General features: G+C 56.2%; 14 protein-coding genes and 1 pseudogene across 42 annotated transcripts; 8 read left to right on the plus strand and 7 right to left on the minus strand.

Moving 5' to 3' along the window:
- The first annotated feature begins 6,213 nt into the window (after nucleotides 1-6,213).
- Nucleotides 6,214-7,224, plus strand: NPBWR2 (neuropeptides B and W receptor 2). The gene has a single exon (XM_068987867.1). It carries the CDS (start codon nucleotides 6,214-6,216, stop codon nucleotides 7,222-7,224), a length of 1,011 nt encoding a protein of 336 aa, XP_068843968.1.
- Nucleotides 7,225-12,258: 5,034 nt separating this feature from the next.
- On the minus strand, nucleotides 12,259-18,886 carry OPRL1 (opioid related nociceptin receptor 1). 3 transcript variants are annotated; one of them, XM_068987103.1, is made up of 4 exons: nucleotides 18,627-18,765; nucleotides 18,431-18,437; nucleotides 12,881-13,236; nucleotides 12,259-12,782 (listed from the first exon to the last, which is right to left on the minus strand). In XM_068987103.1, exons 3-4 carry the CDS (start codon nucleotides 13,224-13,226, stop codon nucleotides 12,259-12,261), a joined length of 870 nt encoding a protein of 289 aa, XP_068843204.1. In that variant the 5' UTR covers nucleotides 13,227-13,236; nucleotides 18,431-18,437; nucleotides 18,627-18,765. The 3 variants fall into 3 exon arrangements, with proteins under 3 accessions (XP_068843204.1, XP_068843203.1, XP_068843202.1); XM_068987102.1 differs by lacking the exon at nucleotides 18,431-18,437 and having other exon boundaries at nucleotides 18,669-18,886; XM_068987101.1 differs by lacking the exon at nucleotides 18,431-18,437 and having other exon boundaries at nucleotides 18,654-18,886.
- Nucleotides 18,887-25,037: 6,151 nt separating this feature from the next.
- LKAAEAR1 (LKAAEAR motif containing 1) lies at nucleotides 25,038-25,818 on the plus strand. Its single transcript, XM_068986779.1, has 3 exons — nucleotides 25,038-25,430; nucleotides 25,550-25,672; nucleotides 25,759-25,818. Exons 1-3 carry the CDS (start codon nucleotides 25,038-25,040, stop codon nucleotides 25,816-25,818), a joined length of 576 nt encoding a protein of 191 aa, XP_068842880.1.
- A 3,545-nt stretch (nucleotides 25,819-29,363) lies between these two features.
- Nucleotides 29,364-35,381, plus strand: RGS19 (regulator of G protein signaling 19). Of its 4 annotated transcripts, none has more exons than XM_068987546.1 (6): nucleotides 29,364-29,415; nucleotides 32,471-32,577; nucleotides 32,785-32,906; nucleotides 34,155-34,229; nucleotides 34,308-34,548; nucleotides 34,622-35,381. In XM_068987546.1, exons 2-6 carry the CDS (start codon nucleotides 32,548-32,550, stop codon nucleotides 34,811-34,813), a joined length of 660 nt encoding a protein of 219 aa, XP_068843647.1. In that variant the 5' UTR covers nucleotides 29,364-29,415; nucleotides 32,471-32,547; the 3' UTR covers nucleotides 34,814-35,381. The 4 variants fall into 4 exon arrangements, with proteins under 4 accessions (XP_068843647.1, XP_068843649.1, XP_068843646.1 ...); XM_068987545.1 differs by lacking the exon at nucleotides 29,364-29,415 and adding an exon at nucleotides 29,821-29,993; XM_068987548.1 differs by lacking the exon at nucleotides 32,471-32,577 and having other exon boundaries at nucleotides 29,371-29,415.
- An 885-nt stretch (nucleotides 35,382-36,266) lies between these two features.
- TCEA2 (transcription elongation factor A2) lies at nucleotides 36,267-62,377 on the minus strand. 6 transcript variants are annotated; one of them, XM_068987070.1, is made up of 10 exons: nucleotides 62,291-62,377; nucleotides 40,584-40,646; nucleotides 40,185-40,290; nucleotides 39,378-39,468; nucleotides 38,239-38,384; nucleotides 37,980-38,036; nucleotides 37,485-37,639; nucleotides 37,269-37,415; nucleotides 36,625-36,696; nucleotides 36,267-36,441 (listed from the first exon to the last, which is right to left on the minus strand). In XM_068987070.1, exons 2-10 carry the CDS (start codon nucleotides 40,635-40,637, stop codon nucleotides 36,433-36,435), a joined length of 837 nt encoding a protein of 278 aa, XP_068843171.1. In that variant the 5' UTR covers nucleotides 40,638-40,646; nucleotides 62,291-62,377; the 3' UTR covers nucleotides 36,267-36,432. The 6 variants fall into 6 exon arrangements, with proteins under 6 accessions (XP_068843171.1, XP_068843172.1, XP_068843170.1 ...); XM_068987071.1 differs by having other exon boundaries at nucleotides 62,249-62,370; XM_068987069.1 differs by lacking the exon at nucleotides 62,291-62,377 and adding an exon at nucleotides 55,469-55,640.
- On the plus strand, nucleotides 54,659-56,370 carry SOX18 (SRY-box transcription factor 18). Its single transcript, XM_068987065.1, has 2 exons — nucleotides 54,659-55,016; nucleotides 55,166-56,370. The coding sequence occupies exons 1-2, from the start codon at nucleotides 54,659-54,661 to the stop codon at nucleotides 55,975-55,977; spliced, it is 1,170 nt and encodes a 389-aa protein (XP_068843166.1). The 3' UTR covers nucleotides 55,978-56,370.
- A 1,138-nt stretch (nucleotides 62,378-63,515) lies between the features above and the next one.
- C15H20orf204 (chromosome 15 C20orf204 homolog) lies at nucleotides 63,516-64,604 on the minus strand. The gene is made up of 4 exons (XM_068986780.1): nucleotides 64,566-64,604; nucleotides 64,016-64,309; nucleotides 63,781-63,933; nucleotides 63,516-63,662 (listed from the first exon to the last, which is right to left on the minus strand). The coding sequence occupies exons 1-4, from the start codon at nucleotides 64,602-64,604 to the stop codon at nucleotides 63,516-63,518; spliced, it is 633 nt and encodes a 210-aa protein (XP_068842881.1).
- A 3,273-nt stretch (nucleotides 64,605-67,877) lies between these two features.
- Nucleotides 67,878-103,219, minus strand: PRPF6 (pre-mRNA processing factor 6). Its single transcript, XM_068987028.1, has 21 exons — nucleotides 103,048-103,219; nucleotides 101,211-101,379; nucleotides 99,416-99,534; nucleotides 96,648-96,726; nucleotides 96,041-96,217; nucleotides 95,690-95,845; nucleotides 90,381-90,475; nucleotides 89,803-89,959; nucleotides 88,898-89,060; nucleotides 84,755-84,873; nucleotides 83,854-84,072; nucleotides 78,029-78,151; nucleotides 76,012-76,133; nucleotides 74,324-74,462; nucleotides 72,860-72,979; nucleotides 72,493-72,669; nucleotides 71,960-72,093; nucleotides 71,251-71,342; nucleotides 70,324-70,438; nucleotides 68,425-68,551; nucleotides 67,878-68,030 (listed from the first exon to the last, which is right to left on the minus strand). The coding sequence occupies exons 1-21, from the start codon at nucleotides 103,116-103,118 to the stop codon at nucleotides 67,878-67,880; spliced, it is 2,826 nt and encodes a 941-aa protein (XP_068843129.1). The 5' UTR covers nucleotides 103,119-103,219.
- Nucleotides 97,929-98,003, plus strand: LOC138091966 (U6 spliceosomal RNA; annotated as a pseudogene).
- Nucleotides 103,220-104,840: 1,621 nt separating the features above from the next.
- SAMD10 (sterile alpha motif domain containing 10) lies at nucleotides 104,841-107,990 on the plus strand. The gene is made up of 5 exons (XM_068987464.1): nucleotides 104,841-104,931; nucleotides 106,873-107,054; nucleotides 107,135-107,306; nucleotides 107,625-107,765; nucleotides 107,968-107,990. The coding sequence occupies exons 1-5, from the start codon at nucleotides 104,841-104,843 to the stop codon at nucleotides 107,988-107,990; spliced, it is 609 nt and encodes a 202-aa protein (XP_068843565.1).
- A 4,196-nt stretch (nucleotides 107,991-112,186) lies between these two features.
- ZNF512B (zinc finger protein 512B) lies at nucleotides 112,187-119,239 on the plus strand. Its single transcript, XM_068987463.1, has 17 exons — nucleotides 112,187-112,242; nucleotides 113,502-113,627; nucleotides 113,909-114,051; nucleotides 114,311-114,439; nucleotides 114,533-115,209; nucleotides 115,313-115,539; nucleotides 115,654-115,725; nucleotides 115,820-115,966; nucleotides 116,130-116,254; nucleotides 116,326-116,418; nucleotides 116,614-116,712; nucleotides 116,793-116,963; nucleotides 117,156-117,350; nucleotides 117,495-117,596; nucleotides 117,878-117,940; nucleotides 118,433-118,531; nucleotides 118,752-119,239. The coding sequence occupies exons 2-17, from the start codon at nucleotides 113,504-113,506 to the stop codon at nucleotides 118,995-118,997; spliced, it is 2,712 nt and encodes a 903-aa protein (XP_068843564.1). The 5' UTR covers nucleotides 112,187-112,242; nucleotides 113,502-113,503; the 3' UTR covers nucleotides 118,998-119,239.
- Nucleotides 119,240-122,345: 3,106 nt separating this feature from the next.
- On the plus strand, nucleotides 122,346-133,548 carry UCKL1 (uridine-cytidine kinase 1 like 1). Of its 8 annotated transcripts, none has more exons than XM_068986849.1 (15): nucleotides 122,346-122,467; nucleotides 127,958-128,148; nucleotides 128,383-128,489; nucleotides 128,600-128,770; nucleotides 128,851-128,922; nucleotides 129,601-129,790; nucleotides 129,910-129,971; nucleotides 130,527-130,543; nucleotides 132,130-132,228; nucleotides 132,314-132,407; nucleotides 132,495-132,557; nucleotides 132,636-132,758; nucleotides 132,899-133,006; nucleotides 133,133-133,289; nucleotides 133,398-133,548. In XM_068986849.1, exons 1-15 carry the CDS (start codon nucleotides 122,355-122,357, stop codon nucleotides 133,475-133,477), a joined length of 1,647 nt encoding a protein of 548 aa, XP_068842950.1. In that variant the 5' UTR covers nucleotides 122,346-122,354; the 3' UTR covers nucleotides 133,478-133,548. The 8 variants fall into 8 exon arrangements, with proteins under 8 accessions (XP_068842950.1, XP_068842951.1, XP_068842955.1 ...); XM_068986850.1 differs by lacking the exon at nucleotides 130,527-130,543 and adding an exon at nucleotides 131,580-131,599; XM_068986851.1 differs by having other exon boundaries at nucleotides 122,355-122,467; nucleotides 127,961-128,148.
- A 5,648-nt stretch (nucleotides 133,549-139,196) lies between these two features.
- DNAJC5 (DnaJ heat shock protein family (Hsp40) member C5) lies at nucleotides 139,197-168,517 on the minus strand. 3 transcript variants are annotated; one of them, XR_011145930.1, is made up of 6 exons: nucleotides 168,409-168,517; nucleotides 145,065-145,182; nucleotides 144,075-144,288; nucleotides 143,273-143,444; nucleotides 140,231-142,868; nucleotides 139,197-140,028 (listed from the first exon to the last, which is right to left on the minus strand). XR_011145930.1 is itself a non-coding variant. In XM_068987029.1 (5 exons), the coding sequence occupies exons 2-5, from the start codon at nucleotides 145,169-145,171 to the stop codon at nucleotides 142,765-142,767; spliced, it is 597 nt and encodes a 198-aa protein (XP_068843130.1). In that variant the 5' UTR covers nucleotides 145,172-145,182; nucleotides 168,409-168,517; the 3' UTR covers nucleotides 139,197-142,764. The 3 variants fall into 3 exon arrangements, 1 of the variants encoding a protein (XP_068843130.1); XR_011145931.1 differs by lacking the exon at nucleotides 139,197-140,028 and adding an exon at nucleotides 143,117-143,189 and having other exon boundaries at nucleotides 142,751-142,868; XM_068987029.1 differs by having other exon boundaries at nucleotides 139,197-142,868.
- A 5,257-nt stretch (nucleotides 168,518-173,774) lies between these two features.
- Nucleotides 173,775-188,564, minus strand: TPD52L2 (TPD52 like 2). Of its 10 annotated transcripts, XM_068987685.1 has the most exons (9): nucleotides 188,443-188,564; nucleotides 185,708-185,853; nucleotides 183,834-183,982; nucleotides 182,939-182,998; nucleotides 179,201-179,302; nucleotides 176,388-176,414; nucleotides 175,588-175,629; nucleotides 174,523-174,571; nucleotides 173,775-174,004 (listed from the first exon to the last, which is right to left on the minus strand). In XM_068987685.1, exons 1-9 carry the CDS (start codon nucleotides 188,459-188,461, stop codon nucleotides 173,909-173,911), a joined length of 690 nt encoding a protein of 229 aa, XP_068843786.1. In that variant the 5' UTR covers nucleotides 188,462-188,564; the 3' UTR covers nucleotides 173,775-173,908. The 10 variants fall into 10 exon arrangements, with proteins under 10 accessions (XP_068843786.1, XP_068843789.1, XP_068843787.1 ...); XM_068987688.1 differs by lacking the exon at nucleotides 182,939-182,998; XM_068987686.1 differs by lacking the exon at nucleotides 176,388-176,414.
- A 1,757-nt stretch (nucleotides 188,565-190,321) lies between these two features.
- On the minus strand, nucleotides 190,322-191,734 carry ABHD16B (abhydrolase domain containing 16B). Its single transcript, XM_068987684.1, has one exon. It carries the CDS (start codon nucleotides 191,732-191,734, stop codon nucleotides 190,322-190,324), a length of 1,413 nt encoding a protein of 470 aa, XP_068843785.1.
- Nucleotides 191,735-222,676: the final 30,942 nt, after the last annotated feature.

Here is a 222,676-nt window from a genome sequence, read left to right on the forward strand (position 1 = left end):
ACGGCCTCCACGCCCACAGCTGTGGGAGGCCTGTGCTCTAGCACCCTCTAGATTGCAAACCTGTTCTGGGTCTTCACCTCCTGCTAGAAGCTCCTCTCACCGCTGTCCCTAAGGACACATGAAGCTGAGTGCACTGTGACGCTGACGGGATGGCCCCAGACTCCAGCCCAGCGCTTTCTGGAGGGCAGACAGGGAGGAGAGATGTGTGTCCCACAGGACACATGGCCTAAAGGGCCCAGACAAAGGGCTCCCAGACCCGAGTCATCACTCACAGCTCCAACCAGCTCAGTCCCTGGACAGAAGCCCCACGCCGCCCTAAGCCAAAGGCTCCAGGCTGGGCAGAGTCACTGCCCCAACAGGGCCACTGGGTCGCAGCAGCCCCTCCTGACACCACTGCCAGGGTGATAACAAAAGGGCCCCCCCAAGAGCCCTAGACAGAGGCTCTGCCCCCAGGCCGGGCCCACAGAAGGGCATCACTGCTCCGTGGACCAGCAGGGCTAAGCGGAGGTCCAGGGCAACCCCACCCTTAGCAGGCCCGCAACCCACAGCTGAGGCTGTCTCCTTCCCATCCTGGAGGCAACCCCCACCCCTACCCCTTGCTCAGATACTGGCCCAGCCCTGCTCAGAGTCCTGGATGCCGCCTCCCTGGGCACCCTCAGCCAAGCCCTACCTCCTTCCCAGCACTCCAGCACTTCCCCCTCTGAACTGCACCCGCCCCCAACCCTAGGTGTGGCCCCTCCAAGACTCCCACATGCTGCTCTGAGATCCTCCCACAGGACACTCAGAACCTCTCCCAGCCGTGAGTCTGGCAGGTCCTCAGAGCCCTGTAGACACCAGGCCTCTCCAGGGTCCCTCACAGCAGGACCCCAGAGGCCACAGAGAGGGCCTGGCAGTGGGCAGTGCCCTGGCAAGGGCCCCTCCCCAGGTTCTGAACCTCATGGGAGAGCCTTGGACACGCCAACGAGACGCAGCAGGGCGGAGGGCTGCTGCCACGTGCAGACCTAAGGGGGCCCAGAGGTGCATTAACGAGCCACGTGTGCGTGTGTCAGCCTGAGGGGAGAACGTAAACACAGCATGTGCCAGCAGCACGCTGCAAACGTGGGGCATGGAACACACACGTGTTCACCATACCCGTGCAACAGGTGCGTGACCGTGGGGCTTCTGGCCTGCCCTTGCTACCTCCCCATCACAGATCCCCCTGCCAGAGATATCCCCCTGCCCACGCCCAGCGCCCCCTGAAGAGGCCCAGTCTCTCAGTGACTGGCCTGGACCGCCCAGATGGATCTAAAGACACAGACAGGACACAATCATGTGCAATCTGGAATGAATGGGTTGTTCACGCAGCCGCTGGGGATGGAGGGCACGGCGCTAGGGTCTGTGTGCTGGGAGGGCATGTGTGTCTGTCTATCTGTGTCTGTGTGTCCGAGCCTGGGGTTGGTGGCAGGCAAGTGTGAAGGAGTAGGGAACAAGCAAAGCCAGAGGCCCGGCCCTGCAGGACCCAGTGCCCTGGCCCTACCAGCTTCGTCTGTCCTCCTCATCCCACAGAGGGCACCATCTGAGGTCAGCAAGTCTGGCTTCTGGAGCATCGCAGACCCTCTGGGCCCAGCTGAGCTCTGTGGCCCCTGTGAGGCCACGTGAGAGGACAAGCACTGCCCCCTCCAGGGTCATCAAGATGCCTAGCCTCCTGTCTGACTCACCTGCCCACCAACCTGCAGTAAGAACCACAGGTGAACCCAGAGGCCAGGTTCAAGGACATGTCCTTCCTGGGTCTGGCTCTGGCCAAGCGCTCTGCCACCCCCCACACACACACTCCTACCACCCACACTCATGTCCACAGGCCCAGCCATGCCTGTGACCCTTCTGGCCTGAGAACCAGAGGCACCTGCTCCCTCCCTCCCTCCCAGTCCCGCCTATGCGCTGAGTGACCAGGGAACTGGTCCACAAACACTCCACGGGCACAAAGACTTCCCAGGGGACGGCCTCACACTCACATCAGGGGGAGCACCTTCTGGTGGGCCCAGGAGGCCTGTCTCTTTTTGCTGGAGTCTGGGCAGGAGGGAGGGGACAGGGCCTTACCCCCACCCCTGGGGAAGGAAGTGGGAGTCCCCGGATAACACACCTAACAAACCCCCCAGGCTGAGAGGGCTCGCACCCAGGGAGCCGTGGGCCTCCTTTCTGTATCCTGCTTTTCAGCATGGGGTGGGGCGGGTGGGCAGGGCAGGCTGGGGGGCCTCCAAGCACACCCCAGCCCAGGCTGTCCTTCAAACCCCCGCATTCTGAAGGTCTCGGATAGAGTGGGCGCCCACGGCCAGCTGGACTCTGGACCCATCCTGACCGACCTTCCCGCCCCACCTGACTCCCAGGCCAGGGCTCCTGCCCAGGCCCCTTGTTCCCCCAACCCCTCATCCGACAGACTTCAGCCTGAGGACCTGACCCACCCATCCTCCCCTCTTCAAAACTGTCAGGAAGGCCAGAGCCAGTGTCCGCGAAGGGAGAACTAAGCCCCTGCCCCCCTCAGCCTCCCTTCAGCCCCGTGCCCACAAGCAGACCCCCCGCATCCCGTGCCTCCCAACGTTGACCCTCCCTCCTCGATCTCAGCACAGGTATCGCCTTCTCAGCAAGACCACCCTGGGTATGGACGGCAGCTCTGCTTGCTTCCTCCACCTGCTCCTTACCTCTGATTACACCTGCATTGCACTTGGCACTTCACACTGTTGTTTACTGCCTCTCCCGCTAAAGGGTCAGCCCTGGAAGGGCAGGGGTGTTCCCCTCCTGCTCACTGCTCTTTTCCTGGACAAACACTTGAAGGGCAGATGAATGACTCTGGGCCGAGGACTGGGATATCTGCGAACTGGCTGAGCAGAGCCCCCATAGGATCCTAGCCTGGCTGCCCCAGGCCTGTCCCACTGGCCTTGAGCCCAGGGCCTCCCTCCCGGCCTGACCCAACCGAGTGTGCCCTGCCCCTGGGGCGGCTTGGTGCCCACTGGTGCTGAAGTGCTGAAGAGGGAGAGGCAGCCGGGCGCCGAGTTCTCTCTCTGCTTCCCTGGAAATGGGCCCAAATCACCTGTCTCTTCTCACTGAGCCAAGCCTCCTGGCTATCTCCTTAGAGGCAGCACTACCTGCAAGGCCCTCCTCTGAGCCCTGAACCCGACATCAAGAGAAGGGACAGGCCTGGACTCTGGCGCAGGGCATCTGCCCCCACCCCCCGGGCCTGCCCGGACAGAGCTGAGCCCAGGTAGCCAAAGCACACCCAGAGGCACGCGGGGGAGCACACACTCACTTCTGCCTGAGGACATAGATGTGTGTGTGTGTGCGCGTCTGTGTGTGCGCGGTTTCTGTGTGTGTGTCTGTGTGTGCATGTATGTGAGATGAACCGTCAGGGTCAGGTGGAAGGGGGCTGCCACACCAGGCAAACGACACACAACTGAGAAAGCCGCTGGACTGAGCTTGCTTGTGGCTCACACTGTCCCTGGTCTTCCTGCTCTCTGGCCACATTGGGCAGGGGCAGGGTCGGCCGCACCCCCTCCCTCCTCCCTTACTCCTCGTCCCTTCCCTGGGGGTTGGTGAGGTGGTGGTAGGGTTCGCAAGGACCTGCTTCTCCCCACCCACAGTGAGCTGCTGTACAGAATACACACAGCCCGCACAGACCCCCAAGGATTTCCACCACCTGGCCAGGCCCCCACCCTGGCCCAGCCCCCAGCGACAAGACGGCCACCTCCCCACCTCTCCCTCCGCAGCCTGAAAGCCCTCATAGGCTAACTGAAACAGCCGATTCATTTCTGAAAATGGAGCTCCTCTCCCCATAGAGACACGTACACAATGCCTGACCCACGTGCAGAAAAAGCCCCCTGCTGCTCCAAAGACCCAGAAGCAGAGGCTGGGGCACCCCTCCTCCTCCACACTGCTGCACCAGGGGATGAGGGACTTCTGAGTGATGGGCAACTAGGAGTCCCCATACCTGCAGGCCTAGTACCTCCTCCTCAACCCCCGAACCCCTACTGCCCCAGGGACCCCATCCTCTCAGCTTCCACTCTCAGCCCACCTCAGATGTGACAGGCTAGGTGGGGAGCCAGAGGCTCCCAGCACAGACTCAGGAGAACAGAGGTCAGACTGAGAAGGGCTCAGTGCCCCAGATCAGCCATTCACTGGTGGGGTGAGCGGGGACCCCAGAATCATGGTTGGCCTCAAGGGGGCCAGGGCCAGGGTGGGAAACCACCAGGGAGGCACCCCTGGTTCTGACACCACTGTGCCTCCAGCAGCTAGAGGGGAGACTTGCTTAGAAACCTCAAGTCTGGAGCAAGTTTGGGGTGCCATTCAGTGACCCACAGAATTGGGGCAAAGAGGAGGGGCCTGAGGGTGAGAACGCCCACCACAGGCCCAGGTCACGGGCCCAGAGGGACCACAGTCCAGAAAAGGAAGCAGGCCTGCCAGGATGGGGTGATGGCCTCAAAACCCTGCAGGCAACAGGCCAACAGGCCACCAGGCCCCCCTGAGCTGGCAGCTCACAGACCCTTCGACCCAGACGTCTACCCGAGGAACCACCTGGGAAGGCACTAGATACTGTCATGAGGGCAACGTCACGGCAAAAGCACAACCAGAGACTGCCCAGCCATCCACTCTGCCCAAGCCAGAGTGTCAGGTGTGTCCAACAGAGAAAGAAAAGCAGTCGGCCGGGAAAAAGACGTGAAGCGGAGCAACACACAGGTCTCACCACCTGTGCAGGGTCCTGGGAGCCCGGCTGGTGACAGCGGGCCTCTCCGGGAGGGACCAGGCACCAGGTGAGATGGTGCCTCCACTTGTGAGGTTGTTCTCATGCACATGTTCCTCTTTTAACAACAGAAAAGAGGCCGGGTTGTGTGTGGGCCACAGATTCTCTACCCATGTGAAGGCCCACAGAACCCCTGAGCCCCACACCCAGCCAGGGACCTAAACAGACTCTCTCAGACACAGGTACAGAGATCAGCGCAGAAAGCCCACGCACACAGTCATGCATACACATGCACGCTCACAAGGTCAGACATGAGACCCACCCAGATACACACATATACAGGAAAGGGTGCCAAGGCCCACAGGGACCCACAGACAGAGACACAGATGCTCACAGGAGCCCGCAGGCCCACCCATGCCGGGAGGCCCCTGCAACCCACACCTCCTGACACACGTGCACACCTGTGCACACACACACACACCCCAGGGCCGCCCACTGGAGAGTCCAATCAGACAAGTGGTGAACCCCACAGTGATCCTGGGAATGAGACCGCTGCCTCGGCTCCCCGACCCTGGGCTCCACAACAGCCAGCCAGACCGCCTTCCTCCCCACTCCTTCCCGCCTCCCCTCTCCCCTCCTCCCTCCCTCCCTCCCTCCCTTCCTCACTGATGCTGCAGCGCTGCCATCAGGCTAGAGACCTTGCGGTAAGCCAGTTCCTGCTGAGGCTGCCAGTGAGCAGGTCCTAAAAACTTCCCAGGTGATTGAGGATGGTCTGGGATCCTGACTGGGGTCCAACGGTGGAAGCCACACCTCCCCCGTCCACCCTTGACGCTGCCTGAGCTGGCCACCACCAGTGCCCACCAAGGACACCAACTTCCAGCCACGTGTCTCTGAACAGGTCAGTGAGGAAGAGTGCAGGTGGCCACATGTGGAGGGTCTACAGTGTGACTGGGAGGGCACCGCTCCAGGACTCCCCACTAAGGGGGCCAGGGGTATACGGGAGGTGCATTTTCCAAATGCCTGCCTTGACTTTATGTAGTGTGTGCTTCGAGGTGTGGCTGGGACAGGGGCTGGGGTGGGGGGCAGACCCAAGCCCTCCCTTCTGAGGGATGCGGTAAGCAGGGGCTGGGGTGGAGGCAGATCAGAGACCACCCTTCCCAGAAGGGTTGTCGGCCGCCGCCGCTTTCTGCAACAGGGAAGGGGCTTGGGGAGGGAGCTTGATCAGCTAGAAGCGCTGCCCAGGAGAAGGCATCCCCAGCACCCGCCCAAGCTCTCTGAGGCCACTGGACAGGGTGGAGAGAGACCCGATGTGCCCATGACCCTGGCAAAGGGGCCACAGCCTCAGCCAGAAAACTTGAGGCATATGTTGTTTTAACCTGACAGTCAGGTCCCAGAGGTTCTGCTTCTTTCTTTCTCAAGATCCAGCCCAAGGAGGCCCCTGCCCAGAACCCCAGCTTGGAAGCATCTCCCACCTTCCAGGGCACAAACCGTTACGGCCTCACCCCATGATGGAGGCCACTGGGCCGGAAGGCCTGGAAAGCACAAGCTCCCCCTGCCCAGGTAGCACAGGCACCAGCCTCTCATGGGACAATGGCACCAGACACAATGTCACCTTCCCCGAGCCACTGCCTGCCCTCTACGTGCTGCTGCCGGTGGTATACTCCGTCATCTGTGCCGTGGGGCTGGTGGGCAATGCAGCCGTCATCTGTGTGATCCTGAGAGCGCCCAAGATGAAGACGGTGACCCACGTGTTCATCCTGAACCTGGCCATTGCCGACGGGCTCTTCACGCTGGTGCTGCCCACCAATATTGCTGAGCACCTGCTGCAGCGCTGGCCCTTTGGGGAGGTGCTCTGCAAGCTGGTGCTGGCCATTGACCACTGCAACATCTTCTCCAGTGTCTACTTCCTGGCCGCCATGAGTATAGACCGCTACCTGGTGGTTCTGGCCACAGCACGCTCCCGCCGCATGCCCCGTCGCACCGTCCGCAGGGCGAAGGTCGCCAGCGTGTGCGTCTGGCTGGGTGTCACAGTCGCAGTGCTGCCCTTCCTCACCTTCGCAGGCGTGTACAACAATGAGCTGCAGGTCACGAGCTGTGGGCTGAGTTTCCCGCGGCCCGAGAGGGCCTGGTTCCAGGCAAGCCGCATCTACACGCTGGTGCTGGGCTTCGTGGTGCCCATGTGCACCCTCTGCGTGCTCTATGCAGACCTGCTGCGGAGGCTAAGGGCCCTGCGGCTCCACTCTGGAGCCAAGGCTCTGGGCAAGGCCAAGCGGAAGGTTAGCCTCCTGGTCCTGGCCGTGCTGGCCGTGGGCCTGCTCTGCTGGACGCCTTTCCACCTGGCCTCAGTTGTGGCCCTGACCACAGACCTGCCCCAGACACCGCTGGTCATTATCGTCTCCTACGTGGTCACCAGCCTCAGCTACACCAGCTCCTGCCTCAACCCCTTCCTCTATGCCTTCCTGGATCACAACTTCCGGAAGAGCCTCCGCACCGCATGTCGGTGCCGGGGGGCATAAGCGCCCCTTCATGGCCTGCAGACAGTAGAAAGGTTCTATGCCTTTCAAGGACCATCCCATTCACCTTCCATCACTATTTCCTCCAGACAGAGAAACACCCGTGAAGCCTGGCCACTGAGCCTGCAGAGAGGGGCCATGGACCTTCTAGACCTGTGACTCTGCCCCTGGACAGCCCTGGGCAGTCAGCTGTGGAGATTCGAGTCTGACCAAACCCTCCCCTCACCCTGCCTACCCCAGGAGATGATCCTGGCACAACAGATATCCTGGGGGACACCTCGGGCAACAAAGCCAGGTTGTTGCTCAATTGCTCAGTCATGTCCGACTCTTTGAGACCCCATGGATGGCAGCATGCCAGGCTTCCCTGTCCTTCACCATCTCCCGGAGCTTGCTCAAACTCATGTCCATTGAGTCAGTGATGCCATCCAACCAGCTCATCCTCTGTCATCTCCTTCTCCTCCTGCCTTCAATTTTTCCCAGCATCAGGGTCTTTTCTAAAGCCAGGGGTTGCTGCAGAAGCCAAAGACACACATCGAAGGAGGCCATGAAGCTCTCACAGCCTGAAACCCAGGTGACATTCCACCACGAGGCCTGTGCTGCATCCCTTTCTGGCTCCCAGAACAGGGGTCAGGGCTCCCAGATCATGGGGGTGCCCCCAAGCACCCCATGCCCCTTGTGCTTTCTCCACCATTGACTGTGACCCCCTCCTGTCCTGCTATGGGACCCAAGGCTCTTCTGCCAGGACTTCTGGACCCCACCAATAATAGGAGGCATCTGGAACCTAGAAGGGCTGGCACCTGGACCCTTTCCTCCCTGATGTGTGGCCTGAGGGGCAGACTTGTGCTGAGTCTGGGGATGGAGTGGAACACTGATGGACTGGCTGCTCAGAGACCATTTCCGCCACTGGGGAGGGGGACAAGGGCAGGTCTCTGAAGACAGCCTTAGTGGGCCTTGGCCAGGCCCCCCTCTCTCGGCTCCAAAGCCCCCAGGTGCTCCCATGCCTGGGGCTCCAGCTTTACCATTCTGTGAATCGCCTGCCTGAAACCCAGTAACCTGGGCTCTTGTGGGGCCTCAGGTTGGCTTTGGTCCTTGTGACATGGCTCTGGCTGGTTTCTCCAGCTGGCAAGCAGGACCCACCTTTCAACACCTCATGAGGTGGCTGCCAGGGTGCGTACCCACTTCCCCCAACCCAGGCACGTGGAACAGCTCAGGCACACCACCCCCCTCCAGCCTGAAATAGGTCAGCGGCTACCTCCATCCTCTCATCTTCCCGACCACATTGTATTAGCAAGCTACTGCTTGATGACAAATTTCCCCAAAAAATTAGCAGCTCAGAGCAACTCTATTCGCTCACAAAGAATGTGGGTCAGGAACCCCAGGGCAGCTCTCAGCTGATTCCAGTTCAAGGTCTCTCCTGAGATTTCAGGCAGTACTTCAGCTGAGGACTCAGGCACCAGAAGGCTGAACTGCGGCTGGAGAAGCGGCTTCCTCACAGGCCACTGGCAAGAGGCCTCACTTCCTGGCCAGGTGGACTGTCCACGGGCAGCTCGGGCATCTCCCGGACATGGCACCAGGTGGGTCTCCAGGGCAGCATCGGAGAGACAGCCAGGGGGAAACCGCCACACCATCAAGGCCTATCTGGGAAGCCACTCCGCTACTTTCTGCTCCTTAGAAGCGAGTCCGCAAGTCCCCCTCGACACACACTCAGGGGCTGTGACCTTCTCCAGCCTCCACCAGCTCCCCCAGCCTCTCCAAGAAGAACCAGCTGTTCTCCAGGAAGATCGGCTTCCTCACAGCCTTGCAGTCACACCTCTCAAAGCAGCAGCCGTAATTACCTCGTCTGCGCTCATCCTGCGCCCCGTGAGCTCCTTGAGAGGAGAACTGAGACTCCCACACCCCAGCTGAGAGCCCAGCGGCGCCGCAAGGTGTAAATGCGCTCGGCGGGAAAGCGGAGGGCGGGGGCGGGCTGTGTCAGCCGGAAGCCGGCAGGAACACGGGGGAGGGGCGCCGCGCGAGGGTCTCCCGCCCTGTCCCCAGCAGAACATCTCCTCAGCACTGGAGGGGCCAACCAAGCCTCCTCAGCGGACCCCACACTCTTTGTTCCCCGAGGAGGCCCCCCGACTCCCACAGCCGAGGAGGATCGGGCCGGCCAGGCGGTCCACAGGCCCCGCCCAGCCGACGGGAGGGAGGGTCTTCACGCCAGACACCAAGGGTGGGGGAGCCAACCAAGATAGAGGGAGGGGAGAGTGAGTTACGGACCCCCGGGGAAAACGCCGCCCCCCTCCTCCGTGACGCCAGCGACGGGCTGGGGAGCGGCGAGGGGGTGTCCCCACGCTCCTGGTCCCATAGAGAACTGGTCCTCTACTCCAGTCGCCGACAACACCCCCCCCGCCCCCCGCCCCCCAGCCCGGCCCCACTGCCGGGACCCTGGTCCAGCACCGCCCGGCAGGCCCAGTGGGTGGAGTCTCCGCGGGCCACAGCGCCCCTGGTGGTCAAAGTCCGGAGCGCCAGGTGAGCCCGCAGCTTCCCCCGTCCAGCCCATCAGCTGACCCTTCCTCAGTCCCGCCTTCTCCGACAACCCCGTGAGGAGGATTGCGGTCCCTTCTGCGCAGGCAAGGAAGCCGAGGCTCTCAGAAGCCGGGGGACTGACCGTGCCCAGCTGGTGGGGGCGGGGCAGGGACCGGGCGGAGGTGCGGTACAGGCTGGGTTGGGAGCGGGGGTGGGGCTGGAGGAAGGCGGGGGAACCGAGGTGAGATCGGGGTGCAGGTGGGGAGAGCGAGCGAGCCAGGGCCCCCTCCCCTTCCGAGGCCCCTCGGGCTCCTGGCCAGCCCCTCAGTGCCCCCAGGACTGGGAAGAGCGCAGACGATCGCTGTGGCGTGAGCCTAGTAGGCAGGATCAGCGCAGCTTCCAGGAGCCCACCCAGAGCCGCCGCCTCCCCTGGTACCTGAGTGCCCCCTCTCTAACGCCCAATGAGTGGCTCCTCCCTCCTAAACTTTACTCTGTTGCTAAAATTTTGTGTTAACTGCAATTTGCTTGTCATTAAAACATATGTAAAACTGGACATTGGCCCCTCTGCCTGTGTCCAAGCACTGCCATCCAGCCCTGACTCTGACAGGGTTTTCTGCCCGAGGGTCAGCCCGCGTGGTACTGGGTCATTGCAAGGACCAGGAGGATCTCTGAATCTCAGGGCCACCAAAGAAGCAGTGCTGTCCGTCTGTCATCAAATTACCTTGGAGGCACCTGAGGAAAGGGGAAAGGGCGAGAGTGAGGTGGGGGTCTGCTAAGACTAAATGCAGGTGAAGAGAACCTGGCCCCCTGTGGGGAACCGCCCACCAACTGGGTCCACAGGAACCACTGGCTTCAACGGCACAGAGTCAATGCTTGTTTGGGGAGAAACTCTGTGCTGGAGCAAAGGAGAGTGGTCCCAGCACATCATGAACTATTCAACCCCTTCCCAGAGTGAAGGCCTCCCAGGAGGACCGCCACATACAGAGCCTGGGCAGGCGAGGAGCAGGTTCGCATCCCATGCCCCAACCCCAGAAAAGCTACTCCCCAAACCCCCCCGGGTCAGAAACACCTTGTGGGCAGAGCACTCTGACTAGCATGCAGGGGTTTATTCTGACTCTCTGTCATGACCCTGGAGACAGTTCAGGGCAGTTTACATGCAGGGTAAGTCACACTCTTGGCATGCACAGATACACGGAGACATGTTACACAGGCACAGGCTGACACATCTTTCAGCGCTGGCGAGAAAATGCCACAGTTGTAGTGGCTCTGGTCCTCCCAGCCTCTCGCTGCTGGCGGCACAGAGAGGCCCACCCTCCCCAGGAACAACCCCACAGGGCCCAGAACCCCAAAGCACGAGAGGCCAGTCCAGAGTCAACATCTCCCCCTCTCTGCCTCAGGTCACCTGGCCAGCTCTGCAGCTCACCTGGCAGCTGTTTCAGCAGCCAGTCTGCATGGAGAGCCTTTGCCAAGTCACCGACCTACGGGCTTCATCTACAGACCAGGACGGTGCTTCTCTAGGTGGCCATGGTGGGCAGGGTCCCCACACCCAGATAGTCCTTGCAGCCTTGCCCCAGCTCTCCTACCAGCTCTGCATACGAGGCTGTCCTCGGACTGGGCACTGCCTAAGACAAGTTGTAACAGTAGGAAGGTCCTCCACAGACACCTGGAGGCCTGAAAATGAAGTAGTGGTCAGTCACTGGGGATGCAGAGCACAACCTGGCCCACTACCATCCTTCCAAGGCCACCAGAACAGACAGGGCAGAGGGTTCTGCTGGCTGCACAGCCGCTGACCTCGGATGGAGTCTGAAAGGAGGGATCTGAGGGGGAGGCTGAGGGGAGCCCGGGCACTCCAGAAAGGTCACCGCAGAGCCCTCCCCACTCCCTGCAGCTGAGACCAGGCACAGGGGCTGCTCCACAAATGACAAAGGCCTGCAGTGGTCCTCCTGGGCACCTCACACACCTGAACAGCCATGTCTGTAGTGCAGTGGTTCATGTGTTCTGGAGGAAACAGGCTTGCCGAGAAACCTCCAAAGGAAGTTTCAGAACAAGTCCTACTGCCCAGGGACGCCCGCTGGACTCTCCAGGCAGTCGCATGCCTGTCCAGCTGCCCAGAGGAGACACTGCAAGGCTCCAAGCAGACAGCACACGGCGTGAGGGCACATGGGTCTGTACAGCTGCAGTTACACCTCCAGGTGTGTGTCCATCCACAGCAAAATGTTGAGGGAGAGACCAGAAGGGTCCATGAGGCTTGACAATGCCAGCGCACCTCTGGCCAGGCAGTCTCACCAGCTGAGTCCGTGCATCTGCCCCTGCCCTGCACTAGTAGGACCAGGGCCTTGAGGGTGGCCGTACTGCTCTGACCTGTCCCATGATGGCAGCAGACCCTCTGCGGCCATAGGGCAACCCATGGAGGCTGGTAATGCACAGTGACAGTGCGTCAGCCTAGAGAGCGGTGACCTGTGTGAGCTCTGTGTTGGGTGTGGATGGGCTCTGCGGGCTGACAGGCACCATGGGCAGGTCCACGCCTAGTCATGCTGGCCGTGGCACTGTCTCAGAGGTCTTGTGGGCGAGAGCCACGTCTTTGGCAATGCTGCGGACGCGGTCAGACACCTGCATCTCCCGTCGCAGGGTTGATGCACAGCAGAACTTCCGGAAGCAGGCTTTGAAGTTTTCATCCAGGAAGGCATAAAGGATGGGGTTGAGGCCACTGTTGACGTAGCCAAGAGCTGTGCAGAAACGCAGGATGGCCACCGCGGTCTCACTGCCCGGCTGGACACCCAACCCTTGGACCAGCACAAAGACCTGGACAGGCGTCCAGCAGCCCACGAACACGGCCACCACCACCAGCACCAGTCGCGTGATGCGCCGCAGGTTCCGGTCCTTCTCCCGGGAGCCTGAAAGCAGGCGGACGCCACGCAGCCGCCGGATCATCAGGCTGTAGCAGATGGAGATGATGAGCACGGGGATGATGAAGGAGAAGAGGAAGATGCAGATGGCAAACACGGGGCCCCAGTAATCCTGTGGGGTGGGGATCTCCACCAGACACTCGATCTCTGCAGGAAGAAGAACAGAGTCAGGGCGAGTGAGCAGGGAGGGAGCCACCCAGAGCCAGGGCAGCAGGGAGCTGGGGGGGGAAGGCCACTGCACTGACCTTCATCCTCAACCTGTGCTGAGCCCATGATGGCAACAGGAACACCGACAACAGAGGCCAGGGCCCAGATGGCCACGTTGACGGCCTGGGCCTTGCTGGATGTCCGGACGTCGAGGGCGCGGATAGGGTGGCAGATGGCCACATAGCGGTCCACACTCATGGCAGTCAGCGTGAAGGTGCTGGTGAACATGTTGTAATAGTCGATGGCAATGACTGTCTTGCACAGGGCATTTCCAAATGGCCAGAAGCCCAGGAGGACATCTGTGCCCTGGAAGGGCAGGGTCAGCAGCACCAAAGTGTCTGCCAGGGCCAGATTAAAGATGTAAATGTTGGTAGCTGTCTTCATCTTGGTGTGTCTGCAGAGAGGACAGGAAAGAAGGCTTCATTTGGCCTGCGAGACCTGGCAGCAAAGGGCAAGGGGCCCTTCTTCTTGGCCATCACAGGGGACAACCACTCTGACCCCTGTCAAAATGTAGTCTCCTGGGCCCAGCTCAATGATATGGAGCCTGGAGGCAAATATTTTAACAAATGTTTCAAGTACTTACAATATACAAAACAGTTCACAACCTAAAGACTGGTCTGCATTGGAAAAGATGGGTGTGTGGGCAGACCAGTATATGCCTGACCCTGCATGAGAGCAGAGGAAGAACTCATAAAACAAAGAACCTGTCCTCCTCCCTTTTAAGGCTAAGACCCTTCTTGGACCAAAATGCTGGCCTGCCACCACAAAAGGTTTCCAGGGACTCCAGAATCTGTAAGAGCACACCAAACCAGGCCTCACCGTTGCTTAGCAACTGAGACAGAAAATGGTGACAAGAAGGGGATGGGTGCTAATGGGGTCTGATTGTATCCAAGAACTTGGCACAGGGCTGGGGAAATTGTGGGTGCTTAATATCTGCTGAATGAATTAACAGTTCTGATAGTAGTGATGGTAGTAGTGTTGATGATGGTGGTAATTACAGTGGTAGAGATGGTGGAGATGGTGGTGATGATGCTGATGATGGTGGTGGCGCTGGTGCTAGTGGTGGTGATGGTGCTGCTGTTGCTGCTACTCTTACTGGTGGCAGTGATGGTGGTGATGGTGGTTGTAATGGTGATGGTGGTGATGGTGGTGGTAGTGGTAGTGATGGTGGTGATGGTGGTGGTAGTGGTAGTGATGGTGGTGGTGCTCCTGCTGCTACTCTTACTGGTGGCAGTGATGGTGGGGGCAATGGTGGTGATGGTGCTGGTGGCAGTGATGGTGGTGATGATGGTGGTAGTGGCAGTGATGGTGGTGATGGCGGTTGTGGTGGTGATAGTGGTTGTAATGGTGATGGTAGTGGTGATGGTAGTGGTAGTGATGGTGGTGGTGCTGCTGCTGCTGCTCTTACTGGTGGCAGTGATGGTGGGGGCGATGGTGGTGATGGTAGTGGTGGCAGTGATGGTGGTGATGATGGTGGTAGTGGCAGTGATGGTGGTAATGGCGGTTGTGGTGGTAATGGTGGTTGTAATGGTGATGGTGATGGTGGTGATGGTGGTGGTAGTGGTAGTGATGGTGGTGGTGCTCCTGCTGCTACTCTTACTGGTGGCAGTGATGGTGGGGGTGATGGTGGTGATGATGGTGGTAGTGGCAGTGATGGTGGTGATGGCGGTTGTGGTGGTAATAGTGGTTGTAATGGTGATGGTAGTGGTGATGGTGGTGGTAGTGGTAGTGATGGTGGTGGTGCTGCTGCTGCCACTCTTACTGGTGGCAGTGATGGTGGGGACGATGGTGGTGATGGTGCTGGTGGCAGTGATGGTGGTGATGATGCTGATGGTGGCAGTGGTGGTGATGGTGGTGGTGGCAGTGATGCTGGTGATGATGGTGGTGGTGGTGGTGGTAGTGATGGCAGTTGTGGTGGTGATGGCAGTTGTGATGGTGGTGGTAGTGGTGCTGCTGCTGCTGCTACTCTTACTGGTGGCAGTGATGGTGGGGGTGATGGTGGTGGTGGTGGTAACTGAGGTGGTAGTGGTGACGGTGGTGGTGCCAGTGATGGTGGTGATGATGGTGATGGTGGTTGTGGTGGTGATGTGGTTGTAATGGTGATGGTGGGGGTGATGGTGGTGATGGTGGTGGTGGCAGTGATGGTGGTGATGGTGGTGGTGGTGGCAGTGATGGTGGTGATGATGGTGATGGTGGTTGTGGTGGTGATGGTGGTTGTAATGGTGATGGTGACACTGATGGTGGGGGCGATGGTGGTGGTGGCAGTGATGGTGGTGATGATGGTGATGGCAGTTGTAGTGGTGATGGTGGTTGTAATGGTGATGGTGGCAGTGATGGTGGGGGCGATGGTGGTGATGGTGCTGGTGGCAGTGATGGTGGTAATGATGGTGATGGCAGTTGTAGTGGTGATGGTGGTTGTAATGGTGATGGTGGCGGTGGTGGGGGGGCGATGGTGGTGGTGGTGGTGGTAATGGTGGTTGTGGTGGGGATGGCAGTTGTAATGGTGATGGTGGTGGTAGTTAGTGATGGTGGTGGTGCTGCTGCTGCTACTCTTACTGGTGGCAGTGATGGTGGGGGCGATGGTGGTGATGGTGGTGGTGGCGGTGATGGTGGTGGTGGTGGTGATGGCAGTTGTGGTGGGGATGGCGGTTGTAATGGTGATGGTGGTGGTAGTGGTAGTGATAGTGGTGGTGCTGCTGCTGCTACTCTTACTGGTGGCAGTGATGGTGGGGGCGATGGTGGTAATGGTGGTAGCAGAGGTAACAATGTTCCATGTCAATTAGGCTACCATGAAGGAATCTGGGGTTTAGTTCTGCATCTTAGGGATTAAGAATAATCCCAAACAGGCCTTAATTATGACAGAATAACAATGATAATGATGATGGCACATGCCTGTGCCAAGTTCTTCATTTGAGTTTTATCTCATTTAAGATTTCAAAACTGCTAGTTTGATGCCCACTCTGTACATGAGGATATTCAGGCTCAGAGGATCTAAATGGCCTTCTCAATGCCATAGAGCTGACAAAAGGAAAAGTGGGTCAAAAGAACTAGGAGAGAAGCCACAGACAGGAGAAAAGATTTGCCAAAAACACATCTGATACAGGACTGCTAATACTCAACAATAAGAGGCAACCTGGTTAAAAAATGGGCCAAAGACCTTAACAGAACCTCACCAAAGAATATATACAGACAGCAAATAAGCACATGAAAAAATGCTCCACCACATATGTCATCAAAAAAATAGGAATTAAAACAACAATGAGATACCACCACATACCTATTAGAATGACCAGCATTTGGAGCTCTGACCCACTAAATGCTGGTGAGGACATGAAACAGTACAGCCACTTTGAAAGACAACTGGCAATTTCTTACAAAGCAGACTCTTTCCATAAGGTGCAGCATCACCTACCCTGTGGTATTTACACAAAGGAGTCGAAAACACACCCAAATAAAAACCTACTTATGGATGTTCACAGCAGCATAATTCCTAGTTGCCAAAACTTGGAAGCAACCAAGATGTCCTCCAGTAGGTGGATGGATAAATAAGCTGTGGCTTATCCAGAAAATGGAATATTATTCAGCAATAAAATGAAATGAGCTATCAAGCCATGAAAAGGCATGGAAGAAACTTACATGCATGTTGCTAAATGAAAAAAAGCCAATCTTAAGAGGCTACAGACTGCATGATGCCAACATTCTGGAAAAGGCAAAACTATGGAGAGAGTAAAAAGATCAGTGTTTGCCAGGGGTTGGGAGGTAGCAAAGCTGAGGAGGATTTTTAGGGCAATGATACTATTTGGCATGATACTATAACTGTAGATGAGTGTGCAAGCTCAGTCGTGTTCAACTCTTTGTGACCCTGTGGACTGTACCCCACCAAGCTCCTTTGTTTGTAGGGTTTTCCAGGCAAGAATACTGGAGTGGGTTGCCATTTCCTTCTCCAGGGGATCTTCCCAACCCAGGGATCAAACCCACACCTCCTACATCTCCTACATTGGCAGGCAGGTTGTTTTACCACTAAGTCACCTGAGAAGCCCCATAATTGTGGATACATGTCATTATGTTTGTCCAAACCCACAGCAAGTATAACACCAAGAGGGAAACCTAATGCAAACTATGAATCTGGGGGGATTATGATGTGTTGATGTAGGTTCATCAGTTGTGAAAACGTCCTATTCTGGGAGGGATGTTGATAATGGGGGAGATTAGGCCTGGGGACCTGACGGCAGGGACTATATGGGAAACCTCTGTACTTTCTGCTCAATTTTGCTGTGAACCTAAACTGTTCTAAAAAATTGCCTTTAAAAAAGAGCAGGGGCAGGCTTCCCTGGTGGCTCAGTGGTAAAGAATACACCTGCCAATACAGGAGACACAGGTTCAATCTCTGATCAGGGAAGATTCCACATGCCACGGAGCAACTAACCCTTGCACCACAACTGTTGAGCCTGTGCTCTAGAGCCCAGGAGTTGCAACGACTGAGCTGTGCACTGCAACTACTGAAGCCCGCGCGCCCTGGAGCTCATACTCCGCAACAAGAGAAGCCTCTGCAACGAGAAGCTCATGCTCCACAACTAGAGAGTAGTCCCCACTTGCTGCAACCAGAGAAAAAAGTGCATGCAGCAACGAAGACCCAGTACCACTAAATAAATATAATTTTAAAAAGAAGGGACAAACCCACCCCCAGGTGCCACATTCACCCACAGCAAACCCTCCAGCCACAAGAGGCACGTGAGTCTGGTACCATGGTCTCAGCAATGAGAGAGGGGCGGCTGCTCCTCGCAGGTCTGTGTCTGAGTGCACAAGTGATACACACCAGCACATACAAACATACAAGGGCATAATCAAACACATGCACACATATAGACACAGACACAAGGGCATGTGTACGTGCACTGTGCAGCACACTCACCTGTGGACACATGCGTGTATTCATGCTCATTCATGTCCATGCTCACACAAACGTGTGTGCTTACATGTACTGTGGCCATTCACACAGATGCATGTACAAGGTGCAGTACACACTGAGTATGCACACACCCAGATGTGCACACACTCATGCATGTATTCATGAACACTCACATGCTCACACGTGCGTGTACATATATGCACAGACATACACATGTGTGACCCCATGCAGTCCCAATACCATCCCCACACATTGTCCCCACCCTGTCCCCACCCTGTCCCCACACTCTCCCCATGCCCTTACCACTCCAGTTCCCCATGCTGTGCTCTCATGCTGTCTCGGCCATCCTTCCACACTGCCCCCTATGATGTCCCCTAGTAGCTTGGCTGTCACTCTTGACCCCACAAGCATTCCCATTCTGAGCACCAGCAAATGCTGGAACCAGCCCAGACACCAGCAGTAAACTCAGCCCTGAAGCTGGAGGAAGGGTCTTCGTGCACCTCCCTGGCATGGGCCCTGGACCACACCGACAAGAGCTGCCTCCTGGGATCACTGGGGGGCCCATGAGATACTTGCGCAGCCACCTGGCCAGGAGCCTGGCCCATGGCTGAGACCTGGAAGTCATCTCTCAGGAGTCAGGGTGACATGCCATCTGGGGCAGAGTGGCACCTCCTCCCACATCCAGACTATCCCCTCCCCCAGTCAGGTGCCCCCACCCTGAGGAACTTAGCACTCAGGGCCTAAGGACTGACCCTGCCCAGTGGCAGGGTGACCAGGAACTGAAGGGAGAGGGGCAGAGCCCCCCTGCCAAATCCACCCAGAGCAGACCCTTCTCCATGCCCCTTGCAGCTGCCCAGGACTCACCTGCAGGAAACTTGGGAGAGGGGGGACACCCAGCTTACCTGAGGATGACGTACATGACGAGGCAGTTTCCCAACAGCCCCCCGATGCACACAGCCAGGTAGAGCCCCACAATGGTGACCTTGAGCCCAAGGGGCAAGAAGGCGCCGTGGCTGGTATTGAGCAGCAGGTGGGGGGGCAGCAGGCTGTGGTTGGCGCTCAGGAGAGACAGGTTGCCCTGCAGGTGCTCCTGGTAGAGGACCTCCCAGAACGGGGCAGGGAAGAGGGACTCCATGCCAACACCCCGCACAAAAAGCCCACAGTCCCTGGGAAAGCACAGGGACACGTGAGCACAGCACCCCACACCTACCCAGCCCCAGGCCACAGACATGGAGATACACGTATGTGCACACACAGATGTGCGTGCACACACACACAGTAGCAGCTGGAGACATGCAAACACAGGCGACGTGCACACTCAGGGACACAGTCTCAGCTGGCCTGTGGTTCTCTCATGGTGTGCGTGGAGGCGGTTACACCAGGGACAAATGTCCACGCACAGGGGCTCACGGACACATAGCACGCACACACACAAACCCACCCTCATGCACATGCAGGCACAAAAGCAACAAAGACACACCCAGAAACACCTGGAACACAGAACACAGGGCAACCAGTGCAGGGCTCCACCCGCCCCTCCCCAACCCTGCCTGGGAGCCACAGCCACCTTGGGTCCCCTCCACACCAGCCCTCAGCGGCTCAGCCTTACCTCGGTAACCTCCGTGGAAGTTGGGACCCCAGAGACCCTGACTCCCTTGGCCAACAGCAGAGCAGGGCTCGGAGCGCCTGCCTGACTCAGCCCTGGGTCCGGATGGGGCTGCGGCTGCCGCACAGTGGCAGCTGCTCCTGCTCCTTCTCAGACGCCAGACCAGACGCAGCAGCCTGGTGCGGAGCTGGGGGAGGGGAGGAGGCTGCAGCTCCACAGCGGGAGGGGCCGTGCAGGCTGGAGGAGGGGGCCCCAGGCTGGAGGAGGACAGATGCGAGGGCCAGGGTACACCCTCAGAGATGAACAGACTAGGCGTGGACACACAGACACAAGAATACAGCTGCACACAGGAACGCAGACACATGGATGCACACACACACAAAGACACACAGGGACTTGGGACAGACACACAACGACACACAGAAACATACAAAAACATGGAACAGAGACTCAGGGGGACAGACACAGACAGACAGACATGGAGTCTTGTCTCACATAGAGACAGGGCCTTGCATGGACTTTGACCTGCCCTGGCTAGAGTTCGGTGCCCAGAACACTGCCCCTCAGCTAGGCTCCCAGGGCTGGTGAGCCAGAGTGGGCTAGCAGGTGGGTGAATACATGGCAGGGCCCCTGCCAGCCAGCCCCTAGCAGATCAGAACCTCATAAACAAGCAGGATGTGTGACTGTACAGTGTGCCCCTGGGCCTCCTGTGTGCCAAGCCCATCATGAGCACAAGCTCGTCCATCCGCACTACCCTGACCATTGCTTTCAGCATTACCTTTGTGCCCACAAGAGAAGTAAGCCTCAGCTTCTCAGCAGTATGAAGCCACCTGTCGGAGTGGCAGAGACAGGGTTCAAACCCAGGTCTGTCTGCCACTTGGAGACCCACCAAGGGTAACTCTCCCACAGCTGAGTCCCAGAGAAACATTTGGGCCTCATTCCCTCACAGCCTGGGCCCCCAGCACCCACACCACTGAACATGCCTTCTTCCCAGCACTGGGGTCATATGTCATACAGGTGACCCCTGAGCAGAATTGCCAGCCCTACCCAATCATGGGGTCATTCTTCCTACCCAGGCTCTGCCCACACAACCCAGACCCTTCTTGGAGCATGTATCTCCAAGGATGGGGACCTGGTTGCTAGGCAACTGGCAGCAACGTTGCTAGGATACCTGGCGAATCAGGAGAGGACAGAGCAGACAGATACCCTAGGATTCAGCATCCCAAGCTGTCCCAGGATTTCTCTCTGGATCTTCACTGCAGTCAACTCAGGGACACATGCAGAGAAACAGGGCACAACCACAAAGGCAATCAGGACACAATGACTCACAAACACACACAAAGATGCCCATACAGGCACCCAGGGAAATGCACAAACACAGCTACGTGCTCAGAGATGCACAGACATCTCTGACCCACAAACACATGGGCCACAGCCATGCAAACCCACACCAGGGTGCATGTGAGGCACATGGTAGACATGGAAGAAGAAGCAGATCAAGGCCTCAGACACCCCCGGGACACATACATGCATCACATTCTCCAGGTGAAGCTTGAAGCCCTTGGGAGCCCAGCAGGGCAGGAAGCCAGGGGGGCTCAGCCTCCTGCAGCCTCCCCAACTGAACTGGACTCCCCAAGGTCTGAGCAGCCAATACCCTCCCACCCCCCACTGTCTGGGCCCACTTGGCCGCCAGCTTCTGGAGATGCATTTCCTAATGGCCTTCAGCGTGAGGTAGGGGTTGAGCTAGAAGGTTGCTGTGAGGCTGAATGTGAGTTCTGGTCTGGACAGACCTCCCAGGAAGGTGAATCAGATGGAGAAAGCACAGAGGGTAGTTGCAGGCTGACATCTGGCCCCTCACAGGGCAGTCTCAGTCCAAGGACAGGGTGGTGGGTGGTTAGGCTGGGGTGCTGATGACATCCTCTGGAGATGGCAGCCCCCCAGCGCTGGACTCTGGAGTGTTCTCACAAAGGGGGCTGGCCCAGGAAATGGCCTTGTCTTTCTGGACCCCTGCATAGCCAGGATGAGACACAAAATGTATGTGTCATAGGTGGGGCAGCAGGGAACACATGTGAGCATTTGCATCAAAGCAAGACAACCCCAAACACACACACCACACGCAGGCAAAACAAAACACACAGGGGCACCAGGGACAGCCCAAGACACACAACTTCCACAAATGACAGCACTGATGTCCACAAATACAGTGACAGCCTGACCAGGGTTGCACTTGGAGGTCACAGGCATTTGGGGCAAGACACAGGTCCCAAAGTGCCGTTGACACCCACAAACACCTCACTCTTGCACCAGGGACCCAGGCCCATCAACGCCAGATGGCACAGTGGCTGCTGCCCCTTGATCCCCACATGTCTCACCACCCCTGAGCAGGGCACAGGAATCAAAGCACAGTTGCTGGCAGCCTCCAGGGAATTCAGCCATCCCCAGGGAATTCAGCCATCCCCAGGGAATTCAGTCACCAGACTAATTGTGCTGTTACAAGGTAAAAGGATTTTCATGATTCTGGGCTTCTTCATCAAATATTACTTTTTCCTTGTGATCTTAACTTCTTAATATTTACATACAGTGACAGAGAATTGTAGGTTTGCAATATCATGTTCAATATTGCAGCCATTTAATAATACTTATTAATATTGTTTTGAAGTTTTATTTTCAGGCCTTGGCATTAATCAGCATGCCCTTAGATCTCAGCATTTCCATCTGCCCTTGACAAACACAAGACCTGGACACAGAAACAAGCAGGAGATGTGGCAAGGTATCTCACAGTGGCTGGCCCAGACAGTGAGAGCACCTCCCATCCCAGGAGAGTGGGGAAGATGGTGGAGAAGCAGGAAGAAGCTCCACTCAGGAATGCGAGCTCTGCCAGCATCGGGCCCCCTCGGGAATCAGAAGGAGAGTGTCAAAGGTTCTCAGTCCTACAAAAACAGAGGGAATCCCTTCTTGCAGAAGACTGTGCCCATTCTCCACACCCCACATCCACACCATAACTCCCACTCCTACAAGCCTCTTCCCCCTGCAGCACCCTGGCCTGGACCCAGGGAAGCTGAGAAGAGGGCCCAGACTTCTGGCTCAGAGAACTCCCTCCTGGGGGAGCACCAAGGGCTAGAGGTGGTCCCAGCCTGGGTTTCATATATCCAGGAGGCCTGCCTGAAGGAGGCAGCCTGCTAGGTCAGCCTGCCTAAGCCCTCACTGCTTCTTCTGGAGTCCAGAGACATTTGTCTTCAAAAGCTACCAGGTGTAGAGTCATGGATGTAGAAAACCAATTTGTGGTTACCAGGGAATAAGGGGGGAAGAGGGGATAAATTGTCATTGGGAGTGACATGTACACACTACTTTAGAAAAAAAAGTGGGTATATGTATAACCAATTCACTTTGCTGTACACCTGAAACTAACACAACACTAAGTCAAGTACACACTAACACAAATTTTTTTTAAAAAAGCAGCAGCAGCAGCCCCCAGGTAAAGCCGAATCCCAAGGCCTAGTGTGTTTGTGTTAGTCACTTAGTCCTGTCTAACTCTTTGTGACCCCACGGACTGTAGCCCACCAGGCTCCTCTGTCCATGGAATTCTCCAGGCAAGAATACTGGAGTGGGCTGCCATTTTCTTCTTCAGGGGACCTTCCCAACCCAGGGATCGAACCCAGGTTTCCTGCATTGCAAGCAGATTCTTTACTATCTGAGCCACCAGGGAAGCCCTATCCTAAAGGAACCAGCCCAGCAGCAGGAAGGGGAAGGTCCCAGGGACAGCTTCTCATAACTTGGGGGTGGGAAGGATGGACTGTTCCATGCAGCTTCAGGAAGGGGGTGGATGGCATGCCAGCTCTGGAGATATGGGGCTACCGAATCAGAGTTTACCCTCTCACCGGAAGCCAGAGCAAACTTTCAAAAAAACAATGGGAACAATCAACAGCCTCCTTCCAAAAGGCCAGAACCCCAACTGAGACCAACCCCCCAAAGCCAAGACAGTCCCTCTCCTCAGGGGCTCAGGTCATGAGCTCTCAAAAGAGCACCATCCACGGGCCCAAGTCGACAACCAGGAATGAAAGGGAGAGCCATGTCAGCACTGTGGGAACCACCAATACATGAACAAATTATGGACCTAATACACTAATTCTGGCCTAACATAAACTGGAATGAGTCCATGGATTAATGAATCTGGAATAAACTGATGAGTACATGAACAAATTAAAGAATCAAATTAAGTGAATCAGTTATAAAGTATTATGAAACTCATAAATGCATAGATAACAGGAATCTAGGAGCCAGAACCCAGAGATTCAGGGTTCATCAAAGCCTGAGTCTTCGTCTTAGACCCCTAGACCCCAAACTTGCCTGGGGAGAGGGGAGAACCCCGTGTTCTGCTGTGGGAGGCCTCTAGGGCCATGCAGAGGGGAAAGGGGCTCAACTTGGAAGGCCTCCTCAGAGCTGTGCCCCTTATCCCCCAAACTGCCCAGCAGACAGCTCTCTAGCCAGGAAGCTGAGCCCACAGCCCGTGGAAGAGCGCCTCTGGGGCTCCTCGGAAAACAAAGAGCCCGCACTCTGGAAAAGCTGTGGTCATCTCCCCCAGGTTCCTTACAGCTGGGAAGTCCCTCGGCCCAGGTGTCCAGGGCATCTTCGCTCTTGGACCAAAGCTGTAACTGCGTGCCTTCTGAGGGGTCGCCCCGCCCCCGCTGGCACGGGGGAGGGGCGGGTCTCCTGGTTACCGAGCAACCGCGTCAACAAGTTCCTGAGAGTCCGGGCTGAGTTGGAGGTTCAGATCGGAGAAGGTGGAAAGTATGGGGTGTGGGGACGGGATGCAAGGGCTAGGGGGCACTCCACTGCCCGCTGCTAAGGATGGGGTGAGGGAGGGAGCGGCCGTCACCCTCTGTCCCAGTGTGGGCCGGGAGCTGGCCTGGGGTCTGTGGGATGGGCTGGGTGAGGAAAGGAGCCCTGCAGGGACTTTCTGGGTGTTTCCCTTTCCCACCTCGTGGGCCCTCCCTCCCCACCCCCTATCTCTTCCCTGGGCTCCACTCGCCTTTACCCCACCTAGACCCAGAGGGGACAGACTGGGAGGATGGCATCTCCCCCACAGCAAGCCAGCTGTCCATTGGACTCTGAGCCTCCACCGCACACAAGTGAGACCTCCCACAGACAAACTGACCTACATAAGAAAATCAAACATACACACACACACACACACACACACACACACACACACACATATCTCCCAGAAAAGCATGAGTCGTCTGCTCAGATACAGACGACAACCTATATCTCCAGTCAGATGGGCCTAAGGCCAATGCAGGTGGTGGGACTAAACACAAAGAGGGTCCCGACATGGGGAGTGTCCAGCAAGCCTCACCCAGAGCAGTCTCAAGCAGTCTCCACCCCTGGTCAGTGCTTGAGGTCAACTCAGGGGTCTCAGCCTTTTCTCAGTGGACAGAGAAACAGCCCGAAGGGAGTGGATCAGAAAGTTCTAGCAAACTGCCGGAGTGAGTAGGAAGGCTGAGCTGACTGGGACGTGTGCGAAGTTGGGGTAAAGGTGCAGAGATCAGAGGTCCAGGCCCTAAAGTGGGTTCCGCAGGGTCCAGAGGGGCCGGAACTGGGCGCCCAAGGTGGGCCCAGGTCAGGCCAAAGGGGCAGGCGGCAAGGGCTGGATGTTGTCTTCCCTCCACAAGGCTCGAGGATGCAGCCGGAGCCAGGGAAGGAGACCGGGAGGAGGGGCCCGCGGGAGCGAGCGAACAAGGGCGCGCAGGGAGCAGGGGCCGGCGTGGGGCGCGGCCAGGTGGAGCGCCCTAAGCCGGGCTGGGCCCTCACGCTTGAGGGGCTGGCGGCCATGCGGCCCGCGCAGCGCCACAGCCACCTGCTCTTCGGCGACCTGCTTGAGGACGTGGGCGCGGCCACCTGCCTCTTCCCGTGCGAGTCAGCAGAGGTGGGGTACCGCATGCCGGACTCGCGTGCGTGGACGCTGCCGCTCGAGCCACCCGCGCAGCGCCAGGACCGGCTTCTCGGCGTCCTTAAGGCCGCCGAGGCCCGCGGCCGTGTCCGCGCGCTCCGGCTGCGCTACGCCCGCATGCGGGTGAGGCAGGGACTGGGCCTGGGCGGGGGTACTGCCTGGACGGGAGCGCTACAGGCCAGGCGGGGCACCCGTCGTCGCTAAGGCTCCGCAACAGCCCGGCCCCGACCCCGATCCCGCAGGCGGAGGAGATCTCGCTCCTCATTCAGCGCCAAAGGTCCGCGCGCGCCGCCATCCGGCTGGAGCTGTTCCTACCGCCGCAGCTGAAGCCCACGAGGATCCCAGACCCCCTGGACCGGCAAGAGGTCCCGCGAGCCCGGGAAGGGGCGGAAGGGAAGGCCCGCCCGCCCGCCTCCCCGCACACCAGGCCCAAGCCCTTCTTCCCCCGCAGAGGAGGCGCGTGGAGACCATCCTGGAGGAGAAAGTCCACGGCAGCATCTTCCCGCGTTGACAGAGACCCCACAGCGCAAAACCGCCCCCCACCCTCCTACATAAAGTCTCATTTCCCAACCACCCCCTGGTCTCTACGTTTCCCCTCTCTAAGTTCCCTGGATGGATGCTGGGTCTCCCACATCCTATGTCACGGGACATCAGGGTACACAGGGTGCGGCTCCTCCAACAAAGTGGAAAGATGCAAATTGGTGGACATCAGATTAACCCCCTAAATCCCATGCTGCTCCCAGCAGGCAACCTGGTGCTCTGTGCATTCCTGGGGGTCTCCAGTCTGGCTGTGCCAGGAAGAAGAGCCTGGCTGAGCAAGAGTTGCAACCCCAGAAGTGAAGGCAACCTCAGGGAGAAAGCAGGACTCCTAGACCACAGGCCATTCCATCAGAGGGTCAGAGAGGAAGCTGACGTTCTGGGCAGGAGAGTGACTTTAGACAAGAGCCAACGCTGGCCTTCGGACAGTCAGTTCTGTCTAGGAGGGTCTTCAGAAGACAGGGAGACTGGGGAAGGGGAGATCTCTTAAGGCAGACCTCTGCTTCTTTTTGTAGAGTCACTCAGTCATGTCAGACTCTTTGCAACCCTGTGGACTGAAGCACGCCAGGCTCCTCTGTCCTCCACCATCTCCATGAGTTTGCTCAAATTCATGTCCATTGAGTCACCCAGACAGAAAGTCACCCTCGGTTTTCCTTTCCATCCTGAGAGTCCCTCTTTGCCCCTTTGATTCCCCCTTACTGGAACACACACACATACAGAGGACAGGAAGGACACCACCCCGTCCCACTCTGACAAACCCATATCCCGCAAAACCTCTGGATTCCAAAGAACATCCTTAGTTTCTGGACAGATTTCCCCTTCAAGAATTTACTTTTCTCCCCAACACAGACTCTTTGCAGAGCCTGGGATTTCTCTTAGCCAGCTCTCCTTTTTCCTCCCTCTCAGCAGTCCAGTGGGTTATCACAGAGGTGGGGACCTCACACAAGGCCATCCCCTGCCAGGAGACTCCAGCAGAGTCACCAACCTGCAGCAGAGAACTGGTCTTAGAGGGGTGCGTCCTCTACCAACAGAGGCCAGAGCTGGGGTCAGCAAGGAGTCCTGTTCGATGGCAGCCAGTGCCCTCCCTGACCGGGCTCAGGATGGGGACCAGAACCCTCTGTGTCCCCAGCAAGCCCTAACCCCACACAGAACACTTGGCCAGTTCTGAGCTGTTGCACCCTTGGCCTTGATCCAAGCCAGAACTGTGTGTGGAGCTGAAGTCTGGAACCTCCAGGAGAGAGGAGGGACCTCTCTACAGGAGGGTAGGCAGAGAGAATAAGGAACAAGGGAGAGAGGGTGACTTGGGCATGGGACAGAGCAACGTCTCTGTCCCAGACCAACAGCCACTTACCTGCTGACATGTGCAAGATGCCAGCTGGCCCTGGCTCCCCTGGTTAAGCTCCCTGCATCTGAACCCCAGCATTCCATCTCTGGGGGAAGTGCCAAGCACTGGAATGATTTCATCTCTTTAGTAAAAGCACATTTTACTTCATCACTCCTCTGAGCCTCCATTTCTTTATCTCTAAAAAGGAAGCCTTAATGACCTCACATGGCATCACGGCCCCAGGTGAGTGCTCTGTAAGAGAGGGGTCACTCTAAACAGGCAGGCACTGAAGGGCAGAGGACGAGAGAGGTGCACACAGCCCTGAGGAGCCGTCCAGGTGAAGGCTCCACCCTTCACCTTGAGCTCTGCACCAGGTGGGGGCTGGGATGGGGGTAAATTTGATCACCCCACCATGAAGGCAGCCTTGGTCCGGAGAGAATAACTGGGAAAGTAGCCGAGGACATTGCTGCAGGGCCTGGAGGAGGCTTCTGCTACGAGAAAGCAAAGCATGCAAGCCACAACCCAATGACTGGAGGCTATAAGGGATTGGGATGGGAGGCGAGGCGTCCCCAGGGCTGGGAGCTCATGCTCTAGATAGAGGGTCCTGGGTTCAAATCCCACCCCCAGTGTTACCCCAGGAGAGACATACGCCTACCCTCACCACATCCAGCTGCCCCACACATCTCAGGATGCAGGTGGAGATGCCATGTCAAGCATCACAGCATGAGCATGGCTGCTTGGCCTGGACTAAGTGTTGGCCCATCTTTAAAGGTCTTACCTCCTGGGACAGTTATCTAGGCTATATAAGAAGCAGCCACCTCCCATCTGGGTAGGCTTCTGGCCTCTGCTCCAGCCCAACCAGCCTGTCAACATGACAGCCAAGTCCTCCCAGGACACAGCATAAGAGGCCCCCAAGCCTGCGGGGCCTCTCCCTCCTCTCTGGCCTTGGCCTGCACTCTCTCCAGCTCAGCTCAGCTCTCTGCTGGCTCCAGTTTTATCCTTTGCCAACCAAGATGCAGGTCTGAAACACCCGCTCTCTGCTCTGTGGTTCTCCTTAGCCCTCCTCACCTCTCACCCAGTCTGCAAGTCCATTTCTTGTCTGCTCCATGGCTGGTCTGTTCTGCCCACTGCCAGGTCCCAAGGCTGACATGTAGAGAACACCCAGACATTTGCAGGATGAAGACAGTATGTAAACTCTCCCCTTCCCTTTATATCCCCAAGAGCGCTGAAAAACGTGAGCATATACAACTTTGTGCAACTGGAAAGCATTTTGTGAGCAGGCCCAGGGACCAAGGGACATGAGTTGTACACGCTCTGAGGCCAGGGGACTCAGACACTCTGCAGACCACTTTCAGAGCAGGGTTGGGGCCGTCCAAATACGGGCCCAAAGCATGCTGGGATAAGGAATTTAACTCACATCTGTACCGAGCCATAAAATATGAGATTTGGCCAAAGAGAAGAGTCAGGCAGGCATTCCTGGGAAAGGGGAGGGTGTGGCTTTAAACTTTAGAACATTTTGGGGCAACTGGAAGGGTTGAAAGGGACTCAGCCGGCCACGCGGACAGGGACTTTGGCGACCCCGGATATAAGAACCATTGCCCACCCCCTCACCCCGCCCCAGCGGCGCCGCAGCCCAGGAACCGCCTTCCTTGGGAAGGCCCTACAGCATGGTGACTGACAGCACGCCCTTAACCGCGTTTCACAGCTGAGGATACTCAGTGCCAGAGCCTAGGGACGGCCCGGGAGTGACCACGGGGTCCAGTCCTTTCCAGCCGCCTCTCCCTTCCTCAAGAGGGGCAAGCAGCCTAATGGAGTCGCCCCCTTCCACCCCCCTACCCCTGTAACGGCAACGCTGGACTGGCCCCGCCGAGAAGAGCTGGAGGCACGGCCACACCCCCAGCTGCCGCAGTACCACTTCAGCCGCTCCGGGAGCCAGAGGCCCCAGCATCAGCACCTCATCTCCACGGGCCCCTCAGCGACAATGGGGACCCAGACGCCGCGCGCGAGCGGTGGGGAGGGGGCGGGTGGGGCGCGGAGCCGGCAGAGCTCGGGGCGGGGCGCGCCGGGCGGGGCGGGCCGGGCCGGGCCGGGCACCTCCCCGCGCGAGGAAGTCCCGGCCCCGCGCTTTGGGGAAGTGCGGCCGAGGCGCCTGCGCACTGCAGCCTGCGCCCGCTCCCCGACGATCCGGCCGGACCTCGGAACGCGCGGGCCGGCGGCTGAGGCGCGAGCGGCTCGGGAGCGCGGCCGGTGAGTGCGCGCGCGCGGCGCCCAGGACGGCAGCCCTGCCCCTCCGGCCCGGGGCCCGTGGGCTGTGCGGGGCGGGAGCTTCGGAAACCGGCGCCCAGATCCGCGCCCCAAGGACTCCCGCCGAGGGGTCCACGTGGACCCTGGGCCGCGGCGGGACTGGATGCAGTCCCCGCGCGTGGGGGAGGGGGCGTTGCAAGCGGGTTCCCCTTTTTCTGCAGCTCAAAGCCTGGGGAAGTGATTGCTCAAAGTGGGGGGGGGCCGGAAGAACCCAGGTTTCCGCGTCTCCCGTCCCCCCTTCAGCCTGGTGGGGAGGGGCCGAGGCGGGACACCCGTACTGCCCCCGCCCCCACCCCGCTGGATCTGGCAGCCAGTCATCCCCGCCAGTCGGAGGGGAGGCGCTGCGCCCCCGGCCCGAGCTGATCGGGGGATCCTGGCGCCAGCCTCGCTCCAGAACGCGCAGGAGGACCTCCTGCCGTCTGACTTGAGTCCTGCTGCTGCAGTGCACGCCCCTTCGGCAGCCAGGGTGGGGCCCAGAGCGACCTGGCCCCTCCCGCCCCCACCTCGCCTTTGGGTCGCTGGTGAGTGGGGCGCGTGGCGAGTTCCTTGAGGGTAGGGTGGGGGCGTCAGAGCCCGGAGAAAGGGGCAGACTTCCCCAGGCCAGACCCTATTAGCCGAGAGAGGGAAAGAGAGAAGTGGGTTGCTCCTGCCATTGCAGAGGGGCTGGGGCGAGGGTCACCAGGGCTAGGAAAATTGGCCTGCCTTGGAGCCGCTAGGCTGGGACGTCCCTACCAGCCCAGTGGTGGAGGGCCGGGGGCGAAGCAAACAGGAAAGGTACTGAGGAGGATGAGAAGAGAATGGAGCCCCTTTGGCAACCCCCCTCACAAAGGTTATGGCATTTTTTCCTGGGATTGTCACATTTTCTTATTCTTTTTTTGGACTGGGCGGGCTCGGGGACGTTCTTTTTCCTTCTGTGGAGCAGAGCAGCAGCCGCTCCCAAGGGAACCTCTGTCCCCAGAGGCCAGACTTACTGCCCGTCCAGCTTCTCCCATCCTAGACTTAGGGGCCAAAGCCTGGATGGGGCCGGGGAAGGGGAAGGAACCCCCTTCCACATGCCCGGATGAGGGGCAGGAGCCCTGATTCTGATCCTGTAACCCCACCAGGAGAGAGAGCAGGTGCCCCAGAGGCATAAGTGGTCCCAGCCGGCCTGGGGATGGTGCAGGGAGCCAGGTTCAGGGGTGGGCGACAACGTCCAGGGCCTACAACCAGGGCAGAGGGGCGGCCTCTCCCCATCTCTGCCACAACTCAGCCCCCAGCACCTGGGCGCAGCACTCTCAGGCAGGTCCCCTCCTCCAGTTCAGAGCTGATTTGGAGAAGGCAGCCTAGGGAGTTTAATCTTCAGGGAGCTAGGGGGCGGTGGGGGGGAATTGGGGCCCTGCCCCCACTCACAGTGGGTGGAGATGCTGAGGAGGAAGAGCCGCTCTGCCTGGGGAAGTCACAGCCCGGCTGGGGTACAGCTACCAGACCTCAGAGGTTGCCACACCCCTTCCTTTCCCTAGAAACTTGACCCCTGCGGGAAGGCAAGCTGTGGGGCTGCTGTTTCCCCATCTTGTCTGTTTGCTGGAAGCTTGAGGGTCCACCTTCCCATGCTCCAGGGGAAGCCAGGCAGGCAGCCAAGGGCCAAGACCCCATGGGCCCCTCCACCTGGCCCCCAGATCCGGGTCAGGGCAGGGGCCTCTGCATGCTCAGACTCTGGAGACAGGGGTGCCCTCAGCGTGCATGTCTCGGGCTGTCACCCCTGGGCACCAGCACCTGGCCAGGAGACGGGACCCCGGGGTTGCCCAGCCTGCGACTGTCCTGGGGCCCGTCCTGCAACATCGTTTTCCTCTGCTGCCATCGCAGACCCCAAGAGGCCAACTGAACCAAACAGGCACTGAAAGGCCAAAGCTGAGGAATGGGGTGGGTGGGGGGAGGCAGCAGCAGAGAGAATGTTCATTTAATGAGAAAATAAAGTGAAACCAAGTCGTGAGTCTCTCGCGGCGGGGTTTCAGAAGGTCCGCGCCCCAGACGCGCCAGGGGCCGCCCCTACCCCGGGGAAGGGGGCAGGATGCCTCACCTGGGCCGAGGTGGGGGTGGGGTGAGGGCAGGTGGGAAGGCGTTCAAAACTGCCTCCTGGAGCCTGATTGGCCGCCCTCGGTCCCTGCGTTCCCAACAGGGGCCGCTCATCCGGGTGGGACTGAGCACCCTCCGCACGCCCGCACTGCAGAAGGGGAAGGTTCGCCCCGATGCCGCTCCGAGCGGAAGGGACCCCGCGGCTCCTACCCGCCCGGGAGCAAGACGCGCCACCGCCCGCCTGCGGCAAGGCCTGGGGCCGCAGCGGTTTCCGCAGCCTGGGGGTGGGGAGGGGAAAGGAGGCTGGGAGACCCGGAGGTGCCAATCGAAGGTTGGGTGCGGAGCCAGGGTCCGGGCTGAGAAGGCGGCGGTGCCTGCTGCACTGCCCGCACCTTCAGGACGCCCTGCCTCAGCCCCAAGCCCTACTCCAGTGCTCCGTGCCACAGGCCTGGTCTGCTCCCTCTGCGGAGTCCCTGGGAGTAGGCAGGGGGCCTCCAAGGCCCCGCAGCCCTTCCGAACTCCTGGTGGGAAGCAGCCTCCCCACCTCCCACCACCCATCCCCTGGAAAACCTGGGAGGGAGGTTCTGAATGTCTACCACCACCCCTGAGAGCCTCAGACTCAGACTCTGGGGGCCTGCAGCCCCCTGGGAGGGGCCAGGAGCCGGAAACCAAGAAAGAGGAACAACCCCTGCTTCCGGCTTCCCAGGGAGGGAGCAGATGGGGGTGTCCCAGAACCTCCTGTGGAGAGCTTGTCTGGGGTCTCCTCCTTCCTGATCCCCATCCCCTCACACCTGCGGTGTAGACTAGAGTGGGGGTTGGGCCTGGGCAGAGTAGTCTGGAGGTGGGAGGCCAGGGAGGCAGGTAGGGAGAGACGCAGAATGCCTGGCAGGGTGCCGGCCAGGGCGGGTGTAAGGTTCTCAGTGAGAACCCCGGCCTCTCTTCTCAGACCCCCAGGCTGTGGTGACAGAAACAGGTGTCCTGGAATAGGCACCACGGAGCCCTGGCAACCTCCTCCACCCATCCATGCCCACCCCACCTGAGGCTGAGAAGCAGGTGGGCTGCCTCCACCCTGGCCGCTGCCCCTTGGGGGGTGGGGGGCTAAGGGCATGACTAGGAGTTCAGAGACCCATGGACATCTGGGAGGCCACAAGGGTCATAGCCCTGGGAGGGAGCATGGCCTCCGGCGGGCAGTTGGGGCTGGAAAGCGGGTGGTAACCATGGGCTTTGCCTGGAGGCTGAGGCAGCCCTGTCTTCCCCCAGCAAACAGGGCCAGAGGAGGCGGACCAGCCCCCCTCGATGTCCAGTCATGATGCGGCCCCCTCGGCTCCCCCCAGGCGAAACCCCTGCTGCTTGTGCTGGTGCTGTTGTTGCAGCTGCTCTTGGTACGTGGGCCTGGGGATGCTTGATATGCCTGGTGGGGAGTGGACACTGAGCAGACCTAGGATCCAGGACCCTGGTCCTTAGCCCTTAGGAGGCTTTAGAGGCATCACCTCCAAGTAGGGTACCCCTGCCACCCACAGTACTTATCCAGGGGCTTGGTGACTAGTGGTCAGTGCAGGTGGTATCCACACACAGGCACCTAGCGTGCAAGCGTGTGTGTGTGTGTGTATCTACTGTAAGCTAGCTGTGTATGTGTGTCTACTTAAACTAGGGGTGTGTGTGTGTCTACTGCAACATGCAGGCACTTAGCATGCACGTGTGTGTGCGTCTCTGCTGTAAGCTAGGGCGGTGTGTATGTCTGTCTTGTCTCTGTAAGCTCGCCCAGACTGGCCCTGGGAACTAAAACAGAATAAGACAAAAGCAGGTCCTACAGACAGCATCAGGTGGAGGGACTTTGAGTAGAGACCTGGCCCTGGGACAGTTGGTGGGTGGGGGAAGGCACTGGGCCTCGGGGGGGTGAACTAGTTTCTAGGCACATAGGGAACCTGTTGGCGGTTTTGTACATTGCAGAGGCATATGGCCCTTTGCAGGTTCTCAGTCCTTGGCTGTTGAGTAGACAGCACTGAGGGGACCCAAGTGGGGATCAGCTGACCAGTGAACAACTGAGACCTGAGCCCAGGCCTGAAACAGAGAAACTGCCTGGGGTTAGGGATGGGAGGCCATGAACTGTTAGGACCCGCTTAGCCTTTGCCTGTAGGGACCAGGAGAGGAGTTTGGCATCTGAAAGGTGGGGTAAGGAGGGAACTGAGTTCTGCCCAAACCCTGAGTCTGAGATGTCCTTAACCGTGTCAGTGACCCTGGTGAGAGGTCTGGCTGGAGGTGTGGACTTGGAAGCCATCACCGATGCTGCGCCCGGAGCTAAGGAGGGAAGCAGATCCCCTGGGGAGAGTCAGGGGTCAGACACACAGGCTGGGCCTTCACCACATCAGTGGGGTCTGTAGGAAAAAGCAGCGAGGGTCTAGGTCAGGCCAGGGAGGGAGGGAGGCAGACACCTGGGGCCTGTGAAGCCCTGAAGGCAAGAAGATGTCCCAGGGCGGGACCAAAGACTGGGAAAGCAGACCCACCTGCGACGGGTTCATCCGTGTGTTGAGAACCTCAAGGCCTCCTGCCCATTCTAACACCTGTGTGCGGAGTGTCCTGCATGCATACGTGTGCCTGGAGGGCAGTGCCACCTTCCCCTCTGCCCGCAGGAACGAAGAACGTCGGCGGGCCTGGCGAGCCTCCCGGGAGAGCAGGCTACAGCCCCTCCCCAGTTGCGAAGTCTGGTGAGTCTGGCCCGGGGGTTCTGCGCGGGTGGGGGCGGAGCCTGACCCAGCCGGCTGATGCCGGAATGCCCCCCGCAGCGCCACGCCTACGCCGACCCCGGAAGAGGTGCGGAGCTGGGCGCAGTCCTTCGACAAGCTGATGCACAGCCCAGCGGGTCGCAGTGTATTCCGGGAGTTCCTGCGCACGGAGTACAGCGAGGAGAACATGCTCTTCTGGCTAGCCTGCGAGGAACTCAAGGCCGAGGCCAACCAGCATGTGGTGGACGAGAAGGCCCGGCTCATCTACGAGGACTATGTGTCCATCCTGTCCCCCAAGGAGGTGTGCTGCACCGGGCCCAGGGTGGGAGGGTGGGGGCGCTTCCACGCCCCTGACCATGGCCCCTGTCCCGCAGGTGAGCCTGGACTCCCGGGTGCGGGAGGGCATCAACAAGAAGATGCAGGAGCCGTCGGCGCACACGTTCGATGACGCACAGCTGCAGATTTACACGCTGATGCACCGAGACTCCTACCCCCGCTTCCTCAGCTCCCCTGCCTACCGCACCCTGCTGCTCCAGGGGGCCTCCCAGTCCTCCAGCGAGGCCTAGGCTGCCCACGTGGCCGCCCAGATGTGGGACGCCTCCCGCAGCAGAGACTCCTTTCACGAGAGAGCTTCAGCAGGTGTCAGGCACACCCACCGGGCCCAGCACCCAGGGGTGGTCCCAGGCAAGAGTGGCAGGTGCAGCGCCAGAGGCCCCTTCCCCACCCGGGGGACGCAGTGTTCCAGGGTCCTGCTGAGAGGCAGGCGTGAGTGCCTCTGGGCCCAGGCGACCTTTCTTGAATCAACCACCCCCCGCCTCTGGCCACGGAGCCCTCCTGCTCGGGTTCGCACGTGGGGAAAGGAGGTACCCTCCCTGGAAGCATCCTGGAGCCGCAAACCTCACAGGGTCCCTGGGAAACCCTTTCGTGGAGAGCAGACCTTCTGTTTAGTTCTGTGATACAAGGAGACCTCTGCCTGGTGCCGTATGCACCCCAGGATTAGACTGAGGACCTCAGAACTAGGCTCAAGGCAGCAGGACCTGATTTCTCTTTTATATGATCATTGAGTTTAAACCAGGAAATATGGCACTGTGTGTCTTATCAAAAAAAGAAAATGTTTTCATATTTAACTCTGCTCCTCTTACTCCCAAAATAGAATCTTATTGAAGATATTTTTAAAGCAAAAGTCTTTCCTCTCTGAGAGGATGAGGAGTTGTCTGGGACCCCCAGCAGGGGAGCAGCCCTGCCCAGTGCAGGGACCAGGTGCTCAGCCCTCCCCATTTGAGGGCCTGTGATCAGGCAAGTGCAGCCCCCAAGGCACCTTGCCATCAAAGCTGACAACACAAGAGGTACTGGCCAGGTCCTCGGCAGGCAGGGTCCCTGGCAGGTATCAAAGATTGTCTCCAGAGGCTGGGCCAGCTGGGGCAGGACACTGACGAGGTGACCTCTCTGAGAACCTGGGTGCCATGCAGTGGCACCTATACTGTGTCAGAGGCCTCACAAGGCACAGGCTTGCCACTCTGATCCCTGAATTTCCAGTTGGTAAAGCAATTCAGAGCTGCACCGGAACCCAGGACCGTCATCAGGGGTCCACCCCCATCCACACTGCCTCCACAAGCAGTGGGGCAGGGGCATCCTGAAGGGTTGCAGGCAAACACAGCTGTGGGCCCAGATTTCACCTCCCTGCATGATCCCTGGACCCTGAGCTGCAGTACCTGGAGAGATCCTGAGACCCTGGGTCCTCTGTGCACCCAGCGCCCCTCCCACCATTCATGCTATGCATGCCCAACCCTGCCCCGCCATGGGCACACACTGGCTTTTCCCTCCAGGGCTATCCCACCGGGCCAAGCCTTTGTCACCCAGCCCCAGGGAAATGGGCTGTTCCCACAGCAGCAGGGGGTGGGGGGTTGGGGTGACAGACCAGAATTGAGGGGATGGGGACCCAGCTTGAAGCCCAAGCTTGTGCGTGGCCCACCAGGACCAATGGCTAGGGACAAAACGGTGGCAAAAAGAAACATTTAATGATTTGAGGGGAAAGGTGCACTGCAGGTAGGACGGGGCAGGGTGTGCTGCCTTCTGAGGGCAGGTTTCCAAGAAGCTGTGTCTGTATCTGTCAGCAGAGGATGGGGAAAGGGCACTGGCCAGCACTGGCCATAGCCCAAGGCTGCAGGCACATGTGCACAAGGGCTCAGCAGAACTGCAAGAAACAGACAAGAGGCAGCAGCCATGTGGCCTGCAGGACCCCAGAGGGCAGGAGGCAGGGCTGGGTCTCCATCCACCACCTTCACAGCGCCCAAGAGACTGGCTGGCATGGCCATTCCCAAATTCACACTTCAGACAACCACCTCCAAAGAACAGGACGGCCTGGGCTCACCCCTACCTTCCAGCGGTTCCCACACTCATTGCAGACAACGAAGGTGGTCATGGGCTCATCAGAGCTGCGGGTCTGCACCTGTGGGGAGGGCTGTGATGGTGGGGTACCCAGCCCCAGGACCTCAGTTACTGGCAGCTGGAGGGCCCTGGGAGCAGGACTTCCCTGGAGTCACAACCTGGGGAGCACCCCCTACATCCTCAGGCAGCACTAGCCTCACGACACCTTGGCCCTCTTGGATGACCTGGGCTGAGCCTACCCAGTGACCCCAACCTGGGGGCCACCCCAACTGCTTTCTGCTTACAGGGCCCCCTGACATCCCTTGGGGCCCCATCAGTGTCTACCTCCATGACTCAGTGTATTCCCACTGCCACTACCGGGCACCCATCCTCCTGCCAGCAGCAACACAGTTAGGCCAGGTGCCCCCCAACTTTAGTGACCCAGAGCACACTATACCCACCACTGAAGGCTGCTTACTGGGGACCTCGGCAAGGAGGAGGCCCCAAGGGTGAAGGCAGCTTCCAGCCCTGTGGGAGGCTAAAGTCAGGCCTGAATCTCGGCATCTCACACAGCGCAGCCCACGTGCGTCCATGCAAGTGGGACCCAGCTGTCAGCAAGGGCAGGGCGGGGCCCCAGAGGCAACCAGCGCTTACCTGCGTGTAGGTGCAGTTCTTCTTTCTGCACTTGCCACAGGTAAACAGGTCCGTCTGTGTGCCACCTGTGCGTGCCATCTGGTGCTCGCGGATGGCCTCCTTGGTCATGGCCTTGCGGATCTCCTTCAGCTCATCGCTAGCCATCTCCTAAGGCGAGGGGCACATGCTTAGCCTGCGGCCCCCAGGGGCAGCCCCCTGCACCCCTGGTAGGCTCACCTCTGAGGTCATGACAGCAATCTGCTGGGGCGTGATGGCGCCACACAGCACGTTGCGCCGCAGGCTGGGGTTCTTGGCATCCTTTAGGTTGGAGAGGCGGCTCCGCACGCGGTTCTTGTACTTCATGTCTGTGTTTCCCACGTCCCGGAAGATACGTGTGGGTGTTTAAGGACCTGTCCCAACGCCAACACCCTGCCCTCCAACCTGTCCCTGGGCTATTGAGGGCCTCTCTGTGGGGACCGTGTCGGAAAAGCCAGCAACACGGAGTCCGGACACTGACACATTCCTGGCTGAGGCCCAGCTGCAGGCGCAGGCTCTGGGACCCAAGTCCACTGCAGGCACGGTCAGACTCCATAGGGTCTAGGAGGGCCCCCGACTGCCCAACTCCCTGTCGAGGGGACCAAGCAGTGGCCGCCAAGGGAACTGGGCCTGGTTAACCCTGCAACCCCCAGAAACTTCAGCCCACCCAGCGCCCAGCCCCCATACAAAGGATATATTCTTCAATCTGGCCCGCCAGGCACTCGCAGTCTGCACCAATGGCCACGTGGTCATCTGTAAGAAAGAGCCCTGACCAACTGCCTGCCAGATCTAACCCCCACGCCTCAACCTGTGTGGGATCCCCGCCCCCAAGGGCAGCAGCAACCAGTTGCATTCAGGCCTCTGCAGGGAGGCAGGGCCCAGGCCTGGGAATGGAGTGTGGTGTCAGGAGTCAGGACCCTGAGGTGTGCTGGGTGGCCCCAACCGAAGCACTCACGGTCTGTCTGCAGAGCAGCGGTCAGCATTTCACGACACTTGGTTCGCACAGCGTCACAGGTGACTGGCACCGGGGGAAACGTGGTGATCCTTGGTGTTGAGGGCATCCTGGGCAGCTCTGGCCTCTTGCGGCTGGAGAGAGGCCCACTCAGGCCACATGCACCCCCATGAGATGCGGTCCCCAGAAAAGCCAACGTCACAGCCATGATGCCCCCAGACCTCGTCTGCTCCACTCTGAAAGCAGCCCACAACCCTGCCCCTGTGCAGTCAGCTCCAGCGTGTCCATGCAGTCCAGCCAGAGGCAGTGAGGCTCACTGGGTGGGGCACAATCCCAGATGGGGTCTCTGCCTCAGGGAGGCCTGGAACATGGGGCCACAGTGCCTGATGCAGACTGCCAGGTTGGGGCTAGGGGTCATCCAAAACCTGGTACCACTACACAGGCAGCCCCACTCCTCACAGGTCTGGGCACCCCCTGTGTCCAGCCAGCCCTCCTCTCACACCCCTGGATCTCGTGACCCCATGATCCCCATGGAAGTCAGTGGAAACAGGCAGCTTCCTGGAGGAAAAACATGTGCAGGTGGGCGGATGAGCCCACGACTCTACAAGGCCATGCCACGGATTCAGGGTCAGCTTTTCCTGGCCCTTGGCCACTGCTGCCCAGTGAGGTCAAGAGCACAGCTGCCTCTCCGCCACAGCCATCACCAGGGTGGCAGAAAGGCCTCATGGCTCCAGAACCTGCATCACACCACAGGCTGGGGCATCCCCAGGGAAGGGACCGACATCAACAGACACCAGGCCAAGGGGGATATCCAGAGCTGGCCAGTGAGAACCACCCCTGGAGCTGGGGATGAGAGCAGCAGGCTCCCCCAGGCCTGCTCAGGGTATGTGTCAGCCGTGTGCAGCCAGGCAGACTCAGCCTCCCGTTAGATGCTCGGGGCTGAAAAGACCCAGAGGAATCTCTAGGGGGTCAGTGTGCAGCAAGAGGCTAACCCCAGGGAGAGTCCCTTCCAAGGAGCGGGAAGGACCAATGTGTTTTGGGGACCTCAGCCCCCCCGTCCCAGGGCTCCCAGAACTCAGCACCTTGGTCTGCCAAGAAAGCAGGGACATGGAGGGGAGGCATGTGCCTTCTGGATGCGCTACCTGGGGTCCTGGGCCTCGGAGGCCTCCTTGGAGGATGACGTGGGCAGAGACCCGCCCCTCCTCCGCTCCCTGGCTTTGGCGTCTGAAGCATCTACAGGTGCCAGGAAAGAAGGAAGGGCTGGCCAGGAGAAGGCAGACCAGGAGGGCAGCGCAGGGCCAGCGAGGGGGGCAGACCACCACCAAGGCACAGCCCCAGCCCTCGGACCCTGCCTCCAACCCCAGCTTCCTGCTAAAGACCAGGGTCCTCTCCCCCAACCAACGAAGGTCCTGGAAAGGCCTCCTGAGTACAAAAACTCTCAGCAGAGTGATAGCCCACAGAGATGGAGCCCAGGACATGCAGCTCTCTTTTCTGAGGGTTTGGACAAAGCCCAGAAGGAGCTGGGAAGGTAGGGGCACCTTGGGGTCCAGTGGTGGCATACCAGTCGCCCCACAGCCCCACTTCCTCTGAATGGCTGCAGACCACCCCCATCTTCCTCCTCTTAACCCCATGTCCTTCCTACCTGTTCCTCCTCCATCTCCCCTCCAAGCTCTCCTCCCTCAGGTCTGGGGCTGCCCCCTGGCTGCCCTGACACTTTTCCCCACGTGACCTCCCCCAGCTCTGTCAGGTCCCCCTCCAGGGCTCAGAGCAGCCCCCCTCCAGCTCTTCCCTCCCTCCTCATGGGCCCCTCTCCTCCTGGTGCTTCCTAGACTGGGCACTCCCTGCTCCAGGACAGCATAGCCAGCACCCTACCCAGTGCTGCCCAGCAAGGGGCCAGAGTCTTGGGTGCCCCTTGCCCCAAAACTCAGCCCAGGCTGCTTGACCCATACCCAGGAGCTTCTTCCAGGACTTGATGAGGGACTTGGCTAGTGTGACGACCTCCTCGTCCGAGCTCTGCTTCCGCAGGGCATTGACGGACATGCCAACACGGGTGGACTGCAAGGCAAGCGGCCAGGCTGGGGGCAGCGGGCAAACCCTCCCCACAGATCCATGGTGACTCCCACAGGGCAAGGCTGGGGACGAGTGAGGGGAGGGGGCACCCTTCCATCTGCACGAGCCTCAGTGAGAAACACCGTCGGTTTCTCTTGAATGCCCATCCCTATCTCATGGAGCAACAGAGAAAGGCAGGGACCGTTTCCTCAGGGGCAGGGATTCATGCCAACCGAAAGCAGAGCAGGGGCAGGAAGCCCCACCAGGTGCTGGGAGCTGGGGGGCTCATGGGGCCCTACCTGCAGCAGATGCAGTGTGACAGGCATGGCCTTCAGCTCCCGCAGCAGGTCCATGGCTCCCTCCTGGAAGAAGGGAGGGCCCACGTAAATGACTCTCAGCTCTTGGTGGGCGAGCCCACCTCATCCTACACACAAGGGTTGGGGGAACAAACACAGGCAGTGACAATTTGGAGACCCACCTGGATCAGATGCCCCGGGAACGCAAGCATGATGGGAAAGCGGCTTTGCACTTAATCCCAACCCACCACCACAGGGCCAACAGGGGAAAGGGCCACAGCCCTCCCTGGCAGGGGTGCCATACCAGGAAGAAACACAGCCCTGAGAAGTGCCCACTCCTGCCTGGTCCCATGTCCTCTGCCCACGGAACTCTGGCAGCCTCTCCTCAGCGCCCCTTGCTGAGGCTAAGACCTCAGGGGCCTCTGCTCTCCTCACATGAACCCCCACACCCTCCTCACTCTCTCCAGCTGTGTCACCTCGCCTGGCCCAACAGAGCCCTGTCTCCCTTCTCTGACCAGCACTCTCACCCACATCTGCTTCCTCCGGGGCACACACACACAAGCCACATGACGCCACGGCAGACAGCTCCCTGGGGCCCTTCAGGAACGCTGGCCCTGCTGCTCCCACCACCAGCAACACACCTGCCCCCATCTCCTCCTAGAGCTCTGCTGAAACCACAGCTCTGTAGTCAGGGGGAGGCCTTGCACCACCCCACCCGCGCCGGGCTTTGCCTTCCTCCACAGAAGCCTCAGGGAACCCACCAGTGAGGTTTCACGTGTGTGCGTCTGAGGACATGGGGGAGGCAGCCACCCAAGGCAGCCTAGCTGTGGGAGGGGCACAACCTGCCCCTCTGCAATCTGGATGGCACCTCTGCTCAGGCTGCAGCCTACCCCTCATCACCCCTGGCAAGTCCTGCCCCTCGGGCTGCAGAGTCCAGCCCCGTGGTAAGCTCCTCACAGGGGACAAATGGTCACCAGAGACAAGGGCACAGCGCAACTCAGCAATCATCTTCCCCAGAATGGTGCCCCAGGCTGCAGGATACCAGCTTTCTGATGCCTCCGGACCAGGGAGGCATAAAACAGGATTCCCAGTCGTGGCCCCCTACTCCCCAAGGGGACTTGAAGGCACTGGGACCCACCAGAAGTCTCTGTTGGCTCTCACTCACCGGTCATTGGTGCCTCAAACCTTCTCACGCCCTTCCCAGTCCATACCTGTCCCCCCTCCTCATTTTCCCCTGGGCTTCCATCCATGTGGTGCTCCACCTAGGTGTCCCCTCCCCTAGCCCTGCCTGGCCCCACCCAGTCCTCCGTGGGTCCCATGACCCATCTCTGCCCCGACCTGGAGGGCGTTTGTTTTGTCTCCTCTGGGGAAAGCAACTTTTTTCTCTTGGCATCTCTGGAAACAGCCATAGACATTCCCACACCCCTGCTCTGGGCTGCCCACTGCCTCCCAGGGGTGTGGACATTGTGCAGGGTTTGGGGACGAGGCAGTGTTGTTGCTTGATAGATGAATGATAGCATGGGAATCAGCCCCCTTCACCGCCTGGGTGGAGAACCCTGTCCAAAGACCGACTCAACCATACTCAGCCCAAAAGCCAGCCCCAAACCACCAGCCCTGAGGTGGTTGGGCAGGCATCTTAAGCCCCAAGCTGAACTTCCCCCGCAACTGCCACCACCACTCGCCCACCCCAGGAGCTGAGTCTGGGGAAAGAGCAGGTTTTGTTTATTGAGCCTCTCTAGGAGCAGCAGGACCCCCCACCCCCACCCTAGAGGCAGGTACCACCCAGCAAAGATGCTTCCTATGAGGGTACACAGGTCACCTAGGCCCAAAACTGAGAGGGGCCTGGAACTGGAGGCCCATCTGCTAGGCCCTCTGAGCCCCAGCTGTTTTTCCCAAAGGTTCACTGGCCTAGGGACAACGGAGAACCAGCCCCACAGCGAGCATGGCTGGCTGGAGTCCGCGGCCCTGGGATTCCCAGGGCAGGCTCAGGGCCTCCTAGGGCTCTTTCCCAAGGTGCCTACGCATTTACCCACTCCCCAGGAGCTTCTGGCTGAGCCATGGCTATGGAAGGGAAAGAATTTATTAGGGCAACCTGGTTCTTGGGCGACTGAACAGACAAGGAAAAAAAAGGCCTTCCCACCCAAGAAAGCCCTCTGGCCGTCTGGCTGGAGAAATGAGACGTCGGGGCCGCCGCAGCCCCAGACCAGGCAGAGGTAGGGGAGGTGCCACAGCTCCAGGGAACAAGGGGTCCAATCTCACACTCCAAACTCTTGAAGGCGGAGAAAGGATGTGGGAGACCTAAGGTGGGACAGAGGGCTCTGAGTCGGGGTGGGCCTTGGCAGGGAGTTCTGGGGGACTCCGAGGATGCCTAGGATGGGGAGGAGGAAGGCCAAGGCGGCGGGCGGCCAGTCAAGGCTGTACAGGCCCGAACTTCAGGGAGGCCTGGAGGGGCGGGGCCGAGGAGGGTCTCCGCCTGGCCGGCCTCCCGAGGGGGTCTGGAGTGAGGGGTGGAAACGGGCAAATCCCAGGCCCGCGGGGTCTCAGCCTGACAGTTGGGGTCTGAGTCCAAAGCGGGTGGTTCCCGGGACAAGGTCCAGGTCGGATCGCGGCCTCTGCCGTGGGTGCGAGGTGAAGGGTTAGGGCTGGCCCAGGATGGGGGTCTCGGCCTCTGGCGGGGGTCTCCCCGCGTCCTGAGAGTCTCTGCCAGGGCGGAGCCTCGTCCTGCCCTTCGAATGGTCACCGCGACCCTGACGGGGGCTCGGCAGGCTCGGCGGGGGCTCGGCGGGGCGGGGGTCCCGGGGTCCTGACGGCCCGCGCCCCTCACCGCGCTCTTCTTGGTCACCATCTTGTCCAGCCTCCGGGCGATCCGCGCTATCTCCTCCTCCTTGCCCATCATCGCCTTGGGGGCAGGGCCCCCAGTGCCCGCCGTGCCAGCCTCAGCCTCCCGGCCCGGACCCCGGCCCCGGCCGCCGCAGCCTCCCGCACCCTCCGCAGTAGACGCAGCCCCGCCACGGGCGGGAGACCCTCCGTTCAAACCCCCGGCCCCCGCGACGCCGCGCTGCATCTTGGGATATGTAGTTCTCGCTCCCGCCCACCCTGCGCGAGCCCTCCCCGCTCCCGACCACAACTCCCAGGAGCCAGGTAGGCGCGCAAGGCATCCTGGGAAGTGTAGTTCTGACGCGGGCCGCCGCCCAAGGCCTGAACGCGAGCGGGCCGGTTAGTCGGCGGAGGGCGCTGCGGCAGCGCGGAACCCGGCCGTGCGTAGGGGCCGCAGCGCCGAACGCTGCACTTTCCTCCGGACACCGCGCGGGGGCGACCCGGGTCCGACGGCAAGAGGCCGCTAAGGCACGCTGAGGTCGGTCCCCTCTCCCCACCCCTTGAGCCCTCCTTCGCCACCTTCTTCAGTCCAGAGGGCGGCTGCCCGATCCCAGTCCTGCGCCGAGCCCCTGAGCGCTCTGGCTGGAATTGTGGTCTCGGGGACCCTGGAGGCCTCAGTCACTCAGTCACTTCAGTCGCTCAGTCCTGTCCGACTCTTTGCGACCCCATGGACTGCAGCACGGCAGGCCTCCCTGTCCATCACCAACTCCCGGAGTTTACTCAAACTCATGTCCATTGAGTCGCTGATGCCATCCAACCATCTCATCCGCTGTCGTCCCCTTCTCCCACCCTGTCTTTCCCAGCATCAGGGTCTTTTCAGATGAGGCAGTTATTTGCATCAGGTGGCCAAAGTATTGGAGCTTCAGCTTTAGCATCAGTCCTTCCAATGAATATTCAGGACTGATTTCCTTTAAGATTGACTAGTTTGATCTCCTTGCAGTCAAGGGACTCTCAAGAGTCTTCTCCAACATCACAGTTCAAAAGCATCAATTCTTCAGTGCTCAGCTTTCTTTAAAGTCCAACTCTCACATCCATACATCACTACTGGAAAAACCATAGATTTGACTAGACGGACCTTTGTTGGCAAAGTAATGTCTCTGCTTTTTAATATGTTGTCTAGGTTGGTCCTAACTTTTCTTTCAAGGAGCAAGCATCTTTTAATTTCATGGCTACAGTCACCATCTGCAATGATTTTGGAGCCCAAAAAACTAAAGTCTCTCACTGTTTCCACTGTTTCCACACTTTCCCCATCTATTTGCCATGAAGTGATGGAACCAGATGCCATGATCTTAAGTTTTCTGACTGTTGAGTTTTAGGCCAATTTTTTCACACCCCTCTTTCACTTTCATCAAGAGGCTCTTTAGTTCTTCACTTTCTGCCATAAGGGTGGTGTCATCTGCATATCTGAGGTTATTGATATTTCTCCCAGCAATCTTCATTCCAGCTTGTGCTTCATCCAGCCCAGCATTTCTCATGATGCACTCTGCATATAAGTTAAATAAGCAGGGTGACAATATACAGCCTTGATGTACTCCTTTCCCTATTTGGAACCAGTCTGTTGTTCAATGTCCAGTTCTAACTGTTGCTTCCTGACCTGCATACAGATTTCTCAAGAGGCAGGTCAGGTGGTCTGGTATTTCCATCTCTTTCAGAATTTTCCACAGTTTGTTGTGATCCACATGGTCAAAGGCTTTGGCATAATCAATAAAGCAGAAATAGATGTTTTAAGGAACTCTCTTGCTTTTTTGATGATCCAGCGGATGTTGGCAATTTGATCTCTGGTTCCTCTACCTTTTCTAAATCCAGCTTGAACATCTGGAAGTTCACAGTTCACGTACTGGTGAAGCCTGGCTTGGAGAATTTTGAGCATTACTTTACTAGAGTGTGAGATGAGTGCAATTGTGCAGTAGATTGAGCATTCTTAATGTTGAAGCTGAAACTCCAATACTTTGGCCACCTGATGCGAAGAACTGCCTCATCTGAAAAGACCCTGATGCTGGGAAAGATTGAGGGTGGGAGAAGGGGACGACAGAGGATGAGATGGTTGGATGGCATCAGCGACTCAATGGACATGAGTTTGAGTAAACTCCGGGAGCTGGTGATGGACAGGGAGGCCTGGCATGCTACAGTTCATGGGGTCGCAAAGAGTCAGACACAACTGAGCGAATGAACTCAACTAAACTAAACTTGAGCATTCTTTGGCATTGCCTTTCTTTGGGATTGGAATGAAAACTGACATTTTCCAGCCCTGTGGCCAATGCTGAGTTTTCCAAATTTGCTGGCATATTGAGTGCAGCACTTTCACAGCATCATCTTTCAGGATTTGAAATAACTCAACTGGAATTCCATCACCTCCACTAACTTTGTTCGTAGTGATGCTTCCTCAGGCCCACTTGACTTCACATTCCAGGATGTCTGGGTTAGGTGAGTGATCATACCATTGTGATTATCTGGGTTGTGAAGACCTTTTTTGGATAGTTCTTCTGTGTATTCTTGCCACCTCTTCTTAATATCTGCTGCTTCTGTTAGGTCCATACCATTTCTATCCTTTATTGAGCCCAACTTTGCATGAAATGTTCCCTTGGTATCTCTAATTTTCTTGAAGAGATCTCTAGTCTTTCCCATTCTATTGTTTTCCTCTATTTCTTTGCACTGATCACTGAGGAAGGCTTTCTTATGTTTCCTTGCTATTCTTTGGAACTCTGCCTTCAAGTGAGTATAACTTTCCTTTTCTCCTTGGCTTTTCGTTTCTCTTCTTTTCACAGCTATTTGTAAGGCCTCCTCAGACAGCCATTTTGCTTAATCCCCAGCACTTTATCCTGGTTTGTCCTGGGGAGAAATCAGATGGGGTCTGGCCTCAAGGCTGGCTCCCTAACAGTGATGGCCCAGACCCTGCCCCAACTGGTGCCTCCACTAAGGTTGAGTTGCTGTCTGGCATGAACCCTTCTTGACAGCACAGGTGATGCTTCTGAGAGGCCTTTCTTGATCCTCTCCTTCTGACTGTAGTGTTAGGGACCAGAAGCTGTTTGTCGGAAATACATCTGCAGTGCTTTGCTGTATGCTGACCATATGGGTTGACACTCTCTCCCCTGTGCTCCAGGTTTGTCAGATGCCATGGCGGAGCTCAGCATCTCCAGAGGCAGGGCCCTACCCACATCTTCAAGGCCCCTGGCACCTTCCTAACCCCATCCAGTCCCGGGCTTTGAGTGAGGGAGGCTTCCAATGTGTGGCTGGGTTGGACGTTTTAAGCCACAAAGACTCAAGCATGACCTCTGAGCTGGTTAAGAAGGAAGAGCCTTGCCCTTTATCCCCCAGGGTGGGTGGGGCCTCGGGGTTTTGTCCTCTGTCCTCAAATGGCAGAGGCACAGGCCTCCCAGCGAGCCCAGTGGACACTGAACATTGGGCACCCTGAGGAGGGCAGGGATTTGAGGGATTGGGGGATGTATTACAGGAGTTTGGAGTTTGTCCCCCAGCCAGTGACCATATCCAAGCTGCTAAAAGGGGCAGGGGTGACCACAAGTCAGGGGCCAACTAGGGGGATGGGGGAGATGGAAACAGGGCAGGTCTATGAGCTGAGGAGGGAGACTAGGCCAGGTGGGAGGGAGAATAGGACAGGGTCTCAACCTGGGAGTCAGAGACCATCCCCTGGCAGAAAAGAAACCCCATAGGAAAGCCTCCCAGTCGCCTCTGCATTGCTCTCCAAGGGATGCATACTGTCCCTTCAGTTACGAATGAAGCCGTGTCACAGCAGGGCCAGGACTGACCACAACACAAACTAGAGCCCCTTCATGTCTCAGCCATTGTGCTGATGCCCCCAGCATCCTGCCACGCTCACTGCCGCCCTGAGCTACAGCAATAAAGAAGCGCTTGGGTTCTATATCCCACAGTTCAGAAAATAATTTTCTGTCTTTCAGTGTAATTGTTTCCATGGCAACGTGGGCTCTTACTTTGGGACAAGGAGGCAAGAGGGAGCTGTCAGCTGCGCACAAGGGCCCTGCCCCAGCCCAACCAGAGAGGAAAACCCAGACGGCCCACCTCGAGCCTTCCTCCTCCTCCCTCTGGCAAGGACCACGGAGACAGCTCATGAGGAGCCAGGCATGGCTCAGAGGCTCTTGACAGGCCACCAAGGCTACAGATGAATGGAGACCAAGACACCAGTGATGAGGAGGTGTGGGAGGAGGGAGGGTGATTGGGAAGAGTGGACAGGCAAGTGGGGGTGGATGACAGAGGAGGTGGGGGCTTCCCGGCTGGACCTGGGGACCGCAGCCCTTTGCCCCATGATGGGAGCCCTGAACCCTGCCTGACAAGGTGCAGTCCCATATGGAAGCCACCACCACAGGGGGAGGAGTGTGACACCATGCAGGGTCCAGGCCCGGTGACCTGTCTTGTGGCCTGCAGGCCCCAACGATGAGCAGAGGCCTCTAGGTGGCGGGAGTGAGCCACAGATGGCCTGTGGGCCAGGCCCCTCGACCCCCACCCCTGCCAGGCCAGGAGGTCCAACTGGTTCTGGCCACAACCATGAAGCAGCCCAGGTGAGACTGTGGTTATTTGTGGAGAGAGACCCTCATGTGTGGATTCTAGGGGTGAGTCCCACTCTGGCCAGGGCTCAAGCTGGAGTAGTAGTGACTAAGTAACCCCCAAACCCCTGACTTTCCATCCTAGAAGTCCCTGGTTCCCTCATGAGTTCATGACCCCAGAACCTTTCTCAGGATAGTCACCATCCACCCAAGACCCCTTGGACCCTACTGAATCTTGGGAACTTCCTCCTCCAAGGAATTTCCCCCAGCAAGCTGCCTGGGCCCCCAGATCCTCCCACCCACCCCCACCCCCAGAAAGCTGTGCCTGCAGGGTGACCTCAACACCGTGAAGTGAACCTGGCTATACCCACAGCAGGGTGCTCAGTGAGGCTCCAGACCCTACATCCTTTTTGCTGTATCTGGGGTGTTGGCACACAACCCAAGTCACGCAAGGGTTGTATCCCACCCTGCAGGGGTCTTCCACACTTGACCCCTTTATGGTGAGAGATTCATGGGTCTGCCCTACTCTGTGGGGAGCCTGGCCTGTCCCGGGGGCTCTGTGGGCAGATGGAGCCCTGACAGTGGCCTGGGGACACCCCAACAACCCTTCAAGGTCCATCCCACACAGACGGGCTGCACTATTGGCCCAGAGGCCTGTCCCTCCCCCATCCTCAGACCACGGAAACATCGGAAGCTCAGGCCATTTATTTTTCTATTTGTGTCCCCACGTTTGCCTGCCCAGAGCTGGCCATGACCCCTGCAGGTCGAATCCTGCTTCCCTTCTGGCTGGGGCAGGGGCCTCGGTGGGAAGCCCAGTGCTGCCAAACTCACACGGAGCCCCCTCCCTCTTCCCATGGCCACAGGGGTCGGACAGGGAGATGTCACAGTCCCAGAAACCCCCACTCCCTCTGCTGCGCTGTGGGCAATGCTTCCCTGACCCCAGTGCCCAGCTGTTTCTGCACTTTATTCCATCAGGCCCTCCAGCCCACCTGTGGGCCACAGGGCTCTGACCCCAGCCAGTCCCATTCAAGCTTCTCTCAGGTCCTGCCCTCTCAGCTCAGGCAGGGCGGTGACCAGGGACCAGGTCCAGCCTGAGTCCTCCATCCTGCATACCAGTGCACATCTCATCTGGCCAGTGCTCTCTCTCGGCCTCAGTCTCCTGGTCTGCAGAATGGGAAGAAGCACCGCCCCCAGCAGCCTCTCCCGGAAAGTCCCAGCCCCGCCCAGGGATTGGCTCAGGCCCAGCTCCCTCCCCCAGAAGCAGCACTTTGGGGAGGCAGGAGGCACCCCCCAGAGGCCAGCAGCAGAGGCCCTGGCGGCCTGCTCCAGGCTCACTCTAACAATGCACTTCCCCCACACAATTCCCAGAAACACCGCCCTCCCTGCCCTGCCAGCCCGCCAGGCTGGCGGCCACTCCACCCTCCCCCTCCCCAGGGGCCCCAGCAGAAGCAGGGTCAGGGGCCCTGATGAAAGCAGGAGATCTAACTCACTAGGGTCCCCAAGGCAGTGCCTCCCAGGGGTCCAGGCACACCAGCCCTTCCCTGGTGGAAAGAGACAAAGGAAATTCCTTTGTGGGCAGCAGACCCGGGGGGGGGGGGGCCCAGGAGCCAGGCCCCATTCCCAGAGCGACCCCTGCCTTCTCTGCGGGTGGAGAAGTGGTGAGTACTTCTGCCTGCACTGGGCCACCTCCACACAGCAGCATGGAGTGGAGAGCTAAATCCAGTCACTCTGCTCCTCTGCTCAAAACTCTCCCAAGCCCCCATGTCTTCTTCAGAGAAGGAAGCAAGACCCTCCAGGCCTCCCACAGCCCTGGTCCCCTCTCCAGCATGTGCCTGCCCCAGGGCCTTTGCACATACTGTTTCCTCTTCACAGAACACTCTTCCCCATGTGTCCCTTCATTGCTTTCACATACTCTTCAGGGTTGGCTCCACAGTCCCCTCCTGAACGGACAGGCAGTGAGCACCCTGACACAGCCCCTCTCTCCTCCACAGCCTAGCACCCTGGATTCTGACTTTTTGTGGATTTGTTGATTGTCTGTCACTCCTACAGAACAGAAACTCCCCACAAGTAGCGCTTGGGTCTGTTTTGTTCACGGCTACACTCCTATCTCCTGGAACAGGGCCTGACCTTTTCAGGTGGGTCAGTAGCCAATGGGTGGATGGATGGGTAACTCCTGAGCCTGAGAGAGAAGGGGCGGCTGGTCCCCAAGACACAGGCCTGCCTTCTAGCCCAGCTGGCAGTCACAATCGGTTGGACAATCAGAGCCACTTGTTACCAAAGCCAGGGTTTCAGTAGAAAAGAACACACAGTGGCAGTGCCCACCAGGCCCCATGGGCCAGTGACCACCTGGAGAGCTTGGCTTCTCCTTCCATGCTTCCCAGGGCAAATGAGGACTGTCAGCAGAGCCTGGCGGGAGAGAAGAGGGGCTGGGCCAGCCCAGAGCAGGGCAGTCATAGGGTGGGGGCTCAGGATACCCAAGTGTGTCAATACACAGCCCCCCAGGCAGGGCACACAGAGAGCCCATCTCTGTCCCACCAAGAGTCTCCAGGGAACCAGGGCACCACTCCTGTATCACCCAGGCCTGGGGTGACAAGGTCTGAGCAAAGACTCCTTCCCTGTGGCTGCCTGAGCCCGGACTGACTGGCATGGGGGCGGAGCCAAGGGCAGAGCAATAAGCCTGGCAGGCTAGCTGTGCCGGACAACTGGACAGACAGAGTGTCTGGCGCCTGCTCAGCCAGGCTGGCCCTCTGCTCTCTCCTCGCAGCTGTGGCCTTCCTTCCTGAGCTAGTGTTTCCTGGCTCCTCCCTGCTATTGCCATGGAAACTGAGAGCAGCCTGGGGGCTCCCCCGGCCCCCCCGCCTGGTTCCCACGGAGCCCCCGCTGAGCACCAAGAGAGGCCCACACAGAATGCAGGACACTGGAGAACAACCATGGCCACAATGCCCCAGGGCTCGCCCTGCTTGGGACCCCAGCTCCAATCCAGCACAGTGCCCTTGCTGGACCCTGACTCCTGGGACATCCACAAAAGTAATCTAACATGACCAACCACAGCCTGTTTGCCCCGGTGAAGCCACTGTCCCAGAGGACTCCTCACACGGGCTACGTTAGGTGCCCCCACCCCCAACTCACAAGTCCCCTTCAACCCAGAGAAGCCCCCCACCCACTTGGTCCTGCTAGTCTGAAGCACTCAGGGGCAGACCCAACCCCTGCACCACAGCCCTGGGACCTGCAAGGGTGCCATTCTCCCACATGCCCCACAAGCACCCCCACGAGCACACTGACACCTAAGTCCCTAGATCACCCAGCTCTAACCAGGACTTCCAGGTCCCCATGACAGTGACAGTGGTAAATTGTGCCCTGACCCCGGCATTCCTGAGACACTGCCCTGTGAGCGTGAGCACCGCGCCAGCTCCCTCGCACCCCCATGGCCCTCTGCACACCAGGACTGAGAGCAGGAAGGTATGGGCTGGACAAGCCAGCCAGCCCATGCCTGAGCTCCAGCGTCCCCCAGGATTAGGCCTGCTGCTGGTCGAGTCGTGCATGCACATGGGGAGTGTGCCCACTTGGTTCTAGGCCATCGGGTGGTCTCCCCACCCCCATCCAGCCTTTGGGGCAGCTTCAAGGATGAACAGGAGGATCTGGGCCAGGCCTGAGCCCTGGCCTCCAGGACCACAAGGCAGCGCCTGAACTGGGTGGCCTGGCTCCAAAGCCCGGGAGTCAGGAGACCAGAGACCTCTCCACCTGGACCTGTAACTGATGGGGACCCTGCTCCCGCTCTAGGAGCAGGGAAGTCCTGCCTCTAGGGACTCAGTAATTGGTCCCAGCCCCACTCCTGCTCCTGCAGCAAGCCAGGCCTGGGAGGCTAGGAGCCTGTGAGGTCTATGCCCCGGGCAGTGCCTGGGAGGTCCGCCACCCCCAGAGCCCAACAAATCTCCCACTCAGAGGCACTGAGGGGATTACCCAGAATCCCTTGCAGGCTTTGCCCAGAGCCTACGGGTCCAGACCAGGCTGACAGAGGGAGCGGGGATGGAGGGCCAGGAAGGCAGCAGCCACTTTGCCCAGGCCAGCCCCCGCTCACAGAACAAGCTTGCCCGCCATCCCACTTCCTGTCTGGGGAGACAGGGGGCTGCAGACAGGACCTCCCAAAGTGAGCAGCAGCAGACTTGGACCAGGTGGGTCCTGGAGACATAGGAACACCTTCAGACTGTGGATGGACTGGGGGCCATAGCTTGGTGGCCAGAGAAGTCTTTGGGAACGAACTCCTCCCCTGGTGGATGTCCAGGGCCAGACCTCCACTCCCCGCAGGACCTCATCTCCTATGGCAGAGTCCAGCCACATCCCCACACCCAGGCAGACAGACACTGACACACAGACCACACACAGACACACACCTCTGATGCCCAACTGGTCACACCCATGACAGCCCTTCCACAGCCCCAGAGGAAGTATCCCCAGCCCAGAGGCTCCAAGGTCAGGGCCACCCTGACTGCAGCTCCCACCCCACTGTTTTCCCATCTGGATGGTGGGCCAGAGCTAATGTCAGCCTTGCCAGGCAGCACACAGAGGAGGGATCCTGACCCCGATGAGGTGGAGGTCACCTCAGGAGGCTCTCCCCTGCCTTGCTGAGCCCCAGCTCACAGGACGTGACAGCCGGACACCTGAGTCCTGGAGCTCAGCCAAGAGGGAGGGTCAGTGGCTGGCGCCAGGCGAAGCAGCCCTCCTGGGGTGTGGAGCCCTGGTGGTGAGGTAATTCTGGCCACGGAGCTCCCAGCAGCTTGAGCCGCTTGGCTCTCAGGGACTGCACGGGGCCAGGCAGGGCCCTGAGGGACCCGAAGATCCACCATACGGTCAGGGGCTGGAGTGGAGGAACCAGAAGCCACCTCCCAAGCCCAGTGGTGATCAGCTCAGACTCCTGCTGCTCAGGCTGAGCCAGGCCTTTGACCCCAGACCACACCCAGAAGGCTGCAGGGCGATGTCATCTCTGCCAGATGCTGGTCCCATGGACCCATCCTTCAGCCCCATCGTCCTCACATGTCTCTTCTCCCAACCCCAATCCACCCACATTGGTCAAAGGGAAACAGTCACATCTGGGAGATGCTGTACACCCGTCCAACCTCAGGACCTCATTCTTGCCTACCTCCCAGGAAAAGCTAGTCTTCCCCCGAGACTCAAGGAGACCCCCTCAACTGTCCTCAGTCCATCAGCATGGGCTCAGTGTCCATTAATTAGGCGCCAGAGCCTGGGAGATGTGGAAACCTGATAGCAGCCACCCAACCCTACATGACAGAGCCTGCGCTGAGGATGGAATGCACACCCAACTGACCTCATGGTGGAGGACCCCTGTGGGGGTGCTGGCCTCTCCCCTGGACAGCTCAGGCGCAGCCGCTTACGGGAGCTGTCAGACCCACAGGGGACCTGCCCCCTCATAAGCCCTGACTGGCGTAGAGGGACTACCAGGGACAGAGGATCCAGGAGTTCTGGCCACCCACACCTAGGATCACCATCACCTGAGGTCACACGTCATGGAGCTCGCAACACATGGGATGGGGCTCCTGATGAGGTAGTGGAGCTACAGAGCTCGCAGACTGCCCGGGGATGTGCAGGAGGGAAAACTTATCCTACACCCCCAACACACACACTCACAGCCCCATTAGAACCACCCTCAGCAGGGGGGCAGGGGAGCAGCCTGCCTGGAGAACACCCCTCAGGGTCTGGGAACCCAGACACCCTCTGGAAGGGGTGGGAAGGGACTTCAAGGAGGCTGGCAGCTCCTCTGGACACCCTCAGGGGTCTGATGGCCCAGGGGAAGGCCCCCTCCTCCTGCCACCTGACCCAGCCTCACTCCTGCAGCAGCGCTGGCCTGGCCCACTGGACTGGGTAACCAGCTACTACAACTGGTCAGTCAGGCTCTGGGGAGGGGGATGAGGCGCTGGGCTCCACCCACTGGACCCCTTCTCTTGCTCTGCTATAGGTGCCTGTCATCTACCCTCTCTTCCAGGTACTCAGCTGCTGCGGTTTGCCGATTTTCCAGCGCTTGCAAGTGGGGTGGGGGACACGGTGAACATCTCCCTTAACCCCATGAACAGACCTGGGGAGCGGTGGGGGTAGGGAGAGGCTCAAAGTTCCCAGAGCTACAAGTTCCACATGTAGGTGAAGGACAAGTGAGCAGTGACGCCCGGAGTTACTTAAAGCAGCTCTCTCAAGACACAAAGCACTTTTCCCAAGGTGAACTTCCCTTGGAGTCAGAATCTGCTGGGAAGGCAGCCGCCCCCGCCCCCAGTTCCTGCCCGGGGGTCTGATTCTGAAAGTCTGACAGCCCCCACAAGGCCGCCCCCTGCTAAGCTTCGGGCCACATCAGCCGCCCTCTCCCACTCAGGGGGGTCTCTCCTTCAGAGCGGGTGCGGGGGGCGCCGCTTCGAGGAGGCCGCGGCGGAATCTCGCCCCGCGGAGAAGAAAGGGAGCCCCGGGGAGGAGGGGGGCGGCCCCGGCCCGTCCCGGCCCGCCCTGTCCGCCACGCCGCCCATTGGCCCCCGCGCTGCTATATCTGGGCGCCCACCCGGCGAGAAGCCACTGCCGTCCCCACCACCGCCTGCCCGCCCGCGCAGCGCGTCCGACCCCGACGTGCCCGCCGCCCACCCTCCGCGCTCCCCGCGCTCCGTTCCGCCCAGGCCGCGCCCAGCTGGAATGCAGAGATCGCCGCTCGGCTACGGCGCACAGGACGACCCGCCCGCCCGCCGCGACTGTGCATGGGCCCCGGGCCCCGGGGCCGCCGCTGAGCCGCGCGGCCTCCCCGCCGTCCCCGCCGTCCCCGCCGCGCCCGCCGCGCCTGCCTCGCCGCCTAGTCCGCCGCGCAGCCCGCCTGGTAGCCCCGAGCAGGGGCGCTATGGTCTCAGCCCGGCCGGCCGTGGGGAGCGCCAGGGGACCGATGAGTCGCGCATCCGGCGGCCCATGAATGCCTTCATGGTGTGGGCGAAGGACGAGCGCAAGCGGCTGGCGCAGCAGAACCCAGACCTGCACAACGCGGTGCTAAGCAAGATGCTGGGTGAGTGGCCACGAGGCAGGGGCGGGAGCTGGGGATGGGGGGGCGGGCGGGGTCCCGGGGCACCTCACGCTGGGGCGCGCGCTGGGCTCGGCTGTCAGCCTGCCAGCTCTCCCGACGGCACCCAGTTGACCCGCGCCCGCGGTCCGCAGGCAAGGCGTGGAAGGAGCTGAGCCCGGCGGAGAAGCGGCCCTTCGTGGAGGAGGCGGAGCGGCTGCGCGTGCAGCACCTGCGCGACCACCCCAACTACAAGTACCGGCCGCGCCGCAAAAAGCAGGCGCGCAAGGCCCGGCGGCTGGAGTCCGGCCTCCTCCTCCCAGGCTTGGCGCCGCCGCCGCCGCCGCCGCCTCCCGAGCCCTTTCCCGCGGCTACGGGCCCGGCCCGGGTCTTCCGCGAGCTGCCGCCGTTGGGCGCCGAGTTCGACGGTCTGGGGCTGCCCACACCGGAGCGCTCACCGCTGGACGGCCTGGAACCCGGCGAGGCCGCCTTCTTCCCTCCGCCCGCGGCGCCCGAGGACTGCTCTCTGCGGGCCTTCCGTGCGCCCTACGGCCCAGCCGAGCTGCCCAGGAACCCAGGCGGCTGTTTCGGGGCGCCGCCGACCGAGGCGCTTAGGACCGCGCCCGGCCCCGCCGCGCAGCTTTGCGGCCTCTACTACAGCGCCCCGGGCGCGCCCGGCCCAGGCCCCTATCCCGGCCCTCTGTCGCCGCCACCCGAAGCCCCGCCCCTGGAGAGCGCCGAGCCGCTGGGACCCGCCGCCGACCTGTGGGCCGACGTGGACCTGACCGAGTTCGACCAGTACCTCAACTGCAGCCGGACTCGCCCCGACGCCGCCGGGCTCCCGTACCACGTGGCGCTGGCCAAGCTGGCCCCACGCACCATGTCCTGCCCCGAGGAGAGCAGCCTGATCGCCGCGCTGTCCGATGCCAGCTCTGCTGTCTACTACAGCGCCTGCATCTCTGGATAGGTCGCCCGGGGCACTGTGCGATGGCTCTGTCTCTCTCGCAGGCGGAGTTGCCGCTACCTGTCACAGCCCCGCAGGAACCCGCGACGCTGGGCCTTGGCCTGGTCGAGGGCACCCCAACGGGAGGGTCCCCACGTACTGGGGCTTGGCCGGGAAGCCCAGGCCTAGGACGTGTGGGCTGACCCTGCTGGGGCTAAGCTTAATCCTTTTCTTGCAGTGTATTTTCTAGAACTAGGCTGTATTTTTTACTTTGCCTTTTTTATATTCATAAAACAATATATTTAAGTTTTAATTAAACTTTTTCTCCCAAGGGGTTTCAGTGATGCAAAGCACCAATGTAGCAAGGGCTTTTTAAATAACATTTGTTTGCTGTAAAGGAGGAGCCAGGAGCTGGGTCCCCCTGGACCAGGCGAGGCCACAATAAAGCACCTCACCTTTCCTCCAAACTCTAGTGTCTGTGGTTGTTGCAGGGGGGATGGGGGGGTTGGGGGGTCTATCCCTCCAGGACACTACCCCAGGCAGCTGGTGGGAGGCAGGAGGTGTGGGCACTCCTCATCCTCCCAGCTCCCGTTCCCTGCCACTCTCTATTTTAACTCAGGCCTAATAAGGGTCAGACTACACCCAGAAATCCCCCCACACTCTCACCCAGGTTTCACCATCCTCATCTCATCCTTAAAACTTTCTTCAAGTCCAGTGACTGCCCAAGACAGCACCTCTTTCTGAAGGAGGCTGGTGGGGTTGATGCCTGTCTGCAGACCTGATATCCTGGACCCCAGTCCATCATTCTCACTCAACCCGGTGTCCCAAGAGACGGTAGCACGATGACCAATCCCTGCGGCCCCCCAGGGTGAGCTGTGCAGGCTCTCCAGTGACACATGGCCAATGACCAGAGCACGGGGCTCAGGCGTCCCATCTGAAACTTCCCACATTGGAATCCATCACTCTAGCCCTGTGCCCCATCCCTGCAGGACCAGATGCCCTTTCCATACAGCCTCCTTGGTCCCCCAGCACTGGGGAGCCCATGAGTTCAGGGAAAGTTTGCAAAATCATCTTGGGCAATTCTTTCCTGGAACAGGGTCCCAACAGCAGTCCTCCACACACCCACACTCTTCTCAGGGCCACACAGGTCTTCCAAGAGGTCTTCCAAGAGAAGGGGTCATGTGTCCCCCTGGCCTGTCCTCCCCCAGTAGCATATGGGGCTGATCTCTGGCAACCCTGCCTGACATGGCACATGCATCCTGGGACACGGGCATCTCGCGACAATGTGGGCTGCTCCGTGGCTGCCGTGAGCCTGAACCTGACTACATGTGAGCAAGTTTGCACATGCTCTGAGCGTGGCAGTGATGCTGTGACAATGCGACCATGTGATTCAACATGACCTTCCATGATGACTGTGTGTGACACCCAGTGTGTCTGAGACTGTGCACTTGTGTCTCCCTGTCAGCTTGGGTGTCGGTGCACAGGGGTCCACTACCTGAGTGTGTCTGAAGGGATGAACAGGCCGTGGGCTGTTCTTATTGTTGTCCTGCCTCCAAGGAATCACCTCTCTAAACTGGCATGAGCCTCACACCTCAGCAGGTGGAATGGGGGAGCAGCACCTGGGCCCCCTTCACACCCATCCCCACTGCATTGTGAGCAGGGCCCAGAGACCTCCAAAACAAAGGGACAGAGAAAGACAAACTGAGGAGATGGATGTGGACATAGAGGAGCCCTGGGCAGGTCAAGGCACAGACAGAAATGGCCTCCAGGACACCAAGGACAGTGCTGGCACACAGGAAGAAAGCAGGGAATGAGGCCCAAAGGGACACGGGTGGTCCTGTCCAGCTGCATTCGTCATGGCCGGGGGCAGGGGATGGGGGGAGCTCTGAGACACCAATGCTGAGTCCTGGGCTTAGGCACAAAGGCCATGTCACCCATTAGCGTGCACACTCAGCTCCCATGGCCTCCGACTCCCACTTGGGGTGGGCCTGGGGGACAGGTGACCCATCCACTGGAGCCCCGGGTCAGCTGGGCCAAGGTGTGCCCCCCACCATGGGGGTAGTTTCTATAGGAGGCATACCCATAGTAGCCAGAGTCTAGCAGCTTCTGCCCCTCTGACTCACCCCCAGGGCAGACCCTCCCATATCTTCACCCCACTCCCTGGCCAGGACACGGCGAAGGGAGTGCCAGCCCAGCTTCTCCTACTGCTGAGAGACCCCTGCCTGGGCACAGGCATCACGTCACCTGTGCCCCCATCCCAGAGACACCCATGGACACACACAGAGGCTGACTGTCTCTCCTGTACAGGGAGCAGTTTTCTAGCATTCTCCTCACCTCACCCTTGGGGTGGGGGTGGGGATGAGGGCCTCAGGGTGCCCAAGTGGGAGCAGCCAAGCAGCTTGCCCCCCAGAAGCCCCTCCTCCATTGCCAGGGTAGGAGGGGCAGGGTCTCAATTTGGGCCAAGTCCTTGGAGTCAGGGGCTGGGGGAATTCAGGAGCAGAATTAGGACTGCGAAAACATACACACACACACACACACACACACACACAGATGGCAGCTGTTTTCAGAGAGCAGTCAAGTGAGCACTGCGCAAGACCCAGGGCAGACTGGCCTCCTAGGGCCTAGAGACCCATGCCTCCTAGGCAGGACCACAGCCTCAGGGCCTGGGTGGTTCCAGACTTGGATCAGGCTTCCCACCCCTCCCCCTCTTGGCCCCACCCACCTGCTTCCCCTAGGGTCAGGAGAAAGGAAGTCCCCACCCCCAGCTCCCGCTGAGTCAGGCTCACCAGGAACAGACCCAGGCGACCTAGCTCCTGGCGCGAAGTTCTAGCAGCCTGGCCTGGCTAAGTCACAGCTCTCACGCCCAGGACCCAGCCTAGCAGGGGGTGACCTAAGCCGAGGTGTGGAACCCTCCCCCCAAGCTGCCCAGAGGAGGAGGGATTATGCCTGAGAGCAGGTACAGTGCACCCCCTCTCCCCAGTAGACATGGTCATCACCACCTCCACAACCTTAGTAACATCCCCAACACAACCAGCCACATACCATGCCAGCATCAGGGCTGCTCCCAACAAGGCTAGGCTGGGCAGATGAAGAGGGACTTAACTCTTCACTTGATGGACAAACACCTTAGACAGCCCAGTCACTCAGTTGACAGCCTACAACACCTAATGTTGTTGTTTAGTTGCAAAGTCCTGTCTGACTCTTTTGTGACCTCATGGACTGTAGCCTTCCAGGTTTCTCTGTCTATGGGATTTCCCAGGCAAGAATACTGGAGTGGGTTGCCATGTCCTCCTCCAGGGCATCTGGCTGACCCAGAAATGGAACCGTGGTAGCCTGCATTGGCAGGCGGATTCTTTACCACGAGGTGTTTTCAGTAAAGTAACATAAATGTGTATCTCTAATGACCAAATCTGAACAAGCAGATTAAGTATCTTAAATTAATCTGCACAGCAGGTAGGTTGTTTACCGTCTGAGCCACCAGGGAAGCCCAATACGCTGGAGCAGCTATCCCCAAAGGAGGGGATCCAGAGCAGCTGACCTCCCATCCCAACAGGTCCTCAAAACCAAGACTTGGTCCTCTACCTGCCCGCCCACTGCCACTGCTGCCCCAGGTTGGGGATGGGCCCTAAGGAGCAGGCTCCAGTCCAGTCCACAGAGGGTTTGGGCCAAGTATGTGGAGGTTCCTGATCCAGGACTGGGGAGGAGGAGGGATGGGAACACCGATGTTCCTCCTCTTTTGTGTTTCAGAGCACAGCCCACTGTGCTTCCTCCCACCCCCTCTACCTCTGCACAAGCACCCAGACTCCCAGGGAAGTCCAGCAAGGCTCCCCACCCTCTGCCTTATCTCCCAAGACCCCATTGCCACCCCCTGTCCAGCTCCAACCAGCACAACCCCGCCCCACCCTCTAGGACCCCTCCCCCACGACCCCGCCCTGTCCCCCCATGACTCCACCCCTTGCCTCACGAACCCGCCCCTCCCCCCCACAACTCCCTTAGCCCCACAACCCCGCCCATCTCCACGACCCCGCCCCGTCTCCCACGGCCCTGCCCTCCCGCGCGAGAAAACAGGAAGGGGCCCGCGGCGGCGGCGCTGGGAGGAAGCGCAGGAAGCGGCGACGGGTGCGGCGCTTATCTCGGGCCGCAGCCGGACCCCTGGCCTCACGCCCCGCGCAGGCTGGGCAGGGGGCGCGGCAGCGTAGTAGAGGCCTGCTCACCTGGTTGGGGCCCTGGCTGCCTCACCTCCCAGCCACAATTGTCACAACCGGGCCATGGAGAGAGGCGACAGGACTTCACTGAACCAGGCTGTGCCCCTCCAGCCCGGTGGGTGACCCAGGGGCCAGCGTCCAACCTCAGGGCACCCCACCTCCCCCACAGCGCACAGTACCCTCCTCCCCCAGGCCCTGACCTCCCCATTTCCCCCAAACAAGGACTCGTTTCGCCCAGCAGGTGCTCACTCTCTGTTGGTTCTTCCGGGCTTTAACTTGGGGGCGGGGGGGGGGGGGGCGGCGGGGAATGGTTGGTTGTTTCTGTTTACAAAGCTAGGTCTTTTCCTGGAGAGGGGGCAGGATAGGGACTATCCCGGGGCGCCCCCCTACCAGGGTCCCACAGGCCACTGGCAGGGACAATGGGCGCCAACACCTGGCACTCCTCCCCCATGAGTATATGCTTTGCTTCCTGGAGTGGGGGCCTCCTGTGTTTCCGCATCAACCATGGCTGCAACAGCCCTCCGTGCACACCTGCAGGCGAGGACCCAACACTCAGGCTCACAGGCAAGGGCCAAGGGCCCTTGCGTCTGGTGCAGGTGTTTCCTCCCTGGCTTTGGTAGCCCCCAGCGCCAGATGCAGGGTCTGACCAACTCACGTCCTGCCTGAGTCCTGGCTCCGGGAACATGGGAGGTGCCTCTGTTCCGAGTCTGGCATGGCAGGCACTTGTCTCTCCTACCACCTCCTGGTGCTCAGCTGGGCTGGGGTGGTGGCCAGTTGGGGAGGGGACATGGGGGAGGTGCTGTTGGGGCCCATGAGTGGGCCTCGGGCAGGGCAAAGCACTTTGTGGTTCTCAGAAGAGCCAGTGCTTTGGGTTGGCACTGACCCCAGCCCTATGGTCTGCTGGCAGCCTGGGAAGGGGCAGAGTTGGGAGGTAGGGAGAGACTGGGGCCCATGGGCGGGGCAGGGGAACACACAAGTGGCACAGTTGGGATTAACTTCTTGGTTTTCTGAATCCAGAGACTAGTTTGCCGGTTGTCCGTGTTCCAGATGTTCTTTCAAAGGCTCCCAGTCTGGGGAGGCTATGGGACTCGGACTACCCTTCAAAGCCTGCCTGGGCCCTCCTTGCAGCACTGTGCATGGGGGGTCTAGCTCCCTGGCCAGTGCCCTGCAGCCCCATCTGGCACCCTGCACAGCCCCTCCCTCTTGGCCCCAGACTCCACCCCAGTGGAAGCTGCTTGAGAAGGCACGCATGTAGGGCAAGGCACCACAGGGTGCAGGCCCCAACCCCACCAGGTGTGTGTTCCAGAAATAGTGCAAGAACCAGGCTCAGGCCACATGCCTGGGGCCTTGGTAGGGAAGGCAGGGCACGGGCCTGGCAGATGCCTCGCATCCACAAAAGGTGGGGCCCATCCACTGCACAAACCACCTATACTCTGCCCTTGGTGGCCCCATGACCCATGGACCTGACCTCACCATTGAGTCTCTTTCTATCTGTCTGCTGGTCCTTCACTACTGGGGCAACTCTGACAGAAGCCCCCAGGAAGAAACTGCAGGTCCCAGCTGCAGGAACACTGTCTGCCCCTGTGGTTGCAGGCCCAGGACCCAGACGGAGATTGTGGCCCTGTAACTGAGGCCTCTATCCCTCCTCCCAGCTCCCCTGAAACGGGTTTGCTGGAACCTGCCTCAGGCATGGGTGGATGGAAGGGCTACCCGTTGCCCACCCACCATGGCAGCAGCCATGACTGCCCAGGAGGCCACACCAAAGTGGTGTTATGAGCACTCTCCTCACAGGCCCTGGGGCTGGGGCTGAGAGCCAGGTGCCCTTGAGGAAGAGGGGTCACAGGGGAGGGGGAAGCCTCTGTGGAGGGCCTGTCCCCTTCCTGTTCCTGCACCCAGATCCTCGGACTCTCTTACTGACCTTCTCCAGGCCTGACTCCCCCAAGCATTGTGCTCCAACCAAAGTGGGCCTTTCCCCTCCTACCTGGATACCTGGCCACAGCCCCAGGCTTACATAGCAGGAGCCAGCCATGTGACTGCTCCCCTCAGCTGCTGCTCCATCAGCGTTCCCCAACTTCAAGATGAGGACTCACCCAGGGACTCAGGTCAGCACTCTGGGGTTGCCAGGAACTCACCCCATTCACATCCAAGCCTCTCCTTCAACCTTAACTGCACAGGCCCCCTGCACAGGCCCCCTTCACACCCAGAGCGTGCTCTCATGGCCTGGTAGCCGTTAGGTGAATGAATGCATCCTGAAGTCCCCACACATGAGTGTCCCTCGCTTGGGACCTGGCTCTCATCCCAGCTCTCACACTTCCTGGCTGAGATTTGGGGCAAGTCCTGAAACCTCCTATTGCTTCAGTTTCCTAGTTATGAACCATGGACAGTAGTTGCTGCTCTGCTCAGACTGAGCGTGTTTACACCAAAACACTGGGGGTGATCAGGGGCAGCTGTGCCCTACTGATGGCACCAAGACCTGTCTGTATCTCTCCTGCTTGCCTCTGTTCTGTCAGGGTGCCCCCGGGCAAGGCTGCTTCAGTACCTACTGGTCCTGTCCACCTGATGACAGGTGTGCCTGCCAAGCATCCGCCTTGGCCAGGTGCTCTGCCTGCCCTGCTCCCTACTTCTCCACAGGCTGTGATCTGGGAGGGGCCACAGACCTCCAGTCCCAGAGATCGGACCCCCACCCGTCCAGGCAAGCATAGGGTCCCAGAGGGCAAGACGGTGGGTCCCTGGCTGGTCTGTCCAGTCCCACAGAGGGGCTGCTGCCACACTTCCCAGGCCGCAGGAAATGGCCTGGTCCAGCTTGCAGCCAGGGCCACAGCTCGCTTCCCTTCAGGCCCGTTTCCTTTATCCGGTTGTTTTGCTCCGAATTCACAAAGCTCAGCCTTCCTCTCCCCTCCATTTCCACCCTTCCCCCATCCCAGAGTGGAGCAGGACGGATACGCTGCTACATTTTAGGGCCAGCAGGAGTCTCCCACCCCCATCCCCTCTATCTCCCCCTCCACATTCCCGCCCCCCTCCCCGCCCCCGCTGCATGCAGCACCGAGGGGGAGTCCCATCCCATGGCGCCCCCTGCTGGTCAAGCCTGGGAGCACCACCCCACGGCTCTGCCTTGCTCCTCGAGTGTCGGTGGATCGAGGTGCGGACCGCGGCGGCCGGGCCCCACAGTTGGTAGGCGAAGAGAAGTGGAACCGGGCCGCAGCACCAGCTCAGTTTATTGGGGCCTCGCTCGGAGCAGAAGGCGGACCCCTTCCGGGACCAGCTCGCCAGGGGGGCACTGCCTCCAATCCCAGCCCTGGGAAGAGTGCGGGCCGCGGCGAGGGAGGGGCTCTTTCCCAGCCCCGTGCGCTCGGGGTGCTAGGAGCCCCAGGAGCTGTCAGTGGCCGCGGCGCGCAGCGCGAACAGCTTCTCCCAGCAGGTGGCGACGGCATCCAGGGCACGCAGCAGGAGCCGCCTCCGGCCGCCCGGACGCCAGGAAGGGCGCGTCTCCGGCCGCCAGCTCCGCTGTCGGGGACGCGTCGGTCAGGGCGTGGGCACGGTCCCCACCCTCTCCTCCCCACTAGCTTGTGTCGGGTCTCTGGGAAGGGAGGCCGTGGCCGTGGGAGCGGGCGGGGACGCGCACCTGGCGCAGCTTCCGGCAGTGGCGTCGCATCACCGCCTCAGTGCGCACCGCCACAGTCCACGCCGCCTTCTCCAGAGCCCCACGACGGCCCCCGGCCACTGCCCCACGTAGGGTCTGACCCAGGGCCACGATGGACAGTAGAATACTGTGCTCCTGGGAGGGGAGGACACGAGGGACTGGGGGAGGAGCCTGGTGGGGAGTGGGCTGGAGGGCTTGGGTGGGAGTGTCTCCATACCTTCTGGGCGCCACATGAGACTCCCACCCGGCCCCGCCGTCGGGAGACCGCGTCTCCAGTCAGGTTTTTCTGAATGAAATGGAGGTGTCTGAAGCCCGGTCCAGCCCCTTCGACCCTTGGCCTGGTCCACCTCACCGCGGCCTGCAGATCCTCGAAGATAACCGCGCGGTAGTGGTGAAGCACGTCGGGGACGCTGCAGGCTCGGATCCCGGCCCGGCCCGGAGCGGCCCCCAACAGCGCCAGCAGGAGCGCCCAGAGCGTGGACTTGGGAGGCCCCTGGAAGGGATACTGGCTCTAAGGAGGGGCCGACCCTCCGACAGCGCTTCGGGTAATATGCTCCCCTCCACCCCGTCCCCCGGCCCCTTCCCGCCACACACAGGGACTCTATGAGCTGGTATAAAACAGAGATACTGCCATCAGTTCAACAAATGCTCTAGGCACCACTGCTCTAGCAGGTTTGGGGAAAGATAAGCATTAGCACCCGCAACCCTGCTCTACCCAAGTACCAAGACTGGAGGGCTGAGCTAGGTCTGGGTACAGCAACAAGTACCCTCCATATAGCTTTGCTCCTGGCCATGCCCTGACCCATGCCCATCAGAACTAGGCTCTCCTCTGCTGGGCACCCAACCCCTGGCACTCTGCTCACCTCCAGATGCCCCACAGGAGAGGGAAGAAATCTGCCCCCCTCTATCACTGGGCAGCTCCCCCCATCAGTGGCTTGCTACCAGCTCTGAGAACCATGGGAGCTGGGGTCCCTCTGCACCCCCAGCCCAACCAGGACAGGGGTGAGGGCTCAGAGCTCAAGGCCACACCCCTTCAGAAGGGGAAGGCTTGGAGAAAGCTGGAGGTGAAGGGAGGAAGGGGACCATGTTCCATCCCACCAGGCCTCCCCTCACCTAGAATAGGGAACTGGCTCTCATGGATAAGTAGCCACCACTACCCCACCCCCACCCCACCGCCAGAAGCCCAAACATCAGAGAGAAAGCTGCTTGTTGAAAGGCTCCCAGCCCCCAGGCTGGAGTCACACAGCGGCTGGAAATTAATCATGCGAACCCAGCGAGACTTGGGACTCAGACACAGAACTTGACTAGAACTTGACTCTGCTTCCCAGCCCAGTAGGAGAACCTGACCACACAGGGCTGGAGCTGGTGTCCACGGGAGCTCTGCCTGAGGCACCGGGCAGTGCTAGCTGGGGGAGCACATGCGATTATTAGCCGTGGCCCCTTCTCCAACTACCCCCTCCCCAGACAAGTTTCACAATGGGCAATTCAGAGTCACCCCTCTGCCTGTTGAGAGCCAGAGATCATAGTGAGAACAAGAGCCACTGGTGCTGGAGGGATGTCCAAGTAGGGTAGGTTGGTTGCCCAGGGGGTCTTGGGAAGGCCTGTTGGCCCTTGAGCAGGGCCCGAGGCTGAGGCCGTTCAGCCCCCAAGGACAGGGTGGCCCCAGCACAGGAGGGCAACTCCCCCTCCCTCTGTAGCTGCCAGGAAGGACAGGCAGGAGCACCCAGGCCAGGCGGCAGTGACAGGAACCAAAGGGGATTTCCCGGTGGGGGCACTGAGGGACGGCAGCCCAAGACAGCTCCCACCCCGGCGGCCCACAGCTGCTCACCATGGGCCTCTCAGGATCAGGCTCTCCCTCACTCCCGCCAGGGGACCTCGGACATGATCCTGGGGTCCTCAGGTAGGGAGTGCGGCTGCCACTCCAGGTCCAGTTCCGAGCCCGGCCAACAGAGCTCCCCTGGACGCAGGCGGAGGCAGGCGGACAAGGCTTTTGAAGTTGGCTCCTCTGAGCAGAGGGAGGGAGCAGGAGGGAGGCCCAGGATCCCAGCCTTCCCCCTCCCTCTCCCCACCCCCTATCCAATCACTTCTTCAATTAACCTGACCCTGAAGCCCAGCCCTAGAGGGCTGTCTTCCCATCCAGTGGATCTTGGATTAAGCCATCAACCGGGGAGATCTCCTCCACCAAGGCAGGGGTAGGGTGCTAGGTGGGCATGGAGCAGGGTGGGGCCCAGCTGGCAGGGGAGGGGAGCCAGGAGAGGCAGGGGCCTGCCAGCACCCTCATCTAGGACCTTCCTTGGTGGTCAGCAGGTGCTGTCTCTTCCAGGAACCTGAACGCCGGCAGGACCAGATGAGCAGAACTTCACCTGCCCAGCCCCCAGCTCCTCCACCCTGACGTCCGGGGGTCCTGCCCCAGCAGGTCCCAGGAAGGGGACTTCCCAGCACCTTGCTGGCCCAGCCCTCAGCCGAGATGCCTCCTGCTGCTCATCCCTCCTGGGTCAAGGGGGTCTTTCGCTGGGGAAGTTCATGGCCACTCGCCCAAACCACCTTGCAGGGAGCTGGACCACAGCACCCTGCTGGGCACCCTGTGGACACCATCCTGCCCTGCTTCCAGCAGTGCTTCAGAACAAGGGGAGCCAAGGAACTCAGCCTTGAGCTGGAACTGAAACATGTCAGTGGAAGAAAAGCTACGTTTTCCCCAGGAAGAAAAGCAGTTTCACCACCACCCCAAGGCATTGAGAAAACGACCCCCAAGCAAATGAGAAAGACATTTGCAGGTGCTATCAGATGCTCTGGAACCCTCCAGCCCTGCAGGAGGTCTCACCTGACCTGAAGTCAAAGGAAGTGTCCAGGAGAAGCCACACCCAACTGAGAGCTCCAGCTGCCTGTGGCCGTAGCCTGGGCCTCAGTTTCCACATCTGTGGAGGGACAGGCTGGCTTTCAAGCTCTCAGAAGGGCAATGGGCAGGACCCCTCCCACTTCCTCCAAAAATGACCAAAGGAAACTCCAGAGGCTCAGTGAAAACACCCAGGAACCTCCTCACGGCTGTCCAGACTGGCCTCATGGAGGACAGGAAGGATTTCGTCTCAGACCACCCTGAGGCACCGGCACTTCCTGAGCCCATGCAGGGACAGTCTGATCCTGCCCCGGGCTGGATCCAGCAAGGTCTGTCCTCTATAGGCAGACGCCCGCGCCCTAGGTGTTCACAGGGAGGGCGTGCCCCCAACCCTCGGCAGCCACAGGTCAGTGACTAACTCCAACATGAGGAAGAGAAGCCCCTCTGGGATCACTTCTTACAAGAATGTGTGGGAACAACGGCCAGCCGCCCTTCTTGTCACCACAAGTGACAATCCGCCCACTGCCTCTGGACCACCCTTGACCCCCAGCTAGATGCCTCCACCCATAGCCAACACACCCCCTTCCCAGAGAGCTGGCTAGTTTCCAACTGGACACAAACCCAGGGATCCAGAGCCCAAGGAAATCTGTCCTCACATGGTGGAAGCATATTCAAGTCTCCAGGTAAGCAGTGCATTTTCATCCAGAGAATGGGTCCAAGAGCTTTAGGGTAAAAATCACTAACTACAAATTAGCAAAAATGAACTCCCCCTCTCACATGCCGAGGGCCTCTTCGCCATCCTGTGGTAGAACCTCAGGGGCCAGGCCCAACAGCACTCAGGAAAGTCACTCTCCTGGGGTGCACACAGCCTGCCACTGGGGGACAGGAGGCACAGACAGGGCAGGAGAAGACCTGTACATGCAGGCACTGGAGTCACCTGGCCAGCTGGGCCCTCACTGTTTCCACACACAGCTTTTACCCAGAACACAAGTTCCTGCCTCCATCTCCAAAAAGCCTTGGAGAGTTGCCCAGCTCTGCTGGTGCTTCCTCTGCAGGGCATAGGCTCTTACGAGGTCTGGAGAGCTAGCCCTATCCAGTGTGAGGGCCAGACTGGGACGGTCAAAGCACATGAGGGTAGGATTTGGAGAAAACCCGCTGCCACAAACCCCACGACTACTAGAAAACCTTTAATCAACAACCAGGACAGCCACCACCCCCGCCCTACCCCCACCCCTGCGCAGGACACTCAGAAGGTGTTCTTGATGCGCGCTGCAACCAGCACCAGGATCTCCCCGATCTTCCGTTGCCAGTTGGCGATGTCCTTGGACGTGGCGCACCACAGCTCCCCGTGCCGGGGCTCGGCGTTCTCGCAGCGCCTCCTCACCTCCTCCCGCTGCTCCTGGGTGGGGATCGCAGGTGCTTGAACCAACCCACTCCCACTGCACTCTACCAACCCTCACACCAGTGTCCGCACCTGCCCCCTAAAGAGGACCCACCTTCCACATCGGGGTGGGGGCGGCGGGGTAGACCCCGAGGGCGCTGGGCTCTGGGAAGTCTCTGTCCAGCAGGACAGGATGGCTATGACACAAAGACAATCCTCAGGCCTCCAGCTCCAGCCCTGTTTCTGCCACAGCCCATCACAACCAACTTGTTAAAAGATGCCCCCGAGCATCTAAATTTCAGGCTGAGAGACTCCAAGGCTACAGCCAGAAAGCAGCCATGGAAGCTGTGTCAGCCGCCAGCACTTCGTTTGGGACTGGTGGGGTGGGGGTCATGGGCAGCAGGCGCCTCACCTCTGTGCCGTGCTGCAGCTCAAACTTGTAGAAGAAGGCCCAGGCATCCCCCAGATCCGAATCAATCTTCACAGTGCGGTGGAACCACTCCCGGGCCTTGGTGATCTTCCGCTCGCTCCAGAATAGCCTATTGAGAAGCAGCAGGAGGGGACCAGGTGGCCACAGATCAGTGCTGGTGGTGCCCCGGGGCTGCGGGAGCCACGCTGGGGGCAACCCTGGCCTGCTCAGGTCATAGCTGGCTCCACGGTAGGCTAGACCTCAAGCCTGGGGACCCGCTGCAGTGGCACAGAGTCAGGCACAGGGACTGCTGGTCTTGACCTCTCCCTGGAGAGCTCAGGCTCCATTGGGGTGCCAACGGATGAGGCCTGGCCACCCAGAAACCCCTCCAGGTCACTACCTGAAACCCTCCTTCCTTCAAGTGTCCACCTAAGGCATTTCTCAGAAAACCACCCACAGAGCAAGAAATTATTATCTTCTTCTGAGTAAAACATAGGGAGATGAAAGTAACCGATCGGACAAAAAATTCAATCAAGGCTGTGATTAGGGAAAGAGAAGTTTCTGCCTGCTCCTCCTCTTCACCTTCTGGAACATTCTGTCCTACCAGGCATCTCCAGAAGGAGCTGAAGCCCACACTGAAAACCTGGTCTAAAAGCAGACACAGACCCCTGAATCCAGGCTCAGGAGAAGATCCACAGCATCAGAAACCGAGTCAGGGTCCTGGGAGCCTTCCCCACGTGCCAGTGAGGGCATGATGGGCACGCTGACAGCCAGCTCCACCAGCTCTGCAGTCAAGTTCCAGAGCAGATGTGCACTAGGCACCTCCAGGCAGCTGCCTTGGCTGGTCTCAGCTACAAAAGGGAGTAATTTCATGCCTGATAGCTTGATTGTTTTTTAAGCCTTGTGGTATTCTTAATTGCTCAGTGTCAGATAAAGTGTGATTTAAAGAGCACAAACCCAGATAGCAGCATACAGAGCACCAGCCTGGGAACAGCAAGGAGGGACCTGTTTACTTTACAAAGCCTTTTACGAGGTTTTATGGCAGTCCTATCGGAGTGGAGCAGGAGGTGGAAGCACAGGCGAGAGGGAAGGAGCCGCGGGGAGCCAGGTGGGGCCTCAGAAGTTCGTGGGAAGCCCCACACGCAGCGCCCTCAGCCCCACAGCAGCCGGAGAGGAGGTGTTGGCACTGAGGAAGCAGCTGGGCCAGCAAGAGCACACAGGAACCTCTGGCCCCACATACCCCCTGCCCTAGGCAGAGCCCTGACAAGCCCTCCACCCCAAGCCCAGTCACTTCCCAGCCTGACCACACCCAACCGCAACCCGGCACTCAGGTTCCGCTCCTCTCAGGCCACTGTCCTCCTTTGAGAAGGGAACAGAGAAGGTTCAGGAGGTTCTGAAGGCCCTCCACACCTCCCCAGGGAGCCCCGGGCCCAGTACCCTGCACAAGCTGACAGTGGGGGGTCGCCTGCCCACCTCCTCTTGTCCTTGAGGGAAACACCCTGAAGGACAGGTGGCCTCCACATCCCCAGGCACACCAAGAGCCTGACCAATGGGCCCTAGATAGTTCCCAGGGTTACACAGGTCAAACAGTCTGGCTTTTGGCATTAACACAATGGAAACAGCTGTCTTGCTTACAGCTGCTGAACCAAAAAAGGTTCACTTGTAACCTAAATTCCGTGTGACCAGTGTCAGCAGGCCTGTCTGTCCTGCAACCCAAGACCCATGTTGGAATAAACTGAAAAGTGCCAGAGACAGAGAGCGCAGAAACCTGAGAAGGAACCAGGACAAGGGAAGGAAGGTCAGGGGCCCTCCCAAGGGTCATGACCAGGGAAGACTGCCTTGTTCTGGGGACCTGGAGACCCCAGCAAGAGGACTGGCACTGCCACCAGGACCCCTACTCACTTGGCCACAGCCAGGAGCACATGGGGGTCATGTTCACACTTCTTCAGGGCATCCACACTCTTGGTCTTCCGCTGGGGCCTCGCCTCCAGGAAGATGGCTTCAGACCACAGGACCCCTGAAATCCAGACACACAGATGCCCATCTCAGCCATCATACACAGGGAGGCCTTTGAAGACTCAGGATATCCCCACCTGTGCCTCCTACGTGGCCACGCTGCCTATGCCGCCCCCCTACTCCATACCCTCCAACCTCCACCCTGGCCCAGAGCCGCAGGGCCCCACTGGCAAGGCCATGGTATCATCCTAGGGGCGAGGAGGCTGGAAGTCCTAACAGCCTCCAGGGTTTCAAACTCACTGACTAGCTTCACAGCTGAGAATTCACTGTAACAAAGTAACAAAAAGTGCTACCAAGGATTTATGCAGAAAGATAACCTGGGATTGATACCAGCCTAGAGATCGGCCTGAGGCCATATACCTGACATAAACCCAGAAAATTCTACGATGCCACTAAACTGTTCATTGTTAAGGATTCAGTGATAATGAAAAATCCTCACAGAATTTTCAACTGTAAAAAAAAAAGGGGACAAAACAAAATACACAGTATGACTTGATTTTGCACAATAATACACATTGTAAAAATACAAAAAAGCTAAAAGCAGTGATTTCCGAGTACTGGGCTCAGAGCAATTTTCATGTTCTTTTTTTACTCCAAATTTATTTATACTGCACATGCACTAACTTACAGACTTGGGGTAAAATAGTAAAAAATTAACTTCTAAAAGAAACAGAAATGGTAGCATCTCAGAACATGCGGTCCAACTGCCCACATTGAAACTTGAGTTCAATCATTTAAATGACCAAGCATAATGGAGGAATTTTTGTGCCTGAATCTGGCACCTGCTGCCCGCAGCCTGGGGTGGATGCTCACCAGAGTTGGGGCACTCCTGCAGGGCCTTGGCCATGAGCGTGCTGGCGATGTTCTTCAGCCCCGCACGGTACTCCAGCCGCACAGACTCCAGCCTGTAGAGAAACCCGGGCAGGGTAGAGCACTGTCCACTGGCAGCCTGATGACGAGCAGAAGGTCCTGAGGAGCCTCAGTAGCTGGAGTTGTTTGTGCTGCCCAGCAGCTCGTCCACCAGAGAAGGGAGACGTGGGTGATCCCCACCCTTAAGCCTATGGGCGGCCATAAACCTGGAATCTGAGGTCATCCAGGTACGAGTGAAGATGGGAGGATAAAGACAGGCCTGCTGGTGGCTGCTGGGGCACCTCAGGGCACTGACACCCTGAAGCCCCACACCTGGAGTCTGTGTGCACAGCCTCCTATGGACAGAATGCCATGTTTATCTGGCAAACTCCTATTCATCCCTCAAGGCCCCTCTCAGATATTACCTTTTCCGTAGAGTCCACTTTCTTGGCACCATTCACCCCAATGCCCCCTCATTAGCTCTTGGTTCCTGGACACCCTCAATTCCACCACAAGCCACACTATGTCCAACTATCTTCAGGCTCGTGTGAACACTCTCACAGCTGGAACAGGACTCCCCACAGACTGCACCTTCCCACGGAGCCTCAGCTGAAAGTGCTGCACCACGGACTTGGTGTGAGCGCAGTCAGCTCCTGGGGGCACGGGAACTCACCACAGGCCGGGGTTCTTTGGGTTCTTCAGGCGAGACTTCTCCAGAATGGCCCGAGCTCGGGTCAACTGCCCAACCTTCTCCTCCAGCCGGGAAAGCAAGAGCCACAGGGGGGTGGAGTGGGGACATTTCTTCAACTGCAGCCACAGACACAAGAGAGAAGACTCAGCAGGTCTCTGTGATGCTATCAGCACATCAAGCTGAGTCAGGGTTACATGTGCCCTCAGAGACCCAGCCACTTCACACCCAGGTCTGTCACTATGCACACGGCTGTGTTGTACACACATGTATGCGGCGTTTTCGTGAGCACGCTGTGCCATACGCCATGTGCACAGGGGTGTGGACTCAGGAGCCTGTGCCTTACATGGGCCGTAGTCAGTACTCTGCTGAGCACAGCAGTTACAGCCTGGCAGGGGCAGAAGGCTGGGTGAGGGAACAGACTGGACCCGAGCCCACAGCTCCCCTGAGCCTGGGCCCAAGCAGGTTGCAACAACTCCTATCTGAGGTGAGGTGCCCCATGTGGGGTGGAGGCTCACCCCCTGGTTGTAGGCTTCCCGGGCCTTCTCCACAAGCTCCTCCTGCTCCTCAATCTGCCCCTTCATCATCCAGAGCTTGGGGAAGTCCTCATAGTGCTTCAGGGCCTCCTCGCACAGCTCCTGGGCGGCCACAAGGTTCCCCAGCACCCACTCCAGCTTCACGGACTTCATGAAGACCTGGGGAGCAGACAGCCTCAGCCTGGCTCTGGCATTTGCCTCACTGAGAGCTCAGCACGAACGCTGCCCCATGTCTTTGGGACAAACTGCGGCTACATACATCAGTGCATTTTAAAGCCAAGAGTGAACAAATGAGCTTTGAGCACATGACCTTGGGGGTTGCTAATAGCGGGCAGGGGGCTCCACTTACCCGGGCAGTGGGTGCACTGCTCCGCGCCTTGGCCAGCAGCCGGCGGGCCCGCTCGTACTCGTTGTTCTCAGACTCCAGCTTCACGGCCGCCAGCCAGATCTCTTCGCTGTTGGGGTTGGCCTGCAGAGGAAAAGCAGCATCAGCCATGAGTGGGGCAAGGGCTCCCCTGGTTGGAGGCAGCCAGTCCAGGCACTGGGCCGTGCCATGCCGTGCTCTGCAGTAGGACAGTCTGATGCAGGCATGTCCTGGACTAATCGGCAACAGAGTCTCAGGACGTGGACTTCCTCATGAACAAGCCGGCCTGCCTCACTGGCACAGATGTGTGGCAGCTGCAGCACTCAGGCCATGCTGCCAGTCACCACCCTCTGCCTGCTACAAAAGTTCATTCATGTCCCACCTGCATGGATCCACCCACCCAATCCTGTTCGCTCCCAAGCCTGGGGATGAGGAGCTGGCCGCCCAGTGTGTCAGTGTGGGAAGGACAGAAGGATGTCTGGGTTACCGCAGACTATTCGGGGAGGGTTCCCAGGGTTGGGACTAGGCCACGTACAACCCAGAGTCCAGCAGACATATGGGCAGTGCCCTCCAGTCTCCTGAAAGCACAGTCACCTGCTGGCCACACTCAGCCTGACCATGTCCCCAACCTGAGAAGCAGCCCCATGGAGACAGGTAAGCAGAGGAGAGCTCAGGACATAGGCAGCACTGCCTGGTGGTGGTGGGAAGGGCCAGAACCACCCGGAGAGCAGCGGCGTCCTCCACCCAGGGCACCCAAACAGACACGAGAGCAAAGGGAAACCCAGGCCAGCCCCCTCCACATATTCACTCAGGAAGGGACAGGAGTCACTATGCCAGCCTAGATGAAAACCACAGAGTGACATCGTCTTTCCAGTTAACAGAAAAGCATGCTGGAAACCGCTGACTGAACCTTGCTGTCAAAAACTATTAGGATGTTCCATGTGACAATAAAAATCGGAGAAAAACGCAGAGCTCCCGGCACCAACCACGATGCCACCCTCCACAAACACAGCTCCACCCACTGACAGCCTGGGCGGCAACGGGCGGCCCACGTGGGACCCAGTGCAGATGCCTGTGCTCAAGTACAGGGACAGGACTTCCTCCCGCAGCACCAAACACCCTCACACTCATGTAGGAGGGGACACATGTGGGGACACGGCTCTCCGCTGGCCGTCCCATCCTTCCTGTCTCCCTGAGTCTATGTTGTAGAATACTGAGCCCAGGGTCACACGGCATGGCAGCAAATGAGAGGTAGGTATCCATCACCTGGGCCATTTTTCCTGCTCTCAGACCCCCTCAGGGCCCCAGCTGCTCCCAGAGCACCCAAACTCCCTGGGTCAGACCATGATCAACCTCTCAGGTCAGCTCCTATCAATAATGCAGGAAGGGCTTGGGGGAGGCAGGCACAGGACCCTGGAGCCCTTGGGCCACAGACCACCCCTCACCCACCTGGAAGGCCAGAGCCAGGATACTCCTCGCCGCAGGCACGTCCCCAGCCAGCCACTTGGACTTGGCGCCCATGAGCCATAGCACCTCTGCTTTGGGGCAGTGGGCCACGGCCCGCTGCAGCAAGGCCTCCAGTGACTCCCTGCAAGACAGGGGGACGGTCACCACAAGCACACGGGCCACTCGCAGCCAGGCCACGAGCGCTGAAAAGACAGTTACTGCTTCAAAGTTCGATGCTGTAAATGATTTACCAGACTTTTACAATGGGGAGAGTGTGGGGAAATCTTTTCTCTCCATAAAGGCTCTAAAATCAACTACTGAGGAGGGTGCTACAAAGCCACGCATTGTTCAAACAGCAGAGCTTGATGGAGCTTCTCAAGGGAGCCTTTTATGGCCGGGTGTCCCAGAGGCGCGATAACTTCGCAGTCTGGGAGCCGGGGGCCTTTTCATCTCTAACCACAGATCCGCCAATAAAGATTATAGCCTGTACCTACTCTTTGGCATCCAGAGAAACTGTCTTATTTCTGGAAGGAAGTTATTTTAGGTCACTATCAAGCAAGAAGCCCAGATTTCAGGTATGAAGCCCCAGCCCTATGTGGCCCACCACCCTGGCACACCCCTGGCACAGATGTTCTCCTCAGGTCTCCGCAAGATCGAGTGAGCACATGGACTTGCTCTGTGTGGTAAGAAGCCTGACACCAGAACAAGAAGGCTCGGCTTCCTCAGCCCACCACAGGCGCCAGACCCGGGGGATGGGAACTGCCCCTGAACCCAGGGACGAAGACATGGGGGCAAGGCCCTGCTCTGGACAGGACAGTTGGGTGAACTTGCACAGTCATTTCAAAATGTGCCCAAAGGAGTTAACTGCAAGACAAAGAGCAGCTAGCGGGGGGGGGGGGGGGGGGGGGTCGGGGGGGGGGGGGACAGGAACATCAGGAGACAAGACTCCTGAAAAGCCCAAGACTGAATGAGACAATAGCAAAGCAACAGAGGCCCCGTGCTCCCAGCTGCAGCCCAGGTGGGACCAGCAAGGCCTGAACACAGAGGGTGCAGTAGAGGGTTCAGGCAGAGGCTGCCCACCTAAAGCAACAGAGGCCCCGTGCTCCCAGCTGCAGCCCAGGTGGGACCAGCAAGGCCTGAACACAGAGGGTACAGTAGAGGGTCCAGGCAGAGGCTGCCCACCTAACTGCTGACTGAATTGCAACATCTAATTCAATCAGCACTTAGAGCCAATAAGGCAGACTCAAAAGGTTTTTTCAATTAAAGAGAACAATTAAATAAAATTGTCACGGACCTCCTCAGAGCACAAAAACCAGCCCAAACCCAAATCCAGCAGAGCTGAAATGAAAAACAGGCCTGCCTGGACCCAGATGCCGCACCGCCCACACTGCTAAAGCCAGAGCCCCACAGACAGGGGCCTCCAGGCCCCAGCCCTGGCCCAGGGATCCCTAGGACCCCAGTGCTCCCAGCTCACTGCAGGCAGATGGGCCCTTCAGTGCCTTGGCTCCTCAACTGTACAGCAGCAGGAATGCTATCACAAAAGGTGCCAGAAAGACAGCTTAGTTGAACGGCCCAACTGCCACAGGAGAGTCCACCCCTCATTGCAGAGGCCTGAGCTCCAATGAGGCTCTCGCCCACCCACGGGGATGAGAGGCCTAAACGCAAAACAGGGTGGAAGGCCTGCCACATACCTGGTACCATGGTTCTTCTCGAAGTATGCAGCCCGCAGCCACACGCTCTTCTTGCTAGGGAAGACCTGCAGGGCGTAGGCGTAGATAGCTCGGGCACACTCCAGGGCATTGTGGGCCACACACTATATGGAGAGAGAGGGGACAGGAGTGAGGGGGACGGGGACAGGAGTGAGGGGGCTGGGTGCCACCAACCCAGGAGGGGTACCCACCCCACGACTCCTGACCGAGGCCATGGAAGCCCATTACAAAGACTCTGGGGCTTCCGTGGTAGAGTTGCTAGGACTCCAGGGGGTTGGTGGGCCGGCCTGCCCCTGGGGTAATACTGAGCACCAAGGGCTTCTGCTCCTCCTGCAGGCCACATAGCGCTGAGGACAGGCCTGCTCCAACCCAAACAGAGACACAACACAGAAACAGGAGAAAGTCTGAGAGGGCTTGAGGGTTCTGCTCCCCAATCCGACATCTGCAGGGTGATACCCACTGAGGTCCCCATGTTGTCAAGAGAGATGAGATAAGTAAAGAGCTGGGCTCTGCTGCCCGTTTGGCAAGGGTGGAGACTGCGGGAGACTGTTAGGTCATCCTTCACAATCTTCTGTCTTAATGTCACATAACAAAAAGCCTTTAAACCACGACAGTTGACATTAGAGCGTTGTTAGTGCTCACAAGGCACAACTTACAAATGAGACGTCAAGTGAGCTGCAGACAGACAGTAGCCATGGCCTGTGTCCAGCGACCAGAGGACAAGGTGAGCGCCCGAGTGGACAAGGGAAAAAGGAAAGCTCTGCCGGCAGGAGTCCAGCTAAGCATCTCTCATCAAACACAGGTGCCATGACATTTAGAAAACCAGCACCTGACACATCTCATGGTAGTAACTGACTCAGGCCAGAAGGAGCACTAACCGACGTGCAAACAAGAGGGCTGAGTTTGCTGAGAAATGGCACGTTTATGGAGTCTCAGGGTCTCCCCACAGAACATGAGTTACAAAGGTCCACAGCAGCCTCCCATGGAGGAAGCTGGCAGACACCCCTGAGCTCTCAGAGCTGAGTGTGCCCCCACCCACCCAGCAGGACAGAATCCCGCAAAGAGGAGAACTCGCTCTGAGGACACAGTGTGGAGACCAAACCAAGGGGTCTGTACCCTCAAGAAAGTCAGAATCATGAACAGTGATGACAGATCAAAGCTCCCTCCCCGACCCAGACTCAGGGCCACGGACCCTGCACATGTGACCCTGGGCAGTTTCTCCCCCAAAACCCAAAAGGCATTCAGTAAGCCCCTCAGTGAGATTTGAATAAGGCCCCAGATTACATCCTGGTCCTCATCAACGCTGATCTCCTGAGTCTGATAGCTGTGCTGTGGTTGCACAAGAAAAGGTTCCTTTTAAAGAAACACACACTGAAGTGTTTAGAGGAAAAGGGTCACCACATGTGTGATGTGGTCTCAAACACTTTGGGGAAAATAAAGGCCACGTGTGAGCAAGCATGTGCACATATGGAGAAGCAAAAGGCATGTAGTGAAGTCGGTAAATGTAGGGGCATCTAGGTGAAAGGCGTAAAAGAATTCTCCACGCAGTTTTGCAACTTTTCTGTAAGTCTAAAATTATTTTAAAATAAAAGGCTATTAAAAAGAGAGGACCACATTTAAGGTATTAAAAGCCTTAAATATGTCTATCAATCTTGAGCCCATAATCTCGTCTCTGGACCACTACTCAAGGGAGTCTCCTCAAAGTGCATGCCTCACATGCAGGTGTTTTCTGACATGCAGGTTATAGCAGAGATGGGGGTAGGGGACGTCCAGAGGTCAGGGGTGAAGAGCTGGGAAAGGATGGGAACTGGGCCAGGTCAGGGTAATGAGCGCTCACACCCCACCTCTGCAGAAGACCCCAGTTAATAGAGAACTATGCTCCTTACAGTTGTGACTGCATTTATTTTTTTTGTGATTGCATTTAAAAATCAGCAGATCAGAAAGATTTCCAAACCACACCCCATTCCCCACAACGCACACTCCCACTAGCCACACTCACGCTGTCGGCATCTTCCATCCACGTGTGCTTCCGGTCTTCCTCCTCAATGCCAATCCCGATAACAGCACGCATAACTGCCTGGCAGGTGGCCACACTCCCAGCCTTGTCACACTCCTCAGCATCCTGAAAGAGGGCACAGAACTGAACTCACTGCCCAGAGCTGCAGGGGCCTGGCAGACAGACGCTAGGCCCAAGGGAAAGGGCTGCAGGAACGGGCCCTGAGGGTGCTGGAACCCTCAGGACCCCGACGCTGCCACCCACTGTGAAGATCCTTTCCTGCCTCACAGCAGGTAAGTGCTCCATACCCCCAACCTATCCATTTAACAAATATCACAGAAGCACCTAACGTGTACCAAGTGCTAGAGTAGGCAACCTGGTGGCCACAGGAAAGCTCCAAAGCAGCGGGACTAACATGTTCATACTGTCACACATGTTCGTACCGTCGGCCTGGCTCCAGATTCAAAATGGACAAAAGGAAGAGCCGCTCTAACCCAAGAGAAAGACCTGCTGGAGGTATGAGCCCAGCATAAGGAAAGCGAGACAGCCTGGGGAGAGACAAGCCACTGAGGAGCTCAGGCAGGCAGAGGGGCAGGGTGTTCAGCAGAAAAGGACTGGACTTCCAGAGAACAGAGAGGATAGCCATGGTTCAGAGATGAGACACCAAGTGTCCTGAGCCTCCTGTGTGGCGGGCAGGCAGGGCCAGCAAGGGCAAAGAGCAGGGCTTGTTGAAAAACATCAGACCATAACATGGAGACACAGGCAGAGACGGGATGGATGCAGGGACAACCTCTATAGAGGTCAACTTCAAGCTCTCTATCAAAACAAAACTCACAGAGGCTCACCCAGCAAAGTGTTTTAAGGAATATATTCCCATTCATGCCAAATGATGGGTGCGCCAGGACACCATTTGCAATGGCTAACAGAGTAAGAAGCACCCTGCTACTGCCGTCACCAAGAGACCCTTGGCTGGCGGGACAGGCTGAGTCAGGCTTCCCTTTTCCTGGCTCTGAAGGGAAAAGCATCCCAGGCAGAGCAGAGCCAAGGCCAAAGGCTCAGGAGGTGGCCCAGGCCGGCCCTCTGCTGGGGGCAGAGCACAGAGCACCTGGCACAAGGGAGGAGAGCCGCCCAGGGAGATGGCCCGGGCAGCCAGTCTGCACAGAGTCCCCCACAGTCTCCACTGAGCATAAACCAGCACCCAAGGGAGGGAAAGAACTGTCCAAAAGGATGAGCAGGAGCGTTTCTCAGAACACAGGTGTGTCCAGGAGAGCACCTGTTCACACCAGCCAAAGCGGAGACCCCCAGGAGACACAGGACCCTGAGCAGAAACCTGGAGAGGCCGCCTCTACAGAGGGCTGAGTCCCAACCTGCCCCACGGACTGCGGTTGGTCCCACCCAGCAAGTGTTGAGGCAAGACCCACAGGGTCAGAACATCTTCAGTAATAGAACCAAGCTCCAACACCAGAGCCCAGAACGTTCAGAGAGGCACAAAAGCACACAGCACCCAACAAGGGAAAATGCGACAAATGAAAGGTTATCAGGGAAAGACAATCCATAATGAGGGGAGAACATCTACCAAAATCAACTCCGATGGGCCCAGACAAGGACACTAGAACAACTATTATAACCATGATCCACAGGTGGCAAATTGCTGTGTGGCAACATGAAACAGGTCAAAGAAGGTTTTTAAAACAGTTAAAATTCCTGTTAGTGAAAAAGGCAAGATCTGAGATGAAAAATGTCCTCAATCACAGCAGATGAGACATTACAGAAGAAAAGATTAGTGAAACGTGAGGACAAAGCAACAGAAGTCGTGTAAGATGAATCAGAGCATCAGTGAGCAGATGAGCTCACATCACACCCACAAGAAAGACCAGACGTCTCCCAGAACCAGAGCGGGCTCTCACCATTGTTCTTCAGCATGTCCTGAGGCCCTAACCAGGGCAATCAAATAGGAATAAAGGCATCCAGGGACTTTGGTGGTCCAGTGGTTAAGAATCTGCTTTCCAATGCAGGGGACACAGGTTTAATTCCCGGTGGAAGAACTAAGATCCCACATGCCACATGGCAACTACTGAGCCCATGCACCACAATTAGAAGCCCCATGCACTGCAATGGAAGATCCTGTGTGCCACAATTAAGGCCCAACATAGCCAAAAATAAATAAATAAATAAATAAATAAATAAATAAATTTTAAAATGCATCCAGATTGGAAATGTAGTAAACCTGTATTTGCACACAACATGATTCAATATATAGAAAATCCTAAAGAATCACTGAAAGTATTATAATAAATGATTATACAGGACATAAGATCAATATTTAAAAATCAATTGTACTCCTATATACTAACGAACAACCTGAAAATGAAATTAAGAAAAAAATCCCATTTATGACAGCATGAAAAATAATAAAACACTTTAGAATACATAAAGTAAGTGCAATACTAGTATACTAAAACATTATCGAAAAAAATTTTAGGGGCTTGAAAGAGGAGTGAAAAAGTTGGCTTAAAGCTCAACATTCAGAAAACTAAGATCATGGTATCTGGTCCCATCACTTCATGGGAAATAGATGGGGAAACAGTGGAAACAGTGTCAGACTTTGTTTTTTGGGGCTCCAAAATCACTACAGATGGTGACTGCAGCCATGGAATTAAAAGACACTTACTCCTTGGAAGAAAAGTTATGACCAACCTAGATAGCATATTGAAAAGCAGAGACATTACTTTGCCAACAAAGGTCCGTCTAGTCAAGGCTATGGTTTTTCCAGTGGTCATGTATGGATGCGAGAGTTGGACTGTGAAGAAAGCTGAGCGCTCAAGAATTGATGCTTTTGAACTGTGGTGTTGGATAAGACTCTTGAGAGTCCCTTGGACTACAAGGAGATCCAACTAGCCCATTCTAAAGGAGATCAGTCCTGAGTGTTCTTTGGAAGGAATGATGCTAAAGCTGAAACTCCAGTACTTTGGCTACCTCATGCAAAGAGCTGACTCATTGGAAAAGACTGATGCTGGGAGGGATTGGGGGCAGGAGGAGAAGGGAACGACAGAGGATGAGATGGCTGGATGGCATCACCGACTCGATGGACGTGAGTTTGAGTGAACTCTGGGAGTTGGTGATGGACAGGGAGGCCTGGTGTGCTGCGATTCATGGGGTCGCAAAGAGTCGGACACGACTGAGCGACTGAACTGAACTGAATCAAACTTTTGGTCCAGTGGTTAAGAGACCACCTTGCAATGCAGGGTACACGAGTCTGACCTCTGGTTCAGGAGGATCCCACATGCCACAGAGCAACTAAGCCCTTGCACCACTGCTGAGACTGTGCTCAAGAACCCGAGTTGCAACTACTGAAGCCCTGAGCCCTAGAGCCCATGCTGTGCAATAAGAGAAGCCACCGCAATGAGAAGACCACACACCACAAAGAAGAGCAGCCCCCGCTCACTACAACTAGAGAAAGCCCATGCACAGCAACAAAGACCCAGCAGAGCTCCCCAAATTAAGTAAATAAATCTGTTTTTTTTAGGAAAAGTTTTAAAAGAACTAAGTGAATGGAAAGACATCCCATGGATTGGAAGAGTTACTACTATTAGGAAGGCAACAGTCCCCAAACCGATCTACAGATTCTATGCAGTGTCCATCAACATCCCCTCTGGCTATTTTGCAGGATCTGACAAGTTGATCCTAAAGTTCATATGAAAACACAAGAACCAAGCACAGCCAAAACAATCTATAAAAAACAAAGCAGGAGGACTCACTTCCTGATTTGAAAGCTTCCTACAAAGCCACAGTATGCAGAACTCAGTGGTGCTGGCACAACATAGATGCACAGCCCAGTGGAGGACAGCGACTTGGCAGTGAACTTCCACAAGCAGGACCAGGTTCCCCACAGCGCTGGACTGTGGGGGAGACCAGCGCAGGGAGACCTAGAGGAGCCAGGTGATGGGCCATGCACTTATAAAAGCATGAAGCTCGACTCTTAGTGCAAATGGATCACAGACCTAAATGTAAACACCAAAAAAATAAAAATCTTAGAAAACAGAGGAGCAAACCCTCATAACCTCAGGTTACAGAAAGTTTCTTTGATACGACACCTAAAGCACAAGTAACAAAACAAAATAATGAATCAGACTGTATTAAGATTGAAAAACACTTCTGCTACAAGCAACACATTCAAAGTGAAAAGACAATCCACAGAATGGTTGCAAATATTTGTAAATCACACAATCTGATAACAGATTACATACTTGTACCTATTATGTAAAATATTCTTGCAACTCAGTAAGATAATAAACAATTAAAAGATAACCCAACATACAATACTAAAACTCACTGAATTATACACTTTAAATGGGGAAATTTTACAGAATGTTAATTACAGCTTAATAAACTGTTAAAAATAAAACAAAAATGATTTTAAAAATGAATAGCTCTTCATGAGCTCCGAGACAGCTCAAGTAGCCTAACGTGCAGGTAATTATAACTGAAAGAAGTTGAGCAGAACAAACAGGGGACACAAATTTTCCAAATTTAATACAATTTGGAAATCCACAGATCCAAGACATTGAACTCCAAACACAAGAAACATGAAGAAAACCACACAAAGCAAATTACAATCAAACTGCTCAAGACCAATGATATAAAAAAATTCTTAAAAGCATTTCTAAATCTTTTAATTTAGAAACATTTTTTAAAATTTAATTAAAAAATTTTAAAAAGAGATGTATGTACAGAAGGGCAAAGATGATAGCAGGTGTCTCACTGGAAACAAGGCCAGCAAGAACCGTGTCTTTAAAAAACACTGAGAAGAAAGACTGCCAACCTAGAGCTCCACACTGAGAGGAAACGTGATGAAGTTTCCTTCATCAGATGAAGTAAATAAAGATGAAGTAAAGACTCTTTACAGACATTTAAAGACGGGAAGAAGTGAACATCAGCAAGCCTGCTTGTAAAAAATGGTCACAAAGTCCATCAGGCAGAAGAAAGAGGACACCAGCTGGAAACTGGATCCACACGAAGGTATGAGAATGTCAAAATGGGAATGACATGGTTAGACGGCACTGAACAAATATTAATAAAGGGGCTGAATCCAGACAATGAGACTTCAGGGGTATACATGAGGCCTTGCTCCCATAATTTTAAAATATGCCCACCACAGGAAGGGCAGAAAACAGTACTGCTGCAGGGGCCCAGGAACAGGACACAGCATCCCGACACCCTCTCCTTGGCGGGAGGGAGGTGCCCTTAGCGACGACACCTGGAGCAGCAGAGAGGCCACTGGGAGAAGGGTAAGCAGAACAGTGGCAGCAGGGGCACAAGACAGAGAGGGGCAGGGTCTGGGCCCTCTTCCAAAGCTGAGAGGCAATGGTGAAGCACAGGGGCTGGCCGTAGGGCTCCAGCTAACAGAGCGAGGCGGATGCAGGTAAAGAGGCACTTTTCCTGGCTGCCCATGCAATGGCTCATGCAGCGGGAGAAGGCGGGAGAGTGCACCTGGCCTGGTGGCTGGGTTAGAATACCTTCAGAGACCTGGCTGGCCATAGCCGAGAAGAGTGACAGATGCACTGAAGCTCATTCTCTCCTAAACCATATTCTCTTCTGGAAAAGTGGGGCTGACCATGTCAAAACGCTAGTCTCCCGAGCTGCTCAGGGTTTCACACCACAGAAGCCACAAGGTGACGACACGAGAGGCCACCCCACGCCTGCTCTGCTTGCCAGTGTGAGGACACATCTCTCAGGGGCCACCCCGAAGTCCCGGCCCACCAAGGGACTCCAACGAGCAGGAGGGCACCCGTGCTTAAAGCGGACACCACAGCACCTGCTGACCTCACCTGGATCCACTGCTCACGGTTAATCTCCACGCCATTGGCGCGCAGGGAGGTGATGGCACGGTCAATGATCTTCTCCACCATCTGCGTGTTCCCGTTGGCCTCCTCCAGTTTGGCGGCTGTGATCCAGATGTGGCGGTCTGTAGGGATGTTCTCCCGGGCCTTGTTTAAGACCTTGCGGGCATTCTCGTAGGTCTCCAGCCTCGCCAGGGCGAGCCAGAGCTGCAGAGAGAGACCCGTCAAGTCAGGGGCACCCTCCATGGGATGCAGCATGAGCTCTCAAGGACCATTTAAACAGGGCCCAGGATCACGTGCGGCAGCACTTCCTGCTCATCCGAAAGCTGTTTGGTTACACTTCTGACTGATCTAGTGGCTAGGTGACAGGCCCTCAGTCCCACATTCCAATCACTGGTTAAAGGTACACAGTATTAGGACAGAAGGTAAACAGGACAGGACTGTCACCTCACAAACTGAAAGGGCACGGGTGTTCAGCTGCCTGGAGTTCTCACACCCCAGCTTTTGATTCTCAACATTTCATCACCAAAAATGTGTATGGGCTCTATTTATTTTTATGTAAATAAATTAAGATTAATTTTGTTTGGAGAATTTCACAACACACATAAGATAATTAAAGACAGGCTGGACATCATAGACCCGCGACCAAAAGTCACTTCAGAGAATGCTATGAACCAGAAATCTAAAACTCAAGAAATCCAAGTGGCTCTGAGGCAGAGCCACCCCCAGCTGGGAAAATAAGCATCCCCACCCCCCACCACTTCACCCTCAGGTCCCACCGACAAACCCGGAGCTGAACCAGAAAGACTGCTCCCTGCAGGAGAGTGCTCAGCACAGAGCTCTTCCTGGTGAGCTCAAGGCTCAGGCCCCCTCGGGGTGGAAGACTCACCTCCACGCTGGTGGGGCAGCACTCCACAGCTCGGCTGAGCATGATTCTAGCGTCTTCTGGCTCTTCCAGCTCCACAGCCGCCTTCCACAAGCGAACTGAGTTTGGAACATGCTCAAGGGCTGGGAAAGGTCGAACAAGAAACCAGGTCACAGAAAAAGGGAAGCAAAAGCAGGACACTGTGTCGCAGAGCGTGCAGCTGCCAGCACAGCCAGATGGTCTCTGCCCTGGGGATAGGCCGGGACTTCACATGGGTCCCTTGGGTCTAGACAGACACCAGAGAGACCAGTACAGATGCCCTGAATCAGCAAGCAAGGTGGCAGAGAGGGCTGTGCATCATCTCACGCCTGTTAACACTTTAAGATCAGCATCAGAAGATGAGGCACCTGCCACCCAGGAAGGGCCAGCCTTGCAGGCCACGTGTGAACCGTGGGGAAAAAACATGCCAAAAACTCTGGGGTCCACGCCTGCCCAGGTCGGCAGAATAAGGGTCCTGCCTGCACCCCAGGGGATACGAGAGCGAAGGAACCATGTGCTGCACTCCCGGGTGCAGTGGGGAAGGGGTTGGCCAGCAGGAGAGGCCAAGACATCCTGCAGTCCAGAAACTTCCAAATCTCTGTTTAACAAGCACAGCCCTTCCTTCAGATGCAATTTACCAAAAAGGCCAAAACACTAGACAGCTGAACACAAAGCCCCACAGCAAGGCACTGGGGAGGACGAGGCAAGGCCTCTGGCAGCTCCTGGCAGGAGTGACGGTGACTAATAGCTGATGAAGGCAGGAAGCCAGAACAGCACCTAAAGAAACTCTTTCTAGAAAACACATGGGCCAAGCTCGTGGGAAACAAGACACTAGATTGATTCCACGATGCAGCATCAGTGGACCCACAGCCTCTCATGTTCCTCCTCCAGTGGAAGCAGCTCCCCTTCCTTACAGGCCTATAAAGGGGGCACCCCTTCTTTTCCCCGCTGCAGGCCCTGCAAACGGGTGCTCCTTTCCCACAGCCAAACCAGATGGCAGTGGCTCCAGGTAGCCACACAGCCCTCTGGCTCCTGAGCAGGAAGCAGTACATACCCAGATGCTCTAGACAACTGGACTGGAGGAGGGGAGATACCCCAGGACCCCCAGGGCCTACCCCAAGTCAGTTTCAAAGGTTCCCAAGGTCCAGGACTCATAGGGACCTCCCCACTATGACAAAAAGCAAGCTGCCACTCCAGAACCACCTGCCGTGGAAGACAACGCCCCAGGCTGGGGCCCAGGCCTCTGCAAGGATCACAGCGCCACCATAGCCTGCAAAAGAGGTGTGGCCAAGGGCTCACCCCCTGGGCTTCCAAGGCCTGACCACACCAGTCACTCAGTCCAGCACTGGCTAGTGCCAGATGAGGGACCCTCTCAGGAGGCCACATGTGGTGACAGAGGTACTTCTCACTCTGCCAGGACCCAGGGGCCAGGAGGGCTTCTGACAGGCAAGCAGCCCCGGGTTAACATGTCACCATGCCTGGGGGAGCCTGGTCCCTGTCCCCAAACATTTGAACTCGACCATCCAGAGGTCTTGTCCCAAGGGACAATGTCTCCACTAAGATTTGTGGCCATGGTTCTCATGCAATGGAGGCTGAGGCTGACCCAGCTCTCTGGCCTCCAGGTATTGCTGGACCAGCCTAGCTGGCAACATGAGCCCTGACCCCTATGGTGAGACCAAGCTGCCACCATGTATGGGAGGGGAGACTGCAACCACAGCCCCGAGCACTCTGAGGCCTGGCAGTGCTGTCTCACTTCCCGGAGTGACAGTCACCAGGAAGCAGCCCAAGAAAGCAAGACTACCAAGGGGAGGGCCCCTCAGCAGTGATATCAGAGAAAGAGACCTCCCACCTCGCCTGCCCCTTTTGCAAGGTCACACTGCATTCCAGTGGACTGGGGGTCATTAATTTCACCCAGTGATGGGCGTAACACCCAGGGCTGTCCCCACTTCTCAGGAAAGACTGGAAACTCCTCCACTGACACTTTATCAATAGCCCACAGGACTGGAACTAAAGCAGACCACCTCTGAGGAGTCCAGCTCTCACTGGGGTGCTGCCCAGAGACTAGCCACCATGCTGGGTCAAGGTCATCACCAGAAGCTGTGGCCTGCCAGAGAGGAAGGGCCAGCCTGGGCAGGAGTGGAGCAGTCTAAATTAGAGAGCCTGCAGGCCCAGCAAGGGAAATGTGCTGCCGCCCCTGTGCTCACTTGCAAGCTAAGAGTGCATGGTCTGGGGACAAAACCACTTCACACTCCAGGCCTGCATGACCAGTATAGAAACACGGAGCTGACACCTTCATCGTGAGTGCAGCCCACGGGAAGCTGCAGCTGGGCCCATGTGTCCTCACGTATGACAACACACAGTTAGAGGTCAAGTACCTGCCCCATGCCATTCAGTCACCTAAGGTCTCAGGCCTCAGAGCAGCACATGAAGCTCAAATTCTCCCAACACAGGACCAGGACGCCAGCTGCACTAGCTGAAACCCAGAGCTCACGCAGACACAGAGGGCCAGCACATAGTCCGCCCCAGTCACTGATGGAAGGAACTGTCCTCAGTTTCCACACGTCAGATGCTTCCCACAGCAGCGTCAGGGTTCCCTGGAGCTAAAGCAGGCATCTCCAGCTGTGCCCCCAGCACCTGGAGAAAGAGCACTGTTTGTGGAAACACTCTGATGATGGGTCAAGTCAGGACCAGGCCTGCAGAGCAGGGCAGAGGCCAGCTGAGGGTTCCATGCTCTCCCCACTTTGGGGAAGCCTGAGGGAAAGGAGAACAGGGGGGCCCACTACCCTTGAGATCTCAGACAGCCTGGAAACCAATCCCTCGACACCCCCTGGCGGCCCCCTTCCAGGCCTAGTTCCCTCTCCAAATCTGAAGCCAACTGGAAGTGAACCCAGGTAATCTGGGAGTGAACAGGGAGTGGCCACAAAGCCATCCTGACAATCCATCACACTGTGGCAGGGGAAATTCAGGAGAGCATTCCTAAACAAATAGTGCTAATTATCCAGAGTTTACTGTGTTTGTCATTAGAGAACTATTTTGCTGGCTAAAAAGGGATGAGCTGATTTTTATAAACCAAGACAGGTGCTAACTTTCCACCCCAGCCTCATTTTAAGTGCAACAGGGCTGCAATCAAGAAACCAGACCCAAGAGAGGACAACACACTGGAATGTACACATACTCACACACGTTCAGGGTCACACACAAGGTGGCCACCACCTGGCCCCTATCAAACACAGAGTAAAACATCAGAAGCTGCAGTCCACAACCCGAGCATCTCCGATGGCTCATGCAAACACACACTTCAGAGCACCCACTACAAGCTACCCTCAATTCCATAAAACACACCTATTTTACCCATGTTACAATTCAGGGGGAGCCAGCCACCAGCACAGGCTTACTCCAGGTCAGGCCTCCGACCAACAGGTGCTGAATCTGGAATGAGCATCACCAGAAGCACCTCCCCACAGCTCCAGTCAAGGAGCAACACTGTTCTTTGCTCACTTCTGCAATAACGAAAGACAAACTAACCACAGAAGCTCTGTCTTGGTGGTGATTCCCAGGTGGACTCAGTTTCCCTGATGTGCAAACCGTTCAGTGACATGAGCCAATGGCACATAAGCCAACATACTGCCCTGCAGGAGCTTCACAAGATGGGAAGGAGCTAATTAATGTGCTTCTGTGCTTCTGTGGTGCGACCAGCCAGGCAGTAAAGACTCAGAACCAAGTGGCACCTCCTGCCTGCTGCGGGTAAGAGACAGGACAGCCAGCAATCATGAAGTTGCTTCAAGCAGCTCCCTCATTCGGCACAGCAGGCCCACAGTGTGGCCCACCGGGGACACAGAGCAACTGCCCCCACGCAAGGTCATGTAGTAGGAAGAGGCAGGTGTGAGGTCCCAACCCAAGCACCGCAACCAGAAGTTTCCCCGAAGACTGTCCAAGGGCAGGACCAACATAGCCCAAAATAAAGCCTGAAAAACATCTACCACTCTCGAACCCTGCCAGTAGAGCCCGAGCAGAGCAGTGGTGAGGCAGCTCCCTTGGCTAGCACCGGGGCAGGGAGGCGGCACCCCTTCACCTTCGGGGATGCAGCCCGGCAGCACCACTCCTGCCAGGCCCTTAAAGGAAGCTCACCTTTACGAAGAACCCGCTTTTTGGCACGGATGTCTGTCTCCAGCTCTGCTGCTCTGATGTAAATCCTAACGGACTGTGGGAGGTGACGGACAGCTTGGGCCACCACGGCCTTGGCTGTGTCCCCAGGCTGCAACCTCGCTGCCTCCAGCCACACATCCTCACTCTGTGGGACAGAAGAACAGGTTGGTGAGGTATGTCAGGCTGGCCAGGTGGTAGGCACCCCTGAAGGGCACACACGAGTCTCAGAAACAGGAGGGGCTGGGTTTATCAGACCCATAGGCACGCCTGCCCCAGACACCCCCTGAAACCCCCACACGTGGGAATGTGGCTACAGTACATCTGTACATGGGAAAGACACATCACCACACTGTGAGGAGAGGACAGCCAGCCCTCTGGGGAAGAAGTCACCCCATGGACAAGGTAGGGACACACAGGCAGGCAGGCGGTCATGCATCTGCTGGGGAATTGCGGATCAATGCTCATGTCCGGGGGAAGAATTCACAGGATGCCTCCCACTGTCAGGGTGCCCCAGCCTTCACAGTCAGCCTGTAGTTCTGAGGGTCTCAGGACTTTCTAGAGCTGATCATCACAACCCCTAAGGGTGAGGCCCACTTCCAGGTTCTGACATCAGGAAGGGGGAAGGGCTGACTAGTCTTGCTCTCTATCATTAAAGTTATCTGTTGAACAAGTGGCAGTCAAGTTTTCACTCCAAGTGAAAATAAGCAGGAAAAGCCCTTTCCTGCTTTTTCCCCCTCCTCCCCACTCCCTGTCCCACTGCCTGGAGCTTCGACACCAAAAGGGGGCAAAGAATCCCCTCTAAGTTAAGCTCACTTCCACAGCCTCTGGTGCAGCCTAGCTGCCAAGGCCCCTCAAGGATGTGGTGCAACCTCAGGGAGGGTCCCTACCTTGGGGCACATCTCTGTCCCTTTCATGATGAGGTTCCGAGCCACTTGCAGCTTGCCAGTGACTTCTTCCAGGCGGGCTGATGCGATCCAGGCTGGCGGGTGGTGAGGGTTTGTTTCCCGAACAGACTTGAGGAGCAATCTTGCCTTCTTGATGTCACTGTGCAGGCAAGAAAGCACAGGATCAGACTGCCATGTGCTGCGTATGGGCCTGGCCAGAGGAGGCACCCCCATGGACACAACATCCAACTGTCACATCAGATGTCCCTGGTGACAGAACCAGTGAGAACTTGGTCGGCACCCTCCCAAGCCTACTGCACCTCCATGTACATAGGCACTGAGCACCAGAACTAGGTCAGAAGCATGGGAGACAATTAGCAAACTGCTCACTAGTTTGGCATACACATAGATTTTGAATGTTACCTGTAACAAATTTAACATCCACATACTTTGAATGGAAAATCAATCAATTCCACTGTTTCTCAGAATAGTCACATTTTGGCTGCATATTTTTCAAATAAAATCCAGTAAGTTCCCAGGAACCTGAGCCTACCCAGCCACCAGCCCTCCAGTATACTCACTTGATGTCCCCTCCGTGGGTCGGAATCATGGAATTCAAATCCGTCAGATAGCCTTTGGGGTCGACCACAGTCTGCCCACTCACCGAGTCAGACACCTGCAAGACAGGCAGAGCCCAGTTGGTTGGACAGAGCCAGGAATGCCTGGAACGAAGTCCTTGGAGGGTCCCTAAACCCCTTCCCATAATCCCAACTATCAGTGGACACAGAAACTTTTAAAGAAAGAAAACTTACTCAAACAATAGTTTGTAACAATAATGAGCAAATTTCACCTATACAGAACAAAAACTTACACTAAAAAAAGGAAACCATAAAGTCCTAGGGGGAAAACCCAACTGAACATAAGGCCAACCAAGAATGAGTGAAACCCAGAAGTCAGAGTTCTTTACATTTTCACACAGCAATTCACTGTAGTATTCTCTCAAGTTGTGAGTCACAAGAGACTTTCCTGGTGGTCCAGTGGCTAAGACTCCACACTCCCAATGCAGGGGCCCGGGTTCAATCCCTGGTCAGACAGTTAGATCCCACAGGCTGCAACTAAGACCTGGCACAGCCAAAAAATTAATTAATTAATTGTTTTTAAAAGCTGTGAGTCTTAAAGTTGCCATGACAACCATACACACACACACACACACACAAGCCTGGGTAAAAAATTATCAAAATTGCAGCAAGACAAGAAAAGCATGAAAGGAAAAGTGATACAAAAGAAGAAATAAAACTCCCTTTGTTTGCAGGTAACTTAAGCAATGAGAAGGAAAAAATCAAACTCCCTCCATTTGCAGGTAACGGATTATCTCCATAGAATATCCAAAAGAATCAACAAAAACCTCCCAGAATTAACAGGTAGTCACAGCAGGGCTGCAGAACACAAGGTTAACACCTATCTCTATCCCACACACCAGCAGGGAACACTCAGAATCTAAAAGTAGAAACATAACAATACTTAGAGGAGTACCCAAAACTGTGAAACACAATGCACCCTTACCACAGGTTTGAACTACATGGGTCCACTTACAATTGGATTCTCCTCCTCAGCATGTACCAGAGTGCTACGCAATTTGTAGCCAGCTGAACCCACTGCCGTGGGACCACCCATATGGACAGTCCTTGAGTGAACACAGGCCAATGCCCCTAAACCCCACAAAGTTCAGGGTCAATCGTACCTAGAAAATTAATCTAATAAATACACACAAGATCTATAAGAAGAAAACTACAAAATCTTAATGAATGAAATCAAACACTAAATCAATGGAGAGAGTTTTTGTGCTCACGTCAGACAACTTAGTGCGGTCACGCAATGTCAGTTCTTCCCACCTTGATCTGGAGATTCAACATGTCCCCAGTCAAAATCCCCGCAAGTTACCTGCAATACTGACAAGCTGATTCTAAAGTTTATATGGGGAGAAGGTAAGAGATCCAGAGCAGCCAACGCAACACAAAAGCAGAAGAACAAACTTGGAGAATACAACCCAACTTAGAGACTTATGACGAGAGTGTAGTAATGGGGAAAAAAAGACAAACTGGTCAACAGAACAGAGAACCCAGAAATAGTTCCACACAAGTTCAGCCAACTAATGTCCGACAAAGGAGCAAAGGCAACACGATGTAGAAAGAGTCTTTGTTGACAAATGGCATGAAACAAGTGGACACCCACATGCAAAACACGAACTGAAGGGCTGCCCTTGTGGCTCAATGGTAAAGAACCCCAATGCAGAAGACCTGGGTTTGATCCCGGATCCGGGAAGATTCCACATGCTTCCAGTAAGCCTGTGCACCACAACTACTGAGCCTGTGCTCTAGAGCCCAGGAGCTGCAACTACTGAGCCAATGTGTCACAGCTACTGAAGCTTGAGCATCCTAAAGCCTGTGCTTGACAAGAGAAGCCACTGCAATGAGAAGCCTGTACACCGCAACTACAGGAAAAGCCTGTGCAGCAACGACGACAGAGCACAGCCAAAAGTTAACTAATTAAAAAACAAAATGTAAATTGAGACACAGATTTTTACACTCTTTACAAAAGTTAACTCAAAAGGAATCACAGAATTTCCTTGGTGGTCCTGACTCTGGTTAAGTGGTTAAGACTCTGCACTTCCAATGCAGGGGACACAGGTTTGATCCCTGGTCAGGGGACTAAGACCTGATATGCCATGTGAGGCAGCCAAAAAATTTTCTTAAATTTAATTTAAAAATAAATTAAAAATTAGTATGCTATATGCAGTTTAAGTTTTAAAAAAAGGAGTGGGAATTACAGACTTAAATAAGATGCAGAACTATAAAACTCGTAGACAATAACATAGGAGAAAACTGACATGACCTGAGGTTTGGCAATGACCTTTTTAGATACCACATAAAAGGCACAATTCATGACGGGAAGAACTGATAAGCTGGACTTCATCAGAATTAAAAATTTCTTTCTGTGAAAGACACTGTGAAGAGAAGGAAAACAGGCCACAGCCAGGAGAAAACATTTAGAGGAGACATATCGGATAAAGAATTGTTATCTAAAACACAAAAAGAACTCTTAAAACTCAACAGAACAAACCACCCAGGGAACTCCCTGGCAGTCCAGTGGTCAGGTCTTAGTGCTTTCACTGTCAAAGGCCCAGGTTCAATCCCTGGAGGGGGAAATAAGATCCTGCAAGCCACACAGCACAGCCAAAAAATCAAGTTCTTAAAAAAAATGGGCCAATGACTTGAACAGACATCTCTCCAAAAAAGAGATACAAATGACCAACAAGCACATGAGAAGATGTTCAAAGATGTTCAACATCATGAATCAGGGAAATGCCAGTGAAAACCACAATAAGCTACCACCTCACACCCATGAGGACAGCTACTAGGAAAATGTCAGAAAATAACCAGTGTTGTCAAGGATGCAGAGAAACTGGAGCCCTTGCACAGTGGTGGCCTGCTGGAAAATGGTATGGAGGTTCTTCAAAGAAGTAAACCGAGAATTAACACATGATCCAGAAATCCCACTTCTGAGTTCATACTGAAAGGAAGTAAAAACAGAGACCTGAACAGGTACACCAAGGCTCACAGCAGCAACTGTCACAATTGCCAAATGGTAGAAGTGTCATGACAGATGAAGAGTAAACAAAATGTGGTTTATACATACATACAACAGAGTACCATTAAGCTTTTTTTTTTAGTATTTATTTTTTATTTATTTACTTGGCTGCACCAGGTCTTAGTTGTGGCACCCGGGATCCTCAGTCTTCATTATGGCAAGCAGGCTCTTTAATTGCGGCATGTGGTATCTAGTTGCCTGACTACGGATGGAACCTGGGCCCCCTGCATTGACAGCTCAGAGTCTTAGCCACTGGACCACCAAGGCAGTCCCTCACTCAGCTTTAAAAAGGAAGAAAATCCTGATACCTGCTACAACATGCATGAGCCTTGAGGACATAAATGAAGCTAAGTGAAATAAACCAATCACTAACAGTCAGTCACTGTATGAACCTATTCACGAGGTCCCAGAGTAATCAATTCAGACAGAACACAGGATGTGGGCCAGGGGATGGGGAGTGAGAGGCTCAGTTTGGGAAGACGAGAAAGTTCTGAGATGATGGTGGTGATGGGGCACAATATGGATGTACTTCATGCCCCTGACCTATATACTTAAAATTGGTTAAAACTGGAACCTCCCTGGTGGTACAGTGGATAAGAATCTGCCTGATGAGATGGGTTTGACCCCTGGTCCAGGAAGATTCCACATGCCGTGGAGCAACTAAGCCTGTGCGCCACAACTACTGAAGCCTGTACACCTGAACCTGTGCTTTGCAACAAGAGAAGCCACTGCAATGACGCCTGAGCACCACAATGAAGAGTAGTCCCCGTTTGCTGCAACTAGAGAAGGCCCACGCACAGCAACCAAGACCCAACACAACCAAAAACAACTAAAAAAAGTTTCAACGATTCAAACTATAAATTTTTATCTTAAAAAAAATTTTAGCACAAAAAAATTACAATAAAGCCTTCTTTAAAAAAAATACCCATATTTTACACACGACAATAAACAACAAACTAGATCCATGGAACATAAATGACACTCATTTTCACCATGTACAAGTATGCAGAGTAAGTGGAGGCTCTTGAGGGGATAGGCTTTGCCCCTCAGACAGGCAGACAGAGGTCAGCTCCCCCATGTTGCTGAGTACAAGATATCCTGACTTTGAGAGACACTTTGGCACCTAAGTGGAAATACGCCAACCTAACAATGCCACTTTAAAAATATTATTTTTAAAACGTTTAAAAAATGTTCACCTAAATCTGCAAAGACAGAAGCACGAGGAGCTCATCAAAACATAGTCTGTGATCACAAAAATGTAGAAACCACCCAAAGGATCTATCAATCAAAGACTAAACCATGATAGTCATAGTGAACTACTTTCCAGTCTATAAACACATATTTAGCAATACAAAAATGTGCAATTTTTTGGATCAGTAAGCTGTTTTTCTCCTATAAAATATTTGCTCTTTATAAAAACTCAAGTATAGCAAAAGCTCAATTTAAATTTAAAAATTTCACACTGCATCAACAGGAATGGTTGAGTAGTTCACTCTGCTGTTTTTATGTTTCTCATATGTGTGAATCTTTTCTGTAAAAATGTTAAACACAAAGTGTTCCCAGTGGTGTGGGTGTGCAGATCCATCTGTGCGGATTCACTCTCTTCAACACACACTACTCTGGGTCTGGCTTTCATAAGGATGACAACTCCTTCCTCATTTGCAGATTCTTTTGACTTTATGGTGCTTTCTGTCATGCAAAAGTTTTTAATCTGTACACAGTTAAATTTGAAAGCATTGTCCTTCACTGTTTCTGACAAAAATGTCATAAGGTGAAAGGGTCTTTATCCAGCCAAGGTTTTCTGGAGCCAGGAACCAAGCACACACCCCATAAGGACACAACAACTCACTCAGGTGTGGGAGGGACACACACGTTTAATTTTCACGTAAAGAGGGAAGAGCATTAAGTGACATCAACACTAAGCACATGGCTTGTCGTGAGTGCATATTTGGGCTGCTCCTCAGGCAGCCCTGTTACCTGCCACAGACCCCAGGCCCTGAGGGAGCAGGAGAACCACACCAGGCGGCAGACCTTTGCTGCTGGCGCCGAGTGCAACACACTTGTACCCACCCCAGAGGACCAGCCTGGGGCAGAATCCTACCACTCTGTGTAACTGGACACATCACAGGTCTGTTTAACACACAACAAAGCACTTCAAAAGGTGAACTTTTCACAAATGTATATAAACTTAATAAGCAAAAACAAAATTATTTAATATAATCCATAGGAAAATAACTCTCACCTGGCTCAGCCTCATGTCCATCAGAGTGTTCCTGGCTTGGCCAATCTTCCTCATGTCCAGCTCACCTGTGCCAGGTGTCATCAACCCAGGTGTCATCCCACCCGGGTATGGGGTGTTCAGTCCGCCTGGATAGGGTGTGTTCAGGCCTCCAAATTGCTGGGGGAGCAAGGACAAAGGCTGGCCGGCATTTTCATGCATTTCATTCTCATCTCTCCAAAGTCTTTCCACTGGAGCCTAACATCTGAACTGTCAGACAGACTCCAGCCCCTGCCCCTCCCACCCACTACTCCCACCACTGGTCTGTGTGACCACACAGAAGGAGCCCTGTCCACTGTTTCTGTGGAGGCTCACAGTTTGCCGGGGATCCACTGAAGTGTGGTTCTCTCCAGTCTGTAAATGTTTGGCGAAGAAACTGTCAGGAACTGGGGTCAGCTTCTCATAGCGGGGATTCCGCTGGCGTTTGTTTCTGGCATCGCCAACCTCAGGGATGCTTAGCCACTCTTCTTCTGTGACTTCTGCCAGTTTCCTCTGGAAACACCATGCCCCCCAAAACATTAATTCTCTGGCAGAATTTCACAGGCACAAGAACAACTACCTTCTCCCTGACCCCTATCACCCAAACACAGTGCCTGAAGGAAGGGCTCTGATGCAGACATATTTCTCTACTTCACTTAGAAAAATCAACCTGTTGGATCTGCTCTGCTTCACTCAGATGTAAGTTGTTCTGTCAAAGCCCAGAGGGCAGGCTCAGAAAACCTGACATCTAAATGACACTGCTACAAAGTTACAAGAAAATCAGCCCCTCTGTCCCACCTGCTCTGGTGAGGAGCTTTCTGCATGCAGGGCCCTTCTCCCACCCTCTGAACAAAACACAGAGCAGAGCTTCATCACTGAGCCCCACAGGCTCTGTTCTCTGCTGGAAAAGGCATGAGGAATAGCAGGTCACTCGTCTGCTCACTTTGAGATCTGAGAACTGCTGCTGAATTTTGGGACGCTCCATGCGATATTTCTCAATTTCTTCTTTCTCCCTTTGCTCCCTAGAAATAAAATATGTGTACACATTAGAAATCCTGAATGTCCATTCTGAAACAAGTCACTTTATTATCCTTCCTAATTAAATCACCAACAAGAGTAATTTCACACACTAAGCAGCTAAATCAAATCTATTTTAAGGCAACAATGGACTCATGCACAAATAACTCAATTTGCTACCTGATAAAAACTAAACAATATTGTCTTATTATAATAAACACTTGCATTTGACACAAGTATGTGCTGTGCTTAGTTGCTCAGTAATGTCCGACTCTTTGTGACCCCATGGGCTGTAGCCCACCAGCCTCCTTTGTCCATGGGGATTCTCCAGGCAAGAATACTGGAGTGGGTTGCCATGCCCTTCTTCATGACACAAGTATATTTACTGCTTTAAAATTCCATAAAATCTCAAAGGTAGGGCCATCTTACAATACTTATCTCAGGAGGAAAGATGAACCATAGCCCTAGCTGCCCATCCAAATGACTCAGCCCAGGCTGATGTGAACACAGAGAGCAGTGGGCAACGATGACAAAGAGTCAACCAAGTGAGCTAAACCAGAGGGACGCCAGTCCAATGGTAATGACTTCACAACACTGAGATTCATGCTTTCCTCCATAAGGTTAGATAGGAATCTGAATGTACACTGACGAATGATGTGCTTGGAAAAGACAAAAACCTCTCTGTGGACCAGAGACAGTCCATCATCACAGCTCATGGTTTTCTGGCCAATGACATTCCATGTGATTTGAATCAAACCTTGGGTTCCAACTTCTAATCCACCAGAAACACTGACAGGGCAACAAAAGGCACCCTAAGGAAGTGGGCAGTCATTCAGTAAAGGGGTGGGGTGCCTAGGGGATGTGCCCAAGAAGCGGTTCTGACTATCCTGATTGGGAAAGGCAGTACGATGATAACCAGCTACCAGGTTAACAAAGATGGACCACTCAGTGCCAGGACAAACTGACCTGAAAGGACCCAGCAAAGCCCACCTGCAGAAGCAGGCCAAGTAAATGCGCAAACTGAACAGTGCAGGCTACGTGGCCTAAAGTTACTTAATACAACCTTCTGAATGTATACATGTCACTCAGGTTTTCTTAAATGAATTCCAGAAGATTGCAATCAAGTCTTTAACACACAAAACCACTTAATTACAAGACATATAAACTCAGGCACATTAAAGAATGTGCTTTTAAAAAAACTCCCTTGGTGCTCACTTCAGCAGCACATACAATAAAACTGGAACAATACAGAGAAGACTAGCATGGCCCCTGCATAAGGACGGGGCTTCCCAGGGGGCGCAGTAGTCAGGAATCTGCCTGCCGATGCAGGAGACACAAGAGACCCGAGTTTGATCCCTGGGTTGAGAAGATCCCCTGGAATAGGAATTGGCAACTCACTCTAGTATTCTTGCCTGGGAAATTCCTGGACAGAGGAGCCTGGCAAGCTACAGTCCATGGGATCGCAAAGAGTCAGACACCACTGAGCACACACGTATGCATTCATGCATGTGCTATGATGACACGCAAATTCGCGAAGTGTTCCATATTTTTGTATTGTTGTATGGCAGAAACCAACACAACACTGTAAAGCAATTTTCCTCCAATTAAAATATAAATTTTAAAAATAATGATACTCTTGATTAAAAAAACTTCTCTGAAAAACAGAAGTTCATACCTCTAATAAGATCTTCAAAAAATTAAAATTATACATATGAGAAGTAAAAGAACTCTATGTTTAATGAGCAGTAGGAAAAAAAAGTAAACAAAATGTTACCTGTCACCTTCCAGGCTTATGAATAAACATTACCCTTTTACCTAAACTTAAACCTGCCTGTTCTAATATTCCACAGTGAGAATGCATTCTTTATGTAGTAAAAAATATAAAAAATTTATAAAGCAATAAAACTTATTTTAATAAGCAATAAAACTTATTATAGTCCTGTGTTTACTTCGCATAAATTTCCCCGGTAAAGGACAAGGAACCAGAAAGCTGCCACTGAGGTAACAAGGACAGACATGCCAGCCCAAGATCAGTGTTACACACCCAACTGAGCTACCAGAGGGAAAACACGAGGGCCCTGTGTGGGGCAGGGAGAGGGTGGGTCTTACCTAAGCCTGCCTGAACCTCTTGCCCTCCAGCTCACTGCAGTCTGTCCCTACTAGCCCAGCCTAACAACGACATGAGCAACAAGACTCTCCAGACACAGCTGCCTGCCCAGGAGGATTTCGATGGTCATTTGCTATCTTCAGTGAATCTCCAAATTACTTAATATACACTCATCAATATCACTATACCCATTTCAAAGATGGTAAACCCAATGCACAGTCAGAATAATCCGCCCAATTCTGTGGATTTCCAGAAAGTGAAACAAGGAGTTCCTAAACTCTCCCTCTAGTCCGTAGGCCCTGAGGCTACTGGGAAACAGTCACAGACCGAGCTACAGGCAACCTCAAAGCTGAGCAGACAGACGTCTTATTCTTGCAACTTTTCCCGAAGTCTGAAATAAATCAAAGTTTTATTCGGACTTCTGCAGCAGTCCAGTGGTTAGGACTCCACACTTCCACTGCAGGGGTCACAGGTTCAATCCTATTGGGGAACGAAGATCCCACATGCTACACAGTGAGCCTAAAAACAAACACATTTTCCCCCCCAAGTAAGATAAACACAGAGTGAAGAGTGATAATCTGTCTTACCTTCTCTCTTTCCTTCTTTCATCCATCCTTTTATCCAGGGCTGCATAGATAGCATCTGCTTCCTCATCATCTTTTTCATAGGGCCCACTTGAGAAGAGACTCCCAGCATAGCCGTTAAACTGAGAACCAAACAACATTCTTAGAGGAGCAGCTTCTCCTCCAATACAACCCCCACTGGCAGCAACAGAACACATCTAGCAGCAAAATACTAGCTCAACAATTTTTTTTCAAGTAGTTAAACCCAAATTGAAGGATAACAAAATAACTGCCCTTCAAAATTGTCAAGGGCATGCAAGAGAGAGTATCTACACCAATCAGAAGAGACTAAGGAGACACAAGATGCAGGGTGGGATCCTGGATTGGGTCCTAGGCAGGAGTTAAGCCACAGGTGGAAAAACCAGGGGAATTGAAGTAAGATCTATAGGTTAATAGTGCTCTGCCAATGTTAATTTCCTGGTTTCAATAATAGTTCTAGGGTGCATAGAAAACTAAATTCAATATCCTGGGATAAACCATAATGGAAAAGAATATAAAAAAGAATGTATATAAGTGTATAACTGAATCACTTTGCTATACAGCAGAAATACAGTATTGTAAATCAGCTATACCTTAAAATAAAAATGAAAATAAAAATACGTAAAAACTTAAAAAAATAAAAATAGGACTTTCCCTGGTGGTCCAGTGGTTTCCAATGCACCCCCAAGCAGAGGGTGCTGGTTCAGTCCCTGGTTGGGGAACTAAGATCACACATGCCGTGCTGCACGACCAAGAATAAATAAGTACATTTTAAAAAAACACAATAATAGTACTGCTGCTGCTGCTGCTGCTAAGTCGCTTCAGTCGTCTCCGACTCTGTGCGACCCCATAGATGGCAGCCCACCAGGCTCCCCGGTCCCTGGGATTCTCCAGGCAAGAACATTGGAGTGGGTTGCCATTTCCTTCTCCAATGCATGAAAGTGAAAAGTAAAAGTGAAGTCGCTCAGTCCAACTCTAAGCGAGATGAGGAGAAACTGTGAAGGATATGCAGGAAGTCTCCATACTATTTTTGAAACATCTCTATAACTTTAAAATTATTTCAAAATTAAATTTTTATTTTTTTAATTCAAAATTAAAATTTTAAAAACCTTTTCCTCTGAGGAAAAATACCATCTGTTGTAATATATCTATAGAAAACCTCATAGACCAAACAAGAATTAACTAGAAAGATGAGAACTAACGCAAATGAAGACAAACATTACCAGCAATTCCACTTATAATTCCCCTCATAAGGGCTTTCCTGGTGGCTCAGTGGTGAAGAAATCCACCTGCCAATGCAGGTGACATGGGTTTAATCCCTGATCCAGGAAGATTCCACAGGTCTCAGAGCAAGCAGCCCATGCACAACTCTTCAGCCTGTGCTGGAGAGCCCGGGAACTGCAACAACTGAAGCCACCACATGAGAAGCCTTCCCACTGCAACTGGAGAGTAGCCTCTGCTTGCCACAACTAAAGAAAGTTCGTGCAGCAATGAAGACCCAGCACAGCCCCCAAAAAAGAATAAGAAAAATTAGTTTAAGAAAAAAAATTTTCATCTTTAAAGACCAGCCAAGATACAACGTCAGTGTGACAGTTCTAATATTAGCAAGTGCATCTCTTCTGAAGCAACCACAAAAGGGCACATTTCATTGTATTTGTCCTGCTCCCCCTCACACTCTGTACATGCTGTCCCCTAACCTTGAGTAGCTGAAACAGTCAATATACCCATTACTCCAAGCCCCTCATCAAATGCCCACAGCACAGTGTCCCACACAAGTCACCTCATCATAATTGGTGTCATTAAGATCCTCATCATCGTCATCTGCAGCCTGGCTCTTCTTCATCTGGTCCCCAACAGTCCTCTTGCCTGGGGGCGCATGGCGGTCATCCACAGGATCGTTGGCATCCCGAGCAGGCCCGATGTCTGAGCGGGTGGTGAAACCAGTGGCGCTGCAGGAAACCCCAAGGCGCTCATTTATCCTGTGCCAAGACGCTTAACAGCTGTCACCTAATGACACCTTTTTCTAACTCCTCTGGGAAATCTTCAAAGAGCCCGGAGACAGTGAACTCCATACAGCTTTGCTCTCACATACCGCCTGTCTGCCCTCTTCAGGAGAAAAACCTAAGGAGTTTCCGAGATTCGTCTGGGCACCAGACCTCCCTGCTTCTAGGTCCCAGCCTCCCATTTCCAACAGCCTGCCAAACAGCCCTCTCTCCCAATCCACCAGGTCCTCAATCCAATGTGGCCCAGTCAGAGTTCCTCCTCTGTGCCCACCCTACAGCTGCTCAGAGTTGATTCAGTCAATGGTGACAGTGCTCCCCCAGGCACAACAGCATCAACTTTGCTTTCTTCTCCCTCTCATCTCATTAGAAAACACCCTGATGCTGGGAAAAATTGAAGGCAAGAGGAGAAAGGGATAAGAGGATGAGATGATTGGATGGCATCACTGACTCAATGGACATGAGTTTGAGCAAGCTCTGGGAGATGGTGAAGGACAGGGAAGACTGGCGTGCTGCAGTCCACAGAGTGGCAAAGAGTCGGACACGACTGAGCAACTGAACAACAACCCTCCCATCTGTCTCTAAATTCTACAGGCTCTACCGCCAAAATCCCTCCTCCCATTCTGGCTACCCCCACATGTAGCTCTTCCTCTGCTTCAAAGCAGCTCTGAGCACAGTATACTGAGGCATCTGCCTCACTTATGCCTACAGGGGCTCTGGTCCCTCTGCTCCTGCAGTTCCACCCACACAGATTCCTTGTAATTCCCTCTTCTTCCTCCACACTTCATCTTCTTTCTCAACTGCCCAACACAACGGGTCAGTTTCTTCTTTGACCTTGCCACAACTGTACACCCTTACATCCTCCTTCTAAACTTGGCTCAGATGTTGGTGGCTGGTTGCTTTCTCTTTATGTACTTATTTACACAAATACCTCATCTCTCCTGTTAAACTGCAAGTCCAATGTGCGCCCCAGATTCTAACGTGCATAACGCTGGACATAATACTCGCAAAAGAGAAACCCAATAGTCTTCTTGACCAAATGAGTAACAAACAAATAGGATGATGATCGCTCATTTATTCAACAATATACGGTAGGCACCTGACCTGGGGGGACGCAGTCCCAAGACTCACCAATGCCACCCCTACCCTCAGGGAGTAGAGACTCTGAAGAAGCAGTAATATGACCAGCAGCACCTCAGAGGTGAATGAGGTACCATGGGGAGCGGCCAAACAGAGGACTCCAGCCCGGCTCGTGGGGAGAAAATCTGTCACGCTCAAGACAGGGCTGGGAAGTCCGAATGGCCTAGGGGTTAAAGTAGCCATGGCGCTCCGACTACATGACGGGGACTCGCGACCTCACCACTGCAGACTGGCAAGACAATGCTACCACCCACTCTGGGGACTGAAATCGGGCTCAGAGCCGGCGCACCAACTCCAACCGTCCCGCCACCTCGGGCCAGACAACCTCCCTCGGGTCTGCCCTGATCCAACGCGCTGTTCTTCCCACAAGGATCAGACTGACCCCAAACCATCCCTGCTCTCGTCCTCCCAGTCGCCGTCGGCGAGCGCCCCGACCCAGGCCCCTTCCCTCAGCGCGCGGCCCGCTCCAGGCCTCACCCTCGGCCCAGCCCCGGCACGTAGCCGAGAGGGGCGGGCATGCCCAAGAACGGCTTCTTCTTCTTGTTCATGGCGCCGGTGACACCAAAGGCCAAGAATGTGAAACACCCTGGCCGCGGCCAGAAGCGAAACACCACAGAATCTTTTAAGTTCCGCCGCAGAAAGCAATTGCCACCTGCGTCACCCTTGCCCCGGAAGCAGAACGCCGTACGACGCAGCCCCGCCTACCGTGGCTTTCCCGGGCGGAAGTTCACGAAACAAGACTTCCGGCAGCTTCGGCTAAGGGGCGGAGACGCAGAGCGCGTGCGCGGGAACGCCGGTTCCTGGCCCCGTGGGCGAACCGTGTCTTGCTGGGCTAACCCTGTGAGACCTCCGAACTGAGCAGGGGCGGCCCTGCTTACAGCCTGTTCTCGATGCATTTCTGAGACCTTCCTGTACTATCAGGATCTCTTCTTGTACTAGCAGGGTCCTCTTCTTCCCTGAGCCACACACTTTGCCCTTCAGAATCGTCCTGGCCCTGGGTCAGGGCCTAACACACCTGAACGAGATGCACACCTAGGCCGTTGTGTAGAGCTTGGTGGGTTGTATGTGTCGCGATCGCTGTGCCCCCATGTGCAGTCTACTGCCCTGGCTCTCAACGCTCAGATTTCTGGGCCCAATTCGGGCCCTTCCCACACCCCAACTATACCCTGAACATCCCCGTGACTCCGGAGAGGGTCAGAACCCAGACCCTAGAGAGTTAACTGATGAAAATAAATGCAGCAGAACAAGCCAGTATGTGGGCATGGGTGGTCACAACATGTGGATGGATTCCTTGTGTGTTCGTAGGCACAGATGCAAATCAGACCATCTGTACTCATTTGAGGTGGACATGCAGGACTGTCCTGCATACATGTCTGAGTGTCCATGTGCACCTTTGCTGAGATGGCTGTGGAACATTCTCTGGCCCCCACATATACCTGGGGAGAGCCATCAGGTTGTTGGCAGAGCAGGCAAAAAGCTGGTCACGAGTCTAGCCTTCTACTGGAGGAGGCAGCTGCTAGCCCAACCTAGCACTTCTCACTGGAGTTCTGAAGCAAGCACAATGCATCTGCCTGCTGCAGCCTCCTTGGAGTTTCTCTCTCCTGTCTGTCCCCAGCCAACCCCTTTTTGACACCACGTCCTGGGCACTGAGTCAGATTCCAGAGTAACAGAAGGCAGGGAAGAGACCCTGATGTCCTCCTGAAGTTCACAGTGTGGTGCAGGCTGAGACGGTCAAACTGGCTTCTCTGGGGAAACAAGTGCCCATTCCAAAGGAGACCTCCGTAGAGGTCTGCAGAATGCATGAATAAAGGAATGGGTAAGTAAACTGACATAGGAGAATGGAGGGGAGGGGTGGGTCTGGCCATTGACCGTAGCCCCAGAGGGCAGAGGGTCCCGAGGAGAAAGTAGAACCCTTTCCCCTTTCGGTCCCTGCCTCAGGTGCTCCTGCGGACGCCTGGACGCCATGCAGCTGCACAGAGTCACTCGTTCTTGGAGTCATGCCCAGGTGCGCACGGCCGCCCCTTGCCCTGGCAGCCGCCTTCCGCGCTTGCAGATCCGCGCGCCGCCGACACCCCTCGGAGCTCCCGGAGCGCGCCCGGCTCTCAGGGCTCGGCGGCAGGTGCCTCGCCGCGCAGACTCGCTGGGCGCGGGGACCGGCTCAGGCGCGGGGCCGGCTGGGGCGGGGCGGCGGCGCGCGTTCCCCGCCGGCCACACGGGCCGCCCTGCGCCCGGCGAGGGGCGTGTGCACCGGCGGGGGACTCGCGGGCCCCATGTTCACGGAGCTGAGAACCAAGCCGAGCCCCCCGCGAGGCCGTGCCGGGGCTGTGCGCGCCGGCTTCGGGGAGCGTCGGGATGTGGATGGTGAGCGGGGCTGGATCGGGGCGCGGGGCTATCGCTGTCTGCGGGCTCTGAGGACCAGAAGGACAGGGGCGGGTCCTGACGTACTCTGAACGGCCCCCGCGGTCGGAACAGGAGGCGCGTCCCGGCCGAACCGGGTCCCCAACGTCTTTGTCCCGCGCTGAGTCGAGGGCGGGGGTTGCGGGGGCGGCGGTCAGGGCTTGGGGGTCTGCGCGCCCTACCTTGGCGGAGGTAACCCCCCGGGGCTCCTGTCCCCACGCTAGCACCGCCCTGCGGTCACCTTTTTCTTCGCGCGGAGTAAATCTCTCTCGCCCCCTGCAGTGGGGCCCAGAGGGGGCCAATGCCACGGACGGCTCGGGAGCCCCCGCCCCATTTCCTCCTGGAATTCTGACACTGGGGCTGGAAGGGAGGGACTGACCGACCGACGGACGACGGACGGAGAGTCCTCCCCCGGCTTGGGGAGGAAATGGGCGGGGCCTGGCTGGCCCAAGACAGGTGCAGCGCGGGCAGAGACTTCCAACTGGTTATCCCGCCCAGAGGCCACACCAGGCGAAGCCCTGAGACCCGAGCGCCCATCCCCTCAGGATGCTGGCTTAGAATGAGTCTCCTTCCTCCCTACTAGAACCCACCTAGGCTAGGCAGCGGCCACACTGGCCACACCCTCTGTCTGACCCTAGACCTCAAATTTAGAGTTACCGGTGGCCATCCAGTTCCAGAAAGTTGCAGGAATGGGAAGGAAAGAGTGGGAGAAGGATGTGGGTTTCCCTCAGTATTGAAACCTTCTGGGCACATCACCGAAGCCCAACCCTCAGTGGGGTGAGGAGCCGTGTCTGTCATAAGGAGTGTTTCTCACCCCGTCCTGCTGACAGGGTGGGTGGAGGACCCAGGCCTGGGATCCCCATCCTGCCTGCTGAGTCAAGGCCTGGATGCTGGAAAATGGGGCAGGCTGGGCCCTGCTTTCTGTCTGTCCCCAGGGTGCTGTTGACTTGTGGATACCATCCATCCATCCACTCAGTCATTCACAATGTTTCTGGACACTTCCTGTGTCCAAAGACCTGTGCAAGGCTTTGGGAGGGGCTCTGCCCTCCCCTGACTTGTGTCAGCAACCAGCACAGAAATGGCCATAAAACTAAAATGGGATGAGTATAATTAAGTTGGTGTGGGAAGAAAAAGCAGGTGTCAGCTAAGGTCCCTGAGCACGTGGCTGCAGCCTGCATGTCTGTGCTGACCAGTGCAGGAGTGCCAGGAGCTGCCCTGGGCTGGGGGCCTGCAGGGGATCAGGGGGCAGCAGGAACCTTGTGGGCTTGCCCTGAGTTCAGCTTCTTGTTCATGAGTCACAGCCAGTGAGCACAGCAGGAAGAGGCCGAGCCTCGAAGGAATGCCAGGGAGGGCTGCAGGGACTGGGTGCCTTTGACAATGTGGGCAGGCAGCCCAGCCGTAGGGGTCTCACCACCGCACAGGGGCTTCCAGGGTGCTCGGGCCAGCGTTTCCTTGCAGGCAAGTCCTGTGTGCACACCGTGGTCGGATGTGGCTATGCCAGTCCAAGGAGGGGTCAGGGCTGACCCTAGCTAGTGCCTCACCTGGCTCTGAGTGTGAAACTCCCGGGCAGGCATGTCTCACTCTAATTAAACAGAATCCAACAAGGGACTTCTCTGGTGGTCCAGTGGCTAAGACTCTGTGCTCCCAATGCAGGGGGCTCAGGTTCAATCCCTGGTTAGGGAATTAGATCCCACATGTTGCAACTAAGTCCCAGCATAGCCAAATTAAAAAAAAAAAATCCATCCAGCTCACCAGAGCACAGACTGTGGGTACTGGTGAACCCATAGCTGGGAAAGTGCTTCTCCCCTTCAGTGGAGGGAAGATGGGCTGAGCGGCGGGAAGCCAGCTCACAGGGAGATGAGCCCCTGTCCCTGACCCCTGTGACCAGGCACCCCTACTCTGCAGCCACTGCCCACTTCAATTTCTGCCGGACCCTCCTGGATCACACGGTGTCGGCCGAGAACATCCCCTGCCCCCTGCCTCGGACACCGGGTACTAGCCTCACGTGGCACGACTCCCGAAGCCAGAGGGCGGCTGGCGGCCGGCCGGTCAAGCTCCTGCAGCAGCCTGGCACTGAGGCCCCCCAGGTATCCACCCACCCACTATACCCACCTCAGTACCTGCCCTGCTCGCCACCTCTCTCCACCAGCCACCCCTCTCCCCACAGGGCCGGCTGTACTCTGACCACTATGGCCTATACCACACGAGTCCATCCCTGGGTGGCCTGACGAGGCCCGTGGTCCTGTGGAGTCAGCAGGACGTCTGCAAGTGGCTCAAGAAGCACTGTCCCCACAACTACCTCGTCTATGTGGAGGCCTTCTCTCAGCACGCCATCACTGGTGCCTGGGGGGGTGGGGACTAGGGTGTGGCAGGGGCGTGGGGCTCCTCCCCCATCTCCTCTTTCTCGGTTTCTTCCTCTGGGTCGTCATTTCCCCCAGTCCCTCTGTTTCTGCTGTTACCTGGCTTTGCTCTGCTCAGTCTCCATTCACCCTTACCGTCCCTTCACCTCTCTCCCTCTCTTGCCTCGTCTCTTTGAATCTCTGAGTCTCTGTCTCTGCCCACCCCACCTATGTTTTCCTTTGTCTCTGCCTTTGCTCTTGAAGCCCCGTGGATGGTGACCTGGGCTCCACCCCTCTCCTCTTCCCTCCCTCTCACAGGCCGGGCGCTGCTGCGGCTGAACGCAGAGAAGCTGCAGCGGATGGGGCTGGCGCAGGAGGCACAGCGGCAGGAGGTGCTGCAGCAGCTGCTGCACCTGCAGGTGCGCGAGGAGGGGCGGAGCCTGCAGCTGCTCAGCCAAGGTCAGTGGGAGGAGCCAAGAGAGCCAACCTGCTCAGACAGGCCTAGGTGTGGGGGACTGGGCCTGGAGGAGCCCTGGAGGGCAGGGTGGGCACACTGACCTCAGGAGGGTGGCCCGGGACCTCAGTAAGGGCCATCCTGCACCCAGGCAAAAGGGACAATGCCAGAGGCCCCCGACTCTCCTTACCCCCATCCACCTCTTAGCTTCCTTCGGAAACATGTCCTAGCTGCTGCCTAGGCTTGAAATCTGGACCCCAGCACTGTGACCGGAGCCCCAGTGAGGAAGAAGCAGAGCTGGCCTTGCAGCCCCTCAGACCCTGCGTGGCCAAGCCTAGCCCAGTGGACAGGTGGGACCAGCATCGCCACCGCCAACCATCTCTGGTTGTGCGCTCCGGGCTTGCCTGGGAGTGGGGTGAGCGGGTAGGCAGGGGCCGCCTACCAGGTGGGGTCCTTCCTACCAGGACCTGAGCCAAGGCCCACCCCCTGGTGCTGCTGGCGGCATGCAGGGCAGCCACCTGGAGCCAGAGCAGATCTGGACATCCCCCCAGACTCCCAGGGAGCCTGTTTATTTATATTCCCTTCACACACGTTGAAGTCCTCCCTCCACTGCCTGCTGAGTCATGCGTCTTCTAGGCACCCTGCCCTCTCCCAGGGCCAGAGGTCTGCCCCCTTGCCCCATTCACACCCTTCCCCAGCCCTGAGAGGACTGCCTGCACAGGTGGGATGAACTGCCAAGGCTCCCTTTGCTGTGTGCCCCTCCCCTGTTCCCACCCAAAGAGTGGTTATCAACACAGGTCCTGCCGGGCACCATGTCAAGTGCTCTCACTCATTTCTGAAACCCTTACTATGTTCCATCTACTCATGGGGACTGGGACTCACACCCAAGACCTGACAGACACAAGGAGAACCACACTTAGCACCAACACCAGACTCAGCTATGTCCTGGCCTTAGGTTGTGGGATGGCTCTGTCCTCCCAGGGTCATGGAGACTGCCTTTCAGGCTTAATCATGGGTGGGCATTCCAGGAAACCTGGATCCACACAAGAGCTCTCTTGACAGTAGCACCCCTTGCCCACCCAGGGGAGACTCATGCAACCATTCAGTGGGTCAGAGGGCCCCAGATTTGGGACTGGTGCAGCCGAGCAGAGGGAGAGCTAGGGTGGTCCTGACAGCCCCCACCTCTTGTTCCTCTGTCCACTCACACCCCAAGGGGACTCTGAAAACCTCGGGTTAGCTGGTGCTGAGCCATGAGCCCCTAAGCTGTGCCCTGAGCTGCCCTCAGGATGGGAGGTTGGTTGTTGCGGGTCTCACATGGAATTTGAACAACTGGCCTGGTGCCTCCCACCCTGTGCACCCACCATAGGAAGCCCTTCGTCCTTCCCAGCTGCCCTGAATATCCCTAGCCACCTCGTACCATCATGACATGACCCTTTCCAGGGATCCTTCCTCTCTCCCCTAGTGCCTCCTTGTCTTGCCCCCTCAACCTCACTGTGCTCCTGTCTTGTCTTCCTTGTTTTGCGTTTTTATATTCTGACAAAAGAATCAGAAATAAACTTGGTTCTCAAGTGCCCGGAGTGTGCTGTCTGACTGAGACCATCCAGGGATGTGGGGTGCTGCTCAGAGCCTTGGTAGGGGGCACAAGCCTGGGCCTGGGAGGAGGAGGTGCCCTGAGCACCTGCCTCCAGCTGGGGCCACTAGGGGGCAGTGGTGTCCCACCCTGGCTGAGCACCTGTTTACCCCAACCAAGACCCTGCCTGCCTTTCAGGTGGGCTGCACCCAGACACAGACACAGGTGTGTTAGGTCCCTGGGGCTGCCTTAACAAATGACCACAACAAGGAGGCTTAACAGAAACAAACTTTCTCATTGTACTACAGACCACAAGTCTGAAATCCTTGGGCAGCACTCCTTCCAGGACTCACAAAAGAACACTTCCTTGTCTCTCTCAGCTTCTAGGCGCTGCCCCATGGGATCCCTGGGCTTATGGACATACCATTCCATCCTGAATTCTGGGGTCCCATCACCTCTGTGTCAAATCTCTCTCCTACAGGGACACTTGTCTTGAGAGGTAGGGCCCATGTGGATAAGCCAGGATGATCTTGTCATCTCAAGATCCTTAACTTAATCACGTCTGCAAACCCCTCATAACAGATAAGGTCCCACTCATTGGTTCCAGCGACCTGAAATGGCTGTCTTTTTTGGGGGGGTCCCCACTTAGCCCCTCACAGAAGGTAATGCCCTGACATAAGAAACACATGGGTCACAGTACATGCCCCCATACGTACCCACACAGCAACCAGGCACACACAAATACTAATAGGCCCCTGCAGCCTGGACACATAGGCACCAACACAGAGACATATAGACACCTGTGTCCAGATGTACAACACAGTGACACAGGGTCCCAGCATCCTGTGACCTCCTAGCACACAGAAAACACCAGGCACAGTGCACTCCCCACAAAGAATACACACGACGTCACATGTTGCCCTGTGGCCTGGACACACATTCACTAAGACCTGGACAACCTGGGTACTAACATACAACAGGCATCTTTCCCACCTAGCATGGGACACAGACACACCCTGACACCCTGATGTCTTGACACACGTGGTCACATAGACACACCTACACAGAGAGGTTGCCATGCCACACATGCAGACTTATACGGGGAAAGTTATAGCCTTGGATGCATCAGGGCATACACAGTGACTACCTCCCCAAATCCTGCAGGTCATGACCCCAGGGTGGGCACAGTGAACTAAGGAGGGATCACCCAGGCTTCTCTGGCTCTGATTTCCAGGCGAAGGACTGACTGACCCCACCCCACAGAGGGCTCCGCCCTGTCTCTGCCCCAGAGTGGACATGCCTTGAGAGAAGCAGCTCCAAAGGGCCCCTGGGAGAACAGGGTGCACATCTGCCCAAGAGCTTTGCGCCCTGCCCACAAGTGCAGCCGCACCTGCTCCAGTGTGGACAGGCAGAGGAGGCGGAAAGGGCCTCAGGGAAGGGGGAGCTCCTTGTGCCTCCGGTTCCCAACTACTCCCCTACTCTACTTCATTCATTCCAAGTCATGGTGAGGTGGGTGTGCTGTCACATCCAGACCTGATACCAGCGGCCCCAGGGAGGGCCCAGTTCTGGGGCACAGAGGAGCAAGGCACTGGTGGCTGGTCTAGGACCACCCCCCAAATTAGCAAGAGGATGATCAGCAACCCCAGGAAAGCCCACAGGCCTCAAACTGCTCCGGGACTGCCAGGAGCCAGGCCATTTCCCCAGGGTGGCCACAGGCAGACGTGGTTACAGGGCTGATTGGAAAAGAGGCTGGATCCTGCTTGGCAGGTTCAAGGCCCCCGGGGCCAGGAGTTCAAGATCCCAGAAGAGCGCGGCCTTCATGGCCACACCTTCCCCGGGTCAGGTCGTAGAGATGCCTAATCGCTTCCATCCGTGCGCGCTGGGATTGGGACAGCACCCAGCGCCCCACCATGCCTCAGTTTACCCCAGTGCCTGAAAACCGCCTCTGGCCAGACGGAGGCGTCACTGGCCACTTTGCTCTGGCGACCCAGCCCACGCAGGGGACGGACAGGCAGCGGGGCTAAGGAATGGCCGAACAGGCCCCCTCCCCCGACCCGTCTCTCCCGTCGCCGAGCAGCAGCAGGAATACCGCGAGAGTTCGCCCCCTCCCCCCAACAGTAAAACTGTCAAAGGTGGGAGGGGCGGGAGCGCGCATGTGCGCAGCGCGGCGCGCAGCCTGCGCCGCCCGGACCCTGCGCCCCTCGCCCCGCGCCCCGGCCCGGCCCGGCCTGGCCCCGGCCTCCGCCTGGCCCCGGCCTGCTGGGCGCCGCAGGTAAGCGCCCCGCCGCACCCTCGGCCGCGCCCCCGGGCGGCCCCCGCGCCGGCCGCGCCCCCGACCCTGACCCCGCGCGCAAATCGGGGGGGCCGGGCCCCGAGCCCCCGCCCGCAGCCCCCGCCGCGCCCGGACCCCCGCGCCTCGCCCTCCGCCCCGCGTCGGCGCCGCGTCCCTGCCTCCTCCTTCTCCAGAAAAAGTCGCCATTTTGGTTCACTGCCTTTGGGCCACCCCCAGGCTCGCGGAATCGGCCCTTCCGGGGCCAGGCCGGGCCCGCACCCACCCCAGGTGACAGGTGGGTGGCGAGGCCAGCCTCCAGGTGTGCGTCCCCTGGCCAGCCTCATCCGCGCGCCTGGGCCTAGGCCGGGGTCCCGGGCTGAGCGGCCTGGACCGCAGTCCCGCCTCCAGCGTCGCCTGCGGTCAGCGCGTGGCACTCCTTTCCATCCCAGTGAGGGTCCCACCTCTGCGACCCTGCTGGCTCCTCAGGGAGGGTAGAAGCCCGTTCTCCTCCTGGAGCGCGAGTCACAGGCCTTGGATGGAAGGAGGGTCTCTGCCTCCTAGGCCAGCTCTGGCCCCCGACCACCCAACTCTGAATTCTCCACCCAGGCTGGAGGAGGACTGGAAAGGCCGGGCTCAGCAGGTACACACACCACTGGCTTCTGGGGTCATCGTGGGGTTGGGGTGACTACTGTTGGGCTGTCTTCTTGGAAACATCAGTGTGAGCACTTCCAGAGAAGTTTGTTTAGAGCCCTCTGGACCCTTACCCGCCTCCCTCAGGCTCTGGATAGAGGCCACCCTGTGGCCATGGGCAGTGACTGCCCTGATCTCGGACCTCATCCTGCCCAGAGGGCCTCTGGACCTCCTAGGCACAGCAGATCCTTCTGTTTTCCTCTGATAGAAGTTAGTGAGGGGACTTCTCTGGTGGTCCAGTGGTTAAGACTTCACGCTTCCAACTCTGGGGACTCAGGGTCCATCCTTGGTTGGGGAACTAGGATCTCACATGCCATGAGGTGTGACCTGAAAAATACAAAAAGAAAGAAGTTAGAAATCAGGGGAAGGGTCACCTGCCCACACACCCCTACCACCTTCTGTGGCCTTGAGAGTCCCTGTGGGAGGACCCACTGGGCTGGACTCAGAGTCGCTCCAGCTTTCAGAGTCTATGGTCTCTGGAGTGGGGCTGGTGGGCCTGTAGGTTGGGGACACAGCATTTCTTGAGGGTTGGAGGCGAGGAGGCCAGTCAGGTGAGGAGTGATGGAGGGGTCCAGCACGAGGCATCCATCTGGTTGGAGGGGCTGCGGCTGGAAACAAGGTGGAGCAGAGGCTCCGGGAGGGCAGTTCTGCTGGCACAGGGACTGGAGAAGGTATGTGTGCAGCTAGGGAGGGTGGGGGCCCTTAGCGCCCACCTTGGCTGTTTAGACTGTGTCCTGAGGAGAAGAATGCAAGGGTGTCGGCTCAGGTCCCAAGCATGGCCTTGGGTCTGGGCAGGGCTGTGGGGGAAGGTGTTCTAGGTGCCAGGCCAGCACAGCTGTGACCCGCAGCCACACTGGTGTCATAACTGGCCCCCGAGGGGTGTCCTTGGCCTCCCTTCCCTGGGGCTCTCTGGGGTAGTGTGTCTGAAGACAGGGAGCCCTCTGGAGCAGGTGAGGGTCTCAGGACAGAGCTAGATTGTTCCAAGCTGATGGTGTCTCCTGGCCATCCAGGGAGACTTTGGCTGGGCAGCCCCTCCCCTAAACCAGAACTAATCCCCCCTACCCCTAACCTTTCCCTTGTGACTAAAAGCACAGGCCAGCAGGCTCCCCCTCCTCAGGCCAGAATGTGGGCCTGTCTGGGGGTAGGATCAAGGGCAGCCCATTTTCAGGTCCTGAGTGGGCCCGGCGGGTCTGTCCACTTGCTCTGCAGAGATGACCGATCCCTTTTGTGTTGGAGGAGGCCGCCGGGTCCCAGGATCCAGCAGGAGCGGGCCTGGGAAGGATGGCAGCCGGAACGAGGTCCGACTTCCTGTGCTCCATGAGCCCCCAAAGCTGGGTAAGAGGAGGCGGCCGGTGGTCCCAGGCGGCCAGTGCTGGGTGTAGGTCTCCCCGGATGTCAGGCTCCTGGGTGCCCAGCCTGGCCTCCTGAGAGGCTTCCTGGGGAGGGGGCAGCCGGGGCCCAGGGTTCCTGACCAAAGCGGACCACAGCCTCCTGCCTCCCTGTCTCCATGAGTGCAGGGGACATGAGGCTCATTCCAGGCAGGACCAGGCCCCCTGGCTGGCGGACGAGGCTGCGGTGAATGCATTCTCTGAGCCTTGATGTGTCATGTGCTGCAGGGCTGCCAGTGGTCCGGGCTGGGCAGACGGTGCCCAGCCAGGCCGCACTCTGCTTTGACCTGGAAAGTCCAGCTGGCGACAGGACGGAAGGGAAGAAAAAGGGGCGTCCAAAAGCCGAGAATCAGGCACTCCGAGACATTCCCGTGAGCTCCCCGAGGGCTGGGTGGGCTCTTGCGAGGTGTTCCTGGAAGCCCACTGCCTTGCCGGGCTTGCCTGCTGTGGGTCTAGCACTGAGCCACCTGCCCACATCTGCCTGCTGCTCTGTGCTTGAGGGCTTCGAGATGGGGCCCAGTGGACCACATGTGGGAGTCCTGCAGGCCTAGGGACAGTACTGAGTCTGGGGCTGGCTGGTAGAGGCCTGGGTGGCTGCAGGGTCAGCAGCCTGGCCTTTCCCACATCTAGCTCTCCCTGATGAATCAATGGAAAGACGAGTTCAAGGCGCACTCGAGAGTAAAGTGTCCAAATGCCGGGTGCTGGCTGGAATTCCCCAGCATCTATGGGCTTAAGTACCACTACCAGCGGTGCCAAGGGGTAAGGGACTGCAGCCTGGGGAAGGGGAAGCCTGGGGCCCACCCTACCCTGGCTGTTGGCTTGGGAGTGTCCATATCTCCCCTCTCCACCCAGGGTGCCATCTCAGAAAGGCTGACCTTTCCCTGCCCCTTCTGTGAGGCTGCATTCACCTCCAAGACCCAGCTGGAGAAGCACCGGATTTGGAACCATATGGACCGACCCCTGCCTGCCCCCAAGCCTGGGCCAGTCAGCCGGCCAGTCACTGTCAGTCGGCCGGTTGGGGTTAGCAAGCCCATTGGAGTAAGCAAACCTGTCACCATCAGCAAGCCCATTGGCATCAGCAAGCCAGTGACAGTCAGCCGGCCTGTGCCAGTCTCCAAACCAGTGACAGTCAGCCGACCTGTGCCAGTCACCAAACCAGTGACGATCAGCAGGCCCGTGCCAGTCACTAAAGCTGTCCCAGTCACTAGGCCCATACCAGTCAACAAACCTATACCAGTCACCAAATCTGTACCAATTGCCAAGCCAGTGACAGTCAACAAACCGGTGCCAGTCACCAAACCAGTGACTATCAACAAGTCAGTGCCGATGACAAAGCTTGTAACAGTTACAAAACCTGTGCCAGTTGCGAAGCCAGTGACAGTCAGCAGACCCATCGTGGTCAGTAAGCCAGTGACGGTCAGCAGGCCCATTGCCATCAGCAGACACACGCCACCCTGCAAGGTGGTTCTGCTGACCAAGTCTGAGAACAAAGCTCCTCGGGCTGCAGGGAGGAGCAGCGGTAAGAAAAGGTATGGGGGCTCCTGCCGGGTTGGGACTGGGTGACCCTAGGGCAGTCCAGGGGTAACAGGGCCCAGAGCGGGTCCTCCTGTCTTTACTCCCTGCTCCCTGTAGGACTGCGGATGGCCTGGACGCCTGCCCCATCCCACCCAAGCATGCGAGGCCAGAGAACGGAGAGTACGGCCCAGCCACCCCAGAGCAGAGCTCGGGCTTCCAGCTGAGCACAGACCCCAGCAGCAGCCCCCTTTCTCTGGGCAGCAGACCCTCAGGGGGCAAGGAGGTGCCAAGGGCTCCAGGCCCCGGGTCCCCGCCTGAGGAGGGTTCAGAGCGCATAAAGCACAGTAAGATGGGATTGGGAGGCAGCGGCCAGGGTGAGGCCAGCAATGAGCTGGCCTGAGCTTACCAATGGTTATTTAACCAGAGTCTTGGCCTCTGTTTTCTCTCTCCTGAGTCAGGAAGGAAACAGAAAACACCCAAGAAGTTTACGGGTGAGCAGCCGTCCATCTCAGGGACTTTTGGACTCAAAGGTGAGGCCTAGACTAGCCAGGCACCCTCGGGGGCCAGACACACGCTGTGGCCACACCCTCAGCTGACACCTACCTTCCCTGCCTGTGTGCACAGGGCTGGCCAAGGCAGAAGACAAAGCCCGCATCCATAGGGCCAAGAAACAGGAGGGCCCGGGCCCTGAAGACACGCGGAAAAAGGGGCCAGCCTCCACCAGCGCTGTCAACAAGGAGGTGCCAGCTCCTATGACCCACCAAGCCCCAGGTAGGGGCTGCTGAGTGGCAAGGCACAGGCCAAGTCTTGACGATGGAGGCAGATCCTGAACCATGGGGACGGGGACTGAGTGTGGGCTTTGGGTTCTGTGCTTGGCGTTAAGGTCATCTGGGAGCTCCTGCCTCTCACCTGAGGCCCTGGCCTTGCCCTGCAGGTGGCCCTGAGGAGCAGTGGCAACGGGCCATCCATGAACGGGGGGAGGCTGTCTGCCCCACCTGCAATGTGGTCACCCGCAAGACCCTCGTGGGGCTTAAGAAGCACATGGAAGTGTGTCAGAAGGTAGGGCTGCCCCCTGGCTCGGGAGGGGAGGCACCCCAGGACCGACCTCTCACCAACATGCCCGTCTACAGCTGCAGGATGCACTGAAGTGTCAGCACTGCCGGAAGCAGTTCAAGTCCAAGGCTGGCCTCAACTACCACACCATGGCTGAGCACAGCACCAAGGTATCCCCTCGGGCCCAGCTGCCGTCCATGCTGCCCACTGGCCGCGGGTCTCCTTCCCCCTACCTGCCCGGCTCTGACCACTGGCCTCTCACTAGCACAGCTTAGTGGCTCCCGTGCCTGACTAGGGACATCCGTGGCCCTGGGCAGGGGCGGGCCCCGTGGTGGCGGGGGCACTGAGGCTGGCCTGCCCCTCAGCCCTCTGATGCCGAGGCCTCGGAGGGGAACGAGCAGGAGGAGCGGGAGCGGCTGCGGAAGGTGCTGAAGCAGATGGGCCGATTGCGCTGCCCCCAAGAGGTGAGTGGGCCTGCAGGTGTGGACGCCAGGTGGATGTGGCCTGGCTGCTTACCACACTCACCTGCCCCCCGGAACCCCAGGGCTGCGGGGCCGCCTTCTCTAGTCTCATGGGCTACCAGTACCATCAGCGACGCTGTGGAAAGCCGCCCTGCGAAGTGGAAACCCCGTCCTTCCCCTGCACCCACTGTGGCAAGCCCTACCGCTCCAAAGCAGGCCATGACTACCACGTGCGCTCAGAGCACACAGCCCCGGTGAGTAGCCACAGCCTGGGTGCTCGTTCCTCAGGCCCCTGCCCTGTGAACTCCCTTTTCCCTCCTGGGGGACTGGTGTGTCGGGGGAATGAATCTGTGATGGGCGTCTGTGCCCCCAGCCTGCTTTCTCCTGTGTTCTCTGTGTGGCACATGCCATGTGGCTCACCAGCTCACCCAGCCTCCCCTCCACAGCCCGCTGAGGAGCCCTCTGACAAGGCCCCTGAGGCTGAGGACCCGCTGGGTGTGGAGCGGACTCCCAGCGGCCGTATCCGCCGCACGTCGGCCCAGGTCGCTGTGTTCCACCTGCAGGAGATCGCAGAGGACGAGCTGGCCCGAGACTGGACCAAGCGGCGGATGAAGGATGACCTGGTGCCCGAGACCGCACGGGTGAGCCCTCCTCCCTGTCTCTGAGCGTAAGGCCCCTGGGAGGAACCTGGGCAGTCCACCCACCTCCTGGGTACAGACCTCCCATCCATGGAGGGGAATGTCTGGGTCATCTCCAGCTCACCCTGTCAACTGCTGTGTCTGTAGCTCAACTACACACGGCCAGGCCTTCCTGTGCTGAACCCCGAGCTGCTGGAGGCATGGAAGAACGAGGTCAAGGAGAAAGGCCACGTCAACTGCCCCAACGATGTGAGCTGGGCAGTCTGGGCAGGCGTGGGAGCTCTGGGACTCAGAACAGAGGGCCCAGGGCTGGCCTTGGGGGGAGACTTCCATGTGGCCCGAGTTTCATAGGCAGAGAGGCCTTGACCTCAGCCCTAGTAGCTCAGCCTGCCACACCCTCTGACTTCTGGGATCACACCCACCCACCTGCCTCAGATGGGCCCCAGATCCCCTGGGCTGGGCAAGGGGTGCACGGTGGTCAGTGGGCTCCTGCTGGAGAGCCTGTCCCCACGGTCACCTCCCACCCCCAGTGCTGTGAAGCCATCTACTCCAGCGTGTCCGGCCTCAAGGCCCACCTGGCCAGCTGCAGCAAGGTCAGTGCCCAGGCCCTCCCCTCAGCCGTGTGCTCGGTGCTCCCAGCTGCTCCCCAGGGTCCCATACATCCTGTGTGTCCCCCTGGCCCTTTGGGGTCCAGGGCCAGCACAGCCCAGGACACTGTCCCCCCAGCCTCAGCCTGGACGTAAGTCAGTCAGTCATGGTTGGTCCTGTTTATGGGCTCTTCATCTGTGCCTATACAGGTGGGTGGTCGACCCAGGGTTGGGGCTGACCTAACACCCTCGGCTATGGGCTGTGACTCTTCCCTGGAGCACCTGCCTCTTGCCACCCTTGCTGTGCTCCCCTGCAGCCAGGGCACCCTGCTGGTCCCATCACAGCAGCCTTGTGGGTCTGTGAAGCCCACCCAGTGGGCACCCATCCAGACAAACCTTACAAGTGTGGGGGTCCCAACTGCATCTGGGAACTTCTGGTCCTCTAAGGGCCAGGGTGGGGGCCAACCTCTGGGGGTTGGACTGCCATGTGCCTTACAGGGGGACCACCTGGTGGGGAAGTACTGCTGTCTGCTGTGTCCCAAGGAATTCAGCTCTGAGAGCGGCGTCAAGTACCACATCCTCAAGACCCACGCGGAGGTGCGGCTGGATGGACTGGCCCCGTGGAGGGGCAGAGGAGGGGGTCGGGATGACAGCTTTTGTTGCCTTTGCTTGAGCAAGTTTCCACTGTTGAGGAAGCTTCTGGTTTCTCTTCAGAGTGGCTTCCCTGGAAGCTTGGGTGCCCGAGACCCTAGGGCCCCTCTGTTCTGCCTTCCAGCGTCCCAGACCCCAGGGTCTCCACTGCTGCTTCTTTCCTCAGAACTGGTTCCGCACTTCGGCAGACCCGCCTCCCAGACACAAGGGCGTGGACTCCCCCGTGCCCAGGAAAGAGAAGAGTCCAGCCGGCGGGAAGAAGCGGGGCCGCAAGCCCAAAGAGCGGCCCTCCGAGGAGCCGGCCCCCGGGACGCCTCCCCGCCAAGATGACTGGCCACCAGCAGGCAGAGACAAGGGGGCCCGGGGCTCCGCTGGCCGGAAGGCGGGAGCCAGCAAGGCACCTGAGAAGTGAGCTTGGAGCCTGGCAGGTGGGTGGGGCCCGGCCCCCACACTGGCCCGGCCCCTGTGTCTGGGGTGGGGCACCAGAGCCTCCTGCCCTCCAGGTCTCCACCCCTACCCCGCCTGTTTGTCTGTCCAGCAGCGGTGGGCAGCCCTCTCCTCCTTGAAGGCAGCCCCTTCCCATGCAGGCTGCCGCAGGATGCCCTGGTCTGGGGCTCCCAGGAGGACCGGGCAGCTGGGGCGTGCAATAGTCTGGAGGGACCATCACGGGCGGTGGGGGAAGGGCTACAGCCTGGGCTTCAGGTGCGGGCACTGCGGAGCAGGCATATGGCCTTCTGGCCCTTGGCACATGAGCTCCATGCCCCATCTGCTTTGAGTCCAAGGCTCAGAGGGTCCCTGGGTAGCCCGTTGTTCTGGGCTGATGAGGATACCTGAGCGGCCTCGCCTCTTGACCCGACACTGGATCCCCAGCACCCCCAGCTACCTCCCAGGACAGACCCCAAGTCTGACAACTACCGTGCTGACCTGATGGCCCACCCCACCTGTGCCCCGCTGCCTTCTGGTTCCTGCACTTCTGCGCTCTACCTCTCTAGGCCCACCCTCCCTTGCTGTGCAACCCCTGCTGTGCTCAGGCCCCTGCCCCACTGGCCTGTGTCCATTGTGATGGGGGAGGCTGTCTTGCTCCACTGTCTCCAGTAGTGCTCCCTGCTTGAGGCCAGCAGAGGCTCTTCTGCCATCGCAGAACTGCTGAGCAGGGCTGAGGGGCTGCATGAAGCGAGCTCTGGCCTCAGCCTCCAGCTTTGCTAATGCCACTGGCCTAATCACATAGCCCAATGAATTTAGGGAGGGCCAGTCTGAGTTCCAGGGTCACCTGGGGCCCACAGGCCTGTGGAGTGGGGACCTGGGGCCTGGCTTAAGTAGTGACCACTGTGGGAAGCAGCCTCAGTCTGCTGGCCTGGGTTGACCCATGGCCAAGCTCCCGTGGGAGCCTCCTTCCTCCTTTTTTACCTGCTCTTTCATTTCTGGTTGTGTGGCCTTTTGATGTGAGAGCCGAAGGCCAGGGTGGGAACTTGGTCGAGGTCACATAAGTTGCTGGCAGCGCCAGGGCTCTGTCTTGGCTCCCTTTGGTGCCCTGAGGACAGCGAGGTCTGTAGGTTGGGTCAAGTGGAGTCCAGGGCACTGAGGATGCAGCCACACCTTCCCGCCGTGGCATTGCTGGGGCAGGGAGGGTTTCAGAGCTGTAGGCTTGGACGGAGGCTGTTTTCTACTGGGGGGTGGGGGTGGGCTGAGGGCTTGGCCTTGCCGATCCTGGATGATGTGAATTTTGATATTTGCTTGTGTGCGTGTGTCTCCTGGGTGTAGTGGATGCCAGTCTCGTTGCTGTGACAAGTAACAAACCTTTTTTTTAATTCTGTTTTTTATACAAAAACTCACCACAATCTAACATTTTGGTGCTAAGGGTTTCCTGGTGCCGACGGTGGATCTAGGGGCTGGGCTGGGGTCCCTCCCCTGCTCAGGGAGGCAGTGCTAACTGGGCATGCCTGCCCCCAGGCTCCTGTCCCCATCTCACCCCTGGAGAGGAGGGTCCAGTGTGGGCTCAGCTCTCCTCACCCTGCACCAGGGAGACGGCTGCCAGGAGGCTTGGGGGCCGAGGCGCTATACTGCCTGTTTCTAGCTTCTTCACTTGACCCGAGTGCTCTGACCCTGGGCAGTCCTGGCTTGTGTGCTGGGGGTGATGTGGAAATGTGGACCCCCCTACTCACACACACCTGATCTGATCGGCAGGTAGAGGCCTGGGCAGGGGCAGGAAATCCAGCGTCAGATATTGAGGCAGGCAGCACAGCTTCAGGCAGGAGGGCTTTCCTTCTTGTATTCCTGGGTGTCGCTGGTGTATGGCTGGTGGAGGTAGAGGTGGGTGGGCAGCCACTGGAGGGGCAGCTATGGGAGGGTGCCGGGGAATAGGCGCTGGTGGGGCCCCACCTGCACTTTGTCCTTGTCATCGATGGCAGGAAGAGGTTGGACCTCAGCACCTCGGCAGGGGATGGCCGCCTGGCCGGCCTCTCAGGTACTTGGCCCTTGGGGTGTGGGGGCTGGTTTTGGTTGGGGGATTAGTTTCACTGTCACCCCTGCCGTCCACGTGCGATCTCTGATGTGGGAACCTCACCGGATGTGTGGGAAGAAGTGGGGTCCTGGGTAACTTGATGTTTAGCACTTTAACCCCCTTCTTTGTCTTTAAGGCGTGGGGACTGCTGGGTGGGGACCCCTTTCTCCTCTTCTCCTCCCCGCTCGTCCATGCTGGTGGGTGGCAGTGACAAGCTGGTCTGTAGAGCCCTCCTCCCATGGCAGTGGAGCCCTTGGTGGCTTGGTGGAATCTGTCCACGTCCCATTCTGTTGGGAGTGCAGCCTGGTAGTCACCTAGCCTTGATTGACACCTTCGGTGAGAGGGACCCAGTGGCAGACAACCCCCTCTGTGTGGTGGGCATGGACCCTGCCTGAGACCCCAGGCCCAGGGCACAATGCCAGGTCCCTTTCTAAAGATCTACCTCTGGCCCAGCCCACCTCCCTTGCCCTGAGAACAGGAAAGGGTTGACTCAAGGGACCGAAACTTCACACAAAATAGGATGCACTTTTTTTTGCTCATGCAAGGGCAGATGAGTGTCCCCTGGTGTGACTGATGGCCCTCCTGGCTGTAGCCCCCTCCTGTCCCTTTGGTTGGGAAGGGAAAGAATGGGTGCACCCTGACCCACAGAGGGGAGGGCTGTCCCTGTGTGTTGTCCTCCGTGGGCCCCAGGCAGCTGTCCTGAAGGCCTGGAGTTCTGGAGGAGCCAGCACCTCCTGCCTGTACTTTGGGTTTCTTGGTTTGGGTTTTTTAATGCCAGTTCTCCGTATTAAGTGCATTTTGAAAGAGAGGTTCCAGCTATCACTTGTAACCATATATATACATATATATTCTATCTACAAAGTGTTTATTTGCAAGATGTTTTTGACGGTGAGCTCGGGCCCTGCCCGCCTTGTGACCATCTGTCCCTGGTCCTCGTCCCTGCCCCGGTCCCGGGAGTGGCTCGGGGCGGGCCATCAACTGTATGTATTAAAAATAACTGTATCAAATAAATGTTTATTGATTTTTTTTCATTGGTTTTGTGTAGACGAGTTTGTGGTAAAGCGTGGGCTGGGGTCCTTACCTGCACACCCGCTGCAAGGCCTCGTGAGGCTTGTAGTTTGCGGGGCGCGCGCGGCCTGGTGGGACTTGTAGTCCACAGAGCGCGCTGGAGGGCGCGCGGCGCCTGGCCCTGAACCATAGCTCCCGACAGCCTGAGCGGCCGTCCCCCAAGCCCCGCCCCACCCCGCCCGCGGAGAGGCCCCCGAGCTCATGGCTGCGCCCCCGGCCTCGGCCGACGCCCCCCGACCGGCGCCGCCGCCCCTCGCGGCTGGAGACGGGCCAGACCGGCCGGAGGGGAAGAGCGAGACCACGTGCGAGGACCGGTAGGCGCGGCGCGCCCCTCGTGTTCCGTGGGAGGAGCGGCCCAGGGATCCGGGCCTGGACCGGCCAACGGTCCCCGTGGCCTGGCGGGGGAGGGCCCTCACGGACTGCCGCGGGCAGGGCCTGTGTGGGGGATCGTTCTGTCCCGAGCCGACGCGGCGCCGGGCCTACGAGCACCGGGCTGGACTGTTAGCCCGCCGGATGCTCCCAGGTGGTCACTTCGTTCCGGGACCCATACAGACTCGGCCTCCCAGCTGAGGCCAGATGTCGTGATGCTGGGTGGTGCGGGGCACGGTATCTTCCAGTTCCCGCCTAGGCACCCGGACAGTCGCGGCTCTGGGGACTTTGCAGGAGGGGACATTGTGGCGGAGAGGCGGGGTTCTGTCCCCTGGCTGGGGAGGCAGTTCCCGCTCACAGCCTCTGGGGCCCGGACCCAGAAGGCAGAGCAGCGCTCAGGGGAGGGCTGGCTCTTCACTTCCGGGTCTGAACACCGCCCCACCCCCCTCTCCCCGCCTGACCCAGCGCTGGCCACAGGCTGGGTCCAAAGAAAAACTTTTCAGCCTGGCGGTCTGTCTGGAAAGTGCCAAAGTGCCATGGCTTGGACTGCTCAGGACTGGGCGCTGCCAGCAGAGCTGCTGGGCGAGCAGGGAGAGGGTCTCAGGCCCCCTGCGCCTGAAGGAGCCTCTGGTGTCCCTCCAGGCTCACGGCCTCCTGGTGAGCAGTGATCCTGGCTCGGATGACAGGGTGGAAGAGGAGGGACCTGAATCTGTGACACTTGTTAGTTCCACAGAATCTGATGTGTTGGAGACCAGATAAACTCTTGAGAAGAGCGCCCTCTGCAGACATCGGTTGGCAGCGGCTGGCGGCCCTGCCTGGTGCACAGACGGAGTAGTGGACCTAGGTGACCCTGGCAGGGCTAGGGTGATACAGTGGTCTTCCTCCTAAAAGCGTGGTCCCCAGGGGACAGGAGGGGAGCCTGGGCCTGTGGGCAGTAAGCAGAGACCAGCACATTCTCCCACAGAGCCCCATGGAGTGGCCCTGGAGCTTCTGGACATCTGGGGGAATTTCTGATTACACCCTGCCTTCTCTATTCTCTGGGATATTCCTCAAGCACGTGCTCCCCTCCCCCCGCAGTCCCTGCACAGCCCTACACACACACACACCCCTCACGCAGTCCCTGCACGCACCACCCCCCCGCCCCCCAACCCCGGTGAGGGTACCAAAGCTGCCTCCCTTCCTTGTCTGGGTGTCTGTGCAGGTGCCTCTACACAGAGGCTCTCGCCTGACCTTGGCTCCACTTTGCCTTCTGTGGTATGCATGAAGGCTTCTTGTGCGCCTGGCCTTCTGGAAGGGACCGACTTTTCCTTTGCACTGGAGGTGCTGGTGGACTAGTGAGCACCCTTTGGGCTGTCTTCCTGGTGGGGTCCTGGTGGACACAGGTCTGGGGGCTGCCACTGGGCTAGTGGAAGGAAGCTGGCCTACTTGCTCAAAGCAACGGGAAGGAGGGGTTCCCCTAGGGGGATTCCCAGTGGGTGGGGTGGCGACTCCAAGTCCCTGGAGCCTACTGCACCCCTTCAGGACTGCAGTCTCCCGGCCCCAGTTCTGTCTGCTCAGATTTCTGTTCCTGAGCTTGTCTGTCCTACCCCCAGACCAGGCCCCAGTGGGCCAGCTACTCTCTCCTCTGACTTCCTTTTACTCACTCACCCAGGAAACTCCTAAAGCACGATGGGGCTCAGGGGCCCCTCTGCAGCCCTGAGACTGAGCAGGGCAGGTAGGGTGGGGGCGGGAGGGAGTAGCTCCTGGTGGATGGGGGCAGACCTGTTACCCCAAGGTGGTGCCCAGAAGGGGCTTCCTCTGAGCCCTGAAGCAGAGTAGAAAAGCTGGTGTATGGATTGGATTAATCACAGGGAGGAGGCTGGGGACCTGGGATATGAGTGAATACTGCAGCCACACACCAGAGGGCCTGCTCTTCCTCCTGCTGCTGTCCTGGGGCACGGCTGTGACCCTAGTTAAGCACTGAGCACTGATGATAGCCTTGAGGGATGTGCTGGAGCCTCCGTGGGGGGGGTGGGGGTGGCGGGCAGTTATTCTTGGAGGAGGCCTCAGGGGGGTAGAGTTTCAGGTTGTTTATGCTTTCAGGAGGCACCTGGGGCAGGGGTGGGGCCCTTAGCTCAGCTCCTTGCTGATAGCTCAACCTAAAGACACCTTTGCTTTCCCTGTCTTGGGGTTGGGGGCCCTGCGCTCTGCAGCCCCTGGGAGGTGGGGTCTGAGACTTTATCCAGGGTGTTCCGGATGGGGTTCCTCAGCCAGCCCTGGCCGGGCAGCATGCCAGCCTGAGCGCAGGAGGGGCAGCTCATCCCGATGCTGGCCTGAGTCTGCCTGGCTGTTCTCCCCGGCAGGGTCAGTGCTATTAATATCAGGCCAGTGCACAGCCCCAAGCTGGTGATCCTCTTATGCCTGTGGCCTCGGCCCCTGAGGCTGGTGGTGAGTGCTGTTGCTTCTCTTGGGGCCTTTCACCTGTTGGCCCCCCAACTCCCAGTGGGCAGCCTCTGCCAGTCAGGGCTCGGACCTCACTACAGCTCCGCACTGGTTGTGTTGCCCACCCATGGAGGGGCAGCTCAGGGGGCTCCTGAGCTGTCCTGAGGGACTGCTGGGAGCCTAAGAGGCAGTGCGGGGACACCCCTGCACACACCTGGGGTCATCCTGCCATCCCGGTCTCCCTTGTGTCCTGGCCATGAGCAGCCCCCCAGCTTACCCTGGCATCCGGGTATCAGGGTGCTGGACCCTCGGAGCAGAAGGCAGGTGAGTGGTAGGCTTGCCGTCTTCTGGTGAGGATTCCTGTCTTCACTGTGTCTCGGCTACCCCCAGCCCCATGTGCTGTCTGATGGACACCAGGCCAGGCAACCAGGCAGGCCTGCCACCTGCAGATGTCAGCTTTGCTTGGAGCTCTCAGTTCTTGGCTGACCTGTGTCCATTATGGTTTGTAATCCTTCGGGTTGACACTGCCTTTAGTCCTTGCGGATGGCAGCACCCTGACATCTGAGAGCAGGCAGGTGAGGCCTTGCATGACTTTCCAAATCAGAGGTTGTTTTCCTGCCAAGTGGGGAGAGGCCTGCTCTGGAAGATGCAGTGAACGGAGAGCCTGGCACTTGGGGAGGTGGTGGGGCCTGACTTGGCTGTGGGCCGGATGCTATTCAGACCCATTGCCAGCCCTCGGTGGGCAGCTTTCTGGCAAGATCACCCCTGCTTACCTTCAGCTCTTCCCTGAGAAGGCATCCCTCCCAGGCTGTCAGCACCGCAGGCCTCTGGAGCAGTGGTGGTGGTGGTCATCGTCACCTCAGTGGGATGAGGGTCAGTCACCAAGAGGGGTGATGCTCCTGCCCGGGGCCCAGCTTGGAGGGGAAAGTGGGGGGACGGTAGTAGCACTCGCCCAGGCCTCCTGTCCTGCGCCGGTCCCACAAGGCGGCCTGTCTGTGCCAGAGCCTGGTCGGCACGATGGCTGGTCTGTTGGCAGAACCTCTCTGCAAACCCAGTTTTCTGTGTTGGCGTTTCCTTTCCAAGTAGAAGGCGCAGACTGGACTTTTTTTCCTCTGGGGGCATGTGGAGCTCCTCTCCCCAGCTACGGGCCATAGGTCACCTCCAGGCCCTGGGGGTTGCTCGCATGTTGGGGGCAGCTATGTTTGGGCCCCGAGGCCCTGTGCTCACTGCTGGGGGCCAAGCGCAGCTAGCGGAACGGCCAGCGGTGCCCTCCAATCAGGGTCTGGAGACGTCCAGCTTGGTGGAGTGTGACGCTGGGCAAGCCGGCCCTGCCCCGTCACCTGGGTGTCCTGCTGTGTGGTCTGTGCTCAGCTCCACAGACGCGTCGTAATTGCTTCCTCAGAGGTCACCCAGCCGCAGAGGTGACACTGGGGGCAGAGGCCAGGGAACGCGGGCTTGCTCCCCACCCACGCCATACAGATGACAGAGCACCAAGGCAGCCCGGCGCTCTGTGTCCCCTGGGACAACGCTGCACCTCCTGTCACATCCAGCTGACGGTTCTCAGCTGCTTCAGTTGTGCTGACAGGGCCCTCTGTGCCCTGGAAGCCGCTGGTGTGACTCGTCACGTGTTAGCCCTGAGCTAATTCCTCCCTCCGCCTCCCCCTCTATATACACGTGTGCACAGACGTTGTCCTCCTGCCTCTTGGCAACACTGGGTGCACTGGGAGCCACACAGCTGGGAATGCCAGGGGAATGCTAGGTTATCCTGAAGTGAGCCAGACGGCCCTGCACTCCTGGGGACATCTCCCAAGGCCAGTTTTGCAACGCCCTGTCCTGGCCACGTCCTGGCCACGACGACAGGCCATAGCAGTGATGGCAAGCTTCGGGGACAGACCAAGGGTTGGTTTGGTTTTTGATCATGAAGGGGCATGTGCTCATAAAACATGCACACCTGAAGTCCTTGCCCCTGACCTTGGTGGCTGAGGCCGCTGCTTGCTGTCTGTGCCTCCACCTGACAGGCGCGTGCTGGCCTTTACGGCTCGTGGCGCTCTGCCTTCTCACCTGATGGCACATCGAGGACGTCTTCAGTGTGTGGCTCCTTCTCAGGCTTTGACCCGTATCTGAGCAACATCCATCACTGGGGCTCTGGCTGCAGGTGGACATGTCCTACCCGGGTTGTTCAGAGTGCCCTGGTTCCTTGCCTGGACTGTCAGCCTGTTTTCCGCGTCTCTGGGGCGGGTCTGCAAGCTGAGGCTGTGAGCAGTCCACTTTCTCTCTCAGGCAATGACTGAAAGCGCCTTCTCCCTAAGTTGGTCCTGTGCCTAGGGCCACCTTCACACGGGCCTCTGTGTCCAAGTCTCTGTCTCCCGTCTGACCGCTCAGCCAGGCTGAGCCTCCCCTGTTGTACCCTCAGGCCTTGGGGCCTTGAGCCAACCATCATGTCCATGCCCCTTTGGGGTATAAACCTGCCAAGAAGTCAGCACAGCTCTGCTCACTGGAAAAGGCCCCAGTGGGGTCTCCCTCCCTCCCCCAGGTCGAGTTTCCACCCCACCTCAAGTGCAGCCTTTGGGGGCCTCCACCCTCTTCCCTGCACTTGGCACGGTGCCCTCGGTCTCCCTCCTGCTCCATCCTCTCCCTCTGGAGCCCCATCCCTCTGTGCCCGGAAGGATGACAGGGATTGGGTCTCACAAAAGGAGAGGGCTGCCCTGAGTGTGTTGGGGGAAGGAACACAGTCCTTGATGGGTCTTGACTGTCCTTGGTGTGACCGCTTCCCATCTCCCTGACACTCAGTCCACGTGGGAGGAAGAGGACAGTGGTCCCCTGTGTCCCCTGCTGTCCCCTGGATGGATAGGCTGCAGCCGGGTGTGCTGTGCCCCTGCACAAGTCTGCTGACTTTCACCATGCCTATGTGTGTGCATGGGGGCACCATATGGACTAGTCACACTAGGCCTGATGTGGGGTGTCTGGGGGCTGATGGCCCTGGGCCAAGACGACCATGTCCCCCTCCCCCACAGCAGCAACGCGGAGTCCCTGGACAGGCTGCTTCCACCTGTGGGCACAGGGCGCTCGCCGAGGAAGCGTACCACCAGCCAGTGCAAGTCTGAGCCGCCCCTCCTGCGCACAAGCAAGCGTACCATCTACACGGCAGGGCGGCCGCCATGGTACAACGAGCATGGCACCCAGTCCAAGGAGGCCTTTGCCATTGGTGAGCATGGCCGTGGCAGGAAGGGTGGGCCAAAGCCACCATCAGGTGGGACCCCTGAGTAGAGAGGTGGGACCCACCTCAATGTCCAGCGCCTGCGCTGGTGTCTTGTGACTAGCATTGCTTGGGCCCCTCGGTCCAGGTTAGAAGAGGCTGTGTGGGAGTGGCAGGCACCACTGGGACTCATCTGTGAGCTGGGCTGGGCCACTGTGCTCAAGGTCTCCACCCCACCCACAGGTCTGGGAGGTGGCAGTGCCTCCGGGAAGACCACCGTGGCCAGAATGATCATCGAGGCCCTGGATGTGCCCTGGGTGGTCTTGCTGTCCATGGATTCCTTCTATAAGGTGCGGGTGCCCTGTGGTGCAGGCTGCCTCTGGGAGGCTCGTGGCCCCCGCCCTGGCCTGGGGCCTGAGCCTGCAGCTGCCCCCAGCTCCTCCCCTCCCCCCCACCTCAGGTGCTCACCAGGCAGCAGCAGGAGCAGGCTGCCCACAACAACTTCAACTTTGACCACCCAGATGCCTTTGACTTCGACCTCATCATCTCCACTCTCAAGAAGCTCAAGCAGGGCAAGAGCGTCAAGGTGCCCATCTATGACTTCACCACCCACAGCCGGAAGAAGGACTGGGTAGGCCGCAGGCTCGGCTGCACTGGGCTGGCGCAGGAGCCCCAGGCCGCTTTGTTTTGACACACACGGTTCCTTTGCAGAAAACTCTGTATGGTGCAAATGTCATCATCTTCGAGGGAATCATGGCCTTTGCCGACAAGACGCTGTTGGAGGTGAGGACAGGCTCCAGGCGGACGACCCCGGTCCTCCTGCTGGACTGGCCTTAAACATGCTTCCATCCCAGTTCCCGTCCTGTGCTGAGGCTCAGGGTTGGGTGAGCTGCCTTGTCTCCTGAATCTCACACAGCCCCTTTGCATCACGTGGCTGCCAAGGTCAGAGCCACATTTGTGGGGGGTAGGTTCACGTGTATGTGTGTGCACATGTGTGTTCTTTCCTGGGAGGGAACTAGCCTCCCATGTGGGCAGGTCCCCAAGGGCATCCTGTCCCCTGGGAGGCTCTGGGCAGCTGCCCCGCATGTGACACCCTCCAGTCAGGCTGCGGATGGCTCCCTCCCTGCCCTGAGCAAGGTCTTTGCATGGTTGGCTCTGCCCTAGGCCTTGCTGCTTGTGCTGGTCCCGAGTGTGAGTGTGCTCAGGCCCTGGGAACCCCGCTGCCTGCCGTGCATACACACACACTCCACACATGATGCACACCAGACACACATTCAGCCACACCACACCCTCCCCAGCCCCAAGGGGCCCATATCATCCAGACCCCAGAGGAGCCCTGAGGGCCTTGTCCATTCCTGGGCCCACGCCCAAGCCAGGGTCTCTGCCGGAGTCGATCCCCTGTGGCCTGTGCTGCCCTGCCAGTGTTGGCCCTCAGCTGCTCACTGCACCTACCCCCCACAGCTCCTGGACATGAAGATCTTTGTGGACACGGACTCCGACATACGCCTTGTGCGGCGACTGCGCCGTGACATTAGCGAGCGGGGCCGGGACATCGAGGGCGTCATCAAGCAGTACAATAAGTTTGTGAAGCCTGCCTTCGACCAGTATATCCAGCCCACCATGCGTGTGGCAGACATCGTGGTGCCCCGGGGTCAGCCTGCAGGCCCATCTGGCAGGGAGGCGGGAACAGGGGGCACAGCCAGACCTTATCCTCCCTCCTGCTCCCCCGAAGAGTAGGGACAGGACCTCACCCTCCCCCTTCACTCCTAGGGAGCGGGAACACAGTGGCCATCGACCTGATTGTGCAGCATGTGCACAGCCAGCTGGAGGAGGTGAGCCACAGCTGGCCCCACTCCCACACCCCACAGCCCCACCTGCCACTGCCCAGGGCCACCTGCCCAAGTAGCCCCATATTTACTGGCCAGGGGCAGCTGGGCTCCCTGAGGGAGTGTGGGCCTTGCAGGGATGGGTACAGCCTATCCCTTCCAGCCCTTCTGGGTGACTGGGGTTTTGGCACCAGGTCCCTTGTCCCAAAAATCCTAGAAGGTCACACACCACAGGCTAGCCATGGGGGCCACCCATCCCTGGGGTTGGCTTCACAGTGGGGTGCTTGAGGCCTGCGGAACAGAGCTCCAGGGTTCCTGGCTCTGACATCCCACCCAGAGGTACCCTTGTCAGACCACAGGAAGCTGACCCTCTCCCATGGCAGGCAGCCCCTAGGACCCTCCCCTCCAGGGCTATGGTGTGTCTGCTCTTGGGTGGGGGTGGCCTGGCTGCCTGAGGCACACGGTAGCGACAGGCAGTGCCGTCCCATGACTTTGAGGTGAGCAGTGCTGCCGTCTCTGACACCCACCCCATTCCCTTGTGTCTCCTTGTCGCTGCCGCAGCGTGAGCTCAGTGTCAGGTAAGAGTTCCCACGCCTGTCTGCGCAGATGGAGGCATTTCCAACATCCACAGGGAGTTTGGAGTCTGGGCTGTCCCCTCCCACCATGCCCACCCTCTGTGGTGGCCCTGCCCCAGGCACAGAAGGGGTGGTGTGGCTCCCACACTGCTTCTACCTGCCCTTGCCAGGTAATTCAGGCCCAGAGAGGTCAAAGGACCTGCCCCACGTCACATAGTACCCTGACCTCTCTGGAGGCTTTTATCTGACTTAGGGCTGGTTGTATCGGGTCCGACTCCAGGGCACAGCTATCCTGAGCCAGCACTCCTGGGCCCCAGGGCAGTGCCACCAGCCCATCCTGCAGCTGAGGGCCTGGGTCTGCCCCTTCTCTGCTTGAGCCAAGAAGCCAGTCTACTCCCCTAAGCGGTGGTGAGGCACCTCCCCCCTTCTCGTTCCGTGCGCCTCCCCGCCCCCACCCTGTGGGATGCTGGCCCACCCTGGCACTGGAGGCCAGGCGCAGAGAGCCAGGTGGAGCCCTTAGGAGTTCTGGGCTGAGTGCCCTTTCCGCCCACAAGGCGGAAGGTGGTGCCCCGTCCCTACGCAGCAGTCGCGGAGCCGGGAAGCACCAGACTGAGCCCCGAGCTCCAGCTGCGTTGGAAATGCCTCCAGGCCAGTCGCCGGCCTCCAGCTTCCTGCCCACGCATCAGTCTCCGCTTGCCTCTCACCCAGCCCAGGGCCCCGGCGGAAGCCTTGGTTCAGAGACATAAAAGTTTCCAGGAAGCGTGGCTGCCTTGGGTGGAAGGGACCTGCAGGGCCGCCTGCTGTGGACTTGCGGGTGCTCGCAGGCCCAGGGGTGCGAGCTGCAGGGTCTTCCTGCCACCGCCCCGCCTCCCTCCTCCCCCAGCCTCCTGCTCTTCCCCAGTCCAGCTGGTGGCTGCGGGGACCACGGTGCTGCCGCTAAGTGGTCTTCTCTCTTTCTTCTTTTCCTCTTTGTAAACCCTGGGGTTTCCTGCCCTGTTCCCTCCCTGACCTACTCTTCGCCTCTTCACCTGGCGGGCAGAGGAAGCTGCGCTGGGATCTGTGAGGACAGAGTGCTCTGGCCTTGGTGCTGCCCGCGAGCTGTGTGCCGGCGCCCTCAGGCCCCGCCCCGCCCCGCAGGCCCCGCCCCTCTCCGCTCCAGGCCGGGGCAGCAGGGGCTGCGCATCACCTTGGGGAAACTTAGGCGGGGCTTGGCCTCAAAGCTCGGCTGTTTCCCCTGGAGGAGGGGTCCTGAGGTTGGGGACCAGGTGTCCAGCTTGGGGGCAGAGATTCGTCTGCCAGGACCTGGACCGGGAGGGCACCTGGAGCGGGGAGGGAGGCTCGCCCGCAACCCCTGCTTCCAGCCTAACGGTCAGCTGCTCTGCCTTCCACCGTGTCCTTTAACCCTTGCCTGGCTGTTATGGGGGAGGGCATCCGGGAATGGGGGCCTTCCTCCATATCAACTACTGGGAGGATAGCCCCCACCCGGCACACTGCGGTTCGGACCACCACTGCCCCCCCAGCCTGCAGCGGGAGGGTAGGGCTCTGGGGGAAATGCCCTCCTTGAGCTCCCAATCGGTTTGTGTCCTCAGGGCTGCTCTGGCCTCGGCGCACCAGTGCCACCCCCTGCCCAGGACGCTTAGTGTCCTCAAGAGCACGCCACAAGTGCGGGGAATGCACACCATCATCAGGTGAGCCCTCCTCCCCTCCCTCAGGGCAGGGAGGGCGGGCGAGCCGCCCTTCCCCGCCAACCTGGGGAATGACCGCCACCCGCAGAGACCGGGAAACCAGCCGCGACGAGTTCATTTTCTACTCTAAGAGGCTGATGCGGCTGCTCATCGAGCACGCACTCTCCTTCCTGCCTTTCCAGGTTTGAGGACAGGGTTGGGGGAGGCTGGGTAGCAGGGAGGGGGAGAAGAGGCTCCTCACCCTCACGCCCCCATCCCGCCCTGCACAGGACTGCATGGTGCAGACCCCACAGGGTCAGGACTACGCGGGCAAGTGCTATGCAGGGAAGCAGGTACCAGGGGCCTGGCCTGCAGTGGGAGATGGATGGAAACGGGAGGCAGGGTCTGACCAGCTCAACCTCATCCCCCAGATCACTGGCGTGTCCATCCTGCGGGCCGGTGAGACCATGGAGCCTGCGCTGCGGGCCGTATGCAAGGACGTGCGCATTGGCACCATCCTCATCCAGACCAACCAACTCACTGGGGAGCCCGAGGTGAGGGGCCCCTGGGAGTGAGGGAGTGGAACCTCGGGGAGGGCGGGGTATGGGTGGAGCCCGAGGAGGGGGTGGGGGTGGAGTCCCCGAGAGCCCTGCTGTGGCCGTCTGGTACCCGCTGACCCTGGGGCCTCCTGCAGCTCCACTACCTGCGGCTCCCCAAGGACATCAGTGACGACCACGTGATCCTGATGGACTGCACAGTGTCTACGGGCGCGGCGGCCATGATGGCTGTGCGGGTGCTGCTGGTGAGTGGTGGGTGGGTGGGTGTGTGTGTGTGGTGGGGGGGAGCGGGGGGTGGGGGGGGAGTGGGGGGTGGGTGTGTGGTGGGGTGGGGCGGGTCCAGGGCCGCAGCTCAGCCCTTCACCCCGCAGGACCACGACGTGCCTGAGGACAAGATCTTCCTGCTGTCGCTGCTCATGGCAGAGATGGGCGTCCACTCGGTGGCCTACGCCTTCCCCCGCGTTAGAATCATCACCACAGCAGTAGACAAGCGCGTCAATGACCTCTTCCGTATCATCCCTGGCATCGGTGAGGCTGCCTGGCCTCCTCAGTGGCGCTCGGGGTGGGGTGGGGTGCGGGGGGGTGGGCAGGTGGGCCTGCCTGAGACCCCACCACAAGGACCTGCTTTTCCCCCAGGGAACTTTGGTGACCGATACTTCGGGACCGACGCCGTCCCTGACGGGAGCGACGATGAAGAAGGGGGCTCCACTGGGTAGCCACCCACCTGCCCCAACTCCCCACGCCTCCCTGTCTCCCTTGAAGCTCAGAGTAGAGATGTTAATTTATTTTAATTAAAAAAAGTGTTACCCATGTAACTTGTCTAAACATTTTATAAAATAAAGCTTTAGGGAAAGGAAGCTGCAGCCGGTGAGCGGGGCTCAGGACTGTTATCCCACTTGGACCTGGCTTGGGGTGCGGGCCCCAGGGCTGCCCCAGACCTCAAGTTCTGAGGCCCCCATGGAGCCAGAGGACTGAGGGAGCCTGCCCTCCACTGGGTTCTGGCCAGGGCCCTGCCTCCTCCCGCCCCCAGCCCCTGCAGGACAAGGGATCCCGGTCTTGTACTTAACTTTCCTCGTGTCCAGGCTCAGCCACATCTAGGAGAGGGCAGAGCTGGACCTGCAGCTCCTGGGCCTGCTAGACAGGCCCTTGGTGGCTAGCTGGCCTGGACCTAGGGCTCTGGGTCTTACAAGGTGTCAGCAGCCTCTACAACCACTACCCCCGCCACCCCCACACCCCACATGTTTGTACCACGACAGGGGGAGTGGGTGGGGAGGAGGAGACTGGTGTGGAGGGGTGGCTGTAGGAAGCAGTGAGGAGCTAGTGCTGGCCACAGGGGCCCCACTTGCAGGGGAGACACCGGTGCCTCAGAGAGCCGGCCACACTGCTCAGGGCCAGAAACCACGTCCGGCCCTGCCTTCACTGTTTTTGGGCAAGGGCACCCGTCAGGGTGCAGACCCGCCTGGCTCACAAACCTGAGGCGGATTCCCAGCTGCAGCAGGTGGGATGTCAGAAGCCCCCACATAGATGTTCCCTCCACCTCACGGCCTGGTCTCACTCTTTCTTGCCCTCCTGGTCTCTCTTGGTTCTCCACCCCCCTCACAAAGGCCATGTCATGGAAAAGCTAGTTGTGGGGCGGGGACAGGAAGTCTGGGTGGGGGCCAGGCAAAGGGCAGCAGATAAAGGCGGGAGTTTGGTCCAGAGGTGGTCAGGTGCAGGGTCAGAGGAGCGACACAGCCCTGAGGTCGGCAGAAGGGACCTCTCCCCCACAACCTGGTGAGTGGACAACTCCCCGTTCCAGCCCCGTCTCCAGGGCCAAATTTGTTCATTCATTCATCCTGTGCTCTAGTGCCTGGAGCCTACAGCAGGCCTGGCCCTGCTCAAGTGCTGACAGGCAAGGAGGCAGAGATCCTCTTCTATCTGGCCAGCTCTTCCCAGATGAGAAGTGAGGCAGACAGTTGATGAGCTGGGCAGGAACTAGGTCATCCCAGGAGGGGCCCCCCGGGTCCAGCTAGAGGCTAACCAGCTCCCAGAGAAGATATCAAAGCCACACCTGCTCATGCGTGTGCAAAGAGCACATGGCCGCAGACACACACGTGTGTGATACAGCTCAGGGCTCTCACCCCAACTCAGTCACCAGCCTGTGGGTGGGACAGCTTCCTCCCACTTCTCCAGAGTCAGTGGTGGCCTAGGACCAAGCCCTACCCCCTCAGGCTGAGGGTCCCTCACCAGAGACATCTCCCAGAGACAAGGTCACAACTTAGGGGAGTTCTTGGGCCACAGCCTGGTAGGCCCCTGAAGGGTGGCAGAAGTGGTCACATTCCAAACAGCCCTGATGAGTGGGTCTTTGGGGTGCCACTGGGAGAAAGGGGCAATTCCTCTAGCCTCAGGGAGCCTCCCAGTCCCAGAAACAGCACCAGAGTTCAAGGTCCAGGACTGGAGCCACTGGGGGCTTCCAGCATGGGGAGAAGCTGGGTGGTGCTGTTGGGGCCAGAGAAGCCCATTCCCAGGCAAACTGCTCGGGCTGCATGCCAGCTGGGACTGATGAGTGGCCCCTTGTGTTGCTCTCTGGGCACCTGGGCTGCTGTGGGCCCAGCAGAGGCCAGGGGGTGGGGGACGAACCTGAGGAGTAGCTGAGGGTGGGCCTACAACCTGGAGAGACCCTCAGAGCCTGGGCCAGGACAGACCCCGAGCCCCTCCCTCACTTGTCCAGAGGCTCCTGGGACACAGGGTGAGGAACCCCAAAGAGTAATGAGCCTGCAGAAGCCCCGTCAACCGCCTGGGCAGTGCCTTCAGGACTGTCCAACCTGAGAATGGTGAGCATCCAGGGACAATCTCAGGTTCGTCAGCCCGCAAGGTGCCGTTCCCTCCCCAGCAGCAGCGAGGGCCACATGGACTCCAGCAGAAGGGTGTGTACTGTCTGGGGAAGGACTCCACCCATCAGAGTGTCTCAGTTCTCCGCTGGGACACCAGGAGTCAAGAAGAAACTGCCAGATGCCAGTGTCCTGGGTTTGGCTTGATACAGCCCGAAGTGCTCCAGGGTGAGTCCCAGGAAGGGTCGTTTGTACATGTTTCAGGGCTGAGCCCCTGTACGAAGCAGCCAGAGACGCTGCACGACAGGCTGCATGGTGCTGGGAGACTTCCAGACCCTCCAAGGTCAAGCTGAGAGCTGGGGCGGGGGGCAGGAAGGGAGGGGCCGTGGATTCACTTCTGAAGGAACAGGGCAGAGGGCAGCAGGTTGGTTTTAGCTGTGCTCATAAGGGTGAGAAAAGGGCAACTAGCAACGGGGTTCTTGGGAACCCAGGTGCGTGACCCCGAGGAGGGCCCTGGTTGGGAGCCCTGGAGAACAGAGCGAGGATACATCCGCTGGGGCGGCGGATAGGTGGGTGGGCCTAGTTCCCTGGCGACGCCCTGGGCGCGGGTGCTCACCAGCTGGCTTCCAACTGGGGGCGAAGAACCGCCCCGGCGTCACGTGTCTGGGGGTGGGACCGGCGCTGGCTTGGACCCGCCCCAACCGCCACCACGCCCCCTAGTCCTAGCGCTAGCCGAGTTATCTCGGCCCGGGCATGTTGGGGGCCGCCCTCCCGGATGGAAAGAAAGCAGACAGGACTTGAAGGCGCCGCGGGTGCTTCCTCGGGGCCCCCCGAAGTTCTGGGGAGCCTGAGAAGGGGGTCTCCCTGAGACCGAGGAAGCCCAGTCCTCAGGACTTGGAGAGGATGGGTGACCGGTCGCGCCAGGGAGAGGGGTTACCGCATAGCGATGGGATCTTCCCGCCGGGACGGGCCGCGCGGAGTCCTCGGGGCCCCGAGCCCGACCGACACCGGAGACGCTACTCCAAGAGGGCAGGTGACTGCGGGCGCGTCCGGCCCCCCGCGCCCACGTGGCCCGCGCTCCTCTCCGGGCCGCGTCTTACCAAGTTGTTGCTGGGTTTCCTTGAACCAGGAGAACTCCCGGGACCGCTGGCCCGTCGCGGGGCCTTAGTCTGCGGCTGCCGCTTGGGTTCTTGGAATAAAGCGCTTCACGCGGTGACGTCGAAGGCAACGTAGGCGGGGGAGGGGGCAAGCTGCCTCGGAGCCAGCGCAGGGGAGCCCACGCGCTGCGGCACCGCGCACAACCTACCTGGACGCAGATTACCTGCGCCAGGTCTGCCGGGAGGGGGTGGGGAGACGTAAGCCGCTGCCACCGCCCACATCCCCATGGCAGACCCGCCCGTCCTCGTGGCCACGCCCCACACGCCGAACACGTGCTGGGCGGGGCTGCCTCTAGGTACTTCCCGGGTGTGTGGGAGGTAGGACAGGGAAGGGAGGCGGGAGGTGTAACTAAGATATTACCCACACGCTGCGACCACGACTTCTGCTAAAAGCCCAGTGTCCTAAGACTGGGCACAGGAGAGCAAAGGGCACTAGGGGGACCTCATCCATGCCCGGGGCCCTCAGTCCTCCTAAACAAGGGCCAGGAGGGGCGGAGGTCCCGTTGCCCACCACTCTGAATGCCCATCATTAAACATTGGTTTCGTGTTGTCACGACTTATTTCTCAGTATCTCAGGTAGCAAATACTGAAAATGAGGAAAAACGTCTGAGGATGCTATGGCTGGCAGGGAGATAGGAAGGGGCCTTCCTCTCTGTGAATGTGCAGGGCATTTGGGGCCACCAATCATGGGGAGGTTTCCAGACCCTGCCCAGTGGTAGTCCCTGGCCAGGGTAGCAGCTCTGCTTCATCAGCCAGGAAATAAAACCACCCGTGTCCTCAAGTGACAAGACCACCAACCACCTGTGGTTGATTCATGATATATGCTGTACAGAAATTAAAATAATCAACTAGATGTAGCCACATGGATTAAAAGGAAAAAATCTACATTGAATGAACACTCACAGTGATTTAGTGCTGTACAATTTATGTAAATCTTAGAAATCAGTGGTACATTTTAGATGATGCTGATACTGGTTGTTCAGTACATAGCTAAGTCGTGTCTGACTCTGCAACCACATGAACTGCAGCACACCAGGCTTCTCTGTCCATCAGTCTCCCTGAGTTTGCTCAAACTCATGTCTATTGAGTCAGTGATGCCATCCAACCATCTCATCCTGTCACTCCCTTCTCCTCTTGCCCTGTTTTCCCCAGCATCAGGGTCTTTTCCAGTGAGTCAGCTCTTTATATCAGGTGGCCAAAGTGTTGGAACTTCAGCTACCCTGACACTGGTAGGCAGGGTTTAAAACCATAAACAGAAGTGGACTTAAGTGCCTAGAGGCCCTCTGGACCCCCGGGAGAGAAGTACAAAGGGGTCTTTATTATGTTTTCCCTTTTGTCTGTTCTGGATCTCCCTTGCTTTGCACAGGCTCTCTCTAGTTGTGGTGGGTGGGGGCTGCTCTTTATTGAGGTACATGGGCTTCTCGTGTGGAGCACAGGCTCCAGGCACACAGATTTCAGTAGTTGCAGCACTCAGGCTCAGTGGTTTTGGTGTGCAGGCTCCAGGGTGTGAGGGCTTCAGGAGTGCTGGCACACAGGCTCAGCAGCTCCATGGCATGTTAAAATCTCCCTGGACCAGGGATTAAACCCATGTCCTCTACATTGGCAGGTGGATTCTTATCCACTGTGCCACCAAGGAAAGCCTCTTTTTGACAAAATAAAAAGTACACTGGCCTACCAGGGAAGTCCCTGTCATATCTTTTTGTGGAAAATCTAATCTAAATTACTTCATGTTTGTTATGTCCAAACAGTGCTTCAAGGTGTTTATTTTTTTTATGCTTTAATTTTTTTCAAATCATTTCTGCCTTGCTCTTCACTAAGACCAAAGACACAGAAGGAAGATCAGCACCGCCACCTGAGAAGCAAAGCCAAGAGGGGCCAGTACCCCCTGGGACGTGGAAAGTGACACCTGCAGCCGAAGACTGGTGTTTCTGGAGGCAGCTGCTCCCTACCGTGCTGTGGGGCCAGGGAGCCAGACCCACGGGCCATGTGGGTTAGAGTGGCCTCTGCCACCTAATGCCAGGGTCCCCAGGGTCTGAGCCATCCTGATATAAGAAGGCACACATGGTGGACGTGAACGCCGAGACATGCACACCACGGGGCAGAGATGGAGCCTCCTGCAAGAGCCCAAGACTGGATGCTTGTCTTGAGGGTGAGGAGACAGGTACAAAGGCAGCTGCCTGTACTGTGTCCAGGGGTGCCCGGTGGGGCACAGGATGTCACCTGCCCCTCTCCCTGCCATCAACGTCAGGAGGGCCAAGGAGGTCAGCTGCCCCCAGAGTGTAAGACTCCCCCCAAAATAGGATTATGCAGGGATCATTAAATAAGACATAAACCTGGTCTGCAGTGAAAACATTTATTTTTTACAAGTAATCTTTATTATAGCTCAACATTCAGACATAGAGACCATCACCATGGGAAACTTCCATGACCCACCAGCCCAGCCCCAGCTGTGTGCACGGGCTCAGGACAGAGGTCGGACCCCAGCAGCAGGACAAACCAGCACACGGACGACCATGGTCCATGCACCTGCGTTTAGCTTCTAACCACAATGTATACAGGTTTCAGTGTAAACTGCTTCCCTTGCCCACCTGAAACACCATCCCATCTCCAAGGAGATAAAACCGACCAGAAGTTGCTGCACACAGGACCCAGGCCCAGCCCCTTCCCCCAGGTGAGGTAGGAGAATAAATGTCCAAGCTGGAGCCTATCTATCTCCTACCTCACAGGGACCCTCTGGGTGGATCTGGGGTCAGGACAGACACCCCTTCGAACGCAGCTTTGTCACTGGTTGTATCTGATGCCTAGAAAATGGGTTTTAATGTTTCAAAGGATGGAGGGGTTTCTAGCCACGTCTGAGTGTCATGAGACACTCACCTCAGGGGGTCAGGTGAGTCCCCACGGATGGGGAGGCAGCCCTGCCCCCCCACCCCCAGAGGCTGACACCTGGCCTGCCACCCACACCTATCCCAGGACACAGCAGGGTCGGGGTTTCCTTCTGTGCACAGCAGGCCAGCTTGCCCAGACCCCTGCTCCTGCCCACTGATCAAGAAACTAGAGGCAGTTTTGGAGCCAACGTTTATTGTACTGTTGCTTCGCTCTGGACGGCAGCAGTCACGCTGCTGGGTGATATATACATATACACATATGTACACACACTGCCCACACCTACAGCAGAGACGACGCCAACCGTGCTTGAAAGGACAGTAAAAATATAGCTTTTGCCAATTCCACAGGAGAAGGAGTCACAACCAAAAGAGCAGAACAGGAGTCCTGTGTCACATGGGTTCACAGCTCAGAACACTGGGAAAGGAATGAGATCAGTCACTTTTCACGCCCCCTCACCACACCCCACAAGCAAGCTATGTCCCTGGCGGGGCTTGCTGAGAGCCAGGGAAGGGCGGACAGGGCCCCCAGGCCCTGGGCACCCACCCACCCACTGGAGGTCTCACACCAGGTGCCAGGGAGGCTGCCCATCTCCCCTGGAACAGGTCCTCCGCCCCACCTGGAGCAGGAGCGCCATGTCCATGTTCCCTAATGGGTTCCTCGTGGTGCTGGCTGCTCGACTGATCAGAGAAGCAGAAGGCTCACGCACGAGCGGTAACGTCTGAAGCAGTTTGAAAACAGAATAATGCCCAAGGAAGACAAGAGACCACGTCACCAAGCAGAAACAGAAATCTACAGGCCACCAGCCTCTGACCACCCCTCAGCCACTCCCATGCCCCTGCAGCACCGCAGGGCACCCCAGCACCAGCCACAGCACTTGTTTCCCGCCACAGCAGGCAGAGGGTCATCCCCTCTGAACACACGAACAGGGGATGCTCCAGACACAACACCCTGCTTACCAGGAAAACACGGGCCACAGGAAACAGGGAAACACAGCCAGGGGCCTAGGTCTCCAGTCAGGGGGAGTGCCTGAAGGTGCCAAGAAGACTTTTTCTACTTCCAGATCAACAAAGTGAACACGCAGGAAGGTCTGAGTCAGGGTCAGGTGAAAGGGTGTGGTCTAGACCCAGCAGATGCTGGCTCCTTGGGGACCTGGGCCTCATGCAATCGTTACTATCACCAGAATTGTCACTTTCGTCATGATTTACTAGATTTTCGCAATTCTGTGGGAGACTGGGTTCAACAAACTTGCAGACCTGCCCCTTTTCCACAGCACCCTGGTCTCCAGGGGATCGTCATGTTTCTAGCAGATGAGCAGCAAGATTCCGGAACTAAGACACACCTGGCAAGGGACTCACCATGACGTGTCGGGGGGTGGGTCCTGGAGTTTTCCACCCACAAAGCAACAACACACCCACTGCAGAAGGGTGGCTGCCTGCCTTCTGGAGTCCAAGCTTTGAACTTGTTTTTTGGCCATTCTGGGGTGAAACAACTCATTTCCTAAGCTATTTCCACAAACAGGATGGCTGACTAGGGCCTCCTCTCAGGCTGAATTCTTGATGTCTGCCTGGGGCTGGCACCAAAGACCAGCCTCCTCCCTGGTCCAGGACAGATCAAATAACCAATTCCTTGTTCTTTTAAGAGGTCTGATTTTTGCAGGTTATTTCTAATTTAATACCAGTGCATTTATCTCACCTCTCACTGGATGTCTTCATGATCATTTTCACAGGCAAAAACCCCAAATAAAACAATACCATTAAGTGCCTCTAGACCTGGTGACTGCAGAGCACAGAACAGCGAGTGAGCTGGGGCCATGGGTGGGCAGGTGGGGCGGGGGACAGTGGCTGTGGGAGGGTGTCCTGGTGCGTCTGACCTCCTCACGTGCAGCCCCTGCCCACAACCTCCCCCACTGGACACTGAGGAGGAGTCCAGTGGTCACTAGGTTCATTCTACAGAAATCAGGCAGGCCTGCTTGGGCCACACAGGTATTGAGGTGCAAGTCTGGCACAGGCGCAGCACAAAATGTCTCCAAGTCCTCACAGTGGTGGACTACCCCCAGGGCTAGACGCAGACAAGACAGACTGGCTTCCGACAGTCCACAGGTGGTGGTACTGAGACAGAGGTGAGAGAGCTTCTGTGGTCTGGCTGCAGGTGAATGAGCCAAGGGCACCAAGGTCTCCTGGGGACTGACCCTCTGCCCGGAGTGTGCCTTTGGTCCAGCTGGTCCTTCCTCCATGAGCTCGACGTCTCTAACTGCCCAAACCATTCACAATGGCCAAAGGGAGCAGGTGGAGGAAAGTGGGTTGGAGGTGGGGTGGGGGCGGGAAGCAGGAGGGGTATGCAGCCCACTCGCCACCGGCAGCCTGGATTCAGCCCCTCTGACCACCACTAATTGGGCCGCTGATACCATCTGTGGTTCTTGGAGGTCCAAGAAAGGATTACAAAGAGGCCAGGTGGGCCTGAAGGAATGTGGAGGGCAGTGCAGGGAAGGGGAGCATGGAGGCTGCAGGGACGACCCAGCCGGGGAGGGAGCACACTCGAGCACAGGGGCCTCAGGTCAGATACGGGAATACCTGCCATGAGGCGAAGCAGATGAGGTGAGCATGAGTACCCCAGGGCAACACCCTGGGACCGGGAGCCAGGCCCAGCTCCTTCCTGTCAAGTGAGTCCAGAGGCCCTGCCTGTGGCCGCAAGATAGGCAGACAGGGCAGGGAGCAGACCCCACAGCTTCCATCAGGCAGCAACTGCCTCAGGCCCCCATGAAACAGGAAACAGAGTGCCCATCCCGCCTGAGCCCACCTGGCGGTGAGGGACCGCAAGGGCCACCCACCCGCCACGCCAACCTGCCTGAGAGTCCTGAAGCAGCCCCAAGTCCGGTGAATACAGTCTGGCTGCAACACGCCCACAACACAGACAGACATGGACATAACCCATACATGCTATTAAAAAAAGGAAACAACAGAAGATGAAGAAGACCGTAGCTAAACTGCTTTAAATACTGCATGCTACGCACTTCATGTGTCGGGGGTGGATGGGCGGGCACAGAGGCGGGTCGGCGGGGCCCTCCTGGGGCCAGGGCGGCTCCCACGCCATCTCTGTGACTACAGTTCATGATTCTAAGGTTGAGTGGCTGGGTGCTGACTGATCCTGGACTTAGTTGAACCCGTCGGTGTGGTAGCTGGGGTGGGAGTCAGCCGTGAGCTGGGTGGTCTCCGTGGCAGACGCCGGCTGGATGACGATTGGTGTGTCTGCGGCCTCTGCAAGCAAGTGACACGCATGGAGTGAGGTCAGGCCAGTGAGATTCACGGCCCCCGACACTGTGTGACACACTCGGCCGCCTGGTGGCTCGACTGGGGTCAGAGGTCGTAGAACAAGCACTCGGAAGGGTGAGGCTGCCTGGACCTCTGCCCGACACGGCCTTCGTCCATGGCCTCGGCCCTCGGCCCTCCCCACCTACTCGGCCGCCACACTCCGCAGCGGGGACAGCCCTCCGAGCCTGCGTTACCTCCAGCGTCCACGTTCACACCTCAACCGTCCCGCTGCCACCACAAACACTCCCGCACAGTGTCAGTGCCCTCCTGTTTGACGAGACAGGGCGACACGTTCAGGGCCCACTCTGGCCCCGCCCCTCGCGCACCGCCCAGGCGGTGGGCGCACTCACCCCTCTCGTCGGACTGCAGCTGTGCTTCCAGGTCCTCGGGGGACACATAGAACTCGGTCTCTTCCCCCTCTGGCGCCTTGGGCTTGCACTTGCCACAGCAGCAGTTGAAGCAGCAGCAGAGGCAGCAGCAGCAGTAGCAGCAGGTGAGGAGCCCGCAGAAGATGAACAGGGCCTGGGGGCAGGGGGACAGGGCTGTGTGAGGAAGCCGGGGCCTGGCCCTCACCCCCACCCACCGCAGCTATAGAGGGGTCCTCAACCAACAGTGGATTCTTTCCCAGATCAAGATGAATAAAGAACATTAAGACAGGAAGACAGGAAAGGCAGAAAGAAAGACCAGCTGCATAAGGAAGAGTGAATTCTCAACGGGGGGAGGAAGGAAGGGGGACTGGCTTCCAACAGCATAGTGCCCGGCAGTGAGCCACGCTCTCGGGCCTTACACGGCAGATGCTTTGAATAAATTCAGGAAACCAAGTAATGTTAACATATAAAAACAATACTATCTTTTCAAGTTTCTCAAGCCAGACATTTCAAACACATCTTCTCAATCACAAAAACAAATCTCTCCACACTGTGATGACAAGTGTGTTTCCTGTTTCTATCACAGCGACTCATAAAAAAAAATGCTGTGGATGCCACCCCTCAGCATAGGCCTCGCTCTATGCATCCAGGTCAGCTGCAGGCAGACCACCAGGCCAGCGAAAGCTGCTGGGACTGGACCTTTGCCTGTATCCACAGGGATGAGGAGCCTGCCACATGCCCAGACCCACCCGCTAGGATGCGAGTGTGGGAGCTGCAGCCTCACCTTGGCCCACCAGCTGGAGAGCACAAAGTAGGTGTTCACGTTCTCCTCCCCGAACTGCTCGGCCACGTAGAGCCCCAGTGAGCCGTACTTGTCGTAGATGTTTCTTTTCGTGGCGTCCGTCAAGATGGCGTGGGCGTTGTTGATCTCCTTAAACTTGTCCGCAGCCTCCGGGTTATCAGGGTTCTTGTCAGGGTGGTATTTCAAGGCCAGCTTCCTGCAAACCAAAACGATCTGCTGGTCGTGCATTTTGTATTCACCCACTGGACGGAGGGCTAACAGAGACACATTTACCCTTCACCAGCTCCCTTTCTAACTTTCCACAGAACTCAAGAATGCCAGGGTCAACAGAAATTTCTGCAATCATCCAGAGCCATCCACAGAGGAGCAGGTGCCCTGTGGGAGCTGACCTGCAAGCAGCTAGCCTGGGCGGGCCTGCTCTGATGTCCCCCAGGAACTGCCAACCCCGCTGCTGCCCTCTAGTGTCCCGGATGTTCATTGAACATTTGTCAAACAGGCAAGGGCAGGGACTGGGCAGCAAAGGCTTTTTAAACGTGTCTGATAAGGAGATAAGGGAGACCATAAAGCACTGTGTCAGGTGGTTGCAACAATGACAGTGCCTTAGAGACACTGCATGGGGTGGGGGTGGGGCAAGCTCAGAGAGAAGGCCACCCCATGGTGTGGAGACTAATCCACAGTCACAGCTCAGCACACTCAGACCTGTCCCCAAGGCCTCTGCTCCAGGGCAGGGAGTTCAAGGAGCTGTTTAGTTTTTTTGTTTGTTTTTTAATTTATTTATGTAAGAGGTTGTGTTTTTTTTTGTTGTTGTTTTTTAATTTATTTATACAAGGGGCTGTTTTCTGTTGCCCATAAAGCATTAACATAACAATCATGAGATGCAATAGAACTGCTACTGTGACCCTGCAAGTAAGCCAGGGAAACAGGGAGATATACGACAGCCATGCAGGAGCTGCTGGGGTAGAGGCTTCTTACCGGTAGGACTTCTTAATGTCATCTGAGGTTGCGTTCTTGTCCAGCCCCAGTACATGGTACAGGGACTCCCCAGAGGTAGAGAGTGAACGCTGTCTCTGGTCTGCCATGGCACGCTAGTCTACAAGGAGAACACAGAGAAAATATCAGAAAGTACAGATTAAAATTCCCAGCGCAGAGCAGACAGACTTGATTCTATTTGAGGCAAAAATCACAGCACTTTGTGGGGGTCACAACATATACAAATATGACACATTCATCTACAGCAGATAGGAGTGAGGAGTGGTCCCACGTTAAGGAAAGGGGCAGTTTCTGACTGCTACAATACTGTCACCCTAAGTAGGCTATAAAAATTTAAGTGTGTTTACCACAATCCCTTGAGCAACCTCTAAGTAAAAACATAAGGGGGCCTAGCTAGAAAGCTGAAAGAAAAATGAGAAGGAAACTCTACAGATGAAAAGCTCCAGTGAAACGAAGACACTGTCAAATGGACAAAAGTGCAAGAGACACACTTTAAAAACAGGGTCTCAAAATATATAAAACAAATTTTGACAAATAAGGGGAGAAGCAGACAATTTCAGTCACAAAAATCTTAACACCCCTCCCTCAGAAACTGACACAACAGAAACACACACAAAGTTATGAAAAATGCCAACAATCTGAAGAATACTCTCAAACAACATTATCCAATTACCTGTATGACACCCACATCCACAGAACTTAAACGTTCACATGATGGGCCTTAAAACAAGCTTCCAAAAATCTAAACAGACAGAGGGTTTCCCTGGTGGCTCAGCAGTAAAGAATCGGCCTGCTCATGTAGGGGACATGGTTCAATCTCTGGTCCAGGAGGATTTCACATGCTGTGGAGCAACTAAGCCTATGCACCACAATGGCTGAGCTGCAGCTTAGAGCTTGTGCTCTGCTACAAGAGAAGCCACTGCAATAAGAAGCCTGTGCACCGCAACTAGAGAGTAGCCTGTGTGCAGCAATGAAGACCCACACAGCCAAAATTAAAAAAAAAAAAAATTAAATGGACTAAAATCGTATACAGTATGTCCCCAACACGAACAGATTAGAGACCTAAAATCAAAGTTATCTAGGAAAAACTCAGTGTTTACTATTAAAACAATATACTACGAAATAACATGCAGTTCAAAGAAAACAGGACAGACATTATTTCTAAATTCATTACTAATGTAATAATCTGTGTGATTATAAGCTACTACTTAAAGTTGACATATCACAGTTGCCAAAACTCAGAAGCAACCAGGATGTCCTTCAGCAGATGATGGATAATAAACTGTGGTACATCCAGACAGTGGAGTATTACTTAGCACTGACTGAAATGAGCTACCAAACCATGAAAAGACATGGAGGAGCCTAAATGCATTTAACTCAGTGAAAGAAGCCGATCAGAAAGAGCTATACACACACTGTAGGATTCTACCACTCTAACACTCTGGAGAAGACAAACCTATGAAGACAGTAGAAAGACCGGTGTTTGCCAGGGGCTGGGGGCAGGGAGGATGAACCGGCAGAGCACAGAGGGTTTTTACCACACTGAAACTATTCTGATACCACAATGCTACATACACATCATCATACATTTGTCAGAATCGGAAGAATGTGCAACACCAAGAGTGAGCCCTGATGTAAACTGTGGACTTGAGTTAATTTGTATCAATGTTAGATCATCACTCTAAACAATGTACCACTCAATGCCAAAAAATTGGGACTGGGGGCAGGGGCAGGAAGTACAAGGCAACTCTCTGAACAGTGTACTCAATTTTTGTGTAAACCTAAAACTGCCCCAAACAGTTCCACTATCCTCAGAGACTGAAATTACAGCAAGCTATGACCACCTGACCTGCCTCTTGAGAAACCTATATGCAGGTCAGGAAGCAACAGTTAGAACTGGACATGGAACAACAGACTGGTTCCAAATAGGAAAAGGAGTATGTCAAGGCTGTATATTGTCACTCTGCTTATTTAACTTCTACGCAGAGTACATCATGAGAAATGCTGGGCTGGAAGAAGCACAAGCTAGAATCAAGGTTGCCGGGAGAAATATCAATAACCTCAGATATGCAGATGACACCACCCTTATGGCAGAAAGTGAAGAGGAACTAAAAAGCCTCTTGATGAAAGTGAAAGAGCAGAGTGAAAAAGTTGGCTTAAAGCTCAACATTCAGAAAACGAAGATCACGGCATCTGGTCCCATCACTTCATGGGAAATAGATGGAGAAACAGTGGAAACAGAGTCAAGACTTCACTTTTTTGGGCTCCAGGGTCACTGCAGATGGTGATTGCAGCCATGAAATTAAAAGATGCTTACTCCTTGGAAGAAAAGTTATGACCAACCTAGATAGCCTATTTAAAAGCAGAGACATTACTTTGCCAACAAAGGTCCGTCTAGTCAAGGTTATGATTTTTCCAGTGGTCATGTATGGATGTGAGAGTTGGACTGTGAAGAAAGCTGAGTGCCGAAGAATTGATGCTTTTGAAGTGTGGTGTTGGAGAAGACTCTTGAGAGTCCCTTGGCCTGCAAAGAGATCCAACCAGTCCATTCTGAAGGAGATCAGCTCTGGGATTTCTTTGGAGGGAATGATGCTAAAGCTGAAACTTCAGTACTTTGGCCACCTCATGCGAAGGGTTGACTCATTGGAAAAGACTCTGATGCTGGGAGGGATTGGGGGCAGGAGGAGAAGGGGACGACAGAGGATGAGATGGCTGGATGGCATCACTGACTCAATGGAGGTGAGTCTGAGTGAACTCCGGGAGTTGGTGATGGACAGGGAGGCCTGGCGTGCTGCGATTCATGGAGTCGCAAAAAGTCGGACATGACTGAGCGACTGAACTGATGATCACAAGGTCATCAGAAAGAAAACGCAGGCTCCAGAAATCACCATCCAAGCAGGGAAGCTGTCAACAAAGCAGACGGCACAACTGCCTGTAACAGCCAGAGAACAGAGGAGGCATGATTCAAGGAGCATCGGAAGAGAACCAGCATATGGAAAACAGAAAATGAGAAGCTCCATCTAGTGGCAAAGAATCTAAAGGCAAAGAATACAGCCAACTGAGAAAGAAATAGTCAACCAAAAACAAAATTAGTGCTGACAGAAAACACAAGTGTGCAAACTGCACCCTGCCGAGCAGAGCAGCAAGGTCAAACATCCATGTCCTGGGCACTGAGAACTTCCCCAAACAAAACATGCTTCCAGCTCTAAGGAGAAAGGAGTTTCGTCCTAGGAGTCCATCATCAACAAGGTGTAAGTCAGAAGAATGTTTAAATGCAGGAGTTCGGGAAAAGCACAGCATGCATACCCTGAACGAACCAATGATCTGGACAGCATTTCAGCAAAATGAGGAAGGAAATCAAGAAACAGGAAAAGGAAAACACGTGGTAAGAAGAGTGGCGGCAGCCGCTTCAGAGGAGGGTCACTTCTGATCACAACCAGGACACAAGCATGTAAACTCCCTCCAGACTGGGTTCCTCAGGGGCCGGGCTCCCCCAGGCACGATGACAACTGTCACAGGCACAGACAGAAGCACAGAGAGGTGCAGTCAGGACCCAAGCGAAACCAAAGGGCACAAAGAACGCTGTGACGTTGGTGTGTCACTGTCGAGCCTCACTGCCATCACAGAGCTGATGGGCTCTGGAACCAAGGTAAGCCCAGTTCTAATAGCTTCCAGCTGTGGGCGTGGCCAGGTCACTGCAGCAGTCGGCATTTACCTCCTCATCTGGATTAGAAACAAGGACATACCTCCCCACTACCAGGGCAGGGCCTGCAGGGAGCTCAGGACCCTCAATTATGTTAATGACAGCATATTCTCGTCAAGTCTCCATTACTAAGAATTTACAGCAGAAGTAACATGACTGTGTCAAGTTTACTTACTACTTGCTAAGTAATTTTTTTGGTTCTGAGAACTGTTCTAGAAAATACAACTTTGACAAATTACCTTTACAAATTAAAAAAGGATCAGCTACTCAGTTCCTACTGAATAACCCACCCACAGAAAAATATCAATAACTAATACTTTCGTATCTGCTCCACAGAAGTTAACTACATCATCAACTGTGTTGTTGTTCAGTCATTAAATCATGTCCAACTCTGTGACCCCATGGACTGCAGCACACCAGGCTTCCCTGTCCTTCACCATCTCCTGGAGTTTGCTAAAACTCATATTCATTGTATTGGTGATGCCATCCGACCATCTCATCTTCAGTTGCCCCCTTCTCCTCCTGCCCTTGATCTTTCCCAGCATCAGGGTCTTTTCCAATGATTTGGCTGTTCACATCAGATGGCCAAAGTATTGGAGCTTCAGTTTCAGCATCAGTCTTCCCAATGAATATTCAGGGTTGATTTCCTTTAGGATTGACTGGTTTAATATCCCGGCTGTCCAAGGGACTCTCAAAAGTCTTCTTCAGCACCACAATTAGAAAGCATCAATTTTTCAGTGCTCAGCCTTCTTTATGGTCCAATTCTCATATCCATACATGACTACTAGAAAAACCATAGCTTTGACTAGACAGGCCTTTGTTGGCAAAGTGATGTCTCTGCTTTTGAATATGCCATCTAGGTTTGTCACAGCTTTTCTTCCAAGCAAGCATCTTTTAATTTCATGGTTGCAGTCACCATTCACGGTGATTTTGGAGCCCAAGAAAATAAAGTCTGTCACTGTTTTCATTTTTCTCCCATTTATCTGCCATGAAGTGGTGGGACTGGATGCCATGATAGTTTTTTGAGTGTTGAGTTTTAAGAAGTGCCAGCTACTTACTGTGACTGACGAGAACTCTCTGTGAAACTTTAGAATCTAAGTCAAGACTCCCCAGCACCACTTATGCCTGAGACCTCCATGCTCCCGCACCAAGTGGCAGAATTTCCTGGTCTACGACAAAACCAGCCCGAGGAAACACAATACACAAGCGGATTAGTTAGGGTAAGCCAGACTCTGTGGTTCATCACCTGCCTCTTCACACATACAGAGAGACCGCTGACTATTAAAACCTTAGAATTAGATTTCTTAACTTCAATGAACTGCCAGCAACTATATCCAAATTTTAAAGGCCAATATTTGTTTAATAGTAAATACACCTCTTGAAACCCAGCCAAATAAATAAAAATATTATTAAAAAAATAAACACATCTCTTCAAACCCAGGGATTAAAAACCAGGTTCCACATTTTGAGTCCCTGGTACCCACAGCTTCCCCTCCCCAACCGGGAGCTGGAGCCTCTGTGACGCTCGGCACCAGAGTGTGGTGGGGCAGGACAGGACCTTCGGAGTAGACACTGGCACCACCAGGCAGGTTCTCCCCACAGAAGAGCAGGCTCATGCTCACACAGATCAAGACTGTTGGGAACCAAGAGCTTCCAAAAAGCCGAGTTGGTGATAAAATCCAGCCAGTCAAGACGGGAAGCCAGGGTGACAGGTCTGCAGGCAAGTGACAAATGCACAGAAATGCAAGAAGCCAACTGAGGAGCAGCAACAGGCCTACTGTGAACCTCCTGGACCGCACGGTGGGTGAGGATACAGTCTGGCAGCCCCATGGCTGCCTCTGGGTAAAGGTAAGGGAGCAGCAATTTCACTGGTATCACCTCCATCTATCTCGTTTGCCAAATTCAAGGAAAACTGGAACAAACACTTCTACTTAAACGACGATGTGAGTATCTTCAGAATATGCCTGGTGATTTGGTTGTTTCTGAGAAGTACCAGGGAGTAGAGGTTAAAATATTTCTTGTCGGACTTTCCCAGGGGGTACAGTGTATGGGAATCCACCTGCCAATGCAGGGGACACAGGTTCAATCCCTGATCCGGGAAGATTCCACATACTGCGGAGCAACTAAACCGGTGAGCCGCAACTACTGAGCCCTCACTCTAGAGACCAAGAGCCACAACTACTAAAGCCCGTGTGTCTAGAGCCTATGCTCTGATAAGAAGAGTAGCCCTTGTGCACCGCAACTAGAGAAAGCCCATGCACAACCATGAAGACCCAGCAGAGCCAAAAATAAAAAGTAAATAAACAATTCAAAAAACAAAAGACTTCGCTGTCTACCACTATTCCAATGCTATTGTTTTTTGAAATCATGGTCTTCTGTAGGATTTTCTGCACTGCATGAACTTGAAGCACCTGTCATGACTCACGTCCAGGACACACAACTTCCACAGGCCAGGCTGTCGCGCTCACTGAGCACTCAGCCTTCTCGGTGCTCAGGGCCTTCAGCTCTAGGGCTGTGGACCTGTCTCCATGTGCTAACAATAAGCAAGGCTCCAACAGTCCCTACAGTGCCCTTTCTCATTAGTGCTCAAGAGCAAGCTGTCCATTTGGGGATGTGTTTTTGGCTGTGAGCCAATCAAAGGGCCGTAAATGAAGGATCCTGACGAGGGCCCAGTCAACTGCAAATCCTAAGAACCCAAGAACATCCTTGCATGGACTCCCTCCAACCCAATTTTGTATCATTAGAGTTGGCATCACAAACAGTAAGAGTAAGGGACTAAATAACCTTATATTTGAATAAAATCACTGACAGCACAGCAATCAGTCTGGACAGCTCACGCCTAATTTAATTGTCTCACCAAGCTGGGTACAGTAAAAGTCAGAACAGACTTGAACGTCAAGGCTTGCTCAGTGCTCTTTGTCAAAGGATTATCATCACTCTAGAGTTGGCATGAGAGCTTTTTTGTAAAGGGCAAGACAGTAAATACTTGTCTTATGGGCCTGAAATCTACAGTCTCCACCACCATGTTGCAAGTTTCTGCCTCTGAGGCATGAAAACGCACTGTGTCTAAGAGAACGGGCACAAGTGTACACCCAGATACCAGATCTAAAGACAGCAACCAGCATACCCCTTGCCCCAGGGGTCAAGTCATGGCTCTCTTGTGAGTCTTTTAGGGAAGTTGAGTTTTGTGAATGGGCTTACATTTGTGTGCTGTGAGCAAGTGTAGGCGTAGTCACTGTGACTCTTTTTTAGTCCTCAAAGTTAACTTGGCATAAATGCAAAACGAAGACGTGGGCAAGAAACATTATGAATATGCATTTCCTATCGAGACAGTAAAACTCAAAGAAATTCGTCACAACACGAAGCAATTAGGCCAGACAGCAGCAAGAGCACTGCATCCCCACCCCTACTCCCACAAAAAAATTGCCGGAAAAGCTGTGGACTAGGTGACGGCATTTTTTACAGAAACCATCCAGAGTGCTCACTATCATCCTGTCTGCTTACTTCCCATCATGGTTTACGCACTATCAGCTCTGGCAACTTGCCTGGAAAGCCGCCAGCTGGCAAGCGGGAAAATTTAAACCAACAAGACAAATCCAATGCCACTGTCACCGTGCAGTCCCAGGACTTCCAGGGGGCACAGCACCCCAGCTGGGACTCCCAAGCTCCAGACACCACTCGCTCAGCATGCTCAGGGCACCAGGCATTTGGGCGGGCAGAGGACGAACATGTCAAAACAACCAGCCACAGTTCAGCACCACACACCTGCTCCCAATCACCAGCTGCAGCGTCTACCAAAGGACAGGGAAGTGAGACCCCTCCTTTGCAAGCTTCTCCCGTGATGAAGTACAAACTGGCCCCGAGAAAGAAGTCTCTTCCATCACCTTGGTGGGTATGGACTCTGGCACAGCAACAGTGCAGCCCTATGCCCACCGGACAAAGATCAATTCCAATGCGCTCTCCTTGGGTGCCAATGATGGGGACTCTGCTCACAGGACACACATCTATCTCGAAGGGCAAAGAGTATTTACCCTTCTTCAGGATCACGGGGTTCAAAAGTATTCACATGCACACTGGGGGCTGGGCAGGAGACTCCACCCCAAGGCCAGGGAGCGGTGGCTGAGGCAGATGAGCTCAGATGCCCTGGAGCAGTGGTGAGGGGAACAGGCAACACAGGCCCTCTGTAAGATCCCCTGGCTGCAGAGCACAGATGAATACGGAGAGAACACGCCAAGACCCACCAGCCACACTGCTGAAAACCAGAGCTCAAGAGCAAACGGACATGTTACAGAGCAGTGGGCCATGATCTCAACTCTCCTCACCGGAGGTCACAGGAACCAGAAAGCAGTGGCACCCAAAGTGAAGGTGCAGAGATAAAACACCTGTCAGGCCAGAATTCTGTTTTCAGCAAAAACATCACTCAGAAACAAAGGCTGAAATGAAAACATTTTCCAGCAGAGACTAAGAGAACCCATGACAAAACACATTAACAAAACCTAAAATACAAGAAACACTAGCAAGAGCTACCTGGATGGAGGGCAAACAACACCAGGCAGAAACCAGTATCTTTAGAAGGAACAAAGGCCACAGGCTTCCCATTTTGGGAAGCATGTAGGTAATAGATGACTTTTTTCCTTTTTGTTAAAAAACAAAAACAAAAACACAGGACTGTTGGGAGCAGAATTCTCAGTCTTGGCTTGTGGGGTTTATGTGGCCCTTTGCACAGAGGAGCAGTGGGGTGGGGTGGAGTGGATGCCTTGTGTGAAGTGGACAACATCAGCTCTAAGAAAAGTAAACCATACACATGCCCATCAACAGGGGAACTGATCATTTCTGGTCTAATCTATACAGAACACTACTCATCAATAAAAAAGAAGGACATACTGACACAAGCAATAAAATCTCAAACACAATGTGTTACACAAGCTAAAGACAAAATGACTCCATAAAATTAAGAACAGGAAAAACAACTTATCGTGATCTCACAAGTGTACACACCCAGACTCACTGAGATCCGGCTGTGTGCCTCTTGCGGTGGTCAACTTTTACTTGCAGTAAGAAGAGCACCTGCTGTAACTGAGGTGACTCAACATAAATTAGACAGCAGCAGAAAACCAAATGAAACATGAAAGTCTCCAATCTGCCAGAGCAGGTGCTTGTTTTCACAACTTTCATGGAGACACAGAAAAACATCCATGTGCCTGTCATTCCATTCTGTGGCTACTCTCAGCAGAGACTGACACCACAAAGCTGAAAATACTGTCTGGCCCTTTAAGAAAAAAACAGCTGCTATGAACATGATTTGAACAGATGTTTTAATGGAATAAATGCTGTCCAAGCATAAAAACTATTAAATGTAAATTTCTTACCATTTTCACACACATTTCAAAAGTTAGTGTTCTAGTTAGTCCAAGCTCGTCAACCCCAAGGAGGATACAGCCAGTCCTCCCAGGCTGTCACCAGGATAGTGTGTAAAGCATGGCTCCGCTCCTGTTATATCCCACTCAGGTCCTCCCCACCAACTCAGTGGCTGCAGTGTCAGAGCCCAGACCCCGGCCTGTCCCACAAGGCCCTTCTGGACACAGGCCCAGCCTGACACCAGCCTCTTTTGCCACTGTACCCACTGGGCCTCATGGCCTGAAAACACGCTCTGCTAACCCTGAGCACCTGGAGTCCTCTAATGCCCTGCCCCCTCCTACATGGAGTCTCTCCTTAGATTCCCAACCCTGAAGTGACACCCAGGTCCTGGAAGCCTGTCCTGACACCTGCACGATGCGCAGCGGAGCCCGCTGAGTCCTCTGGAGCTGTCTTGGGTCTTGAGCATATGTTTGTGTTGTTTGTTCAACAAATGTTTATGAAGCACCTGCTCTCAAAGTTGGGGAGGTAGCAGTGAACAAAACAAATGAACAGACAAAAAGCCCCATCCTCATAGCCACAACCAAGCTCGGGGAAGACATAAACATCTTCAAGGGAGAGGGGCGTGCACTCCTGATCCCCACGTGTGATCTCAGCAAGTGCTGACTGTTCATGAGGTGTCGTTATTGAATTCAACCTACTACTGGAAGAAGAAGCAATACTTTGAAAGAACAGATGTGAAAACATCTTAAGGTTCTGTTTTAGATGTTTTATGATACACAGAAAGGAAGATCTGCCACATGGAAGTCATGATGCATTGTGAGGAAAAAAAAAAAACAAAAACAAAAAACCCACCATCCCATCCTTCAATTTAAAACCTAGAAACTTACCAGTAACTGTGAAATGTCCTGCATTCTCCCCATGTACCTGAAGCGATGTCATTACAATCTCTTGCTTAAAGAAATTTGCTTCATATTATTTCTCCCTAAAAACTATTTAGTTTTAATTCTTTGAGCTTTAAAATGGTCTTGATATGGTATATGCAGCCTTCTGTGACTTATTTTTGTTAGATGCATTCCTAGTTTTATGTTAGATGTATGTTAGATGTGTTCCTAGGAATTCATGCATTCCTAGTACTGGACAAATCCCATTTGGGGGCAAATCATAACTTATCAATCCATTCCTCTACTGGAGGATGCCTGGCCATTCCCAGGTCTTGCTATTACTGGGTCCTCAACCTGCTGAACAATTCCTGCTGGCAGGTCTCCCTAGGGCAGCACCAGGCACAGGGTGATGCCCTGCTGGCTCAGGTCACGACAGTTAGACTCCCCACCTGTCAGAACAGCAGCAGGTATCTACAGGAGGAGACACCCTCTTTATCCATTCAGGAAATGCAACTTAAAACTACAATAAGGTACCATCACACACCTATCAGGGCTTCCTAGGTGGAGTTAGCAGTAAAGAATCCACCTGTCAATGCAGGAGACATAAGAGACGCGGGCTGAATCTCTGGGTCCGGAAGATCCCCTGAAGGAGGGCATGGCAACCCACTCCAGTAATCTTGCCTGGAGAATCCCAACAGAGGAATCTGGAAGGCTACAGTCCACAGGGTTGCAAAGAGTCAGACACGACTGAAGTGACTTAGTCACTTCACACACACACAGACTTACACACACATGTATCAAGAGAGATTAAAAATAACCCAACAATACCGAGTGCTGGTGAAGGTGACAGAGGCTAGACTCGCACACTGCTGGCAGCACAGGAAATGGGGCAGCCACCCTGGAAGAGAGTTCGCAAGTCTCCTATAAAGGTAAAAATAGGCTTTCCCATGACCTAGCAATCCCACTCCTAAGCATTTATTTAAGAGAAACGGGAACTGATGTTCACACAGAAAACGTGTACATGAATATTTATAGTAACTAAACCCAGAACAACACATACAACCCTTGTGAAAGGGTAACAAACTGGAAATGAACACCATGGACATAACTGGGCAGCAGAAAGGAATGCAGCACCTGCCATACAACGAGGAGCGTTCTCAGTGACACTGTACTCTGCGATGCCACCAACATGATGGCCTCGAAAAGACAAAGCTACGTCTAGAGAGAGAACAGTGGATGCCGGGGAGGCTACAGATGAGCATGGTCCACACCCTGAGTAGGGTGATGGTCACAAAAATCTCTATGGATCAGACTCCCTCGTGGCTCAGTGATTAAGAGTCCACCTGCCAATGCAGGAGACATGGGTTTGATCCCTGATCTGGGAAGATCCCACATGACATGGAGCAACTGGGCCTGTGCACCATAACTAGAGAAGCCACCACAATTAGAAGCCTGCATACTGCAACTACAGAACAGCCCCTGATCACCACAACTAGAGAAAGCCTGTGCAGCAAACAAAGAGCCCGCACAACCAAAAATCAATAAACTATCAAAAATAAAATGAAACTCAAGACAACCATACATCAAGGAAAGGTCCATTTTACTGTATGTTTATTAAAAAAAAATGTTTTTTTAAATCTGGACTTGTGTTTCTTCTTTGGTTTGCAACTTATTCTTCTAGCTAGTCATTTTTGTTGTAGTTCACAAAAGTATCAGTCTGTAACACATTGGAAATTACAAAAAATATAATCTGGTCCTTTACCAAAAACAGGTAAGGAAGAACTATTGCAGGATGTGTACCTACAAGTGGGACTTTAGGGTCTGAAAGAAGGGCTGACCACACCCCACAATGGTGGGCACCCCAAGGTTCCCGATTCCCACCCCTCTCTTTTTATTTATCATGAATTCAAGTTCACACATTTACCAATTGTGGTAAAAACTGTAAGACTGACCATCTTACCCATTCCTACACGACCCATTCAGTAATGTTAACTATTTGCCCATTACCCTGTAACTACCTCTCACTTTTTATTTTTTGGCAGAGGCATGCGGGATCTTGGTTCCCCGACCAAGGACTGAAACCTCACCCCAGGCAGTGAAGGTGTGGACCCCTAACCAGAGGACCACCAGGAAATTCCCTCTTAATTTTTATGTAACTGAATATATCAAATCTTTGTAAATGTGTCAATCTATTTTTCCCCATTTTTGTTCAATAAATCCTTCTCCATCCCCTAATCTACACTGACTTCTCCTACACTGCACTCTAAAGCTCTGTTGCCTTGCCCACAGGTAACCTCTCCATCTGGAGTTAATCTGGGCGAGCCTGAGAGACAGACCAACTCCGCTCATCCAAGTGGTGCCAGCCAGTCCCAGAAGCCCTGAAGAATGGCCCGTCTCTCCCTGGGCCCAGCAGGTGCACTAGCATTTCTCTCTGAGGGGTCTTGGGAGGGGGAGTGGGGAGGCTCTCTATTAGGTTTCATTCCAAGGATACTGTATTCAAAGACCTTCAAAATTACCTGAGGTAGTCTCAAAAATTTCTACAAGAGCTACAAATTCTTTGTTACTTCTACACATACCATTATGTAATAATTAAAACAATCATGTTTTAACACAACCACCTACTATGAAAACAAGGCAGATTTAAAAGCCTTGATAATGTCTTTCCTGGTGGCTCTAAAAAACTTGTCTTAAAAAAAGAGCAGGGCCAGGCTTCCCTGGTAGCTCAGTGGTAAAGAATCCACTATCAATGCTGGAGACACAGGTTGGATTCCTGATCCGGGAAAAGCCCACATACTTCGGAGCAACTAAGCCCGTGTGCCACAACTACTGAAGCCCTGGAGTCTGTGCTCCACAACGAGAAAAGCCACTAGAGCAAGCAGCCCATGCACGAGAGCAGTCTTCACCAGCCATAACCAGTGAGAAGCCTGCACAGCAACAAAGACAGCACAGCCAAAAAAAAAAAGCCCTAAGCAGGTAATCCCCAGAGTTAACAGCTCCTAGTGTGCAGACAGGTGTGCTCTGTGATTCTCCAGGGGGAGCCAGTGGTGCAAGGCCATAGCGGGCCACTCACTATCTCTGCTCCTCTGAGATGCCGTTTCTAGGGCTGCCGTGGGCACTGCAGCCTCCCCAAACACCACTGGTCATCACAGAAGTGTGGCTGGACAGGCAGCCTGAAAAGCCACTGTGTTGCCAGGGGCTGGAGGACGGAGTGCCCAGAGGCAAGTTCCAGGCCACAAAAATCACAAATCATATTATGGGCAGTCTGAACACAGAGGAGCTAAGAAACAGGCTAATAGTGTAAGAATGGCTGTTAGGAATCTGGAGAGAGAGAGGCACTACTCTGGGCGGAAACCTCATCAGGGTAGGGACCAGGCTCTGTTTAAACAATGTTTCCACAAGGGGGAATAACTTATGGATTTTCAACAGTAAACTTACAGACCAACGTAAACATCTGCCTTGACAGCATAAAGGTAAAAGGACAAAGAAAAGTCACAGGGAGGAAGAGGGAATAGAGGCCAATGCCCTTCAGGTTGTAAGATGACAGTGCAGGACAAAGTCTGTCACACGGGGACAGGAGCACACTACACTGGGCAGGACGACAAGGAAGCTGTGGCTTAAGTCAGGACAGCAGGAGCAAGGGTCTGTCAGGTTACGCCAGGGACCACTAGCCAGCACTTCAGGGACAGCTGCTTTGCCCCCCAACTCGGGGCCCGACCTTCAGAAAAAGAAAACTTCACTGAAAACAAAAATACTAACGGTGAGACACAACTGGTGTCCCAAAGACAGCTGACCTCTCTTCTTTGAAGGGATCTTCCTTTACAATCCATGATGAACCCGGAAAAAAGGACCTGGGGCACCTCCTCAGGCAGGGGAGGGCCAGCTTTCCCCAGAGCAGGGACAGATATACACGGAAACACCCATGGTCTGCACGTGTAACCCTGAGCTCATCATCTATACTAGCAGGAAAACGTCAGTACACTGCAGAGCAGGAGGAAATGGCCGCCGATGACCACAGATGAAACCGAAGAAATGCACCTGATTATAAGCAGAAGCAGCCAACATGGGAGATGTGGAAGGGATGCTGCCGAGTATGGTCATCTGCTACCTTTGCTCCTAACTTAAAATGAATGTCAAATGTACAGAATTTCTACATTGGCTAGGAAAACAGAGGAACTCCTAAAAATGACACCTTTCTTCCTTAATAAAGAGAGACACTGATGCCAAGCCTCAAAATAAAGACAGACAATTAAGTGAGTAAAACAGGTTCCTCTTTAAGAAGGACTTGCCGCCATCATCAGTGTCCAAGGAAGGACCAACCCACCAGAGAGCAGCAGCTGAGCCACACTTGCTCACTGAGAGCGTGTGCTCCTGTACTGAAGAGAGCGGACACTCTGCCCCACAGAGGGAGCAACAGGCTGACCGGCACGGGCTCAGCAACACCCCTGGGTGAAACGAAAAGGCCCCAGCAGGTCACACTTGAAGCCTTTCTGAGGAATAAACTGAGTGCTGCCTCAGTCCTGGCAGAGCAGTCAGCACGTCTGTGGAATTAATTTTATCAGTTGTGACTTATAACCAGAAACCAAATAAGAATTTTCTTTCATAACCTAATGCTTTCAGTCAAAAGGAAAAAGTCAGAAGTTGATCAAAGTAACTTACATGTTTGAATACAAGGAGAGTCGAACTGAACATTCTCAAAAGCCTATGACTCTGAGAGGAGGCTGCCGACGGCCCAATGTGGATGGCAGTGCCTCACTTCCACCCTGGCCCTCCTGGTCAGCGTCCCTGAGGCGCAAACAGCAGGGCGACACTGCCTCAATGTAAAGGGGCCTAAAGTGAGCTAGAACCCCCACACCCCGAGCATGACCGACAGACACAGCGACATACGTGCCTCAGCACTGGAGCAAACAGGTGCTCACCTATGTGCAAGGCTGCAGCAAGAGATTCTGGGCTGACCATGCTATGACCAAACATTTCCAGAAAACCTTAACGTATTCCCAAAGCTGAATGTGAAACTAGACAGCAAAAGTGTTTCTTATAAAAGCAATGGGCAGCAGAGCTTTCTGGGTGCTGGTGTTTTACACTCAGAACGCTGACGATCTCAGAGGGCTGAAGTCACAGGCCCCTTCCACCCAGGGAGCCATCCGCTGCCCCTGGCTTTCAGTGGACAGGCTGCGCGTCAGCAGGCAGACTGGAGAACAGGAGGGACGTGTTCTATGACAGAAAAGGCAGACAGGCTCAGGGACAAGGCCACTCTCGTGAATGACTACCAGGAAGGATCCTCACAACTTTCAAATCCTCAACTGTGAATATCACATGAAAATGCCTGTGACTGAAATCACAGTCACTCAGAAGTGTGCAGGCTAAGAGACCTACTTAAGGCTTCAAGAGAGCCCGGGGGCTGAGCAGTGCAGGACATGACACTGACAACCCAACAACCCGTCACCTGGGGGCAGCGTCACCCCTAGCAAGTGGACTGGATGCTTCAACTCCAGAATGAATGGAAGCTTAAGACACACACAGTGGGTCAAAGTCCATAAAACATGGCATATGCAGCCACGATGCCTTCTGTGTCTCACCAGCCAGGGCCACCCCGAGGCGGGCCAGCCCAGGGTTCCCACTGTCGGCCGACTGTCTCTGATGAAGCAGTGGGGCCAGCTCCCTGAAGCCAGAACCAAAACCAACCATTCTGTCAAATCCAGCATGAAACCAAGTATGAGCTGCACCAACTACCCGGTGACAAGCCATCTGTAAAGAGATGTCTGATGTCAGAGGTGAGCATCAAGACACACACATGTGCTGTTGCAGTTATACTGGTGACAGCCCTCGTGATTATCACGGAAATTTCACCAACACAGCAGTTACAGTCTAGGCGTGCTCACCATGTACAGGCGTTTGGGGCACACATACTCTAGACCAAGAGGTCGGTGGCACAGGTACCTAGTCCAGGAGGGGCGGGAGGGCAGCTCTCAGGTCACTTGCCTGGGCTGAAGCCCGGTTCTGCCACTTACGGGCTCCGGGACCCGAGCAGTTACTCAACACCTCCACCTCCTTTTCATCCAGTAGAGCTGGAGCTGGCCTGGCATGGAATGTCTGTGAGCAAGCTCCTGCAAACTGAGGAAAACAGTGCTGGGTACATGATAAACATGAGTGATTACTACTTTGGCCTCCAATTTACAGATGAGAAGACTACACAAACAGACAAAGTTCATAATGGTGAATTAAAGTTAGGAAGGTTATATTCAAACTCTCAGCTTGAACACTGTTGTTGAATACATTTTTTTGTTGTTGTTACATATATTTTTGATATAAAATCCAAAGTTCACTAATTTGCCTTCTTGTCATCTGCCTTTTAAAAATATAGGAAAACACCTGCCTTCAAGGCTTTAGGGGGCTAGCATGTGACCAGGTAAGGCTGTATCAAGCTGCTGCTCACGGAAACACACTCTTCTCCTGTGACCACCACAAACAGGTGTGCTGTTCATCAGCTGGATGGTCATTCTGGAGTAGGGACAGGACAAAGACTGCTGCCCACTCCAGACAGCAGCAAGGGGGTCTAATGAAATAACAGGTTTACCGCATGACACTGCAATTCTGTGAGCAGTTTAAAGAATGCTACAAGTAAAAGGTAGATCTTAAGAACTTCACTGGTAGTCAAGTGGTTAAAACTCTGTGTTCCCAACGCAGGGGGCATGGGTTTGACCCCTGGTCAAGGAACTAAGATTCCACAGGCTGCACAGTTGAGCCTTGGAAAAAAAAAAAGGAAAAAGGCAGATCACAGATGCTTACGAAGGTTTGCACAGTACCCCCAGAGGCCAGTAGGTCCAAGAGTGCCCCTAACACCTATGTGCACTGCAGTCAGCCAGCCTGAGTGAGGATGAGATGGCTGGACAGCTGGCCTACTCGGCCGCCAGGACAGCCCCCTCCGTTATCCTTGTCATGGATCAATTTTTATAAAAGAAAGGGCAGGGGCAGATGAAACAAGTGTGGGCGTCACACTGGTACTACACGCCAGGGAGTAGGATGCTGCTGGTAACAGTCAGCTAGAATCACCCAACCAGGTAGGATGATGCAAGAGAACGGCACCAACAGAAACAGCATTTTAAGAAGAAAATCCCGTGCTGTCATGGTAAGGTGGGTGACAACACTGATTGTGCTCAACCCCCATTACCAAGCACGTCAATGTGTCTCCTGATCTATACAATTGGATAACAGCTACCCATGCAAGCTGTCCCAGGGATTAAGGCAGATGCACAGGAAGGAGCCTGGCTGCCTCTCAAGCGGATCGCTTCAGAGGGCTTGCAGCTGGGGGGGTGGAGGGGGGAAGTCTCCACATGAACTGTAGAGGAGAACAAACTGTTTCAAACTGAAGACAACTACAACTAGACAGTTAAAAAATACTCCAAATATAATCTTTAGACATTCTAGTTTCATCTTAAAATGAAACTGAGTCATTAAACTGCACTAAAAATTTTAACTTTACAAGTGATGAGCCTCGTGATTCAAAAGTAAATATAGCCCAGTAAATGGCTTCCCTGGTGGCTTGGTGGTAAAGACTCTGCCTGCCAATGCAGGAGACACGGGTTCGATCCCTGGTCCAAGAAGATCCCACAAGACTCGGAGCAACTAGGCCCGTGTGCATAGCTACCAAACCCTGTGCTCCTAGAGCCTATGCTCTGCAACAAGAGAAGCCACTGCAAGGAGAAGCCCGTGCGCTGCAACTGGAGAGTGTCCCCCGCTCACAACCAGAGAAAAGTCTGTGCAGCAACAAAGCTCCAGCAGGGCCCAAAATAAGTAAATAAATAATTTGAAAAAAACACAGCCCAGTAAACACTGTTATCTGGAATACAATTTCTTTTTTCGGTTAATTAAAAACAAAACAAGAAAACAGATGTGGCCTGGTTTCATGCATCAGAAAAAGTCTATCACGAAACTATCACTCTTTTTTATTTAAAAATCTTAATTTAAAGGACACAACAAAATTTATTACAACTGGTCAAAAAGGCCCTCACATTTTACTATCAAACCCTAGAGCAGTACCTAAATGAGCAGCAAAATGTAAAATATTGAAGTGTTAAAATCCTTTGTACCTGCCAGAGAATATAAAAATCTGGCTAATATGTGGCAAAAACAACAAAGTTTGTATTCTCTGACCCAGAATTTTTCATTTATCTTAGAGATACCCTCTCATGATGAAAGACACTACTTAATAATAAAGAAAAATTCAATGGGACCGCCTAGCTAAAAATCAAACATTTGCCCTGCTACTAATCCCTTCCAATAATAGAAGGGAAACTAAAAGCCAGGCAGGTGGCACATGCTCCCTGTGCAGAGCCCAGTCTGGCTGAGTTGAAGCTGTGACAGGGGCCCAAGGTCTTGGCCCCCTGCCCTCAATTCATTACCTCTGAGGCACCACAGGCCAGGACAGGGCAGGTGAGTTCAGTCTAGCACATTTCCACTCCACCCGCCCAGAGAACAGAGGCACAGGGCCCTAGGGAGAGCTCTCCCAGAAAGAAGCTGGTCATCCCAGAGATAGCCAGGGCGGGGCACAGCGCACAGGGGTAGCAAGTCAGCATTCCAATCCTCTGACTCTCAGGACTGCAACTTTATAACCAATTGGTATAGCTCAGTCCTGTCCAACTCTTTGCGACCCTGACCCCGTGGCCTGTAGCCTACCAGGCTCTTCCCTCCATGGGATTCTCCAGGCAAGAATACTGGAGTGGGTTGCCACTGCCTTCTCCAATAGAATTCCTTAGAACACAGCAATGGAGACTGTACATTCCACTTTGTAAACCACCATGTTTTCCAGTGCTCAGTGTAGAAAAATTAAAAGGACAATAAAACTGTAAGTAACTCATAATGAATAAGGCTCATTTATACTCATACAGTCAAGGAATATTCACTGATCACTCAAAATGTATCACACAATTTAAAAATATTACTTGGGTAGCTGGGTTTAATGTGTCATGAATAAAGGACTATGGTTTCTGTCACAGAACCAAGTTTTAAAAACCAGTCACATGGACACACCTACAAAGCTGAAAGATTCGTGAGTAAAGTGGACCTCTGAAGTACATAGACAACCCCTGAAAAGGAAACATGAGGGCATTTTCATGACATCCACTGAATGCATGGTCTCACCAATGTGAATTACCAATATGTCTGCAAAGCTCTTGGAATTGGAAACAATTCTTACCTGCTAAAGACAAAATCTATTAAATGTCTGCCAGTGCCAAGAACTAAGGCAGAACGTACCATTTCACCGATATAACATCCTCAAATAAAATTGATGCAAAGGTGACAAAAGACAAAATCGAAACTAAAGGCTGTTTTGGTAATCGAATCCTTAAATCTTCTGGGTTGAATTTCGACTGACCACTAACAGACCACTATTAATCCTCTTCGGGCAATGTCACTATCTGAGCGTGGCCCTGCCATCAGGACAGTAGGCCTAACAGTTCCTTCTTTTCTTTTTTGGCCACCCCTCTTGACATACAGGATCTTAGTTCCCCAACCAGGGATGGAACCCATGCCCTCTGCACTGGCAGCGTGGAGTCTTAACCACGGACCACCAAGGAGGTCCCAACAGTCCCCTCATTCCCTCTCTTAAATAAGGGGCAGCATCTTTGTCAAATACGGATATTCTCATTTTTGAGCATCTTTGTCACTTGTATTTAGGAAGCAGTTGAGGACACAGCTTCCTACTTATATCTCCTGTACTCCCCAACAGGCAGTAAGGGCAGGTTCCATGACCCTCATCTCAGTGGTCAAGCACTTGAGCCTGAGTCTCGTCCTCTTTCAGGAAGGAAATTCAAGCACAGGCTCTGCCAACAGACAGGGAAGTACTGTGACGGAGCAAGAGGCAGTCTGTAGTTCGATAATGCTCCGCTCTGCCCAGCCAACAAGAACATAAAAAGGAGCTCCACTGGGAAGCACTGCAGCCTTAACTGCTGTGTGGGGAGCACCGGGAGACCCACAAGGGCGCCATCAAGAGCTAAGAGTCTCCTCCACACTGCTTGTGCAAGAGCTGGTCGTCATGTGCCACACCTGTCCCCTGAAGACACAGGAATTTGTCTCCTTCCTGGAAAACTGGCTGACCTCATTGGCTGAGATATGGTTCACCTACAGCACTATATACTCCAAACCTTGTACAAAGTACTTTTAAAAGGAGTTAGGGAATTTTTTCAAGGATGATTATATCTGTGTCTATCATGATCATTTGCAGACTTCCCTAGGGGTCTAGTGGTTGCAACTCTACTGTAGGGAATGTGGGTTCAGTCCCTGTTTGGGTAACTAAGATCCCACGTACCCTGTGGTGTGGCCAAAAAAAAAAAATCATTTGTAAAATCAATTACACCCCAATAAATTTTTTGTACAGATCATGCTCATTTTAGTCCCTGAATTTAGAAGCAAACTCTCACCTTGTATAAAACTCCACCTTGTTCCCTTACCCCCTGCATAGCTGCTACACAGCATTTTAGTCATTCATTTGATGCCCACTGAGCATCAACTACAGCCCATGACCAAGGCAAGCACGTCATGCCTAGGCTCTGAGATATGCCATCAGCAGCTTACCAGGGATTCTGCCTGGCGGTGGCAGTGGCAGGGAAGTTAGCGCAGGAACCAGGACAGAGGCCTGACTCCAAGTCCAGGACTGAGACAGAACAGAACACTAGTCTTTAGGGTAGCTCCGCCTGGAGCATAGAGCACCCACCCTCTGAGAGCAAGGGGGCTCAAGAACACAAAGGGCCAAGAGATGCGTGGTATGTGTTCAGTCCCGGCACCACGGTAACACAGTGAATGAAAACCAAGAACATAAACTCACTGAGTGAAGGTTCTGGAAATGACTTGAGTCCTTCCGTCACATAGGAGGATTCAGAGCACGTCTGAGGGACAGCTCATTTTCATGTGGTTTTAACGGGTTACTCCACCTCACTCATTTTATCAACAATTGTCACTGAGTATCTGAGGCTAACGTGTGGGATCTACTTTTAGGGGAAGTTAACTGAAGACAAGAGCTGACAAAAACCTTTTTATTTTTGACTAACTATAGACTAAAAGTTGCACAAAGGTTTACAAGGAGGTCCAAAAACCTTTCTGAACCACCGCTAACTGGTTATGCTTTTCCAAAGGGGAGGTAACTAGCCAGACCTCCCTCAGCAGCCAGCACCTCAAGGACTCGGCACTCACCACAGTGACTTCCTAGAGACGCAGGCTGCTGCCAAGCTCGTCACCTCCACTTTCTCTGTCAGTATTTCCCGGGCATGCAGCACATGCCAGCCCCTGTTCTCTGCACAAACAGGCTCCCTGTGGACTTTACCTCACAGTGAAAGATTAAATTATAATAAATATATTAAGTAGGACATTAGAAGAATGAAGTGCAGTGGGAAAACTAAGTACGGAAGGGAAACACGGGACAGGAGGTGGTGAGTTGCTTCTGAACTGTGGTGCTGGAGAAGACTCGAGAGTCCTTTGGACTGCAAGGAGATCAAACCAGTCAATCCTATAGGAAATCAGTCCTGAATATTCATTGGAAGGACTAATGCTGAAGCTCCAATACTTTGGCCACCTGATGCAAAGAACTGACTCAGTGGAAAAGACCCTGATGCTGAGAAAGACTGAAGGCAGGAGGAGAAGGGGATGACAGAGAATGATGGTTGGATGGCATCACCGACTTGATGGACTTGAGTTTGAGCAAGCTCTGGGAGTTGGTGATGGACAGGGAGGCCTGGTGTGCTGCAGTTCACGGGGTTGCAAAGAGTCAGACATGACTGAATAACTGAACTGAACTGAGTTGAAACAGCAGGCAGGCAGTCGGGGAAGGGCTGCCTACCCTGAGGCTAAAGGTAACGACACCAGTGATCTAGGTAGAGCCAGGAAGAAGCATGGAAGTCTGTCAAGAAACAGGCTGAGAAGCCACTGTGGCAGGGGTCAGAATGAGACAGGGGCCAGAGGGAGGAGACTGGTTACAGAGGCTGAGAGTGTTCTGACAGGCATCTCTGCCCACAAGGGTCCCCATCCCAGGCCACAACAGTTCCACAGCTGAGGGCCCCTCAGCAAAGCCGAGTCTCCTCCATGAGCCTCCCAAGCGTCTGCTCATCAGATAACTCCTAGACGCTCTGCCTTCACCACGTTTAAGAGGTCCAGGCAACCGGCTCCAGCAGCATGTGTGCCCCTCACAGCCCCATGCTGCTGGAAGCAACAGCCACTCAGCCCCTGGCTTGGCCACACGCCATCAGAGGTCCCATCCGAGGGAACCCAAGTTCTGCAACCTTGACAGAGGTGGAAGGAGAACTGCGCAGCTCTCAGGCAAGAAGTTTCTCAAAGCCTCTGAGTCTTGCCTCATAATTTCATCCCTCAAAGTTTGACAGGTGCCTTGATCCTGAAATTCAGCACCACGTTTAACAAGACAGAAGCAAATAAAAGAACATAAAATCTCAGCAGCTTTGGCTGAAGTTCCGTCTTGAGGCAACCAGATTACAGATGGGGCAGAATAACTGTTAGCAGATGGTTTTTAAACAGACAACTAGTAAGGACAAAGGTATCCAGCAGAGCCACCTCTCAAGTTATGACCCCTATTAAGCCTAAACCTGGAAACCAAAACAAAACGGAAACTTTCGCTTCCTTTCCCTGCATAACACAACCGAGCAAATATTGAGAACTCATCTCTCAGGCACAAGAAAAGGCGAGTCCTTAATCCAGCCCCTCAACGCAAACAAGTTCGAAGCTGCAGGGATGAGATCCTGACCCTCTCTTGTATGACTGCAGCACAGGCACCGCTTCAAATGATGTTCCGCCAAGGCAGGAAAAACGTTTTTTTCTTACAAACTGGATGATTTTCACCCGCGAGATTAATTTACACAGCGTCAAGGAATAAAGCTCAATTCCGTGAGCTATAAACATAATGACCCAGACATAGGTTACGTGGCTCCAGGACCGGTGACGCTCCCCTTCTCGCCCGCAGAACAGGAAAGACCCTCCCCGAGGCGGGGGCGCCCTGCACAGATCCCAGTCCCGGAGCGCGAGCTGCCCCGGGGGGAGGGCCCGGCGGCCGCATGTAAGGTCTTTGGCCTCCCCCAGTGAGGGCCCGGCGGCCCGACCGCGGCGCACGGCCTAGGCCTTCCCGCCGCTTCTGAGGCCGTACCGCCGACCCCGGCCCGCCCCGAGGGCTAGGAAGGGGGAGAGGGGGTCGCCGCCATTTCCGGCTGCGGGCGCGCGGCCCCGACGCCCTGCGCCGCGCCACCCCGCACCCCCTCACCCGGCCCCGCGTCACCCTCACCTCGCGCCCCGCCCCCGCTCGCTTATCCCGCCCCCCTCACCCCGACCCCCGCCCGCCTGCCCGGCCGCCCTGCCTTGACGCGAGGCCGCCGGCTCGCCGCGAGCTCACCTGTCCGCGCGCCCGCCCGCCTGCCGACTCCGCGGCTCCGCTCTTCCCTGCGCGGCGCTCCTGGGCAGCCGGCCGACGCGCTCTTCAGCCGGGGCTGCGCTTCGGGACCCGGCGGCGGCGGCGGCGACGGCGGCGGGGGTAGCGGCAGAGGGCGCGGGAGCAGCACCGGCAGAAGCGGCGGGGGCGCGCACGCTCACGCACGCACCCGCACCGGCGCGCGCGCTCCCGGGAGGACGTGGGCGCCGGCGGATCAGAGCCGCGGGCTGGGCAGGCAGCGCGTGCGCTCAGAGCGCTGGACGGAGGCTCCGCCCATGGGCGGAGCCCCGAGTGACAGGAGTGGACCGAGGTTCCCGAGCGCACAGCGGACAGCCCATGGGCGGGGCCCCAGGGCCTGTGGGCGGAGCTCGCTAGCCGAGTCGGAAGTTTCCACCGCCCCGCAGGGGCGGGGCCGAGCAGAGGGGGTGGGGCCTACTCGCCAGAGCGTCAGGTGCTCTCCCGTGCGCCCGCAGGTACTGAGGCCAGATTCGCCAAGACAGGAGTTGAGGGAACTTGTCTTGCAGTTGAGTATGCCCCGTGCTTTACGTAAGACTGAGAAACCGTAATTGATCTCGTCGAAGAACTGGAGAGGGAGCTGGTGGGAGATGACCCGGAGGCCGACGGCCGCTGAGCCACTGTTAGGGACTGACGTTTGCTCATCCCTGCAGCGCAGAGATGCGACTTCCTGCCTGCCTGCCCAATCATCGAAGTGCCACCGCCATTGTCCAGCCCCTCCCAGAACCACTGGCAAACAATGACTCAAAAGGGTAGTTGAACCAACTTCCACTCACTCCCCTGCCACGCAAGGTACGACCCCTGCTCATCTCACTGACCTCTTGAGGGAGGGGAGACCTGCTCGCTAGCCTTCCCTATCGCTCCTGTCAGAAACGGTTCTACCATTTACTGAGTGCCTGCTCTGTACGTGGTATACTGGTATGTGTGCCAGTTTCCATCCTAGAAGCCATCCAACAGACTTCTCTGGTCAGTACTCCTCTACCTCCTCACTCCCACACTTGCCCATTGGCCATTTTCCACTCAGCAGAGTCATATTCTTAACACAGAAATTTTACGATATCCAAGGCTCCCTGTGACACATTGTGTGTTAGTTGCTCAGTCTTGTCCGACTCTTGTGACCCCATGAACTGTAGCCCACCAGGCTCCTCTGATGACACATTGAGTAAAATCCAGACTCAGAGCCAACAAGCTCCAGCCCCCTCTACCTCTGTCCTCTTACATCTCTGCCATCATGCCGGCTTTAAACTGCCCAGTCTGTCCCAGGTTTGGGCACTGTACGTGGCAGAGAGCTCAGGAAGTCGCCTGGCAGTTGTTAAATTGTGCAACATCAAACAGGCAGAAAGAAAAGACCTATGAAAACCGAGAAGCAGAAGGGCCAGATTCATATCTATGTCTTTTGATTCAAGAGGATGAAAGATTCTGAGCAGAATCAGGAGGAATGAGAATCAAATGGACCCAGTACCAATTTCAGAGTGAGGTTTCTTGGGCACTCAAAGAATGAATGAAGCAACAGACCTGGTACCAATTTCAGAGTGAAGCTGCACAAATGAATGAAGCAGTCCTTAGTGAGTCTTTCCTTGACCTACTAGTTCCTCTTTAGGAATATTCTAAGAAAATATTCCCAAATACAGAAAAAAGTATATCACTAAGCTGTTCTTATAATAGTAAAAATGGAAACCTAAAAGACATTCAAATGAAACAATTATAAAATGTATACAAAGTTACTTAATAGCATTGAAAATTCTTTTAAGAGCTCCTGAAAGTAAAAAGAGCAAAATGCATATGTTTAAAGTTCAGTTCAGTCTCTCAGTCGTGTCTGACTCTTTGCGACCCCATGAATCACAGCACGCCAGGCCTCCCTGTCCATCACCAACTCCCGGAGTCCACTCAAACTCACGTCCATCGAGTCGGTGATGCCATCCAGCCATCTCATCCTCTGTCGTCCCCTTCTCCTCCTGCCCCCGATCCCTCCCAGCATCAAAGTCTTCTCCAATGAGTCAAATCTTCGCATGAGGTGGCCAAAGTACTGGAGTTTCAGCTTTAGCATCACTCCTTCCAAAGAAATCCCAGGGTTGATCTTGCAGGCCAAGGGACTCTCAAGAGTCTTCTCCAACACCACACTTCAAAAGCATCAATTCTTCGGCACTCAGCTTTCTTCGCAGTCCAACTCTCACATCCATACATGACTACTGGAAAAACCACAGCCTTGACTAGACAGACCTTAGTCAGCAATGTCTCTGCTTTCGAATATGCTATCTAGGTTGGTCATAACTTTTCTTCCAAGGAGTGAGCATCTTTTAATTTCATGGCTGCAATCACCATCTGCAGTGACCCTGGAGCCCAAAAAAATAAAGTCTGACACTGTTTCCACTGTTTCCCCATCTATTTCCCACGAAGTGATGGGACCAGATGCCATGATCTTCGTTTTCTGAATGTTGAGCTTTAAGCCAACTTTTTCACTCTGCTCTTTCACTTTCATCAAGAGGCTTTTTAGTTCCTCTTCACTTTCTGCCATAAGGGTGGTGTCATCTGCATATCTGAGGTTATTGATATTTCTCCCGGCAATCTTGATTCCACCTTGTGTTTCTTCCAGCCCAGCGTTTCTCATGATGTACTCTGCATATAAGTTAAATAAGCAGGGTGACAATATACAGCCTTGACATACACCTTTTCCTATTTGGAACCAGTCTGTTGTTCCATGTCCAAAAGTACATTACAAATATGTTTATAAAATAAGTCAACCTGTTTGGAGATAGTAAGACAGGAATACTGTCAACTGTGGACAGTGGCTGCAGTCCAGTCCTGCCCTTCACAGGCCCTTTAGTGAGGTCAGGTGGGCACCCTTATCCTCACCTTGAGGAAACTGGCACTTTATGGAAGCAACTGCCACAGCTGCCCTCCAATGCCAGCCCCACCACTTGCTACAGCCCTTCAAGCTCTCAAAGTTCATCTCATGGGTCAATTACTTAGGGGAGCCACCTGAGGGCTAGGTCCATGTCAGGGTCATCCTTGTCCCCCACAAGGCCTAGCAAACTCTTACCCACAAGACATTTAAATACTAAATAAATGAAGACCACTTGGAACCCATTTCATCATCAGCGAGGGTAAATGCTGACCATAGGCAATGGAGGAAGGTGTTTTCTCCAGTTGGCACAGCCTCACACTTCATGCTGTGTGGTGTGGACTGCCGTGCTGTCACATACAATTCACATACAATTTGAAGTCAATCACTTTCCCTGCCTTTGCATCTGGGGCAAGTCATGCTCTCTGACCCAAAGGAGGTCCAGTGCTCTCAGTATAAGGATTTCCCACTGGGCACATCCAAGACAAAAGGAGCACTGCACGGTGCACTAGGGCAGTGCAGACGGAGGCTCTCCCACAAGTTTTGGGGAGGTGCAGCCAGCACTCCAGGGCACAGCATTAAGAAGGAAAAGCGGAGCACAAGAAGTGTTAAGAATGGCAAGAGAATGAGAATACACATTCACATGTGCTTGTCTCTGCATGAAGAAAGCACTAGGAGGGTGAAGAGTTATTGGGAGATGTGTGGGGTCTGGGCAGTGAATGGGTTTGACCCAGCCTGGTATCCAACCTGTCGAGGATGCATGTGCCCTTCCTGAACCACCATGGCGGTTACAGCTGCAAGTGGACAACCTCAGGAGTTCAGGCCCAAGCCCTTCAGTGTGTGAATGCTGGCTGGCCTGCCACCTTCTTGCTGCAGTGCCCACCTGCATGGCTCTGGAAGCTTGGCCTGGACTCACTGTAGCTTGGCTGGCTCATCCCCATCCTTCATACCCCTTCCCCAGAGACCCCCCAGCTTTGTCAACACACTCTCTCATGGCACTGAAGACATGAAATTTGCATTTGAGACCCTCTGTCTCCTGCCTGCCTCTCCCCACAGTGCAGGCTCCTGACAACAGGGATCCGGTTGGTTACCTTGCCACTCTTTCGCCACCTTCCTGAATGAAGTAAGAAACATCACATGAGCTGAAGTCCGTTTTCCCCCCAAAAAATGCTTTATTGACAAATCACCATTGTTTACTTTAGGGAAAAGAGAAACCCAGGATGCAATCACTATCCCTGCATCCTGCCTTCCCAACACACCCCATCTGAGACTCCAACACCAGGGAAAGAGCATGGAGCAGCGTTCCTCCCAAGGCACAGCGTGGACTGCAGCTCCCCCGCCCCCCAAGTGTCTGAAGTGACCAGCACATGCAGGAACCAGGCAGCACACCACAGTCCAGCAGAGAGGACACTAAGCTGATGGCTCCTCCCCCTCGAAAGCACACACAGGTGGTCGAGGTCTCTGCCCACCAAGAGCCTGTAAGGCACAGAGCTGCCCCTCCAGATGCACCAGACATGGGGCCAGGGGTGAGGCTGCTAGGCTGTGGCAGCATCAGAGGAGAAAGAGATCTTTGTAGCTCCTGAGAAAAGGCAACAGCAGAGTCCCAGCTGACCTGAAGCCCCAGCCCTGACCTACCTGCAGGGTCTGCCTGCTGCTTGCCGGCCCCGGCATGTGGCATACCCGCAGGCTGCAGCCGCTGACTGAGGAGAAGCCAGCCAGGGCTGGTTTGCGCAAGGGCAACGCCGGCCCTCCATGGAGGGGCTGGTCTTTCTCCTGCCTCCATCCCCACTGGCCAGCAGATGCTGCTGTGGTCACCAAGAGGAGAGAAGCCAGTTTCTACATAGGAATGGAGTGCACTCATGACATAAAACAGCACTGGCACAGCCATGCTGCCCCTTGGCTGGATGCAGGGTTTTACATAATGCTCAAAACCCACTGAAGAATCCTCGTTTGTATATAAAAACATTATAAACAAAGCATAAGGTGATGTAAGGCGTGCATTTCAGCTTGAGTCCAAAGAAACTTTCTAACTATGAGGCTAAAGCTGCTTCGCTTAGTTTTACTTTTTGAAAAATCCACTGCTTTTATAGAAAATAAAGAATTTGCTTTTGTTAAAGCTAGATTGTTAGTGTAACAATTAGGCAGCTGCTGATCATCAACTTTTTTCTAGGTCTCAGAAAATGGATAGTTTTCCTGTTTAGCATTTTGAAATTAAACTGCAGATCAGGCAGGGCTTTCTGGATGACTCGTCCTTCTGTGACTTACGGAAAGACTTTGGAAAACACACCACATTTTACGTTTACCACATCCCCCCCTTTAAACATGCTGACCAATTAAGAGATTCCCAACAGAAGCCTGGCTTTGGCTCAGTCACCCTGGGACCCACCACCCTGCCCACTCCCTGCCCTAAGGCAGGATGGTGAAATGATCTGCTGATCTGACAGAGGGGGAGGCATCTGTGGACAAGGCGTGTTCTTTGACCCATGCGAGCGCGGCGACCACGTCTCCATGGGGATGGCATAACTGTCCTCCACACCCACCACTCGAAGTTGCAGTTGTGGCGATGAGGGTGTGCTTATTCCGTGGCCGGGCAAAGTCGCTACAGTCTTAGAAAGGTATGTGATCGGGCAACGGTCTGTCACCACTCCCCGTTGGGGAGGGAAGGTTGTCACCACCATTCTCTCTGCCACCGACAACTTTAGACTACAGATAGGGAAAGACCAAGAGAGAAAAGCATGAGACAGGGCACATACATGACAGATCCTACCTATGGCCCTCCTAGGAATCCAAAGAGTCAATCTCTGTGTATGTAATGTGAACGCCACTCAGCAACAAAAGGAACAAACCCCTGTCATAGGCAATAGATTGGATATCACTCTGAGGAGTCAGAGTAGAAACAGCCAGGCCCCAAAGTCTGCACACTGATGCATGCAGTCACGTACTGTAGGACTTTCTCAAGACGACAGAAATGGAGAGCAGGTTAGGGGTTGCCCAGGGTAGGGTGGGGGAAGGCAGGCTGTGGTCTCCGTGGGGATGAACTGTGCTCTGTCATGACTGCAACAGCGTTCTCTCCTGGTTGTGACGCTGCTGGATGTCACCACGGGAGACTGCACAGGGTACAGGGGCTCTCAGTATTAGTTCCTGTGACTGCACGTGAACCCACGTGACTAGTGACAGGCCCTGAGCCAGCATACTGGGTAGCCCAGGTCCAGGCCAGTTACCTTGATGGTCCCAACTCGGTCCTCAAACGACTTGAAGGTAGCAGAATTCCTTTAAAGAGAGAAAAAGATGTCAGTACTGTAAGGAACATGTGGTTGTGTGCCCTCCTAAATGTGAAGGGCCTTGGGGTTAGGGTCATCCTTTGGAAAGACCCTAGAGAGATCCCCAGGTCTCACTGTAAAAATGTGACAAGCCAAAAGAAGGTGAGGGGGCACACACATTCCTGAGACTCCCCTAGGACAGAACTGAGATCAGCCACACCCACCAACTGCAGGCAGGACAGAGGATCTGCATGCCAGCAGCTGGTGAGACCCAGACTTCATGTGGGCGAACCGCAGAACCCTCGACTGGACAGAGGGGGATGCTGGGCACGTGATTCCACTGCACCCTAAATGCACACATCCTGGGGTTACTGAAAGTCCCGCATGTTCTTCACAAAGATCTCTCACAGAAGTTGAGCAAGAGGAAAACTAAGGCCCATTCTAAGAGCAGAGAGCGATGAGGAGGCAGAGAAGAAGGCAGGACAGGCCCAGGTTCCCCACCCTAACCCTTCCCTGTGCCCAGGCCACCAGAGGCAGCCTGTTAGTGACCCCCAGGCATGCTCAAGGAGGGGAGGTAGCAGCTGGAGCAGATTCTTCTGGGATGACGACAGCTCTGTGGGGACCCAGGCTGCACTCCAGAGCAGGAGAGAGCATGGGTGCGGGCTTTGAGGAGGAACAGGCCTTGGCTCTGGCTGTTCTCAAGATAAACAGTCTCCGTAAAAAGCTTGGAGACCCCTGGCAACCTCCTGGGTGCTGGTGTGTGCAAGCCTCCCTGCCCCTTCCAGCCCAACCTGAGGGGAGCCCTGGAGAATCCCAGGTAGAGCCCACTTTGGGCCTCACCCCCACCAGCTCTGCAGCCTAGAAGGGGTGTCTCCCAAATCTGAGCCAGAGACTGATAGGGGAAGGTGGTTCCTGGTTGGGGGTGTGGGGGATGTGCAATGAACCAGCCAGAGCCACCCCCTCCCACCAGCCTCCCAGTGGGGTCCCGGCAGGCTCGGGCAGCTATGGGGCACAGGAGCACATTACCTCATGGCCGGCATACTTATGGAGTGGCGGATGGAGTGGCTGCTGCTTGGAAGCGTGGGAGGAGCAGAGAAGGAAGAGTTAAGGCAAGGATAGGACTGGCTCCCCGTGCAGGAAGCTGAGCCCCACCCCCTGTACCAGGGAAGAATAGAGAAGCCTCACAAGCGACCCCCTCCAACCAGGAAAACTGGCCCTGGTGCCCCTTGCATGGCCCCAGAAGTATGACACTGTAGGGGGAAGGCACCAGAGATACTAAGATGCCCTCAGCCTAGGCATTAAAAACATTTCTGGGACAAAGAGCCACCAAGCATCCCATGTGATTTCACAGCAAGTCCCCCAAAAAACAAGCAGGACAAGTATGAATATCAAAAGTCCTGACTGTTCTGGAGTTCCTGGCCTCCAAGCAGGAGGAGCAGTTTGATCAACATGAGCTAAAGGACACTCAGGAGGCTGTCTGATCGGGGCCCAGGCACCCAAGGGTGGAAAGGAGACCAGCTCCCTGTCAAAGGCAGGACCACTCCTGGGGGAAGAGGACACAGGGGCATGATGGCTCAAGGGCAAGCGTAGCCCCTCCCAGGAAGAGTCAGGGTGGGCCAATGGCTACTCTGTGAGAACAAGTTAGGGCAGGCAGCGACAGTGCCCAGCCAGCCACACAACCAGAGGAGGAGCCCTGCACCCGTCTCGCCACTGGTGACCACCTTGCTGTGCTGCCCCCACCATCCACACAGCCCCTAGGGCTGGCCAGAGCCTCCCAGCCCTGAAGCAAAGACAGCCCAGCAGGGTGCATCCAGTGTCAGTCTTACCTAAAGGAGTGTGAGAAGGGCCGAGCCCTGAGGGGGAGCAGCAGGAAGAGAGAAGAGAAGCAGCATTAGGAGGGGCATCCAGTCCCACCCCGGCCCTGTGTTGGAGACCATCCCGCCGGGGGAGACATGTGCCCCTGTCCAGCCTCTACCCCACTCTCCCTCACACAGTCACATATGAGGGACCTTTGCGTCTGACTCCGCCACAGGCTGGAGAGAAGGAACCTGGAGAAACAAGCAGAGCAAGGGCATGAGGCGCACCTCTGCCCCCAGGGTCCTCACCTCACCCAGGACCCGGGACTCCATCAGCCTATACTCCAGCTGGGCCAGTGTGCCCTCCGGCACCTCGACAGGGCCTGCAACACCCCCAAGAACTTCACGCTTTGGCTCCATCACCACGGAAAACAGAAGATGACCAAAAAACCAGAACATATTCAAGGGCATCTGCTAGGGTTGGGGGTGGAGGGGCCACGGCTCCCCCCTCCACCCTGGTGGCCACCCCAACATGAAGATCATTTCAGAAGTGATAGTCACATGGCCTGAGACATCTGTTTTGCTCTGCTGGGCAGCAGGACCTACTCTGCTCGGCGGGAGAACAAGCCTCATAGTGAGAAGAGGTGCATGTCCCATCAAAGGTCACCCAGCTGGATGGAGGCCCGACCCCACTCTTAACTGGGCCTCTGACGCTAATCCATTTCCCTGCCCCTGGGGATGCAGCAAGCCCATAGACTGGGCTGCTCCTGGACGGGCCCCTCTAGACACCTGGGAGACTGCTGTCCTGAAGGACAGAGCAGAGTCTGACCCTCAACTTGCGAGGGAAACCCCCTGGGCCTGGTTCTCTGTGTCAAGAAGTGGAGAACTCTGTCAGCTTCGAGCTCGAAACCACAGAGGTTAATGGGCCTCAAGCCACCCGAGACCACATGGTGAGGCAACGGGGACACACGGATAGGCTCCTCAGACTCAGTTCACAGCAGCACTGGGATCACAAGAGCAAAGCCAGCAGCAGGCACATGGGGCCTCAGGATGAGACCCCAGCCAACAGGAACCGTGACCAGGGGCCAGTTCCTCCACTAGCAGGGCTCACACACGGCAAGAACAGCACCAGTCACAACGTGGCCACCCTGGGTTCTGAGCAGAATGGGGCACACTGAGCTCTGTCCTCCCAGAGTGAAGCCACGTGTGTGAGAACTGCCCAACTGGCTCGCCTGCACCAGCGGTTCTATCCTCTTGCCTGACTTCCACCTAAGATGCCCTGAACACGTGCAACAATGAGAATACTGAACACAAAGGCATGACACCGAAAGTCAAAGAGAACATTCCTAGAAGAGCATGAAGCAGACCTGTCACGTGCTTCAGATGCTCTATCATCAGCCTGGCCTCTGGAGGAAAGAATAGGCATAAGCAGGTGCGCCCCCCACCCTGTGACAGGCCCTGGGAGTGAGGCCAGGCCACGAGGGGCATGTGACCAGCTCACTGCCAGGCATTCCTCCTCCCAGCTCAGGTGGCCACAACGGGCATCCCACCCATCACCAAGTGAGACTCGTCCAGGAGGACATGTTGAGCAGTGCGAAGGCTGGGGGGAATGATGGCCACAGGCCCTCCTGGCCGCTGTGCAGAGCCCCGCTTGGGGGTCCCTCGTGTCCGAGTCACAGTCACCATGGGCCAGACCTGCATCTGAGGGCACTCTGCAAGGACCCCTAGTGCAGGGGAGCACCCCTGAGGCATGGACTGCCTACTGACTGTTCAGCTTCTCCAAAGATTTAAATTTTTTCAAAATAAAAAGCTAAGGGTGAGGGAGCAAAAAGGTATAATGATATCAAACAGTCAAGAACAAAAGGTAATCATGGCTCTGGGCACCAGCTGTCCTCTGCACAACTGGGTGGGTCCCGGGGTGGTGAGTGCCTGTGGCCCAGTGGTCAGGGCAGGGCTCCCACCTTGAGGCCCAGGAGGCAACCTCAGGCCATGAGGTGGGGAAATGCCTACTCTACGCAGGCAGGCAGGATGAGAAGTGAAGAGTCAGGGCTGGGTGGACCCTCAACACCAAGTTCAGCAGGCTAGGCCCACAGCAACCCCATAGGATTATCAGCTATGAGGGGACAGGAGAGGGCTGGCAGCAGAACCCAGGGCTAAGTCCAGGGTTCTGGCGAGGGGGCTGACCCGTGCTGCCCGCTGCTCCCACTGATTTACCCCAACAACCCAGAGGAAGGCCTGAGGGGCAGCAGCAGAGCCCAGAGCAGGAAACTCAGGGTAGAGTCTGGTGTGGGAGTGTCATGGCCATCAGGCTGGGGCAGGCACTGCTGCGTGCTGGCCCCCAGTTCCCCTGGCCTGCTTCAGAGGCACTCAGGCAGCCCCCCATGGTCTTATCCACTTCCAAGACAGACTGCTTGGTTGGGGGTCCTAGTGTGCAGCCACATGCTCTCAAGAGCAAGCCAGGCAAACACACCACGCTTGCCCTTGATTTGTCCAGGCTGCCACTGCCCCCAGGCCAGAATCACCTGTCCTCCATGGAACGTCAATAAGAACCATAGCCTACACCAACCCCAAGTACAGTCACTCGTGGGCACAGGGACCCCCCACGCCTCACCACGAGAAAAAGGAATAGCAAAGAGGCAACCAGTAGAGGCAGGTTTGTGAACCAACCGGTCTGGGGCTGGTGTGGCCACACCTGCAGGTGCTGAGAAGCACCTGAGGTAAGTGCATCTGCCCACTCCAGCAGGCTTCCTGCACACCAGACCCTCCAATGGATCTAAACACCCTAAAACCCCACCTGCTCGGCCCAGGTCTCAGGGCAGAGGTGTCGGACCAGGGAGTCTCACCTCATATCCCCAAGCTTCCGGCTGATGGCAGAGCCCATGGTGGACAGGGCTGCCGAGGTCTTCTGTCCCGCCTGAGACAGGGTTTCCTGGGTTTTCTTGTAACTGGAAGGAGAAAGAGTGGTTAAATGAACCACATAGAAGGTGCAGCCACAGCCCATATGCCAGGGACAAGGCGACCAGAGAAGAGGGGGTGGCTGGGCCAGTAACCCGGGCCCCCAAGGAGGGGACTTGCATACGGACAGAGCAGCACTGCCAGGTCATGACTGCCCCCACCCTGCAATAACCCTGTCTTCCGTTCTTCCTATAATGCAGGCTTTCCTCCTCCCCCTGTGGAAACTCACTTCCCTACCTCCCTGATTTTCACAGCAAACAAGCCCACAGAGCCAGGCACACAAGCCCCTAGGGGCCTCACATGGCTTCTCTTTTCTCTTCTTATCCAAGGTAGTCCTCTGAGAACATAACAGCTCGACTGCACCCACAGGGTTTGAGCCTGGCAGCTCAAATGGGCGGTGCCTGGCTGGCCTTCAGACCCCGAGCAGCCCCTCCAGCCCTTCTGTTCTGTGTCTACCATGTCCTTTGAGAACGGGGAGACCTATCTCCACCTCATGCCACTGTTCTGGCTCAAGGAGGTGGTCTTGGCACCCCATGGAGATCTCCTGCCCCACCCACCCACAAGATAGCTTGTGACCTAAATAGCAGTGGGACAGGCACCAGTGAGGTACCTGGGCCACAGGGACGGCAAGGACACCCCTGGGCCCACTCTGAGCCGCCAGCCCCCACCACAAACAGAAGACACAACAACCTAAGAGGTTCCTGCCAAGCCAACTTGGCACCCCAAGGAAAAGAGAGCTCAACATGGCAGAGATGCCCACCAACTCTAGCCTTCCTGGCATCCCAGGTCACAGGGGTGGGCTTGGATGGCACTGGCTGGGGGCTCTTGGCCCCCTTCCGCATCTGCCCCCAACTGTTGCCTGTAAGAGCCCCTGTGTGAGCACCTGCTGCTCGCATCCCTCAGGCCTGCCTTGTACCTCAACCCCTGCACTCCTCACCCTGTGGGGACGGGCTGGTCCGAGCACCCTGGAGGGCCTCCTCCTCTGGGCAGTGGCCCCTCACAGCATAGCCGGGCCTGGGCCTCAAAGCATGAGCTGCTTCCTAGCAAGTCTGGAAATACCTTGAAGTCACTAAGGCATAGAGTTTATCTTAATTTCCAGGAAGATCAGTAATTCTTGAACATACTGTTAACAGCGGGTAGAAAACAAGTTCCAAAATCCTTGCTGAAGACTGTGCTTCTGGGTTTTTTTAATTCAATAATAATAAGATGTCTAATTCTCACTCTAGGCCTTAAAAAATCTGACAACCAAAAATTCCTCCCCCAGTGACAGTCTGACACAATCTCAGAATTAAAATGAACAGGAACTCAACATCCAACCAACCTGCCCAGTGACCCAAGGATCTGGACAAGCTCCCCTCAGTGGAGGAACAGGTCTGTTCTAGGCTGCAGCTGATTCACACTAAAACCCACAGTCCACACCCTCCTCTCAGAGAGTTTCCAGATGGACTGTCCTACAGTTCCCTCCGGTGCCCTCCAACCTGATGGTGCCTTCACCCGGAGCTGCCCCCTAAACCGTGGCCTGTCTTGGCATCTTGCAAGACATGGCAACAGAAGTAGAGTGTCCAGAGGGCGACTCAGAAAGGTGCTCAGGCACTAGGGCCACTCCGGGCTACTCCGCAGGGCAGCACCCTGCTGGGACGGATGTGGTGCAGAGGCCAGGATGTGTCTGCGTCCAATAACTCAGCCCAACCTGTGCTTGAGAGCACCAGGCTATGCCATGCTGCTTGACTGTCGGTGAAAGGGAGGTGCCAGCGGGATGTTCCTTCTCTGGTATCCTTCCTTGGGGGGGGGTTTGTCCCCACCTCCCACTAGTGGGGGAACGTGATCCCAGATTGGCCAGAGGTGAGCTCCCTGACCCCAGTGAAAGCCCAATGACTCCCATACTGGGACACCTTGTTGTTGGGCTGCAAGGATGGGAAGATACGGTCCTGCCTCACCAGGCCCCCTTGACCACAGAGGAGCTGCTTGAGAACAAATTCGCTGTGGGGAGGGTAGAAGGGTGACACAGGCTGGGAGTGCTGGTCAGAGCCCCAGGCGGGCTGCCCTGCCTAGAGTGGGGGTTTCTCACCAGATGAGGCCTACCCCTCCTAAGCTGACACTATCTTTAGCCGTACCTTCTGTCACCTGTGACCAAATAGGTTAATATGCCAATGAATGACTACAATTCATTGATGTTCACTCTAAGCACGATTTTAATTTGATCTATCTAAGAAAGGATCCCATGAGGTGATGGCTTCATGACCAATAAAGCACGGCTGCTGAATCAACAGCTGGGTTGAAACCCCGAGTGGCATCAACCTACTCACTACTGCATCGCTGCACCAGAGCCGAGGACTCAGGCTGCAAACACCTCACTTCCTCTCTTCCGGGCCACGCTCCATTCACTGAAAGGGATCCACAACCACAAGAATTAGGGAAGACAGGGCGCTGGCTCCAGCCACACCATGCCCTCCAGAGGCTGGGGGCAAGGAACCCCGGTAATGGCCTCCTGCAGCCACAAGCCAGGCACCCCGAGACTGCAGAAGAGCTGTCTCATGCTGTCCACCTCCTGCGCTGTCACTGCAGAGACTTCTCCAGGCCTGACAACTCTCCCAGCAGATCTGGGGCTGAGACCTCATGGCCACGGCCACTGCCTGATGAAGCATGTGAAAAGAGCCAATCTTGCCGGCCACACTTACAGGCCCAGAGCCATGGAGTCCATTCAGAGGAGTCAGAACTGTGATCTGAGGAAGCAGTGCCCCAGCAGCTCCCCCCGGCAGCTGGCTTTCCAGAACAGCACCAAGACCTCCCAAGACGATTCTCAGCCTCGGTCAGCACCATGAGCCTGCCTCCAGCCAGGGGCCACCCTACCAAGCCATACCGACAGCATAGAAACTCCAACTGCCAGACCCACTTGGTGCCCGGCTGCCCTCACGAGCCTAGGCACCTCCAAGACAAGCTGGGTTGCAACAGTTTCTTTTCAGCCCAACACGGAAGGGCTTTCTGCCCATGCCTTCTGGCAACCACAGTTCTTCCTTCTAAGCAAGACATCCCAGAAAACGATTTTAAAACACTGCACCACCCAGTTCAAAGGATATAATCAGACTAGAGTACAGATGAAGTGCCATTATCTAGTTCACAGGTCTCAAGTAAATGCCAGGAGTCCTCCTGAGCCTCAGCTCTGACAGACAGAGCCACCGTGAAGGTTCGATGCCCCACTTCTTTGTGTTTCTGTGCTCGCCTCTCAGGCCAAAGGAGCTACTTAAAGATCTGACCCGCATAGCCCATGCTGCGCTGACTCCAGAGCCACCCCTCAGTGCAGGTGAAGCCCCAGAGCACCACAGCTGGAGCCCGGTCTGCAGGAGGGGAGCACCACCAGTCCGTCACCAGACTGACCCCTGCTCTGGCCTCTTATTCGAGGGACACATGTCAGGAGGGGGTTCCCAGTGCCATCTGGGAGCTGAGTGAACTTGCTTCTGCACCTGCACTCTTCTCCAGTAGAGTTTAAAAGGATATTTTGTGTTTGAGGAGAATAAAATTATATGAAAAATAAAACAGCCAAGACACACCATAGCTAATAAGTTGAACTGAGTGTGCTCGGCCTTCCTATCCCTGAAAGCCGTGTCGGGAGGGGAGGAGGCACTCACAGGTCTGACTGGGTCACTTTCTCATTCCACTCTCCAAGTTTCTCAGAAGTTTTCATGTAGCTAAAAACAGAAAGTCTGTGGTAAATTATTTAGAAAAACTACTTCATTGCAGGTTTCAAACTGCAGATGAAATTCCAAGGAAAACAGAGGGACCAGCTGGCAGGAAGACTGGCTCTACAGCCTGATTCTGCTCAGGACCTGGTCAGCAGGCCGGGTGAGGCCAGGGAGGCATGGACAGGCCTGGCTAGCTCTCCTCATGCCGAAGGCAAGCCTGCCCACTCAGCAGAAGTTGTCTCTCAGGAAACAGCTGTGAGGAGCATGAAGGGCACTGCCACGGCCCCAAACATAACTCTTGACAGCCACCTTTTGGGTTTAAAGCCTACAAGTTTCTAAGACAGAGAACTGGTTTTTCATAAGTGATATTTATGAAATTCGATTTGGTCTTTCAGTGGGACACAGCTTCTCAGACAATATGAAACATTTCCCACCCACCCCACCCTGCCTCCTTGGAGAATATGTTTCAGAGGAGCCACACATCTGCACTCCCCAAATCCAGAGCTGGGTCAGAGATTCTGGGGCCGTGACCATGTCACGCTCACAAGAAGGACCCACTTCAGCAGACACTGACCTATGGGGACCACTGGAAAGCCAGTCTCATTAAGCACCTAATTGGTATTCTCTCCAATTTAGACCCTGAAACATACTCTTGTCAATTTCTGCTGGGACAACTAGCATGTTCACCACCTTTTAAAACCATACGTGCAGACTCTAAACTCTGAGTAAACCAAATTCAGATTTGTTTGCTGGCAAGGATTCAGGGCCCTGAGAAGGCAGCTTCCGGGGGGCACACCTCACCTCCAGGACTCAAGGGCCCCTCAAGCAGGCGGACACTCACGCGTTGGAGACCTGCATGTCATGCCAACTCCTGGACAGGTTTTGCTTCAGGCCCTCCAAGGTGGAAAGGCCCAGCTTCCTCTTCAGTTCGCCACAGTGCCTCTCCTTGGCTGCCAGCACCTGGCGCAGAGTGACAATTTCCTCTTCCACCTGCAAAAGCATGCAGTTACCAGGCTTCAACCACCACTAGGGCAGGAAGTGACTGACATCCTTATACATGCTACAAAGAGGGTTTCTCAGAATCACATGAGAATTCTCCATTTACAGAAACATAACTTGTTTTAGGAATAGTCTACAGCAGCCATCGCTTCTGTTTGTATTTGGTACCAGCACCTCAGCTTTCTCTGGAGAACTGTCCTGCTCCCCTCAGCTGAGTGTCTACCCACAGATGGCAAGCCAGGCCTGTCGGAGTTCTGGACTGGGTGTGTGAAGACAGCAGCCCCTTTCTGTCTGGGCTCCGGGTCTGGACATGGGTAACAAAAGGTGGAAAGGTGGGCGGGCAAGCAGCATCTGCACCCAGGGGGAATTCCATCCAGAGGGAAGGAAGCAGAGCGACAGATGGATGGCCAGAGACCCACGTGACAAAGAAACAACCTTTAGGACATCTGTGTTCCCAAGGTCAGCTGCAAGCCTTGGCAAAAGCCACTTACACAAGTCCAAAGAAAATTCTTTTTTGCCTAGTGTAGTTTGAGTTGGACAACAGGAAAAATCTTGACAAAAAAGACCAGAACTTTCTCATGTCTTAAAGAGTGGACGAGAAAAAGCAGCATCCTTTAGAGCCATTCTGCTTTAGATTCTCAATAGTTTCAGCTTCTACGTGAACAGCTACTCTAAAAAACCATCCTTTCTTTAAAAAGTGACTGTTTGGATTAAGGCATTAACAGTCGCTTAGAGCCCTATCTGGCTAATCACTAGATTTTGCTTTAGAAAATACTGAAGAAAGAAACAATTCAAAATCAAGGATCACCCAAGGCCAAACTATTACCAGTCACTCCAGCAGTGACACTTGGTGATATTAACTTTCCGTTTATGGTGTCATGGGCACATGGATTTAACAGCCTGTGGACACGCAGGCTGACATTTTAACATGAGAGCGTTTCCACTTTACAGTTCACCTCTGAAAAAGACATTGGTTTTATTCTCTAAACCAGTATGTCCTGAAATAAAGGGCAAAACACAGGCTTCCTGGGACTTCTTGCTGCTGCTCCTTTAACCTCTGCTCAACTCAGAAAGGAAGGCTTCCTCTACATTCTAAAACCTGGTCCTGGGGCCAGGTTCATTCACACAACCAGTTCTGCTCAGACCCAAGCCTGGATCCAGGATGTTATCAGGATTGGCTTGTCTCCCAAAATGAAGCAGAGAACTGTGACAAGTGTATTCCAGCCCCTGCCTGACTGATGCTGACAAGTGCACTTCCCCAGATTCTGGAATCTCAATTGAATCACTATCAGGCTCTGCTACCACATCATAAAAAAGAAACACTCTTGGCAGTTGGTTTGAATAAAAATTATATACAGAGACTTTTATTCTTAATTCCTATTTCTTCTTAAATAACTCTCACTTTGAAAAGATCACATGAAAAAAGAAGGAAAATGAAGATCCAGGAGTAGATACATCTGTGGGATCTTGAAAATGTCATGTTTATTCCAAAAGGGAAACCCACAGCAGATGGAGTACTCAGAGCAGCCACCCATGTGGACACTCCCCTCACAGAGAGCCTGAAAAGTGCCAGACACAGACAAGCCAAGGCTGCAGAGGACAGATTCTGTGGGGTTCCCAGGGCAATTTCCCTGGAGCACAGCCAGCACTCCAGCTCATTTTTTTAGGCAGCAAGGACCACACAGCACCCCCGAGCATACAGCCAAGACACAGCACCTTTGCAAGCTCTGCCCTGAGCTCCTCGGCCTCAGTCTCCGTCAGACCCTCGACAGCAGGGGCCTGGGCAGCCACCGCTGCGTCCACAGGGACATCCGTCATGGAGTCGGAGAGCAGACCTTTGTTAGGAGAATTCAGGTTGATATCTGCCAGAGACAAAATGTGGTTAGAGTGCATCAAGTAAGAAGTCATAGACGAATAAAGTGGGCAGAGATTCCACCTCACCCTGGGGAGGGAGACAAGACAGGATATGGAGAAAATGCCTTTTCTCTGAAAGGTTCTACAATGATGGTTGTGGCCACCAAACAAATAGCAGCCACATCTCAGACCATGTAAGTTGCTTCTTCAGGTTCCAGAAATGCTGGCACAAGGCAGCCATTCCCTAAATCTGGCTCTTCCTGTAGAATACTCTCTTCACAAGCAGAAAATCTTTGCTACAAACAAAGCAGCTGGAGCTAACAGATCTTCCTTTTTTTTTTTTCCAAGGAGAAGGAACTTTATACAGCTGTAAACACAGTCAGCATCATTTTCTAATCAGCTGTTCTGCCAGGGCGCACGCTAAGATGACACACAGGAATACAGTCATCCAGGCCCCGTGGGGAGTCACCAAAACAAAACCAGTTTAATTCATCCTCAACCCGCGTCCCACAGCACGGAGGCTGCAGCAAGGCACAGGGGGATCACTACCTCACATACCTCACTACATCCAGATCAGGTTCAATCCCTGTATCAAATGTTTTTTTCATATTAATGCATTTTCCTGTATGAACTAGAAGTCTACAAGAACAATAGGTCTATATCAGTTCAGTTCAGTCGCTCAGTCGTGTCCGACTCTTTGCAACCCCATGAATCGCAGCATGTCAGGCCTCCCTGTCCATCACCAACTCCCGGAGTTCACTCACATATCAATTCTTCTCAAGTCAAACACATGACCATCGTTTAGTATGTTGTACAGTCAACACTGGAAACATCTTCCTTTTTGGTCAGCATGTTCTGTGAACAAACAAGCTCTGTATGGTATTCGGCACACTTAAAAGTAAACTAAAGGGAATTCTCTGGGGGTCCAGTGGTTAGGACTCTGCACTTTCACTGCAGAGGGCCTGAGTTCAGTCCCTGGTTGGTGAACTAAGATACAAGTCAATTGGCTTGGCCACGTAAATATATAAATAAAAAGGCATAAAGGTTGCAAAGAAATAAAAATAAAATACAAGTCAATTGGCTTGGCCACATAAATATATAAATAAAAAGGCATAAAGGTTGCAAAGAAATAAAATAAATAAATTTTATTTATTTTATCTGCAGTTTATCTTAAACTGCAGATATGACTATCTACTTTAGAAATCCTAGAGTCTGCTAAAAATAAAATGCACTTAAAAGCAAGAAGCTCTATTTAGCTGGCTGTGTCATTCCCTTCACATGTCCACACAGCTGGAGTCAGGCACTTCTATGGTGCTCTAGAGATGTTCACTAAATGAAGCGTGTTTTGTTTTCTTTTAAATCAATTGACCCAAATTTTTAACTCAGATCAACCAATGTGGTTTTACTTACATTGCTTGTATCTGCTATGTTGAACCTACTTAACACTTAAGTCCATTAAATACTTTAAAGTACTTACAACTTTTCTATTTTTAAAAACCAACACTCACAGACAGTTAGTGTCTACCTATAAATCTAAAATTGGATCCCACGGAAATCACCCCCAGATGAAACTGTACACTCACCAATCATATTGGGCACTGCCCAGTCACTGGGGAAGACCCCCTGACTTACAGAAGACCAAGGCAGGAAAGTGTCTTACCAAAGGACCTACAGAGAACAAACACTGGCTGGTGTAGTAGGCAACACTGGGGGCTAGCCCCTCACCTGAGTGAGTCGCAGTTCAGTCTGTATAATCATCTGCAAAATGGGGGTAATACAAGGACCAATCTAAACAGGTTATTCTGAAAATGGAAAAATATCTCACAAACAGACTTGGTATGGTGTCTGGCATATAGCAGGTGCTCAGTAAGTGTTTTCTGTCGTTCTTATGACCAGAACCCAGTGCATGTGACGAATTCTAATGTTAAATTAGTATGCTCATACAGGTCAAACAGTAGAAGAACATCCTGAAATTATCCAGTAAAGTTACATCAACGTAGTTTTAATCACCACACCCTCTAGAGCTCCAGGATGCCAGACAGACTTGTATCACGTCCTCAAAATCTCAAGCTTCTGGGCCCGCTCCACACCCGCCGCGGCCACCTCAAACTGGTCTGGGATGTCTGTTCCGGAAAGAGGCCTGGTATGCTGGGTGTGCCCCTGACTCACTGCACCCGTCCTCCTCGAAACAACTCCGAGGTAGGCTGGGGTCCGAGCAATGTTGCCACCCAAGGGGCGCTGCGCCCAACGCGAGGGCGGCGTTGCCTTCCCTCCCCCTCCTCCTCCCCACCTCCCCGGCGCCGCTCGGCACCTCGGCCCGCGTCCAGGACCGGATGGAGTGTTCCCAAGGGCCCTGCGCAGGATCTGAGGGCGGCCTGCCGGGCAAGCGTTGGGCGGGGGTGTCGTGACGAAACCCAAGACTCAGGGGCGACGGAAGGGCGCCGGGTAACCAGTGCTCGGAGCAGTCCCAGCCGGGGGCGGAAAGCCTGCCTGCAGCTTCTAGGCCAGGCGCCTGGGAGCTGAAGAGCGACAGCGGGGTAGTAGGGCGCAGGCGGAGAGGCTCAGAGCCCACCACGCGACGCGAGGCCCACAGGTACCTTGGCCGGCGGAGTCCATGTTTAAATGGCTACCCGGCCGCAGCTGGCGTCGAGACCCAGTTCGCGGGCGCAGTGGGAGCCAAGTGGGCCGCACCAGGTGTAACTCGCCGCGTACACAGCAGCCAGCGGAACCTCCTCAGCAGCCGCGGCTTACGAAATCAGCAGCGCGACGACCCACTTCCGCTTTGACGTGCGCTCCGCCCTCGCCCCGCCCCCTACGAGGAGTGTCCAACGAGAGAGTGTTTTGGCCCCGTCCCGCTTCAACCTGATTGGCTGAGGCTGCGGACGAAGTCGGAAACAGAGGCCGATCCACCAGCGAGACACACAGGTAGAACGGTCTTGAGGAGCTCGAGGAAGGTGGGAAGTGGGAGGACAGTGCTTCATCGAGCTGGGCATGTTGAAGGTCCCCAGCCTGTTTGCCACTGCCAGCTCACTTACTTTGGCGGGTTAGACTGAGGCCGCTCTGAGACCTGACCCCCTGACTTCGGGATTCTTTTTGAATCCTTCCTTTCTGTAGAGATTTTTAAGCATATGGGGATTGCGCGGGAAAAGGCATGACCACCTGTTCCCTCTCCGGGCTGGAAGCGCCCACCCTCGGCACTGTGTTCTCTTACTTCCTTTTGACAGCAACCTGGTGAGCCAGGTGGGGCCTTCACCCTTACAGATGAGGAAACTGAGGCCAGTTACTTGCCATCACTCAGCTAGTTGCGTTGCTTCCAGATGACTCTGGAGAAGAGTTTCCTAGATTTGTCAAAGGAGAGGTATATAGCCATTAGGCAACCCGGTCCCACTAAAACAAGTCCCACAACTAGCCTTCTTTGGCTACCTAGTTGCCTCTGCAAGCAACCATTTAGTGGTATTCAAACCGTCAAGGATCTGACCTTTCTGGACAGCATTCCACCTAACAGCCAAGTCACTCTGCATGTACTGATCCCTAGGAAGGAAGCCCCTTCCTTTACCTGGGTAACTCTGATTGTCTCAGTTCAAAGCTCACCTCCCCACAGGTCTTCCTGGTACTTTAGGTCACCCTAGTTACCTGCCTCTGCCTGCACTGGCCCAGGTGCATACAGGCCAGGTCCTGCTCTGCTGCTATCAAGTATATGCCTGCCCCACTTATCTTCTTTCAGTTTTTCCAGTTTCTAGTTGAACCCACCCTGGCTAGCTCCTATCCCCAGCGGTTGGGAACAGCCTAGTCCCTGCTTCATGCAATTTAGGGGAGATGGTAAGGAAGCAACTGTATTACAGATGGTGGCTGGCAGAGGGCCTGTCTTTTATTCTGTATGGCATCCCTGAGCCAGGAACAAAGCAATGAGTGGTCAGTCAGGTGTGTCTGTAGTCCCACCAGGACATGCCACTTACTCTGAATCTGTGGTTCCAAGGTGAACCCCATCCTGTAGAAGCCAGGAGTGGGGTGGAGGAACCCTATGAAGCAGCAGCATTGCACTTGTACTCCTGAGGAAGAGTGCCTTCCAAAGCCAATGTCCTTTCAGCACAGTTACGAGCAACTTTCACAGACCCTTCAACATGCATCTTTCCCAATCATCCTGTAACCCAGGCCAGGTGAAGGATGCCTCCTGGCGTCCCACAGCCTGTGTTCCCACCATCCTTTCCAGGTGTCAAGGCATCCATCACACAGGGTTGCCATAAACTGGGTCAGGTTAATCTCTGCATTCCCTTTACCAGCTGGGAGCAGATTGGAACGGTTCACAAGTGTTGGAAAGAAAAAGGGACAGGAGAGAGGGGACACCCCAGTGAGCGAGAGAGTGCAAGATCCCTTTGCACTCCCCCACCCTCCACCAGACACCAGGTCGGGATCCAGGGCAGGGCCAGCTTTACTGGTTTGGGGTGGGGATGGGGAAGGGACCTGCAGAAGCACTGTCTATAGCCTCCAGGGCAACTGAAAGTCCTCGGGTTCCAGCGGACTGCAATGGGTCGCCTCCACGTTTTTGAGGTGCTTGCGCGCCAGGAATAGCGCGAGCTGCCGCCGCCGCCGCGGGCTCAGACCCTGGCCCACTAGCCAGGGGAAGGCTAGCCCATGCGACCCCCAGGTCTCCTCGTCCTCCTGCTGGTCCTCGCAGCGCGTGAGGTAGGAGCGCAGCAGGGATAGGCACCACTCGTCGTCCACGCGGTAGCGCGCATAGAAGGCGGCCTCTTGCGCCAGGCTGCCCGCGCGCAGCCAGCGGGTCACGATAGCGAGGCCCTCGCGCGCCATCACAGCGGGGTAGCGGTGCTGCAGCAGGCGCAGGAGCAGCTCGTTGCCGCGGTTGCCCTCCACGACGCCCGACGGCAGGGGGCGCAGGTGGCCCGAGGTGCTAACCACGTCGTCCTGTGTGCGCCGGAGCAGCAGCACCGGCCCAGGGTAGCGACACAGCTGCTCCGCCACGTTGAGATTGAAGTGCTCACGCACCGTGCGCACCACCAGCCCTTTCCAGCTGTGGGGCATGACCTTCAGCGCCAGCGGCACGAGATCGTCGAAGGTGGCATCAAGCACAAGTGCGCCCAGCTCCGGGTACGTCATGGTGGCCCACGTGGCCGTGAAGCCGCCAATAGACCAGCCATAGACCACCACGTGTGTGGGCGGGAAGTGCAGGCGGTGCAGCGCGTACTTGACAACCACGTCCATGGCATTGGCATCATGCTGAGGGAACGGCGCGCCCGTGCTGCCCCCGAAGCCCGGGTGGTTCCAGCCCAGCACCGAGTAGCCGGCCTCCAGCGGCGCCGATAGGCAGCCCATTTCGTAGAAGCCGGCGTTGCCCTCGCAGCAGATGACCAGGCGCAGGCCTCGGCCGTGGCTGCCCGGGTGCTGGCGGCGGTCCATGAACATGGTGTCGATCTCGTTGCCGTCACAGGCCACCAGCTTGGCGCGCCGGCCGCGGTAGCGCTCCACCAGGCGCTCCTGGCCTTGCTGCAGCAGCGGCAGCAGCGCACGCGTCATCAGGAACATGGAGCCGGGGTACACAAGCCAACGGCCCAGCGAGTGGGCCAGCGCGTAGCTGGCGAGCTGGCTGGGCAGCTCGCGAATCTGCTGCAGGAGGCACTGCGCCTGGCTGCGCGCCGCGCGCGGCGGCCGAACCAGCGAGTCCTCGCCCAGCGCTGCGCCCCTCAGTAGCCACACGCCCGCAGCGGCCGCAGCGCACGTCAGCGCGCGGTGACTGCTGCCGCTCCCGGCGGCGGCGCGCACGTCATCCCAGCGGAAGTCCACCGGCCAGCCGCGGAAGTTGTAGGTGTAGTTGGCTGTCAGGTAGATCTTGAACACGTGCACCAGCGCTTTCACGAAGCAGACCACGCACATGGACACGAGGCCTTGAGTGCTGACCGAGCCCTAAGACCCAGTCGCCGGCCTGGGGTCGCGGTGGCGGTGGGAGGCCCAGGCCCGGCCCAGCGGGCGGCGGCAGGGGTGGGCGCGCCCTAGGCCGCCTCAGGACATGTCTTTCTGGGGCTTGGCCCTCGTGGCTTTTGTGACCTGGGCCTGCCGGGGCCCAGGGCAGTCGGCCTCTGCCTGCCTCGGGCCAGCTTTGTGAGTCACCGTTGCCTGGGGAGAGACCCGTGATGGGCGCACAAAGGGTTCGAAGGCGTGGTGGACCCCTGCCCCCCGCCCCCCGGGACACAGCCTCAGGACCTCGGCGTGGCCACACCCTCAACAGGCCTTCTCTGACCCGAATCCCGAGGTTTCATTAGCCTCTCACCTAAGGGCAAGCACACCTCCAACCCAAGCCTGAACAGCGCCCCGCCCCTTCCTCCCTGACTGTAGGTGGACATGGGTCTCACTGAGAAAAATGCAGGGCCGCCCACCACCTTGAACCAGCTTGCGGTGGGAACCACCCGCCCACCTTCGAAGGTACCCACCCTGCTGGGAGAGGGACCAGAGGCAGGAGGAAGCAGCCCTAGGGATCAGGCTGTCAGTCTGAAAAGGCTGCATGGGCCCCAGCTGCCCCATAAGCAGGGTGAGGGAGAGGGGAGTGGGTTGGGTGAGCAGTTCTCTGCCCAGCACTCCAGGGGCAGGGGCAAAGCTCAGGAAGTCCCTGGGGGAGCAGTGGAGGCTGGCTGCTGGGGCTCTTTGCTCACTGCCTGCACCCCAGCCCTCTGCTCCTTCTTTCCCAGGAAGGGGTGAGTGCAGGCTGGAAACCCCCGCCTGTTCTGCATCCTCTTTCCACTGGAGCCTGCAGAGGCAATGACCTTCTCCAGGTGGGTCCTTCCTGGCCAGTGTTCCTCATTTTGAGCCCCTGGTTGAGCCTTCCTCCCCCAGAAACCACCCCACAAGCTGTCCCTTCCTCTTTTCTGGAGGGCTTTATTGGGTTCTCCTTTCTGTCCTGCACCAGTGAGAGCTGGCCCACCTGAAGAGGGCGAGACAGAGTCCCCGTGGGCAGGGAGGCAGGGAAGAGCCAGGCTCCAGGGGTGCCTTCAACAGTTGCATGGACCTAAAACTCAGCCCACTCCTTGGAACCCAGGAGGCCCAGAGCCCAGACCTCTGGGGAGGGGCTCCAGGCCCAAGTTCGCTCTGCTTTAATGCTCTGTGCAGCTGAGTTGGAGGCATTGCTGGCCCAGTGAGTCCCCACCTGGCTTGGAAGCAGAGCTGAGGATCACTGCTGTCCTTTGGGGTTTGTGGGCAGGAGGGGTCAATGGGCAGTGAGTGAGCTGAGAGGGTTGAATGTCCATCCTCCACCCCCATTGCCAGGTAAAATACAGAAAACCCAGTTAAAGTTCAATTTCAAGCAAACAACCAAAGCTTTCTGAGTATAAGTATGTCCTAAACATTGCATGGAACATATTCATATGAAAATATTGCTTATCTGAAGTTCAACTCTAACTGGATATCCTGTTTTTTTGCTAAATCTGGAAACTCTACCCCCAGGACGCCTCCCCCCAGGCTCTGAGGTCCAGATCTTCCTGATCATCCAGTTCCTATCCCACTCTGGGGTATTTCACTCATCAGTTAGGTCCTGAGACCTGAGAGGGTGGCCCAGGGTCCATTGTCCCCCTGGGCAAGGGCTTCGCTCCTATTCCTTCTGCCCCGTAACCACCTCGCCTCTCTCCTGCGTCTTGGGTGGCAGCAGGGGCAGTGGGGGAACCTGGGTCAGGTGATGGGCAGAGCTGTCTAGGGGGGTGGGTGATCCTGGCCGTCCTGAGCTGTCCACCCGGCCCTGAGGTCAGAGGTAGAGATGGGACCTTGAGGAGGATGTGGGCATTTCCTCTCCTAGGAACCTCTTTCATAAACTCATATCATAGCATGGTGGGTGGGGGGACAGTGCAGACTCAGAGGCTCCAGATTCATCTTGTGAGCCCTCAGGAGCGACCCCAGCAGCAGACCAGAGGCCCTGTGGCGTCCTCAGTCTGAGTCCCAGCAGACACAGAGGATGCAGTGGGGTGTACTGAAGGATGGTCCTGCAAAGACAGGTGGGGTGCCTCCCATCTTGGTTGGAAATAGAGGCTTTCCTTTGGCCAGTCCCACCTGCCTGCCCTTGGCTCCCCTGGAGGAGCAGGAAGCTCAGAGGAGAGGGAGCAGCCAGAGACTGGATTCTAGGGGGCAGAGGTGAGCAGGCTGGAGCTGCTGACCCCGCCCCCAGAGCCCTTAACCTGTGTCTGGCCTGAGCCCTGACCCCCAGCCCAGCCCCAGCCCACGGGAGCCCAAATGCCCCAGAACCACCAGCTCTGTTGAGACAGGAAGGCACATGACAAGAAAGGAGCCCTCCTCCAGCTGTCTCCTCTCCAGAAGACCCCACTGGACTGGACCAGCTATAGCCACAGTGGCCTCTTGTGGCCTGGTTGCTCAGGGAAGGTGGAGTTGTGAACCCAGCAGTGTTCACCCAACAGTGGCCCAGAGGCCACCCAGCAGTGTCCACCAGGCGACATCTGAGCATGCACTCTTCCCCACCCCCTCAGCCTGGGTTGGCTGGGCTCTCTGACCTCTGGCCTCCGCCGTGCAGGGCTCCCGCCCTCCCCCGCTGAGCAGGGCTCCCTCCTGGCCAGTTCTGCTCAGCTTCCCCAGAGGCCCTGATATAGGCTGCCAACCTCAGGGAAGGAAGGAAGGAGAGAGAGAAAACCAGTCCCAGAGGCTGGAGCAGCGGGGGTGGAATCAGCCCTCACAGGGGCATCCAGGCTCTGAGGCAGCACTGTCCTTGGGAAAGCTGCCGCTGCCCCGCAGGAGGGGAGCTGAGTCTGCACAAACGCCTCTGCTCAGGAAATGGGGTGCAGGGAAGGTGGGGGGTGGCTGGGAGCCTGAGGCCCGGAGGGGACGCTTCCTGGCGGATGCGGGGTCAGAGGAGGGCGGAAATGGCCAAGACAGCTGCTGAACATCTGGAGTCACAGAGTTACCGGCGCCCTCACGGATGGCGGGGTTTGTGGGGAGCCATGCACGCCCACACCCTCTCCTGCCTTCCTGCAGGTCTCAGCCTCCCTTCCCACTGCCCCCCTGTCAGGGTAAAGAAGCCACCCCTGGGGGCTGCACTGTGCACAGGCCACACGGCGTAGCCTGGCTCCCGAGATGGTCCCCAGGGTCCCCTGCACAACTAGGAATGTCACCTCACACTCCAGGTACAGTATCACTGCTGGCTGGGAGCCCCTGGAGGTGGGCTCATCCTTCCCAATGCTGCAGCCTCCCCACAGGCTTTGATGTAAGGTGCCGGCTACACGATGTTATTCACAGTGTCACATGGGCTCCCTGCCATGAGTCATGCAGGACACAGGAAAGGTAACAGTCCTTATCAGTCTCCTCTCTGGTACCCAGAGACCATAACCTTCTCTTCTTGCCCACAGACATGCCCACCCACAGGCCCGGCTGGTGGGGTATTTTATCATGTGCCCGTTGCTGGGCAGTTGGCCTTTCTCATGAGCATCACTGCATGCCTGCAGATGCCAGCAGCCATTCCTCCCCACATGAGACACTAATGCCCCAGTGCCCCCTCTGCTGGTGGGGACCCAGGTTTCCAGATCTTTCCCTTCAGACGTGGCTGCCAGCAGCACCCTTGCCCAGGACCCTGCCTCTCAGGGCTTCTTCACCACACCAGAATCCTAACAGTGTGCCTCAGGGTGGCCCATGCCTTGGGGGATGCCAGATTGCTTTTCCAAAAGCTTGTGCTGGCCTGAGTCATGTAGGGAGCTCCCCAGCATGGCCAGGAGTGTGGTGGTTCAGTATTTGCCAGTCTGTGTATCTATAAGTTTAATGAATGTTGACTGATCCTGACCAGCTGACCAGGCACCAGGAGCCATTCCATCAGTCAAGCAATCCAGCCCTGCTTTTTGCCCGCTGTCCCTGGGAGGCCCCTCACCTGTGGGACCAACCCCCAGACTGGCCAGCCTCTCTCATGGTGGCCAGATGGAAACCATGGCCTGGATCTCAGCCAGCCGTGGCTCTGGCAAGGGGAGATTATGCAGGTTGGGGGTGATGGAAAGAATGGGGTACAAGGCAGGTTTTAGGGGTTGGGGTGGTACGTTTTCAGCATGGGCCCCTGAAAACCAGTGGTGGTGGCGGGAAAGGGGAGTGGAGGGCCTGAGATGGCGCTTCATCCACTTGCCCCAGGCGCCTCCCCAGCTGGAGCCCTGGTCCCCACACATAGAGTCCCTCCTGAGGACTCAGACTCCGTGGTGGGGCCGGCCCAGATCCGCAGAGGGCACAGAAGTTGCCTCTCCTTCCTGGTTCCTCCACACAGAACTATCAACATTTTTCTCCTGGTGGTGAGACAGAATCGGGGCGGTATCTCCAAAGGGGTGGCCCAGGCAGAGGTCCTTGAGAACTGGAGGGAGCTGGAGTCTCCACCCCAGCACTGGTCACCTCTTCCTGCTGCCCCAGGGGTGTGGCAGTTCCTCTTTGGAAACTGTTACTGGGAAGCCCCCATTCCACCCCCAGCAGCATCCTGGGTCTCAGCAGTCACCCCAAGAGTAAAGAAGCTGGAAGGGTGGTGGGAGGGGTGGGGCCTCAGGAGCAGAGCCCTCAGCTCTCCTCTGAAGAGCAGGAGACAGCCTGGGCATGGAGAGGGTGGGGTAGCCATCCTTAGGCCTAAGGGTGGCCTTAGGCCATCCTTCCTGGGGTGTGGGTCTCCCACCTGCCTGAATGGGTGGGCTGAAGCAGACTTCTGCTTAGGCCAGGTGTCAGGGCTGGGGGCTCACTAGTGGGGCTCCTTCATGAGCCCTCCACTACAGCCCAGATGGAGGAGGAGGGGAAGAGTCTGGAGACTGGGGGAGGGGCACAAATCCAGTCCAGAGTGGGCAGGACCCTGCAAGGCCCCCGAGGACGACGCTGGATGGGGTCTCCGCAAGGGTCCGCTCAGTCTGTCTGGGCACACGGCAGGGGGAGGGGGCTGTTCTTGGGCTGCACTGCTGGGAGCGGCTGGAGCGGATCTAGGTTACAGCCCTCTCGGCTCCTTCTAAGTCTCTTGTGCAGATTAAAAATGGCAACTGTCCTGGAGCTGACCCCAGGGGACCCTGGAAGTTTCCTCCCCCACTTGCGCACAGGCACTCTCTGTTCTCAAAGTCTGCTGCTCCCGGCTGTGGCTCCCCCACCCCTCTCACTTCTCGGGTCCCTGGGGAGCTGGCTCGAGGTCAAGCCCACCGCAGCCCAGCCAGCCCACCTCCGTGGAGGGTGGGGGCAGGGCTGCTCCAGGGCCCAGACAGGCAAGCCCTTCTTCCCTCTGTCCCCTCCCCTCCCAGCTGCCCCCGCTTCAGGCAGGAAAGTGGGGCGAGAAGGGAGGGGTGACTGGGGAGAAAGGAAAGGCTGTCCACCGCATCCCCTCAGCTCAGCCAGGGCCCTGAGGAGTCCAGGAGAGGTGCCCCCAACTTTGGTTCCTGAGGTTTCTCTAGGGGGGGCTGCACTCCAGGGTGAGCCCACTTAGACCCCACACATAACATACACCACCAGGGCATCTCCACCCCAGGCATCCAGGCCCCAGGACCGGATCTGGGGCCAGGAGAGTGTCTGGGCCTTTACCCCGAGCCCACCCAGGAAGGCAGTGGGGTGGGGAGGACACAGAAGCAGAGGGGCCCCTTATTCCCCCTTCCTGTCCCCCGCCCCCCCCCCCCCACACACAGCCTGTCCTGGGGATATAACCGCAGGGCTGCCCACCCAGCGCTTTGAAGCTGCTGGAGCAGGACTCGGCTGCTCCTGCGCCCGGCCCGCCCCTCCGGCTGGGCTGCGTGGGAGCCGGGAGTGACCACAGGGCCGCCAGTGGCCTTTGAAGTGCTGGGGCGAGGCTGCAGGAAGTGGGCGGTAGCCCACCCAGGTCCTGGGCGCCCCCCACCAGAGGACTGTAGCCCCTGCCTATGGGGCCCATGCACTAGCCACCTGGGTTGCCAAGATGTACGCTGGTGACTTGGGGAGCTGGGGGCCAAGGAAGGGAGGGGCTGCCAAGCTGCCACCTCCCCAGCCTCTGGCGCCCAGCCCCCATTTTGCCCAGGCTCCCTGGGGGAAGTGATGGGGCCAGGATTGGTCCTGCTCCCTGAGCTAAAAATAGTGGGGCTTGGGCTGGGTGGAAACCCCCCTGGCGGGGGAGGAAGGAGCAGGGCCACAGGGCTGGGGCCTCAGGGAGTGAGACTGGGCAGGAAATGCCCGGGCACCCTCCATGGCAAAGCCCCCTGGAAAGTCCGAGGCAGTGCCTGGGACCCGCGCGGGCTGGAGTCTCTCAAATCCCTTGGGCTGTGATGACCGCTGTCTGGGCCTTGCCTGGTGTCCTGCCTTGGATTCCAGGAGGCCCAGAGGAAGCTAGTTCTTCCTCCTCAGTCACCTCCTGTGTGCCTGATGATGAACTGAATCACTGGCCTCCAATCCCCCCTCACTTTCTCAACAGGGACTATTCACAAAGGGTCTGCTACAAAGTGGCTGGGGACAGGGCGGTCTACCTCTGCCCCCAGCGTGCTTGCTGGGGAGAAGTAAGGGCTTAGTGTGAAGAAGGGCTTTTCAGCAGGGAACACCCAGTGGTCGCCCACCTGGAGTGGGAAGGGCAGGAGAGTGGGCAGGCGCTGAGACCAGGAAAGTGGCCAGTTCACTGTGAGTTAGACTGTGGTGCGGGGGCCTGGCCTTGGGAGGGGCTTAGGGTAGAAGGGAACTTGGCATCTTGGAGGAATAAAAGTGAGACCAGTGTGGCTGGAACCCAGGAGCAAGGGCAGAAATGAGGACAGGAAAGGGGGAGGGAGATCATGTAGGGTGTGGTTGACTGTGGAGAGGGGTTTGAGAGGAAGCCACTACTCAGAAGCCAATGAGAGTGTCTAGGGGACACTCAGCAGGAATGTTCCAGACTCAGGAACATTTCTGAGTGGTCACTGCTTTGCGGAGGAGGCCTGGAGGCAGGCTTGGGGCTCAAGCTGGAGGAAGGTTCCAGAAGGCAGGGAGGCCAGCAAGGAGGGTGGGGAGTAGGCAGGATATACTGGCCTGGGAGGAATGTAGGCAGACCAGGTGTGTCCAGGGTCTGCTGGTGGATTCTCTGGTAGAGAGCAGCCCCTTAGGTGAAAGCAAGGAGAGAGAGAAGCCAGGAGAGGATGGGGATGCTAACACTTGTGGTATTTTTGAGAGAAAGTCTGGGTGCGGCCATATTGGGAGCCAGTAGGAAGAGTCGCTTCAGGATGGGTGTGCATTTGCCTGACAGCCTGCTCCAAGGTGTGACTCTGGCATGGGGCACTGGTGGTCTTGGAGGTGAGGAGGAGGAGACACTCGAAGAGGGACATTGCATCTCCAAGGAGGGTAAAGGAAGCTATTCTAAGCATCACCACCTCCATCAGCACCAGCAGTCTGTCACTCTCCCCAACTGGTCACCTCCATCCCCATCATCACCTCCACCACATTCAACGCCATCATCACTTCCCATCAGCATCACCAAACCCACCATTCCAGGCACCACCATTACTGCTTCATTCACTCACATGGTGGACAAAAACCCATGGCGAATACAGTCTTGGCACAGAGTTGCACTGGGCTCTGATCATGGCAGTGAGCAACACAGGAGACATCTCTCCCCCTGGGGAGCTCACAGCCTGGTGGGGTAGAGCAAAAACAGACACATACAAAGACTTAGAAAACCAGCATCAGAAGGATCCTGCAATCCCACTCCTGGGCATTTACCCCAAAGCAATGCAACATGCTCACACTTAGGGCTGTCTTCAGATTCATAGCAGCATCGGTCACATGCCCCACACTGGAAAACCCTAAATGTCTGTCAGCTGGTGAATGGAAAGAGGAGTGGATGGCTGATGCACAGAACGAGAAAGGAGCCAGGTCCAGAAGACCCCTTCCTTCTTGGCTTTGTTTATGTGAAATCCCAGAAAAGACAAAACTACAATGACAGCAGATCGGTGGTGGGCAGCGCTGGTGGGGGCAGAGTGGGCACCAAGAGGCTGAGCTGTTGCTGCTGATGGGAATGTTCTATACTGTAATAGTGCGGGTGGTTGGTTACATGATAAGTTTGTCAAAATTCATCAAATTGTACATTTCATATGGGGGAATATCATTGTATGTAAATTATACTCCAATAAAGCCTAATTTTTTACAAAGAGGTAAAGACTGAGTTGAATCAGAATCAAGGGAACCTAAGGCAGGTGATAGGGAAGGCGCCAAGGGCGGGGATGGTAAGAGCTGCTTTTGGTCTTGGCTCCTTGGCAGAGGGGTCGTTCCTCTTGGGTCCTGAGCAAAGTCCCATTGGTGATTTTAATTCAGTGGAGCAGAAGCAGATCCAGACTCAAACTGTGTGTTGAGGGGACTCTTCTTCATAGACTGTTTTACCTGCTTCCCACCCAAGGAACCAGAACCAGCTGGCAGGTGCATCAGGGAATGGCCAGCCGGCACTTATGTTGGACTCACCCTAGCCAGCCTGGATGTGGTGACTTCCTAGGACCCTCAGCTCCTAGACCAATGGACTGCCAGCCACGGGCTGATGGTGCCAGTTTGGGGGCCATACTCTGCTGCTTTGCTGTAGGAGGGGGAGGGGTGCAGGGGTCTCTGTGGCCTTCACCCCAGCTCAACTGTCTATGAGCTTCTTGTCCTGGGATGGGTCAGCGTGAAATCTGGCCTCTAGGGCAGTGGGCCCCAGATTCATCTGGAGGAGTCGGTTCCTCCATGGGGGTGGGCTCCCCACAGTGCAAGTAACAGTGCCCCCAGGCCTGCTCCTTTCTCCTGTGCTCTGTGGGGCTCCCTGAGAAGGGGCCCTGGGCCTGGAGCCACCGGGGGTGGGGGTGGGGGCAGGTCCACATCCTGCCTGGCCCAGAGGGCCCTGGGCGGGGGGCGGGGGGATCAGGGACCAGGGTGTTTCATTGGTGCTGAGTATGCTGTCTTCACTTATGAAGCAACTTGGACTGGCCATCAGGGCGCTGGCCCATCTTGGAACTGGTGAGACCCAGGCCCCAGTGACCTTTTCCCCCCGTGGCCTTGACTAGGGCTGGGAACCTCCGGCCTGGCGTCCTGTGTCCTGCCAAGAGGATGTCCTGTCCTCCAGGCCGGCTCTCCGCCCTCCTCCATCCCTCCGGGGCCTCCAGGGGTAGCAGTGGGGGTGCGGGGGTGGAGGGGACTTGGAAGCCAGCCAGCTGCGCCCCCACTGGTGGGTCCCAAGCCCCGTCTGTCCACCTGGCTCCCTCCTCCCCTGGACCCGGATGCAGGGGACAGAGGCCCCCAGTTCAGCACCTGGGGTTTTCCAGGACACACTCCAGTTCCCCTGCGGGGTGCAGGGATGGCTGCTCCAGGGAACAAAGGCCCGGGGAGGAGAGGGGAAGTGGGGAGCAGGGCTAGGAAGAGGAGGCTCTGAGACCACAGCTCCGTGGGCTGCCGCCCCCTTCCCGCTCTCGGGTTTCCTGTCCTGAGCAGCACGAGGGCCAGAGTGTGGGGGAAGAGGGTGCAAGTCTGCTATGGCTTCAGTCACAGGCGGGCTCCCCATCCTGGGGGAGGATGAAGTGGATTGAGGCCTCTTGGGTGGGAAGGTGCCAAGAGGCCCCTGGAGCTCAGGCCCAGCCGGCTTCAGGAAAAGTGGCTGGTACATGGGGGCTGAGCACCCTTCCTGCAGGGCTCACCCCCCATCAGTCTAGAATGTGGCTTGCAGGTCCTCCTGCACCCCAGCATCTGTTCTGTGTCTGCCTGTGTTGTGCCTATATGTGTGTGTGTCTGCCTGTGTGTGTATCTGCACATGTGTATATCTGCATGTGTGTGTGCCCGTGTGTGTCTGCATGTGTGTCTCTTTTATGTGTGTCTGCCTGTGTGTGCCTCTGTGTGTGTGCACCCATGTTTGTGTGTCTGCCTGTGTGTGTCTGCCTGTCTGTGTGTCTGCCTGTGTGTGAGTCTGTCTGTGCGTGTCTGCCTGTGCGTGTTTAATGTGTGCCTATGTGTGTGTATGTCTGCCTGTGTCTCTGCACTTGTGTCTGCCTTTGTGTCTACACGTGTGTGTCTGCCTGTGTGTGTGTCCATCTGTGTGTATTTCCAGGTGTCTGGGGAGGCTGAGAGACCATCTATTTGTCCCTCGAGTCTCTGTGCATCTGGCATGTTTCTAAGGATGTCCCTGGGCTGCGGCATGTATTTGCACTCATATGTGTATGTGTGTGTTTGACTGTATTCCAGGCATATGTGTGAATCTTGGGGTATCTGTGTGGCCTTCCTGTATGTCTGTATTTCTGGGGCGGAGTGCCGTTTCTCCTCTAAGGTCAAGAATGACCAGTTCCCCCAGGAAGCCTGGATCCCAGAAAGGGTGGGGGCAGGAAGCTAGCTGTTGGGTCTTCTCTCCCACCCCCCAGGTTCTGTCCACCTTCAGCAGCTCAGGCAAGTTAAAAATAGCCTTGGGGCCTCTGGAAGCGGAAGGGGTAGAGGCACCCGCAGGGGGAGGGTGCAGGGCGGGAGGCACCCCCGGCCCCTGCCAGCACTCCAAGGCCAGCCAGCCTGGCTCCAGCAGGGTGGGCCCCATATCTGTCCTCCCCACCTGCGAGGCTTTGGGACCCCCAACCTGGGGCTTCTCGGGCCCTGCCCTTGAGAAAGGCTGAGGGGGCCTGAGACAGTCAGCCTGGCCAGCCTCAGTCCCCACAGGCAGGAAGGGCCCCCGGGACCTGCCCAGCACCTGCCAGGGCTGCTTTCTCTGCCCTCGTACCCTCTTCTGGCCCCCACTTCCCTGGAGGCCCAGGTGGGAGGCTGGGGCAGGGAGGAATGAAGACCAACAGCCCCAGAGGAACATCTTCCGCTCAGGGAGAGGTCAGTGAGGATTTGGGGGGTTTCATATAACTTTTTATTGATGTACCATATACATACCAAAAAGAACACATACCTTGAGTAAATATTTAACGCATGTTGTCACTGGCATCTGTAGCAAGACAGGACTCGGCCAGCCCAGGAGGTATGCTTGGACCCACTTTGCAGAAACCATCTCTCTTTAATACTATTGGCTCCACCTGTCCCGCCCATTTCGGAAGGTGTTTTCTTTTGGAAGTGAGGCTACAGTGGCTCTGGGAGTCACAGGTGGCCGTCCAGTGACCCCTGTGTGACACCCTACATTTCGCTTATATACTCTGTCACTGGTGGGCAGTGGGTTGTCCAGTTTGGGGCTATTGAAAGAGGACGGCTTTGAACACTCTGGTAAATCTTTTTTGTGAACCTGAGCATGTATTTCCTTGGGCCCCCAGGACTGGAGTTGTGGTTTTGATGGCTGTAGTTCTGTCTGAGGTTCTGACAGGAGCCCTGTGGACACTCCCAGAAATGCTAGAATTTGCCCCTGATTTCAGAGAGTGTCCCCCCAGGGCTCCTGAGACGTGAGCCCTGGCTTAGGACCTCTCCATCTTGGGGTCTCTTTGTCCTTGACTGGGCTGGGCCTTAGGCTGGGGTCTCCTGGGCTGAAGTTGTCCTCCCCCCAGGAGGGCAGCACCCGTGCACCCTCCACTTGGCCAGGCACGCCCAGAGGAGGCGCCCCATCCCGGAGGCCCACACCCACCCTTCCTTCCTCAGGAAAGCCTGTGGTCTGATAAGGCCTCCAAGCTCTGGTTTTCAAACCACCCCGGCACCAGGACCCCCAGGGGAGGAGAGAGCAGAGCTCCACGCAGCCCACGATGGCTGGGGGCCGGGGAACCAGGCTGTCACATTCCAAGATAGCTCCTGAAACAGACACCTGCGTGGCCACAGGGACAGGCTCTGAGGGTCCTGGCCGGGTGTGGGGGCTGTGAAGCAGGGGTGGTCAGACCAGGGGGGACACAAGCTCCTCCTGTTTCCTCCAGCAGCTCCAACCAGCCAGGGGCAGCCCCTTTCTCCAAAGCCCCAGGCCCCCTCCAGGCCCCTCCCCGGGCTTTCCCCTACCCTTCCCCTATCCTGGGTGTGTGGGGCTGAGGGCCCAGAGGAGGAAAACCACCCCGCAGTTCTCACATCCCAACCCAGGCAAATCCAGCCACTTCCAGGAGCCTGCCCGCTCTGCCTGGCGTCCCAGCAGCATCCCCGGGTGATGTTAGCCTAAATCTTGTCAGGAAGAAGATGCCCACAGGACACTCAAGACTGGAAACCGCGACAGAAAGCCAGGAGCCCACTCTCAGCGCCCAGCTGGCACTGGCGACAGTCAAATGCCTGTGGTAACAGTGCCAAAAAGAAAGGCCTCACCTTCTGGGCCTCTCTGTGTCCCACCATCTTGCTCAGTCCACTTAGCAATGTCAGGTGGGTTCCTGAGGTGTGGACTGACTGCCCAGAGAATTAAGAGATTTACCCCAAATCATTCTGCAGGTACAGATTCTGGCCAGGCTGGCCCCTTAGGACCGAGGACATACAAGGAAATCAGACATGGCCATACTCTCAACAAGCACAGGGAGGGGGCAAAGGACAATCAGAAAGTGCAGGTGTTAGGGCCAAAGTGGGGCCCCGTCATGGCGGATCCTCTCCCTGAGCAAGGGTGGACAGTGGGGGGCAGGGTTGGAAGTGGGTCTTCAGGACAGCCGAGGGCCATCAGGTGGGTAGGAACAGGAGGGGCATTCCAGGCTGAGGGAACAGCAGGTGCAAAGGTGCAAAGGCCTGGGGGAGAAAAGCCATCATGTCTGGGTACTGGTGAGTGCAGCTGGCATTGGGCAAGACCAGAGAATGGACCCTGGTGTCCCATCCCTCAGCTGAGATGGGGAGAGAGTCCTGGGTGGGCTCTCAGAGTCTGAGATTGAGGCTGGTAGGAGAAGGGGGTCCCAGCCAGGGTGGCTCTCCAGGCACAGCTGTGGGAAGCCCCCACCACCAGGTGTCCTGAGGGTGTGGCTCTGCCCAGGCCTCTGCCCAAGTGACCTCTGAAACTCCAGTGAGCAGGAAAGAGGAGTGCCCTGCAGTCACCCTTCTGCCACATGGCCTCCCCTGACCCCAGTGCAGATGTGTCAGGCACCCTAGCCAGCTTCTGTCCTTTAAGGCCTCCCCGCCTCCATGGGGCACCTGCAGCCCTGGCCTCACTCCGCAAACCTGCCGTGTCCACATCTGCCCTCGTGTCTGCTGTGAGCACGACATGTCTGCCGTGTCCACATCTGCTCTCGGCCTCCTGTCCTAAACAGGGACCCAACACTCGGCTGCCAGTTGGAGAGGCAGCAACACTCCCCGCTCATCTACCATGTCTGTTCTACCCAGGGCTCAGCAGCTCTCATCCTAACCTCTCTGGATTCAGCCCGTCTCCTCTTCAAAAGTCTGTGACAGCACCTGATAGCCCATGGGAAACAACAGAAGCCCTCACCTGGTGGTCACCACGTGGCCCCAGGTGGCCTTGGAGGTCATCTCCCCAAAGGAGCACCTGGGCTCAGTCCAGCGAAGATTTCCCCTGCCTGACTCAGTCCGCACTCTGTCCATCTCTGCAGCTGCCTCTCCCACACTCCCCATCCAGAGTGTGTTTCTATTCCATTTTTCTGTATTTATTTGTTTGTTTGGCTGTGTTAGGTCTTAGCTGTGGCACGTGGGCTTAGCTGCCCTGCAGCATGTGGGATCTTAGTTTCTCGACCAGGGATTGAACCCTCATCCCCTGCACTGGAAGGTGGACTCTCAACCACTGGACTACCAGGGAAGTCCCCAAGACTTGAGCAGGATCAGCTCTTCCCCAGTGTTCAGATTTGGCCCTGGTTCCCTCTGCAGAGAGCAAAGCAGGACACACACTCCCAGACGCTTCTGTACAAGCCTGAGCAGCCACCTAGGAATGAGCAAACACACAACCCAGACACACACGGACACTTGTGCACCAACATACACACATGGAGGAGCCCACAGATGTGTGCAAGCACACAGATGTGACAAAAGCTTATGGCAGCTGTCCAGAGAATAGCACTGGGCAGGCTTCAAGGCAGCGAGCTGGATTTCATGTAACTACTGCGGAGGGGGCTCCCCTCCAGCTGAGACAAGGTGCAGAAGGCTGGGTCTTGGGAGAATGGGCGGAAGGAGGGAAGTCACACAGGGCTGAGTGGAACAGCAAAACACTTGCTGGGACACAGCACGCTCAGCAGTTTGACAGCACTGGGATTTTCTGGGGGGGGTCACACTGCACTGTATGCAGGCATCTTCGTTCCATAATGAGGGATCAGACCTGGGCCCCCTGCAGTGGAAGCAGTGTCTTGACCACTGGACAGCCAGGAAGTTCCCTACATTGGGACTTTTTGAGCAAAGACAGTGTAGGGGTTGGGGTCACCTTTGGGGACATGGGGGGTGCAGGCAGAGGCTGGGCTGAGGTGGGTTGAGACTCTCAGTGGGGCAGCAGGGCCAGTCCTTCATGAGTCCAGGGTTTAAACCCCTCGGTCCCTGTACGCTGAGGGTAGGCCAAGCTGGGAATCTGTGGAGCTTTCAGATCCAGTGAAAACGAGCCCCAGACCCAAAGGAGGAAGTTTTGTCTGATGATTGGTTGGGTCTTTATATTTTGAAACGATTTCAGGTCTATGGAAGAGCAGAGGCATTCGGAAGTCCCGGAGCTCCTGTATGGACCATCCCCCTGACTCAGCTTCCCCCAAAGTTACCACCAAACGTCACTGGGGCTGCTTCTCTCAGCACAGCTCAGACCCTACCTGGATTTTATCCACATGTTTTTCCATCGCGCTCTTCTTCTAATCCAGGACCCCATCCAGGGCACACGTGCAGGGTCTGCATGACTCCCGGGCTCCTCTGGGCTGGGACCACTTCTCCATAGCCCTTGACGACCAGGACCATCCTGAGGTGGCTGCTCAGTGTTTTGTAGCACATCCCTCAGTTAGGGTTGATCTGATGTGTCTTCTCATGAGGACACCAAGGTTATTGAGTCGGACACGATGGAATACCAGGGAGGCTGATGAGCTGGGGGAGATGGCAGCAGAGGTGAGGTACCCTTCTCACCACCTCGGGTCAGAAGCCTGATGTCCCTTGATGTCCCTGATAACCTGGTCGGGGGGCTGCCTGCTGGGTCTCCCCGGTAAAGCCCCTCACGTTCCCTTTTGCACCTTCTTCTTCAGATGGCGACCGCAGTCAAGGTATGTGGGAGTCAACTTCCATCTCAGGGAGGGTGCCAGACCCTTCCCCCCCGCTTGTTTGTCAGCCGGGTCACGTCGCGCTTTGTGTTGTATCCAGCAGGATGTTATTTGATGCTCAGGTGGCCCTTGCTCTGGCCACCTTTCCCATCGGCTCCATGTCCCCCTGTCCTTTGCTTTCTGAGCCCTTCTGTCCTGCCAGCACTGCCACACACTTCCATGTTTTCCCCACCATCCTCGTACCAGCCGTTTCTCCAAAGAACCCCTTTTCCAGGTCTGCTGTAGCCAGCCTCTCGGCTGATCTGCTTGCCTGGCTCTTTCCTAGAAGACAAGGCATCCTGTCTTGCTCTCCAATCTTGGGATGTCCCCGGCACGCGGCAGGATTGATGTACTCCATGAATGCTGCTGAATAAGCTCATAAATGAGTGGATGGAGGAGGCTGGCACTGCATGGGGTTGGGGCCTTTCTGAGTCTACCAAGGGGACACAGAACCCCCTCCTCTGATGGGAAGGTTGGGGCAGGGCCCCTCATCATCTCCTTTTCCTCCTCGCCCCCAGCCCCTAGCATGGGAGCTGGGCCAGGTGACCCATATGGGGAGATTCCTGGCTCAGAAAATGCACCCCGTCTCAGCCTCTGCCCCCCATCCTGCCCTGTCGCTATCTGCAGCCATCACCAGCTTTTGCAACTCGAGCCTCAGTGGCTGTGGCCCCCAGGGAGCAGCTGCGTTCCTCCAGCCGGGTCTGAGGCCTCCAGCCCTCTCACCCTGCTCCAGCGCTGACTGGCTGCTCCCCCAGGCCTCCCAGTTTCCAGAGCCCGCCTGAGATGGAATTACAGCCCCAGGTCTGCACCTGCGGCGCAGCGGTGCCTCCCAGCTCCCAGGGCCCTGTCTGCCCCCTCTTCCCTCCAGGGGCCGAGTGAGGTCCCAGTCGGGTAGGGTGCCTGCTGTGTGCCCAGAGGAAGCAGGGGCTGTGGAGATCCCTGTGGGGTGGGGCCGTGGAAGCAACCTCATGGAAAAATGCCACCACAGGGACCACAGGATGAACAGGGAGAGTGGGGCTCAGGGTGGGGGTGGGCAGCAAGGAGAAGGGCGATGGGGTCAGATTGTAAAGGGATCGGGGCTGGTCCAGGGAGCAGGGGGAGTGACACAGGAGGGAGCCCAGTGCCACCCTCCACACTTACGCTGGCCTCAGGGCCCACCTGGGACTGGGGAGGGCTGGTGGGGCAGGAGGCGAAGTGGCCTCCTAACCAGGAGAGGCCAAGGTCGATGGTCAGATCCGCAGGGACAGACCCCTGCTCATCCATAGCCCACAGCTTGCACGGGAGTGGCCCTGGCTGCCTCCCACCCTGTGCCAGCCTGGCTGTGCAGCTGACACTGGGACAGTGCTCTGCCCTTGCCTCCCTGCAACTGTGCTGCCCCGTTCTCAACTCCAGCCCTGTTAGCCCCCACCTCCACCCCAGCTCTCTGCCCCTGCCCTGACACCAGCCCCTCCCGGGCACACAGCAGGTGTGGCTCAGCTTCTGTCTGGAGGGAAGGTCTGGAATGCAGGGCCCTGGTGCCCGGCCTGGGGGTGAGGGGGCGGGGGCTCAGGAAGGAAGGGGCTGGCATTTGGCAGTGGCGTTTTGGAAGGACGGTTGGGGGTGAGTGCTTGGAATGGAACGGGGCGACAGTTGGCGGTGGCAGCTGGAGCGGCAGTGGGGCTTGGCAGGGGCGCGGGCCTGGAGGACAGTTGGGGTGGGGCAGCCATGGGGTTGGCAGGTAGCCTTTGGCTCTAGAGGGAGGTCTCAGGGAGGCCCAGCAGGAGGGCAGGGCCAGCTGGCAGCAGACTTGGCCGAGTCAGGCCTGGGAGCAAGCTGCAGCCTCAGCCAGGCGGCCCCCAGACCAGGGTGGGGCTGCTGCAGTCCAGGGCCGGCCTCCGGTCCACCCTCAGGGCCCGGGATGACGCGCACAGGGCGGTTCCTGCTGCAAAGCCCAGCACCCTCAGGCCCACCAGCTGCACATCTCCCACCCTGTTCTCGGCCTCACCCCCTCCCCATTCGGCCATTCGCATCCAGCAGGGGCTTGGAGAGGGCAGGGACAGGTTCTGGGCAGTTTCCCGGAGAGGGGCAGGACTCCCGGGGCTGTTGCCATAGGGACAGCCGAGCAACACCACTGGCTGGAGGATAAACAGGCAGGTTTCCTGACCAGTGACTGCTGTGAAGACAGCCTAGAAGACCCGGCTGGGGTGGATGGGGAGGCGAAACCTGGGGGTTGCAGGCTTTGGCGAGGGGACTGGTCCAGGGGGGTGCTGGGAAGTCAGATGAGAACGGATATTCATTGTCCCTCTGTCTTCTTCCCAAAGCACCTCTTGGGCTCTGCTTCACAGGAGCCGACCTGGAGTGAGGCTGGATCTCCTCCCAACCATCTTGCCCCCTGAAGCCACATGGTGGGGGTGGGGGCAGGTGGAGGGAGGGCTGAGCACATGGTGCAGAGGCCCTGCCAGCCAGGCAGCTCTCGAAACTGAACTGCCCTTCAGGGTCCCAAGATCTGCTGGTGGGAATGGGGGCAGTGTGCTCTGAGGGACGGCCATCGCCAAGTATACCTGTGGGCCTGGCCGGCTTCTGTAATTTGGACCCTGGGTCCCCAGCCCTGGCCTCAGGGCTGCTCATTCTCTCCCAGCCCCCAGATCCTCACTGCCTCAAGGTGTCTCTTGGGTGAGCTTCAAATGCACTCACACATGTGGCTGGTGGTGAACTACCAGAAGGACCAGTGTTTGGCCAGGACCAGTGCAGAGTGCTGACCACCCATTTATCTGTCTTGTCCTCCAGCCAAGTGAGGGCAGGAACCATGTCTGGGTCTCATGGTGGCATCTCAGGCCCCTTATTCCCGGGGCCCTTCCACCTGCTGGCCTCCCTGCCTCTGGACGCTGGGTTCCAAGGCTGAAGAGTGCCACTGAGGCCAACCCCACACCCTCAGCCGTCACCTGTTCCCAGCGCCATCCCTGGGTAGAGCTGCCTCACGGAGACCGCCCTTCTACCAATGTTGAAGGACCCATTGGTGGTCAAAGCAGATCCCTCCAGGGTCAGTGCCAGCATCAGGGGAGAGGTGCAGTGCATGGCATCTGCACCAGGGCTCAGGGGACCCCAGCAAGAGTGGAGGCTTTCTGACCGAGCCGGCATATGCCTACTGTGAGTTGGAGCCTGGGCATTGATTAACGTGGGGCCCCTGGGGGTGCTGCCACCTCTCCCCGTCAGAGCAGATGCACCAAGGTGGCCCCAGGGAGTCCAGCCACACAACCCTTGTGCTCCCAGCTCAGCTGAGAGGCCACCACTGCTGCTATTGGCTCTTTTCCTCTTTGTTTTATTTTCCCTTTGTTTCTTCTTTATTTCTTTCCTTCTTTCTTTCCTATAATAGGGGTTTATTAACTCCCAGAAGCATCACTGTCTCCGGTCATAGGCATGGCTTGATCAGAGCTCTCTGGAACACTCCTTGGTGCTGCCTTTTTGGTCTACCAGCTTCATTCAGGCTGCTCAACCTTCTGTTGGTTCTTGGAACAGAAAGGATGGGCGTCTCGGTCCCCAGTCACTGGCAGGGATGCTGGGGAGGGGGCATTGATTCATCATCATGCAGGGGAGGGGAGTGTGGAGAGAGAGTTCCAGGGCCCCAGGGATGCATTCCAGGACTCAGTGAGACTTTCTACCAAGACCAGAAGACCTGGGCTAGTAGGTGGGGTGCACCCTGGTGCTGCTGAGAGGCTCGGTTCTCCTGGGCAGGCCTCCTGAGCAGCGGCTGAGCACTACTGTGTGCCCCAGCCGGGCAGCCTCCGCAGCATTCCAGCAATGCTGATCTCCTCGGAGAGTGTCTGGGGAGGGGCAGCCATCAGGCAAGCGGTCCTCCCGTCTGGCAGACGCACTTCTCCATCTCCCCCACATCATTTGCTCCATGGGCTACAACTGCACTCCAGGCAGACAGGCAGGTGAGAGGGGAGGACCCCGAGACAGTGCCCTCCATCCCCTCAAAGGGAGGACAGAATGACCAGCCAGACCCTCCTGGAGGCCTAGAAGAGACACTTCTAAGGTTGACTGTGCCCAGTCCCCACCTGAGAGGGCCCAGGAAATTGGGGCTGCTGTTCCAGGCCTGGGTCCTCCAGGAGTAAGTCTTGCGGGAAAGGGGGTTGCTCCTGCGCAGGCAGCGGGAAGGGAGTGGGGTGCGGGTGTCTGCAGCCATTTTCAGGCGCCGGCTGCAGCGAGGGAGTGTCCCAGCCTTTTCATCGTTGGCTGCCAGACCGCGGCCGCCCTTGTTCACTCAAGGAGAATTCCCGCCTCCCCCCCACCAACCCCAGGCTGCCCTCCCCCAGCAGCCCAGTGAATGCCTCCTTACACATCCTGAGAAAGCATCCATAATGGCCCGCCGCCTCCCACCTCCCGAGGAATTCCGCGGCGCTGGGCCCGCAGGGAGGTAGGGCGCAGACGGCCCGCGGCGCCTTCCCATTGGATGGCCAGGTCGTGCTCAACTCCCCTGCGCGACTGGCCAGCCACAGGCTCACCTCCCTTCCCACCGTCGCGGCCGGGAGAGGAAGCGAGGTGGCCTTTGCCCCCGCACAGGCCAGCCAGGAATGCGGGGCCACGCTTCCCATTCCGTCTGCCCGAGGACTCAAGGACAGCGGGGGCGAGAAGGGACGCATGGGGCTGCTCTCGGGCAGCAGAACTCGAGATCGGTTGCGGGGGAAGCGCGGCAAAGCCCTGGGGATACCACGCGGCTGGAAGGACCGACGCGCGCGCGGCCGCCGATGCCTCCATTGGCCAAATCCAATCCCCTGTGGCACGCACTGTCCCGTGGCCCCCGCCCTGAGGTGCGCCTCTCTCGGGGGAAGCCGAGGTCCCCGACGGCGCGGCCCCTAGCCCCTGGGCGCTGTGGGAGCGCTGTTTCGCTCCACCGCGCGCGGCCGCACAAACCGCCGGGAAGGCGCGAAGTTTGCGAGACCTGTACGGCGCGACTGCGCGTCGGGGGACGCGGACAGCCTGTGGCCCGGGGGCTGGCGCGTGGGCAGCGCCAGGTGCGCGGTTGGGCAAGAGTTGGGGTGCTCTCGTCCAGACCCACGTGTCCGACCGGATGGTCTGCCGGGTGCTGGGTCTCCGTGGGAAAGGGCGCGGGCACCCGGAGACCCCACGCCGCGCCACCCCCGCCCCCCGCCAGCCCTGCGGAGGGGGCTTCCCACAATGCCCAGCGAGCTCCAGCCCGCACTTCCGCTGTCCAGCCGCCCACGGGGGGGCGGAGGCGCACCGACCCTCGCCGCGGCCCCCTCCGCCCCGCTAGCGGAGCCGGCCGACCGAGGGGCGGGGCAGCGGCCGGGCCGGCGGGGCGGGGCCCGGGGCGGTGGCCGGGGCCGGGACCGGGGCGCGGGCCAATCAGCAGCGGCCGGGCGCGCGCCGGGGGGCGGGGTCAGGGTCCGCAGGCGGGGCGCGCGCGCGGGCGGCGGGGGCCGCGGGGTTGGAGCGGCGCGGGGGCGCGCGCCGGCCTGACGGACAGACGGACGGACAGACGGACACAGCGGCCAAGGCAAGCGCGCAGCTCGGACCCGCCCGGACGCAGCGCTCGCCCGGCGGCCGCGGCGATCACCGGCGCTGGTCCGGCGGCCGCGGCGCCCGCCCTCGCCCGCGCCCCATGGGGTCACAGGTAAGCGGCGCCGGCTCATTGTCCGCGGCCGGGCCGGCGCATCTTGGCGGGGCCGGGGCTCACGCCAGCCGGACCGCTCCGGGCTGGAGCCGCTCCGAGTCGGGGCGCGCCCCCGCCGCCTGCCCCTCGCGCCCCGCCGCGCCCCGCCCCGCGGGGGCGCCCTCCCGGCGGCGATCGGCGCGCCCGGCTGCAGCTCTGGGGGCGGCGGTAGAGACCCCCGCCCGGTCCCCTCTGGTCCCTGAGCTCAGGTGGCGCGGGCGGGGCGGGGCGGGAGAGGGCGACGCGGGGTCCCCGCGGGGCTGCGCGCTGAGGCGGAGGCGGCGACGGGGTTGCCCCGCGCCCCTAGTCCTCGGCGCCTCCTGCCGCCGCCGCCGCGGTCCCTCCCCCGTTACCTCCGAAAGGGGAATTTTCCAGCTGGTAATTTCTGCTGCGTCAACGCCCGGCCCCAGGAGGCAGCCCGGGGGCGTCCTGGCGCCCCCCGCCCGCGCCGCCCCGCGCGACCCCCGCCCGCGCCTCCGAGCCGCACCCGGACCCGCCCGCGCCGAGTTTGCCAAGAGTCGGAACTGCGGGAGGTGGGCGCGGCGGGTCCCCGCTCTCCACCGGGCCTTGGGGGTCATTGTCTCCCCGTGAAGCCCAGCACTGGCCTCGTCTCCATTTTAATTACTGGCTGATTCAGGACGCAGGGGCCTCGAGGCCGGGCAACTAGAGGAGCGCGGAGGGGACGGGGCGCGCAGAGCGACGAGGGGCGCGCGGAGCGGACGGGGCGCGCGGAGGGAGCGGGGTCCGCCGCGAGCCGCGTCTTTGTTTCTCTGTAAATAGACATGTCAGTTTCGCAGGGTAGCACGAGTCAATGTCTGACAACTCAATCTGGATGGCAAATGGGCGATTTTCTGCACCAGGAGGAGGGCTCAGACTAGTTGGGGTTCCTCTTGCCTTGCTGACAAATTCATTATTTGTAGGTTTAACGGACCACGCACAATAGGGCTGGACCGAGGAGCCTGGGTACAACCCAAAGGGGCGAAGAACTGGTATTTTCTGACACCGAGGAAATACAAAAGAAAGTTTGACTGAAATTCTCAGCGAATTTTCTTACGCTTTCCTTGCTCCAATCTCAGCGAAGCATTTGTCGTGGATTTCGGAGGCAAGATTGTTATCAGCATTGTTTAAAGAAATGCTAATTAGCAACACATTGGGGAGCCGCTGGGCTCAGACACCTGTGCGGAGTCCTTGAGTGCGCTTTAATTGTATCAGTTGTAGAATCTTTCATACTGGATTTATCATCAAAGCTAACTTCCCTTTGGGTAGCAGGCTGTAGATTCGGTCTATCGCTGGCCTGCGTGCAGCCTGTGAAGGCAGTGTTTTCACTCATCGGGAGGGGGAAATAGTTTGTTCCCCAAAGGGAAACTTATGGAAGGGTTTTTCACATGAATGATGAAGTAAACAATAGAATTTTACTATAGTGCACTCCTTCTAGTTGGTGTGTTTCCTGATAAATACTCTGAACTGAAAACTTTGAGACTCCTTGCTATTTCAGAAAGGACTAAGTGAGAGGTTGTTGAGGCAGAAGTTACTAGATGTAAGTCTGACTTAGACAGTATGTTCCCCTAGAAAACTAGTAATTATTTTTATATCTTTTACTGAAGGGAAGGAGGTGTATGTGGGTGTTTATGGGAGAGTTCTGTTTAGGGGGTATGGAATGGATACCTCTAGGCTAAACCCCAAGATCAACCTTTCTGGGAGGCCAGCCTCACCTCTAGGCTAAACCCCAAGGTCAGCCTTTCTTGGAGGCCAGCCTCAGGACAGGATCTCATTAGGCCCCATTGACATTACCCTGGATGAAAGAATTTTGTTTGGATGAGATGAGTTTTGTTCAGATCTAGCTGTTTAAGATTTGAAAATGAGCTCTTTTTCCACGTCCAGTTTCTGGTGTTCAGAACTGGTGGAGTGTCAGCTGCAGGGGCTCCAATCCTCTTGGGTGGTCTGTATCCCCACTCGATCATCCAGGGGGAGGGGGCTGCCCCCCTCCTTGGTCACACATAAGCACTTGGAAGGTGAGGTCGACACTGAAGATGGGTGAGACTCCACTGGGGGCCTGGAAGGACACTCTTTTACAGTCAGACGATGTGTTATTTGCAAACATGTTAAACCAAATATTACAAACTTTTCAACATTGTCCTTATGTGGGGCTTTTCAAATTAAGTGAAATTGGGCCACTGCGTCCCTGTGGTCTGTGTTTCTGGGGCAGCTGTGCGCTTGCTCTGCTCTATCAGAGGTCTCGGACCAGCAGTGAAGGCCCCGCAAAACATCTTCCGAGAGCCTGGAGCTGTGAACTTGAACTTGAACTCGTGCCTCGCTTTGCTGGTGCTTCCTGTGCCCAGGTGCCCTATTGACTGCTGTGTTAATATGGGCGGAGGGTTCTTGTGCCCTATTCTGGGGGTGTCGTGTCCTCATAAAAACAGAGGCTTTTCCTTCTCTCTGAAAGAACATATTCTGCTTAAAATCTGTTGAGTGATTATAGGCTATCAAGAATTCCCTTGTGAACCTGCCTGCTCCCCTGAACAGAAAAGATTCTTCTTTTTGCTACAAGTGTGCTTGAATGGCCCAACTCCTGAGAATAAACAATGCTTGAAAATCTCTGTTGAGACCACATGACTCATTTCAATCTTTGCAGCACAGTTGTCCTGTCCTACCCCGGCCCCTGTGTCCTCTGCCATTGGCTGTGACTTTGGAATGGCCAGTACAGCTGGGGTCTTCAGCCCCGGGTTCACCAGCATTTTCCCTCTTTTCTGCCTTACGAGCTTCAGTATGGTATGTGCCTGACGCATGTGTACTTGGGCTCTGGGTTCTGGTTTTCTGGTGATGACAGATGCCTGTAGATGGAGAAGTCATGGAAAAGAAAAATAACTTTTTCTAACAAGCTGAAAAGTTGTTCTAGTGAAGGATAAGGACAAACTCAACCAGTCAGGTCTGACCTTAGGGTGATTGATGCGAAGTTTTCCGTTCAGTGTCTCTGAACACTGCCGTTTAACTCTTATTTAGATTTTGAAATGACTGAACCTTTTAAAATGTCATTATTTGGATTTAAAAAATTAGCAACTTAGGTACTTTGGAAAGTTGAGGAACAGTGTTAGCGTGTTTTTCAACAGCATTTATAGAGGTTCTGTGTTTAGACAGGTGTGTTTTTTGAGTCACATTAGAGAGACATTCCCAGAGTTTCTTGTTCATGATGATTTTTGGCTGTATTGAGAGCTTGCTGTGGGCCAGATTGGAGACAGAATTCCTGCAGTGGGGCTGTTGACCTGTTGGGATGGGTCAGAGTGGGGGCCCTATAGGAACCACCGACGTGAATGACAGATGCTAGTGAGAGCTCAGAGAAGGATGGGTGTGGCCCACCTGGTGGGCTTTCTGAAGACTATTAGAGGAAAGAGTGTCCATGCAGATTCCTCCTCTGGCCCAGGTTGGGCCTATGGTGCTAGCCCCTGGTTCCAGTACCTATTGGCAAATTATTTTCTAACTTCCGCTTCACAGAGAGTGGGTAGCCAAGGAGAGGGCAGAAACCTTTGGGCCAGGCAGCTTTAGGGGCTGATTGGCTGTGGGGTTGGGGGCGAGAGGCGACGTAGTTTCAAATGATGCCTTCCAAAGCCCGTGTTTCAGCACACGAATCCCTTCCTAAATGTCACGCTCACGGGGAAAGTCTCAGGGAGGCTGTCCCTTTCCTGGCCCCCAAGCGGCAGCCCAGCCCTGCTTGTCTGAGTGGACCTGGGGTGGGACCCCTTCTTTGTGGAGCAGAAAGAAGATGCCTCTGTCTTCGAGAGAGGGTTTGAAAACCTGAAGCAACCAGAGCTGCTGTGAAGATGGACACATGGCGGGTGGGGCCTGGGCGGCTTTGGGCAGATTGCCCTCTCAGTGTGTCACCTGGCATGCAGAGGGTCTGACCCAGGTTTTTTTGGCCACTCTGAACACTGTCCCTCGGCTGAACCTGGGGCCGGAGAGCCCAGCAGGGACTCGGCTTGGGGAGCAAGGACCCTCAGGCTGGCCACTCACTACTCACCCGTCTAAAGGTTGGGTTCGCTGTTCTCCAGGCTGACATCTAGGTGGTGATTTGCCCTCAGTTCAAGGTGGCCGTGCCGAGGTGCACAGGCCCTGTGTCAGGATGCACAGAAATGAGCTTCATGAGACCCACTCAGGGACTCCCAGCTGGGCTCACTGGTCAGAGGGGCAGCACCAGTACACTGGGTTGTTGATTTCAGTGAGAGGGTGGATGGGGTGATGGAAAACACCATCAGGAGGGTGGCCCAGAAGCCCAGGGTGGGGCGGGCAGGATGACGTCTGGGTGTCGGGTTCGGCTGTGTTTTAGACCCAGGGGAGGGGCTAGGTCTCTGGAGGAGCTCAGGGCTGTGGGCAAATGGGCTGCCCATGTGAGCGGGTCAGGCGGGTGCCTCAAATGGGCCTTCGTGTCCAGAACAGGTGTGTTTTCTCATCCCATCCCATTCTAAGCAGTGCAGCTTCAGGGCCGGAGTTTCCTCTTCTTTAGGAAGTTTGAAGATGGCTCAGACACTACTGTTTCCTTCAGGGGCAGGAGAGGGCTGACTCTGTGGGGAACAGTCTCAGAATCGCAGAGCCAGCTGACTGCTCAGGTCCTCTACGTTCAGTTCCTGGACCAGCGACGTCCCCTGTGCTTCAGGCGAGGTTGACTCAGAGATGCCCGATGCTCAGAGTCTCGCACACAGGTGGCCATCGCCTTTTCCAGGGTATCGGTCCCCTTGGCCTAGGCCCCACTCTGACCACTGGTCTCTGAAGAAGCTGTCCATCTGCACTTGAAGCCCAGTCCTTCCTGCCAGCCCTGTGGCAGCCAGCTCCGTGGCCCACATCCTCTCTCACACGAAAAGTGGAGCAGGCTGGCGGGCCACACGTCCCAGGTCCCCAGGGGAAAGGTCACGTGGAGAAGCAGGACACAGAGAGAAATGCTTATTCTGGGGTGAAAGTGGAGCAGCCTCAGGTGGCAGAGCTTCGGGGCTGTGACCTGGAGTCTGTGAGCCCTCCCCTAGCTCTTCCCCCACCGTCTCACACTTCTCAGCAGGGGGCCACGCCCAGCTTGTGTGCACTCTGAGGTCCCTGCCACTCTGGCTCTTCATAAACAGCAGCCCTTGACTTTCCAGTGGGTCTTTGCATCTAGACCAGGGTTGGGGGGCTGCCGGTCCAGTGGGACGGGGCCCCATGTTGGTGGCTGGTCTAGGAACTCCTGTGATCAAAGCGCAGGAAGCCTTCTGCATTCTCCTCTCCAAGGCCAAGAACCCTGGGACCCCAGGACACTGGGGAGGGCTCATCAGCCCTTGCGGGGGAGGGTCCCAGAGCTTCCAACATGGTCTCATTTGGGGCCTGTCAATCAGACAAGGTGAGGCCCCAGTGGCAGGGCCCGGGGGTTGTTTAAGAAGAGTGGACAGAGCTATTCTTTTTGTTCCTGCCCTGTCCCATGAAAACTGCCTTAGCATGACTTCTGTGGCCAGTGGTCTGAGTGCAGCCTCCACTGCCGGTCTCAGACCCCTCTCCACTGACCAGCGTTCTCCAGCTGCCTCTAAAGTGTTAGTAGTAAGAACTGGCAATGAGGGGAAAGTTAAAAGTGGCAATTTCCCTTACAAAGCTCCTCAGGTAAGAGAAAGCTGAGGGCATGTGTCCCTGCTGTTGAGGAAGAGACCCGAGCTTCCACCTACGGTCGCCTTCCCTTCTGAATAGTCTCAGCAATGTCTCACAGGGGCTCATTCCTCTGATGAGAGGCGATTGCTGCTGATGCTGTGTCCATGCGTATTGTTTAATTTCCAACTGGAGGCTAAAGGAGGCAGGACAGTCAACACCACTTGGGCACTAACTGGCCAAGAGCTGAGCATCTCATCTGGGGTGAGTAGAACCTCTCCAGTCAGCTTCCTCCTGGCACTTTCAGAGTTCTGTTCAGGATTATATTATTAAAGTGTGTGTGTTACCATGTATTTCACTTTTGCTTTCGTTTTTGGTTATACATGGATAACTCCATAAGCAGGAAGTTTCCAGGTTTTTCCATGAAGGCATGGTGTTTTTTCATTGCCTCTGGTGATATAGAGACATTGTTATTTCATTGCTATTATTTTATATGAAGACTTAACCCCTCAACTTCAGAGTGTTGTGAAGAACTTTTCATAAGTTAGTAGCAGACACACCCTTCACGGGGACAGTGACCATGTATCATGACAGGCCTGCTGGGCACCTGAGAAAAGTGGTCTTTAATATTGGGTACGTTGACTTTTCCTATTTTTCTTTTTTTTTCTGGCTGCACCATGTGGCTTGCAGGATCTTAGTTCCCCAACCAGGATTGAACGTGTGCCCTCGACAATGAAAGCAGAGTCCTAACTACTGGACAGCTGGGGAAGTCCCCCTATTCTTTCTTACATTGTTGGCAGAATGAGATCAGAACAGGGAGTGATAAGGTAACACTGTCCTTGGACCGCCTTACCATTAAAGTCACTGAGCTCCACTGGATGACGTGAAAAACACTGGGGTGTGGGTGGGGCGTCTTTTAAACCTCTTCCCTTCTGGCTTCTCTGTCGTCTGCTGCTTTTGATGCTGCTATGGGTTGGAAATCTCAACACCCAGACTTGGAAGCAGAGAGAAGACAGAGGTTTCAGTCAGCAGGTGTACCGCGTGGCTGCAGTGACCGTGGTTCCTCTGTGATGAGCAGGGCCCTCAGGAGGCCAGGGAGCTGGGAGCACTTCCAGGTGTACATGTGCCCTTGAAAGCCTGAGAAGAGGGTCAGAAGGGTCAGTGCCAGGGGACCCACATGCACTGCATCCAGCAGACCCGCTTCACTGAGGCTCAGGTGGTCCCTCAAAGACAGAGTGTTTGAGCTCAGCAAAGGCACTGAGCCTTGGAGGAGCACGCAGGGCAGGCACAGCTCAGTGCTGCCCATGCTACTGCCTAAGGGTCACACCAATCTCACATCTGCTTACCTTTGTTTTGCCTCATCTTAAGAAGCAAGAATATCCATGAAGTCGTGAGTCAGGCATCTCAGTTATGTTTTTCTTGATACACACTGAAGCGGACATGTGACTATTAGGGCAGACAACGATTCTCCCTTTGTCTCGAGGGCACTCCCCACATACCCCTGGCTGAGCTGCTGTGAAACCTGTCCGTGTTCCAGACTCTGGATATGAGTGGCTTTGCCATATGGCTTCCTTGAAGGAAGGGGTGGGCTGTGTTTCTGGCTTGATGGGGTGAGCTTCATCTGGATACAACTTCCAGCCCTGCCACAAGCTGCTGAGTCAGGTACAGGGGAGCTTGGTGGACTGGACTGTGTGGATCCTGGTTGGGAACCCTTCATGGCCCATCTCAGAGAGCCTTCCTACCATCTGACCAGGGAGCAATCTGTGTAAGTTAGTCTCCTGTTTGTATGAGTTCTCTGGGGCTGTCAGGCAAAGGACCACTAATCTGGGAGCTTAAAACAACAGAGATTTATTCTCTCACAACCTGGAGGCCAGAAGTCCTAAGTCAAGGTGTGTGCAGGGCCACCCTCTCTCCAGAGGCTCCAGGGAAGGACACGCTTCCTGCCTCTTTGAGTCTCTGGTGGCCACCGGCAGTCCTGGGTGCTCATAGCCAAGACGTGTCCCTCATGCCTCCCATCCTGCCCTTATGGCTGTCACCCTGGTGTCAGATTTGCCTCTACTTATTAGGATGCCAGTCACCTTGAATTAGTGTCCACCATGATGATCTAATCTTAACTCGATTACACCTGCAGAGGCCCTGTTTCTAAGTGAGGTTATATTCTCCTGTGGCTAAGATGTGAGCAGATCATTTTGGGGGAAAGGACTCAGCCCTCTCCACCATTACAACTTGTGTTCGCCTGACACGTTGCCACATTTATTTCTCAATGCCAGGGTTTCCTGAGGCCTCCCCATTCATCTCCAGCAATCACCGCTCATACCTGCCCTTCCCTTGATGGTTGAGCGAATGAGGCCAGTGACCATGGTGTTAGGGAGTTTGCCCCACAGATCTGCACTCAGCCCCACGCTCTCAGCAAGGAGGGGCTCTCAGTCCAAGGCTCCTGTCCTCTCAGTCCAACAAGGTCCTGGCTGTGTTGGGTCGTATGTCCTCAGAGGGGATGTGACAGAGCAGATAGATGTCGATGCCTACAGATCAAAGGAGATGCAGCTGGGCCTGGAGGGAGGGTGTGGTGGGGGCAGAGGCAGAGCCCAGGGTGTCCGGTGGGGTCATTGGGGTGGGTGTTTAGTGCCATTGCTCTATAGCAGGGCACGGCCCCTCCTTTGACCCCCCTGCAGGACTGGGTACCCATGTGCCCATCTGCCCCCCAGATGGACCCAGGCCTTTCTTGCCCTTGGGAAGCTGAAGGGGCCCCTTTTCTAGACAGCATTTTTATTGCTTCTTATAGAAGATGAGGAAAATAAAATGTAGTCTTCAAAATTTAGAAAGGCTTTCATGCAAGAGTAACATGAGGAGCCTCAGATAACATCACATAGATTCACTGAGTGACTGGTCTGAAAGTCATAATTCTTACAGTGACCAGCATGGGAGTGTCCCATGGTGGTCGTAAAGGCTGTGGGTATAGACAGGGCTGTTGTATGCCTGGCATGTCCTCCACGTTCACAAGTGAAGTTCCCCCTCTTGTTGATCCTTGGGACCCGAACCCTCTGGAGGCCAAGTTCACAGCTGTCACTTTGATTCCCCCGCCATGGTCACCTCCTGGATAAGGACCCTCCCCTGCTGGGGTGGGAGGGGCCAGGTCCCTATGCACACCCTTGTGCCACACACACCCCACCCCCACCACTGTGTTGGCATGCATAGTCCTGGACTCAGGTCTGCAGGCCAGACACCAGCCTTGTCTCTCAGCACATACGTGTGTGTGTGTGCTAAGTTGCTTCAGTCATGTCTGACTCTGTGACCCCGTGGACTGTAGCCTGCCAGGCTCCTCTGTCCTTGGCATTCTCCAGGCAAGAATCCTGGAGTGGGTTGCCATGCCCTCCCCCAGGAGATCTCCCCAACCCAGCAATCGAACTCCCATCTCCTGCACTGGCAGGTGGGTTCTTTACCACTAGCGCCACCTGAGAAGCATCGTCTCTTAGCACCCAACTTCCTTAATCACAAACTCCCTTGATTCTGTAAAAGTGATCTTGTTCTTTCGTAACCTCATTGTATTTTCAGTTTGGAAATTTTGGAAGTTTTCAAACACACACAGAATTAGCGAGTGTGTTTCCTTCACCAGCTTCAGTAATTCCTTTTTCTTCTCACATTTGAGTTCCCCTGTTTTTGCTCTGAACTATTTTAAAGCAAATCACAGAAGTTTTGTCTCACTGTCCCATGTTTTCCTTCATGTGGGTGGTTCTGTGAGTACCTCCTGGGGCCCCCAATTGGGGCTCAGGCTTGGGGATGGCATCCTCCAAGTTTTTACTACTGGTTGATTTGAGCTGCGGTCGGGACAGACCCAGGAGTTGCATTTGAAGAAGTTGGACTTGGGGTGGTGGCTCTGAAATCTGCTTTATTCTGTTTTGCGGTGTTTGTTGAAAAGTCAGACCTGTTGGTTCCACACGGTGGTCTGGCTGGTGGCATCCTCTGACCGTTAGGAGCCCCACCCTGTTTCGAGGACCAGGCAACCGGGAGCGCGTGTCTGGTACTCAGTGTCTGAAGTGTGACAGTGACGTCTGCATCGGAATTTCTGACTTAAAAAAAATGAATCGTTTTTATATTTTGTGCCTGCTTTTAAAGATACTTGTACCTTTTATTAAAGATCTGTACATAAACTGTTCAAAATGATTATCACCTATGTAAGTTTTGTTTGAAAATTCTAGATTTAATAAAGTGTAGTATCATCTTGGAATTTTTTAAGCATAATTTTTTGGCAATATCATTTCTTTCAAATATTTCAGTGTTTGTTTGGAGCCATGAGCCATTTTTGCCTTAGTTCTTTACTAGGTAAATTGTTTTCATCCACAGCCAACCCTGGGTCTGGAGCGTGTGCCCCTCTGTTTGAATGGCAGCTGATGAAATAGCTGCATGGCTGAGGGACGGGGGGCTTGATTCTCGTGAGGAGAACACTGGCTGAGCTGGTGAGGGAAGTGGGATTCACGCCTCACTGTCACCTGGTTTCTGCGTCCTGAGGTCAGAGTCTCTCTCAGGTGTGTGCCTGTCTGCTACTGCAGACACACACTCTTCATTCACTCGGCAACCATCCACCCAGCC

This window comes from Capricornis sumatraensis, chromosome 15 (assembly GCF_032405125.1).
Source record: "Capricornis sumatraensis isolate serow.1 chromosome 15, serow.2, whole genome shotgun sequence".
NCBI lineage: Eukaryota > Metazoa > Chordata > Mammalia > Artiodactyla > Bovidae > Capricornis > Capricornis sumatraensis.

What these genes read in the sequence shown, in the direction of transcription:
- C15H20orf204 (XM_068986780.1), bottom strand. Translation starts at nt 64,604, where the DNA reads ATGGGTCAGGGCATGGCCAGGAGCAAAGCTATATGGAGG. An exon ending in GGAGCAAAGCTATATGGAGG is followed by an intron (nt 64,310 to 64,565) that starts GTACTTGTTGCT and finishes GCCCCTCCTTAG; the next exon opens with AGCCAGTATCCCTTCCAGGG. An exon ending in ACTGCCGGAAGCTGCGCCAG is followed by an intron (nt 63,663 to 63,780) that starts GTGCGCGTCCCC and finishes CGTCCCCGACAG; the next exon opens with CGGAGCTGGCGGCCGGAGAC.
- OPRL1 (XM_068987101.1), bottom strand. Translation starts at nt 18,886, where the DNA reads ATGGAGTCCCTCTTCCCTGCCCCGTTCTGGGAGGTCCTCTACCAGGAG. An exon ending in GTCATGTACGTCATCCTCAG is followed by an intron (nt 13,237 to 18,653) that starts GTAAGCTGGGTG and finishes TCCTCTCTGCAG; the next exon opens with ACACACCAAGATGAAGACAG. An exon ending in AGCACAGGTTGAGGATGAAG is followed by an intron (nt 12,783 to 12,880) that starts GTCAGTGCAGTG and finishes TTCTTCCTGCAG; the next exon opens with AGATCGAGTGTCTGGTGGAG.
- ZNF512B (XM_068987463.1), top strand. Translation starts at nt 113,504, where the DNA reads ATGACCGATCCCTTTTGTGTTGGAGGAGGCCGCCGGGTCCCAGGATCC. An exon ending in AGGAGCAGCGGTAAGAAAAG is followed by an intron (nt 115,210 to 115,312) that starts GTATGGGGGCTC and finishes TGCTCCCTGTAG; the next exon opens with GACTGCGGATGGCCTGGACG. An exon ending in GCTCAGAGCACACAGCCCCG is followed by an intron (nt 116,964 to 117,155) that starts GTGAGTAGCCAC and finishes TCCCCTCCACAG; the next exon opens with CCCGCTGAGGAGCCCTCTGA.
- TCEA2 (XM_068987066.1), bottom strand. Translation starts at nt 43,476, where the DNA reads ATGATGGGCAAGGAGGAGGAGATAGCGCGGATCGCCCGGAGGCTGGAC. An exon ending in TGGTGACCAAGAAGAGCGCG is followed by an intron (nt 40,647 to 43,404) that starts GTGAGGGGCGCG and finishes CCCTTCTTCCAG; the next exon opens with GAGGGAGCCATGGACCTGCT. An exon ending in TCACACTGCATCTGCTGCAG is followed by an intron (nt 40,291 to 40,583) that starts GTAGGGCCCCAT and finishes CTTGCCTTGCAG; the next exon opens with TCCACCCGTGTTGGCATGTC.
- ABHD16B (XM_068987684.1), bottom strand. Translation starts at nt 191,734, where the DNA reads ATGTGCGTGGTCTGCTTCGTGAAAGCGCTGGTGCACGTGTTCAAGATC.
- SAMD10 (XM_068987464.1), top strand. Translation starts at nt 104,841, where the DNA reads ATGTTCACGGAGCTGAGAACCAAGCCGAGCCCCCCGCGAGGCCGTGCC. An exon ending in GGAGCGTCGGGATGTGGATG is followed by an intron (nt 104,932 to 106,872) that starts GTGAGCGGGGCT and finishes CCTACTCTGCAG; the next exon opens with CCACTGCCCACTTCAATTTC. An exon ending in CCTGCAGCTGCTCAGCCAAG is followed by an intron (nt 107,766 to 107,967) that starts GTCAGTGGGAGG and finishes TCCACCTCTTAG; the next exon opens with CTTCCTTCGGAAACATGTCC.
- UCKL1 (XM_068986850.1), top strand. Translation starts at nt 122,355, where the DNA reads ATGGCTGCGCCCCCGGCCTCGGCCGACGCCCCCCGACCGGCGCCGCCG. An exon ending in TGGCTGTGCGGGTGCTGCTG is followed by an intron (nt 133,007 to 133,132) that starts GTGAGTGGTGGG and finishes TTCACCCCGCAG; the next exon opens with GACCACGACGTGCCTGAGGA. An exon ending in CCGTATCATCCCTGGCATCG is followed by an intron (nt 133,290 to 133,397) that starts GTGAGGCTGCCT and finishes CTTTTCCCCCAG; the next exon opens with GGAACTTTGGTGACCGATAC.
- LKAAEAR1 (XM_068986779.1), top strand. Translation starts at nt 25,038, where the DNA reads ATGCAGCCGGAGCCAGGGAAGGAGACCGGGAGGAGGGGCCCGCGGGAG. An exon ending in TGCGCTACGCCCGCATGCGG is followed by an intron (nt 25,431 to 25,549) that starts GTGAGGCAGGGA and finishes CCGATCCCGCAG; the next exon opens with GCGGAGGAGATCTCGCTCCT. An exon ending in ACCCCCTGGACCGGCAAGAG is followed by an intron (nt 25,673 to 25,758) that starts GTCCCGCGAGCC and finishes CTTCCCCCGCAG; the next exon opens with AGGAGGCGCGTGGAGACCAT.
- RGS19 (XM_068987546.1), top strand. Translation starts at nt 32,548, where the DNA reads ATGCCCACCCCACCTGAGGCTGAGAAGCAG. An exon ending in TGTTGTTGCAGCTGCTCTTG is followed by an intron (nt 32,907 to 34,154) that starts GTACGTGGGCCT and finishes CTCTGCCCGCAG; the next exon opens with GAACGAAGAACGTCGGCGGG. An exon ending in CTCCCCAGTTGCGAAGTCTG is followed by an intron (nt 34,230 to 34,307) that starts GTGAGTCTGGCC and finishes TGCCCCCCGCAG; the next exon opens with CGCCACGCCTACGCCGACCC.
- SOX18 (XM_068987065.1), top strand. Translation starts at nt 54,659, where the DNA reads ATGCAGAGATCGCCGCTCGGCTACGGCGCACAGGACGACCCGCCCGCC. An exon ending in GGTGCTAAGCAAGATGCTGG is followed by an intron (nt 55,017 to 55,165) that starts GTGAGTGGCCAC and finishes CGCGGTCCGCAG; the next exon opens with GCAAGGCGTGGAAGGAGCTG.
- PRPF6 (XM_068987028.1), bottom strand. Translation starts at nt 103,118, where the DNA reads ATGAACAAGAAGAAGAAGCCGTTCTTGGGCATGCCCGCCCCTCTCGGC. An exon ending in ATGACACCAATTATGATGAG is followed by an intron (nt 99,535 to 101,210) that starts GTGACTTGTGTG and finishes TTTGGTTCTCAG; the next exon opens with TTTAACGGCTATGCTGGGAG. An exon ending in GCAGGAGTGCCCCAACTCTG is followed by an intron (nt 70,439 to 71,250) that starts GTGAGCATCCAC and finishes TCTGGATTTCAG; the next exon opens with GGGTCCTGTGGTCTGAAGCC.
- NPBWR2 (XM_068987867.1), top strand. Translation starts at nt 6,214, where the DNA reads ATGATGGAGGCCACTGGGCCGGAAGGCCTGGAAAGCACAAGCTCCCCC.
- DNAJC5 (XM_068987029.1), bottom strand. Translation starts at nt 145,171, where the DNA reads ATGGCAGACCAGAGACAGCGTTCACTCTCTACCTCTGGGGAGTCCCTG. An exon ending in GACATTAAGAAGTCCTACCG is followed by an intron (nt 144,289 to 145,064) that starts GTAAGAAGCCTC and finishes TTTGGTTTGCAG; the next exon opens with GAAGCTGGCCTTGAAATACC. An exon ending in GCTGCAGTCCGACGAGAGGG is followed by an intron (nt 142,869 to 143,272) that starts GTGAGTGCGCCC and finishes ACTTGCTTGCAG; the next exon opens with AGGCCGCAGACACACCAATC.
- TPD52L2 (XM_068987685.1), bottom strand. An exon ending in GACATGCAGGTCTCCAACGC is followed by an intron (nt 182,999 to 183,833) that starts GTGAGTGTCCGC and finishes TTCTGTTTTTAG; the next exon opens with CTACATGAAAACTTCTGAGA. An exon ending in ACCGAGTTGGGACCATCAAG is followed by an intron (nt 174,005 to 174,522) that starts GTAACTGGCCTG and finishes CCCTATCTGTAG; the next exon opens with TCTAAAGTTGTCGGTGGCAG.